At 56.5% G+C, this 245,880-nt stretch overlaps 5 protein-coding genes and 1 long non-coding RNA gene across 34 annotated transcripts; 3 read left to right on the top strand and 3 right to left on the bottom strand.

The window, feature by feature from the left end:
* Positions 1-40,868: 40,868 nt before the first annotated feature.
* CYP11A1 (cytochrome P450 family 11 subfamily A member 1) lies at positions 40,869-52,532 on the top strand. The gene is made up of 9 exons (XM_025995442.2): positions 40,869-41,250; positions 44,651-44,806; positions 46,168-46,367; positions 47,219-47,422; positions 48,011-48,168; positions 50,665-50,831; positions 51,039-51,117; positions 51,526-51,723; positions 52,144-52,532. Exons 1-9 carry the CDS (start codon positions 40,982-40,984, stop codon positions 52,273-52,275), a joined length of 1,563 nt encoding a protein of 520 aa, XP_025851227.2. The 5' UTR covers positions 40,869-40,981; the 3' UTR covers positions 52,276-52,532.
* Positions 52,525-157,456, bottom strand: CCDC33 (coiled-coil domain containing 33). 9 transcript variants are annotated; one of them, XM_072746008.1, is made up of 21 exons: positions 157,198-157,456; positions 155,998-156,256; positions 136,252-136,415; positions 122,497-122,630; positions 118,007-118,116; positions 116,049-116,165; positions 112,996-113,087; positions 111,778-111,898; positions 105,868-105,997; positions 105,159-105,292; positions 104,184-104,255; positions 92,096-92,290; positions 58,672-58,840; positions 58,333-58,421; positions 58,021-58,152; positions 57,835-57,925; positions 56,766-56,932; positions 56,301-56,402; positions 55,647-55,733; positions 55,195-55,308; positions 52,525-54,315 (listed from the first exon to the last, which is right to left on the bottom strand). In XM_072746008.1, exons 2-21 carry the CDS (start codon positions 156,145-156,147, stop codon positions 54,208-54,210), a joined length of 2,478 nt encoding a protein of 825 aa, XP_072602109.1. In that variant the 5' UTR covers positions 156,148-156,256; positions 157,198-157,456; the 3' UTR covers positions 52,525-54,207. The 9 variants fall into 9 exon arrangements, 8 of the variants coding, with proteins under 8 accessions (XP_072602109.1, XP_072602107.1, XP_072602112.1 ...); XM_072746006.1 differs by having other exon boundaries at positions 56,766-57,049; positions 157,198-157,344; XR_011999292.1 differs by having other exon boundaries at positions 54,106-54,315; positions 56,137-56,402; positions 56,766-57,049; positions 157,198-157,344.
* An 8,494-nt stretch (positions 157,457-165,950) lies between these two features.
* STRA6 (signaling receptor and transporter of retinol STRA6) lies at positions 165,951-193,176 on the top strand. 9 transcript variants are annotated; one of them, XM_025983335.2, is made up of 19 exons: positions 165,951-166,102; positions 172,321-172,456; positions 176,266-176,332; positions 176,583-176,668; positions 177,801-177,940; positions 178,409-178,432; positions 178,620-178,786; positions 180,320-180,442; positions 182,587-182,654; positions 182,825-182,901; positions 183,167-183,228; positions 184,134-184,296; positions 187,636-187,711; positions 188,713-188,846; positions 190,182-190,299; positions 190,383-190,484; positions 191,230-191,393; positions 191,643-191,783; positions 192,312-193,176. In XM_025983335.2, the coding sequence occupies exons 2-19, from the start codon at positions 172,350-172,352 to the stop codon at positions 192,458-192,460; spliced, it is 1,968 nt and encodes a 655-aa protein (XP_025839120.1). In that variant the 5' UTR covers positions 165,951-166,102; positions 172,321-172,349; the 3' UTR covers positions 192,461-193,176. The 9 variants fall into 9 exon arrangements, with proteins under 9 accessions (XP_025839120.1, XP_025838821.1, XP_072602169.1 ...); XM_025983036.2 differs by having other exon boundaries at positions 165,974-166,102; positions 172,280-172,456; XM_072746068.1 differs by having other exon boundaries at positions 165,976-166,102; positions 172,362-172,456.
* Positions 193,177-195,663: 2,487 nt separating this feature from the next.
* On the bottom strand, positions 195,664-198,865 carry ISLR (immunoglobulin superfamily containing leucine rich repeat). 2 transcript variants are annotated; one of them, XM_025982840.2, is made up of 2 exons: positions 198,546-198,865; positions 195,664-197,693 (listed from the first exon to the last, which is right to left on the bottom strand). In XM_025982840.2, exon 2 carries the CDS (start codon positions 197,683-197,685, stop codon positions 196,399-196,401), a length of 1,287 nt encoding a protein of 428 aa, XP_025838625.1. In that variant the 5' UTR covers positions 197,686-197,693; positions 198,546-198,865; the 3' UTR covers positions 195,664-196,398. The 2 variants fall into 2 exon arrangements, with proteins under 2 accessions (XP_025838625.1, XP_072602171.1); XM_072746070.1 differs by lacking the exon at positions 198,546-198,865 and adding an exon at positions 197,949-198,200.
* A 29,083-nt stretch (positions 198,866-227,948) lies between these two features.
* On the bottom strand, positions 227,949-236,188 carry ISLR2 (immunoglobulin superfamily containing leucine rich repeat 2). 11 transcript variants are annotated; one of them, XM_025982675.2, is made up of 3 exons: positions 236,061-236,188; positions 233,039-233,149; positions 227,949-231,618 (listed from the first exon to the last, which is right to left on the bottom strand). In XM_025982675.2, the coding sequence occupies exon 3, from the start codon at positions 231,608-231,610 to the stop codon at positions 229,373-229,375; it is 2,238 nt and encodes a 745-aa protein (XP_025838460.2). In that variant the 5' UTR covers positions 231,611-231,618; positions 233,039-233,149; positions 236,061-236,188; the 3' UTR covers positions 227,949-229,372. The 11 variants fall into 11 exon arrangements, with proteins under 11 accessions (XP_025838460.2, XP_072602149.1, XP_025838515.2 ...); XM_072746048.1 differs by having other exon boundaries at positions 232,999-233,149; positions 236,061-236,182; XM_025982730.2 differs by lacking the exon at positions 236,061-236,188 and adding an exon at positions 235,669-235,752.
* A 37-nt stretch (positions 236,189-236,225) lies between these two features.
* LOC140597462 (uncharacterized) lies at positions 236,226-238,330 on the top strand. Of its 2 annotated transcripts, none has more exons than XR_011999295.1 (3): positions 236,226-236,347; positions 237,662-237,792; positions 238,240-238,330. It is a non-coding gene; the product is annotated as an uncharacterized lncRNA (long non-coding RNA). The 2 variants fall into 2 exon arrangements; XR_011999296.1 differs by having other exon boundaries at positions 236,234-236,333.
* Positions 238,331-245,880: the final 7,550 nt, after the last annotated feature.

A 245,880-nucleotide genomic window follows, 5' to 3' on the forward strand; every position in this document is an offset into this window, starting at 1 on the left:
CTGCAGGGACCAGGGAGCCACTGAAGGAGTTCGAGCAAGAGGAGGGTGATGATGACTATAGTGCTGGTGAGGATACTGGGGGCCGGATGGGGGCCCCCAGTGCCCACGTGTCATCCCTGCCTGCCTCTTCCCAAGCTCACCCCCTCTCCCATCCCCAGCCATTTCCAGCTGCCTCTGTGGCCCAATTTTAGCCTCTCATTGTCTGGAAAAGCAAGTGGAGCGTCTGGGCTGGGCCCTCCCCGTCGGGGTTCCGGCCAGGAGGTCTGTGGGTGTGGGTCAGTGGAATGAGGCTGAAATAGTTCACTCAGGCTCAGGAAAACACTTTTATGTTGATATTGGTCAACTCTGGGACGAGTCGTCCTCGGGAAAACAAAACAAAAACAACACTACATTCCCAGGATCCCCAGTGGCCACAGACCACAGGAGAGGAAAGAGCACAGAACCACACCCGGGAAGCACCGTCCTGTGGGCATGCGGGGGCCTCCCTGCAGGATGGCGCCCATGCCAGGATGGCCGAGTCAGCACCTGAATAAAGTCCCGAAGTCCTGGGCTCCCACTCTGGTGCTTCATTCAGATTGGGCTGAATGGGCTCAGAGGGCTTAGGCCGGGGTGGACACACGCTTGGGGCTGGGCTGAGAGCGTGTGGGCTGACGCAACCTGCAGCCTACCCCGCTCAGGGGGCTGACTCACGCCCAGAGCAGACATAACTAACCAAGGGGGGCATTTCTTGCTTCTGAGCTCAGAGAAATGATTTCCTCTGGAACCACATTCTTCAAGCTCTACGGCTTATCTGAATTGAGAAGTGTCATAAGTCTAAAAGATGTAAATGGATTTTGAAGGCGTAATAGGGAAAGAAGGTTATTGATACGTTGTCACATTGGTTACACTGGGAAATGAAAATGTTTTGGATATATTGGGTCAAATAAAATATATCGTAGAAGTTCACCTCACCAGTTCCTCTTGACTTCTACTGATTGTGACTCTGGAAAAACTGAAAATATTCAGTGTGGCTCACAGATATTTCTACTGGGCAGCATTGCTATAGAGTATGTGCTCTGTGAGGACAGGGAATGTTGTCCTTTTTTTTTTTTTTAAATATTTATTTATTTGAGAGAGTGCGAGTGGCGGGAGGGAAAGAGGGAGAGGGAGAGTCTCAAGCAGACTCCCTGCTGAATGCAGGGCTGGACCCCACGACCCTGAGATCATGACTCAAGCTGAAATCAAGAGTCAGACGCTTAACCGACTGAGCCACCCAGGCCCCCCTCTCTCTGCATAGCAGGTGCTCAATAATTATTTGTGGAATGAGCGACGAATGAATGACTCCTTGTTCTTCAGGGAACCACCACCAACTAATCAGAACGCATTTGCTACCCTGAGCTTGCACAGTAGCTCCAGCACGGGGCTAAAATGCCCATTTGTGCCCTCCCAATTTTAGAGCATGTATCATCCTCTCTGGACCCTTCCAAAACCCAGAAGGGGCAACTGGAGGTGGACTTGGGTGATAGCTCTTCTCTGCCACTGGTCCCCTTGAAGGGGAACTTCTGGTTCCTTCTGATGAGGCAGTAGGACAGCATGTAAATGATATGGAAAACACCTGTTAGGGGCATTTGCCTCCCTGGGGTGCTGGGGATGCTTCTGGTCTACTTCCTGGACCCAGCCCCTGGTCCCTAGGGACAAAACAGGACGCTCTTGAGCTCCCGGGGGGCAACTGGGGCCACTTGAGTCTTTCCCCAGCGAGCAAGGGCTATAGCCTGGAGCATCCTTGTGTCTCCATCCAGCAGGAGCCTAAAAATAGGCTGCAGTTCCAGCCTCCCCCACAGCCGCCCGCGCCGAGCCGGGCCCTGCGCCTGCCAGCTCGTGCAGGCACGGCCCAGATTGTCTGCACAGTGTGCCCCAGCTCCCGACCCCCGGCTCCTCGGCCTCGGTCCCATCCTGACCCCTGAGGACCTGAGCTCAGGGTTCCCACTGTCAGGCCTGCAGAGGGTCTGCTTACTGCTTTGCCCTCCCAAGCAGTCTGGACCCCAAGCCCTGGACCTCCAAACCCTACGTCTGGTCCACTTTCCCGTCCTTGAGGGGATGTTGAGGGTGCTCCAGGCAATGGAACCAGCAAGCACAAAACCAAGTAGTTCTGCTACGGTTTGTGGCAAAGGAGAAGCTGTGGGAAGGACCAGTAGGACAAGCTGGAGCACGGGCCAGGCACAGGCTGGAAGCCCCCCTGCCATGCGTGGGTCCTCCGGCTGGCTCTGTCCTGGCCTGCACAGAGGGGCCGCCCAAACGGGAGAGCCATTGCCATGCTGTCCACACTGTGTGTAGAGCCCCGGGGGCTACTCATCTCTCCAGTTTGGCCCAACCATACCTCTGATTTGTGGGAAGCCCTGGAGCCTTCCAGCTCTGAGTTCTGGGGTTCCTGCCTGCTGATAAAGCTGCAGGTGGGCCAGCAGGGCTCCCCACCAATGCCCAGAGACAGGAGACAGCCTGGAGCGCCAGGAAGGGCCAGCACCAGGACCTTCATGGCTTGGTGTCCGGCTGGGGCTCATCCCCTCACTCTGAGGTTAGACCATCACTGTTGGGAGCACATCCTGCTCTGAGTCTGAAGAGTGGGGTTGGGGGCCCCACTCTGTGGAGGGCCTTCCTGGTGGCAAGAGTGAGTGAGCAGGTGACGCTGTTGGCCCATGACGGTTTCCCCAGTCTGAGCTGAGCAGGGTCCCAGCTGCAGGAAGTGGGGGCAGCGGAAGTTACTTTTTCCTCTTCGGGAGGTTGACTCTCAGGGAAATGCTGAGTTCACGGGGCGGACCTTCCTAAAGCTGCCCTAAAGGGTTCCGGGAATCCTATTACCAAAGCTGCCTCTTGCCCCAACATCTGATAGACTGGCCAGAGCCCTGGGAGGCAGAGTGCCAGGGTGGGCATTGCTGCTCCCCAGTAGAAGATGGGAGGCTGGCTCCTGGGAGGGGAGCTTCCTGCCCCGAGCTGCACAGCCCACGAGAGCCCAGAACCCAGGACTCTTGCCTTTTCCCACCCTTACATGACACCTGCCCCCAAGGAAGCAGAGGAGGGTGTGATCTAGATGGTTCTTGGCCACGGTAAAGGTGCTGGGGAGGTTTTGAGGTTTTCTTACTCCTATCACTGGGCTCATTTCCCAGTAGAGGGGGGCCGTCCTCAGGGTGAGTATTGGCCACCACGAGGTGTCAGGTTTAGGACATTCACCTCTGGCTATGAGGCATGTCAGAGGTGCTCCCCTCCCCTGGCTGCACCCTGGAAGGCATCCTTGGAATCCTAGACCCATTTTTCAGCTTGAGGAAACCACAACCCTTGAAAAAGGCCCAGGCTGGCGCTGTGAATGAGGAGACAGGGGACTGTTGCCAACCTAGCCCTGATACACCCCTTCCTGAGCTCCACCTGCTATCTGCTCACCTTGTCTGGAGACCCATCCCCATCACTGTAGTGAAAGGAAAGCAGCCCTTGCCGGGGAAGATGGCATGGCAGGGCCTCTATCTCTGCGCCTTTTTCTGTCTCTGTCTCACTCCTTCTCTGTTGGTCTCTTCATGTCCTTCCTCATTCTCCCTGAGTTGTTCTCTTATGTTTACTCACATAGCATAAGCACGTATACGTATAACATGCAGGCATGCAGGACCACACACATGATCTACTCACATGTACACACACACAGGCATGCCCATCTGTGCACACGAGCACCTGGCCACAGAAACCCTCCATCCTCGGGTCCTGTCCACACACTTGAGGGGGGCATGAAGCGTGTCTACGTGCTCAAGGCAAACCCTCATTTAATTTTCAGCTCTCCCTGCCTCCCTGGCACTGACAGCTGGGGTCTTGAAGGTCTGGGCTGGGAGCCCCACTGGTATCTGGGGAATCTAGTGGGGATCACTGGGCCAATGTCACTCGCAGAGACACAGAGAGAGACAGAGAGAGACAGAGAGAGAGAGAGAGAGAGAGACTGCCCTGGAAGGTGAGCAGAGGAGATAGGGACACAAAGATACAACGTGGAGTTAATGATGCCCTGGCCCGGAGGGGCCCCAGCCCCACGTTAAGCCCCTTCCCCAGAGTTCTGCTCATATGTCCTCTGGCCCACCTGGAAGCTGCAGACATAGGAACACTGGATCATAGGAAGCCCCAGGGAGGAAGGCTGACTGAACATGAACCCCACCCATGGAGATCTGGGGGCTGGATGTCCCTGGGGGGGTCCCATGATGACGGAGGCCTCGCTTCTGTCATTTTAGGACAATAGGCCAGACGTGGCCCCACCAGGTACTTGGGTTTCCTGGGCGGATGGGTGCTTTCCTGGAATGCCTAGCCTCCCTGGTCTCCCAGGGTCAAAGTGATCCCACGGGTGGGGGTGGGGGGAAGTCAGGCCGGCAGGAAGCCTGCGGAGTCACCAAGGACTTGACTTGCCCCGGGGTCTTGTGCTCAAGTGGTCCCCAGAGCCTCTCTCTGGCCTGAGCAGTGCACTTACTGAGCACCTATTAAGCACAAGCTCTGTGTGGAGGAGGCACCCGGGCTGGCCCTGGGGAAGGGGGCACCTTTCATTGCCGGGGCAGGAGCTAGAGCCCCTCCAGGGCCTGGGACTGACCAGGGGGAGCCCAGCAGTCTGTTTTTTGTTTTTAAAGGTTTTATTTATTTATTCATGAGAGACACACAGAGAGAGGCAGAGACACAGGCAGAGGGAGGAGCAGGCTCCATGCAGGGAGCCCGATGTGGGGCTCGATCCCAGGACTCCAGGTTCACGCCCTGGGCCGAAGGCGGCGCTAAACCACTGAGCCTCCCAGGTGTCCCCCTTCCAGAGGTCCTTCTGAGAGGTGTCACCTACCTTCACCCTCCCTCTTTGTCAGAGAGGGGCATCGGTCAGCCAGCACCCTAGGCTAGGTTTCAAAGGGAAAAACCATGAGGACAATAATATGAGCAGTTATAGTGGTGGCCCCATACCACCTATGATGTGTATGCCTAGAGTATTCTGGGAGTTTTACATGATTATCCTAATTTTCTCAGCAGCCCTATGAAGTCGATACTGTTATCATTTCCATTTTATTATTAAAGGAACTGAAAGACAGAGAGGGTATGTAATTTATTAACACTTCACAGCAAAAACATGCATCTAGGTTTTGTTCTCAAGAAACTGGGGTTTCGGGGGCCCCCAGGTGGCCCAGTCAGTTAAGCACCTGCCTTCAGCTCAGGTCATGATCTCAGGGTCCTGGGATCGAGCCCCACATCGGGCTCCCTGCTCAGTGGGGAGTCTGCTTCTCTATCTCCCTCTGCCTCTCCCCCTGCTTGTGCCCTCTCTGTCTCTCTGTCAAATAAAAAAATAAAACCTTAAAAACTAACAGACTGGGGTTTCAGGCCTTTCATCTGATCTCGCTCACTCATTCTGTAGCTACTTATTAAACTCCTCTGCTTTGCTGGGCTTGTGGTTGACGCAGGATGTACAGAGCAGAGGCGAGCAGACACATGGGGTCACTCTGGCAAAATGAAAAAGGTCAGGCTTGAGGCAGAAGCAGGCCCAGTGGACCAGGGCCTCTCCTATACCACCTACTTGCTCCCGATGCTTGGCCTGTCCCAAGAGGCTCGGGGGAGGGGGGCACCAATTCATCCCCCAAGGGTGCCTGGGGGGCTGCCGCAGGTGGGTGGGGGGGTGTCAGCCTTCCCCTTTCACTGGTTCCCACCAGCACCGCCTCAGGAAGCAGCTGCTAAGGGGCTGCAGGGAACCCACATCCTGCCCCATAATGGTGAAGTGAACATTGTGGGGTGAGGACCCTTGTGGGGGCCTGAAGCTGAGTAACGTTGAATCAGACTGACTCAGTGGAAACCTCTCCCCACTGCTGATTCCAAGCCAGATACTACAGTCAGACCAAAGGAAGAACTTCCCAACTGTGCGTCCCTACCGGGCTGGAATGGGCACCAAAGGAGAGGCCTCTGTGTGGGAGGGTGAGGTGGGCTGCTGGTGGGCTGGGAGGAGCAAGCGGGACCTGTATCGGTGACCAGACTGTAGCCACACCTTGAGCCCCCTTGTCGTGGGGCACCTGTCCTGAAGCTGGGGGCACAGGGAGACCACTTCATCCCACTACAAGGCCCACTGGGCCTCCAGGCTCCTCCCACCTACCCCTCCTGGGCTGAGTGCGGGGCAGGGGTGTGGTGAGCTGCAGGGCGGCCATGGCTGGTGCTTTCAGACACAAACCAGCTTGGCCTTCCAACTCATCCGTAGGGAGGTTGTTTGTCTTCATTTTATGTTACTTTATTATTTTTTTTAATTTTTAAAAAGATTTTATGTATCAGACAGAAAGAGAGAGAGCGAGAGAGAAAGAGAGTGTGTGTGAGCAGGGGCAGCGGCACAGGGAGAGGGAGCAGCAGGCTCCCCGCTGAGCAGGGGCCCAATGAGGAACTTGACCCCTGGGCCCCGGGATCATGACCTGAGCCGAAGGCAGATGCTTAATGGGCTGAGCCACCCGGCGCCCCTGTTTTAATTGAGGTCAAAATCACATTTTAAAGCATTGATCCGGAGCTTGTCGGCGTGCTAACAGTGCTAGGGACCATCGGCACCCTCCGTGCCCGGGGAGCTCTGCCCCTTAGCGGTCACACCCCTTGGCACTGCCCCCACAAATCTACTCTGTCTCCAGGGATTTGTCCGTCCTGGACATTTCACGGGAACGCGCTCGTCGTGGAGGTGCTAGGAGCCTGGTTCTCTCACTTCTTGTAAGCGTCCTCACGGTGCACCCCCTTGCGCTACGGGCACCAGGCTGCTTTGCCCTCTCTGGCCACCACGAGTGGCGCCGTGTGGGCGCTGGTGGGCAAGCTCCCCTGCGGACGTGTGCTTTGCGTCCTTTGGGGTGTCTGCCCGCCGGGGGTGGCACTGGGAAGTCACCCGCTGACGCTGTGCATGGCTCTGGGGAGCCGCCAACCGCCTTCCCCGGGGGTACCACTTACGTCCTCCCCAACCACGTGTGGTTCCACTTGCTCCACTCATTGTTTTCCGTGCCCTTCTCCTTTCAACACCTGTTCTGTGGAGCACCTACCGGGGGCAGGGGGCAGGGGCAGGGGCAGAGACTCAGGCCACTGTGGCAGAGCTGAGGGGACACAGACAAGACAGTGGTCCTCGCTTGCTCGTGGCGTGTGGCGTGAAGGCCGAGTCCTGGGGCCCTCCATGCACCAGGTAGAGGTAGCGGCAGGAAGGCTTCGGAGGAAGCACCGACCCCGGGGAGGGGCACCTGATGATCGAGGTGCCTGGCGCCTCCGTCCTGCCCTTGCCTCCCCTCTGCCCGTGAAGCCTGTTCTTTGTGCTAAGCCTTCATCTCCAGATGGTGGGCTGGCAGCCCAGGCCAGGTGGGGACACTGAGGCTCAGGGTGGGGAATGATTTGCCGAAGGTCACCCTAGAAAGCCCTGGTGGAGGGAACCAGAGTGCTTTCAGTTCCCACGGGCTGGGGTGAGGCCCAGGGAGCTTGGGGCTGGAGGCTGAAAAGGGGGCCCTGGCGGGAGGAAGCTTCGAAGACTTTCCCAGGCTCAAGGGAGGGGCCCTGGGCAAGGTGTGTAGGTGAAGAGTAAGCGCTAGAGGTCCCTGGGGTCTGTTCCAGACAAGTTTGTCCTCTGCTCAGTTTCAGTTCTGCCCCACTGGCCCCCTGAGACCCCAGGGTTAGGGTGGGGGGGGACCCACCACGGAGTCGGAGCCTCCTCCCTCAGCCTGCCTTCCTGTCCTCGCCCTTCCCCCCAGGTCCTGCAGCCTGAGGGAGGAGGCTGGAGGCTGGCTGGGCCCACCCTCCATGCCTGCATAGGGCTGAGCTACAGCAGGATGGGGCTGGAAGAGTCGGTGGCCTTGTGTGCATTCATATCGCATGACTTGGAACCTCCGGTGGCTGGCCTCAAAAGCAAGGTTTGGGAAAAGCTTGCTCAATGAGCTCATACTTTCTAGGACTAAGTTGCAATGAGCTCACCATCGCCCTCATGCTCTGTGACTCATGGGGCCCCGGGGGAAGTTCCTGGCCAGAGCAGGTGTTGAGGTGTGTGGGGATGCAGCCCCTTGTCCTCCCAGACAGCAGAAGAAGTGCCCTCTGCCCTGGCAAAGGCAGTGGTGGTAGCGTGGATGGGATGGAGACAGCTGGGACAGCCAGACCCGGGTGCCCAAGTGGGTGGGCTGGGAGCTCCAGGAGCTGGGAGGGAGCCCTGTGGCTCCCACGCCCATCCTGCCTGCTGGTCTCCCTCGCCCTACACCCCCTCATCTCTTCATCTCAGGCCCGGCTAGCTCAGTCTGGTGTTATCTTTTGATCTCTTTCCGTGGCAGCCCCCATGCTGCGGAGAAACTCGAGTCATGGGGGCCTGGGAAAGTCCAGAAGATGATGTCCTGGAAGCGCCGCCTGCTACCCTGGCTTCCCGAAGGCCTCACTTCCCCATCATGGAGCTCCCGTGGGGCTTTGGGGGCAATTTCTAGATCTTTAGCAAACGGCCTTTGGAGGACTGGTGTTCCCTTGGGGCTGCCCTGGGTTTGTGGCACAGTCAGGTGGGGGATTTTGGCGAGGCCAAGGGCTCGTCATGGCTAAAACTCCCCTGGAGGGCCTAGCTGCCCAGGCCTGCAGTACTGTGAGGACCTCACTGGTGCCCTTGGGACCGGCCGGCCAGTGGGGGCCAGAGTCCTGACAGCAGCGAACCCAGGGTGGGGGGCATTAACACCAAAGTGATTCTTGGATTCTGTGTGGAAAAGTAGACGTCAGCTGGGCAAAGACAGGGCCAAGGGCAACTGCCAGGTCAGGGGTGCGGAGGTGGGAACCAGAATGACCTCGGCGGGGAGCTCGGGTGTTTCCACATGACCGGCTGGGGCAGAGTGGATGTGGGGGGACACGAGGGCGAGCAGGGAGGCTCTGACAGGACCCTGAGGCCCCAGCCAGGGCCCCCCTGAGTCCCTCCGCTCTGTGCCAGGAGGCCTCCCGGGAGGAGCTAGCACAGGCACCCCCACTCCATGGCAGATGGCCACCGACTGGGCTCTTGCTCCTGGCGGCTGGCAGGACTCTGCCCACGGGAGCCCTCGGCACTGGGGGGGGTGTGCCCCCACCGCAGTGTCGCTGAGCTCGGTCAGTCCGCCTTTCGGGGGCCGGTGTGACGGCCAAGACCCAGCTAGGAAGTGGCCCTGCAGCCTGCTCCCTGGCTGAGCCCGCTCTCCCTCCGGCGGGCCCCACGTAGGGTGCTGGGGGGCCGATGGGCAGCTCAGAGGCAGCGGCCAGGAGAGGAGACCCAGGAGGGCGGGAGTCTGTACCCCTGCCCCTGGTGCTCATGAAGCTTCAGAGTGTCCTTGGAGGGGGGGGGGGCGTCCCAGTGCTCCCTGCTGGGTCCCCAGGGCCCGTGCATACGCGGCAGGTCGCCCTCGGGCCCTACTTGGGAGCGGCCCCAGGCTCTGCACCCCGAGCTGGGCTCTCCTGGGCCGGGGCACGCAGGCGCAGCAGGAGAGCAGCCCCGTACCTCGCTGGTCACCTCTGGCCGGGTGACCCCACCTTTGGGGTTTTGTCCCCCAGACATGCCTACGTGCTTGGGACGGTGCACAGAGCCTCCCTCCCCGGCAGCGCTGCTCCGAGGGCCTGCGCCTCGGTGGGCGCGGCTGGGCGGGACTGCGGCGTGTCCGTGGGCCACCAGGCAGCTGTAAAAAGAATGTGGAAGCTCTCTGTGTACGAGGGTGCGATAAAAGCTCCGGAATTTTTGTCCAGTGAAAAGGCAAGTACAAGTCAGCGAAGGGTAGAGAGGGTGGCCCGAGCCTGGGCGGGGGCAGGGCGCGGCCTGACAGCTCAGGAGGCCTGGGGAATTCAGCCAGAGAGAGAGATCGGAATGAAGGGACAATGCCGGCGGATCACAGGGAGGCCACGTCAGAAGGACAGGGTCCCCATCCTTCAGAGAAGAAACCAAAAACCACCAGGAGCCCAGGGACAGGCTTCAGCAGGTTCTGCTCTGCCTTGTCTGGTGACCAGGTTTGGCGACCGCAAAGCAGCAGCCCGCGTTTATAATATGCTTTCACCACCTTGTCTCATTCAACCTCTCAACAACTCCAAACACCACGACAGAGGTGCTGTTATCATCAACCCTGTTTCACGAACGGGGGAATAGAGCACAGGGAGGTTAGGGAACCCGCCCGAAATCACACAGCCAGTAACTGGCAGAGCCAGGGGAAGCACCCAGCCAGTCTGGCTCCGGAGCCCGTGCCTGGTCCTGCCTCTCAGGGTGGCGGCCTGGTGGGGTCCGGCGGGGGGCAAGGGAGAGTCTGAAGCAGCCCAGACACCAGAGCGATAGGGCCTGGGGGTGAAGCAGTGGCTATGGGATGAGGACTCAGGTGCAGATTTGAAGGCCTAATTTTAGGGAGGCGGAAAGGAGACCTGGTGATGTATGGGGTGTGGATGCTGCGGAAGGGGAGGAGCCCGAGATCCCACCATTCATTCACTCACATAGCAAAACCATGGCTTGGCTCAGGGCCTGATCCCAGGCTGGGGTTCGAGTCCTGCATCGGGCTCCCCGCAGGGAGCCTGCTTCTCCCTTTGCCTGTGTCTCTGCCTCTCTCGCTGTGTCTCTCATGAATAAATAAATAAAATCTTTAAAAATATCCTTTTACATAGGATTACTATGTAAATGACATAGTCCTTTAGAAGCGTGGAAAACATACAATAAAGGTAAGGGTGGCTGGCAGTCTTGGTCAAGGAAGCTTCGGGAAGTTTTAGATGGCGCAGTCAGGTCAAGCCTCACCAAGAAGGTGACGTTTGAATGAAGGCATAAAGGCGGCCGAGGGGTGAGCCTTGCACATACACGGGGGAGGACATTCCAGGCAGAGGAGCTGGAGCTGGGACACTGGATGTGTTTCTTAGATGTCAAGTCGATCGCAGAGTGGGCCCCTGGGGAGACCCTGGGCTGGGGGTGGCGGGTGCATCTGTGGGTGTTCACAGAGCACAGAAGGCACGGGATGCCTCGTTGAGATCTGGTGGGAGAAAGTGAAAGGTGTGCTTGGTTTCAGCATCTGGGCCGATGAGGGGAGGGGGCGCAGGGGAGGTCAGGTTCAGGGAGATCCTGAGGGGCAGCCAGCGGCGGTGTCCAGCAGGCTCCCGGTTATCTGGCCTGGGGCGCAGAGAGGAGCCAGGGAGCCCAAGCCCAGAGGAGGCAGGAGCACAAGCTGGGGTGGGAGACGTCTGTCCCCGGGGAGGAGGAGGAGAAGGCTCGGGGCAGAGCTCTGGGTGGAAGCTCACGTGAAGGTGGCATCGGGACAAGGGGGCTGGGGCCCGTGGGAGGGGCGGCCGAGCGGCGGGGGGTGGTCCAGGGTGAGTGGTCAGCAGCGAGACCGACCCTGAGGAGGCAAGTCGGTGCGGGCAGGGAAGTGGCACGAGGAGCGGAAAGGCTGCCGGTGACCTTGGCGTACCGGACGGGAGTCAGACCTCGGGTCAGGGGCGGTGAGAGGTGGGTGGCCGTGGAGCCGGAGTAAGGACAACCCTTTCAAGAGCTGCCAGGCTGGGCGGGAGGTGAGGCCGAGGCGGCTCCTGGAGGGTGGGAAGGACCGAAGCGGAGGGTTTGGTGCCAAGAGCTGGGGGCAGCAGCGTGGGGTGGGGGGAGGTTGGGCTGCAGGCGAGACAGGGTGAAGGTCAGCGAGGAGTTTCCCGGAGCCTCCGGGGGACAAGGCTGCGATGACCTCCTCCGGGTCGGCAAGGGAGGAAGGGGTGGGATCGGGTCAGAGCGAGGGCGGGCCGGAGGCAGGAGCGGGGCAAGTGTGACATCTTTTCAGGTAAAGTCGTGGCCACTCCCGCTGCGGTGAGACAACGGGAAGGGAAACCCGTGAGAGCGGAGGTGTCTTTTGAAAACATTTCTGGAACAAGCAGGAGCAGGCCCCGGCGGGCCCCTGGAGGAGGGCTTTGGGGGGCCAAGCTGGCAGACGGTGGGAGAAGGCTGGGCCCGCATGGAGGGCGGCCTGGGCGCAGGCTGGGAGCGGGGGGAGCCTGCTGATGCCGGGGGAGCGGGACCAGGGGGCCTGAAGCCCGTCCCCGGAGCCCAGCCTGCCAGGCCTTGCGCCCGCCTCTGCCCCTGCCTGGGAAGACCTCCAGGGGCCCACGCGTGTCCAGGGCAGAGGCCAGGCACGCTGGGAGGGAGCGGATGAGGGAGGCAAGAACTCAGGGGACAGGTGTCGGCTTCACAGTCCATGTCCGGGCCCCTCTCCCGTCACGCGCACACCTGGCCTCACTGCTCAACGGGCAGAGCCAGGCTCTTGCCAGGGCCGGCTTCCCCTCCGGGCTAAAGGTTCTCAGGAATCCGTCCACTTCCTCTTTTCTGAAAATCGGAATTGCCTCTTAATTTTGGGGAAAAGGAACTAACTTTCGTTGTATAGCCCTCCCCCCTACACACACACACACACACACACACACACACACGCGTGCGCCCGCGCGCACGCACGTACACACGCACACGGTGAGCAGGGGCCAAGCCTGGAGCATTATTATTCACCTGGGGTGAAAGGGCCTCACCGAGAGGACATTGTTGTTTTTCATTCTTGACAAATGGGGAAGCTGAGGCTGTGGGAGGCTCGGTGACTCACCCAAGGCCACACTGTGTAGTGACATAAAGGGCACGGACAAGGAGGTGTGGAGAGGCCAGGTCGTGGTGTCACCTGTCCCCTGCACATGGTCCACTGGACGCTCCACATTGCTGGGGAAACCTCTCATCTCCCCTCTTATCTTGGGTGCTGGTTTCCTGGAGGCCTGTGCCTCCCAAGGCTCTCACAGACCCTATGAAAGAGTCCTGCTACCTCTGGTGAGAGGCACTCGGGGCCCGAGAGAGGCTCTGAGAGGGTGCTTGGCCCATGGACTGCTTCATGGACCCCCCGTGAAGGGACCTAGGGCACCCCGCTGGGGACTGGGGATTGGCTCCTAAGGGGATCAGGGCTTCAGGTCTGGGCATGCTGGCTAGACCTGGCTCCCCCGATGTGATCCCTAGGGGTCTGCACTCTGCTTGTTCCTAGCCTCCTATGAATGCCCCCCACTTTTCTTCTCCTGCTCAAGTGCAAAGAGTGTGGGCTTGGCGCTTAGAGGGGAGGCTCCGTAGCACCTGTGTGACTTTGGGCAAGGTCTGTAAGCTCCCCAAAGGTGAACCTTCATCCCCTCGTCTGTAGCAAGGGGATGCTAACAAAGACAATGTCCCCAGAGGGTTTCTGAGGATTAGGGGAGATGGTTTAAGAACCCAGCTCACAGGAGGTGCTCAGTGACTTCTACTTCCTTCCTCCAGGCCACTAACCTCCTGGGACAACCCCCACCATCAGCTGCTCACACGGGGCCTGAGTCGGCTCTGGAATGAACCGGAGTGGTGCTTTAGGACTTGGCCTCTGCTTCAGGGAGCTGACGGTCCTGCCTGTGAGTCAGGGGTTCATGTCCCTTTGAGGGCATCTGGAAGGAAAGAGGCCATGAGCTTCAGAGCAAGAATGAAGAAGCAGGGGATCCCTGGGTGGCTCAGCGGTTTAGTGCCTGCCTTTGGCCCAGGGCGCGATCCTGGAGTCCCAGGATCGAGTCCCACGTCGGGCTCCCTGCATGGGAGATTCTGCAGATAGATTCTGTCTATCATGAATAAATAAATAAATAAATCTTAAAAAAAAAAAAAAAAAGAATGAAGAAGCACATGGTGGTGGTGTGGGAACTGCACGGAGTACCTCTGTTAGGCCCACCCCTCACAGTCGTGGGGCTCAGGGCAGAAGGACAAATGGAAGCCCACATAAGACATGTCTAGATATTTATTTATTTATTTTTAAGATTTTATTTATTTAATGAGAGACACAGGGGGGGGGGGGGGCAGAGACACAGGCAGAGGGAGAAGCAGGCTCCATGCAGGGGGCCTCATGTGGGACTCGATCTTGGGACTCCAGGATCACACCCTGGACCGAAGGCAGCACGAAACTGCTGAGCCCCCCGGGCTGCCCATCACATGTCTAGATATTTAAAAGTTATAAATCAAGCTAACAAAATGATAAATAGAACACACTCTGGCCTCCCACGTGGATAAACGTACTTTGAGAATAGCCTGGAAGGTCAGGTTGCATTAATTCTTGGACTCCTGGGGTCCCCGTGGCAGGCATGTGGCGGCGTGGGGAGAGCCAAGCCCCAGCCCCTCCCCTGACTCCAAAGGTGGTTGTCACCCATGGCTGCCCCAGGCCATCCAGCCACGTTTTAATCCACAGTCCAGGCCACCTCTTAGGCCCAGGGTGTACATACCAGGTGCAGGGCCGGGGGAAAGGCCCGCGCAGACTGTGGGGCAGGGGATTCTGGGGTCCTGCATCAGGAGGAGGGCAGGTCTCCTTCACTCACAGGGATGAAGTCAGAGGAGGGGTGGGCTCCTCTAGAGTGTGGGGTCCGGGGTGGGGGCCCCTCCTGCCTGCGTCTAAGCTCAATGCTGTCTTGGGGCAGCCCCAGGACACCGCTCCAGAGGGCATATCCCCCCTTGCTTGCCTCCCGGCACTTGAGCCACACAGCACCGGGATGATGCAGGCCGTGGTGCTCCGCTGAGCTCTAGGGAGCTGCCCCAGCCCCCCACCCCCTGGATGGCGGGACTCCTGCCCAGCACCAATGCCTCCCTTCCTACCTAGTGGGCCTCGCCTTCCCCTGCAGGATCAGGATGGGGAGGGGCGCCTGCTGCCACCTATCCCCTGACCTTGCGCTGCCTCTGCCGGCGCCGCACACTCTGTCCCGGGCCCTGCAGGCCATGGGCCGCCCTCCCCAGCTTATGCCAGAAAGTGGGGCACCAACTCCACTTGAGCCAGCGTTTGTCGCTCACTCAGCTAAAAAGCTTCCCCGAGGCTCCTAACCCTCCTGGTTGCTGGCAGCTCCTCCCCTGATGCTGTGTGACAGGCCCGACCTCAGGGCTCCCGTACCTGCCCCGCTAAGGGGTGCCTCCCCCACGGTGACGGGGGGGGGGGGGGGGAGGGGGCACACGAGGCCCGTGGTGTCTAATAAGCGCCCCCCTCCCTCGGCACAGCCTGCCCTGGGGCTCAGCGTGACCCTTCTGGGCTCCCTTGTTAATGGAGACCCCCTCTCCCGCCCGGAGGGGTGCTAGGGTGCCTGCAGGGGCAAGGGGCGGGGGCTGCCGAACACACCCTGCTCTCAGCCCTCAGATGGAAGTCAGAGCCCTCTTCCATCGGGGCAGGGGGCACGGGGGCACAGGAAGGCTGAAGCGCACCCTGAGCTGTGGCCACCAGGGGCTGGTGACAGGGACACACTCGGGGAAAGCGGGTCTCACGCCTCCTCCCTCGGACACGCAGCCGGTGAGGCCGGCCGCCACCTTAGAAACGACTCCTGCACACGCGGCCCCCCTTCCCATCGCCCTTTGTTCACGGACAGCCTTGGTCTTGCCGTGTCAGCGTCACCGCTGTCCCCTGCCAGGCGAGCCCTGTCCTGTAGCCGGGGGTGGGAGCCCCCCACCAGGTAATGGGGGGACGGGGAGGCACCTCTGGCCCCCAAGGCATCTGTGGGCCCCCTGGAGGCCCACTTCTCATCGGGATGGCCTTTGTCCCCGTCCTGGAAGCAGCCCCTCTCTGGGCAGGGGCTCACGGCCTTAGCCTGACTTACTGGTGGAGAGACCCCAGGGGGCAGTCACCACACCTGGGGGCCCGTGCGTGCCCACCTGTGGTGGGCCAGGAGTCTGGGTTCTCCCCTGCAGGCCAGTCTATCCAGCTGAGGCGGGGCACGGGCCAGGGGCCTTCCGCTGAGGGGTGGTCGCCCAGCCCCTCCGATCCTCCATGGCTTTGCACCTGCTGTGCCTGTCTCAGTGCCCCCCAGTGCGAGCCCCTGCAGGGCCCCCCATGAGAAGCCCTCTCGACTACAGGGCCCCCCAGCCTGGGTCTGGGGAAGGGGTCCTTGTGCTGGGAGCTGAGACTCCTGGGAACCAGCCTCTACACCTACACCTCCCCCCTCCCCGCCTCGGGCAGGTGCTGGGCCCCTGGGGCTCCGCGCAGGCTCTTTCCAGAGGCGAGGGGCACAGCCCTCCGGCCTAGGCCGTGGTGGCCTGTCTGAGAAACGGGGGGCCCCGTCACATTCTGCCCTGACCCGTTTCCCTGACAGAAGAGCATGGCTGCATCCTGGTGGGACGCCCCTCCTTCCTCCTCCTTCCTCCGGGAAGGTCACAGGAAGCAATCGAGGATCTGACCTCATGCTTGCATCCACCCAGCCCTGCCTGGTGCCAGCTGATGTCTAGAAGCTTCTGCGGGGGAGGAGGGAGTAGGGAAGAGGTGGGCCTGCGGGATGAGGGGATGGATCGGACTCCAGCCCCTGCTGGGGTGATGTCCTCCATCCTAGCGGGGTCCCAAGCTGGGGAGCACCCAGCTGGACGGCGAGTCTGCCCAGCCCTCTTTGCCCAGGACTATCCTGTACAGGTGCTGGAGGCTGGCAGGGGACGAGATCTCTCCGGGGATACCCTCTCTCGGGGCCACCTGAAGCCCAGCAGCTGGAAGGGGCAGGTTTGGGGCTGCAGCCAGCACGGAACCGGGGACAAACAGGAGGCTGACTTCGGCGGGGTGGGTGGGGTGGGGGTCACCTCTCCTGAGAGGCTCGGAGCCAGGCCCTGGAGAGGGGAGCCTCTGGGGCACCGTGGCCGCGGAGAGCATCACTAAGCGGAGCTGGGGGGACCGGCCAAGGACCTGAACTTCCTCTTTCCTGACCACACCTCTCCAATGAGCTCACCTCCTACTTCACTACCCTGCTGTTGCAGGAGCAAATGAGGTGATGCAGAGACTGAAAAGCATAAAGGTGGTATTATTATTAGCAGGAGTCATATTTGACTTGCTAATTAGCTTCCTAAAAATAGTCACTTTTATTATATGCGGGGAGCACCCTAAGCCGGAGCGGGGCCCTGGATTCTTGGCGTAGCTCTGTGGCAGCCTTGCTGTGTGACCTTGGGCTGGGCCCTGACCCTCTCTGGACATCTGGTTCCAGCTGGGGCTGCTCCTGTTGGGGGGCTGGGTTCTGGAGGACTGGCTTCCTCTGAGTCGGTAGGTCATGGCAAGTGGTGTCAGGAGGCGATCCCTGGCACCTGCTGAGGAATTTACAGGGCTCTTGAGTCTGGCCTTGATCTTGGGGCCTGGGGCGGAGTGCCCAGTCACCACCACAGAGCCCAATCAGCAGGAGGCTCCAGGGCCTGCAGATGACAAGGGCCCCGGAGAGGAGCTGGGGCCCGGTGGGGTGGGCGGTGAGGGGCTGTGGACCCACTACAGGGCATCCCTTCATTCGGGGCACATTCCGGGAGTACCTGGCCCTGCGCCCCATGCTGCAGACAACGGAGACCACACCAGGCCCAGTTCTGACCGGGTGGGGGAGGCAGGCACTTGTCAGAGCCCAGATGACTAAACCTCATGACACTATGCAGCTCCTGCCAGGGCTCCAGAGGGGCGTATGGTCGGGGCACACATCATGGGGGCATCTGGCTTAGCTGAGGGGTCGAGGAAGGCTTCTAGGAGATGACTTGGCTTGAATCTGAAGAGTAGGTGCTGAATGGGCAAAGTGTGGGGTGGGAGGGAATTCCAGGCAGACGGCACGGAGGAGCGGGGACCTGTGAGCCTGCAAGCAGGAGGAGCTGAGAAGCTGGGCTGCTGGGTGGGGATGGGGACCCCAGGAGGCCTGCCCTCCCTGGCCTCAGGATGGGAGCCTCAGAAGTGGGAGGACTTCGGAGATTTGAAGCTCCCATGGTCATCCCAGCAGGGGTGACAGTGGCTGAACCTGGGTGTCCCTGGCAGTGGGACAGGGTGGGAGGTCCTGACTGTAAAGCCACCAGGGCAGGGGACTCTGACGACAGCATGAGGCAGCAGGAGGGTCGCCGTGCCTCCCGGAAATGCTGACCTGGACCCTTACCTGCAGGATGTGTGCTCCTCCCTCCGGCCCTTCCCTGTCTGGCGCTCCCAGTCTGGTTTCGGCTCCAGGAGGAAATGCTCCTCTGTCATCCATGAGTCACCAGCCCCTCTCCATACTGCAAGCCTGCCACCTGCCAGCATGCTGGCCTCCTCTGTCCCCACCTCCACTTCTCTTGTCCCGCCGTCTCCGGGGTGCCCGCTGTGACCCCCGCCCCCCGCCCGTCCTGTCTGTCCCCTGGGCAGAGGAGCCAGTCAGCTGGTGACAACTGGAGGATTGAGTGTGGGCCAAGTGGCCTTTATGGGGGGCTTTCCATGGATGGTGCCTGGACGCGGGTATGTGGGGACCACTGTGCAGTGAGCCCGTAGTCGAATGGGATAGTGACACCCAGCTCCCGGGGCTGTTACAAGAATTAAACAAGCTAATAATATGTTTGCAAAAGGCCTTCATAGATGGTGGATGTGAGGCCATTGTCCCCTGGGCCCCTGCCGGCAGGCCATGCCCTGGCCACTGGCCCACCCTCCCCGGCCGGGGGTTAGTGTGTCCCGTCCCGGTGCCCTGTGGTGAGAGAGGCAAGACTGTGCCATGCAGAGCTTCATCACTCACTGGTTCTAGAGCCAATGTGGGGGCTGCAGCCACACCCCGCTTGGACAGGCTCTCGGCTTCTGTAGGACAGGAAGTAGGACATCCCTTGGGCACCATCTAAGATACCAAGTTGGTAGGAGATTTTACCCTGAAGGGTCTCCACTCATCTCAGGAGCAAGTTCCTGGGCCTCATTCAAACACAGAAGTCCTGAGACCTGGCTCCTGTGCCCCTCTCTGCCTCATTTTATCCCCCCTTGTCCCTGTCCCCCACTGGCCACTCTGAAGTCCTCGGGAACCATCCTGCCCACAGGTACCAAGGAGTCAGGTGCCAGTACTAAGTAAGTGAAGCACAGGGATGCTAAGTAGCTCGCTCGAGGCCTGGAGCCCAGCTGCTAGCGGGGGAGCCAGGAGGGGAACCCATGGAGCCGTGTACCCGATTTCCAGGCTCCCCTGCCTCTTGGGACTCGGTGGGGAGACCAGCTAGGGGCCTTACAGGGTTCTAGGTGGCCGAGGCTGGTGCCCTGAGTCAGGCAGGACCAGGTGTCCTGGGGCAGAGGATGGGATCTGAATATCCTTGGGAGAAGGAAGTTCTAGAGTTTGAGGCTTTGAGGGCTGGATGGAAAGGGGCAGAAGAAGCTCGTGGGGTTGGGTTGGGGCATGGTGCGGCCAGGCTGTGGGAGGCGGGAGGCGGCAATGCTCAGGTCTCAGGCTGGGAGCCACTTGTGAACTGTCAGCCCAACGTCAGGAGAAGCCCTGGGGAGCCGCAGGTCAGGGTCCACTTGGAAACCGGTTTGGCTCAGGAGCCAGGCATGGTTCCCCAGCCAAAGGGCGCAGCACCCATCGAGACCCCCAGGACGGAGGGCACCGGAACCCCGGGGGTTGACATGGGACCTGGCGGCGGGCGTTGCACAAAGGGAGCCTTCTCTTTCTCGTAAATGGAGCTCTCAACGAGAAGACAGGCTTCGTCTTGGGGTCCTCTGGGCTCCCGGGCTCTGTCCCGGCAGGCATGTGAGGCAGGGCTGCACGACCCCTCTGCAGGGTGAGGGCTGTTCCTGAGGGGGTTTTGCAGTGGCGGTGATGGCTTGAGGCCAGAGAGTCTGCATCTAGTTCAGGGGGGGGGTCTCTTCCTAAACGTTAAGCAGCCTCTGTCCCGGGCTCAAGCTCTGACATGTGGGGTGGCCGGGGCCAGCGCACCTGCTGCGCATGGCGGCCTCCTGCCTCTGGCCCTTCGGGGTCTCAAGCCCTGCTCTTTGGGGGGCACTTCCCCTGCCCCAGGGCAGGCCTTGGAACAAGCGTTTCCTGCGTGGTCTGGCACGAAGGGAGCTATGGAGAGAGGTCTGGCAGCAGCTGCCAGCCTGCCCCCCCATTTCTGGTTGGCCCGGGGCTGCAGCTGGCAGGCTGGCCCCGGGAAAGGGGCTCCCGAGACGCTTCCTTAGACATGTAATTGGGGTTGCGCGGCTTGGTAATTAGGAGACGCAGCACACTGCTCTCTAAATAACCGTAATTAGAGCTACTTTCTGCAGCCAAACCAGGAGTTTCGGGCATCACCTGGGGGAGCTGGCTAGAAGGGAGAAGGGAAGTGAGGTGAACACTTGGCCGCAGAGGGCAGGATGTGGGCTGCCTCCCCCGCCCCCCGCCGCAGGCCCCTCCGAAGACCCTGGGGGCTCTAGACAGCCAACAGGCCTGGTGGCCATCTGGCTCAAGGCCTCAGTCCGACAGAAGGAAGATGCCTGGAGAAGGGAGGGGACTTGCCCCAAGGGACAGAGGTGTCAACAGAAGACCCTGCACAAGAGCCCAGCCTTCCGCTCAGCAGGACTGGGCCTCTTGCTTTGGTTTCTGGTGCACGCCAAGCACTTTCTCCTCTCCTGGTCTTTTGCCAGCACTCCCTTCAGCCTGGTACACTCTCACCCCTAGCTGGGATCCTCTTCCCTCAGATTTCTGTGTGACACCACCTCCTCCAGGAAGCCCTCCTTGAATGCCTGGGTAGGGTCAGCTCCTCCTCAGGTTCTCCACTGCTGGAGGCCCACCCTGGGTGGGCCTGTCTTCCTTAGTTAGCTGGTGTGATCTTGGGGTCTCAGACCTCATCTGATCCCTAGTGGGGAGCTGGAGCTGGCTTCAAACGGCTTTCATGAACTCGTGGTTAAATTTTTAGGAATTTTCTTTTCTTTCTTTCTTTCTTTCTTTCTTTCTTTCTTTCTTTCTTTCTTTCTTTCTTTCTTTTTTAAGTATTTATTTATTCATTCATGAGCGACAGAGAAAGAGGCAGAGACACAGGCAGAGGGAGGAGCAGACTCCATGCAGGGATCCCAACATGGGATTCAATCTGGGTCTCCAGGATCAGGCCCTGGGCTGAAGGTGGCACTAAACCGCTGAGCCACCCCGGCTGCCCAATTTTTAGGAATTTTCTGAACTGGTTGTTAAACTCGGCCATCATTAGAAACTACATTTTACAAACTTACAATGAAAACCATTTTCTTAAAAAGGGAAATACGCACTAAAACTGCATCACTTCCCAATTATTTTACTGTTATCTAACCTAGGCTATTTATGGCTATCATATCTGGGGGTGGACACACACCATATAAGGATGTGGGCCAACTCGCCATTCATCAACGTCAGATGGGTGCCTTGATACCTGCCAGGGTAGGAATGCTGACACCACAGACATGAGTAAGAGCCACATACTGGGGCCCCTCACCCCATCCCAGAGGGCTGGCTGTGAAACATTTTTCAGCGCTCAGCCTCTGCCCTCCGGGCCCCTCCAGTAGGGCTGGGCGCACAGCAGAGCTTAATGAAGGCAGCCAAAGAAGAGGAGAGAAAGGATGCAGGGTTTGCCTTGGGAAGCAGGATGACTGGCTTCCAACATCTGCCACCAAGTGCTGGCCCCTTTTCCCCTCGGGGCTTTCCTGGGGACACAGGTGAGGCCCCTGGCTGGGGCCTGCGTCCATGGGCGCCGGGGTGGAGGGCAGCCAGCCAGGCGAGGGCTAAGGGGCCCCAGAGAGGCGGTAAGTGTGGGCGGCCTTGGCAGGGCTCACAGAGAGCGGGGCCCAGAGGAGGTCCTGCCTCTTCCTCTCCCAAACGGTCCATGGCAGCGTGCCACCCTCCTGCGCCCCTCCCAGCCTGGCCACCGATGGGGGAGGCAGGCAGAAAGGCTTCAAAGAGGGCACCTGAAGTGCTCCTCCCTTAGAACTTTGGGTAAGAATGGGCCTTTTCAGGTTCTTAAAAGGGGCATCCCCACCCCTCTGTGGGCAGTTGACCCTTTAGAATTCCAGAAGGTCAGGGATGAGAAAGATGACGGGGCTGAGCACTTCCTGCCCATCGCCTCATTTCACCCTACACAGGGCAGCCCCACTCCCCCCTCATCGTACAGGAGGGGGCACCAGTGAACTTGCCGGTTTAGCCCAGGGCTTTCCTGCAGCTCTTCTACAATGTTCCTCTTTTCTTTTCTTTTGATGGAGAGAGAGAGAATCTTAAGCAGGCTCCTGGCCCAGTGCGTAGCCCCACTCAATCTCATGACCCTGAGATCATGACCTGAGCCAAAATCAAGGATCCAAGGCCTAGCCGACCGAGCCAGCCAGGCGCCCCTCTTCTACAGTGTTTCTGAACCCCCAGGGCACATTTGGCAATGTTTGGAGACATTACTTTTGTCTTACAACAGGGAGGGGGCGCTACTGGCATCTAGTGGGTAGAGGCCACGGATGTTGTTACACATCCTACAATGCCCAGGACAGGCCCCCACAAGAAAGAATGATCCAGGCTAAAACATCAACACTGCCAAGTCTGAGAAGGCCTGATCTAGACAGATGTACTCAGACAAACCCACGCAGTGTCGGTCCCCAGCTAAAAACTCCTGGTCTCCAACCTCTCAGTTTATGGAAGAGGCAAGAACAGAAGGCAGGGTGGATAAATGGCTTGTTTCGGGGCACCCAGCAAGATGCCCTTGCAACCTGTGCCGTGAGCGCTGGGCCCGCACACAGCAGGAGCTCTGCAGAGAAGAAAACCAAGAGAGGACTGGGTTCCGGCCTTCAACTCCCCTCAAGGTTGTCCTGGACAGGATCCTCATCAATGTCCTCTTGATCTTTGTTGGACCCCAGCCTCTCCGACAGCCCCTTCTTGACTGCAGTGAGGAGGCCTGAGCCAGGCCATGATGGGGGTGGGCGGGGTGGGGGCTGTCTATGGGACAGGGGAACGGAGGGTTGGAGCCAGCCTCACACGTCTAAGCCTGAGAGGCCACGGCGGTTGGAAGGGTGCACCATGGTGGGGGCACTGGAGGGCTGGGTCCAGCTGCAGGTGGTGATGGGGTTCACTGGTGCCGTATATCCCTGGTGAAGCATGTGGGGCATCTGTGGTGGGAAGCTCAGATTTTCTGACCTTACTTGACAGAGGAGCCGAGGTTCTCGATTAGCTAAGAGCCCTTGTCTGGTGCCTGCTTGTGGCACTGGCCTTGGAGAGCCCATGGGGGTTACGCTGGCAGCGACCTCGGCGGCCTCCTCTGTTCTCCATCCTGCCCCTCTTCACAGGGACAGAACTGCACGGCGTGATGCGTGCGGGCCCTACAGCTCCACTTCAGGGTTCGCGTCTGGCATGGATTTACTGGCCGTGCGTCCTTTGGCGAGTTACTCAGCCCGTTTCCTCACCTGTGGAACAGAGTGAGCACAACGGCATCCCCGGCATCCCCGGCATAGGTTGGTGGGAGCACCAAATGAAGTAGTTTCTTATAAAGCCCTTAGAAGGATGCCTGGCTTGGAGTAGCCGGGGCACTGCTGCTGGCATTGTCCTCACAGGCTGCTCATGCCCTCTGGAGGGGGGTGAACTCATCCAGGGCTCTTCTGTCCAGCATCTGCAGCTCTCTGCTGTCCTCTAGCGGACGCTGACTGCGCCATCCTGAGGGGACCCCTGGCGTGCCCAGAAGAGGCCATGTCTTCCTTCAGATTCCAAAGGCCATTTGCCACATAAGGAAACCTCATGGTTGATTCCTGGATAGAGCCAGACACCTAATTTCTTCCCCTTCCTCCCAAACAGAAGTCACTTTTGGGCTGGTGTGTGCATATTGCTTTGTGTGAAGCTAGAAGGCAGCAATTCTTCTTGGTATTGACGTTCATTGATCATTTTCCGTTTTTACAGGTGTGATTACCTTGAACCCCAATACATTTCTGCAAATGTCCTTATTCCACGGTTGAGGCCAAACTTTATCACCCGCACCCCCAGCGTGGGGACAAGCTGGCCGTTTCCTCGAACCTGTGTCCTCCTCTCCGGGTGTGCAAACCGAGGAACAGCAGAGGCCGCGTCTGCTTGGCTCACAGCTCTGTCTCGGGGGCCATTTAGGGGCAGGGCGCAGAGGTGAGGCCCAGGCCCAGTGTCTGTGCGGAACGGGGTGCGCACCCCTGGCAACCGTGTGGCCTCGCTGCTCCCTGCACCTCCTTCCTCCTATTGAAAGCCCCCCGCAGAGGGTCGGGACATCCACTGGGGCATCACGGGGGGGGGGGGGGGGGGGGGCGGGATTTGCGCTGAGCGCCAACGGACTCTTGGAAGAGGCATATTTAAAGGGAAGGATGGGGGATCCCTGGGTGGTGCAGCGGTTTGGCGCCTGCCTTTGGCCCAGGGCGCGATCCTGGAGACCCGGGATCGAGTCCCGCGTCGGGCTCCTTGTGCATGGAGCCTGCTTCTCCCTCTGCCTGTGTCTCTGCCTCTCTCTCTCTCTCTCTCTCTCTCTGACTATCATAAATACATAAAAATTGAAAAAAATAAATAAAGGGAAGGAGGAAGATAAAGGGAGGGCAGAGCTGCTGGTGGGAGGGGCGGGGGGTTGGAACAGGTCTGGACACCTACCCGGTGTGGCTGGACCCGGGGAGAGGCAGCAGGAGTCCTGGATTGAGGACTTGGTCTCCCGCCGCACACCTGTGCCTGGGGACGACGCGGCCCGGGCTCCCCCCCGACGCGGGACAGGCTCCCGGCCCCCCGGCCCCCCGGCCCCCCGGCCCCCCGGCTCCCCGACTCCCCGACTCCCCCGCTCCCCGCCCCGCCCGCAAAGACCCGCGCCACCTGCGCCAGGTCCGCGCACCTTCCCCACCGAGTCTCCGTCCAGGTTCTGACGGCTCCCGGCCCCGCCCCCGGCCCCGCCCCGGCCCCGCCCCCACCGCCGCCGGCCAATCCGAGAGCCCCAGCAACCCCCACGTCCAATGCGGAGTCCCCGGCCGAGCCCCGCCCCCGCCGCCACCTGCCGGCTCCTGCGCTCGGCCTCGGGGGCCGGCCTCGGGGGCAGGCGGGTGCCGGCCGGTGCCCGCGCCCCGGGTCGCCCTGTCTGGAGGCGGCACCTTCTTCGCCTGCGCCCTGCCCTCCGTGCGCCCCGAGAGCGGCTGGCTTCACGGCCCGCGGGCTTTGGGGGCCCAGTGAATCCCCTCGGAGCTGCGCCGGCTGTCCCGTCGCCCCAGGGCCCGGACTAAGCCCCCCTCCCCTGAAGTCCTCTGCCTCCCGACCCCACCGTCCTCTTAACCCCGAGCGGCCCGGCCCGGCCCAGTCCAACCCAGCCCAGTCCAGCCCAGTCCAGCCCCATGCAGCCTCATCCAGCCCAGTACAACCCCATCCAGCCCAGTCCAGCCCAGTTAAGCCCAGCCCAGTCCAGTCCAACCCAGTCCAGTGTAGTCCCGCCCAGTCCAGCCCAGTCCAACCCAGTTCAGCCCAGTCCAACCCAGTCCAGTTTAGTCCCACCTAGTCCAGCCCAGTCTAGCCCCGTCCAGCCCAGCCCAGTCCAACCCAGTCCAACCCAGTCCAGCCCAGTCCAGTGTAGTCCCGCCCAATCCAGTACAGTCCAACTCAGTCCAGCCCCAGCCAACCCCAGCCAGCCCAGCCCAGTCCAGCCCAGTTAAGCCCCATGCAACCCAGTCCAACTCAGTCCAGCCCTGCCCAGCCTAGTCCAGCACAGTCCAGCCTAGCCCAGCCTAGTCCAGTCTAGTCCCGCCCAGTCCCAGCCCAGTCTAGCCCCGTCCAGCCCCGTCCAGCCCAGCCCCAGCCAACCCCGGCCAGCCCAGCCCAGTCCAGCCCAGTTAAGCCCCATCCAGCCCAGTCCAACTCAGTCCAGCCCTGCCCAGCCCAGTCCAACCCAGTCCAGCCCAGTCCAGCGCCGTTGCCGTGGGCTTTGGCTCCACCTAGTGGCACAGTGTTCAACTTCAGAGGCGCTGACAGGCTGGGGGAAGGCGGAGGGGGGGGCAGGTAAGTGGTGGGGACACCTAGATACACCCGATGACATTGGAGGGAGCACAGAGTGGCCTTTCTCTGCCTCGGCCCAGCCCCTCCCTCTGATTCCGAGGGGAGGCTGAGGCACTGGGAGCTTCTTACCAAGCACACAGCCCCCTTCAGACCCCTCTGCCTCCAGAAGGTTTGGTGACCTAACAGGCAAGGACTCTCGGAGAAGTTGGCGCCCTCGCTCCCACCCCTGGGCTGGCCTTGACACCCAGCGGCTGCTGACCCAGAGCTCCCGCGACCCCAGGAGATACTTCCCTTCCCTTGAGCGCTGGCACCCTTCCCGCTTTGGTCCCTGCCCGCAGCCAGGCCTCTCCCTTCCTCCTCCCCTCTCTGCCTCGTCTCCCCACCCTCGGTGTGTCTGCCTGGAGGGCTGCCTGTGTCGCTGTGTCAGCCTTTGCCTCCATCCTGGTGGGGCACTGCCCTGGTGCCACGGAGAAATCTCTCCCGGTCGGAGCCCCCGCCCCCGCGTCCACCTGTCCACTGAAGTCCGCACTCGGGTTTGGGAAGCGCTCTGTGGCTGGCTGCAGAAATCAGGGTGAGTGGGCCCTTCTCCCGCACCAGTGCTCACCGTCCTCAGGAGGGAAGATGTGTCTGTGCCCACCCCTGAGGCCGGCTTGTCTCAGACTCTGTGCCCTCAGCAGCTGCAGCCACTGACTGCAGTAAGGAAGGAAGTCCTTTCTCACCTGACGAGACATGGAGACATCGCTTCGGTCCGTGCTCATACTTGGCTCCGTTGTCTTCTCCATCAGGAGCTGGACTCCAGCTCCGCAGTCCAGCCAAGGTGACGTTTCCCCCTACGGTGTGTGTGTGAAGGTGCACATGCTTTGGGTGGAAGATAGGGAACGCCTACTGGTCCGGGTTACTTCTATGTTACCCATGAGAGGAACCCATGGCCCGAGCCCCCCAAAGGGGACAGTGTGAGTATTGGACAGCCGAAACAGAATTATTCCTTCTAAAATCATTACGCTGCAAAATTGAAATCAATAAATTCTTAATCAAATGTCCAACCGTAACATTATATCAACCTCATTAATTGTTAAATTTAGTATTCATAAAATTTTCATTACATTTGAAGGAGTGTGTGGGCTAGGTTTTACAAGAATTCCCAATTGTGATTTAAATCAGTTACTCCCAGCCAAATGGTTTCAAGAGCAAAATTATAAATATCCTTTCAAAAATATTTACAGCAGATTTTTAATATTTTAATATGTTTGCACTGATATGGGGTGAAGCTGTCAAAAATAAAGATGCCAGGGCTTGCAGAGGTCCTAAGAACAGCTCTTTATCTGAGGGCGAGGGAGGAATGAGTGAGGATGAGGGGGTGGGGGGTGGTGATGGGGCACAGGAAAGTTTCAGGGGACAGGGTGGGGACAGTGATGGTGACGGGAAGGAGGGATAGTGTTCTCTTTTACTTCTTCAAGGAGTGCTATTCGATGCGAGTTGGGGTACAGGAGCTCCTCTGTATGCACAGGGGTTATGGGGTCTTATAGGAGCTGGGAGGTGCCACAGGGTCACTGAGTGAAGATGAGGCTTCAGGCTTGCTCTCACCCTCAGGACATTCAAGTGGAGCAAGTACTTATAGGGGGGTTGTGATGGGAGGCATCTGGGGCCAGCCCTCAGACGTGCCTTTTGCAGGGAACCCCAAAGTGAGAACACTCCTTTGCTAAGGGCTCTGAGCCCTTGGCCTCCAGGTTCCAGGTCCCATCTTCTCCACTGCCCTATTCTACTTTACCTCCACCCCAAAAGCTCTGTCAACTCAGTCCCATATTTTCCTTACTTCACTGTCTCTGGCTAGAAGGAATAGCCCAGGGTCCATTAGAAGGTTCCCAGCTGGGATCCCCTTCCTTCCAGGGCACGAACACTCTGTCTGTTAACCCTGGTTATATGATGGCCAGCCTGGGTAGGGAGACAGATGTTGTCATTTCTTCCTGGGAAGATGTCACCACTGGCAAATGGCCACATGACCTCTCCCAAGGCAAAGAGAGAGAGAAGAAACAGTGAATAGCAAAAGGAATTTAGTGTTAATTTAATAATAATAAAGTAAAGAAAAATTATTTATTTATTTATTCGTGAAAGACACAGAGAGAGGCAGAGCCACAGGCAGAAGGAGAAGCAGGCTCCCTGCGGGGAGCCCGACGCAGGACTTGATCCCAGGACCCTGGGATCACAACCTGAGCCGAAGGGAGGTGCTCAATCACTGAGCCACCCAGGTGTCCAATAATAATAAAATTTTGAGTCAGATTTTGCTACTTCAAATTAGAAGTGCCACAAGCTTGAGGCCTGTCACCAGGGCTGTTTCTCTTTAAACTGTCCTAGGTCCTGCTTACCCTACTCCAGACTCTTGAACTGTTAGACTGTGGGTTGTGGCATGAGAGCATAGAAGAAACTCACCCTGAGAGTGGGGGGCTGGGGGGTGCGGCCTGACTTCATGACAGTCTGACCCAGTCTGTTGGGAAAAGAAAGAGAAAGAAGCAATTTCCTGTGTGGTGTTTGTATCCTAACCTAAGCCACCAGGGGGTGGTAGGGCGGCATTAGCTGCAGTGGGGTTGGCAGGCTCACCCATACGTTCTCTGAGGGCTTCATTACCTTAATCCTTGCAACAATCCTGAAAAGCCGGTTGTGATTGCCCATTTTAAAGATGAAAAAGTTAAGGTTCAAGTAGCTTGCTCAGGGCCACCCAAACACTCAGTGACTGGCCGAGGACTTGACCCACATCCATCCGATGTAAAACCGTATTACCATGTCTCTCCTCTGCCTTCGGACACTGTCTTTCCCCCCACCCTGTGTGGTTCCTGACCCCCCCCACACCCCCCAAGCACAGAGGCTGCTGGCCCCTAGCTGCCCGGTTGGGTGCCTGTCGGCTCTGTACTGGACTGAAGGGTGGGCATGTGAGCCAGACGGGCCAGTCGGAGTTCCTCAGTGAGATCTGTGGGTGTTGGCAGGAGGGGAGGCCCCTCTACCCCTGAGAGGAGGAGCTGCAGGGGCCCTGGAATCTGGGGGCCCAGCTCCTTCCTTGCCACGTGCAGATGGCTGTGGGAGCGTGCAGCCAATGAGCAAGAAAGGAGAATCAAGAGGCGGGGGAGTTAGAGAGCATGCGAGCCCGGGAACACCATTGGATTGCCTGCTTTTCCTGTGACTTTTCAAACTTATGCCAATGTATTTTTATTTACTTATGTATTTGTTTGTGTTTAAGCTGATTGAGCTGGGTTTTTGCCCTTGCTACCACAAGAGTTCTGACTGATACTTTTCTACCACACGAAGCTCTTCTCTCCTGGAAAAGAAGAGGTGACTGGGGGGTAGTCCCAGTTCTTGATGGCAAGTGACAGAAACCCAGCTGGAGTTAGGGGATGCAGTCTGGGGGTTTACCAGAAGGACGCAGGTGCAGCTGGGCCTCTAGGGGCTCTGGGAACAGGAAGCCTGGACTCTGGGTTTGCTGTTGATTCATCCAAACCTGATCCCAATCAATCTAATCACCATCTTGGTCACAGGCAACATTCTAGATGGATCTAAGTGTATACTAGCCCTACTCTGAGAACTATGGGGTAGTTGCAGGATGCAGAGGCAAGAGGAGGAGGGGGGGATGTGGGCTTTGTATGCACTGGCCCACCCTCCTAGAGAGCCAGGAAGGACTCAGGCATGCCTGCTCACTAGTCCACCCTCATCTCCCAGAGAAATCACTTTCCCATCGTGAAGAGCTTGGTGAGGGTGGACCCAACTGCTATCAGTTTTGAGAGGGTAGAAGCTTGAGTGAGCACTAGCAGGAACAGAGAGGGAGGGAGGAAAAAATTATGTATATATTTAAAGATCTATTTGTTTATTTTAGAGAGAGAGACAGAGAGCACAAGCAGGAGGGCAGAGGGAGAGAAAATCCTGAGTAGACTCCACGCTGAGTGTGGAACCCGATGTGGGGCTCAATCTCATGACCCTGAGATCACAACCCCAGCCAAAGCCAAGCATCAGATGCTCAACTGCACCATCCAGGTGCCCCATGTATGCTTATATTATGTAGATAGATGAAGAAACAGCATGTGATTCCATTATTTCCTGCAATAGTCTGGTGAGGCGCGTACTAATTTTTCCATGAGCAGACGATGAGCCTCAGCGTTTTCCAAGGGCCCTACAGCTGGTAGGGGCCAGATATAAAGCTTGACCACATACATATTTGTCAGATTCTTAAAATTGTTGGCACTTTTCCCACTACATGTGGGTGTTTGTCTGAGTTGGAGGTGGAAGGCACGGGAAGGCATATCCAGAACAACCTTTGGTAGTATGGAGGGTGTAGGACCCACGGAAGCCTGAGTGCATGAACCTGGTCTCATTTCTGGGACCCAACTAAGGCATCTCCTGGACTTTGGTTTTATCTCAAAGCATTCGAGCGTTCTCTCTGGGAAACAAAATGAGAAAAGGCCAGATGTGTGACTGTCCCAGAGTTTCTTCTGAAGTGAGTCTCTGCATCAGATTGAGGGCTCTCCTAGGCCCGCTGGCCCCTCTGCTCAGGACAGCCTAGCGAGTGGGTGGACAGTATCCTGGATCCCCCCAGGCAGAAGGTACGCTTGCCCTTATAATATACCATGGGTGATTAGATCATGTGACTGTACCATCTTATTTTCCTTTCTTTTTTTTTTTTTAAGGTTTTATTTATTAATTAGAGAGAGGGAGAGAGTGGGCATGAGAAAGAGAGAGCATAAGCAGAGGGGAGGGGTAGTGGGAGAGGGAGAAACAGACTCCCTACTGAGCAGGGAGCCCTATGTGGGACTCGATCCCAGGACCCTGGGGTCATGACCTGAGCTGAAGGCAGACACTTAACCAACTGAGCCACCCAGGTGCCCCCAACTTCTTCATTTCTAAGGGGATCAAGAGATATTTGATTCCAAGCAGCAGAAATCCCAACTCAAACTGGCTGAAACTATAAAGAGGATTTATCAGCCTGTTTATTGGAAAGTCTCAAAGTAGGTCTGGTTTCGGGTTCTCTAATCCAGCATCTCTACAGTAGCATCAAGAGCCTGGTTTCTTCACATTTTTCTAAAAACTGGCTCCCTCTCGTAATTGCAAGATGGCTGCCAAAACCCCTTGGGGCTGCAAGCTTCCTCTGTGCAGATTAAAATATGTCCACAAATTCCTTGACACTTCCTTTAAAAGTTGGAGCCAAATCTCCGACTCCTTGAGTGCTCTTCCAACCCGCAGGAAAAAGCAGAAGTGCTGGCATAGCTTCAGAGACTGGGGCATGAAAGGGAAGGCAGCTTTCTGCTTGCTCTTGCTCAGATCACTTGCTCTGGGGAAAACCAGCCACCATGTTGAGAGGATGGTCAAGCAGCGAGCGCCCTGGAAGAGGCCCCTGTGGTGAAAACCTGAGGCCTCCAACCAACAGCCCTGGGGAATGAGTCCCCTGCAGGTAGCCACTGAAAAGCCTTGAAGTGGGGCCACTTTAATGCCATGAGCTTGGGAGTTGGCCATCCAGCGGGGCCAGGCCTCCCCTGAAGGCAGTCCCTCATGAGAAATTGCCAGCTAGAGCCACTCAGCAAAGCTGCTCCTGGATTCCGGCCCACAGAAACTGAGGTAAGAAACATTTGTGTTTAAGCCACTATTTTGGAATAATTTGTTCAGCAGCAATAGACAAGTAGCATATTCAGCATGTTCAGGGAAAATGATGTGTTTTTAGAAGCTCTTCCAGAAAATGAAGAAGCCTCGGTTCCAGGAGCTTCCATCAAACACTTCCTTAGGTCTCATTGGCCCCGGGCTAATCACAGGCCTATCCTGCAACCAATGGCTGACCTGGGTGGGATGAGGCTAATAACTCCCCCCCCATAGGCCACTCCCCAGGGGGTCCCAGAGGCTCAGGGGCAGGTGTGGAGGGAGGCCGGACTAGATCTGGGGTGCTTCCTCGAGGAGGACCACAGGTCTACCTTGCCAGGCCAATCAGCTCCTCCCAGGGAGGAAAAAAGTGGGGGTCACTTGAGACAAAGCGCTTGGCTTTCAGTCAGGAATTTATGCATTTTACCTTGGTTCTGTGATTCTGTGCTTTTCTCTGTGGAAGCTCACTGCCCCAGTGCTGCCTGTGAGACATGGCCTTCCCCGGCTGATGTCATTCCAGGTTCGAGGTCAGCAGTGAGGCAAAACAGCTCCCTCTAAGCTCTTTATCAGAACGCCTGTGCCTGGAAGGGGCAGTGGTCACACTTCCAGGCAGAGCAATAACCACTCTTGAGAAGTGCAAATATATATATATACATATATTTCTTTTCTTTCCCCCCTCGACTTAAAAACTGCTGCTCTAAATTGGTTGGAAATGAGGACACCTGGGGGGCTCAGAGAGTTAAGTGTCTGCCTTCAGCCCAGGTCATAATCCCGGGGTCCTGAGATCAAGCCCTGTCCTGGGCTCCCTGCTCAGCGAGGAGTCTGCTGCTCCCTCTCCTCCTTGCTCATGTCCTCTCTTGCTCTCTCTCTCTCTCTCTCAAATAAATAAATAACATCTTTAAAAAATCAAAATAATAAAAAATAAATAAATTTGTTGGGAATGGTCCAACACCGTTCTTCAAATATTGGGTTGCGTGGCTGTATAGGGATTGATAGACACAACAGAAGAGGGCGGGAGGACATCATCTTATGTGTGTGTGGGGGGGTGGGGGGTGGGGGGTGGTAACAGTTTTATTGAGATATAATTCACATGCCACACAATTCACCCATTTGAATTGTACAATTCAATATTTTTTAGTATAGTCACAGACAACAGTCACTATAATCAATTCTAGAATATTTTCACGTTGTCACCCAAAAAGAAACTCCATACCTTTTGTTTTTATTTTTATAATTTAAAAAAGATTTATTTATTTTAGAAAGAGAGAGCACACAGGAGGGGGAAAGGGCAGAGGAGAGGGAGAGAGAATCTCAAGCAGACTACCCACTGAGCACAGGGCTTGATCCCATGACCCTGAGATCATGACCTGAGCCAAAATCAAGAGTTGGATGCCCAACCGGTTGAGCCAACGAGGTGCCCTAAAACTTCATACCTTTTAGATATCATCCCCTCGGCCCTGAGCATCTGCCACTCTACTTCTGTCTCTTATAAGTGTGTTTTAAATATATCATTTGTTTGGGGCACTTGGGTGGCTCAGTGGTTGAGCGTCTGCCTTTGGCTCAGGGCGTGACCCCGGGGTCCTGGGATCAAGTCCCACATCAGATTTCCCGCAGGGAGCCTGCTTCTTCCTCTGCCTGTGTCTGTGCCTCTCTCTCTGTGTCTCTCATGAATAAATAAATAAAATATTAAAAAATATATATATCCTTTGTTTGCCAGCAGATAAAAGTCTGAAAAAAATGGAGAGAAGTCATATTGCCCAATGTGAAGCATATGGTATAGTGTGGATTATTGTCTTGAAATAAATGTTCTCCATGATATGCATGTGCTTTCTGACATACACACTTTTATCAAGTGGGCTGTGATTTTGTTGAAAGTCTATCATGATCGATCTTTGTTGTCTGGGAAGGTGTTGAGTGTAGGAAGGGGGTGCTGTGGGGGGCTGCTGACCTTGGCTGGGATGGGTTTGGGGACATGGTAATAGTGGTGCATGTTGTGGAGACAGAACAGAGCTTGTGTGTGGACGGGGAGAAGTTGACATCCCGGGTTGGCTGGTGACCTGATTTGCCAAGATCTTGGAGTGAATCCAGAGTGGCCTGACCACAGACCTCACTCAAGGGACCCAGGGCTCCTTCTGAGTCAGCCATGTTGAATCTTGGCTCCAGATCAGGGCCAGCTGAGGAGGGATGACGAGGATTGGGGTTCAAGGTGAGATTCCTTTGTTTTAAGTTTCTTCAAGGCCTGAGAGATGAAGGCCTTCTCATTCCTCCCCTTCCTCCTCTGGACTTCCTGTTTACTATCAGCCAGGTACCTACTCTTCTGGAAGTCTGTAGTGAATGCTGGGTTGGCCTCAGCCAAGGCAGGCTGTGGGGAGGAACCAGCCATGCCTCTCCACGTGGCCACTATAGATTTGGGCCCTGCTGCTCTTTGATGGGGGCTCAGGGCCTGGCTTCAGGCCTGCCCCTGTTCCTGCTTTGCTCTAGTGACTCGGGGCAGGATGATGCCCCTTTCTGGGTCTTAGTTTTCTCATCTGTTTAATGAGAGACCAAAGAAATAATACCTGTATATCACTTCCCTGTCCCTCAGGCTGCGAGGCTTTGGTCATTGGTTTGCAGTCTGCAGCATGCTCATTACCTGCCCTCCTCTGGTGTCCTGAGGCCTTCTCAGCAGCATGGCAAGGGGACTGAGAGCCCGGCCCTGGGAGAGGGACCCACCTGGGACTTTTTTTCCTTTCAAGTAGGCTCCATACCCGATGTGGGGCTGGAATTCACAACCTCGAGGTTAAGAGTCCTATGTTCCACCAACTGAGCAGGCCAGGAACCCCAAGGGACCGCCTGGGTTTTATTTATTTACTTTTTTAAAGATGTATTTATTTATTTATTTTATGATAGACATAGAAAGAGAGAAAGAGAGAGAGAGAGAGGCAGAGACACAGGAGGAGGGAGAAGCAGGCTCCATGCTGGGAGCCCGACGTGGGACTCGATCCCGGGACCCCAGAATCATGCCCTGGGCCAAAGGCAGGCGCTAAACCGCTGAGCCACCCAGGGATCCCCCGACCTGGGTTTTAATCCCAGCTCTGTCGATGGTTAGTTTTGTGACTTCACGTAAATGCCCATCATGTCTACATCTTGATTTCCTCGTCTCTAAAACAGGGAAACATTAAGACTTATGACAGGGTGACGATTAAGTGCAATAATGCATGTAAAGTGCCTTGCACATAGCAAATGTCCAGTATGTTCTAGGATGTGGATGTGGAAAGTCATGGAGCTTGCCCAGGGACAGAAGTGGAAAACCAGGATCTTCTCAATGTTCCCAAATCCAGAGGCCTGGGAGGCAGGTGTTTTGGGAGCACACCTCTCCTCTTCTGTGGGTGCCGGTCTGGTTTGTCCCCTATTGGCAGTGTGTTGGAGGGGGATTCTGGGGCAGTGGGCAGGAGGATGCCCTGAGAGAGGGATGCAGATGGCCTGTGGACTGAGCCTCAGGCATTAGACAAGGCTGTATCCGCTCACCAGGAGCCAAGTTTTTCACTCCTGTAGGGGCGCAGTGTGCTGAGAGCAGAGCTCATTTTCCTTCTGTTTTTCTCCTCCTTCATCCGGAGCCCTGCTCATCATGGCCAGGCATACTATGACCCAGAAAGAACTTTCAGTGGGGCTGATTTCCCTCCTGCCCCTACTCCTTCAATCCCTTCCCTCCAGGCTCTTGGCCAGGCCTCCTCCCTGGCTTCTCCTTCTCTCTCCGCTCCTCTCCACCTGCACAGGCTCCCCCCATGATTTAGCCTGGGAGAAGAGAAATCAAAGCACCCTGATTCGACCTGTCTGCCCCATCCGGGTACTTCCCCCAATCCCTGCACTCCTCTGGGGGAGGTCCACACCCACAGTTCATGGAGGGCAAGGTCTGTGCACAAGGTTCGGGGGACAGTGCCCTGTTGGGTGACCCTCTGGGCAGAGGTGGACTCCCAGAGAAGATGCATCAGTGTCTCAGGACCTCCGGCCAGTAGGAGGCCAGGTTCTTTCCAGGCTCCTCCTGTCCCGTGTCTCAATGCTTCTCTGGAACTGCTCCTTCAGCAGCTGCCTTAGAGAGGAGGGCCTGGGCAAGAGACCGGAGGCTGCGGGCAGTGCCCTCGACTAGCCTTGGGGGGCAGTTCACCGCGCAGGTCACAGACAGCATGAATGCTCACGGGACTGAGAAAGCCCACGCTGGCTCCCCCGCCTCTCCCTCCGTGGGGTTTGAGAAGCTCATCTGCTCTCCTCTTGGGACGTGGCCCTCTCCTGGTCCCCGGCAGCCTTCTGTAAGTGCTCCTTCTTGGTCCTCGGAGGATTCTTGTCTTCTCCTACTCCCACCACGGGGGCCACTGAGCCTCACCCACAAACTCCACTTCATCCTTCTCTGCATGAGGCCAGAAGCCTCCTAGCATCCTCAATTTTGTGCTACTTCCCAGGTGTCCTTGAACCTTTGAATTTTGAACATAAAAGAATAAGACGGAGATAAGCACAATCACAGAATGTGATGTAGCTTTTCCAAGAGATAGTTCAGGAGTATTTAATTAAGAAATGAAAAATGCTTATGACAATTTGGGTGAAAAGACAGTAGTGCACAAAATTCTGTGAACCCGAAGACCATGGCTGTGTGCACAGCCCACCTGAAGGGGTTCTGGGTCAATGCGGTGAGGTTTGCTTTCCGGATTCACTGAACCAGGAAGGCTCTGGCCCTGGGGGACATCAGCCATAGCGAGGCAAGGGAGGGGGTCCCATACTGAAGACGTAGCAGATTGTTCCTCAGGGCGAATGAGCAGCCTAAGTGAAGAGCCGTGAGGCCGCTGGCCTTGCAAATCTGTCAGAGTCCTCCCTGCTGATCCTGCTCTGCAGCCACAGCTGGGCAAGTCCCGCCCACATGCTCCACGCCCGCCAGCCTCTTGGGTTGTGACTCTCAAATTTGGCAGGATGTCTCGTGCACTGTCCCAAGTCTGCAGACATTGAAGGAAACTTCTAACATGAAAGACAGGTACAAAACCAGACAGAAAAAGAAATTCAGAGGAACAGAGACAACACAGAGAGCAAAGGAAAACAGAAACACCCAAAGAATCCCAACGACTAAACAACTGTATGATTTAGTATCTTTAGAGAGTTTTGAGGAGCCATTGTGTCTGTATGGTGTCCATATCCAGATACAGGAAGGGACCCCAGGAAATTAAAAAGAAAACCAGCCAGATAGTGGAAATAAAAACCACAATAGGGATTAGAGGGATTGAAGCAGGGTTTCTGTCTTTAGGTGGGATGAGAAGACAATGAAATACAGGAGAAGATCAGTACCAGATAGATCCAGGAGGATCCCAGATGAAGAACAGGAGTTCTGGATGGAGTCCTGCATTGGGCTCCCCGTGGGGAGCCTGCTTCTCCCCGCCCCCCCCCCCCCCCCCGACTCTGTCTCTGCCTCTCTCTCTTTCTGTGTCTCTCATGAATAAATAGATAAAAACTTAGAAAAAAAAAAAAAAGAAAGAGGGAAAAGAGGAAGTGGAGGGAGAAATTATGAAATAAACTCTACAAGAAAGTGTCCAGAAATTTGAGGACATGAGTTTCCAGATAAGAAGGGCTTACCAAATACCCAGCCCAAGAACTTTCTCAACGCAAGTGGCATTGTGAAATTTGAAGCAGCCCAAAGGCCGAGCAGGTCAAATGCAAGGAGGTGTTCAGGAATCACAAAGGCTTTGGATTTCCCAATAGCAGTTCTGGAAACTGGAAGCCTATGGAGCTATGTTTTCAAACACTATTTTTTTTTTTTTAAATAAAAAATTATTCCCAACCTAGGGGCCCCTGAGTAGCTCCATCGGTTAAGCATCCAACTCTTGGTTTCAGCTCAGGTCATGATCTCGGGGTTGTGAGATGGAGCCCTGAGTCAGGCTCTGCACTCAGTGGGGAGTCTGCTTGAGAGTATCTCTCCCTCCGCCCCTCTGCCACTCAGTTTCTCTCAAATTAATAAAGTTCTTAAAAAAAATTATTCTCAACTGAGAATTCTATCTCTGGCTGAACTCTCAATCTAGTGTGAGGGCATAATAAAGATACGAGTAGGTAAGTGAGGTCTTAACATTTTACCTTGCATGCACTCTCTTCCTTTTTTTTTGGAGGGAGAGCATCTACGGGAGCGGGGCGTGGAGGGGCAGAGGGAGAGGTCCCTGGATGGCAGCTGTCGCGGCGCAAAGACAGGCAGCAGGGATGGGGGAAGCGAGTGTAGAGCAGGCCCCAGGAGGGCCGCTTCCAAGAAGAAGCAGAGATGGATGAGACCCGGATGACCTTGATTATTGAGAAGAGAGTTCCCTTCCCCTCTGGGAAGTGGCTTCAAGAGTCGGGAGGCTGGGGCAGAGGATTGCTACTGTTCCTGACACGCTCAGGAGTGATGCGATGGTCAGTTGGAGATGTTAGCTTCGCGGGGCTCCGGTCCTCAGTTATTCAGGCATGGAGCTGGGTGTTGCTGTGCAGGCAGTTTGCAGATGTGATTTGAATCCATAATCGGTTGACTTTAAATAAAGAAGATTATCCTCCACCCTCTGGGTGGGTCTGATTCACCCACTCGAAGGGCTTTAAGAGCAGATCTGAGATTCCCCTGAAGCAGAAGGCCTTGCACCTGTGGGCGCAGCTTCTGCTTGTGCACGAGCGTCCAGCCTGCCCTTCCGATGGCCCGCCCAGGCCTGTGCCCTTCAGGTTCACCCAGCCAGCCCCACTTGCATGAGCCTCCGACTCCACTCACGCACCTCCAACTAGTTTTGGATTGGACCCAGCCTCATACGTGTGCTAACTGAATTTTTAAACCACTCTACGGATTATTTGGATAAAACTAGACAGTGAAGTAAAAAATAAATGCAATTTCAAGCCCTCAGAAAAAGAAAGAGGAAAGCAGAGAAGAATTGATTCAAAAAGGACTGGAAGGAAATACATGAATGGATTTTGTGTTTATCTCAGGGTGGTGGAGTCACACGCATTCCAGCTGGTGGTCCCCATAACAAACCTCCCCCCACTCCCGCCGTCCCCCCACTTCCATGGCACACGACTTTGTCATGGGACTTTTTCTCTTTGGTTCCTAGAATGTCCCCTTCACGAGTTCAAGCCTGTGTGGGGCATAAATTAAAAGTTGGATGCAAAAAATAAAAAATTAAAATTAAAATTAAAGTTGGATGGTTCAAATGGATCCTACTTGGCCTTATTAATTTAGGTGCAGATGATGTTTGACACGTAGAAGTGTGACAGATTTTTAGCAACCCGATTGCTTACTCCTGTATCAGAGTTCCTAGTCATCAAGAACAGAATCCAGCCAGTATTTCCCAGAGGAGGGTTTACCAAGAGATGCTACGTAGTCCACAAAATCTCTGGGAGGGTGTGGGGAGCCAGCTGCAGAGCCTGAGAGCTGAGTCTTGTCGTCCTCGGCGCGCTGGGGACACGGGAGGTCCTGAGTGGGCACCCTGACTCGTGACCACACTATTCTCCAGCTGCACCTCCTCCGTGCCCTCTTCCTTGAGGCAATAGCCTATTCTTTGACCTTTTGTAGTAAATATGTTTTTCTCTGCTTCCCAAAGTCAACCATTCCTATAGCCAACCTGTTAACTCTCTTAATAAAACCTGGAGGAGATAAAGCCTTGGGTCCGAGTCCGAGCGTGGTTTGAGTCCTATTCCAAGTCTCGGTCCCCCGCCCCCGAGGTTAAAATTCAGTGAGACCCTGAGTCTTTCTTCATATTGTCACCTCCGACTATCCTGGATCTGTGGCAGGAGGGTGGATAGTCAGGCTCGGATGCCAAGGTGTCGGGAACGTCGTTTGAATCACATCCCAGGGCTGCCTCGCTGGCCACCCACGGACCCGCACAAGGCACCCACGCTGCAGCTGGCCTGGGCCTGACGGCTCTGCCACCACATGTGCCACAGTGGGTTTCGCGTGGTGCTCACCTCTTCATGCCACCACCTTCCCAACCAAAATTTCCTCCAGAATTAGGGGAGCCTAATCCATCTGCCTGCATCCTAGTCACAAGGGACGCTGGAGAAGGGAGTTTGCAGCTGCTGCCTTGAGACAGAGGGTAGAGTCCTTAGTTGGGGAATTGCTAAAAAACCCAATCTATGAGCATCTGTGTCTGGGCAGCCCCTCCCTGGATGCCCAGCAGATTTTGATAAAAGCAGGAGCACATCCGTCGGCCCATATATGGTGACAGTCCACTGATTGCCACCTGGGCCAGCTGGACAGATGTTCAGGTGTGGCGATGCCATCATCCTTACTGAGACCCATGGAGCAAACTGCTGGCCTTCCCTGCCAGGTGGCAGTGACCTGCCCAGCTTCTCGGGCCAAGGCTCCCAGTCCCCTCCTCATTCTCTATGGGGACGTCCGGGTGGGCCCTGCTCGGCGCCTAGTGACTATTTGCTCTCCCGTGACTCAGGGGACTTCCTTCTCCTACTTACCTTAGGGAGAGGGAGAGGCGCCAAAGCTTGAGCTGGGTTTAACTTCTACTTGGGAAGGCTGCATCCTCTTTGTCAAAGCCTGTTGTTTTTCTTAGGAAAAGGAGTTTCTTAGGAAAAAGACAGATTTTTTTTTTTTTTTTACATTTTATTGTGGTACCCAGGAAGTTCTCTGATGCCCTCCCCTGGTCATTATCCCACAGGAGAAGCATTTCTTTCTTTCTTTCTTTTTAAAGACACAGAGGAAATTTTTTAAAAAAGATTTTATTTATTTGAAAGAGAGAGAGAGTGAGAGCGCGTGAACAGGAGTAGGGGCAGAGGGACAAAAATCCCAAACAGATTCTGCACTGGGATTAACACGAAGTTCCATCTCAGGACCCTGACTGAGATCATGACCTGGGCTGAAATCAAGAGTTGGACACCTAACCCACTGAGCCACCCAGCGGCCCAAGGGGAGCACTCCTGTCACCACATGTTCAGTTTGCTGATTCTTACATGTCACTTGAGCAGGGTCCAAAGCTCCCACCCTCAGGTGTGGGGTTCTTTCACTCATCATGAAAGTCTCAGGAGATTTTGATTTTTCTTGTTGGTCCTTTTTCTTAGAGTTCTACAGTGAGCAACCTTGGCTGTAATTTTTTATAGATAGTTGTGTTTTTAAAAATAATGTAACAAAAAAAAATAAAAATAATGTAACAATACTTGTCAATTATGACATTTTCAGAAAATACAGGGTTTTTTATTCTGAGCAGAAAAAGTAGAACTTTAAAAATTGGAGAACTATACAAAAAACAGGTTATAATCATCTCTATCTATGTATCTATGTATCTATCTATGTATCTGGCTATGAATCTATGTATCAGTCTATCATCTGTCTATTTATCTATCATAAATAAGTGCTGCCCAAAAGCTGCAGGGTGGCCCTCACTTCCAACCTGGGCCCCAGGTTGTCCACACATCCTGAGGGACGTCTGGCAGAGCCTGGGTCCCACTGCAGGGAGGAGCAGGAGGCCCTAGCAGAGGAACGACACAAAGCTGTGCCATTGCAGGGGCCTGCTGGGGCTGATAGTGGGGGCAGAGTCAGGGGAGCCTCCTTGTGCTTCGGGAAGCCTCTCTGTCTGCAGAAATCTCACACTGAGCCTCGGTACCCCAAGTCTGGGAAGGGCTGTGTGTGGGCTGGAGCCAATAGGAGAAGGAGGGAGGTTGTCTGCTTTGTCAGCTCGCTTAGCCTTGAGCTGGTGCTTATAAGCTGGACTGCAGGGGCCCAGGGCCGGAGTCACCCTGGCAGGCCTGCTGCAGTGCGAGTAGGGACGGTAGCGATCGTGGGGACGGCATGCTGGCCAAGGGGCTTCCTCTTCGCTCAGTCCTGGTCAAAGGCTGCCAGCCCTTCTTGAGCACCATGTGGGAGGGTCCGGGGCATCCCAGGGTGCCCACCGGGGATGGAGCCAGTATCTCCACTCAGATTCCTCGCCCCTTCAGTGAGATCCCCACCCCAGGAAACAATGGCTGGCTAAACCTGTACAATTTCTGGAGGGAAATGGGCTCACAGAAAATCCACTATCACCAAGTCCAGAATTTCCAGAAGTATGGCCCCATTTACAGGTAAGCCTGGCAGTGTGGGGCTGGTGGGATAGCGGGGTAGAGGGGCCTGAGAAGCCCTTCTGGACTCCCTTTCCCCAAAAGTTCTGTCCTCCATTCTAGGCTCTTGTCTATTTTTTTTCTTTTTTTTTTCTTGTCTATTTTTTAAATTATTTTTTAAACATGTATAATATTTAAATTATTTTTAAATCATATTTTCTTTTTTTAAAGATTTTATTTATTTATTCATGAAACACACAGAGAGAGAGAGAGAGAGAGAGAGAGAGAGAGAGAGAGAGAGAGGCAGAGACACAGGCAGAGGGAGATGCAGGCTCCATGCAGGGAGCCTGATGGGGGACTAGATCCTGGGACTCCAGGATCACTCTTTGGGCTGAAGGCAGGCGCTAAACCTCTGAGCCACCCAGGGATCCCCTATTTTTTTTTTTTTAGAGGGGAGGAGGGTAGAGGGAGAGGAAGAGAGAGAATCTTAAGCAGGCTCCACACCCAGCATGGAGCCCAATGCGGGGCTCGATCTTGCCACCCTGAGATCATGACCTGAGCTGAAATCAAGAGTGAGACACTTAACCGACTGAGCCCCCCAGCACCCCTGCTCTTACCTTTTCTGACTTTATTTCTTCCATGCCTGAGGACAGTGGCAGAAGGGACAAGGCTTCCCAGACAGTGGGTTCAGTCCCCAGCCTGAGGCCTCTAGACTACTCAGGTCCTACCCCCTGTGTAACTTTACTGGGGTGATGGCGGTAAGAGAACAAGCCCTGTTAACTGCCTCCCTCCATCCAATATCCTCCAGATGCCTTGGCAGGTAAGGCTATCATCCCCCCTGTGGGAGGAACCCGAGGCTCTGAGTGTCCTTGCCTGGTCACCCAGCTATATCCCTGTCCTGCTGGGATGCTGGCCTCAGCCCTCAGCCCTGGCTAGCTCGGGAGCAGCCGACTTTGTGCCCTCCACTTGGCCTGGCTAGAGCCCCTCTCCAAGCCTCTGCCTTGGTTTCTGCCAGGAGGACAGGCCTTTGGTCTTTCAGCCTCTGAATGTGCTCCTCCTCCCCCCAACCCTGGAGGTGGGTTTGAGGGCTGCCCTTGACGGGAGGCCTCGCTCGCTCTGGCTTGGCAGTTTCTCTGGTGCATAGCCTTCAAGCCACACCTGGGTTCTGTTCTGACGGGGTTCTGATACTCAAGGGAGATGGGAGGCGGTGGAGGTGCCAGTTGGGGGTGGGGAGGGGACCCCAGGGGTGACAGTGCTTTTTACTTTAAGTGAAAGGGTCAAGGTGGGGAAAGGGCATTGATAGGATATGTTGGCCGGCTCGCTGGTGGGGCTGGGGCGGGAGGGCAGGGGGTTTGTGTAGGGTCCAGCTGCTCATTTGTCAGGGCTCCTGCCTCCCTCTCCCACGAGCCTTTCTGAAGTCCAAAGGGCCTTCTGCACAGCTGCTTGGAGGCAGGGAGCCCCGCAGGCTGAGTGCCAGGTTTGGGAGAAGGTTACTCCTCTCTTTAGGGAGATCATTTGTTATTCCTGCTTCCTTCCTTCCTCCTCTTTCCCTGCTTCCTCTCCCTCGGGCAGGAACTCCTTTTATCAAGCCCCTTTCTGTTTTCTGAACCTCTTGACGCATCCTTAAGTGCGATGTTACTACTCACATTTTACAGTTGGAGAAACTTAGCCCAGGTCTCACAGCTCATCAGGACAAAGCCAGGGAACCCCAATCGTCCGATTCCTAGTTTGGTATCGTCGTTCCATTCTAACGTATGGCCCAGAAATGATAAACTTCTGAATACATGTGAATAAACAACTCAGAAAATACCGACAAGCACAAATGGAAATTGCAATCAGATACATCTCAGTGTTGATAATATTTATGTAGCATTATGAATGTGAACATATTATGTATGCTGTTTGGTGGGGTCCCACAACAACACCTGGATGACTTCTCTTTTCTCTCTTTAATGTGACTGTTTTTTCTTTAATATGATTTTAAAAGGCAGCATGGTAGCCTGTAGTGTGGATAAGCCATATAATGAAGCCAGTTCTTTAGAGTGGACATCCAGCTCTCTCTGGGATTTTTCACTATTAGATGCGATGCCTAGAGGCATCATTGTCCTGCATCAGATCACTGCCTTGGGCTAGATTCCCAGAGTTGGAATTGATAATAATAATAGCAGTTCAAGGATTTTGCTGAGCTGGGGTGGGGGGATGGAGCTAGTGGTGTGAGGACACTTGGTAGCTGGAAAAACACTGAGGGGATTTTCTGGGAGGCCATGGACGAAGCCCAAGGAGACTTGGGAAGGTAGGCTGGGGCTTAATGGGTTCGTGGTTAAAGAGCACTCTCTCGCTCTCCCCTCATCCTCTCCCTTCCTCCCTTCCTCCCTCCTTCCTCACTTTGAGGAAGGGGAAAGAGAGAGAACTTGGCTTATACCTATATATTTTGCCCTATAGTGTGTCCTGAATTAACTTTCCTTTTTTTTTTTTTTTTTAAGATCTTATTTATGAGAAATGCAGAGAGGGAGAGAAAGAGCGAGGCAGAGACACAGGCAGAGGGAGAAGCAGGCTCCATGCAGGGAGCCGATGCGGGACTCGATCCTGGGTCTCTAGGATCAGGCCCTGGGCTGAAAGCAGCGCTAAACCGCTGAGCCACCCGGGCTGCCCTTGAATTAACTTTCTTATGCAAAAGGCAGATGTATATGAGATTTGGACTTTTCTACTATTTCCTGACTGTCATATTTTAATAGAGACCACCCACAAAGTGCTTTGCGACATATTTCTATGCTTGAGGTCTGATGTTTAACCGTGGTTTTGTTTGAATAGAGACAAAGTGCTTTGTTGGCATCCAAGGAGAGGCAGGGTGGTCATTCCCAGAGTTTCAATCCTAGAGTCTAGAAGAGACTGGCTGGCCAGGTGTATGGACTGCCTACCAACAAGCCACACCGAGTCACTCCAATGGTGACATGACCGTGCTGTTCCTGGGCTCTGCAGGGGGTGCGATGGGGGGAGTGTGCTGAGGGTGTGGACACGCAGGAGGAAGAGCATGGGAGCACGGATTCGATGGCCAAGGTAGACCCTGGGTAAGGTGGAGCTAGCCCTGGGGGCATGCCATGGTACAGCAGCAGCTACTGTGACGTGAGCATAAAGCTGTCACTGTAGAATGCCTTAGCAGGAATCACATCCATAGACGTTAGCATCTTGCCCTTCAGCAACCCTGTGAGACAGGGACTGCATTTCCATTTAGTAAAAAAAGGAAACTGGGACTCAGAGTGAGTGAATGCCTTTCCTCAGGCCACACAGCGAGGGGTTGCGGAAGGGGGAATCTGCTCCCAGGACTGTTTGATCTATGCTCTAGGCTATGAGCCCCATCCTGATTGCCCAGGGTCACCTTGGCTTCCCTGGAATCCACCGTAGCTCCTCTTCTCTGTTCCTCCAGGGAGAAGCTGGGCAGCGTGGAGTCGGTTTATATCATCGACCCGGAAGATGTGGCCCTTCTGTTTAAGTTTGAGGGTCCCACTCCAGAACGATTTTGCATCCCGCCTTGGGTGGCCTATCACCAGTATTACCAGAGACCTGTCGGTGTCCTGTTGAAGTGAGTCCTGGGCCACCTCAGGGGGCTGGAGGGAGATGACGGGCCGTCCCTGCCCTGCTCTTTCTGGCTGGGGCTGCTGCGCAAATCCCTGGGGTCTTCCTGCCTCCATAAAACAGCTGACGGTGAATTACTCTGTCAGCCTCAGGGAAGCACTCAGGGCAAAGATCCTATTGAGTAAATAAAGACCTAGGAAAGTTCTCATTGATTGGTTCATGCATTAAGTCTCATCTTACTGAGGACCTACTATGTGCCAGGCTCTGGGGTATAGTGACCAGTAGGGCAGGGCCCTGCCACCGTGCGTCTACAGGGACAGTGAGAAACACAGACAAGTCCATATATTTAAGTGTAACGGATACCATTTTCTACCAAATTGGTCATCAAAAGTTTAAGATGGGCAGGTCAAGTGTTGCTGAGGATACAGAGAGATGAGAGCTCTCGTAGCTTGCTAGGGGAGTGAAAGCTGGTGCCACCACTTCAGAAAGTGGATAGTCATTCCTTCCTGCAGTTGGACGTTCACATACGTACGAGACAGCAGTTCTGTGTCCAGGGATAGACTCCAAAGAATGGAGTCCCGGGGGAACACGAGCTAGAAGGATTGCAGCAGTGCTGCTCATGATGGCAAAGCCCGGGAAACCAGCTAAATGCCCGACAGGAGTGAGGCTGAGTGAGCGGTGGCACACACCAGTCACGGTGAATGGACTCAGCGAGCCACAACGATCCAGATGATACTTAGAAATATAAAATTGAGTGGAAAAAGCAAACCATGGCAGCCTTTTTAAGGAGTTGAAAACAAGAATACAGTTTTTGAAAGTATGTCTTGGAATAGATACAGATAGGATAAAACTAGATATAAAAGCAAGCAAGGGAGTCCCCTTGGCCAGGGAGGCAGTGGTGGGAGGACTGGGTGGGCACATGGAAGTTACTGTCAAGTTCCCAGTTTCCATGCTGCCTGGTGAGTTTGTGATAACATCCTTATAAACAAGCAAACCCTGAAACCACAAAGAGAGCTTTGCATGGATCTACTTTCAAGTATGGGCCATAAGCAGAGACTTATCACTGACCCAGCTCGGGGCACCTGAGATCCCCCACCAGCGTCAGTAGTGGGACATGTTGGGGGTGCGGAGGAGGGGAGACTGGGGGTGTGGAGGAGAGGTGGGGGTTTTGTTCCCTCTCTCACCTTCTTTCTTCCTGTCTCCTCCCCTGGGGCCAGGAGGAGGCTGGGAGATGGGAGACCCAGGGAACTGGGGGTGGGAGTGAGTACCCGGCTCTGAGCTGTGGTGCAGCCCAGTCAGCCCCTCTTGGTGTTTGCCAGGCATGCAAGGCTTGTGACCATCAGGGCCTGAGGGCTCGTGTTTTCTCAGGAAGTCAGGAGCATGGAAGAAAGACCGGCTGGCTTTGAACCAGGAGGTGATGGCTCCAGAGGCCATAAAGAACTTCATTCCCCTGCTGGACCCAGTGTCTCAGGACTTTGTCAAAGTCCTGCACAGGCGCATCAAGCAGCAGGGCTCCGGAAAGTTCTCAGGAGACATCAGTGATGATCTGTTTCGCTTCGCCTTTGAGTGTAAGGGGCTTTATCTACCTGGCAGTGGTCCTGTGGGGGGCAGAACCAGCCTCCTGCCTGGAGACTCAGCACAGATCCTGAAGAAGCATCGGGATGAGCTGCCAGACACATCCTCTACCTCTTTCTGTCCCGGGGCATTGACCTTCGAGGTCTGGGAGGGAAAAGGAGGGTTGGGTGGTTCATCTAAATGGGGTATTTGAGGATATGTAGGAGTTTTACAGATGGGGAAGGAGGCCAGGCAGTGTGGGCAGAGGGAAGAGCGCCTGCGAAGGCCTCGTGGGAAGATGGGGGTTTCCTGATCGCTGCTGGAGATCTGGGATGCAAATTCCTGACCTAGTCGGCAGGAAACACTTGGGGTGGTTGTAGTCACAACCACAGGTCCAGCCACAGTGGGTCTCAGATGGCCAGTTTCCGGGGATTTGTGTGCCTTAGTCTCCATCTGACCTGTTTCAGGAAATTGTGAGCCAATTCGGTCAGTTATAGATGAGCAATCTACCTCTCTGCCCATGATGAAAGCGCAGAGGCTGCTCCGGATGCTGAGAGAGCGGTGGGGGGTGAAGCAGTTTCACGCCTCCTGGTCTGGTTCCCAGCTTTGCCCAAGACTCTGCTTCCCACCACCCTCTGCAGGGTCTTCCACTCTCCTGTCTGAAGGACCTGAGTGTTGCCAGGGGGCAGGTTGCTCAGCTCTGCAATCGCAGCCTTTGGGGACTCAGGCCTCAATTTCTTTTCTGAAAGAGTCTGAGGTTGGGTGCAGGAGATCCTCTGTGTTAGCCGGGGTGGCGGTGAGGTTCCTGGGGGCTGAGGCCCTCCGATGGCCAGGTTGGAAGCGCCTCTTCTGTGTCCCTCTGCAGCCATCACCAATGTCATGTTCGGGGAGCGCCTGGGGATGCTGGAGGAGAGAGTGGACCCGGAGGCCCAGCGGTTCATCGATGCTGTCTACCAGATGTTTCACACCAGTGTCCCCATGCTCACCTTCCCCCCAGACCTGTTCCGTCTGTTCAAGACCAAGACCTGGAGGGACCATGTGGCTGCATGGGATGTGATTTTCAACAAAGGTGATGGCTGCATCCTGGGTAGCCAAGTCTGGGGGCCAGGAGAGCCCTGTCCACCTCAGAGGGCTCTGCGCTCTGGTGGGCAGGGAGGGGAGGCGGGGAGGCCCTGGAACCACTGGCCGTGGTGGGCTAGAGGCTGACTGTTGGAGGTGGTTAGATTTTTCCAGAGAAAGAGGATCAGAGGCATTCAGCCTGTTCTTCCAAAGTAGACCAGGATCCCCGGAGGGTCAAGGACCATGCATCAGACACGGCTGGGCGTGGTGACGGATTAGGACTTTGGTGGTAGAGATGGTAAGGCAGGGTGGAGAAAGAGGATTGGGGTATGGTGCTGATGCCAGACCGGGACTCCAGTCCACTCTGCCCCTGATGCCGCCATGACCTTGGGCAAGTCACTACCCTCTAGGACTTCTGGTTCCTTATCTGTGAAATGGGAATGACGTCACTTACCCCTTAGAGCTGGGGTCAGGAATTAGGTGGCTACAAAGGGCTTAGCAGAGAGTGTGTACTCAGTAAAGCGGCCCAGCTTTCTAGGTGCCGCCTCGCACCTTCCCTCCCGCCTGCAGAGAGCTCACTCCCTTCCCTCCTGCACAGCTGAGATCTACACCCAGAACTTCTACTGGGAACTGAGGCAGAAGCGAGACGTCGACAATTACCCGGGCATCTTGCACCGCCTCCTAAAAAGTAACAAGCTGCTTTTCGAGGATGTCAAGGCCAATATTACAGAGATGTTGGCGGGGGGTGTGGACACGGTAAGATGGCCCTCGGCGCGTCCTGTCCCCTCCTGCGCCCTGTGCCCCTTACTCGCCAGGCCACCTTGTAGCGTGAAGCCCTATCTACGTGGGGGTGGGTCTCCCTTTCCTGGCTGCATTTCTTAAATACCCATCTTCTAGAAGGACAGATCACATTCGTCATCCATGGAGCTTGCCTTGAGGCTGACCCACACTTTCTTCTTTGCCATTGAAAACGGAGTGACTAGGTGTGTAGATGGCCGGCTTGTGCCTGGTGTCTACAAGGGAGAAGGCCTCCAGTCACAGGCGGAGGACACAGTGCACTCATGCACTGTGGGTGCAGGAAGGCGGGCTGGCCCTCAGAAGAGCAAGGAGCCAGTGGAACTTGCCCTGGGGTCTCGTTGCTGCCTCCAGTGCTCCCCCTTCCAGACCTCAGTCCCCCTCGACACCCGCCTCGACACCTGAAGACATGCTCTGTGATGTCTCCCTCAGGTCCTCTCCACAGGCAGTGCAGTACCCCAGAAACTTCTAGAATGTCAAAATGTCTCTGGCCCGTGCTCCTCCCTTTTCCCAATATCTTGAACTTTCTCATGCTGCTGTGATAGTGAGAGTTAATTATTTAGTGTTTATTATTAGTTGGAATTCAGGCACTGAGACTATAAAGATGAGTATGATAGACCTCAAATGCTCCAAATGGTTCAGAGAGGAAGGGTGCTGGTTTGGTTGCGGCCTCTCCGTGGCTTGCGGATGGCGGTCTTTTCCCTGTGTCTTCGCCACACGGTCTCTGTGCACGTCTGTGTCCTACTCTTGTCTTATAAGCATGCCAGTCCTATTAGATTAGGGCCTGCCCTAAACATGAGGACCTCATTTTACCTTTCTTGGCTTGGTAAGGGCCCTATCTCCCGATACAGTCGCTGTGTGAGCTACTAGGGGTTAGGACTGCAACTTGTGAGCTTTGTGGGGCTGTGATGAGGATGATGATGATGATCATCCCATGATGAGGAGGAGCACATGCACAGAGGACCACTGCACCGTGTTGTAGGGCGGATGACCAGGCATGTGCTGGGGACTGGCGGTGCTGAGAAGCGGGGAGAGAGAACGTGGCCTAGGATAGGGAGAGTGCGCCATACGGGACCTATCGTTCAACCTGTGTCTTGAGGGCTGTTGCCAGGAGGAGGGCGGAGCAGGTGCCCAAGCTCCCATGTTAATGACTTTCTTTCCTAGGTACCGTCTTTCTATTGTGCTCTAACAGAGGGGTGTTGGTCTATGGGACAGGCTGCAGATGCGCCTCTGAGCATATTTTAAACATTGTCAGTTATGTAGAAGGCATCTCCAAAATCGCTTTCCTGCACCAAAGCAGCTGTCCTTATTATTAATGTATTAACCCTGTCCTATATGGCAGGCAGGGGCCTGAGCTCCTCATATGTATTAGCTCATTTAGTACCCACAAACAACACTGGGAGGTATGTTACTATGATCCCTCATTTTTAGTTGAGGCACCTGGGGCACAGAGAGGGTAAGTAACTTAGTCGAGGTCACACTGCTAGTAACTTATTTGACGACCTTATAAAACAAGTATCTCCTGACCCTCCCACTCTGTGTCAGGCCTTGGGGGTAATAAGACAAATACACATGTTTTCTCCGAGCCTTAAAGAAAGAGAACATCGTTGCTTCCTGGGTTCGGGGAGGGGAGTTCTAGAAAGAGGAAACGGCATGAGGAAGATCTCTGGGCTTCACAAGCTGCGTCTGGGGCCACATAAGGGTTTTAAGCAGAAAAGTGACCACATGGCATTTTTTTCCTGAGTGCTCCTGCGGGGAGGTAGGAGAGTGTCCAAACCTCTTGGACAGAAATATAATCCTTGGTAAGATAACATGTCCCAGCCCTAGGAGGGAGTCTGGCTCCAACCTGGGGTCCCACCACCAAAGAATCTGGGGCTGTGGGGTTTGATGAGGGTCACTCCTACCTCCATGTAGGGCTAATGGTCACCACCTCTGGCTAATACAGAGATGAGTTGGTTCATCTTAGGATCTACCACAGGCTAATTGCGACGCTGAGGGGAAACAGGTCTGGTTGTTCTGGTTTTAGGATCTTTGGGTCTCACTTTATTTTATGCTCCCCAGGCAGATGCTGAGGTTGGGGGAAGGTCTATTATGCAAGGGGTAGAATGGCAGTAATTTGGGAGTATGATCGTCACAGTAGGATCTGGCCCCAAAGCTCTCCGGGAGTCCTCTGGAAGAAGGGTGACTGAGTGACTACTGGTTGGGGAAACAGGTGGGCTCTGGTGACATCAAGGACGAGGACCGGGACAAGTGCTGCCCTAGACTGTCCTGCGGTGGGGTGGGGAAGGCTTCTGGGGCCTTCGCCTTTAGAAGTGTATTTTGCTTTTGCGGATGGTGGTCTCTGGATACAGGGATGAAGATGGGCAGAGATTCTTGGAAATGAGAATTTAGCGTGGGTTTGGATGTCTCAGGAGTGACAGGTCCCCCTTGCCTTCTGCACCCCCACACTCCTGCCAGACGTCCATGACACTGCAGTGGCACCTCTACGAGATGGCACGCAGCCTGGAGGTGCAGGAGGTGCTGCGGGAGGAGGTCCTGGCCGCGCGGCGCCAGGCCCAGGGAAACGTGAGCACGATGCTGCAGCTGGTCCCGCTCCTCAAAGCCAGCATCAAGGAGACACTGAGGCAAGCCCGCCGGCCATGCCTGCCCACCTCACCCCCCAGGCCACGGGCAGGGCAGAGGCGAGACGTCTGCGGAGACCACTGGGCGCGGGGAGGGGGGAACTAAGGGGACAGTCCTGTCTTCAGGTTCCGGGGTGAGTGCAGTAGCTGGGCACCCCCCCCCCTCTGCTGGCCTCGGGCCATCAGCTCCCTAATGCCTTCCTTTGGCAGACTCCACCCCATCTCCGTGACCCTACAGAGATACCTTGAAAATGACTTGGTTCTTCGAAATTACATGATTCCCGCCAAGGTAGGTGCAGCTGGGGCGCTTCTGGCTCTGCCAGTCGTATGGGGGAGGCCGGGTGAGGGCAGATGGGCCGGTGGGGTTCCGTCCCCTCCTAGTCCCTGGTGGCAGCAGTGCACGTGTGGACAAAGGGCTGGGGGCCGGGCATAAGGGGGGACGGTGTCTGCAGTGGTGCCGGAGCGCTGTGTTAGGAGGGCAGCCCCTCTGGGACAGTCCCCAGGGGCATCCTGGCCTTGAGTCTTTGGTCCTGCCCACTTGCTGTGCAAGGCTCAGGGACGCCTGGGGCCTTTGTCAAGGTCATGCAGCGGGGAGCAGGACAGCCTGGCTAGGGGTGGGAGCGGGGAGCCGGGGTATGTACGCCCCAGCTGCGAGAAGGTGACGCCTGTACTCAGGCCTCCGCCACCCTGTGCTCAGACGTTGGTGCAGGTGTCCACCTATGCCATGGGCCAGGACCCCACCTTCTTCTTCAACCCGAGCAAGTTTGACCCAACCCGCTGGCTGGGGAAGGACAAGGAGCTCATCCACTTCCGGAACCTGGGCTTTGGCTGGGGCGTGCGGCAGTGCGTGGGCCGGCGCATCGCTGAGCTCGAGATGACCCTCTTCCTCATCCACGTGAGTCCTGCCCCGGATGTCGGGCACCCGGCCTGGCCGTGGCCCTAATGGAGGCCCTGAGCCTCCTGTTCCTGTTTCTGCCCAGAGCCCAGGGAGTGCAGGGCTGGGGACACCTGCCTCCTGTGACCTGCCCTCCACCTCCCCCCACAATTTTGGGCTAATCTGCTTACTGCCCACGGGTGTTCTCTGGCCATCTGCCTCCTGGAAGTGGTGACAGGATGGGTGCGGGGTGGGCTAGGGTTTCGTAGGAGCTAAGGTGGACCAAGGAAACAAAGCACTAGTGGTGCGTTTTCAGGAGGAGCGGGCAGGGGCAGGTGACCCCTTAGAGCTCCCCTAGTCACCCCGCCCGGGCGACACCCACAGGTGAATGGGCCTGGCCCTGGGGGGACAGCCCCTCCCCATCTCTCCCCTCTTTCTCAGATTCTGGAGAACTTCAGAGTTGAAATGCAGCATCTCAGGGATGTGGGCACCACATTCAACCTCATCCTGATGCCCGACAAACCCATCTTCCTCACCTTCAGGCCCTTTAACCAGGACCCACCCCAGGTGTGATGAGAGGGTGGACACTGTCTCTCCCCCCATCAGGCCAGCAGGGCTGCTGGAGGAAGTCCAGAGGGGGTGGAGCTGGGGGGTGTCTGCTCCCCGGTCCTTGGTGCCCCTCCCCTGCTCCCTTTGGACCAGCTCTCAGGAGACAGAGCTGGTGTTCAGGGGGCAGTGGCTGCGGCTCAGCGGGGACAGCCCCCTTTCGCACCACCTTTTCCCTGCACCCCCCCCCCCCAGGAAGGCAATAAATGGCTGAACTACGGAAAGTGTTTTCATTTCTATTCGACCCCAAGATATCCGCCCTCCTGTGGAGATACTCCCTGACAGGTCAACAGTGGGATCTGAGCAGGAATGGGCTGAGCCTCGGGGCCCTCTCTGTTGGGACCCCCCCACCTACAGCAGCTGGGAGCCCGCAGGATCAACCTCCCTGCTGCCTGGGGTGGGGGCGAGGCGCGGCAGGTGGTGGGCTACTGCCACCGTGCAGGGAGCTACTAGAGCAGTAGGCAGAGGTACAAAGGATCTGGCTGCTGAGGAGGGAACAGGGTGGCCTGAGAGGGGTAGGCTCATGCTGGCTTCAGGGCAGGGCCACCTAGCAGGACTGAGGCTCTTGCTGGGCTCTGATCGGCTGAACCTTGGGCGGGAGCTCCCCGCGGGCTCGTGAGGACTTCCTGCCAAGGTCCAGCTAGAGTTTTGGGGTGTGGCCAGGGCCACAGCCTGTGAGTGAGGGGCTGGTGTGAGGTGGCTGACCTGGAGGAGAAGCATGCTTTCCTCATCCCACCTGACCTTTTCGGAGCTTCCCCAGGCCCCGGCTTCCTATTCTAGGGAGATGTGCCCACTTGTCCACACTGTGGGCAGGAGGCAAGAAGACTTGGCCAAGTCTTGGGTGTATTATTTGGACTGTCTGACACTGGCCCTAACATTGGTCCTCTTAACCCCTCCTGAGCCGCACCACTCCTGGCCTGATCAGGTGCCTGAACCTGCCACGTTCAGGTTAGCCACGTCTAAGTCCTGCAGGCAGGCAGGGGCGCTAATCCCACTCAGTAGAGTGACCCTGCTGCCTGGATCTCTTCTACCAGCATCTGCGGTCTCGGAGTCCACTCTTGGAGCCTTTCTGTTTTCCCTGCCATGCAATCCTCTTTCTCATTGGCTTTCTCTCTCCTTCCTGCTTCCTCTCTCTTCTCTGGGCCCTAGTTGTCTATGATGCAGAAATGTTAGGGCTGGAAAGGCCCTTACCATCAAAGAAGGCAAGCTCTGCACGGGATAGATGGGGAAATGGAAGCCCAGAGAGGTTGCTTGGGTCACTCAAGGCCACACGGCATGCTTGTAGCTAGAATCCAGGGCTCCTGACTCTCAGGGGAGGGCTCCTTCCCCTAGCCCCATCTGCTTTCCTGCTCCGGCTGTATTTGGATTCAACATTGCCAGCTCAGCCTAGCCCAGGTTAATGAGGGTATTTGACACTAACCTGTAATTGATTGCCACAGGCAGGCTTTACGTCTTCCCCTTCCCAGGAAACAGATAAATGAAACTTGGAAAGAAGGGATTTCAGCTATGAGATGTTTGGGGGCAAGTGGAAAGTCGCAGCCTCCCTCACATTTCCCAGTGGAGCTGGCCTCTGGTGGTCTCATTTCCTCTGGAGGTCTGGAAGGGCTCCTACTTTGGGAAGCCTCTTCTCTTCCCACCCTCCTCAGTCCTCTATGGCCTTTGGCTCTCGCAAGATAGTAGCTTCTGGGATAGGCAGGCAGCTATAGGGCCGTAGCAGAGGGTCCGGGCTCAGAGTGGGACCTGGACAGAGGAAGCCGGGCCCCCTAGGCTGCCCTACTCCAGGAAAGAGGCGAAGGCTCACTGACCTACACCATTTAATACAGTCATTTGTGGGGTGGAACGAGACTCTCCAGCGCACAGGGAGGGAGGCCTGCTCCAGCTACTCAGATCAGCCGAGACTCAGGTGTTCTGGGAGTTTGAAGGCTTGTTGAGCTTAGTGTCTGAGCTGGGCATCAAGGGATCCAGCTTCAAGGGTCGTCTGTGGTCCTTGGTGTGGACCAGGGAGTTCTGTGGTATGTAAAGCAAAGCAAAGTGAGTGCACCTCTGCCCCTCCCCTCTGGGGGAGGGGTACCCATCAGAGAGCATCTTGCCTGGCAGGCCAGGCCTCAGAGGATCCAAACCAGTGGGCCATGCCTTCACAAAGGGTTCCAAACCTGTCTAACCATGGCAGGCCCACCCAATTCTCTATGAGCCCCCAGGTCTTAGCAAGCGAGTTTGCAAAGGTAGCTAGCCCTGCTTTCCCTGTTGGTCCCCACCCTCACCCCCCCATCCTCTTCAGCCCTTCCCGGAAGTCTGGGAATGAGCAGAACCCTGACAATCAAGAGCAGGAGCTAGCAGGGGTGTTGCTCTGGGAGGCTTGGGGACTTGGGGCTGAGCTTGAGGGAGTTGTGAAGAGGTCTGTTTGTGTGTAGGGGGCCAGCAGCATTCCTCTCTGGCAACGTGTTCCCATCCCCGGCAGGTGTGCAGCATAGCAGGTGCCAAGTCGCTGTGCTCATGGGAGAACACTCGGGCTCTGGGGTTGGGTGGGGGCCACAGCTACTCTGCTCATGAGCAAATCCAGTGCTAAAGTACAGCCAGGGCCAGAGCATTCCAGAAATGCCTGTGTGGACAAACCCTTCATCCACGGCCATGTCCCCTTGATTCTCACCACCACCCGTGGGAAGGGGGTAGGGTCAAGGGGGGCTTTCTCTTCCCCTCAGGCAAGTGGGGTGTGCAGACCAGGCCAGGGCTTCTGACGGTAACAGGGCAGAAACTGGGTGCAGGTGTTCTGACTGCAGGTTCCCCTGACAGTGCTTCTCGAGGCCTAGTAGTGACTCAGGGTCAGGGGTGGTGGCTGCCAGCCCCACTGCATGCACCCCACGGAGCTTGTCCAGAGGGATCACTCACGGGCAGGTCAGTGATGATGGAGTTTGAGGGGTGCCCCAAGCCGTACTCCTGCTCCTGCAGCCGTGTGGCCAAGTCCTGTTTCTCTCGTCCCCAGCGTCGAGCTGAGTCCTCTAACTGCAGACACGGAGAGGGACAAATGGGGAACCGCTGGGCAGCAGGGCCCATCCCTCGAGCCAGGACAACCAGAGCCTGAGCCTCCTCTCCAGGTAGAAAGCAAAGCCCTGGCCACCGGGGGCCTGCTGCCTTCCAGAGACATCAGGTGTGGCAGGGGTGGGTGGGGAGGGGCAGCCTGATCCAGACACGGACAGACCTTCTCTGAGTTCCAACAATACGCTGAGCCCTGACCCTGGTCACACACGGAGTCACAACCCTGGCCGGACTTGGGAGCCTAAAGGTCAAGGGCTGAGTGTCGAGTGTGCCCAGCCTGACTGGCCTCTGCCGGGCTCACCTACCTGGCTCTCCAGGGACAGGATCCGGCTCTGAGCTCGTTCTAGCTTGGCCAGAAGGCTGAACTTGTCCGAAGTGCTGGCAAGGAGATCCTGTGGGCGAAGCGGAGACTCACCCACCCGGCTCCCACGGGGTCCGCAGCCGTGGGGGCTCGGGGGGCTGTGAGCCACTGCAGAAGACGCCAGCCAGGCCTGAGTTCCCAGCTCCCCAGCGCAGAGCCTCATGCCCAGCGCCGAACCCTCCTCCCGAAGCTGACCTGAGATGGCAGGTGCTTTTGTCACCCCTGTCCTCCCCCAGGGACTTTGCTTATGCGGAGTTTCTGCAAGTCACTTTCTAAATGTAAACCGCACTAAGCAGCCCCCAAGAGCGCCCAGCAAGGAATCTTGGAGGAGGGTGTCTTTTTTGTAAAGTGAAGACTAGGGAAGCAAGGGCTCCCCTGTCCCCGCACTTTACCTGGATGTCCATGCATCAGGTGTGCTTTCAAACAGAACTCACCTCCTGCAAGTCCCGGGATGAAGAGAAGAGCTCTCCTGGGCTCCCTGCCCACCCCTCTTCTGTAATTCCAATGTCTTGTCTTTGGGTTTGCATAAAGCAGGGGCGCTGGCAGCAGCCTTGGAGATGGAGCAGGGCTCGGGCACTTCTGGGGCTGGGACACCCACCTGTGCGGGCGAGGTCTCTGTGCCCTTGGAGTGGCCTGGGCCATCTGTCTCTTGCAGTCTCTCTGCCAGGTCTCCTCCTGTTCCCAACTCCCCAGGGTCCTCCTGGGATGGGGAAAAAGCTCTCCAAGGCTGTACCATCCCAGGGAATGCTCCAGGACAGAGCTCAGAGAGGCTGGCGCCGAGTCCAAGTGCAGGTCAGCCAGGTGGCAATAGGGATCAAAGGTCAGGGGCCACGAGGGACCTGCTTTCTCCCAGGCTGCTAGCCAAGGGCAAATGTGGAGGCTGCAGGCCCACGTGTGCTCCCCCCGGGAGAAAAGAGCAGGCCTGAGGGCTGGGGGCGCGCTGGAGACCCCGGAAGCCCAGCGCCTGGTCATGGTCTTCTACTCGGATTGTGCTGGGTGCGACCACTAAGCACCCACCACCTGTTGGGCCGGCCCGGGCCGAGTGGGTGCTGGTGGCTCTTACCGGCAGGGCCTGCTGCTGCAGGATGATGGGGGCCGGCTGGTGGCGGTTCTTCTCCAGGTCTGCCCGCAGCCGGGAGTTCTCTGCCAGCAAGGCTGAGTACAGGTCAGCAGGCAGGGGCTCTCCTGCGGTCCCCAGCGGAAGGCCGGAGGCTGGGAGCACGGGGAAGGCTGCGGACGGGGCCACAGGCTCTGAGATGGGCTTTCCCGTCCGCACGCCCCCGGCCTGCTCCGCCCCGGTTGTGCTCCATTCTGCTCCTCCTCTGCTCCCAAGTCTTCCGTGGCTCCCTGCCGCCAACGGAACCGGGGCCACAGGCCTCAGGCATCATTCTAGGCTCCTTAGAACCCGCCCCCAGTGCTCCCCGTTGGCCCTGGGTCTATTGTATCTCTTAGCTGCTCTCTTTCCTTCCTTCCCGCCCCTGGCCTGCCCACGCTCTGAGCCCTCGGCCCCCCTCGGCCTCCCTAGGCCCCGCTCTGGGATGACGCTGGGGTTCCTGGAAGGCACCCCCGGCTTGCACTGCTTCCCGAAGGCCTCCCGAAGTGCCCCCCGCCAACACCCCATGCAGTGAAGGCTGACGCAGGGCTGGGCACACAGGGCTTCCAGGTGAGGCTGCACGGGAGGCTCGGGGGCTCCCTGCCTGGGCCCCCCCGCTTCTCCCCAGCTCGTCTGAGCCACCCAGTTGGCCAGTTCTAGGTGGCTTTGCTTAACATCAAGGCCAGTACTGTTTGTTCTGTAAAAGCAGACTCCCTGAGAACTTGGGGAGATGAGGAGGTACCGGGAAGGGTTAGGCCGCCCCTCCTCTTGGGCAGCCCCTGACTGCTTGCTCCAGAACAGGGGGCGTCTCCTCTGGGGTCTGAGCAGGACCCGCTCTCTTTCCAGCCTGGCTCACACACGGTCCCGACGCATCCTGAGGGGCTCCTTGGCAGAAGGGAGCCCAGGGGACCCTTGAGAGCCCCTCCCTGCCTGCATCCGTAGGGAGGTCGCATCCTTTGCCCCAGTTCTGCCCTTGGAGCCGCTGCTGCGGGTTGCCGGGGCCCCCAGGGGTGGGACAAAGGCTGGGGAGCAGACGCACCCATGGGAGGCTTTCCCTGAGGCCTGTTTAGCAGGGGCTCCCTCCAATCCCGCAGCTTGTCCTCCAGCACCCGCTCCATCCTCTCGATCACCTGGAGGGCAGAGCACAGAGGCTGGGCTGGCCGGGGGTCTCCCCACCTTGCGCTCCAAGGCTGGCGCCCGGCGGGCTGGCCCCTGTGACCCCTGCCTTCTCCTGGTGCCGCACGGTCTCCTCCAGCGCCTTCATCTTCTGCAGCTTGTCCTGGTACCGTTTCAGCAGCGTGGCCTGTGGCTGCTGAGCCTGGTGCAGGAGGAGCAGCTCCTTCTCTCGATCATTCTTCTGATGGTGGGGGAATGAGGGGGTGGGGAAAGAAGGGGTGCCTGGGGTCACCCTGGGCCCCTCCACTGAGCCTTCCACTGCAGTGAGCCCATCCCTCCATGCCTCTCTCCCATCTGCTCCCAGACACTTGGCTGAATACCCCCCAGCTCCCCTCCCCTCAGCCCCCCAGCCCCGGCTCACTCGAATCAGCTCATTCTGCAAATACTGCACTTTGTCCCTCAATTTCTTCATGTCCAGCTCACTCAGCACCAGTTTCTGCTTCATGGACACTGGTGGGGGAGGGAAGCTGGCTCAGGGAAGAGGCATCTCCAGCTCAGCACAGCTGGGTGGGGGCAGGGGTCTCTCAGTCCCGGGGCTTGAGACAGAGGACTGGAATCTCCATTCCCCGTTCCTGAGAGGGTGGGGGCCCCTGCTGGTGTCCAGGGGCAGGCAGGGCTGGGAAAGGCTCCCCCCACCCTGGCCCACCACCCAGAGCCTGGGCTCAGCCCGGCCCCTGGATACCCTCCGTGGCCCGTGTACCCTCATCCAGCTTCTGGGCATTGCTGTTGTTCTGCTCCTCTTCCCCCTCCTCTTGGGTCAGCTGGCTCCTCAGCATGCGGTTCTCGGCCTCCAGCATGCTGGTCTGTTTCCGCAGGGACAAGATGTCCTCTGCCATCTTCTGCATGGCCCGCCGGTAGTTGTTCAACTCCTGTGGGTCCCAGAGCTCAGAAGCGAGTCCCCAGCCTCCCTGGGGTCCCCACCCCACAACCACACTTGCAAGTCAGCGGGCCAACGAACAGACTGAACTCCAAGCTGTGCCCTTGAGTCTTAGCAACTCCTTAGGTGGGTGGTTATGACATGGTCTCCCCCCTCCTGGTCACGGGAGAGGAGTTACCCTGGTGGTCTCTCCCAGGGGCTGTGGCTCTTCCCGTGATGCCAACAAGGAGGGGACCTGGGGCTCACACACCTGGTGAAGGAGCCCACAAGTGACAGTCTCGAAAGGCTGGGTTCCAGAGTCTGGCTAACTCCAAACCATTTCTCTGCCTTTTCCTTCTCTCCTTTTCTAATCCCTGTCCTCCTTACTCATGTCACTGAGAACCCACTGAGTGCTACTTGTGGCTGAGCCCCGGCCCCAGCCCCCGACCATCCCAGGGGGCAGGAAGAGACATTGGGTAGGCCCAGGAGACTCAGATAAAGACTTGAGGTCAAGGCTGGGATCCAGCTACGAGATCTTGTGTATAAAGTCAGGCCAGGCTGACGGGCTCTGTCTTTGGTTAGGAATAACGATAGTCCTAGTATCTGGTGCTCACCAGACACCCAGTGTATTCTGGGTGAGGCCCTCCCTCACTTAGTTCCCCACACTGAGCCTCAAATCTAGCCTGTCATCATCCTCATTGTACTGATGGGGAAACCAAGGCCTGGAGAGGCGTGTAACTCACTCAGTCATGAAACTAATGAGTGGCAGAGAGAGGTTCTGAAACCCAGGCCTGCTGGCCCTTGAGTCTGTGTTCTTAAGCACTGTGCCATCCTGCCACATGCCCCCATCCAGGGAAACTGCACAGTATGTTGAGAAGTGGTAGAAGCAGGGGCACCCGGGTGGCTCAGTGATTGAGCATCTGCCTTCAGCTCAGGACGTGATCCCAGGGTCCTGGAATCGAGTCCCACGTCGGGCTCCCTGCATCGAGCCTGCTTCCCCCTCTGCCTGTGTCTCTGCCTCTCTCTGTGTTTCTCTTATGAAGAAATAACAATCTTAAAAAAAAAATAAGTGGTAGAAGCAGCTTCCTAAAAAGGATGATCACGATAATCTTGGTGTGGGGAAAAAATTAACGTCTACCTTCATGTATGTGTAGGAGATGAATGGACTACATTAATGACATTTGTTTTGTAATACAAAAATTCCCTACTGTTATTTAGAAAAAAATTTTAAAAGGAAGTTTCTTAAATATAAATATGAAAGAGGGATTCAAAATATGAGACCAGGAAGGTTGATAGAGGGAGAGGAGGTGGGAGGAGGGAAGTGAGGCTGGCAGTTTGCTAAGCCCTGGTGGCCTATGGCTTTCCTGAGGCTTCGGAGGCCTGGCATGTGGGAGTGAGGGCTCCTAGGTCCCACCAGGCGCACAAGTTTCCAGGAAGCGGAGCTCTGCTCCCAACTCCTACGTGGGCCCCCTGCTGACTGGGGATGTAGATGGGCTCCCAGCTACTGCCTCCAACCTGCTGCCCGTGGGCCACTGGCTCCTTAGAGAAGGGTTCCCAGACAGCAGGGACTCATCAGACACCACTTGTCACCTGCCACTGTCTAGCCTTCTGGCCAGACTCCCTCTAACTGGTGCCAGTGTGGGGCCCATCTCCCCAGCACCTGCCCCAGTTGAGTTCCAGGCCTTGGCACCTCTAGATCGGCCCATCTGGGCCCAGCATTGTTCACTAAGAGGCTCAGCTTAAAGACACAGGGGCTTTGTGGTCAGGTTTTGGTCAGAAGCCCAGTGTGGACACTGACTCACTGAGCTCAGACAGGTCCCTTCATCTTCTTGAACTTCAGATTTCTCTTACAGGCTAATCACAGGGTTAGCTCAAAGCTCAGAGTCAGTCTGTGTGGCAACCGGCATAGGACCCTTCCCAGGACAAGTATGACTTGGCTTCTCATCCTATTCTCTTCTCGCCCCACTTCTGCTCAGTGGCTGCTTTAATCACCAGGTCAGGCCCCTTCCTCCTCATCCCTGCTGCCCTCACACTGGGCTCCCTCGCCCACTCCTCTGCCGTGCTCTACATCTTCCATTTCTGGCAGTCCCGTGACTGACAGCCCAGGACTGTCAAGAAGAAGCAATGTTATTTTGGAAAGGGAAATTCATCCCTCTTCTCATTCCCCAGCCTACCTCAGACTTGTATTATGTATGCTCCGAATAATTACAGCAGTATCCAAATGGGTTTCTTTGCTTATAGGATTAAATCTCCTAAAGGAACACACAGACATGCAAGAAAACATGTTCCAAGATGCTCAGTGAGTTCAGTCTGTAGATTTCTACTCAGGCACACTCAGTCTCTAGCTACAGGCAGTACTTACAAAGAGTGACCTAGATAAATTGTTCTGACACAGAGAGATGTCTACACAATATTGTTAAATAAAAAAGCAAAAAAGCACGTGGCAAATTACTATGATCCCATCTAAAACTGGTGTGTGTGTGTGTGTGTGTGTGTGCATATAGATACATAAGAACAGTGGCTACTGTTGTGTTTAGGAAGAGAAAGGAATACTTGTTTCAAAAAAAAAAAAAGGAATACTTGTTTCATTTCTAGTTGTATATTATATACATATATTTTTTTTTGAGAGAGAGAGAGAGAGAAAGCATGTGAGTCATAGGGGAGTGGGATGGAGGGACAGAGAAAGAGGGAGAGAGAGAGAATCTTAAGCAGGCTCTATGCCCCCAGCACAGAGCACGATGCAGTGTTTGATCTCATGACCCTGAGATCATGACCTGAGCTGAAATCAAGAGTCTGGCACTTAGCTGACTGAGCAACCCAGGCACTCCACTCTAATTTTATATTTCTTTTTTCTTTTTTAAAAAGATTTTATTTATTTATTCATGAGAGACACGGAGAGAGGGAGGGAGGCAGAGACACAGGCAGAGGGAGAAGCAGGCTCCATGCAGGGAGCCTGACATGGGACTCCATTCCAGGTCTCTAGGATCAGGCCCTGGGCTGAAGGCAGCGCTAAACCGCTGAGCTACCTGGGCTGCCCTCTAATTTTATATTTCTAATAAGAACATATCCATTCTTTTTAAATTAAAAAAAATTTAAATCTAAATATATTGAGGGTCATACCATGTTCATGGATTAAAAGATGGAGTATTTAAAGAATTAGTTCTTCCCAGAATTGATTTATGGATTCAATGCACTCCCAATAAAAATAATAACTGTGTGTGTGTGTGTGTGTGTGTGTGTAGGAATAGACAAGCTGATTCTATAATGTGTGAGAAATAAAAGGGAAAGTATAGCTAAAATATTGTTGAAAAGGAACAGTTGGGAAGACTTGCTTTATTGGCTATCAAGACTTAAGATAAAGCTAGAGTAATTAAGACAGAGTTATATCAGTGCAAAGATTGATAAGTAGGCCAAAGAGGCAGGATAGAGAGACTTGAAACAGACCCACATGTATATGGACCCTTAATTCATGACAAGGGTGGCATTTGAGGGCTTCAGGGAAAGGACTGCGATGGTAGTAAATGGTGCTGCATCCATCTGATATCTATAAGGGAAAGGGAAACTTGGCTGCTCTCACATATCATAAACAACATTAAGTTCCAGATAGGTAGAGATCGAAGGGTAAGAGGTAAAACAGTAAGGCCTCTAAAAGACAAGGCCAAGAATATCATTAAGAACTAATGGGAGGGAAAGGTTTTGAGCAACAGGACACAAAAAAAGCACAAACCAGAGTGGAAAGGATTAATAAGTTTAGGCTATTTAAGTTAAGAGCCTCTATTCATGAAAAGATATTATTTTCTTTTAATATCTTTAAAATATTAAAATATTTAATGTGAGCAGCCTGGAGGGCTCACTGGTTTAGTGCCACCTTCAGCCCCGGGCCTGATCCTGGAGACCCGGGATCGAGTCCCACGTCAGGTTCCCTGCAGGGAGCCTGCTTCTCCCTCTGCCTGTGTTTCTGCCTCTGTCTCTGTGTCTATCATGAATAAATAAATAAAATCTTTTAAAAATATATTTAATGGTGAATGGGCAAGACCAGTAGGAGATATTTGCAATACACACGATGATTATAGGCTCATATTCAGATGGAAAAATAACTTTTGCGAATTAATATGAAAAAATAGACTACCCAAGAGAATAATGGACAAGAGATTTGAACTGGCACTTGATAGAATAAGTCAATAAACATGTGAATTGGTGCCCACCCTCATTAGTCACTTAAAACCACAAGAAGATACTACGATACACCAATTAGAATGACAAGAACAGAACAAAATGATTCCAATGGTGTCAAATGTGGGTGAGGGTGTGAAACAGGCAGAATACTTATTCACTGCTGGGGGGACCTGAAGGGCCACCATTGCTTTGGGGAAACACCTGCCTACTGGATACTATTCAGGTTGAATGTAGGCGATTCTCACCTACTTCTGTGTGTGTACCCAACACAAACGAGTGCATCCATACATCAAGAACATTCCTTGAAGCATCACTTGTATGAATCCCAAATGGAAATCACACAAACGCCCATCACCCTAGAATGGAGACACACTCTACTCATACAATGGAATATAGACAGCAGTAAAAATAAATGAGCGCCAACTACATGAAACCACAGGGGGGAATCTCTCACACATGATCTCGAACCAAAGGGGCAGCCAGGGTGGCTCAGCGGTTTAGCGCCGCCTTCAGTCCAGGGCCTGGTCCTGGAGACCCGGGATTGAGTCCCACGTCAGGTCCATGCGTGGAGCCTGCTTCTCCCTCTGCCTGTGTCTCTGCCTCTCTCTCTCTCTGTGTCTCTCATGAATAAATAAATAAAATCTTAAAAAAAAAAATCTCAGGCAAAAGCAGCTGGGCATGAAGTACCTACCCTAGGATTCCATATAGATTTGGCAAACTTGGGGCATCTGAGTGGCTCAGTTGGTTAAGTGTCTGCCTTCAGCTCAAGTCATGATCCCAGGGGCCTGGGATGGAGCAGCACCCCCCAACCCTTGACTCCCTGCTCAGCGGGGAGTCTGCTTCTCCCTCTCCCTTTGCCTGTCCCCCCTGCTTCTGCACACATTCTCTCTCTTTCTCAAATAAATGAATAAAATCTTAAACAAACAAACAAACAAACAAACAAACAAAAAACCCCAGGCAATCTGAAGCACTAGAGTTAGAAGTCAGGGTGTGAGATCTATGTGGGGCAGTGGGGGCAGTGACTGGGGGTGTGAGGGAGTTTTTAGGGTGTTGGCAGTGCTACACTTCTTGACCTGTGGGACACATGGGGCTTACACACACATGTTCACTTTGTGATAAATCATTGCAGCAAACATGCTTATGTTCTGTGCATTTGTTTGAATGTGTGTACTTCACATAAAAAAGCTAAAAACATCTAACAAATTCAAAAATAAATGAATCCTGGCTCAAGTCTGTTTATGTACACGAAGCCTCCACATCGTGGTTCTCCTCCGGGGACCCTCCCAGCTCTCAGCAGTAATGGGTTCTTCTCAGTCCTGAGTTTGGATGCTCCCAGTGGGCCCTGCCCCCAGGCCCTCATGGCCCCTCCTCCTGCTGTGAGGCCCTGTCCAGACTTCTGTGGAGCGCAGGGAGGGTTCTGCTCCGCCTCCTGGCAGGGCCCTCTGAGGAGGAGAAGCATGAATACTGATCCTTGTTAGGGGCCTACACAATGCCTCAGAGGATCCTGTGAGACTCTGATGGCTTAGGGACATGTCCAAGGTCAACTGGTTTGCAAATGTGGCTCTAGCCCTGGAATCCAACTCTACTCAAAAAGCTATGCTCCTTGTACCTCCTTGATAGAGAAGGGGTGGAGGCCTCACCCAGAGAGAAGAAAGAATGAGTCCTGGCTTGACTTGAGCTCAACTGGTCTACAGAAGTTGAGTGGCAGTGATGGGGGAGTGGCCAGTGTCCATCTGATGTCCTCAAGCCCCATTCTGTCCTTTGTCTCTGAGGTCAAGACTGCCTCGGGGTGGAGGTGAAAGGAGTTCTCCCATCTGCTCCACAGGGAGCCATGGGCCTCCCTGATCGAGGACGGAGTCCCCAGGGTAGGGGTAGGGGGACAGCGGCCCCGAGCAGGGAACAGCTCTGCCAGATGCTGGAGCCCCAGGCCTGGCAGTCGGGGTGTGGGCGGGTGGCGGGCTGAGATCCTCCTGGCTGGCCTTGGTCCCAGCCATCTCCTCAGGTGTGGACCAGTCTCCTTCCAGCGCTGTGGCAACTCAGATGCCAAGTCTGAGGGCTCGCATGGAGGCCTCTCTCAGGCATGGGAGCCATGCTTCCCCTCCCGCACAGACTCTCGTGCCCTCCTTCATGCCCGCGCTCATGCTGAACATGAGAACCCCCGTTCCCACAACTGCCCCTCGTCTTCTTATCGTCCACATGGGGGTGTGCGTGTGCACGTATGCACGTGTGCATGCAGGGAGTTGGGGGGGTCGCCCCTCCTCTCATCCGGGCCCGCTCTTAGGTCCTATTGTTCTCGAGTTCCACGGTCTTGGGGGTGAGCGAGCCTCTCTTTCTAACATCCTCCCCTCCTGACAAACGAAGAGAGCTGAGACTCAGAGCAAGGGAAAAGGAGGCGGAGGGAGAGCATGACTCCCGAAGGGGTGTCCTCGCCTCAGCCAGATGGCCCCTGCTAGGGGGAGGGCAGCAGGTCCTTTGGGACTCTGCGCCTTGGAACTCAGCCCTAGAGACCTCCCACAGGCCGCTTCGGCACCCTGGCCTGCTGCTGTCTGTGGTGCCGCCTCCCTGGGAGGGTGGAGAGGACCCTGGCCTGCCTCCCTGCGCCTCTGGCCCAGCCAGCGCCCTCTGCCATGGAGCCCAGAGGAGTGGCCGCCCAGCGCTGCGCCTCCCTTCTCAGCTTCACCCACCTCCGCAGCTGAGCAGCGCGACCTCGGCAACGAGGCCCTGACCTGTCCCCGCAGCCCGGCTAGGCTCTCGGCCCAGGGCCGCGCTCTGCGTCACAGCCCGGCCTTGAGATCACGACACCGCGTCCCAGATTCCCACTGTGGTTCTGCCTCTCTGCCCTCTCCTTCCCCCAGTTCCCGGGCTGCTCTGGAGCTGGTGGGTAGGGTGCCCGCTCTCCCCGCCTCCCCTCTAGGCTAGCACATTCTCTGGGGACACCGACTCTGCCCGTGTCTGACCCCGAGCACCCTCTGTGCCGCTCTCACCCCAAGGCCCCTCACAGGACTCTGGGCTCTCAGGCTCTGTTGAGGTGAGAAGCATCAGGTAGCCCCAGATTCAAATAACCCCTCTGCTACCCTGCGAGGGGGGCAGCTGAGCTCTGAGCCTCCGGGTCCTCATTCGTGGAGCGGGAAAATAGCCCTAACTGGGGGCAGCTGCAGGGTGAGTGGGTGTGCGGAGGGTTAGCTCGGGCCCTAGCCCAGAGGACGACGTTGGCTCCGGTCCCTGTACCACCTGCCAAGTATTTTATTTTATTTTATTTTATTTTATTTATTTTATTTTATTTTATTTTATTTTATTTTATTTTATTTTATTTTATTTTTATTTATTTATTTACTTTATTATTCTTTAAAAAAGATTTTATTTATTTATTCATGAGAGACTCAGAGAGAGAGGCAAAGACACAGGCAGAGGAAGAAGCAGGCTCCATGCCGGGAGCCCGACATGGGACTCGATCTGGGACTCCAGGATCACGCCCTGGGCCGAAGGCAGACAGTCAACTGCTGAGCCACCTGGGTATCCCCTTACAAGTGCTTTAAAAAAATTAGTCTTATACTAGCCCTGGGTACCAGGCATAGAAGGTATGACATCACCCATGTTACAGACCCGGGAGCCTGCCCACTCCTCCCTCTCCTCGTCATTAATTAAAAAGAAAGGGTCGTGGTTATCTTTCATCAGAGCCTGAGAGAACAATACTTACTCCCCCCTCCCCCTTCAGACATTCTTATGGTGGGATCTGAGGGGTGTCATCCAAGTGGGGGCGTTTAAACATACCTGTAGCCACTACGGCCAGGTTGACCAGAAATGCCTTGAGGCCCAAAGTCACAGAGACTCAGTTATAAAGCCCAGGCTGGAAGCAGCTCCTACTCATGCAGTCAACCAACACTTGCTGAGCACCACTCTGTGCCAGGTCTGTTCCATGCTGGGGGGCCAGGGAGCACAGAGGAGCCCGACTGTCCCTCCCGGCCTGTGGGGTGTCCTATCTACACAGGAGATGGCAGGAAGTGCCTGTGACAGGGGGGAGCTCAAAGGAGGCTCTTAACCTAGGCTGGGAGGCTTCCTGGAGGAATTGATAATCTGAGTTGACTCTTGAGGATGAGAAGCTGTTACGTGGGGGTGGGGGTGGGGGTGTGGGGGTGGGTTCTCTGGGCAGAGGAGACACCGTGCCAAAGGCAGGGAGGTGTGTATGTGATGAGGAACAAAGCAGGGCAATTTCTGGAAAGAAGGGTTCAGGGAGGAGAGTGCAGGGGTGTGGCTAGAGAGGGGGCAGGGCAAACAGAAGAGGACCTTGAGGGCTAGTGTCAGGGGCTTGGACTTGTCCTGTAGGGTCACTGAAGGGCCAAAGACACAGGGCAGGTGTGTGTGTGCATGTGCGTGTGCGTGATAAGACCCTCCCTGCCTGCCCAGCCCAGAGGGAACCAGGCCAGGCGCAGTGGGCCAGCGACAAGAATGGGACCTGAGCAAGCAGAGGCAGCGGGCATGGAGATGAGGGCAGGGGCTGGAGGAGGAGGAGGAGGAGGAGGAGGAGGAGGAGGAGGAGGGGTCTGTGGTCTTGGGGGACAGGGAAGAGATGCATGCACCCAGTGGGGAGGAGGAGGTGCCGCCTGGGGAGGCATGAGGCATGTGGGGTGAGGGGTGGTCACAGGCAGTTGAGGGTGGTCAAGTTTGGGGAGCATCATGGCTGGAGGTGGGGTGGGGAGGGCAGCCTGTGGAGGTTCAAGGGAAGCCTTGGAAGATTTTCCAGAGGCTAGGGAAGTATAGAATGGGGGGGGGGGGCACTCCAGGATAAAGGAAAGCGGCAACAGGAGAGGAGCCCTCAAGTTCAGGACAAGAGCCAGAAAGCGGCTGGCAAAGCCAAGGCCGCAGAGCTCAGAAAGGAGGGTCTTTGGGTAACGGTACGTTGGGTAAAAGAGATGCTCCGCCTGCCGCCTGCAGATGACCTTAAAACCTGGATACAAAGAGGAAACCCCGTCCTCAAAGCATTCAAGAGCTGGCGAGATGCTGAGGACCTCCTCTGGGACAGGGCGCAGGGACGCAGCAGCACCACGCAGCCATGAAAAGGACCCGAGCCCCGGGCAGCCTCACTGACGGATCTCACACGTGAAGTGGAACAAGAGAGCCACACGCAAGATGACATGCGGGTGTGATGCCCTTTAGAGAAAGGCCAAGCCATGGGCTGTTAGGATGCAGGCCGGGGAGGCACACTTGGCTGGTGACAGGATAGAGGCCCGAAGCCAGGCAAGGGGCCTGTGCTCAGGTCCTGTCTAGGGGAGGGGGCACGAAGGGCTTCAGGGTGCTGGCGATGCTCTATTTAGTGACCTGGCCGGTGGTTACAGGAGCATCTGCTTTATAAGAATTTGGTTGTGGTTGTGTGTGTGTGTGTTCGACGCAACCCATGTGGGTCACATTTCACAATTTAGGTTTTTGGGGAAAAAAAAAAGGTGAAAAGGCTCAATAGCTTCTCTTCTGATCTGCAGAGAGAGCCTCTGGGTGCAGCCTCGAGGGGGTGACCAGGGGTGAGCAGGGGTCACCCTGGCCAGGGCTCTGAATGCCACAATGTGGGGGATGGGGTGAGGGGTACAGTGAGGTTGAGAAGGGACAGAGGGAGCTGGGGACACAGGGTAGGGGAGAGACGTGGGGGTACACAGAGAGAGGACTTCTGGGAGAGTGAGGAGCGTATGGAGGGCTGGGGCTGGAGCGGGGGTAGGAGCAGGGGGGGACTTTACTCTCCAAGGAGAAGGAAGAAGCCTGAGGCTGGGGCAGGTGTAGACAGGTGTCTGAGCCGAGGCAGTGAGGGTGGCAGGGCTCTGCAGTGGGGGGAGTGGGTGCAGAGCGCAGGGGGGGGGCGGTAATGAGCCTGAACCCGGCGGTGGGTTTGCTGGGCCCAGCACTCGCCTCCCCTCCTTTGCCCTTCCCTGAGCAGCCCTCTAAGGTCTGGGTTTCGGGGCACCCCCAGGCCCCGCAGGCAGCCCGGGCTCCGGCCTTGCTGTCTGCCTCTGCCGCCCGCAGAGGGCAGCCGCCTCCCACAGATGCTCTGCCTTCAGCGAGCGGGAATGGGCGGAGCGGCTCAGCTCCGGCGGGTGGGGGTGGCGCTGGGGGTGGGGGAGAGGCTGGGGCTGTCCTGCTGTCCTGCTGTCCAGCCCCACACCTGTCCTTCCTCCGAAAGGTCCTTGTTCATCTTCCCGCAGCTGCCTGTGAACTCCATCTCGGACTCCTGATGGGTGTCCTCTGCCAAAAATCGCCCATGGAGCCAGAGAGGACGGTGACTTGCCCACGGTGATACAGCAAGTGCCAAACCCCGCGACACCTGGGTGTCGTCTACAAAGTGTACTAAACACACACGCGCACGCACCCACACACCCTAAGTCTTTGCAAATCAGACCAGATCCTTCTATCCACCTCGGAAGTCACACTATGAACACTAGGCCCAGGCGGGGCCCGCAAGGGCCACGGGCCTGATAACCGGAGCCCCCTCCTGCCCTGCACCCCCGCTCCCCACCCCGCCTTGGTGAATACCTGCCCTGGCCAGGCCCTTTCCCTACTTTTTCTCTGGTTCAAACAAGGAGCCTGCAGGGGAAGCATTTTCATTCTGACTTCCCAGGGAGGAAGCTGAGGCCCACAGGGAACAGTTGCCAGAGCTGCGGTGACGTGGGGCTCACTGGTCGAGGCTGAAGGACTGTCCTATAGGCCCAGAGAGCCAACCTGCGGCGGGAGAACTGGGGCTACGGTCTTTAAGGGGGCCGGGTAAGGTGCCACTCTGCCCTCGACCTTGCCCCTTCCCCTGGGACTGGTGCTGTTTGTCCTGGGCCCCGTGTCTCCCGGGGGAGGGCAAGTCTACACATCACCCAGGCCCGTGTGATCCCCTTCAAGCCGTGACGCACTCTTAGGGTCCATCCGGGCTGCTTTTCTGAGTCAGAGATAGAGAGATTGCCAACCTCCCACTGCGCACCCCCACTTCCCTGCCCCAGGTCTGACGAAGCTTGTTTCCTGGCGTTGCTGTACCTCTACACCAGCCTGAGAGGGGCCTGAACCCAGCCAATAATAGAGTGTTTCCACTCCCATCCCGGGATTTCCTCTGCTTGGAGGGGCATCTCCTGGTGGCATTCCCTCTCCGACTGCTACTGGCCAGCTGGTCTGATCTCTGTAGCCTCCTCCTACAGGCAGGCCTCCTGGTTCTCTGCTTCTTTGGGCTTTCTCTGTGCTCAAAGCACAGGCACCCTGTCTGGCAGGTGAAAGATGGCTAACAACGCTGTGCTGCTCCTCTCAGGGAGAGGTGGCGTCGAAGCGCCCTCCCCCTGGACCTGGGCCAGTCTCAGAGAACTGCAAGGGCACCGCGCACTGTGCACGGTGAGGTTCCGGGACTTCTCGCGGCTGCTGCCTCCCTCCTGGAACACTTGCTGTCCCCCAGGGAAGAAACCCTGCCACCCCGAGACCCCGGGGCTTTGAGAAACCCCAACTAAGGGTGGGGGAGGAGCCACACCCCAGCGTCGGCTGCTCTGGCCCCCTGCCCTCCGGGTCCGGGTGGGTAGAGACCAGCCCGCCCCACTATGCCACTGATGCAAAGAACAGAGATAGAGAATACGGGAAAAGTGGTCACTTCAAGTCACGATGTTTGGGGCGGTTTGCTGGTTTGCTACGCGGCAGTAGATTAATGGAACATTGTCCCTGTGCTCTGCAGCCCTTTATGGCTCCCACGTGCCCTTGTGATGAACTTCCAGTTCTGAACTTCAAGGCCATCTGTTTTGGCAAAGTTAGACCCCTTCAGAAATTGGCCATGACCGCTCCGACCATGGGCCGGCCACCCTGGGCCTTGGCCCCTCTCTATCTCTGAAGCCTTGTTACCTCAGTCAGGAAGTCATCCCTGATCCCCTTGCCCCCAGCCCAGAGCTCCCCTTCCCACCAGGGACTACGGATACGCTCTCCCTCCAGCTCCCAGGAGACCCCGACAGCATGCAAGGGCCTCCCCTCCCCTCTGCAGACTCTAGTGGCCGTCCCAGGGTGGGGAAGAGGGCCAGGCGGGCGCCCCCTGGACTGGCGACACTGCTCCGGCCAGATTTGCCATCACCTGATGGACGGAGTTCCTGCAGGTCCCCTCAGGATGCCTGAGAGCCCACTCTCGGCCAATCTAAGGTTTCCTTAGAATGGGACTTAGCCTCATCTCTTTAAAATGAAATGGATACGTGCAGCCTGTGCAATTGGTACTGCCTTCCCCGGATCCTGAGATCCGAGCTCTGAGCAAGGGCCCAGTTCTAGGGCGCTGCCTCAAGGGGGCAGGGCGTGAAGGGTCCGGGGAGGGGGATTGTGCTAAACATCTGCTGAAAGGGGGGGCCTTTCCCGGGGCTCAGGGCCCATGCTGGCCAAGGATCCCCTCACTCATAGATACACCCAGGGTCACACACTAAATCCATGACCTCTCTGCCCTTGGCCACTGCCGACCCAGTGGGGCTCCCCTTCTGTCCCATGGAACAGTGTGACAGCAGAAATCTGTGGCCGTGAGACTAGACTCTTCCTTTCCTCATTCTTTTTTGAACCTCATCACCACCGGCAGGAGGACCAGGGAGGCCCGAGAGCCCCATCGGCTGGAGGGGATGTGAGCGGGGCTGGCCCACTTAGGTCGGAGACGATGCACGGCCAAGGGCGAGGGGCTGGGCTCCAAGCTGCACTTGGCAGGCTTGGCAGAAGGCAGGGTGCCCTGGGCGCCTGAGGGTGCCGTGGCTGGAGGATCACACACCCACCACACTCTTGAGGCAGCCAGGGCCTCTGCTTTAGGATCGAGGGCAGTCCAGAGCTACAGAAGGTCCTAGAGCCAGGGCCCTGCTGGCCCCAGATCCCTGCTCCCGGTTCCCCTTGAATGTCAGCTGAGTCTCCAAATCATAAGCGACTCTGTGCAAATTGCTGTTTAACACAGGTTCCCCGAGGGGGAGGCAGTCGCTTCTTTGTTCAGCCCAAGGTTATGGCAAAGAAACAAAAGGAGTGCATTTTCTCTTCCTACTGTTCTTTATTTTCCTTTCTGCTGCCTCAGAGATGGTGCCTTTTGTGCTTCCGCACAGTGAGGCTCAGAGGGGTGGGGAGGCCTTGTCCTGCGCTTACCCTGGCCCCAGCCTAATTGGCCAGGCTGGAGCCAGGGGGGCTAATTGGAAGGGGTCCAGACAATGAGGCTGGGGGTGGGGCTGACTTGGACGTGGGCTTCCTGGAGGCCCATCTGTGTTCTATTCCAATTCCCCTCCCAAGCCTCCCAGAATCCTATCCCACCTGCAAGGCTCTACCCTGGGCCCTCCTCCTCCAAGAAGACCCCCCAGACCCCGAGCCCAACCATTAGTCACTCCTCCTCAGGTCTGTGGCTCAGAGCCCTGCCTCTCCTGGACTCAGCTTGGGGCCTGAGGAAGTACAGGGCTGGGCGCTCACAGGGCTGGTGAGGGGCTCGGCCCCAGCTCTGGCCTCGCGGGCCCTGCTCCCCTGATCCCACGGGTCGCCTCCTGCCGTAATCCTCTCTGGTTAGAGCTTTGCTGCCTCTGACTATCCCACGTGGCCAGGGGTGGGGGTGATGGGTAGGCAGAGAGCCCTGTCTAGAGTCTAGAACCCTGGGTTCTAATCCAGCCTCTGCCCACATCTGTTGAATGACCTTAAGCAAGTCCTTTGCCTGCTCAGACATTCATGGGCAAGCTGGGGTGATGATCTGGGTTAGGGTGTGCAATGGTGTTCTTGCCACAGAGGAAGAGCAAATGCTTTGGGAACCGGGGTCCCAGGGAGCAGGTGTCACCGAGGCGGGCAGCATAGGGCCCTGGCCAGGGCTGACCCACTTCCTCTCCCAAGCTCTCGTCTACCTCACGCCCCCACAGCCCCCATGAGCTGGGCCCAAACTGCAAGCCCTCTCTGCCTGCCCACCCGCCTGCCCGCCCCCGCTGGCCCAGGCCCAGGCACTTTCTAGGATGCAGGGCTCTGGACCTCCAAGAGGAGGAGACAATGGTCACTTTAAGGCATTTTCCCAGAAGCCCTTTGTCTTCCCTTTCGGGGTTCCCAGGTGTGGGCTCAGGTGGCCGGGGCTGGGGCTGGTGGCCCAGTGGAAGGTTCCTGGGACCAGGGGCCTAGGGGGGCCAACGCCCGCAGGCCTGATCTTCTGGTCCTCCCTGTGCTCGCTCTGGGAACACTTCTGGTTGCCAGGCGGGACACCCCAACTCACCTGCCCTCTAGGTAAACCCCTCCTCCCAGAACCAGCGGGTGTGGAGGCAGACTTACAGAGCCGCTGTCCGGGAGGCCTGGGGCAGCTTTGGGGGCCGGAGGGGCTGGGGACTCTGGCTCCCCCATCTTTCTTGCTGGCTGTCCTGTTCCCTGGGATGCGTCCCCAGGGACCGTTGCCACAACAAGTGTCTGCTTGGTGACTGAGCCCAGCCCCAGGCTGGAGCAGGCTGGCTCCAGGGGCCACTTCCCTTCTGTTCCAGGGTGGGGAGCATCTGGGTGGGGTAGCTGGCGTCAGGCTAGGCTCATTCTTTGGCCAGGGAACTGCAAGGAGATGGTGGGGCCAGGAGCCCAGGAAGGGACCAGGCCCGGAGGGCTCTGGCTTTCTGTCTCCTGCCAGAACCCTCTGCAACCCTCTGCCCCCAGCCTGCCCTGTAGCCGTACCTCAGTGCCCCCCTTCTCCGCTTCCACCTCCTTGCTCTCTGCTCCCCCATCCCCACCCCCTCAGCGATCTCCCCACCACAGCCGGGCTGGGCTCCTCTCGCAGCTGGACAGCATGGTCTCAGGCCCCATGCCGGCCCCCCGGGCTTTCCCATCTCTGCTTTCCTGATGGTCTGGACAAATTCCTTTCCCTTTAGTTCAGCCGAGACATGGGTGGATGTTTTTGAAAGGAACTCACTGGGAAGCAAGGGAAAACAAACCCAAACAGAGCAGCCCACCACCTAGAAACGGTCTTGGTCACTAAGGCAGCCATCTGTTTGCACCACCCTTGGCCTGGGTTGCAGAGACCCCCTCCAAGGGCATGGAGGGGGTCTGTCTGGCTTTTTCCCCTGACTGTTTTGGGTCCAGACTGTCTGTCTCAGGCAAGCCTGGCCCCACAGCCTTTCCCGAGAGGCACCCCATCTACACCCAGCTAAGTGCCTGCACGGGGCTGGGACTCCATTAATATTCCTTCACCTACTTAACAAACAGATGAGTGAATGCCAGGGGTCTGGGGCCTCAGTGGTGGCACAGTACTAATCCCCGACTGGACAGTCCAAGGCAGGCAGCTTGATCTGTTTCAAAGGCTCCGCCCTGGTCTAAGGAGCCCCCTACCCCTGGCTGCTGCGTGCTAGCTCAGACTCCACATGCATGGGGGGCCTCTGGCCTCTGTTGCTGGTGCAGAGGTGGGGAGGGCTTGCTCATTTGCAGGCCTCAGTTTTCATGTAATTCACTTGGAGATCCTTGGAGAGATCCTTTTTCTTAGTGGGGTTACTTCCTTCGTATAATAGGACAGTTGGACAGGACAAGCCGCACAGTGCTTTGTGGCTCTACTCAAGGAGCAGTAGAAAGACCGTGGGCCCTATGTTTGCTCAGGGCTCAGTTCTCGTCCCTGCTCAACTGCTCATTATCTGTGTGATGTTGGTCAGGGTAGTCCTGAACCTCTCGGAGCCAGTTTCATCCTCTGTAAGGTGGAGAGCATGACCTCTCCACTCTCCCGGAGCGGTGGGAAATTTAATGAGCTTGTGAGCGTAAAGCTCCAAGCAGGGTCCCTGGCACAGATGTGCTACTGGGAATGTTACTCCCACCTCTGTGTGACTCATGGGGGCTCCAGGGGGTCAAATACTTCTCTAAAGTGAAAATGAGCTCGTGATGGAGACGGCCACTCTCTCTGGGTGGCACCAGCCACCCAGATGGCGTCCCAGATGTGCGCCTATGCCCCCCGACTCTGCCAGGGGGAACGGGCTGCTGTATTCTGCTGTGTATGCGCCTCCCATCCTAAGACCTGGGGCCAGAAGTCGCGGATCAAGGCAATGCCACACGGGTGCCCCCTCCCCACCCGGGCTTCAGCCACCCCCTCGCTGAGAGGGGCCCAGTGCTCCCGTGCCCGCCGCGCTGCCCATCGATTGAATCCGCTCCTATCCTCAGGCATGCCATGAATTTTTCATCAAAGGCCTGTAGACTTTGGGAAACGTACAATTAGAGGCCCCATCAATAATGTACCACGTGGGGGCATCGGCGGCGCTCAGCCAGGCCCAGACACGGCTGTCTTCCAGCCCTGCCCTGGCGGGAGGCAGGGGAGCATCAAGATCCCTTAGGGGTCTAGCACTGGATGCACGGCCAGCGCGGGATGCTGAGGGGGGGATGTCTCTCCCAAAGTGTTGAGCCTGCCCCTTGAAGTCCCAGGGGGACCTATCCGAACTCAGAGACTATAACGTGGGTGAGGGGCACCTGCGGGGCTCAGTTGGCTAAGCGTCTGCCTTCAGCTCAGGTCAGGATCTCGGGGTCCTGGGACTGAGCCCCTCGTCAGGCTCCCTGCTCAGGGGGGAGCCTGCTTCTCCCCCTCTCTGTCTCCTCCCTCTGCTTGTGCTTTCTCCCCCTCCCTCTCAAATAGATCAACAAATCTTTTCTAAAAAATCAAATGGGTGCTAAGGAGCCCCCGCCTCTGAAAGCGTGGGGAGACACAGCAGACAGGTGCCATGTCAGGATTAGGGTTCTCCGTGGGGTGGGGAGCCTCCTCCCACCGGGTGTGGGAAGCACGGGGCAGCAGGTTGGAGGGGGAGCAGGAAGAGGGGCGCACAGAGACTCCTGGTGACCCGGGAGGGGGCTCGATTCACCCAGCATGGCCTCGAGGTCAGCCCATCACAGCTGTGGGGGGTGGATGTTGGGGGGAGAGTGGAAGTAGTTCCTCCACCCACAGAACGGAGGCGCCCTCACCCCGCCCCTGCAGGTCTGTCCTTCAGGGCAGCTGCCTCTGTGCCCATCCTGCAGGGGAGGGCAGTGAGGCGGGAGCGCTGAGTGCCCGTGGAGCCTGGGGCTGGCTCCTGTCCCCAGCTGGCCTTCCGGCCCACGAAGGCAGGGCTGTGTTCTCCACTTACTCACCAAGGCTGGACCCCCAGCTCAGGGGAGCTCGGGGCAGGGCACGTATGGGTCCCCAGTGGCCGCTGAGCTCCCGCCCGCCATCCCCCAGGTCCTAGGCCTGGCTCCTACACTTTGAGGCTGTTCTGAAACAGCATGTCCCGGTGACAGGTCTGACACACGGGAGTGGTGAAGAGGCCGGGACTGAGGAGGTCCACAGCACTGCTCTGGCATGCCGCCCCGTGTCTCTGAACCCTGCCCAGCTGTGGGCCTGGGCTCCAGCCTAGGCTGAGGCTTATGGGCCCCCAGGGATCTGCAACCCCTGCACGTGGGCTGTGTGGAGCCTGAGACACCAGGGCCTACAGGCCCAGCCTGTGCCAGCTGAACATGAGTCTGCATTCCTAAGACCCTCTCCTGGCGGATATGCCACCAGTGGGCCTGAAACACTTTGGTAGGCCTGAACCCCCCTCGCCTCTCACCACCCTGCTGAATCCCAGCCCCCCACCCACGTGCCTGGGCAGGATACTTGGAATCGTCCATGGCAGAGGACTCCTGGGTCCCTGGGATGGGCCCAGGGCAGGGCCCGATGGGGGGAGGGTGGGCAGGGAGCTGGGCAAAGCCCCTTCCTTGTGTGCCTCCCCAGTGCTGCATTTGCCCTAATGAGCCTGCTGCCCACCTGAGGCTTCCATGACCCTACTGGTGGGCAGCCAGAGGAACAAGGGGGAGTCACCTTCTATTTATGGGGGGCCGTGAGTACTGCCCTTCCCCCAGCCCAGGCCAAAGATGCTGGGCACGCTCCAGTTCAACACATACTCTCTAGTAGCCCCATTTGGGCACCAGGGATACAGATGTGACCAAGGCTCGGAGCTTGTATCATCCTCGAGGAGCTTGTGTTGTAGTTAATGTGGCAGCAGGCACAGTGTGACATGATACATCAGCACAGTAGTAGTTAGAGAGCCCCTCAGCCAGGCCCCTTCATGCCCTGGGGTGCAGGCAGAGGTGTGAAGGAGGCCATCCCAGAAGGAGTTTGGTAATGGGTTTTGAAGGAAGAGTAAGAGTTTGCCAGGTGCCAAAGGAGAGAGGAAGAGGTGCATTCCTGGCTGAGGGAACAGCAGGGGCAAAGGTATGAATGTTAGAAGCTGCCTGGCACCCGGGGGAAGTGTAGAGAGACAGTGAGGACAGGTGGTGGGAGATGAAGCTGGCGTGGCTGTAGGGTCTAGTCATAGGGCATTGAATGCCAGGCCAAGGCCCAACTGTGGAGCCTGTTAAGTCAGGTGAGGTGCGCTGGGCTGCAGCTACATACTGACTATGAATTTCCAAATATAACTCCCAGGATGAGGCCTGATTTCCTTGTAAATATGCCAGCGTGCTTCCCAGGTCACCGGAGCCCGAGAGGGAGGGCAAGAGGTTTGCCAGTCTCTCACAGCAGAGCCAGCCTGCATTCACCGCCCCCCCCCCCCCAGGCTCAGGAAAGCCTGGCCATCTGGGGAAACTGGAGGCACAGTCCAGCAGAGCTGGCAGCTGCTGAGAGACCCTTCTGGAGGCGAGAGCAGCCCCGAGAGGAGTAGGGCTAGGATGCCAGCCACCAAGAGCCTTGGGATGGGGAGACAGCCAAGGGCAGGCGTTATTGGGATGTTGCCTTTACTCACTGGTCTGGCTGGGCCATCTGCCTGGCATCCTGGGGCCACCAGGCCATGCCCACCCTGCTCTGGGGGCTGCCCAAGTCCAGGCCCCTGGAGCCCCCTTGACCCATGTACTCAAGAGAAAGAGAGACTTGGCAGGGCCTTCTCACCCCTCCACCCCTGTGACTCAGTGATGTCACTGTTCTTGGAGCAGACGCCTTCCAAAGCTCAGGCCGTGGGAGGCCACGCTGGGCCCGGAGCCGGGGCCTCTTAGCCCCCAGGGGCAGCCAGCCTTCCAGGGGATGGCTCGACTGGGGCCCGGGGCTTCCTCTGGAGGGCCAGGCCCTGCCCGAAGGGGCCAGGCTGGGGGGGGGGGACCTGCCAGGGGCCAGACAGCACAGCTCCCCAGGGCGAGCGCTAGGCGAGGGAGGGAGGTGCAGGGGGAGGAGGTCTTGGGCGCGCCTTGGGGAGCCCGGCCTGGGGGAGGGGAGCTGCCCCACCCCAGGGGCCCCAGCCTGCGGGGAGCCAGTCCCTGCTCTGGAGCCCATCTGAGGAGGAGGCAGGACCCATACATGCCTGATAAGGACACAGGAAAAGAACAGATGGTGCCAACAAGTGCAAATTAATTGAGCGAAGCCTGTGTACACAGGCGCTGCGCAGGCGGCCAGAGGCCTGGGGAGGTTGGGGGGCAGGGCGGGCGTGGGGCGAGGCTGTAACGAGCACTTAGCTCTCCCCGGACGCAGCCCGAGCCATATCGACAGAGCCTGTCTATAAATCTCCCGGCCGCATCTCCAGGAACCTTAATTACGGGGCCTCATTACCCCTCACACCTCTGGGCCCAGGGGACTGGCCGTGACAGCCGGGCTGAACCCCTGCAGCAGGAGGGGCCCCACCGGGATGCCTGGGGGACGCACTGTAGGGTCTCGGGCCCCGTGAAGCCGACGGAGCTCAGCCTGATTCAGGCCAAGGGCGCGGGGCCGGGGGTGTTTCCAGCTGGCATTGACTCTGGCGAGCACTCTGCCCCTTTGAGCCTCAGTTTCCCCATCTGTACAATGGGGAGATGGATATGGTGAAGCCGAGCGGGCAGAGTCGGTCCGGGGCTGAGCACAGTGCCTGGCACCAGTGCGTGTGTAACACACGCCCCTGCCCCCCCCCCGTCCCCAGTCACCGTGCCGGAGGCCCCGAGAGAGCCAAGCAGCCCTGGCGCCCAGCAATGGCCTGGCCTGCACGGCTACACCTGGGCCTGCTGCCGGACATCACTTCACAGCATCATCTGAGGCCTCTTTTTATTAAAAAAAAAAAAAAAAAATTTTTTTAAATGTAAGTAGGTTCCACACCCTCCAGGGAGCCCAGCGTGGGGCCTGAACTCAGGACCCCGGGATCAAGACCTGAGCTGAGATCAAGAGTTGGACGCCCAACTGACTGAGCCCCCCGCCGCCCTTCATACAAAGCCACGCTCAGACCGTGCTGGAGCAAGACAAAACCAAGGCCACTCGGAACCACGTGTGAACACAGATAAAACACGAACATTGTTCAAACCACAGAAATGACCCCACAGCAGCCTTCCCTGGCCAAACTGAGTGCCTGCTGCTTCTTTATCGAGGACAGTTTTAGCCCGTGTTGTGCCCCTGCTGCCTCCCGGGTGAGAACCACCCCGCGTCCCGAGAGCATCCAACCAGAGCGAAATCCCGCGTCCTCGAACACCCCTACGTCGCCTAACTCGAGCTGCAGCCTTTCTGTCCTTTCCAACCCACCCTTCCCGATGCCCCCCACCCCTTGGCCACAATGAATCAATAAACCCAACCCGTTGGATCATAGGTGTGTCCTGGCTGGCTTTGGCCGCCGCGGACTGGGATTCCGGCACAGAGCACCATCTCCAGGTTCTTGTGTTCTCCAGGTGTGAATTCTAAGCTCGCTATTTCCCACCTGCGCCCTTTTATTGTTTCTATTGAAGGTGTGTGTGCCCCCAATTCCCATTCTGTGTCCCCTCCTGGAGCCCCAGAGCTGGGCTGCGGGTTGGGGGAGAAGTCCTGGGGGCCACTGGCCAGGTCTCTGCTGTGGGGTAGGAGCCCCAGGCAGGACATCTGGGGGTGTCTGGAGGGACCCAAGGAGGCCGAGACAATCTTGAGCTGGGTTGGGGGGTAGGCGGTGGATAGAGAAGGGACTGGGGAGAGGTGAGCTGGAGCTCCTTCTTTCTCCGTGCTCACCCTAGCCCCCCCCCCCCCCCCCCCCCCCCCCCCCCGGACAGCCCGCAATGGGGGAGTCCATGGAGAGGGGAGGGTCTTCTACTCCAAATGCCCAGGCCTGGTGAGCTGGAAGGAGCAGACTCCAGGGGCTTTCTGGAGGGGAGGCTGGCATGGCTGGGCAATCCCTTAATAGGTGCTGGGGTTTGGACATATGTAGGTCCCCATCCTGGGAGCTCACCTACTTTGTCTCTGCCTCCCCAACCCCAGCTAGATTCCTTCTTAGGGGCTATTATGTCCTCTCCTCACCCCTCATCCTCAGTGGCTAGACCTTTTGCGGCTGGTTTGCCCTCCTGCCTCCAGCCCAGGCTGGCACATTCTCCCCAGCCCTGAGTTACTAGACACTGTACTCCATTTCTGCCAGGCTTCACTAGGTGCGTCTGCTTTCGGACTCCTGGGCAATGCTTCTGGAAATCCAGGTGTCACACTTTGCCTTTGGAGATTTGAGTCTCATGGCTATTGGTCCCTTTAGAGACTGCCCGCTTTTTTTTTTAGATAAAGCCTATTTTATTTTAAGATTTTATTTATTTATTCATGAGACACACACACACACACACACACACACACACACACACACACACACACAGAGGCAGAGGGAGAAGCAGGCTCCATGCAGGGAGACAGATGTGGGACTCGATCTCGGGTCTCCAGGATCATGCCTTGAGCCAGACGCTAAACTGCTGGGCCACCCGGGGATCCCTAGAGACCCTTCTCACCCGGCTTGCTGCCCGGCCTCTCCTGGCTGCTTGCCCCCCTCATGACTCATCCTTTCCCATGAATCCATCCTCCTGGGCCCAGACATTCACAACACAGGCAGCAGTGAGGGGAGGGAGCTTCACGAGGGCATCTCCCATTGCTTGGGGTCACCCCCCTCCTGCCCCCCTGCCCTGCCACCCACTCTTTCTCCTGGGATACCTGTCTCCTGCCCACCTCAGGCCCCGGCTTCAGTCTCACAATCCAAATCCCGATTAGCCAGACCTTCTGCACTAAGCCCCTCTTCACTCCTGCATCAGGACCCGCCTCCCGGAGTGTTTAAGCTCCCCTCCCACGGGAGCCCTGGGTCCAGGCCCCAGGCCCCTCCTACTGAGATGGCAGTAAAATCCTCAGCTGGGCAGAGACCCATCCAGAGTGGGGATGGATTCCCCAAGGGAGGTTGCCTGATAGGAGAGCCTTGGAGGGGCTGAGAGAGATGGCATGTGGCCTCTAACCGCCCTCTCCCCACACTGTCCTCTTCACCTTACTGTGACTGATAAGCTGCCAGAGGCCCTTCACAAGTCCTCGAGCCCTCTCCAGGCAGGGAGCTTTGGCAGCCAGCCTGCAGGGAAAGGGTTATCATCACCCCATTTCACAGCTGGAAAGACTGAGCTTCTAGTAGGTGCCAGCCGGGGGCTAAGCAGAAGGCACTCTTCCTGTCTCTGATCCAGACCTGTCGTCTCCCCGGGTTATGTGGCTGCCCAGGAACGGGCACTGTATGCATTTCCTGGACGCGTTTACCGAGCGCCTACTGTATGCCAGGTACCTGGAGTGGGGCTGCAGGCGGGGGCATAAGGCAGGCCGAGCAGAGCAGCCAAGGCTTGGAACTGAGTGACTACCATTTAGATTAGGCATGGGTGGAATCTTCTGGGTTGGGGCACAGGCTTCAGAGGTCACAGGGCCACCAGGTGAGGGAGCTACAGACAGGTGTATGGCAGGGGCAACAACTAGATTTGTGCTTTGGCTAGTTTAGCTGGTGGCTAAGTCCTAGAAGGGAGGGGCCAAGTGCACAGGAGGGCGCCATCTGGGCTGTCAGCTCCTGGTCTCCAGGCCAGCTTGCTGAGGGAGGCCCGACCCCCATAAAGGAGAGGGAGGGGCCGTCCTCTTGGCCTCCATCAGGCTCCCCCCCTGTGAAGCAGGGCTCCACCTGCAGCCAGAGGAGGGAGGGTGAGATGCCTCCAGTCTCCAAAACTGTCCTGCGAGGGGGCCCAGCCACCAGCCCCCTCCCCAGCCCCTGCCGGACCGACCACCCCCTCCCCAGCCATCCCGAGGGGCCACCAGGCCGCCGCCCATTTGCATATCTGAGAGTGAAAAAAACTGCTTAGCACCACCGCCACGGGGCTGCTGAGCCCCCCTTTTGTCTGTTTGAGTAAGAGCTGGCGAAAGGCTGAAGGATAATTAGTCCCCGGTGGGCAGTGCTGGCCCCCCTCCTTGAAGATTTAAAGGCACAGCCCACCTACTTAGCCCATGTCTCCCCCCCAGGGCCCCCCTCCAGCCCCCCTCCCGCACCCCCACCCTGCTGGGCCCTGGCGGCTGAGGAGGAGGAGACGTCAGCTGCTGGCAGGAGCCGATGAATGAGCATTTTATCTGATTAAACTGGGAGTGAACTGGCCCTTCTCTGTTATCTTTGGACCTGATTGGGTATTTAACACCAAATGCATTGTGTGTGCGTGTGTGTGCATGTGTGTGTGTGCGTGTGCATGTGTGCATGTGGACAGACGGGGCTTTTCTAGTGCCTGTCAGGAGGAAATTGGATTGTACTGAAAAGCATTTAATCAGAGCTCAGGGGTGCGGCCTAACGGAGTCCCTGAGCTGGGGGCGGGCTGTCCTGCCCTTAGCCTTGGTGGGCAGCCCCCACCTTGGGCCCGCGGGTTACAGGGTCCTGCTCTGGCCACCGCCCTGGGCTGAGGAGTTGGTGGGGCCAAGGAGCTGAGCCCACCCCGAGCCTGAGCACCCTTCCAGACCACAACCCCCCCGTACCCGGGACCCCAGAACTCCCTCCGACTTCCAGGGCTTGTCCTCCTGAGGGCACCGAGAGAAGTCTCACGTGGTCATTGGGCCATCGGCCTATGGGACTGAAAAGGGGGCGCCTCCTGGGATATGGAGAACCAGGGGCAGGGCCTGGGAGCAACACCCACCATGTTGCCAGGGTCCAAAGTGGGAAGATGGGGATTATCTGAGCTGGTGAATAAAGTGTATTTGTGAAGGAAGACTAGAACAGAACACATTTAACAGCTTAATTATTAGTTATTAGTAATTCGGAGTTTAGACGTGCGGTGTGCAGACCTCCACCCGTCCTCTCACAGGCTTGGGGTGGGCCTGGGGACGGGAGCCGCGGCCCCAGAGCTCTGTTTTGGTGTTTACCAGCAAACTGAGGCAGCCCTCCCACCCGGACAGATAGGCTGGGAAGGCGATGAGTCCAGCTCACCAGGCTCTTGACTCCTGAGTCCTGAGGCCTGGCCAAGGCAGCTGCAGGAGCAGGGACAGAGACTGGAGACCCCAGACCTGGGTTGGACCAATGACTGCTCCCCCTCCGTCTTGCCCTAGGGTCCTGGGAGGGCTACTGAGCTTCCAGCAGTTTCCCCAGCTGTAGAGTGGGGATGATAACTGCCCGTCCTTCATCAGGTTGGTGCATGGAGGAAACGAGATTATGATTAAAGTTCTGGGATCAGAGTAGGGGCTCAGTAGAGATGGGTGGGCATAGTCAGCATTATTGCGAGGAGGGCTAAGCTGGCAGTTGGCAGAAGGAATGGGCCGCATTTCCCAGGTATCACCCCTGGTTCTGTAGTCTCTCCTACGCGCACCAATCGATGATTCGAGCCCTCAGCAATTTATGGCCTCAGACCTCGGCTTTGTTTCCTGAGAGAGCCGCGCTTCTGGCCCACCCACCAGTGTTTAATCAGGAGCGGAGATGGGCAGCGATGCCACGTGGTGCCAGCTGTCTCCACGGAGCAGAGCCGAGGTCGTCCTGCCTCCGTCCGCCTTGTTGGCCAGATGAAAGGGGCAATCAGCAAGACCAAGCCACTCTCTCCACAGAGGGGGCGCTGGGGCCCAGAGAGGAGGGGGTGCAGCCAGGGTGACTGCTTAGGTCAGCGGCAGTCAGAACCAGACACAGGTCTCTAGGCACCCGTCCCATCCCAAGCTCCCTCAGCTGTTACTTTTCTCACTCCTCTGAGGGGCTTCTGCTCCAGTGGGCCCCTCATCCACATCCCCTGTTGGGGCAGGCCCCGACTTGGCCAACCCACAGTCCCATCTCTTCCCTCAGTTCTCCCCTCCACGCCCTAAGGCTTCCTCACCTCTCACTGCAGGGATGCATCCTCCCCATTTGACAGAGAGAGAAACTGAGGTCCTAGCTTCAGGACTAGATCGGAAGGGGGCCCCCCAGTGCTTCTCGGGGAGAACCCTGGCCACGGTCCCAACTTGGAGAGAGATACAGAGACAGACACACAGACATACAGACACACAGATAATCTCGACTCAACAGGCCCCTCACAGGAACAAGTTCACCGGGGATCCCTGGGTGGCTCAGTGGTTTAGCACCTGCCTTTGGCCCAGTGCGTGATCCTGGAGACCCGGGATCAAGTCCCACATCAGGCTCCCTGCATGGAGCCTGCTTCTCCCTCTGCCTTTGTCTCTGCCTCTTTCTCCCCCTATGTCTATCATGAATAAATAAATAAAATCTTAAAAAAAAAAAAAAAAGGAACAAGTTCACCGACCCGTACTTCTCTTCTACCAGCAAATCAAAGATCTGTCATGGCTTTCGTACTGACAACCACTAATGACTGACATCTGGGGTGGGACGGGGTGTTAGGTACACGGCCCTCTGTGTCCCCACGATCTCCCGGCCACCCTCCTACACTCGTCCCTGACGTAGTGACTAGTGATCTAGTGATGTACTTTCCTACGCACGCCATCCCCTCTCTCCATCCTCTCCAGCACCTCAGCAGTCGGGATGGGGGGAGTTATGCGCTCAACAGATGAGACAGGCCCAGAGAGGGGGAAGGGTCGAGCCACGGTCACACAGTTCTTGAGTGGTGGAGACCGAACTGGAGCCTGCTTCAGCTGCACAGGTGGGAGGGCTGTGCAGGGCAAGGCCACAGGCCACAGGGCGGGCACGTAGCTCGGGCACAGAAAGCTGGCCTAATCAACGAATGAACGGATGCATGCATGCGTGTGTGCACCAGGCCGCAGTCACCAGGGAAGGAGAGAGGCAGCTTGGGGCCACGCGGGTGGGGAGCCCCTGACGTTTGTTCTCTGTGCCCCCTTCTTATTCCTCAAGCACTCCCACACCAGGGCAGCCCCTGGGGCTGGTGCCACCGCCCTCCCAGCTTCCCCATGCTGTCCCACTCCCCAGCCAGAGGCTCTCTCACTGGAAGTGTGCCTCCCCATCCAGATCTGATCCCTACTGTCTGTGGGGCCTGCGAAAGGGGCATAAGAGGAGGCTCTTGGCATGGGCCACCCTCTGTCCCCAAAGGGCCATCCCCTGGGCCTGGCCCTGTTTCTCCCTGAAAGTACTCGACTCTGGGGAGGACGGGTTGGGAAGAGGTCTGCATGGTTCTCAAGAGCAGACTCAGGTCCATCTGAGCAGGGAATTCTGGGGTCTTGGATACTCAGAAAGTAACCTACAGTTGTGGTACTTTGCCCAGCCCCACGGACCCTTCACCCATGGGGAGACACGAGTATGGTGGGAGCCCCGGAAGGACCCTCTGGATCATCTAAGGACGGTACCCCCATCTTTTTTTTTTAAAGATTTATTTATTTATTTATTCAGAGAGAGCGAGAGGCAGAGACACAGGCAGAGGGAGAAGCAGGCTCCATGCAGGGAGCCCGACGTGGGACTCGATCCCGGATCTCCAGGATCACACCCTGGGCTTCAGGCAGCGCCAAACCGCTGCGCCACTGGGGCTGCCCCTGGTACCCCCATCTTGTCTAATAACCCTGTTCCAGGGGCCTGGGGACCCTTTCCTGGGGCCAAGGTCACTCGCCCCTGCGGTCAAGTTGATCAGAAAGACAAGTCCACTCCAGCAGCCAGTGGCTTTCCCCTTGCTGGGTGGCACCAGGCTCCCCACCTGCTCCAGGGACCAGGCAGGGGGTGCTGCGCCCACCAGCGTGTGAGCTTGCGGAGTCGGGGAGGGCGGCCGGCCTGCAGGGGGTCTTGCTGGGCGTTCACACAGACCAAGAGACAATAAATCGACAAACACTTAATCTCTCTGCAAATTGAAACGGAGCCGTAAATATCTGCTGCATCCCAGCAGCTGAGTTATGAGTCTTGTTTATTAATCTCTTTAGTCCCAGGTGATGGATGGGGGAGGAGGATGGCCCTCCAGAGACTCATAGGGCGGGGGTGAGGGGGGAGAGGAGTGGGCTAGGGGTCTGGGAACGGCCCTTCTGGAGAAAGGGTCAGAGGGTGGAGAGCGGCAGTGCCTGCCCCACCCCCCACAGCTTCCCTCTCCTTCTCGAAGGGCCCATGAACACATGAACACAGCGAGCAGTCCTAAGCCTCGGGCACGGTGGCCAACCCTCCCGTTTCCAGCGCACTGCCATCTGCTCTCCTTAATCCTCCTTGCAGCCTCAAGAGGGGGACAGGAGAGACTATTCCCTCCACTTAACAATGGCAGACAGGCCCAGGGAGGTGGTGTGACTCATCCAAGGTCACATAGCTCTGGTGTGGTGGAGACAGAAGCCTGCTGGGGCTGCCTGGAGAGGAGGGGAGGGGCTGCGGGGGGAGACAACAGGACACCTGCAGGATGGTCTTCTTACTTTTTCCCACCTTTCTCCCTTACCTCCCTTCCTCAAATGCTTGTGAGCTGGCTCTCTCTCTCCCTCTCCCTGTATGTGGAAGAAGAGAAGGACAGAGTCCGGAGAGGAAGAGTCAGGAGCTGGTGAGGGCCTCAGGTGGGTCCGAGAGCTGTGACAGCCGCCCACTCCAAGATCTAAGTTTAGGAATGTGCCCCCTGCCCAGTGCCAACACGGGAGCTCACAGTTTAGCAGCCGCGGGGTGCAGGGGAGGAGCTGGGGAGGGCTGGAGCCCCCAGAGGACGTCCTGTCGGTGGGAACTGGGCCTGGAGGGGTGGCGTGGGCCGCGTGTGCACAATGCTTGTGTGTGATGAACATATGCCCCGGCCTGGGCCTCAGGACACGGGTGCTTGCAGAGGCAACAGGACAGAAGAGGCCTGGGCACGCTGGGGCCCGGGCACCGGGCAGGGGAGCTGGGGACTACAGACTGAGAGGAGCTGGAGCTAGAGGGACAAGGTGACAGTGATGCTCCGTTTCAAAGACTGCATCTGGTGGCTTGTGTGGAGTGGCCGGGAGGGGAACCCAGTCAGGCTCACCTCCTGGAGGCTGCTGAGCCGTGAGCAGGCGGACGGCCACATGCTCTCTCTCTCTGTCCCACTTGGATTCTCTTGTGTTTTCCCTGCCTCTTGTGGCCCAAAGTATCGAGGTCCCCTGGTGGGGCTCAGACACAGGACCGGGGTGATCTGCGTCCCAGGTCGGGCTCCGTGCCACTCAGGCTCATGGGGCCCAAGACTCCTGGCCTTTGCCATACCTTCTCCCAAGATGGACATTCCTGCCGCCAGCGTAGGCAGTGTCATACTCAGGTAACCACTGCCAGGACCTGCCACCTGCCACCAGGTGGTGCCTTGGGAGCGGGACCTGGCCTGAGCTCCTTGACCCCCAGCCCCACCAGCCTACAGATCTCATCCTGGGGTTGGGGGTCGGGGAGGGGCCAGGGCAGGACCAAGGCTTTGGTCGGAGCAGGAGCCCCAGGGGACTCTGGAACATCTGCTCCAACCTCCTCTGCTGACAGAGGAAGGAACCCAGAGAGGGAAGGGAGTTCAAGGTCACCTCCAGGAGCCGGTGAGAGCTCTGTGAGAGCAGGGGGCAGCGTGCAGGGGGCCAGGCGGGCAGAGGATGGGGGTCCTGTCGCTGTGGGCTGCGGAGACGGTGAGGCTGTGGCAGCCACGACCCGAGTGGGGCTGGGGCGGGGGAAGGCCCATGCCATGCAGGTGACCCTCTTCCTGGTTCAGCTGAGTCTGTCTCTGGCTAAGACTGCAAGTCCTATGGCTTGGGGACCCCTGGGCACACAGGGATGGCTGGGCACACTCAGGCCATGCAGGCAGGCATGCAGCACGGTATCTCTGCTACACCCCCAGTCCCCCCCTTTGTAAAGGGCCTCATCTGTCCCATCTGGTCCTCAGGGGCCGTTTGAGCAGGGTGAGCAGCTCTCCTGTGCTATAGATGGAGAGACCGAAGCTCAAGGACAGAGTGCTCAGCACTACCCTGGGCAGGCGGGACAGAGCCAGCACCTCTCCCCCTGCGGAGGGGCCTGGGGTGGGGGGTGGGCGCTGGGCTCCGAGGCCTGCCTCCCAGTGCCCTGAACCCCACCTCTGCTGCTGTGCCATCTGGGACAGTCACAGTTCCTCGGGCCTGCCCTCCTCTCCTGGTCCATGAAATGGGGCGCTCTTTCTTGGGGACATGCTATCTGGGGGAGCTGAAGTCAACCTACCACCCTTCGGAGAGGTGAAAGGGGGTGGTGCCGCGGGGCAAGTGACGTTAAGGAAATGAGGGCCGAACAGGATCATTCTGGGGTCCAGCAGGCTTCAGAAAAGGAGAGACCCAAGAGCTGCACTCAGAGGGGGGCAGGCACGTGGGCACCGGCAAGGGGAGATGGAGGCAGGGGGAGAGGCTTTCAAAGAGAGAATGAGAGAAATGAGTTATTCCAGTGTGGTGAGGAGGGAAAACTCCACTGAATCTTTAAACAACCCTTGTCAATTATTCATCTGCTGGTTGAGGGCCCTCTGGTCTGCCGAGCACCGGAGGGAGGGAGGGGGGAGTCAGAGAGAGAGAGAGAGAGAGAGAGAGAGAGCGCCAGAGAATCAGAAAGAAAGAGAAAACCGAAGAAAGGCAGAACCAGGGAGATGCCTGCCGAGGTGGGGGGGGAGGGACGGGGAGGGAGAAGGGGGTGTGTGGGCGGGGAGTGGAGTGAGGGAGCCGGAGAGAGGAGGGTAAAGACCCTCCGCTGGAATTTCAGCACACACTTCCTGAATGGCAAGAAGTACTGAGTACTTCTGCTTCCTCCAGGAAGCCTTCCTTGCTCCTCTCTCTTCCTGAGGGCTCACTGGGCGTGCACGTGCACGGCAATGCTGGGTGACTGTGGCACTTAAGAAGAGAAATGGTGCCAGCCGCGCCCCTTTGCCAATCATCCCTCACCTGCTTCCCGTGAGCCTAGTCTGTGTCGCTCTGCTGTTTGTGGAGTGGGGCTCTCTCCCACCTGCGGAGAACTTGCAGAGCCGGGGCCCTGGGCCTCTCCGTCCACCACCCTCCCCCTGCACCTCTGCACACAGCACTGGGCACCTGGCAGGGGTTGGGGGTTTGGGTTTTCTGGCAGGTTGGAGCAACTGCTGCTGTAGCTGCCCGAGTGGGGGTGGGCAGTGGGCAGTGGGGGGCAGGGGCTTTAGAAGGCCTCTGTGAACCCAGCTGGAGCCCCTCCTGTTACCCGCTCAGCAGGAGGTGGGCTGGGGGAGGGAGGGAGGGGTGAAGGGGGATGCTTGCAAGTTGTTTCATGTTTGGGGGTTGAAGATGACTCCTGACGTTGCGTTCCTCACACCCAAAAGCCCACCTCTCCCTGGAAAGACTTTCTGGGCTGCCCAGAAACCCTTCCTCCAGCTCTGCCAAACCCGACACTTGACCGGAGACCACACCTGTGGGCCCCTGGTCCCAGTGGGTCCACTCGGGACAGGAGCTTTGCACCACGTGCACACAGTGGCACCTGAAAAGCTTGTGTGAAGACCAGCCTGCAATGGGAGACTGGGCAGGACTGCAGCTGGGAATGAAGTCGGACCCGAGGGTGTACTCGGGGAAGGGTGCCCGGGGGGCGGCTAGAGCGAGGCTGGCAGGCCCTGGGGCAGCGGGGAGCACCCGTGGCCTCTTCGTAGAGAGGGGACCGACCCGGCATCCCCTCCACCTCCTCCTCTCTTCCCAAGGTGCTCCTTTCTCCAGAAAATGTTAGATTTCCTATTAAGCCAGAGTAGGCTCTGGAGGGACTCAGGCAAAATTGTTTCTTGGGCTCTGGAGACCCCACTACAAGACGAGACACACAAATGCACCAGGAATCCGGTGCCAATGAGAGGCTCACGGTCTGAACACAGAGGTGGAGAGAGGAGGGGAGACAGCTTGTCGTCTGCTGGCCACTCCACCACTGCCATATCACTGGGTCCCACTGCCACCAACCCCCGGCCCCGGGCTCTGCTGCTGGCCACACATCCAGGAGTCACACCCTGTGAGGGGGCCACTGCCACCCGGATGTGTTCAAGTGTTATTCGAGTATCTTCTATTGCTCTGGGCCTCTGCCTGCAGCTTACGTACTGTGTTCTGTGCTCACTACCACGGTAGTCTGCGGTCCCGTGTCCCGTAATACGGTGCCGTGGAGGGTCACTGCAGGGCTGGGGTCTATTGCTATGCAACTATACAGCACCGCTCCCTGACTGCGTTCTATTGCTTGTCACTTTGTCTCTTGTTTGCATGAGCTCGTCTATCGCTATGTAATTTTGTTTGGTTGCTATGGAACAGTGACCCATTGCTGCATGGCTACCTGCGATTTCACGGAGCTGCACATTGCTCCTCACCCATGCTCTATTGCTTGGGATGGGGCTTTGCCGGCCATGTGAATGTCTGGGTCTCCCCCACCCCCGGTCCGTGCGGGCTCTGGCGAGTGGGTAGGAGCTGGAACTGGGGGCTGGGTCTTCCGGACCCAACGAGGGCAAAGAACCAGAGGTAGGAATAGCCAGATGGTAAATCTGAGCTGAGAGAGAGAGGTGGGAAGGGACAGATGATGCAGGGATGGGAGGGAAAGGGGGCCTGACACAGGGTGTGATGGGCAAGGGAGAAGGGCAGGCCCAGTGTACTGAATATTCTATGAGCATCTGAGGGACCCAGTGGTGTCAGGTTGGCTGAACAGCACAGGCCTGGGGAAGGCAGCATGGGAGAGTGGGGTTTGGAAGCCTTTGGCAGGGTCACCCCACCTCGGGGCCTCCTCATTGCCACCCTATATCAAATTAGGAGATACCACCATCTAGCCGGGTGCCCAGCAAGGGGGAAGGTAGAAGGACGAGCCCGCCAACAGGGCTACTGGGTGATTCTCAGAGAGGGCACGCATCTCTGGATGATGCACCTAACTCACAGCCACTCAGCCTGTGGGTACAGGGGAGCCCTAATCCCCCTTGTAGGCGCTCAGAACCTTCCAGAATCTTGTCGTCATGCTCTTGGGCTACTTATTTCTCCTCCTCCCCTCCACCGTTCACAATGGTTACTCGGCCTCTTGCTTAAGAACAGTTCCTGCTCTTGGCTAACCTTGACTTCTCAAGCTGCAGTCTAGAACCATGTCATACAGCAGAATCCTTAAGAGACGATGAAGAGTGACCACAGGCACTATTCATGCTGCCAAAGTCTCCAAAGACAAGGTCTGAATGTTTATTTTCAACCGAGTTGAGAGCCGGGCTGGCAGGTCAGCCCCTAGAGCCGTTTCCCAAGGGGCAGAGGTGAGACAAGGGGGTGTAGAAGGTGGCCCGTGAGTGCTCTTGGACCTGCTCCAGGGTGGCCAGGGGCAGTCCATGTGGGAGCACCCTGGGCACACCCAGCGGTCTGCAAACCTTCCTACTCATCTGACGGGACATGTTTCAGAAAGGTGCAGAAGTGCCAGGGGAAGATGCGGAGGCTGTCAGTGGAGAGGGTCAGGTCCTGAGAGGAAGAGGCCCTGGGCTTCCCTAGGGGCCAGTGGCCTTGGCTGGGGCCTTTCCTCAGGATCTTTCTGATCCATGTTCCCCATGGGATCAGCTGTGGAAGAAGGGGGGGAGCCACACATGAAGGGACCTGTGGTACCCCTGCAGGAGACTTTGACTGGACTGTCTTACAGGTAGCCTGTTCTTCACCTCTTTGCATGAAGGGGCCAGGACTCAGCACTGACCCTTCACCAAATTAAGATGCCACCTTCGCCACTCCATCAACCCTTTCCCAGCATCTGGTCTCCTGCCAGGAGGGGGCCGCAGCAGCAGCCATGACCAAGGGCACAGACTCTAACCAGAGATGACATCCTCTTTTCTTTGAGCCCCAAACTCTTCTTTGAGAAATCAAAACTAATGACTCAGAGGGGCTTTCCTTTACCCAGTGGACGTGTACCTGAGAAAGTTCTGGGTTGCTCACTACCTGAGTCAATGGATGGTGTCTTACAAGTGTTGGGTTTGCCTGAGGAAAATTGTGTTGGGAGTTCCATTCAAAAGATGAAGAAACTCTATAAAATGAAGAATCCACACCTTCCACCAGTTTAGCTTTGGGGTAAGTCACATACGGAGTGTGCTTAAAGGGAGGCCTCCTTGCCACCTGAAGAGTGACCAGGTGACAGCCAAACCCCTTCCCTGTGACCCCATCACCACTCTGGCCCTCCCAGTGCTGAGTGGAAACACTCACCATCTCATGGGACATCTTGGGTAACTGAGGCTCTACCTCTGCTTCCTGAGAGGTAGATGTGCTGGATTCCATTGTAGAGCTCACTGTGGCCTTGGACCAGGATTCACGGATGGTACCCAGCTTTTCATCTAAGATCTTGGGGTCTAGGATGGGAAGAACTTGGCTGTTGTTTGGCGTCAAGAAGTTTTCCGGATTCTGAGTAGAGAAGGTGCAAAGAAATTTGTGTCTTTCTACCACAAGTGTACTTTCTAGATCCTTCAAGCTTCTCCTCTTCATGGCTCAGGAGGCCCTGCATGCGGGCCCGTCTACCTCCTACCATCCACCCCCTTGCTCACTGGCCTCACCACATTGTCCTTGGCATTCCTCCAATGAGCCAAGCTCTTTCCTGCCTCAGGGCCTTTCCATCTGCTGTGCTCTCTGCCCAGAAAGCCTCATGGGTCTTTACAGGGCTGTCCTCTTCTCGTCATTCAGGTCTCAGCCCAGATGTGATCTTCCCGGATGGGCCCTGGCCTTCAAGATAGAGGCCCGTTCTCTCTAAAGTCACCCCTCCTCTACTGTACTCTCTATTCACATTATCCATTTTACTCTTCACAGTACTCAACTCTGCCAGAAAATTAAACTTGCAAAAACTCTTTTTGCTTGTTTAGTGTCTGCCTCCCTCCTCTCCTCCCCACACTAGGACACAAGTGACATGTAGGCAGAGACTTTGTTCATCCCCAGTGGCTGCCTCATTGTAAGTGCACAACACATATTTGTTCCAGGAATAAATGAACCATGCCATCTAGGACTCTCACGTCTGGTACGGTAGCAACAGCCTTGGGCCTTTGACACCCTTTGCCGGGTAGATTTCTTTTCCATTCCATGCTTGCCGTATCCTCCTACCTTATTACCTGTTTATTACCTGTTAAACAGTCTCCTCTCTCTACTCTGCTGGGCCTCCTCTTTGTCTTTCCAGGTTCTTTTTCCTCTTCCCTTCTTCCCTTGGCAGGACCACAGCTCTCATCTCTGCTTATCTAGAACCCAGCCCCACTCAGATCCCAGCCTCTCCAGGAAATCTTGATGGCCTCCACCCACACTCACTTAAGGCTTTTCTGGAATGTTCCAGACCAGCAGCTGGCACTCTCTGCTCTCACACTGTTCTCTAACTCCAGGCTCATTTGCCATTTTTGTTTTTCTGCCCGAACTTTAAGTTCCCTGGGCTTAGAGACATGTGCTATGCTCCCTTTAGGAGAGATTACTTTAAAGCTCTGGTGGAGATCCATGGTTAGCCCTAATGTGCATGTTGCTCAAAGGCTGTAGGGAGCTCAAAGGCAACCAGCTTCTACCCCACATCAGTTGTTGGAGCTGTCTTAGCCACATAGCAGATAAATATGCCACCATCTGTGCTAGAAGCAAATAGAACAAGGGGCATAGTGCCAACCAGGACAGGATGTGCTCAACGTTAGAGGTGCTTGAATGTCTGTCCCTGAACAAACAGAGGGAGAACAGTACAGGTAAGCCTCTCTTTAAGTGGACACTATATGAAAACCCACACATATGAACCAGATGAATCAGGATAAGGACCCTTCATTTTACCACTTGGATCCTTTAACTAATGATTCCTTTATGCCCTTTTATTTTTCTTTTTTCTTTTTTTTTTTTTTAATTTTTTTTTATTTATTTATGATAGTCACAGAGAGAGAGAGAGAGGCAGAGACACAGGCAGAGGGAGAAGCAGGCTCCATGCACCGGGAGCCTGACGTGGGACTCGATCCCGGGTCTCCAGGATCGCGCCCTGGGCCAAAGGCAGGCGCCAAACCGCTGCGCCACCCAGGGATCCCCTTTATGCCCTTTTAAAATAAAATTTGATATGCAGAAGTTCATGGGATGCCTGCCTAGGTGGTTCAGTCAGCTAAATGTCTGACTCTTGGTTTCAGCTCAGGTCATGTTCTCAGGGTCATGAGATTGAGCCCCGAGTCAGGCTCCCAACTAGGTGCAGAGTCTGGTTCTTGAGATTCTCTCCCTCTCCCTCTGCCCTTCCTCCCTTTGCATGCATTACTCTTTCTCTTAAATAAATAAATAAATAAATAAATAAATAAAATCTTAAAAATATAAAATTTGGCATACAGAAATTAACAGGAAGTCCTTTCAGGCCTCTGTCAGTAGAGTAAGGGATAGTCATACAAGAACAGAGGTATCCAGTCCAGTCTGGGCCTCATCTCTGACCCACCCTGTCAGGTGGGTACAAGGACAGACACTTCCAAAGAGAAAGCAGTTACATGAAGATTCTTGAAATGAGAAGAGTGAAGCATTGAGTGACCTTGAGGCTGATTTTGGCACCTATTGTACCCAAACTTCCAGGCCTGTTTTGCCCCTGGGCTTCAGACCTGGCCACCTCTCTCATCTGCCTCTCCCAGTAGCTATGGTTTAGGGAGGGCGAGATTCGTTTAGAGGCTCCCCACTGAACACACCAGTGCCTTTGGATAGCATCTGAGTCAGGTGGTTTGGGGTTGTCTTGTTGTCTCTGAGTTTTTTCTTTTCTTTAAAGATTTATTTATTTATTTGAGAGAGGGAGACAGATAGAACAGGAGCCAGGAAAGGGGCAGAGGGAGAGAGAGAAGCAGACTCCCTGCTGAGAATGGAACCCAACAATGTGGGGCTCTATTACAGGACCCTGAGATCATGACCCAAGCCAAAGGCAGATGCTTAACCAACTAAGCCACCCAAGTGCCCCGTCTTCGTGTTTTAGGAAAAAGCACTGCATGTGTCTCCTGCTCAGAATAGCTGAACACCAGACTGGCTGTAGCAGGAGAACTACAGAATGATTACTGGAGATGCGTGGGTAGATGGATACAGGAAGGAGTGAAGGAAAGAACAACTAGCCAGACAGACTCCCCATTGACCAGGTGGCCCCTGGGACTGGGGCGAGATGCTGATTCAGGACCTGTAATGACATCTCTCCTCATTTCCAGGCAGAAAGCCAATCTTGCTGCCCTGGATTTCATAGACTGCCATCTAATCCAGTTAGGGGAGGAAGTGGAAGTAATGAAATCAAGAGAGAGGTCTCCAGAGGTGCCCCATCAGCTCTGAAAGCAGGGACACATTGCAGAGGGAGTCCCTTCCCCCATAGTCTGTCTCTCTGACATCTACCCTGTGTAGGCCCAGTACCAGCTGGGTAAACTCAGTGACCCAGAGCTGACGTTTACTGGGTTCCTCATCAAAGCGGGGCACTTACCAGGTACTTAAAAAAATGTTTTTTTAAAAGGCAGATTGTCATAAGTAGGGGCTCCTTTAGACGTGTCTGGAGTCTTGGAAGCTTGACCACCCTGTGTTCTACAAATGGACCTTGAGAGCTTTAGAGGTTCTAGCAGGGGAGCGCAGCTACTCGTATACCCTTGACTGAGGAACTGGCCTTCAAAATCTAGACAGCACAGCTTCGGGAGGGATGCATGTGGAGCAGTGAGGGAGGAAGGGGACATCTGCCTAGCCAACCAGATCAGCTGAATCAATCTGGTGATCAATGGGGTGAGAGATGTTGCAGCCAAATCACCCTCACATCCACTCACCAGGTACTTTTATGTAGGATTCTGAAATTTATCATGTATAATTCATTTAATTTTTCATCACAAAGATAAAATTAAAATGACACTGGCCCCTCAGTCCAGACCAGTGACTTCACCTTGTCAGTCTCTGAGGCAGATTATGGGGGGAAGATGTTCTCAGGAGGAGGGAAGGAAAGGCAGAGTAGTGATGAATGTCAACTCTTCTGTACCTTTGGACCCACAGCTGCTCTACCTGTAGCTCTTACCAGACTCAGTGGATCTACTCTGCTCTGAACTCTCCATAGCAGGTGTTGGACTGTACCTGTTCCCACAGCTGCTTCATGTACCTCCCCACCTCCCACACCTGTCTTTGCAGGACTCCTGCCCACAATTCTACTCTCCCGCTCTAATCAACTTTGTCAGGATCCATCCTTCCCTGGGAGTTGGGGGCAAGCAAGTGGGTGACTTTTATAGAAAAATCTTTAGACTCCCACACAGTAGAGGCCCCAAAGGGAGGTCCAGAAGCTGTTGCTCTTGTCATGTGAGGTCAGGGGCACCAGGAGGCCCACAATGCCCCACACAGTACCTAAATTCTTCTTAACATCGCCTATTCAGACTGCTCAGCTTCAGTCTACCCACATTGTGGGGAGGCAAGTGTGCCCTTCTTCCTTGCTTCTCATGAGAAGAGAGCTTGTCTGGGGCTATAAGAAGGGGCCAGGCTGCTCGGAATGTGGGTGGTCAGGGTGGAGCATGGAGGAGGGAGACAGTGCTAAAATGAGGATGAGGAGAGAGGATAGGGCCTTGGGAACTACTCCTCCCTATTTAAGCCCAGCCTTACCTAGCTCTCCCCCTTTCTTCCAGGTGGGGGTGGAGGCTGCTAGCCCACCCCAGAGGCCGGTTTGTTTGCTTTTCTATTCGGCAGGCCTTGCCCCTGCTTGTGAAGGCAGCTTGGGGCTGACAAGTGGCCCCCTCACTCTGTGGTTCCGTGGCTGCACCACGTCCTGCTTCATTAGGGCTGTAATTGGGAGACCTACTTTGAGAGCTCAAAGCAATGCACAGCCATGCACCGGCTCAGGCTCGCTGCACAGCCCACCGCTGCTTGTGTTGCCACAGCTGCCCCACACCACGTGAGTGTCATGGTGGAGAGAAGACTCCCTTCCTAATGCCTCTCAGGCCTCGCTGTTGCCTGTAGAGGAGGGTCTGTTGGGACAGACCAGGCCAATAGCATCACAGACTCGAGGCTTCTTGGGTCACCTGTTTCCTCCTCCTCCCCTAACATCTTCTGCCTCCCTCCTACCCACTCAGTCCCCTAGATCCCTAATCATGCAAAATGCAACAGTTCCAGCCTGCCCTGGCAATTACCCACTAGCCAGGGTGCAGCTGCTGTCCTTGGTGCTGAGAGCGCCCGCCCTCAGGCCTGCCCGCCCCTCGCCCCGCCCTGAGCTTCTCGCTGGAGCGCACACGCTCTTAATTCAATTAGCTGGCCCTGAACCCTCCCCCGGGAACCTGCAGCGGAAACTGACAAATTCTGTTTAACAAAGACATTTGTCCCCCGCCCTGCCGGCCTTGGGCTCTGCCCGCCTGTATCCCGCTCATTAGGTATCTAACAAAGTGCGTCCCAAGAAATCTGCTTCCAATCGCTAGTAATTCAGGAGGCCTGATGCAATTTTCTCCCTGATAAGGGTGTCTCGCCCGCTGGCAAGCACCATAATGAGCCCCGTGCAGCAGCTCCCTGATCAGTCACTGCTTTGTCATTTCCTGTGGTCCCAGTTGTAGGTTCTTATCTCTTCAGCTGAAGGCGAGGCTCAGAAAACGGGACCCTCCAAGAGGGCTTGCTGCCTCCCATGCATATCACAAGCCTCATTATGGCATCCTGCATGGTCTTGCACCTGCGCTGGGGCTGGAAGCTCTGAGTCTGTCTGCTAGCAAAAGAGGGTCTGAGTGTTAATCCTCACTGGGACCATAATTCATTCTCCAGAAAATGGTTTCAGAGGGTTAATCTAAAAGCAAGTTGTGGGGTCAGGGGAGGGGAGCCAGTGATAAGGATATTTTAAAATTCTGGCAAGGATTTTAGTATTAAATAGAGCCTTGCCTATAGCTCATTGGACAGTCTGTGGGCTCACTCTCGTTAGCTTGGAACCTGAGTTTTCCGCATTAAATCTTTCCCATTGGGTTCCTCCATTGTCATCTAGAGAGAGCTTTCCAACATAGAGTTGGAAATGGATCAGATCACATCTTACTGCTGCCAAAACCACTTTGAACCACCACCACCAAAGTCTAAACCTGCATCCTGGCATCCAGGCCCTCCACAGAGTAGGCTCCATCTAACTCTCCAGTCTCATTGCCCACAACAGCCGCCATTCGTTCCGTGTGCTTCTGATACTGTCAAGGCTCCATGGCTTTGCGTCTGTGATTCCTTCTGCCTTGCCAATTTTCAAGCCATTCCTTGAGGCATAGCTCAAACCATTCTTTCCTATGACTATTCCCCAGACATTTGTATGCTCAGTGTACTTCACCCAGAAACCTTAGCAAGATGGGTGGTAATGACCTGCCAGGGTGCTTTACTGCTTGGCACAGGTTGGAGATCTAAAAACTGGCTAACAATTCATGCCTGAATGGCCTCGCGTGGAGTGGGGGTACATATGGTTTGGCTGAAGAAAGGTCTAAGCTATGATAGTGTGGCTTTGAGAAAAGTTCTGCCCCCACTCTCTGAATAGTTTGGTCTGGAAGCTTTGCCCTCTTTCATCTCCCCCCACCCCTTCCTCAACCCAACAGTTGTACATGAGAGAGAGCAGAGCAGGCCAGGGGAGGGCCCAAATGTCCAGCTTCGTTAGCCATCCCTGTATCCTGACTCAATACTTTCCATCTCTGGCTGCGAGCCACGGGCTCACTTTCTCAAGGCAACAGAATCCTGTGGTTGGTGAGCCATTTGGGGTGAGCATGCAGTATGGCTCTTGGTCCAGCCCTGCCCACTCACAGGCCAGAAAGCAGGTCTCCACTTTCTCCATCTCCTCCACAGCTCCCAGCTCAAGGCAGGGTACACTGGGGACTTCAGCATCTCTGGCCTCTAGAGAGATGATTGTCTGTCTCTTCTCCATTTCTTCATTCCCTGAAAAATTGCTGTGAGACCAAATGTGGGGCTGGTGATGTTTATCTTCAGCACTTGACAAGGCCTCCTGATGTCCTTATGGATGTGAATCTGGTGGAGCGGCTGTCATGAGGGGCGGGCGCCGAGTGACAGATTAGCAAGGTTTCATTGTTCCCCTCCCCCAGGAGCCCTGTCCTCATCTCTGATGAGTTCAGCATGTTTGTCAGCAGCTACACTGGGCTGGGCACTTACACATGCTCCTTCATTCAATTTTCACTACATTCCTGGCTGGTAGGGATCACACCTCCCCTCTGTGGATGAGGAAGGTGGGACTCAGGGTGGCTAAGATCAGTGAAAGATCCAGGATTCAAACCCAGACTTAAGGATGCACCCTGTTTGCGTAGGGGGTATGGGGTGGAAAGGAAGACAGGCAGGATGTTGTGCGGTTGTGGGAGGGGAAAGGGTCCTTTTTCTCGGGATCCATCATTGTCCTGTGGTAGCATTTTCAGAGCTGGAGTCTTGGGGGTGGGGACAGAACCCTTCAGAGAACAAAACCAGCGGAGGATGCTATCGTGCAATCCTGAACACTGGGCCTTCTAGGCAGCTGTGCTTCATGAGGAAATGGAGGCAGGTTTGTGTTGGGGCTTCTCTGAGGACCAACCCAGAGCTTTCATAGAAACTTATAAAAATTCGTCAAAAGCCAGCATGGTTCTGCCTATTACCTGCCCTCACCTCCACATTTGTTAAACAGCCACCTGTCCCCACTTTGGTCTGGTCTCCAGAGAGCTTTGTGGCTGATTTGAGTGAAAACACCAGGCAGCCCTTTGCATGGCATTGAAGACCTGCCTTGCCTCTCCCTGCAAGAACAGGGAAGGGGGAGGGTCTGAAGGGATTGTGGGAACCACCACTTCCCTCAGTGGGTGGCAGCAGGGGCCATCTCCTTCTCTCCTCAAGGGTACCTACCCTGTGCCAAAATCCAAGGAAATGCATGGGTTTCAAGTCCTTCCAGCACCTCTCAGGCTTGTGGACTAAGAAGGAGGCAGCCACCCAATGTGAGGAGCCCCATCTCTGCCTGCATAAGACTCTGGATTCCAAATTCCAGCTGGAGAGGGCACACTGTTGCCAGACACCCAGATGACTGCATAGACTTGTCCCACCTTGCAGGAGGCACATTTCCATGCATGGAGGCAGCACTGACACAGTGAGCATCTATCACGTGCATGCTGGGCTCCCGTCCACATGGGTCAGCCTAGGAAACCTGGTCAGTATGGGCCTCGCTTCAAAGAGGTTGCCTGTAAGCTGGAGGGCACCTAGGATGCTGTGGGATCTTGAAACCAGTTCATTAAAAGAGGCAGACTACTTAGCCTGGAGAAGCACAGACTCCTGGGGGACCAGATCACACTCTTCAAAGGGTAGAGGCCAACATCAGAAGGAAAGTGGAAGAGAGCAAAAGGTTATTCATATATGTATATGTGGAGTAGCCACCATAGGCTTATGGATTCTTAGAGCTGAATGGACCTCCAAGGCCAACCCCCACAGCATGTGTGATAAAGGGAAGTTTGTGGCATATATGCATATATTGTGGCATATATATGGTTTTGGTGAATCTATGTAGTTACTCACATATTCATCTACACACACAGCTCCAGCTTAAAGCAGATCACTCTCAGCAGCAGGTGCCTGTAGACAAGTCCCATCAGAGGGAAAAAGCTTAACCCATGGCCAACAGACCTAGCTTTGAGCACAGTCCATCTTGTCATTCACAGAACCTGCAGGCTTTGCTGGCTAGTGTGCCAGGCAGCATGCCGGATGGCTGACCGTGTGCCAGTATCCCCAGGACTGGGGGCTTGCCAGGGCTGCACGGAGGAGCCTGGGGGCACAGAGAGGGTGGGCTCAGTGGGAGGTGGTCATTTCTCTCTGTTGTGGCCACCAAGCCATGGGACAGGGCACTTCTGGTGGTAGTAAGCATCCTGTCATGGCAGAGTAAGGTTAAGTCCACCTGCAGTGGATGTTGTCAAGGAGAATCCTGTCCAGGGTGGGCTCCTGAGAGACAGCTCTGTGGTCTCTGCCTGTTTGGAAATTCTGCAATACTCTTGTTCCCAGGGCTCTGACAATGGGTGATGTGGAAGCAGTAGGTGTGGGGGGTTGGTGTTCACCAAAACCTCAATTAATCAGGATAACATGTCTCTGTCCTATGGAGGCTCAGGAGAAAGAGGATGTGTCCTCAGGAGGGTGGTACCTAAATAGGCCATGTGTATTTATTTCTCCTGAAGCATCACCTTTCAGTAGCACATCTGACTACTTGCAGGGAATTGCCCTTGAGATGGAACCATTAGCCACATGGACGAGGGGCCCCAGGAGGCCCGTTATCCCAAGCCCCCCTGCAGCCAGAGTGTCCTTGGGATTCTAAGATCCCAGACTGCAGGCAGTGGCTCATGGAGCTTTGAGCAGTGTTTGATTTGAAAGATGGAAGAAGCAATGGTCGTGGTCCCTCAGGCAAGAATGCAGACATGAAGGCCAGGTACCTTCCACCATGAATTTGCAGACAACATCATAGGTGCAACAGGAAGAGGCAAGGAATTCAGAGCCTGTCAAGTGTTTGCTCTCACTGGGTTTCATCAGGCCTCTTACCAGGAGCTGATGCTACTCATGAACTCACTTGGTGGTTGTCTGGTCCACATTCCCTGGATTCCTCGAAGAATGCAAGCTTTATGAGGACTGTAAGATCTCTCAAACCAGGACAGTATCTGCTACACAGTAGGTGCCCAATAAATGTTGGCAGTGGCACAGAGAACACCAGTGTTGTGATCTTGAGGGCGATGGTGAGTGAGGGAGCTGGGGCTGGGCCCTCTGGGCTCAGCTACGACACCATCCACCTGTTCATCAGCTCTCAACACTCTCCCACCACCCCTAGCGAGAAGGATGCCAAAAGGGCTCAGATGCTAGCAGAGAGCCAGGTCCAAGCCCGATGAGGGTGAAAAAAGGCAGATGGGCTCCATGGCTGCCAGTCCCTCCGTCTCCTCATTGTATCCACAAGGACAGCCAATGAATGGCTTGGGTGCCCTGGCTGCAAGAACCTATGTGGAACCCACCACATTTGCCCCAGAATTGGAGTTCAAGATTCTAGAATCAAAGTGAGTCAGTTATGGGCCAATTCACATGTAGTGTCACCAAGGAACAGTTTAGCCACAAAGATATGCAGCTTCTGTGCACGCCAACAGGGGTGTGAAAATGTCTGTGTGGCAGCCTGCATTGTGTGCGAACATGGGTATACGCATTAAGTGTGTGCACCCTTGCAAAGGGGGGTGGGGGTGCACACGTGTGCATGTCTGTGCATATGGGACCGTCTCATGCGATGGTGTGAGGAGTGTGCGAGTGTGGAACTGTGTTTGTGTGTGAATGCTTGGCTGCAGAATCTGAATTTCCTCTAGTACTATTTTCCTGGTTCACACCCAATCTTGATCCCTTTCTTTTCCTTTCTTCTCGGAAATCCATTACTGAAAGGTTTTTTTACCCGCCTCCAGGGGGAGGGGGGCTGGGGGAAGGGGAAGCTAAAATCACAAGGCCCAGATCAAAACACTCAGCCGCTAAATGAATTCGGCAGCGTTTTCCCGCATGACTTGGAGGGATAATTTAGTGAGGCCGCCAGCTGGAAGGAAAGGGATTAATTCTGCACTTAGCACAGCTCTGGTGAATAATTCATCAATGAGACCTTTGTGCCTAGCCCTTGGGCAACTGGGGAAGGGTCTGGTCCACCTGCCTGTTGCCTGCCTGGGTCCCCCAATGGCCTGACCAGGGGCACTTGATGCTCCTTTCGGTCCTCAGGACACATGTACCCCAGTGACGGGTTGGGAGGCAGGGGCAGGTGAGGAAGGGATGGGCAGTGGCCACTGGCAGACTCAAGACCCCGACAAGAGGCGGTGGGGGGTTGAGCTCCAATCTGGGAAATCTGTGACATTTTCTCTAAGGACCCTGATTCTTTCTTGGGGTCTTTTGCTGCTTCTATGTCCTCCCCTCCCAATACCTTCTTGGTCCTACACCCGATGTGGGGATGGAGGTGGGGGTGGGAGCGGGGGGTGTGTGATGGGCTGTATCTGACAAACTCTCTTTCACCAGGAATTAGAGGAATCAGGAATTAGAAGACAATGCCGAACATTCCAGAGGGGGAAGTGCTAATGGGAAGTCCCAGGTACCTACCAGAGGCCTTGTAGGGACACATTTTTCGAGTGGCTACATTCCCAGATATGTGCCTCTTACCCTACACCAGGCAATTCCCTGTGTGCTCCATGGGTGAGGTCACAGGGCAAGTATTATCCCAGCGCTAGTGGCTATTTTTCCTGGTGTGGGAAGCTGGCAGGAGGGGGCTGACCCAGAAGTTGGCCCCTGGTCACTAGTTCCCGGGCTCATGGTCCTGAACGGCCCACATCCCCGCTTTGTGTCTGTCTTAGCATCCCAGACTAAAAAGTGGCAGAAGGTGCCTGCCAGGAGCCAAATGACCAGGGTCCAGCCGGGACTCAGAGTCCAGGGAGCGCTGGCTGGAGGAAGGGATCCCATCCATCAGGCGGGGCTCGGCCGGTAGTAGCTTTCCACTTGGATCAACCCAGCTGTGGTAGGCAGGATTCCAAAAACGGGTCCCCAAGATTTCACACCCTAATCCCCAGCACCCATGCCTATGGGGAGCTATGACCCCGGGGATCACGTCACGTGGCACAGTTGACCTTGAGATGGGTACATTATCAGAGTGGGCCTCCCCCATCACATCAGCTCCTCTAAAAGCAGAGGGTTTTCTCTGGCTGTTGACAAAGGAGAAAGCCAGGGAGTTTTGAGGTATGTATGGGGGGGATTTGACATCCCTGCTGGCTGAAAGGTGGAGGGGGGCCCTGGGAGAAGGAATGTAGGTAGGCTGCAGCAGCCGAGAGGCCCCCCCGGCTGACAGCCAGCGAGGAAACAGAGATGTTGGGAGCCTTGGAAGCACACTCTTTCCCAGAGCCTCCAGAAAGGAATGCGACCTTGCCAACATCTTGACTTGAGTCGCGCCCTGTCGGATTGCCTACCTATGCAAGTGTGAGCCCATAAGCGGGTGTTGTTTTAAGCCGCTAGGTTGTAGCAGTTTGTTACACAGCCATGGAAGCTGACATCCTAGTTGTAGGTTTGTAGGACTTGAACAAATCCTAGTTGTAGGACTTGTAGAACTTTGATCCCAGTGAGGCAGGCTTGCCTTGGGCTGAGTTACAGGCCGACTCCCAGGCCTGGGGGGCCTCTTCTCTCAGCCCTCCTCTTCCTAATCTCAGTTTACTGTCTCGCTTTCTGGAGCCTTAAATCACCCTCAGACATTTCTAGCCAAAGCAGTGGTCCCCTCCTCCCCAAAGCCTCTGGCCCCAGCCCCTGGACAAGGCCAGCAATTGTGCAGGGGGTTGGAACCCACCACGGGGCTACAGGAGCTGGCGCTCGGCTGCCCTCTGCATCCCCACAGCCTTACCTCAGAGGAAAGCAGCTGGAAGGAGATATCCACTGTGGGGGCCTCACCATTCATGGTTTTCAGCTTGGTGTCCTGGGGAGGAGAGCGGAGAAGTCAGTCCATGCTGGCCAGGGCAGCTTCTGCCTCTGATCTGCCCGTTGCTCTGGATTCCTCAAGGGGCCTGCTGGGGGCTCTGCCTGGGGAGTGAGAGGGAGGCAGGAGCTGGTCCCCCTGCCTCTGCTCACCCTCACTGCCTCGAACTTCCCTTCCCGGCTCCACTGAAGACCTGACTGGCACTTCCAGACCTGCATCCTGGCACAGGGGTGAAAGTCCCATTTACTGAGGTCTATTATGTCAGGAAGGCCAGAAGTATTTTAGGGGAAAAGGTGGCATAGAAATAAACCATGATGATTAATTCTTATTGAGAACTTATTCTAAGCACTTTACACATATTACCTCAAAAAAAAAACCTCACTGCAACCTTATGAGAAAAATTCTATTACTATGAATCCATTTTACAGACAAGGAACTTGAGCCACCAGGACTCTAATTTTTCCCGCAGTCAGATAATCTAATGAGAGGTGGAACCAGAATTTGGACCCAGACAGGCTCTAGAGCCTGGGCTCTTGGCTCTCTTATCCTACAGAGAGATCCTATAAAGGCACGTTGATCCCGTTTTCGAAGTGGGCACTCTGAGGTTCAGAAAGTCTAAGAAACTTGCCCCAGGTTGCACAGTGAGACCTAAGGCAAGTCAGGATTTAAACCCAGGCCTATACTCTTGCCACCGTCCGGTGGGGCCTCCCTGTGCTTCTCTTCCTGTTGCTGGGGCAGGAGCTTGGGGAACTCCTTACACTCGAAAGTGGTCGGCTTCCGTGGTAGGGGCCCCGGTGGAAGCTGCCGGAGAAGCTAGATTCACTGGTGTTAGTGGGGCAAGGTGGAACAGGGTGGGGTGGGGCGGGAGCAGGCACCGGCATGGGCTCTGTTGGGGGCACTCACAGTGATGGGGAGCCTCTCCACACGAAGCCCATTCAGACCTTTCCCTGCCAGCATCTTGCGGTACAAACGGCTCTTCAGTGGCAACACGGAGACACCCAGGGGCTTGCTGAGGGTCCAGGGCTCACTGCCTTTCACTGCGGGGAGGACCAGCTGGGACTCCGACCAGAACCCCAGCCAGGCCCCCGGGCCCCGTGTTGGAGGCTCCAGCAGGCGCTCGATCCTCTGGTTCCTAACATCCCGTTCTCCCTCGCCTCACTTCCCTGCCTCCTGGACTTGCCCTGCCCAAGTAGCCTCCTCCTCTGCTCTTAGGGCTCCCTGAATTCAAGGCCAGCTCTCCATATTTGGTGTTTCTAGGTTGTACGTGGATCTCCCCCGTCTCTGCCCTTGGGGGCCTTACTCTCTCCGTGGTGGAGGAGCGCCTGCCTGGCTCCCTTGTCCTTTGGCATGGGCAGGACACACGGGTCCTATTCCCATATTAGATCCATGCATTTTTATTACACGACTACCCCCTCCCCATGTGCCTGTCAGTGAGGACGGAGGGATAGATCCCTCAGGGCTCACAGCTTGGAGGGGAAACTGGCTCCCCGCAGGCGCTCCTCCACCTGTCTGCATGCACTGGGGCGTCCCTCAGGGGGTGGAGGCAGGTTGTCTGAGCACCCTGGTCCTCAGGTCCTGATGCACGGCTGCCCCGGCACCAAGGGGCACTTACTGGAAGTCGAGGAGTAGTATTCCAGCACCAGGGCTGTGTCTTCTGAGAAGTTGGTGGCTCCATCTCGACCTTGGAAGAGGAAGGACTGATTCCACGAGGGCAGCTCAGGGGGTCCCCCAGGCTTGGACAGCTGAAAGGAGACAGTGGGAGTCGGTGGCGGGGCCCTGGGTTCTCCCAAATATAGCCATACGTGTGTGTCTACACACATCACAAACGTTCGTCCCAATTATAAAAGCAACAGACGTGTAATGAATGAATTTTGGAAAATATGGAGAAGTAGAAGGATTAAAAAGAAAAACCCCAGGGATGCCTGGGTGGCTGAGCCAGTAAATCGTCTGGTTGTTGATCTCAATTCAGGTCTTGGTCTCAGAGTCACAAGTTCAAGCCCTAAGTTGGGCTCTGCACTGAGTGTGGAGCCTACTTAAAACAAAAACAAACAACCCTCCCCCCAAACACCGTAGATTCCTACACTAAAGACAACCGTCCTAAGGCTGTGTGTTTCTTTTTTTTTTTAAGATTTTTATTTATTTATTCATGAGACACACAGAGAGGCAGAGATGTAGGCAGAGGGAGAAGCAGGCTCCATGCAGGGAGCCTGACATGGGACTCGATCCCAGGACCCCGGGGTCACGCCCTGAGTCAAAAGCAGACGCTTAACCACTGAGCCACTCAAGTGCCCCAGGCTGTGTGTTTCTTTCTAGTTTTTTCCTAAGCCTATTTTGTACTTAATTATCCTAACATCCTATGCTTTTCATTTACTGTGAAAATCTAAGCATATCCAGAGTCACAAATAATACTTGGCATCCATGATCTCAGTAGCCAGAGGATATTTTGTCACGTCCAGGTGCCCTGGTTTCCCCCTTCCCACGTGGCCCTACAGTAACACTGCATTGCATATTCTTTGACATGTATTTCTGTGTCTCAAATCATTTCCTGCGTACCCAAAATGGGAATGCTAAGTTCAAGGATGTGCATTTTAAGGCACTTGACTACTTGTGGGTAAACTTTTCCTAAAGAGTTGCGCCCACTCACACCCATGGCTGGTGGTGTCATAGATGCCAAAGTAGACATGAATTCCACCCTTGGCCCCAGCCCCCCTCTGCCCCACATGGGTTGCAGAGGCTCTTCAGATGCCTGAGCCTTGGTGCATTGGCAACGCAGGCCGTCGGGATTTGGGGGATTTGATAGCACACCAGGCCCCAGCTGGGGCACGGGCGTGAGTCATATTTACACAGTGAAACAAGATGGCATTGACTAGAGCCCCCGAATAAGGGGGCTACATGGGACATTCCCGACGGTGGTCACAGAAGCTGTCTTGCAGGAAGCAGGACCAGGGGATGGCTCTGAAGCAAGACATGGGCAGGCAAAGGGGAGGAGGGAGGTCTTCTGGCTGGGAAAACAGAGGTGGTGGTGGTTCCAAGCATGGCAGGGCTGGAGGATGCCTGGAATAAGGCTGGACTCCAGGGGGAGGAGGCCTCTGCAAAGGCTGGAAGGTGGGACAGGAGGAATGGAGCACAGCAGGCAGCCCTGCATGGTCCCCACACAGGGAGGGGCTGGGGTCGTTGGTGCAGACTCCCCCGGAGGCTGCCTCGCCTTGTCTGTCCCCAGCCAGGGGCTGTCAGTGACAGTGGCAGCCGCTCCCACCTCCCGCTCCCCTGCGGGAACCCGTCATTGCTCAGAAAGGTCAGCACAAATGCACCACTGGCTTGGAGAGTTATTGATGCAGGATCTTGAAATATCAGTGTGGGTCCACCCGCCCCCGCCCCCGCCCCCGCCGCAGTGGCAGGCCCTCCTGCCTGTCACACTAATGTGTCCGCTCTTGTTCTCTGAGGCCCAGTCCGAGGTTCAGCTGTGTCTGCCTAGGCCCCTGCCCCTGGGGACATGGGCTGCAGTCACTTTGGGGCTAGGGGTCCTGAACACAGGGACCGTGACTGGGGTGACGGAATGTTCCTGAGAATGGGCTCTGGAGGGAGCTCAGGGACAACCACGCGGCCACCAGGCCAGGCTAAAGAAGCTGCTTCCAGGTTCTGTGGGGCTTGGGAATGGTCTTTCAGGACTGATCCCCAAACCATGCCCATCCCAGAGCTGCCCCATTCTCTTGGGAGCCTCAGGGGCCTCCCCATAGCCCGGACCATCTGCCAGGCCCTGGGGCACTCAGTCCTCTTCTTCCCCCATCCCTTGCTCCCACCCTGGAAGGGGGACATTTAATGGCTGCTGGCTGTCCTCTCTGGGGCCTGTTAATGTGTCCAAATGGAGTTGACTAAGCAAGAAATAGTGTCTGACTGCTCAGTAAGGACAGGTCTTTCCCTGAATGGGTTCCCAGGAGGAGTCCTCCAAGAGAGATCCCTTCAGACCTCCACCTGGGGAGAGAGGAGCGGCTTCTCTTGCGTGCGCAGGGAGGGACGGAGGGGGAGCGGCAAGGACTCCAGGTTAAACCACCTTCGTAGTTTGATGCCAGGGCCCCGGGGAAGGTGCTGGTGGCGTGTGTGTGGCAGGGTGGGGGCAGTGTGTGTGGTGGGGAAGCCACTGACCACAGACAGTAATGGGCAAGGCCATGGCGGGCTGTAGAATTAAGGAATGTGATTAACCCTCCGCTGTGATCTTCAGCAAAGCCATTAACCCCTGGCCACTGAGGCAGACCTGCCTTCCCTGGGGACAGAGCCTTCATTACGTGGGCCCGTAGGGCCTCCTCGCATTTCCCCTGGGCCCCCGCATCCACACCCACACCTACCACAGCCGGCTCTGCGCATCCTGGGGAGAGGCTGAGGCTGGGGGACCTCGAGGGAGCTAGGACACCCTGGCTCTGGACGCCTGCCTGGCCACCAAGATGAAAGTTCAGCTGAACTCAGCCGAAGCGCCTGGGGGCGACTCCATACTCTATACCTTAGGAGTGCTGCGGGGCATCTCGGGGAGCTAGAGTCAGACCCTGTCCCTTCTGGAGCTCACCATCTTCCTAGGTGATGGGACACGGACACGGACACACACACACACACACACACTCCTATGATCCATGCAGAGGTCTAAGCAAGTATGGGTGGTGGGAGCTGGGATGTTGGAGGAGAAAGCAAGGCTGGGGGGGCGGGGAAGATCCGAGGGAGGGGCCATTCTAGGCTGGGTGCAGCAAGACCGGAGAGGACAGCATGTATGCGGACACCTGGCTACCCAGCGTGCCTGCCGGAAGCCTGTGGGGCTGGACCAGTAGGCCTGGGAGCCGTGACTGCACGCCAGGGCTGCGTCCTGTCAGCCAGGGGTCCAAGGGAAGGGCCTGAGCGGAGGCCACTCCCATGGTCCATGGGAGAGACATGGCCCGCGACAGGGGCCCCATGAGAGCCTGGGTGCCCACAGGCGTGGGAGCTGAGTTAGGGGAGGACAGTGGGCAACTTCTTTCTCCTCTGTTTCCTCCCCATCGGCCAGGAACTCTGCCTCAGCTCTGCAGGGAGGGCAGACCAACAGGGGCAGCCTGTCGGGCAATGGCCCCCCCAAAGGTGCAGGGTGCAGCAGGGGGAGGAAGTGCTGAGTCCTGCCCCATTTTGGGCCCTGCGGCCCAACTGTCCCTTCACTGACCGTCGTGCCTTCATCACCAGGCTCCCAGGGGCGTGAAGCCGACCCTAAGGGCCACTCTCCTCCGTCCCAGGTGACCTGCTTCAGCTGGTGGCCCACCCCTTCCCTGCACCTGTCACTTAGAGACCCCAGGGTGATGCCACACCCCCCATAATTGGCTGAGAGGAGTGCACATGACCCAATTCCGGCCCATGAGACAAGAGGGGAGCATCCGGGGACCTTCAGGAAAGCCGCAGGTGCAGGTGCCAGTGCAGAGGGGAGGCGCTCCCTCCTGGCCCTGCCTGGATGGGGTGCCCCGACATTTTGCTTCCAGGAGCTGTTAGCCAGCTGCAGGTGGCAATTCGGGGGTGTCAGGAGCAGGTCCTGGGGACACCGCTGACATGGTGCATCCACCAATTCTGGCAGCTGCCTGCCTAGGGCCCGTGCCCAGCGTGACGGCAAACCTCGTGGGGCCTCATCCCTGAGGTGTCTGTTACTTGTGGTCTCAGGGGGCATCTAACACTGGGGGAGGAGCAGCTCCGACAGGACAGCTTCGACAGAGCCCCTAAGCCCCTGCCTCCACCCCCCACGCTGTGCGCACCTGAGCCCTTTAGAGCGCACCTGACAGGCCAGTAAGGGTAGGACTCTGGGACTGGAGGGACCAAAGGCCACGCAGCTTGCAAGTCAAGAGCAGGGGGCAAACCCAGGCGCGCCAGGCCCTCAAATCGCTGCTGCAGGGCTCGGGCATGTGGGCAGGGTGGGGAGGAGGTCACAGCAGCTCAAGGTGTCAGGGGGCAGGTGGCCCCGGACACTACCTGGCCCAGCCACTACCCCTGAAGTCAGGTGAGGCGATGGAGGCGCAGGAAGGGAAAGTGGAAGGGCAGCGTGAAAGCTGCTGGCTGGCACCCACCCCCACTTGCCCCCCACCAGCAAGCCTGCCCCGTCCTCGCCGCCCGCACCTCTGTGAGTTCTCAACCTGCCCAAATGCCATGTGGCCTCATGAACTTCGACAAGTGTCCTGGTGTCCCAGGGCCCCTGGCCTCCATCCGCCACATGCGGGAGGCCCTGGAGACAGGTCTCGGGAGCTAGGGAGCTTGGTCCCCTCTGCTACACAGACTGATGGGGCAGCAAAGGCAGCTGGAGAGGGCCCGGGGTGGGGAGGGGGCTCCCTCATTACAGCAGCCAGGCCTCCTGCCCCTCGGGATCACCTGCTGATTGGTTCATAATTTTCTGGGCAAATGCAGGGCCATGTGTGAGAGGACTCTGGGGAAATCAGGCCAAGGATTGGTTTGGGTTTGAAGCCTCTATCCCCCGGGTCCCCCTTCGTCCCACCCCTCCCTGCCACCATCATTCTTGTCCATATTTGAGCCTTCAAATGTGCTTGCCTTTAAATGAAGGGGGCTCCAAAGGGGTGCCTCATTCTGTATTTGCCATGCCAGACATGAAGAGTGGTGGGCAGACAACAGGAAGGACTTCCCAGGCACCCCTGTCTTCTTTAAGGCTTCTAGGAATGTGGGGACCATCGTGTGGGGCAAACTCCAGCTGAAGTAGAGACTATGGGAAGAGACGGACCCGGCCATTCCCTGGTACCCAGCCGCAGTCTGCACACCCCTCCCCCACGTATTCAGACACACCACTCACTCTCCCCTCTGGCCCTGAATGTGCATCTATCTTGTCCTACGCACCCCAGCTCCACTCCCGTGCTCTCGTTCCCTATCGCCCTGCACAATCCCTCCCCTATTAAACACTCAAGAGTCTTGTGTCTGGATACCCACTCCAATCAGCCAGGCTTCACGTCCCTCTTGCCTCGAATTAAAATTTATTTTTTATCGTGGCAAAATGCAGACAACATAAACTGTCCCATTTTAGCCGTCTTTAGGTGCACAATTCAGTGGCATTAAGTAAATTCACAATGTTGTCTAACCATCACCACTATCAATTTCTAGAACGTTCTCACCAGCCCAAACAGGAAACTCTGTACCTATGAAACAATAACACCCCCGGCCCCCCAGTCCCTGGCGAGCACCCTTCTACCTCCTGTCTCTGCGAATGTGCGTACTCTAGGGACCTCCTATCAGCGGCTTCAGACACCATTTGTCCTTCTCTCTTGTGCCTTTTACAGGCCTGACAGTCCCTCCTGGTTTGTTACTAGGTCACACACTACCTGTGTGGGTGTGTGACCCTTTCATGTGCGTGAGGCCTTCTTCCCTGGACCAAGGGCGCCCTGAGGGCAGCTCCTCCACAGCACAGGAGGCTTGGCTCTGGAAACACAGTAAACCCCTTAGGGGTCAGGGGAATAGCCCAGCGAGGGAGCCAATGAATAGACACGTGGGTGGGACACTAGAGGTGCACGGGGAGGGGGGCGCGTACCTGAGGGCACCCGTTCTGGCTGCCCCGAGGAACGTCGAAGCGCATCACGGATGGGTTAGGGAAGGAGAGGCGGGTGATGGGCAGCCCCATGGAGGCTGCATCCTGCTTTATCTGGTTGACCCTGGGGAGGCAAGGAGACAGTCAGCCCACAAGTGCCGCGGGTGGCTCAGGCCTGCAGGAGGGCGCAGGGCTCTGGACACCAGGACAGGTGATGGACCCTGGTCCTTCTGATCACCGGCCCAAGGTGTGGGAAAGCTCTCTGGGTCTGGAGATGAGCCGTAGCTCCCAGGTTCTCCCCATGACTTGCTGTGGCCTGGCCACATCTGACTGCCCCAGCGGCCCCATCTTTAAAAAGCCCTGCCATTGGAAGTCCTTGCCGGAATGACCCACCCTGGGGGTGGCAGTTCTAGTTTAGGTCAAGGGGGACGTGGAGGCTGCAGGGGCAGGGTCCAGGGTGTGTGTGTGAGCGAGCGAGCAAGCAAGCAAGCATGTGGCCATGTGCCTAGCTCTTAAGAGGGCTGGGAGGGAGTGTATCAGCTTCATTCCTTCAATAAGCAAGGAGTGTTCACAGGTCAACAGATGTGTGGCACAGTCCTTTTGGGCCAGAAGAGTCAGAGGAAGTGACAGAGGCAGACAGCTGATCCCCAGGAAATGGAGCTGTCACACAGGGCCCATGTGCACTGGGGGACTCCCCATGCTGTGTGACCCTCAGGGGCCATGCTAGCCCAAATACCCTTCCTGAGGACGACAAATCTACCAAACCCCCAAAGGTGGTCTGGGGAGGAGGGGCACGAATTTGGCTGGAGCCAGGAGACCTCAGGAGGGTGAGGGAGAGGACTCACAGGAGGGGCTAAAGGTCATGAAGTTCTGAGCGGACCCACAGGCTGCCTTCTTTGGGAAAGACCATTGGCTGGAGCCTTGGTCCTGCGCTGGAGTAGGAGGGGGGACTGTGGGAGGGGGAGCAGGTGTGGAGGGTTGAGGACCTCCTCCACGTGCTGGCTCCCGTGCAGGGAGTTCTGAGCCGCCCCTTTCCAGGCAGGGACTGTGGGCAACTTCCTCAACCTCAGACCCCAGTGGGAGGTTTGAAAGGCCTTGGGGAGGGGAGGGTTCTAGGGTTCCTGGAATCAGGGCCTGTGGTGGCAGAGACAGCCCTTCCCCTCCTCTGTCCTCTGCCCTGCCCGCCCTCTCCTTGCCCACACCCGCCTGGGCCCCACTCACTTAAAATCATTGTAGTTGGGAACCACCCTGGCAATGACCACCATGGGGTCACGGTTGTTGACCAGGGGCTCATTGACTCCCCGGAGAAAGACCTGGGGAAGAGAGGAGGCAGGTGTGCCTTGGGTGGCTTTGAGCCCTCTCGGGGACAAGGCCAACCCACCTGCCACCTTTCTCCCCAGTAATGAGCTCATCCCTGCCTCCATCTGCCTCACTTACTTCCTTCTCGGCTCAAAGCTGCCCTCCTTCAGGCTCTGACTAGGCCTTGGGAAGGCAGGGGGAGGACACGGATTCTGTCCCCATATACCTCCACTGCCCTCCCGAGTGACTCCTGATCTGGCTCCTGGCCCTCACCCCTTGTCCACCAAATGGGCTCCCACTTGCCCCTCAGCGCTTACCCCAACCCCCTAACTGTGAGTCCTGTGGCTCCTCTTACTTCTGACCCCATCACTGGCCTCTGCTTTTATTTTGCCCCCCAACCCATCCCCTTTCCCCAGCAATTTAATACATGATGGCAAAAACTGCTTTCGTGAAAAATGAATTAGACCATGTCATTCCCCAGCTTGAGACCAGCAGTGACTCCTCCCACTGCCCTTGGAATGAATTCCGTAATTGTTACCATCAGGGCCAAGGCCTGCATCTGTTGGCGGGTCTGCCCTCGGCCCCCAAGTCCTCCCTTGCTCCAGCCTCACACGTCTCACCCCTCTGACCTGCTCACTTGCTTCTGCCTCAGGGTCTCCGCACATGATGATCCCACTGCCTAGACTCCCCACCCCCCCACCCCTGCCCCACCCCTGCCCCACCCCAGCAACTCAGTGGCTGGCTCTCTCTTCCCTTAGGGTTAACCGTCACCACCTCTGGGAAGCCTTCTGTGACCACTCCTACCAAACTAGCCCACCCCCTTCTCTTAGCCCCCCCCCCCCCTTCCTCGGCAGGCGCTCCTCATAGCCTGTGTTCACTCTAATTTCTCTCTTTTCGTGTTCTGTCCATCTGGCTGGAACCAAGTCTCCAGAGGGGCAGAGACCATGTCTACCTCATTCACTGCTATATCCCCAGCTGTTAACAGACACACCTGGCACAGAGTAAGAGCTCGGCGTGTGTTTTCGGGATAAATGAGCTCCATTTATGAAGGAGAAAAGTAGGGGACCGGGGAGGGAGAGGCTGTGTTTGAGTGTGAGAGAGACAGAAGTGCTGACAGCTGGGAGGGGAGGAGAAGAAGCCAGGCCTCAGGGTGGGGCTGGGCTTGAGCTGCTCTTGGGGGATGGGTGAGGGTCCTGATTACGGGGTGCTCTTGGGAAGGCAAGCAGTGAAGGAAGGGGCTGTGAACACAGCTGAGGGGCCACTCATGAAAAGCTGGGCCACTGTGTTACCGAGGCTGGTCCCTGCTCCACTCTGGGCCTGAGGATCCCAGCTCAGACCCTGAGGGGTGGGACGTTACTGTGTTGGTCCTCCTCGCTCTGACCTTCATGGGGAAGAGGGCACCTGGGACTAGGGGCTTGCTCTGGCTCTTCTCTCCTCCTCCCTGCGCACTCCCTTCTAGGCCCCTCTGCCAGGACCATCTTAGCTGGTAGCTCACAACTCCCCACACGTGTGAACTGATCAGGCCTTAAAAGAGTGCTTAGGAAAGGGCTCAGTGGCTCAGTGGTTGAGCGTCTTCCTTTGGCTCAGGGTGTGATCCCGGAGTCCTGGAATCAAATCCCGCATCGGGCTCCCCACAGGGAGCCTGCTTCTCCCTCTGCCTGTGTCTCTGCCTCTCTCTGTGTGTCTCTTATGAATAAATAAAATCTTTTTTTTTAAGTGCTTAGGGCCTTTCAGGGTTCACTGGGGTCCCTGGAGACTGAATCCCTGACCCAGATTCAAAGGACTGGATCTGATGTGGGTATTTCAAACTTTGAGTGGGGCCAGGAGTCTGGGCTGGGGGAGTCCACTGCAGGGCTGTCGGGCCCTAGAGCTCACAGGGGCTCCAACAGGTGTAGGGGCTGACAGTAGGCCTCTGAGAGGTGGGTGGTCGTGGCTAATTTACACCTGTTCAGCGCTGAATGGTCAGGTGTGAATGAGATAGCTGCCCAAGCCCACTTGCTCATGACAGCCAATAAGTAACAGAAGCAATTTCTCTTCCCACTGTGCTCTCCAGTCTGCCATCAGAACCAGAAGGGGGGACAGCTGTGCTGGGGCCAAGGGGTAGGTAGAGCGCTAGAGACTCTATACCAGTAATTCTGGGGGCTGGGGTGGGAGTAGGGTGGGTCCTCCGTGGAGACTCCTGCAGGCCAGGGTTCTGCTGGGTCTTAAGCAAATGGCCTTTTCACTGTGGGGTGTGGCCTGGGAACAGCAAGGTCGAGCTGTGGCCACTCTTCCTTGTTGGAAAGGACATAATGTAAAAGGGAGGGAGACTGGAACAGAGGGAACCTGCAGGGCTGACCTGCACTAGCATACAAGGTGGCTATAGGGTTGTACGCCCTAGATCAGGAGAGAAAACAGGAAGAGAATATGGGCCAAAGTGGGGGCTTCCCCCCCACATGAGATTCAGGCAGACAGAAGCCTTTGGTGATTCTCCATCCTCCCTTCACAGTGTGTGTGGAGCAGAACAAGAGATGGCAACGTTAGGGCAAGACTGTGTCCGGAAATGCTGGGAAAGGTTAGGCCTCATTTTCATCTCTATCCCTGTCCCTGTCATCCCAGGGCTTGTTCTTCACAAAATATTTTGGTTATTCCTTTTTGTAAAGATTTTATTTACTTATTCATGAGAGACACAGAGACACAGGCAGAGGGAGAAGCAGGCTCCATGCAGGGAGCCCAACGCAGGACTCGATCCTGGGACTCCAGGGTTGCGCCCTGGGCCGAAGGCAGGTGCTCAACCACTGAGCCACCCGGGCGTCCCTATTTTGGCTATTCTTGTAAAGCCCTGTTGCTTTTTCCCTCCTTGGTTTCTTTCCCAGATACCCCTCTCTGCCTCACAAAGGCTAATCAGAGGTGGCGAAGGGCAGGGCTTGGAGGTTGCTCAAAGTTTGCCCCTTCCCCCCTCCCCTTCTCCCCCCCAGGGACCCCAGTCTTGGAACCTCTAGAGCTGTGTGGTTGCTGCCGATGTAGCGGGGGAAGAAGCTGCCCTTCCGAACGACGGTCGCGTACAGGTGGGTCTTGGCAGTGGCTTCCTCAGCTTTTCCGGACTGGGCGGCCTGGGGACAGGGTGAGAGAAGAAGACACACAAGAAGGAGAGTGACTAAGGGGCAGGCCCTGCCATAAATCCAGCCCTCTGCAGACAATCACTTGGCATTGCTCCACCGGGGCTCCAAGCTGATAATTAAAGCTCATGGTCCCCGCGAGCCCTTCCAAGATCAATATAATAAATCTTTCCTTTTCTATTTGAATATTTCATCACCCTCACAAGGACCACTGCCTGACTGCTCTCTTCGTGAAGGTGTGATAACAAGGCCTGTGTTTTGAAGTGGCCAGAGAGCCAGAGGGCCTGGGTGATGATCGCAGAATCACAGCTAAAGTGCTGAGTTTTCCAGGTGAGTCACTCACTGATCTCTCTGGGCCTTCCTGTCCCTGCCTGTCCCAGGTACCTCATCCAGGCTTAGGGAAGGGGCTTATGGAAGGTAAAGACCCCGAGGCCATGGTTGAGGAGGTGCTTGGAAAGAAGACTGGTGCAGGGCCTGATGGGAAGTGTGGAGGAAAGAAGGGAACAGAACTAACCCAAAGTGAGCACCACTATGTGTCAGGTACTTTGCTAGGGGCTTGACGCCCAATTGTTGCATTTGACTGACCAAATGGATGCTCAATGTCTCTCTAGTTTGCCAACGAGAAGCAGAGACCTAGGGGGTTAAGCAGCTTCCTATGGATATATACTTAGCAAGACGCAGACCCCCGATAGGAGCCCAGGCAATCTTACACCACATTGTTCTTTACTCCAAACCACAATAGGGGTCTGGAGTGCACATTGAAGGGAAAGTAGTGCTTCTGTTCATCTCTGGTCCAGTGCCTAGCACACAGTAGGTACTTACTAAGTACGTGAGCACTGAAAGAGTGAGTTCTCCCTTCCACCAATCAGCACTGGGGAGAGGGAGTCGGTGGGGGAGCTGTCCTGGGGAGCTCAGGCCACAGACTAAGGCACCTGCGGCTCCTCACTCAGGCTCATGCCCAGCTGCCTACTAGAGGGGTGCACTCCAGGGAACAGTTTCCCTCCCATATGTCCCAAATTTCCGGGGCCTTCCTCCTGCCAAGGCAGTGTGTGGAGACAGCACAGAAAGAACTGACCTGGGAGACAGTGTGACCCGGGCTCACCCTCCACTCTGCTACTCATTTGCTCTGTCACCCATGTTGAGAGGATTCCTCTCTCTGGGTCTCCAGCCCTATGTATGCAAAATGTAATTCACCTTGAGGATTAGAGATGGTGTCTAGCTCAGGACCTGGGACATACTAGGTACTCTGTAAATACTGTATTTCTTTGATTTTTAGATATATTCCCACTTTTAATGTATGAAATCAGAAAATATCTTTTTTTAAAAAAAGATTTTATTTATTTATTAGAGAGAGAGAGAGTACATGAGTGAGAGCAGGGATGAAGGGAGAAGCAGATGCCCTGCTGAGAAGGGAGCCCAACACGGGGCTCGATCCTAGGACCCTGGGTTCATGACCTGAGCCTAAGGCAGACATTTAACCAAATGAGCCACCTAGGCGCCCCTAGAAAAATATGTTTAATTGGTGTATTCATTTAATGTAGAAGATGTTCCATGCTATTGGGCTATTTTACAGAGATGAATTTGGAGAATTCCGAATTCTCATGGAAATCATTCACGTAAAAAAAAAAAAAAAAAAAAAAAAAAGAGGAAATCATTCACATCTACCTGTCAGGAGCTGGGTTTCTTGAGTCTCATATGGCCCAAGACTTGTCATACTGCAGGATGAGCATGGGAAGCTCTGAAGGAATAGATGGGGGCATCAAGGTGGTTCCCACCTGTTCTCCCCCTACCTGTCTCAGGCCCACATAGGCCCAGGGTCCAGGGCCCTGACTCACCTTCACCAGCTCAAAGTGGTAGGGGTGGAAGACACGTAGGTACTTGATGGGGATTTGGTAGGACAACAGCTCCTCTTTCTTTTTATTGTCTACCACCTTGAGGATCACATCTTAAAAGAGAAAAAATGAGCACAAGTTCAAAACAGGGCTGAGCTGACCAGCATTGCACTCCCAGTAAAGTGAGCCAGTGGGAGGTGAGAATGTAGCTGAGAGCAGAAATCAGGGGCCATATTAAGGAACCAACATGCAAGTATACACATGTGGGACATACACACACAACTTCACAAGCACTGTGTGAGCCCCAGCCCAGAGCAAATCTCCATGCTAGGTGCTGTTAGGATCCAAAGATGCAACAAAGATGTTCCTGTGGTGCAGAAAAACCCAGCCCAAAGATGGGCACACACAGCATGGAGCCCCCATGGCAACAGACACACATGTGCTAGCACAGAGACACACACACAAGCAGGCGTAGTACCCCTTCCTCTTACCAGCTCCTCAGGCAGGGAGCGGAGGGCTTATCTCCCACATGTTGCAAATGTCTCAGTCTCAGTAAGGAAATGTGATCTGCTCAAGAAATCTTTCAATACAAATATCAACAAAAGTCTACTCCAAGGAAATGAAAACTAGTCTAACACGAAGAACTATGCACCACTTAGAAAACAGCCTCCACGGAGACTACATTTTGTCATAAAATGCATGAACTTCAGGATGAACTGTGAGGAGAATGCCAATGACCTGGAAATAATCATGGCGATTCTGCTTGGTGAGCACCTGCTGCATGCCAGATATGGGAATGGGTGCTCCTGAGCCATTATTCCAACAAATCCCCACTGCAACCCCTCAAGGATGAATCACCATCTCTGTTTTTAAAATGTTAGTGGGGGGATGCCTGGGTGGCTCAGAAGTTGAGCCTCTGCCTTGGGCTCAGGGTATGACCCCAGGGTCCTGGGATTGAGTCCCGTATCCGGCTCCCTGCTGTGAGCCTGCTTCTCCCTCTGCTTGTGTCTCTGCCTCTCTCTCTGTGTCTCTCATGAATAAATAAATAAAATCTTAAAAAAAATGTTAGTGGGGCTGAGAGAGGTTAAATAACTTACCGCCAACACAGATCTAGTAAATGGCTGATGGGAGAGGTTGGACTTGTGACCTTGGAGGCATCTTTCCACTCTGGAAGTCCATGGTTTGAGGAAGAAGAGGAAGTGGGGAAGGAGGAAAAGGACAGAAGGATGGAGGAGGAGAGAATAAGGGAGATGGAGGAGGGAAGCATCTAAAAGTTCTGGAGAAGGATGGGAAGGACAGGTGTATCTGAAGGAGACCGGAGCAGCCCCTTGCCTCCTGCCTCCTTCTCGAGACAAGGCCGTGTCAGCACCACGGACAGCTGCCGGCCATGCGGGGTCAGCAGGCTGGGAGCCCTGTGTGGTTGGGTCACTTGGAACTGGGTGGGTCATTTGGATGAGCATGTGGTGGCGGAGGAGATGGAAGAGGAGGAGCGTTTGCTAATTACTCTTCCTCCCGCCGCCCCCCCCCCCCCCCCCCCCCCAGATATCCTGGATACATAGAGAGGGAAAGACACTTGCCAAAGTCCTTCGAGAGCTGGCCATATGGGATCCGTGCCAAAAGGAAAGAAAGGGAAATGGGTACCCAAAAGACTTAAGGTTGCCTTGCAGGACGTAGAGTAAGACAAGGGATTTGAAGAGAGGAGACCTGGGTTCCAGTACGAACACACCGACTTGCTCTGTGGTCTTTAGTCAGTCACTTAACCTCTCTGAGCTCCATGTTCCCGTTCTGCAAAATGTTAATATTTTATAAAGGAAAAACCTTATCCTTCTCCTAATATTGTTGTAGGAAGGGAAATGTGTTTTTCAAGCTATGAAATTCTAAGCAAATGCTCCGTGTAGCTGTCACTATTTTCCTTCTCATTAACCATCTGTAGTGCTCTGTATACTCACCCAGCCCTGAGCAGAACTGAAAAAACTCAGCTGGAGGATTCCAGTGCTCCCAAGCTAAAGCTTCGGCAGTAGCTGTGGAAACTGTAGCCCCTCATGGCCACTACCCATGGGCCCCAAGTCCCCAAATCTGGTCGGAATTTGCTGAGGCTGAAGAAGGGGTATTTGCATTTTCCCCCTACCCCAAGCTCTGTGTGGGCAGCCAGCAAATGAGCTGCAACTGGGGGTAATGGACAGCCACCCCTCCCTGTTCCTGTCTCCATGCTACAAACATGCTTCATCAGCTTCTTCTCTGGGCATTGTGCCCTTCCAGCCTCCCCCTGTTCCCTTTGTGTGGCCAACAAGCCATTTCTGTCACCCGCCTGCTTTGGCCCTGACATGGGTCTGCAACTCCCCTTTGCTTTTCATTAACACCTCCTTGAGCTACCTCCTCCCCTCCCCGCCACCTCTTGGCTTGGCCCGTCTCCCCCACCCCCACCACAGACATCACCACAGCAACCGGTTCCAACCAGGTTCCAATGAGCATCCAGCTACTTCAATCTGCAAAGAGGCGCCTGCCAATAGTCCCTGCCTATCCAGGAGGGCTTCCCTACCCTCTTATTCTTTCTGCAGTGCGTCCTGTGCCCCTGTCTGCTGCACAGATGGGCCCCAGGGCCACTGACTCATCATGTCCTTTCCTATAGTCACCCCAAATGTGCAGAGCTCAAGGTGGGATCCCAGCCCAGGGATCACTCACCACAACCCCTAACTTCCTGTCAGCCACATAGATGCATGCATACGTGCACACATACACACACACTACACACACGCGTATTGCCAGGCACACAACACATTGTGACTGCATGTACGTGTATATGTGACACACAGACACACAAGCCTATGGGCACAGTCACAAGCGCGCACTCCACACACCGCATTCACACACACGAGCCAATAGGCAGGCATTCACAAAGACGTTCACACGCAGGCACACACATTCATGTGCATGAAGTCCTAGATAATTTTTCCTCCTCTTCCACATATTCTTTTTTTTTTTTTTAAGATTTTATTTGTTGGGATCCCTGGGTGGTGCAGCGGTTTGGCCCTGCCTTTGGCCCAGGGCGCGATCCTGGAGATCCGGGATCGAATCCCACGTCAGGCTCCCGGTACATGGAGCCTGCTTCTCCCTCTGCCTGTGTCTCTGCCTCTCTCTCACTGTGTTCCTATCATAAATAAATAAAAAATAAAAAATAAAAAAAGATTTTATTTGTTTGACCAAGAGAGAGCGAGAGCACATGCAAGGGATGCAGCAGAGGGAGAGGGAGAAGCAGGCTCCTCCCTGAGCAGGGAGCCTGACTCAGGGCTCCATCCCAGGACCCTGGGCTCGTGACCTGAGCCAAAGGCAGACACCTAATCGACTGAGCCACCCAGGCGCTCCCCTCCTCTTCCACGTGTTCTTAATTCACCTCCACAGCCCCACTTATCCCTTTATAGGCAGAAAAATATCCTCTGGCTTGACCCACATCTAGCTCCTTCCCCTTTTACTGGTGTGCCTCCTGTGCTTTGTTCCTCTCCTGCTCCCTGGTCTGTAGCAGCTGCTCTCTGTTCTTTGTGAGGCAGACAGGAGCTCTAAGTCCTAGTGAGATTTCAAGAGCAGAAGGAAAGCTGGTCCTCTGAGGGGAGCCTGTAGGGAGAAGCACCGCCTCAAGGCTTCTTGCTGACGAAGCCTGATGCCAGTGCCCACAGCTTCCTGGCATCTGCCAGTCTCTACTCCTGTGTGCCCAGCCTGAGCTCTCGCCCAACAGTGGAAACCATGAGTGCACACACATACACAGGCACCTGGAGATTTTGGTATGAGCCCCAACTTGAAAAACTTAAATTACCTACAGTGTTAGAATTTGCTAAAAGGCAGGACTGGAAATGCTTCTAGGGGTGGGCTGGGGGAGCAAGAACTATCAGGCAGTTTCTAGAAGAGTGCACCTTGCCCTCAGGAAGCACAGGAACACTGCTCTCTGTGACAGTGGGCAGTGCCGAGGAGACAGGGCAGGATGAGGAGCCATTCTGGGGAAGCAGCTCGAACACTGGAACTGCAGTAAGAGCACATGTGCTGTTCCCAGGCTTTCCATTTACTGGCTGCCTGAGCTTGAGCCAATAATTGATGTTCCCTGAACCTCAGCACTCCCACCTAAGCAATGGGAGCAGCATCACTTCTCCCAGGAGGTGTGACTCCAGCGAGCCACGTGTGGGGATGTGCCAGGAAGCTGTAATGCGCTGGTTCAGTGGGAGACGGTAGTAATAACAACCATGAAGATGATAACAGTGGCCATAAAAAGATAAGCTTTCATTGTCTGGAAAATTCATTTATGTGGAACAACTCATTTTTCGAGCAGACTGAGGAGATGAGGCATGACAGTATTATGTTTTTTTTTTTTCCTTTAAAGTGCTTTTAACTGAGCCCAAAGAGGTGTTCAGGTGGCTTCCAGCTGAGTTGAGAGGGAGGCTGCCTCTGCCCCGCACACCTCCCGCGCACACCAGCCATGTCGGCCCCCACCCCCCGCCCCGCCTCACCTTCTCGCCCCGCATCCTCAGCTTGCAGCTCCACTTTGACCGTGTCCCCCCAGATGGGGGCTGTGGTGGGCTCTGAGGTCACAGATGTGACTGCCTTAGCATTCTGGTTCTTCGTGTCCTCCGATGTGGTTTTCCTGGGGAGGGGAGGAGGAGGCTGGGTCAGAGGAAGGATGTCCTGCCTGCCGCTCGCCCCTCCTGGACTCACTGTCCATAAATCTGAGCAAAGCGTGGGCAAAGAATGAAGAGCTCCCTCCGAGGCAGACACACTCCAGTCATCCCAGGCCCAGGGGACACTGGGACTCTCTCTTCAGCTCCCCTGACTGCCCGGGTGACCACACTGTCTTGCTGACCACCGCTGAGGCCTCCCTGTGGACTCGGGCACCAGAGGCCAAGGGTGGGGATGGGAGAGGGGATAGATGCCTTGCCTGTCTGACTTCCTGCCCCCTGTCCAGCCGGGCTCCCCAGCAGGCGCCTGTGTGCATAGACTCCCCGTCCTGCCTCTCTCCTTTAGATCCTGTTCAGCGGGAGGAAGTCCCTGGGCAGGGCAGCTGTGTGGTGCCCGCCTGGCTGGCTTCTTCTTTGACCTTCGCGTCTCTAACCTGCTGGCCCAGGTTCCCCAGGCTCAGCCCAGCTTCCCAGCTTCCCAGGCTCTGAGCGTCTTCAATGGAGCGCACACATGCTCCTGCCTTCTGCAGCCCTCCCTGCGCCCGGGGCCCTGGGCTGGGCACTGGCGTGGGACAGGCCATGAAGGGTCGTGCGGGGCCAGGCCGTGCAAGGTGAGGCGAGAGCTTGGGCCCTCTGCAACTCAGTGCATGCCACAGGGTATCTGAATTAAGTGTCCCTGGGCTCCTGGGCCATCAAACAGTTCAGCGAGTTAATACTTCTTCTGTTGAGGAGGTTATTACGTGGGGCTGTAAATGGCACTGCTACATTAACTGCAGGGATCATCCCAGAGCCTGGAGCAGGGGAGCCACACCAGGGACCTGGGAGGGGGAGGTGCCATGCACGGTGGTTTCCTAGGCGGGGAGGCGGGAAGCACAGATGGTGTCCTCACCAGCCTCGGACCCACCCCTGGAGGCCCCCAAGGGGAGTGTGGGGTGGGCGAGTTGGCCCAGGAGCTCAGAGCCAATGTGCCCCATGTGGGAGCTAAACCTGCTAGTGGCCTTCGTAGCCCAGCCTGTCCTCCAGGAAGCCTTCTGGCTCCCCCCACCCCCAGGTCCTCACTGCTTCCTCCGACCTCTGGACCTGAGGGATCTAGCAGCCTGGGTCTTTGCTCCAGCTCGCCTACTGGATGCCTGCGGGCAACTGTTCTTGCCAGTCCTGTCTCCAAACTCCCTCTGCTTCAGCGGAGGGCCAGTGTGGCCTGGTGATGACAACAGGGTCCCTGGAGTTCCAAAATCCCAGCTCTGCCCCTTAGTGGCTGTGTGACTTTGGCAAGGTCTTGCTGAGCTTTGATTCCTTCATCTGTGAAAATGGGGCTGGTAACGCAGGGCCATTGTGGGCAGGGAATGCATTCGTATGTGTAAGTGCATGGCCGCTTTAATTGCTTTTGGCCTGGTGTCCCCCCATCTTGACCCCCAGTCTGGATCTACCACTGGGGGGGGGGGGCTCTCTGGCTGCTGTGACCATGGTATGGAGTCCCTGAGAGAGCACCGGCTTCAGGGACCCACACAACTGGTCTGAGCCCACAGTTGCCTCTTGACCAGGCCACCTGCCCTCTCTGGGCCTCAGTGTCCTGCTCTGTCAGGGCACCCTCCCTCCCAGGGTGGTTACACGGACCAGAAAGAAAGGCCTCAGTTCATGTTATTCCCTCATTTGTGAAACAAGATGGATGTTTCTCAAAGGTCACTGACCCAGAGTGGCCTGGCAGGGGCTGGGAGCCTTGCAGGAGGGCTAAGACGAGGAGCACGAGGAGCTTGAGGAGCTCGCATCTCCCAGACACCAGGCCTCCCCACACCTGCGGAGGGGCTGTGTGGGAGCCTGCCAGGCTGGAGAGAAGGCATCAAGGCTGGGAGGCACTGGAGTGCCCTTCCTTCCGATGACTTGATGACCTCTGCTCCCTCAGGGGAGCAATCTGAGCCCTCCTCCTGCCACCCTGTGCCTTACTTTCTGTGTAAGGACGAAATCAACCCTCTGCACTGTAAACATCCAACCTGCTCCTGCATGAGCACCTGGTGTGTGTGTCCCTGGGCGCTTGCCAGTGGCCAGAGCAGACAGACACAGCGGTGAGCAGGGGACTCGAGTCACCAGCAGTGCAGTGACAGCAGGTCAGGTTGGAAGCCAGGACCTGTACTTGCCAGCCTGTCTTCCACCATCCCGAGGTGCTCAGCCTCTTGTTCCCTCCCCTTCTCTCACAAGCTCCTGGGCTTCTGGCAGGAGGGCTTCCAGGTAGCAAGAGATGGGGGTCGGCAACAGACAAGGCCAAGGGAGAGGGCTGGTGCTGACTCTGCTCAGGCCTAGGAGGGGGTAAGGGAGCATCTCTTTCCTCCCTTCCCCCAAGACACACATCAAAGAGGTCTGCAGGGGCTAGGTGAGTGGGGGCCAAATAACTTAGGAGGGGTGAGGCCCCAGGAGAAGGAGGGAGGCTTTTAGCAGGTGGAGGGAGGCCGTCAGGGTAATGGCTTCTCCTGGCACAGCTGACTCCTGTAGTCCTTGATGCTATTCTAGAAACTGGAGATCTCGAGGGGTGAAGGGGGCCGGCTCACCCCTTGCTCCTAGTCCCCAATCTGTACCCTGAGCTGGGTATGTGGGAGGCTGGGTTCTAGGACGCCCAGCCCCTGATGGGGCTCAGGTCTCCCAGGGCAGTTTCTGAGCCCAGGGGCCCCTTCAGGACCTGCACCCGTGTGGCCCAGCTGCAAGAGCAGGATCCTGCCTCTCGTCCCTAATGCCCTGGCCTGGCTGTAGCACGCAGGCCCTGGGGGAGCTGCGTGGTGCTGCCTGCTGTCCTGGGGCTCAGACTTAATCCAGCCATGGGGGGCGGGCAGTCACACCAGGATGGAACTGGAGTTGGGTTCAGAGGCACAGTTGAGCAATCCTGGTCCCTAGGCTGTGGGGGATGGCAGGGGGGGAAGGACCCTATCTCTACCAGACCCACCCCCCAGCACACTCCTCCCAGTCAGGAGGCTCTGGGGCTCCCACCCAAGCAAGAGAATGGGATTGAGGCCCAAGCACATCTGGGAGCAGGAAGGAAGAAGATGGATTTTGCTTTCCTTCTTGGGGCTGTAATTAAGGGAGGTTCATGGTCTGGTCCCCAGGGGCTGCAGCCATCAGGGAGGTGAGCGGTGGGGAAGCACGGGGCACTGATGGGGAGAGTGCAAGCTCCCCAGCCACTCCCCATACCCATCCTCTGGAAGGCCCGCTGCTAGAGCACACCCTCGAGGGGTGGGACCTGTGTGTGCCATTGTCCTGCCTGGGGGAAGTTTCCCCTGATCAGTTCCTCCACCTCCTTGGGTTCCCCTCCACCAGCACAAGCAGGTGTGTGCATGCATGGAGACTTGCTTACACAGACACAGAGGCTTCCCCCGGGAAGTCTGGGTGCCACAGGATACCCATCTCCACACCCACAGTGTGCCAGCCCTCAAGCTGCTTCCTAGGTCTCTAAGCCCCCCCCACCCCTGCACTTGCCCTCCCTGTCTGCTTGGTCTCCCACACTCCCCAAGGTATGGAGCATGAACAGCTGTCAAGGTCTGGCTGCCTGCAGGGCAAGGCTTTGGAAGCCCAGGATGCGGACCCCCTGGCTTGTCCTGAGGGTTGATCCCAGGGCAGCCCCTAGGAGAGCAAGGGGAAGGGGAGGACCCCAACGGGGGTCTGTTCTGGCTGCTGGGGTCCCAGCTAGGCAGGACTCTGAATCCTGAAAGACCAGAGGGATGTTCCCAGGAGCCTCGAGGAAGGAGGTAGGCAGGCAGAACCAGGATGGACAAAGGTTGGAAGCTTTAGGTGGATGGATGGTAGAAGACGTCTTGCCGTCTTTTGACCTGATCCTTCACAGTCCTACTGCTTGCTCACCTGGGAAACTTAGAGAAGGTGAGGAAACTGGTTCAGATTGAGAGTCCTCCAGGCCAGGTGCCAGGTATGTCATGATTGGGCCCTATTCTGTCCTGAGACGTCAGGGCAATTCCCCTCTACCTGTACCCTCTCCGCTGGCCTCTGCGCCGGCAAGGCCAGCCTCCCCATCCCCCGGAAGCCTAAGAGGCAGCCATACTCCCAGGCACAGACCTACTTCCATCCCTGGAAGGCACAGAAAAACCCAATGACCTGTCTCCTGCCCGGCCTCACGCAACAGGGGTAGAAAGGGAGACTCGGCCCCTGCAGAGACGGTCACCTGAACGGGGTGGTCAAAGGCTGGATTCTTGGGTTTGTGACCCTGCCGGGGCTGGACTAGGGAGGCAAGGCTTCTTGGAGGATGCAGGGCTTGCAGAGATGGAGAGGAGGACCTTTCCAATTGGAGGATGGGGCCTGAGGCTGAGAGGCCTGAGCAGTCTCAGGGGCAGGTGCGGGGAGGGCACGGCTGGCTCATCCAGGGTCCGTGTGCTGGGACCATGGGCTGGGGGAGTCAGAGGAGTGAGGCTTGTGGTCCTCCCTGACCTCGCTCCTTCTCCAGCCCTCTTCTCTCCATACTCATGTGCATTGTCCTCTGAGGCCAGCAGGAAGGAGGGCAAAACCCTGCCCTCCTCTGGCCTTGGCCCAGCTCCCCTGGGATTGCTGGGCCAGAAGATGCGGCCAGGGCTCCACAAAGAGGAGTGAGGATTCCAGGCAGGGATGTCCGCCTTGCACTTGGCCCCCGAGGTCATCATTGGCGCCTGCCCAGTGGGTGCCCCTCCCCCAGCCCCCAGGGCAGCTGGTTCTTGTGGGCTCTGAGCTCTTGGGAGGCTGCCACTTTAGGCAAGAGCAGGGCTGGTATCCTTAGCAAAGCAATGGCTCTCATCCTGGGTTTCATTTATTAATTGGACTCTAATGAACCATCACTAATTGCTGATGGTGCTACACCACTACAGGTGGGCCCCGATTGAGGGAAGAGCTGACTCTGGAGCCCTGGAGGCCAGCCAGCTCCCCTTCCACGTGGGCGTGGCTGCTCCCCTCTGCCCGTCCTGCAGCCAGTGGGGTCTGCTCTGGAGATCAGAAACGAGGCGTTGCCAGGGACTCTGGGATGAGCACCCCGGCAGAGGGGACAGGTTTTCTACAAAACAAGAATGCTGCTCCCCACCTTCCTACCCATACATTGGTCATCTGAAACAATCCCACTGTTCTCAAGGAGGACCCGCACGGTCCACTGTGTACCCCTCTCCATGCTCAGGGAGGCAGCAGGGCAGGGGTATTCTCTCCACACAACCCAGGGGAAACCTCAGCCCACGAATTCTGTGATGGGTGCAAAGCCAGACTCCAGGCCCAGCCTGTTGGGCATTGTCTGCCGAGGCGGGGGTGGGGGTGGGGGTGGAGGTGGGTGGCCAAGAGCTATCTGCTAGCCTTGGGAGTGTCCAGCTGTGGTCCACCCTGTGGCCTAGCTTGGTAAGGGGGCTCGAGAACCATCTTCTTGGGCAAATGGGAGAGGGTCCAGCTGTTAGGCTGTACAATGGCCCTACAGGGCAGAATGACAGTCCCTTGGTGAGGTACAGGCCTGGGTGAAACAGCCCTGCTTGGGAGGCTTCACTCTCATTCATGATGGATTACTCTGAACACCCCCTCTCTTGTGGATGCTGTCTTCGGGAGGAGGAATGTGGGCAGACATAGAGGTGAACTTCCCAACCTCAGGGGAGTGACCTGAATCATTCTGATTCTTGTTCCTGGCTTAACTTGCATGGCATTCAGTCCAAGGTCTGGGTCTGGCATCTCAGACACAGAGCCTGCCTCCTGCCCCCTTCCGGAAGAGACCAGCCTTCCCCAAGGGGTCCCGATGCCCAGGGGTCTGGAGCCTGCTCAGCTGCCTTCTGCCTTGGGAGTCTGTGGGCAAAGGATGAGTGAGTGTGATCTGTTTAGTGCACGGCCCCTCCCACCCCGGACTGTGACAGTGAGCTCCTCACACACAGGGACTTTCCACTGTGGGAACTGTTTCCAGTTCCCACCTGGGCACAGTGGGACCCAGCAAATGCTTGTTGAATGAGGGAAGGGGTGGCAGACATTTGGGTCCTCACACAGGGACAGAGGCAGCCCTTCCTGTCCAGCTCTGCTAGGCCAGCCCCTGGCCCAGGCTATTGGGACCCTAGTCTATTTTTTTTTTTAAAGATTTTATTTATTTACTCATGAGAGACACACACACACAGAGGCAGAGACACAGGCAGAGGGAGAAGTAGGCTCCATGCAGGGAGCCCGATGCGGGACTTGATCCCAGGACCCTGGGGTCACAACCTGAGCCCAAGGCAGACGCTCACCCACTGAGCCACCCGGGTGTCCTGTGTTGGAACCTGTTCTAAATCAGGGCAGCTTCTCAGTACGGCCTCAGGAGCAGCTCTTGGGCTGGGAGGAGGCCTCAGGTCTCAAGTCCTAGCCCAAGAGCATGTCCTCAAAAGGAGGGAAGCAGAGCTCAGCTGTGGAGACTGAGCCCCCCAAGGTCCTGGGACTCCGGGGCCCGATCCTGGGTCTGGTTTTCCTGGCTACACTGACCATCCCAAGGGCCCCCGCTCACAGTCACAGGCTGGCCCCAGGCCCTGCTACTCCAGCCCCCCAGAGCACCCTGCCATGTGCCCGGCACTTCCCGCAGGCTCCAGAGCTGCCCGAAAGTCAGACAATGAGTGATGAGGGAGGGAGATGCAGGACAGCCAGCCTTTCTGCTCATCTAGGGCCAGCAGTGGATCTGTCCCCAACTTTGTTTGGGAGCAGCCACAGCCTGCCCTCCCCAGGGATAAAACCCCATAGGCTCCTGAGCACCTCTGGGCCTGTCACGCTGAAGGCCAGATGGATTGACGCTCGGGCTCACAGACTGTGCTTTCAGCCCCGGCCCCGCTGCCTACTGGCTTTGTGGTTCATCCTTTAAACATCTCTGAGCTCAGCTCCTCCACGTAATTGTGTTCCACACCTCACAGGTTTCTGGAGGGTTGGTGAACGCCAGCTGTTGGCGGGGCGGGGGACGGGAGGTGACAAGGCCAGTCTGGGGAAGGCTGAGTGTGAGTCTGAGGTGGAGTGTACAGGTGAGTCCGTGGGGCTGGAGCCCAGGAGAGAGGCCTGGGCTAGATCTATCCATTCCTGGGCCTTGGGGATGGGGCCTGGGGCTCGCCTGGGAGGAGGAAGATCTCCTCTCCTCCCAGGGGAGCAGAGGTCCAGGGAGAAGCCAAGGACTGGGCAGGGAGCACCAACACGTCCAGGGTATAGGGAGGAAGGATGCCACACAGGAGTGGCCCAAGGGAGAAGAGGGCATCAGGAGAGGCTTGTCCTAGAAACGAAGAAAGAGGGGGCTTCAGGAAGGGGGGGTGTCTGGGAGTCCTGTAGAGAGAACGGGCATCTGCGGGGAGACCAGCGGCCCCAGGCAGAAGAGGATGCGGGGAAGTGGGATGCTGAGGTTGAGTTGGGCGGGCCCAGGTTTCAGCGGGGGCAGACGCGAGGGGAGGCCCGAGGAGTCAGCTGAGCCCAGGTGTCTGGGCTGCATGTAAAAACTAGCTGATTGCACTCCACAATCTGGATTTCTGGCTTCTCATGAGAAGTGGAAAGGGCGGGCAACCGAAGCCCGCATTCCTCCAGGCGCAACCTGAGTGCGGACCAGGCGCTCCTCTGAAGAGGCCCCGTGCTTGGACCCGCACAGCCAGTTGGCTGCTTTGAGCATCTGCGGAGCTGGCTCCTTCTGCCTGAAGGCACTGACTCGTCACCCCCGGGGCCCTCTTCTGATGGAAGCTCAGTGTGTGCAGGGGCTGGGAGGAGACATAAAGAGGGACAGCACTAGGGCAGGAGGAGCCCAACTGGAACCAAGCCCTCCCCGCCCAGTGGCTTGCCTCCCTCTCTGACAGATGCCAGACCGTGCAGTGCCTGACCTGGAAGCCCGCGGTGGGAGGCCAGCGGGACAGCAGCCAGACAAAGCCCAGAGGGAGGACCCAGCCTCTGGCCACTTGCGATGTCCCGGGCAGAAGGAGGGGCCCTGTCAGCAGCTGTGCCCATGCTCAGAAATAAGCAGATGAGACAGCCTGTGCATAATGCAGTGAGGACACCAGGAGGGTCCCCCGGGGCCCGCCTCATGGCCTGAAATCTTCCTATTAGAACTTGCTTCTCTTGGTCAGCACTGCCCTGCTGGGCTGCTCTCCAGGATTCGGGTGTCTCCGGGGAAGAGCTCTTGCTTTTTGGGTCTGAATAAGGGTCTCAAGCGTGAGAAGACCTCAGGGCCCTGCACATCGGTGATAGGGGAACATCTGGAAAGGCCTTGTGGCTTCAGTCTGGCTGGTGGGGTTCTCAGGCAGCCCCCCTTCCCCCCCCCCTTTTAATCTCTGGTACCAGCTGTGTTTACAGCTCTGGGATACGGGGATGTTCTCACTGAACAAAAATTCTGAGGCTCTGAGCCTCGAGGGATTGACATCATTTGGAGCAGGTGCAGATAGGTCAGGCCACGCCATAGGCTGGGGTCCCTGCAGGGGAGATAAGACCTGAGATTCTCAGGCCTCCCTGGGCCTTCTCCCCAGCACTGTGCCTTTTTCTACAAGCATCCTACGGGAGGGAAGCAGCTCTACCAGAGTGAGTTGCTAGTGGCCAAATGGGAGACACTTATCTTCATCTGCTCCACTTTCACTGGCCGGCCATGTGACCTCAGACAAGGCCCTTCATGTCCCTGGGTCTTGACCTCTTTGGCCATCACATGGGGCTTATGCAACCTGTCTGCCCGGGCGGCTGTATAAAAGCCAGAGTGCAAGGAGAACCGAGCTCTCTGAGAGCTCATCATGGGCCACCGTCAGCAAATGGGGGCTGCTTTATTCCTGGTGCTGTCCCATGATCACTGTCACTGCGTATTATTATTTTTGCTGAGCCCAACCCTCTGGCTGCTGAGGCAAGCTCCCGGGTCATCTGTGAGTCATGCCAGGCCTCCACCCACCCTGCTGGAATCCCTGTCCTCTGGGGCCTTTGGCCAAGGCCCACAGCTGGATGGGTGAAGGTCTGGGCAATCCAGATCCCAGGAGGGGTCTTTAGACTGGTCACTGGATCTTCTCTGGAAGTCTGGGTTAGGACCCTGATGCCAACACACCCCTTCTTTTTTTTTTTTTTTAAGATTTTATTTATTTATTCATGAAAGATACAGAGAGAGGCAGAGACACAGGCAGAGGGAGAAGCAGGCTCCATGCAGGGAGCCCCACACGGGACTCGACCCTGTGTCTCCAGGATCAGGCCCTGGGCTGAAGGCAGTGCTAAAACGCTGAGCCACCCGGGCTGCCCCAACACTCCCCTTCTGAGAGGGGTGACCAACTGCATGAAGATCAAGTCAGAAAGTGAGGTTGAAAAAGCTTTTATGTTCTGGAGTCCCAGATCCTTGGGTACTCACTAGTTCAGTAATATTGGACAAGTCACGGAAACACACTGAGCCCTTAGTAATCTCATCTGTAAAATGAAGACAATATTTTACCTAGCTCAAAGGCCTACATGATGATTAAATTATGAAAAACACCACACACACAAACACATACACATACGCGTGTGCGCATGCACTCCTAGCATATTTGCCAGGTACGCGGTAGGCACTCCGTAAATGTACCCTCTCTTACCAGGACCTTATGCAATTGTCCTACTTTCAATACTTTCTTCAATTAGTCATCAGGGTCAGAGCTCAGTGTGTGGCCAGGGTAGGGGCTCCATGTGTGATTAGGACTCAGTCTGTGACCAGAATCAGGTTTCAGTGTATGACCAAGGTCAGTCTCCATTAGGGGCCAGGGTCAGGGCTCTCTGATCCAAGAAAACCGAAGATCCTTGGAGTATGACTAACTGGCCCTGACCTGTGCTCTGCCCCTGCCACTGTGGCAGCATGGGCCAAGCCTTCCCCCAGGCTCACCGAGGAAGCAGCACTTCCCTGTTCCTTAGCTGTGGGCAGCAGGCAGTCAGAGACGCAGCTGCCAAACCGGCAGCCCGGCCACCAGTCCTTTGGCCAAGGGTCAGAACTCTACAGGATGTCTCCCGACTGGCCCCTTCCCCGCGGCCAGCCTGCTGGGGCACCCCCCACCTGTCAGGGCCACTGCCTTCCGGGTCCCCACTGTGCTCTGATTGGCAGGTCTCTCTGTGCCAGGCTGGGAGGCAGGTGCTGGGCACCGCTGGGGCCCAGATCAGTCAGAGGAGACCCGGGACCTGGGCAGCAGTCCAGCAGACCCGGGTGCAGAGTCCGTCCTGCGTGTGCAGCTGGGGCACTCGTGGTCTTTAAAGAACAGAGGCCAGAGCACAAAGCAGCTCGGCAAGCCTGGGGCAGCACGGAGACATGTGGGCCCCGGGAAGGGAGGCTCAGAGCAGGCCATGGCCTGGCCTCAGGTCACACTGGGGGTCAGGTGCGTGGGCCAGATTCTGGCTTTTCCTGGCCCCATTCTAGCTTCTCTCCACTGCCCCATGGCTTGCTTCTGGTAGATCTCACGTGCCCGGTGTGGCACTAAGGATCTCCCTCACTCCGGGGCAGGCTTAGGCCTGTCAGCGTCTCCCTGGGCCTCCACCATCTCTACAGCCCTCCCATGCAGGTTCCCAGGTGAGGTGCTGGGGCATTGAGAGGAGAAGTAACTTCCCCGAAGTCCCAGAGTGAGTTAGAAACGGGGCCAGAGTAATTCAACAATTATTTACTGACAGTGTCCTAGCTCCAGGTACTTTGTTAAACAGTGGGGGGTAGACTGGAGAGCAAAACAGACCTGGTGGTCACTGGTGGAACTAGAGGGGCTCCCTAGGGGTGGGCACTGAGGAGGAATATGCCCGTCATCCCATCAAAGCACATCAACCACGTGGAGCTGCAGCTGTGACCTGCAGAGGTGTGTGGTCCCAGGGAAGCAGGGGGTGCGGGAGCCTTTGGCCCTGTCTGGGAGGTCAGGGAGGGCTTCCTTGAGGAGGTGACTAAGCTGGGATCCAAGGAGGAGAGGGGAAGGGAGGGTGTTCTGGAAGAGGGAGCGTGAAAGACCTAGGATGGGAGGGAACAGGGTCTGCTAGGGAACAGACACACCCTGTAGGGCTGGAGCCAAGAAAGGGAGGTGGGGAGGGGGGTCTTGTTCCTGGGGAGCTTGGGGGGTTGGGCTTGGCAAGGACCCAACTATGCGGGGAGCCCAGAATCCTCTTTACTCTGGGAGCAGTGAAAACCCCTGGGGTTTGACGAGGGACAAGATCAGATGTGCTAAGAAGAAAACAGCGGTAGCCTAAGATCAGGGAGCCTGGCGTGGAGAAGCAGCCAGATTCAGAGGTAGGAGCCACAGTGACAAGAAGGGGACGGGGCGGTGGTGGGGGTGGAAGAATGTGATCCTCCACACCAGGATGAGGATGAGATCTCCTCGCACACAGTACAGAGGAAGAGGGGTGACTAGGGAGGAAGCCAGCATCACTAGGGGGGCACAGGGTGAGGGCACACAGGGTCAGGCCCAGCCCTGGCTTCCGAGAAGCTACTTCAGGGGAGTAGTGGGGCCGGATTGGAAGCTCAGGTGGAAAGAGGAGGAACCACAAGATGAGCCTCGTGGGCTTCTTGGTCTGGACAGTCCCAACCAGAGGGGCGCCCTATCATTAGCCAGGCCGGAGGCTGCACAGGAGTGAGCTGCCCCAGCCTCCCCGCAGCGCCCCCAGCTAGGGGGTCCCCACTCTTGGGCTGAATGAGCTCATGGCTCTGGGGTACTCTCAGGCCTAGCTTTTAGCTCCTGCTCCTCTGCAGCCCCCAGAGGTCGCCGGGGGTGGGGGGTGGTGTGCGGGGTGGGAATGCAGCAGACCCCGGCGGGGACCTCAGCCAGGACACCAAGCTGAGGGAACCAATCACACGGGTGACAGAAAAAATGAGAAAATGTGTTTCGAAAGAACATGAAAGATTATTAATGCGCACTGAGGAGACACCAGGTACACTGGAAGCCCCACATCGCATCAGGAGGGGCAGGGGCACTGCGGCACCGATGCTCCCGCCTGCGCGCGGCTTTGTCACTGCGCTTGGGGCCCTGGGGCTTCTGGGGGTCTGGGTCCTGGCTCTGGGGTGCCCCCCGCGCCGGGGCTGGCTGAGAAAGCCCCTTCCAGGTCCCTGACAGCTGGGCCTCCCTTCTCAGAAGCCCTCCCTTCTGCTGTCAGTTGCATCTCATTAGCACCCGGGCTGGTGGCGCGCGCCTGGGGCCTCGAACCCGAGGCTGCCCCTGCCCCTGCCCCTGCCCCTGGCCCTGCCGGCCGAGCTGGGCACCGCCGAGCGCGCCCCGCCCCGCCCCCGCCCCTGCCGCGCGTTGCCATGGTAACCGGTGCCGGCGCCGGGTCGCGGCCGCGGAGGAGCCGCTGGCGCCCGCTCCCGCCCGCTCCCCGCGCCCCGGCGGCTTGGTGATAGGCAGGGCCTGCATCTCCCGGGATGATCGGCGATAATTGGTTTATGGAAATAGCTGAGGGGAGAAGGCAGCTCCCTGCCAAGCCCGCGCTCTGCCACCTGTCCCTCCTCGCCCAGGAGGGGGGTGGGGGAGGGGAGCGCCCAGGAGCTGGGGCGGGATGGGGCCTTTGAGACGAGCAAGTGTTCCACCTGTTGGTCCCCAGCGCACCCTCCATCCTCCTTCCCACTGCGTGGGGGTGCAGGGCTTGTCTCAGTGGCTCCTCTGCCCAGAGGTGGGTGCTCAGGCGGGTGCTGGGCGCATGGGTGGGGGGGAATGCCGGAGCGAGGATCTGTGCTCTGGAACCACAGTTTGGGGGACACAAGAGCAGCACCTGACTGTTTATGTAAAGTGCGTCGGCTCAGAGGTGTCACTGCTCTGCCGGACCCCAGAGTGGGGAGAGCTCAACTCTGGTGGCTGCCTGGAAGAGGAGGTGTCAGGGGTAAGTCTTCGAAGGTGGGATTTCAGCAGGTGTTGGGAGAGGGCTGCGGCAGGCACTGAATGAGGCCGGATGTCCTAGAGGAGGTTTTGGGGAGGCCCTGGTGGCTCCCACTGTTTACACAGGGGCTCAGGGGCGACAAACTTGTGGGAGGGTTACCGCACAGCGCCTTGTAATCAAGACCAAACGCACGTCCAACGTCCATACCGAAGGTTGGCTGGATGGACACTCTTGCTCCTCGATGCCTTTCTGGGAGGAGTGAGGCCCTATGGCGAGCTGCGCACATAGCGGGCAGGCCTCACTCAGGCACTAGGCTGTGAGAAGTGTGCCCTGACTGCAGCTGGCGGGCGGGGGTGTGGGGTGCATTAAAGGAACTAGGGAATCCCCTGTGATAGCAATGACCTGAGAAGTAGTGGGAGCCGAGGAGCAGGATGGTCGTGAGCACCTACCCCGGAATGGGGCATCGTCGGATGGGGCACCCCGAGGCCCAGAGAGGCAGGCTCAGGTCTTCTTCCTTTGACCACCACCCTGCTCTGAGCCCAGCCCAGGCCTCCCTGCAGGGGAGGGGCCGACCTCCCTGAGGTCAAACTGTGGCCAAGCCGGCCCAGCTGGCTGCGGGATCAAGGAGTGGCTCTTCCTTCCTTCCTCAGCCCTGTGAGCGGCCTCCTACCCAGCAGGGAAGATGTCAGGCCTCACTTGGACAGAGCCTGCAGCCCCTGTGTGATTCACACTTGGCTTCCCCCCCTGGGTATCACAGTGCCGCCCCCGACCTTTGGCTGCTCACACGCAAACGTCCGTACACTGGTTTCTGCTCCCAGCCCAATGCCAGCCCAGACCTCTGCTCCCAGCACTACTTACACGACCACGTAGGGCCACGGCTGAGAGCCATCCTTGCAGGTGGGTAGGTGGGTGGCCCCGTGGAGAGTAACCATGATGGTCTCCTTATTAGAGGGGGACAGGTGGCTGGTGATGGGTTCCATGCTCTGGACGGTGTTCAGGGGCTCCTCTGGGTTCTCCGCGACCTGCGGAGAGAGCCAGGGCTGAGTGCCCTCCTCTGGGTGGTTGCCTGTCCTTCCAGCCTCCCTATTAACTCCAGCCCTTTATGGCTCCCCTCCAAGCGCCTTTCCCTGAGTCGTCCCTCCACCCAGTTTGGAACTACAGGGCATTTGCCTTTGGCCCCATTTTCTCCCCACCTCTGGCCCACATCCCACGCACGTCCGCCCCAGCCCTGCGTCACTTCCTGCAGAGAGAGATGGGCCTCATCCCTCAAGTCATCTCACCACTGGGCCTCTGCTTTTGCAGGTGTTTGCGTCTGATTCCTAAGTCCTGCCTGCTTTTGAGGTGCTAGCAGCAGGCCTTCCTCAGTCCACCTGTAACCTTAGGCCCTTCCCATGCACGGCTCTTTACAAAGTTTATCCACATCCACGGAGTCACCTGATGCATTAGCAAAAAGAGATGAATGTGTCCCCTCTATCTTCCACCCAGAGAACCCTGCAGACCGGGAAGGCAGAGAGGCGCCTGCCGGCGCACGGGCCTCTGGGCTGGTGGCCCCAAGCAGACTCACGTGGGAGGGAGTTCAAGAGCCCAACAGTCCACAGCTTGGGGATTCAGGGCCCCAAGGACCATGAGAGCTGCTGAGAGGAGACAGGAGCAGCTGCCGGTGCAGTCAGAGAAGGCAGCTGGGAAGAGGAGGCCTTACAGGGCTGGGAAGACACATGTGGCTGGGAGGACGGGGGAGCTGGAGCAAGGTGCAGGGCGGGGAGGGAGCTCCCACAGCTCAGGGCAGGCTCGAGTTGATTCCGGGGGCAGGAGGACTCGCGGAGGGCAGCAGAACCAGCAGTTTGGGAGTAAACACTGTGGGCTGGGGACAGCTGTGGACCTGCGCTGCTGTGGATCGGGCTGCTCTTCCTCTGCACTGGCTGCTGGACTCTCACTCCCAGTGCCAGGGCTGGACGTGGGTGACCCACATCCAGCCTGGCAGAGGCTGCCCTCGTCCTCATCCCTCTGCTGATCGATCAGCACTAGCTGATGCGAGGGGCCGCCCTCCTGGCCCCAGGAGAGAAGCCAGGGACCTCCTCAGCTTGGAGATGGGCCCCTGAAGGGGGTGTGAGGGTTGCCCTTTTATCTAGAAAGTTCGGCCTGTCAGAACCTGCATTCCAAGGCAGGCCCTGGTAGGGGGAGTCCTCAAAGTAGGACGCATCCATGGAGATCAAGTACAATGTCCTGGGTATGCCCACGTGGCTCAGCGGTTGAGCGTCTGCCTTTGGCTCAGGTTCCGACCCCGGGGTCCCAGGATCGAGTCCCGCATCGAGAAGCATGGAGCCTGCTTCTCCCCCTGCCTGTGTCTCTGCCTCTCTCTCTGTGTCTCTCATGAATAAATAAAATCTTTAAAAACAAAACAAAACAATGTCCTGTGACATAGAGGGGAGACGGAGGCCAGGAGAAGAGTAAGGACCCAGTTCTGGGGGTGGGGTGGGCATCGGTGGATCCCCTGGCCCAGTCCTCATGCGCCCTGGGCGGAGGGAGAGCTCTGGGCCAATCACGCTCCGGGAGGCCGCTTCCCCAGCGGGATGCTCCTCCAGCCCTGCTTCAAACCGGGTCTAGACTCGGAGCCCTTCTCACCCTTCTCACCGTTACCACCAAGTACTCAGGTGCATGACACTGGATTTCTGCGCTCCTGACTGCTTTCTCACTTCCTCTCCCACCCTGCCTCCGCCCGGCCCGTCTCCCGGAGCAGCCCCGTGATCCTTCATAGTCGGACCACATCTCTCCTCTGCTGGAAGCACCAGCTCCGGTCCATCCAGAGCTTCGCAGTGGCCTGTGAGGACCTGTAAGTCCCTTGAAGGCCTGTAAGGACCTCTGGCCCAGGAAGCCGCCCTCACCTCATCCCCGGGCCCCCTGCCCCTGGCTCCAGGGGTTTCTTGCACACCCCAAGCTGGCTCCTGCCTCAAAGCCTTTGCCAGGCCGTTCCCTCCTCCCCTGCACGTCCATTCCTGTGGCTTACTCCCTCACCTCCTATAGGTCTCACCTTATCAGAAAGGCCATCTTGGTACAAGCTGTGGTCCTTGCCTAACAAGATGACTAATTAGGAGGTGAGAAGCCCACCTCCCAGGCCCAGAAGTGCCACCCTACAGAGGCCCCCTCCCTCTGACTGAGGAGTGCCCCGTGACTAGGGCCCAGGGGGGCCTGTCACCATCTGCAGAGGTGTTGAGAGTTACTCCTCCCCCCTCCCTGTTCCCTGAGCCAGGCCAGGGTGGGAGGAACAGAGGGAGGTCAGTGCTCAGGGAGAAACCCTATGGGGTGGGGGGTGGGGGCAAGCAGGCACAGGGCCACCCCTCCCCACTCATAGATCAGAGACACTCCCTTCCTATGTCCCCCCCCCCCCCACGGTGTGCTCCCCCATAACCCACTCCCCTCTCCAGCACGCTTAGTCTCCTGGTTCAGCCGTGCGGGAGCAAGACCAGCCACCCAGGGTGTTGAGAGAGGTAGGTTTCAGGCCAGCTCTGCCCTGACTTCCTGTGAGGTCCTCACTTTCTCTCCTGGTCAGTGGGGATGTCTGGGATGGTTGTAATTCAGTCTTCCCCGTAACTGGCCTATGGTTTCTGCGGTGAGGCCAGGAGAGATGACTAATGTCTCTCCGATGGCCCAATTCCCAGGAGCAGCCTAAGAGGGTGGCCCCATCCCCCTTGTTGCTGTGTGGGTACGGGGCCTGTCCCCAGCAACCTGGGGCCCCAGAAGTGAGGGCCCAGCAGCACGGCAGCTGCCCAAGGGCTCTCACTGACTCTCTGGTAGCCTCGGAGCCCAATCAGTGATTTTGCAGACCGGGCCCATGAATTGCGGCCCCCTCTCTGTCCCCTGCTTGCTCTGGGACAGCCTTCTGGGAAATCAAGCTTCGGGGGGGGGGGGGGATTGATGGAAACTGCTGGGGCTTCACTTCTGCGCAGGAGGCCAGCTGCCAGGCTGGCACCTCCTGGTGAGGCCTGCAGGCATGTGCCCGCTGGGCTGGCTGGGCCCAGAGCCAGGGAGGCCAGGACCTAAGTGTGAGGCCTGGAGTGGGGGCTGTGAGCCAACCTCCCTGCCTCCCCTTCTTCTGTCTGGATGAGGATCTGCAGGCTTCCCTCCGAGAGGCGCCTGCCGCCCCCAGGACCAATGCTCCCTTCCACCCCTGCTTCAGTTTTGCAGCTGTGTCATAAGGTTTTGAGTTAAAAAATGATCCTGCGTGTTCCTTCTAGTTTCAGCATCTAAACTTCCTTGGGGATTGTGATGGCCAAACCTAGGTGGGGAAACAGGCTCAGGGAGACAAAAGCACTTGCATCTGGGTGCTCGGCTCAGCTCGCAGACGTCCCTGCTCTGCTCTCTGGATGTGCTGAGCTTTCTATGGGCCACAACGTACACGCTCTTGGGCTCCTGACCCGGGGAGCCCGTGCTTGTTAGTGGGAGCAGTAGGAGTTGTGCTATTCAGGGAGAAGAGGCTTTTCCAAAGATGACACAAAAGTCAGAACTCGTAAAGGGAAGGGCTGACACTCTGATTCCATTAAATATCCATGCCAACTTCTGTAATAACCGCCAATTCACCACGATACGAAGGAAAGACAAACAGGAGAAAATATTTGCAATATGTATAAAAGAATGAATTTCCTTACTACACAGAGAGCACTGACGTCTAAGATCTATGGAAGATTCACGCAAGAAGAAATGTGACTGTGTGCTACCGTGTACGTGATATGAACGTCCTTATGGGGCATTCTACTCAGTCATTGAAAATGTTCCACTAACTTATGGATTAAATGAAACAAATCTGTGTCCTTCTCAGGGCTCCCATGCATGCTCCTCAGATCCCCAAATCCAGCTCAGGTGGGCAGGTGGGAATGAGCCTCAGGACCAGCTGGCCACTTAGCGCCCCTGACATTTAGAAAGGAGCTGAAAGGGGGAGGGTGGAGTCAAGGGGAGGAGGCAGCTGTAGGGAGAGAACACCAGGAACCACAGACACCAAAGTCAAGGGTAATAAAGTAGAAACCACAGTGGGGCACCCGTAGCTTATTTGGTTTGAGTCTAACTGCAAAGAGGCTATTCCCAAGCTAGCAAGTACCTGGTGCCTTTGGTCTCAGCTCACTCTGCCCTCCCTGTTGGTACTTGGCACAGTCAAGGGCCTTGGCTCTGCCTTGACAGTCAGCAGAGGGTAAGGAGAAGCCTCATACTGAACTGTTTGCATTTTTAAAAAAGATTTATTCATTTTTTAAAACTATTTGCATTTCACGGCACTGGGATCTTCGTTCCCTCCTGGCAGGGTCTCACTGCTCTGTTCCCGCTATTTATTAAGCACCTACTATGTGTCAGGTGCTGTGCTGAGTGTTGGGGATGCAGCAGTGATCAAAACTGACCAGAATCCCTTCTTTCTAGGAGTTGAGCATCTGTGGTCTGGGGCAAGGGTCTGAGCCAGGGCTGGAGGGGCATAAGATAGTGGAGCTTTGGCAGTCCCAGGGCAGCAGCCTGGGAATCTCCTCGATCTTGGAGGGTGATGGGGAGCCATCTCAGTGGGGTCTCGGAGCCTCCGTGACAACGGGGCAAAAACTCCTTTCCAGGCTGTTGGTAGGGGAAGGTACCAGTTCAAGCTTTTTTCCCTGGGTCATGGGGATACCAGGCAGAGACAACGAGGTAAGGGTGGCGGGGGCTGACAACACCTGCAAGCATGCCAAATTTCAGATCCCATGTGGCCCAGGAGTCTAGCATGCCTAACTTGGAAGCATCGCAGAGACCTCCTTGCTCTCCATTTCGCAGCTGAGAACACTGAGACCCAGAGAAGGGAAGCTTTGGTCGTGATTTAGTAGCAAATACAACAAGGGACTTTGAAGGAGAGATGAACTCAGGCAAGCGCAGGACCCATGCCCTCAGGCCTCACCTTTTTCTTTTTCCGTCCCATCTCTTCAGGGGCAGGAGTGTTTGGCCTTGTTTACCGATCTTGGGGACCAGTACCTGATATCTGTGGGCAATCAGGCATCAGTCCTGTCCAGGCAGCTGGCCTGAGCACCTTGGAGCCTTTGGGCTTGGTGTACGGTAAGGATCGTCAGTGTTGTCTCAGGGGTGCCATACACGGGCTCTGGGACCTGGACAGGGTAACAGGCAGGGGGACAGGTGGGGCCAGGGAGGAGGGCAGCCTGGAGCTTTCTCAGTAGTGAGACATTCTTTAAGTGCAGTTGGCTTCAGGCCTCTGGGCCATGACCAGCTCCATAGGGTCAGCGACTGAACCAATTGGCTCTCGGTACCCCCAGAAAGGTAAAGACAGGGGTTTGCCTCTCTCCAGGCCTGGAAAAGCTATGAGCTCTTCCCCCCGGCAGGATCACCTGGGCAACGCTGTGTGACATCACAGGGCAGAGCACAAGTCACCCAGGTAGAGTCCAGGTGAAGTGGGGTGGGGGCTCAGAAGCCCTTCTCCGTGTTTTGGGAGCTGGGTTTTGCCTGCATTGTGGCCCTCACTCCTCACCCTCCCTGCTCTTTGTACCCCGAACTGCACGTCCACCAGGATTCACCAGTGGTCTAGCCCAGTGGTGGAGGCTGAGACCCTGCTCGCAGGAAGTTACAACTTGGCTAACAGCTATTTCGGTTAAGGAATCTGCAGCCGTCCTGCCTCTTTGGGTGCCCGTAGTCTCTCATTTGTTGAATAATCATAAACACAACGTTGGAGAAAATGGTTTCATTTGGAGGCTGAGTGGGAAGGTGGCAGAGAGAACAGGGATCAAGGAGGTATGTTATTGTAACGCCGCTTACATCGGCCAGTTAATGGGTGTTCATTATATCATCAAAAATAAATCATAAATAACTAAAGAGAGCCAACAATGTTCTGGGGGATGGACCCAGTATTATGACTAGTCCAATTCTGAGCTCCATAAGGAATTATTACAAAGATAACCGTTCTTTTTACGTAGCACTTACTATGTGCCAGGCACGGTTCCAAGTGCTTTTCTGTGCAGGGAGAGGCCAGAATGAGAGGTGGCTGGCCCCTGGCCTGGGGTGAGGTCGGCTCCACGGAGATGCTAGGCAGCATGGCCAGGAATCCTGGGCTAGGAAACATGAGATCTGGGGTACTAGGTGGGGTTGACAGGCATCTGGAAGACTCCTGTGGCCTGCCTCGTTCTCTGGCCAGCGGTTTTAGACTCCATACTGTTTTTTTTTTTTTTTTAAGATTTTATTTATTTATTCATGAGAGATCCAGAGAGAGAGGCAGAGACACAGGCAGGGAGAGAAGCAGGCTCCATGCAGGGAGCCCGGGTGGGACTCGATCCCCCACCATCCCAGGTCTCCAGGATCACGCCCTGGGCTGAAGGCAGAGGTCAACCGCTGAGCTCCCCCAGGCGTCCCCATACTAAGTGTTCTTTGCATTGTCCTGGGCCTGGGGACCAAAATCAGGCCCGCAGGGTACTTCGGGAGCAAAGCTGAAAGCGCCGGCTCTCGGCTCTCGGCTCTCGGCTCTCGGGGCTATGAGGGCGCTCCTACCACCACTGTCCGCAAATCCTGCACCCTAGCCCCATCCCTGCATCACTCTGGCCCCTAGACCTGCCCTGCCTGGACTCGGGGTGCTCACCCAGAGAGAATTTTGTGCCCGGGGAGCCCCAGCCTGCTGGCCTTCTTGCCTGGGAAGAAGATAATGCAATTGGACTCCGGTTCCAGGCCGTCTGGCTCCAGCGTGCTCGCGAGCCTGTGCACTCAGCAGCCACCAGAAGGGCCTTCCTACCACCCCCCTGGAGGGCTGCCCGCACCCTGGGCCAAGGACCCCTGGGACACTCGCTCCTGTGCCACACGAACCCTCCCCCGGAACTGCTCCTCCCTGGCTGGTGAGAAGGCCTGATATCAGCCCAGGCCCGGGACTGCCTGTGGCTTTCTTACTTAACGCAGCCACGAGCCCCACCTCTCTCCCTGCCCCCCCCCCCCAGCTCCTCCTCTGGCCTCATGGCCCTTCCCCGCAGCTCTGGTTCCCCCAGCCAAGGGAAATGAGCCGCACCCCAATGCCCAGGGGCTGGAGCCAGGCTCTGAGGACTCGGAGAGATTCCAGCTTGAGGGGAAGCAGGTAATGAGTGATCTCACAGCTAATAGGTAACCCTCCCTGCTGCCCCCCTACTTGGAGCGGCCTGGTGGCCCCGCCAGGGGTTAAACGGCCATTTAGGGAGCCCACAGCTACGGAGGGCGAGCCGCTGGGCTGCATCTGAGGCTGGCCCTTGGGGAGGGAGGGGTCCTGCCCTCCCGCCTCGGCTCTGCTCTGGGCTTGTGGGCAGCAGGAAGAGTGTAGACAAGTGGTTCACAGCTGTTTACAGTCCCTCCTGCCGCGTCCCAGATGTCCCTTGGGCCTGAATATCCGTGCAGCAAGTCCAGGGAAGTCTGTCCCCCAGAGCCGTCAAACCTGGCCTTCCGTTCCCCGTGGGCCTGTCCCGTACCCCTGGACACACACACAACCCCGCTTCTCCTCCCCTCCTCTGTGCCTCCCCCACCCATCACTCTCTCTTTATTTCCTTTGGGCTGATGCATTGGGCTTAGGTAAAGGATGACCAGGAAACTGAGTGTGATTCTGTAGCAAATGGCAGCTTAGAGCCCTGTGATGTTGGTTCAAAATACTAACCCTCTCTGAGCTTTGGCCTCCCTCCTCAGAGTGGGGAAATCGGTGCTTCTGTGAAGACCGAAAGAGGCAATGCAGGTACCACACTTAGCACTGACACTCAGCGGAGTACTCCAAAAATGCTCCTCGTTCCCTTGCTCAACAGACTGAGGCCTGGAAGGTTCTCCCCAGTGGACACGGGCTGGAGAAGCAAAAAAAAAAAAAAAAAAAAAAAGCCTGCAGGGTGAAGTGCGCGCCCCTCTGCCAGCATATGAGCATGCGAGCCTTCTCGCCCTGCGCCCCCGGCTTCCAGGCCCAGCCGCCCCTCTTCTGCAGACCCACCCCTGGCTGGCTTCCAGGCCCTTCCTTCCACAGCCTTTCTCCAGGCCGACATGTCAGCAAGGCCGCTTGCTTTCCTACCTCCATTCCATTTGTCCTCAGGGTCTGGCTCAAGACACTTCCTCTGGGAAGCCTTCCTGACTCCCTTCTTCCCCTGCTCTGAGTGGTCCTCTTTGTCCGTGGTTACGCCTGCCTGTGTCTATGCTGCAGAGTCTCTGTCCCTCCCCTGGCATTTGACAGTTGTCAGCTGAGGCAGTTCTCTTGGAGGGTCTCCATCTCCAAATGCCAAGGCGTGGCCCCCGGCCCAAGTGGTATATGTGGGGGGGGGGGGGGCGGGGGGCTTGGGCTGAAGGAGGGCGGACCTCAGGAGGGCCCCTCCTGCAATGCTGAGTCCGTCCGTCCGCAGCCCGCCTTGCCTTGCCTTACCCTGGGCTCCGCTTGGCCCCGCAGTGAGCATCTGGGCAAGCCTCTGGACCTGCAAAGCAGCCAGGATATGCCACCTCCCGGGCCCTGGTGAGGGGCAGGTGCTCTGAACCCAGCTCCCCCTCCCCCCCCCACGTGTGCACCAGGGTGCCCTGACTTGAGCCCCTGTGGCCCCAGCCTCGCAGCAGGGGACTTGTAAACGGCAAGCTGCTCCCCTTGCGCTCCCCTTACTGGCTCAGCAGGCCCGGTTATTGACCGCCCTGTCGCCCTGTCGAAGGAGGCTTCCCAGCGCTGGGGAGCCAGAGTTTTCATGGGGGCAGCTCCGGGCCCATCCTCACGTCATGAATCACTTTGCTAAAGATGCAACGTGGCTTTGGGGCATTTTTCTTTTGAAAAATCAATAACTCGTTAACAAAGAACTAAATAAGGGGGTGAGCAAAGAAGGCCACCTGCCATTCCCTTTAGTTGGTGCGGAGTGCAGAAGCCAGCCCCGCTAAGATGCAGAGGGGGGCACTCAGGCCCTCCCCTCACCCCGACTCTTCCACCCACAAATCTGACCGAGTCCCTCCTCTGCCTCAGTAAACATGTCAGGAGGGCTCCACTGCTCTCAGGAGAGACTCGCCTTCTCCCACAGGCCCCCCGAAGGCCTCACGTCTGCCCAGCCCGGCCTCTCCAGCGTCAGGGCGGCCGATCCCCACCTCACACCCATGCTCCAGCCACATGGTGCCTGCAGTGCCCTGAATGGGCTCCCTGACCCTCACATATGCTGTTCCATCTGCCTGGACTGTCTTCCTCCCTCTGCCAGCCTGAATAATTCATGATGCCTGTTCGAGACACAAATGGAACAATCTCTAGCAAATCATCCCTGAAACCTGCCCCCACGGCCCCCATCCCCACCCAGGAGCATTGGATTCACAGCCCCTAGGCCTCTCTGTGCCCAGGCTTATGACCCAATGTTCTTTTCTGGGAGAGGGTCTGTCTCCTCTGCGGACAAGAACTCCACCTGGGGGTCCCCCCTCAGCGCCCAGGCTGTTGCCTGGCACAAGCTCGGTGCCAGGTGGGTGCTCATTGAATGAGTGAAGGATGACATCAGATGCCTTCCTCCCCATAGTTCTCCAGGAGCCCCCATTTCAGCTGAGGATAATGGTGTCTGCCCCCCAGATAATCCTCCTTCCTCCAGAGTCCAAGTTCTCTATGGCCTTCTTGCCCTCCTAGGGCACAAATTGTTGGTGTGTGAACCTTGTATTAAAAGCTGAAAATTAAGGGACACCTGGGTGGCTCGGTGGCTGAGCATCTGCCTCTGGCTCAGGTCGTGATCCCGGGGTCCTGGGATGGAGTACCGCATCAGGCTCCCTGCAGGGAGCCTGCTTCTCCCTCTGCCTGTGTCTCTGCCTCTTTCTGTGTCTCTCATGAATAATAATTTTAAAAAATCTTTAAAAATTGACAAGCACTTGCTATGTGGCAGGCCCTATTCTACACATTTTACATATGTTACTCAGTCATTGCAACTAGTCTTGAGGTAAGTACTACTCTAGTCCCCATTTTACAGATGAGAAAACAGAGGCAGAGCCTGGAGCAGAAGATCCAACCTTCAGACCCAGGCCATCTGGCTGCACAGTGTGCTTGTAACCACAGGCCTCGCCCTTACTGAGGTGCTTGTGGGGAGTCTGGGGTGCCCCCCCCCCCTTCGGCTGGGATGATCCAGCAGGAGCTTGAGCTCAGGTTACAGGAAACTGCTTATTCAGGCCTAGTGGGCCTGGGATCCCTGATTCCCTCTCTCTCTGGCTCCCGTCCCTCACCCACATGGCCGGCCCGTCTCCACCAGAGAGCACAGCCTCTGGCCCTAATCTCATTTGAGGCCATGAAATCGCATTTGCAGCGTATTAATGCAGCTCAGCGCTGGCCCGCCCCGCCCGGGTCCCGGAGGACCGGAGCCTGCACAGCACTCTCGGGAGGCGGCTCCCGGAACACCCGCCGACAAAAAGCAATTATGCTTTAAGAGGAAGATTAAAATAATATCTCCCCACCCCCACCCCAGGGCCTCAGCTCCTCGAGGCCCCCACCCCCACCCAGCAGTCAGTCAAGGGCAGGCTCCCTGCTCAGCGAGGGGTGGGGGCAGACTCCTGCTCCTCACCTGACCACCCCCCCTCCGCCCCCGTATCGCCCCCAAGTTCCCAAAGGAAGCCAAGCCTCTGGGCCTTTGCCTAAACGTTCCCTCCCAGCCCTGTCTACCTGGCAGGCCGCCATCCTCCAGCACAAGGATCACAGCTAGTGTTTCTGGAGCACTTCGTGTCCTCTTTAAATTTGCTGCAAATTCAAGTCAACAATGTCAGGGGAGTCGTGCCTCCGCCATCTGACAGGAGGGAAGGAAGCAGAGCAGGGGTTGAAGGACCAAGTCTTCACCCTTTCCCCCAGGGTAGGCTCGGGGCTTCCCCTCTGACCTCCAATGACCGCAGAGGCCTTCCTGGGGTCCCTTGTCTCCTGGGGAGCCCCAAGAGGCCAGGCCTGGCCCAGAATCGGGGCCTCACACAGAAGAACCCTGCACCTCCGGGCGGCAGCAGAAGGCATGCGGACGTGTGTCCTGCCGCCCCTGCCTCAAGGCTGGACCCGCGGTGCCTTCCAGTCAGTCTCTGTTCTGGAAGTCTTTGGAATCTCCTCTTCTCCAGGAAGGGCTGCCGAGTTACAGTCAGGGTGGCAGATGATTTAATCCTCACAATCCCGCCGCGGAGTCAGCATCGTTACCCCCATTTTACAGAGGAGAAAACAAAGGGTCAGAGAAGTGACTTGACCAGAAGCACCGGGTATGGGGCAGAGACTGGGATCTGAGGCCAAAGCCCATGTTTCTCCCCTGCACCTTCTCGGCTGTAACCCTCCCGCTCCCCTCAGCGAAAGGGCACGGTTCTGTCCTGGGACTTTTGATGAAACACCTTTTTCTCCCTGGCAGGTGCCAACTCTGGTGGGCTAGGAGGGTTGCCTGGGGACCCTGAGCCATTGACAGCCCCCGCCCCATCCCCAGTCCTGCTCTCCAACCACCCAGCACCAGGGGCACAATGGCTCAACTTCAGGCTCCGTAATCTGTCTTGACTGGACTTGGTGCCATATGGGGCCACCAGGAAGAAATCTGTTCCCCCAGACCGCCTCCCCTTGATCCTGTCACATGCTTTAGAAAGCCCGTCAGAGTAGGAGTCTCCCTGGGAAGGCATGTCCCCCGTCATTCCCCCCTCTGTGCTAAGTACTGCCCCTGAGAAACCCAAACACGTGGGGACCCCTGGATTCCAGCCTCGCTTTGCTACGGACCCAATGAGGAGCCACAGGCAAGCCACCACCTCCTCTAAGGACTCAGTTTCCTGCTCCAGAAAATGGACGGGATGAGAGCTACCTGTCCTACCCCACCCCCAAGACCTTTATGACACCTCAGTGGGCTTTGCAGTCTCCTCCTTTGCCAGCCTGGCTCAAAGCAGGTGCTAGCAGAGGGCTAGAGAGCTCGGGGTCCTCGGAGCCAGCACACCTGCCCTCTGTTCCCTTGGCATCCCTGCAACTCCCCGCCCCACAGAGATGCTGTCCCCACTTCTTCCTTCCTCCCTGCTTGCTGTTCCCTCACACACCTCCACATTCTTGCTTCCACACCCTTGCTCACACTGTCCTCTCCGCTTGGAAACCACTCTTCTCACTCTCTCTTGGAATCCCACCCATTCTTTGAGAAGGGATCAGATGTCCCCCTGACATTTGTGAGGTGGGTTTTGACGAACCAAGCAATTTCCCGCCCCCTTCCTCACCTGACTTCACAACCTCACCGTCAGTAGGCACTGCTCTGCCCATTGCACAGATGAAGAAATTGAGGCACCGTTAGGTCAAGTGGTTTGCTCCAAGTTACACTGCAACGGAGACATAGGTCTAGACCAAGGTCTTCTGACTCCTGACCGGAGCTGGTTTTCCTACAGCAGACCCAGTCCTTGATCACCCAGTCATGCCCATCGCTTCCTCCCCAGGTCCTCACTGTCAGCTTGGAGAGTCACTGTCCCCCTGTTGCCTCTCCTTGCTCAGCTTGGAGGCTCGCTGAGGGTTCGGGGACACAGCTACCTTGTTTACTGCTGGGGGAATGGATGAATAGACAGACGGATGGATGGATGAACACCCTGGGCCCGGGGAGGTTGCACCGCTGGGCTCCAGGGCAGGCTATCAGATCCAGAGGGAAGAGGGAAAGCCCCACTTATTCTCCAACTGTCTGGGGAAGGGGCTGGGCCCTGCTGGCTTCAGCTGCTCCTGAGTCCAGGACCTCTGCAGAACCAGGCCAAGACCAGGCTGGGGGCTCATTTGACTCCCCACAAGCCAACCCCTAAGCAGGCCCAGGTCAGGCTGGTGGGGGTGCTGTCCATGTTCCTTCTCTGCAGCCCTTCGCCATCCACTGTTTTCTTAAAGATTGGTTTCACATGCAGTTTTAATTTCACCTCGTACTGCATACCTGCCATGTCCCCAGGTCCCTTTCTTCCCTAATAGAGGCTGCAGGTGAGGGGTTCTGTACAGGGACGAAGCCAGCAAGGCCCCAAGGAGGTGCAGATCTGTGTGTGGGAGGGCGTGTGTCCCATGTGTGTCCACCAGTTAGCTGGTGTGAATCTCTCTTTGTGATGGGGGGCGGGGATCTCTGTATGTCCAGGATGCGATGTGCTGGGTGTGTGTATACCCGCACATGCACGAGGGTGGCTGTGTTCCAGGGGCACATCCCCCTCCCAGGGGTGTCAGGGAAGGAGAAAAGGGGAAGATGACCATAAAAGGCCAGAGAACTGGAGCCTCCCGCCCCTCCTCCCTCCTATTTCACTGGGAAGGTAATTTCTGGAGAGGAGAAGCCCACCACAGTTCCTCCCCTGGGTGGGCTAGAGAGAAGCACATCAGAGGCAGGCATCCCCTTCCGCTCCATCTCCCCCTTGCCACACACACACACACACACACACACACAGGGCCTCCAGCCTCCCGGAGGTGGAGGTGTGAGTCAGCAGTAGCCCCTGGCTGGAGTGGGGGGAGGTGAGGAGGGGGAGGGCAGGGGGGCCATCTGGCATGCTCAGTTACAAAATCTGCTAATGGAGCTTTTTCCTAGGCTAGCATCAGGCTGGTCCAGGCTTCTCTACTCCGAAACCCGGTACCCAGGCCCCAGAGAGTGGGGCTCCCAGGTTCCCATCACCCCTCCCCTGGAGGCTGGCTAGGCAAGAAGGAGCAATGCTATTTTCTAGATAAAGAAACTGAGGCCCAGACACATCATCTCGACTCATTACTAGAATAGCAAGCACTTACTCAACACTCCCCCAGGGCAGGAGGTGTAAGCAGGGCTGTAAACTAGCTCATTTATCTTCCCAGCGATGGAAGACACAGGCACCGCTCGCCCCCATTTCACAGATGTGGAAACCGAGGCTGCGGGAAGTTACGCAATCTGCACAAGGCCACACAGCTACCAAATCGGAGCCAGAGACTGATCTGAGCCCAGGCTCACTGGGCCCCAGGGGAGCTGCCTGACCCCGAGCTGCGTCTATACTCCACCCCACTGAGCTCGGGGCACCTGGCTAGACACCTGGCTAGGACTCTGCGAGTATAGGGAGGGGACAGAGAGGGGACTCGGGAGTCAGTAAGGAGGGGCTGAGGGGCAGGCCTGGCGAGGACATGAATAGGGGTTGCCCCAGTTTAGGCATTTTCAGGTCTGTATCTGCTCTGTCTGGGGAGCTCTGAGGTCTCCCTCGGGGCCCCTAAGGGCAGAAAGTCCTTGGGAGTTGCAGAGGACGAGGGGGTGGGAGGCTGGCCCCCATCGTGGTACATTTAGCCGAGGGCCCTTCCCTTCCTGAGGGGGCAGTTTGGTCCCTGTCGCTGGGCCAGCACCAGCCAGCCCTGCTTCTCCTGCCTCTCCTGCCAGCCTCAGCCCTCCCCAGTGGGTGACAGGCTCCCTGGGAATGCCCTGACAGTGCCTTTGTTTCCCTGAAATAAAAGAAAATCGAGCTACAAAGGGAAACCTCAGGTAGCTTTTAACGGGGGCTCGGCTGCCTGAGGCAGAGTGTGTTCAAGCTGGAGGCAGTTGTCACGGGCAGAAGGGGGAGCTGCCTGCAGGCCCCCCACCCCCCCACTACCGTGATCGAGTTTACTCCAAGAAAAGCCTCTTCCAAAGAACAGCAAAGGAGGAAATCAATGAAAATTGATAGAGAAACGTAAAGCAGCTGTCCGCTGGGTGCCCGCGTGTGCGTGTGCGTGTGTGCATGTGTGTGCGTGCTCACGCGTGTGCAGCAAAAGCCTGCTGCCCGGACCCAGGCTGAGCGCCGAGAGCCGGAGGCCAGGGGCTGGGAGTCGCTGCAGCTGAGCCGCGGAGGGTGCGGGTGCTGGGGGAGGGGCCGCAGCCCGGGCTCCCTCGGTTAAGGGAGAGATTAATATATTCAATGCGCTCGGGGTAATTGAGGGAACAATCGAAGTGTTTTTCTAAAGCCCATAAAACGGCCTCATTTGCAAGGAGGAGCTGCCCGCCCCCAATCCCAGTATTTGATGGAGCTGGGGAGGGAGGGGGGAGCAGGGGCGACCCCAGGGGCTGGGGACCGAGCCTGGAGGGGCTGGGGACCGAGCCCGGAGGGGCTGGCAGGGCCGGTCTACCCAGTTCCCACGTGCCCAACTCCTACCTCTGTCCAGCCCGGGCTCTGCCTCCCGGAGCCTGGGTCCCCACCTGTGCAAAGGGCCACGGGCGGCCTCCCGGCAAGAAAGTGGAAGGGGGCGGCAGGAGGGGGGCTGCTCTGGGTGGGGGAAGCCTACCTGCCGGGGACACCTAAGGCCGCCCAGAGGCGAGCCGAGCAAGGGGGGCCCATCTCCCCGCCCCCACCGAGCCGATCTGCAGTAAAGTTAATGAGACCCACATGGCGCGCCCTGCTCTCCGCAAACCCTTCCAGTCTCCGGGCGATAGAGGCCGCGTGTGCAACAGTGAGCAATAAAAGGCACAATGAATTTAAAAGAATAAAGAGGGAGGAGAGGGAGGACTTGGAGCCGCAGGCCGGCCGGAAGGGTTCAGGCTCAGGCCCAGAATGGGGGGCCTGCGGGGGCGGGGGGGGGGGGGCGGAGGTCGAGGAGGGGGAGAGGGACTGGGAGGGAGGGAACAAAGGAAGAGAGAGGGAGCCAGAGGTCTAAGGACCGAGGGCAGAGGGGACGCCGGGCCAGCCACTGCCATCTCCGTTCCCCTCCACTTCTCCTTAATGAAAGCCCCCAGCCGGTTGGTGCCAAAGCCACCATCAGAAGCCACAGGCTTCAAGCCAGGTGCTCCGCATTTGGTGATTGCTTTATTAGCTTTTTCTTCTCTTTTTTCCCCCTCCAGGGCAAAAGGGGAAAAAAAAAAGTGTTTTAAATGGAAAGAATACAAAAAAAAAAAAAAAAAAAAAAAAACCCTTGAAAGCGTCATTTAAAAGGCTCCTAGGGAACTGAATCATTTCCATGAAACAAAACTGCAATTGTTTGGAGGAGGTAAATGCAGGGCAGAGTAGGGGAGGGAACTCCCATCCCCCCCTCCCGCCCTCCCCTCCCCTCTCCTCCCCAGCTCCTGCTTCGGTGGGAGGATGCTCGCCTGCTCTGAGTGAAGGAGCCCTGAGGATGGCTCCCAGAGCCACAAGCAAGGCATTTTTAAGTTCATGTTTCCAGAAATTTCCATCACTGGGAATTTCCAGCCCAAGGTTTCTCTCTTAAACTGCTCTGCCTGTGGGAGTTTGTCCTTAAACTTTCAGCATCTCTTAGAGAGGTTGAGTAAGGTACCAGGAGGGATGTGGCCCTTGAGGGATTTGTGGCTTGATGCCCAAGGCTGTGGTGTCCTTTGCCTCCAACCCCACAGGAGGCAACGTTCCCCCTTAAAAGAATTGACTCCAGCAGCCTGACTGTGGCCTCCACCTTGGGCTTCCTCACCTTCCGGGACCCTCCATGCCCAGCACTGGACAGGCCACCCTCATTCTGGTCAGATAAACTCCCTCTTGCTCTGGGGGAAGGAGGGAAGGCCATGGAGGTGCCGGGGTGGCACGGCCATGTGGTCTTAAAGCTGCCAAGAGGGTAGGGAGGTAGCTCCAGGGGCCAGAATGAGTCTGGTGGAGCTCTGCCCAGAGAGGAAGCCACCAAACACCCCATACAGCTGATGGCAGGAAACCTGGAGCTCGCTCCACTCTTGGGAACCCCCCCCTCCGTCCCGCCAACGGGGCCCCTGCCTAAGTGTCAGTGCCCCATCCATGGGTCAGGGGCCTGGGGAGGGATCTGTATGGATCCCGGCACACACGGGTGAATTCAAGAACTGGAGAAGGGAGGGTGTTCGCCAGCCCAGCAGAGTCTCAGGATCCTGGGAATGCAGCGGCAGCACCAGTGCGTCCTTTTTGGCCGCACATCCTGTGGACATGGCTCAGGGGCACAGGGGCTGAGGTTCAAGTCAGTCACTGCCACCCACTTGGAGCCCCGCCTCCTGCTGCCTGCCTACTCTCTGGATCATTGCATTCCTAACCCCCTGCCCTCTGCCCTGGACTCCGCACTCAGCCTGTGACTATCAGCAGTTCTGCTTTGAAGACTGACACACAAGATGGAGAACAACTTGTGAGCTCACAATGAAGCTGTACGTCGTCGAAGAGATTCGATGGTCGAAGTGCCTGATGCAGACACGACGACGGAAGGTAGTCCGGAAGGAACGAAATCAATGCAGAGAAGGCTTCCTGGAGGAGGTGACCTTGAGCCTGGAAATCCATTCCTGGCCCCCAACTGGCTGCAGTGCCTGCAGTCTCCTCTCTCCATCCTTCTGCATCACTGCCTCGACTCACCACCTCACCCTACCCTCCTCTCCGCTGTCTTTCTCCTCCTCTTTAGTTGAGAGCCCAAGACAGCTGGGTGAAGTCCTTCCCTCCTGGGCTCCATTTTCCCATTGGCAAAGGGGAGGGAGGAGGGTTTCCGAGGGCTCCTGCGGTTCTAGGCCACAACTTCCCCAGGGCACGGGGGACTGTCCCTGCCCCCGTCTCGCTACTGTCCTGCCAGCAGTAGCTTGGAGCCTCCGAGCCCCAGCTCCAGAAAGGTGCCTGTCGTCCTCGTTCACCTGAGCGGAAACAAGGCGGCCCGGCTATCCTCTGAAGGGCCCCGTGGCATTGTGTCCCCCACTGGCTTCCAGGCCCTGCCATCAGGGTTGTGATTGCTGACCTCCCAGGAGGGAAGCGATCTTTCTCTCCCTTGAAAGCCATTTTCTTGTCTTGGTAGAAGCAGACATCTGACACTTTAAGAGGTGGAATGGCAGGGAGATGATGGCATTAAATAACAGAAATTAGAGCAGCCGCCGTCGGCTCCCGCAGCCCAAGGCCCCCCTTCCCTGTAGCCACTGCCCCGCCACATGCATTCAGGGCAGCAGCCTGCAAGCTGCCTGCATGGCCCTGGCTCGGGCTGGTCCCAGAGAACTGGGGACGGCTTTCCCCTGAGCTCTGAGCCTCTGTGTGTGTGTGTAGCCCTGTGACAAACTAGGACAGAGGGGCCAGGGCCGCCGAAGTCAGGGCGCGTGCAGTCTGAGTGAGCGGGATGTCAGGTAGGACCCGGGGCCCTCCAAGTCCCTCACAAGCAGCCTTCTCCGCCCCCAGCGCGTGGCCAGGTATACAAGAGGTGGTCCAAAGTATTAGTAGATTTTTTTTAAAGTATTTGTTGGGGATCCCTGGGTGGCACAGCGGTTTAGCGCCTGCCTTTGGCCCAGGGCGCAATCCTGGAGACCCGGGATCGAATCCCACGTCAGGCTCCCGGTGCATGGAGCCTGCTTCTCCCTCTGCCTGTGTCTCTGCCTCTCTCTCTCTCTCTCTCTCTCTCTGTGACTATCATAAATTAAAAAAAAAAAAGAAAGTATTTGTTAATGGACTGATGAGTGAATGAATGAATGGATGGATGGACAGAGGCTAAAGTGGCCCGGTAACAGGCTAAGACCTGGAGGAGAGACTGCCTGGGTCCCTTCCGGTTGTCCTGCACGTCCTGCACGTGCTGCCGGATTGCTGTCTAACGCGCGGCTCACGATGTTATCTTCTCTCCCCTGTGCCTCCCGAATTGAGCATCCACCTGGCTCTTTTGCCACCTTACCCTGACTCGCTCCCCTTTCTCCGGCCCATCAGCCCCCCTTGAACGCCACCAGCCCACCATGCTGGGCTCCCCGTCAGGCCCAGAGAGAGGAGCTGCAGGAAAAGCCAGGTGCCTTGGGCTCCAACCTCGGCGCGGCCCCTGCTGCCAGTGAGACCCTCTCCTTCTCAGCCAGCTTATTCTGGTCCCTCCCTCTGGAATACCTTCCCCAGAGCCCGGGCCAGCACCCTGGAGTCCTACCCGCCGAGGATAGGCCCATAGGGTCGGACCGTCAGCACCTAACAAATGTCTGATGGTTGAACGAATGAATGGACTCATCTCAAATGACATCTCTTCGGAGGAGCCTGACTGGCACCCTCCCTCACCAGAGCGCCCCTTCCAGCACAGCCCTTACGGGACTATATCAGGCCCACACTGTGTCCAGTGTCATCAGGCTAGGTGGCACCGCGAGCTCTGGGACTGGCCTGGCTTTGGATTCCCTTCCCCAGTGCACACTAAGGTCCCCCAGGAAATGTCACTGGTATTAATGGAATCCTGCGTCCTTGGGGATGATCCTCGGTTTCACTGCCTGTGAAGTGGGCTACTACTGGCTCTACTAGCTTCCACCTGTCCTGGCTTCGAGGCCCGAGGCCCACCAGCCACACTGCCTGGCTGCAGAACACAACCACTTTGGGAGACCCTCCTTCAGCCTGGACAAGGACTAGACTCTCTTCCTTGGGTCTGAGGCCACCAGGATCCAGGATCTGGTTCAGGGCTGAACCCCTCCTGGCTGAGGTGGGAGCTGGACGGGGTTGAAGGTGGGCGCACACAGACTTCTGTCCCGTGGTCATTTCGGTCGGGCCTCTCAAAACTTGATGACAAGGCGTGAGATGGAATTTGGGGACCAAAGGCTCTCAGGGGACGCTCACCCATTGGGCAAAAGAAACCCCACCCAGTGCTGTCCCTGCTCTGTATGGGCATTGCTCCATTTTCCCGTCACCCCCTGCAAACTGGGACCCCCGCCTCCATTCTCCAACTGCAGGCTCTCCGGAACGGAATGAGGCCACCCTCAGAAGTTCTGCTGCTCTGCTCAATGAGGATCTGGGGACGGTCAGGCCCATCGATCAGTGACTCTGGGTCTTCCAGCGGGGGTGGGTGGGGAGTGTTGATGCCAGAGCCAGAGTCAGGTCCGAGGGGACACCCACCTGCAGCACCCACCCGACGGCTGGGGCTCTGGGTGCGGAGACCGGAGTCCTGGAGACCAGTGTGGGGCTGGAGGCTGAGCGCCAGGGCTCTCGGAAGGCCACGCTGTCGGGCAGGCCATGGGGTCGGTGCTCGGCGGCCCACAGGTCCATGAGGGGCTGGTCGGTCGCGGGAGGACCCCGAAGAGGGCCTCGCCCACTGGCTGGGCTGCCTGTCCTGAGGCCCTGACCAGCCAGTGCCTCCACCGCAGCTTGCAGAACCCTGGAGACGGGAGGCATGTGCTCAGGGGCCGGGTCTGGGGGTTCCTGGCCTCCCACAGGGTGGGGATGACACCTGGGTGGCCTGTCCTTTGAGAGGAAGCCCAGCCTGGCTAAGATTTCCCTGCGGGTGGCACCCTGACCCCTCTCGGGCCCCACTCTGACCCCTCCCTTTACCGATGTGGGGATGGGAGGGCTCTTAGCCGGTGACAAGGTCCTGAGTGACCCTACGTGGAGGGAAGAATCCAACCTGTCCCTCATCTCTGGCCACCGGAAGGCCTGGGACTTGGCTTCCCCATTCCCTCACATCCCACCTCCTCCAGGAAGCCTGCCTGCATGGCCTCCCAGCCTAGGTGTAGACCTTCTGCTCCTTCCAGATGACTTAACTATTCTCTGTTTGAAATTCCTGCCCCTCTACCTAACCTGGAAACTTCCTGAAGGCCAGACCCAGGTCTCCCCCACTCTGTCCACCCCTATCCCCACAGTCCAGTGGTGCTCGGGGCTGGGCACTCAGGACCCTGGCTCTAATGTCACTCAGTGTGACGTCCAGTGGGACTGGCCCCAAACCTGCTGGGTGCTCAGCTCTTGTGAATTTACAAAGCCATTCCTCATCTGTCCTTTTATTTCCTCTTCACCTGACCAGTGTGACCAGCATCAGTGTCCCCTGTCACACTGAAGGAGACAGGGGCTCACGGAGGACCCTGCATTTGCCCAAGATCACACAGGCGGAGCTTTGGGATCCAGTCCAGGGTTCTGCCCCTGCCCCTCCCAGCTTCCCCGAGGCTCCCTGGGGTCCCTGATGGGGCTTGAGGTGGGAGTTACAGGACCCTTCTCTCCCCCCAGCCACCTTTGAGCAAAGTAAAGACCAACTTGTTCCTGGTGAGGGCGAGGCTCAATGACCTTGGTGACAGCAGAACAGGTAGGGAGGGGGTCCCCATCATTTACCTGCAACCGTACCCCAATCCCTGAGCCAGCCCTCAGGGGGTTCTCAGCTGTCAGCTGCAGGGCATATCCATCCTCCTCGTTAAACTCCACACTCAAGACTTCAAATTCCAGATCCAGTGTCTTCTCCTCTGCCTTTAGCCTCTGGCTCTGCAGGGATGGAGGGACCCAGGGTTCAGGCCCCCTGAAGGCCATGAACTGGCCGGGGACTGACCCCTAGGCTGAGCACTGCCCCCTCCCTCCCACAGCCTGGGCCCAGTCTGAAAGCCTGTACACTGGGCGCTCAGGGCTATACCCCACCCCTCTTTTTGTTTGTTTGTTTGAGGAGAAACTAGGTAACAAGCCAGGGAGCTGGGCCTGTTGTAGGGAACAAAGGCTGCCATTGATCTGTCCCTTTCAGCATTTGTTCATTCAACAAATATTTATTGAGCATCTAATGTGTGCCACGGATTATTTTAGGCGTTTGGAATATAGCGGTGAACCAGACGAAGGATCCTGTCTGCCTGAAGCTTCTCTTCTAGTGGGGGAGGGAGGCTGGGACAGATAGAAATAGACACAAAATATAGAAAATAGGTAAATTATAACATATGATAGAAGATAATAATCTATGAGAATATTAGTGCAGGGTCAGGGATTAGGAATACTGGGGTGGGGAGCACAGAATTGCACAGGCTATTGGTTTCTCAGCACTTTCCATTTCTGGGGGAGCCTGTCTCTACATACCTATTCATTCCCAAGAGTTGGTGAGTTGAGGGGGGTGGTCTCAAGGAAAGAGGGACAGTGTTTGTTCTCTGGGACGATGGCCTTGGCACCTGCTTCTGGAACCAGTTTGCCTTTATAATCAAAACTCACAGTATGGGGCACAGCTTCACTTTACAGAGAGCCCAAAGCTTCTTACACTAAAGAGTTGTCATTCTGGAACCCAACCTTCCTGAGCCTGGGTCTTGCTGATACCCAAGAGGAGAGGAGAAATTCTGAACATGCCTCAGTAAGAACCATCTCTACCATCAGCATCACCACCATCTCTGTCACAACCAACATCATCACCATGACTATTACCATCACCACTACCATCATCACCATTGTGTCCATCACCACCATCACTATGACTGACCATAGTCACTGGAGTCCCGGGATCGAGTCCCACGTCGGTCTGCCATTACCACCATCACTATGACCATCACCATGACCACCATTACTACCATTACCACCATCACCATCACTATCATCACCATCATCACCATCATCACCATCATCACCATCGCCACCATCCCACCATCTCTACCTCCAATATCATCATCATCATCATCATCATCATCACCATTTATGATACTCATCGTTGAGCAGCTCCTGCATACCAGACACTCTATGTGACTCTGTGATATAGATATACTCATTTCCGTTTTACAGATGAAGAATCGGAGGCTGAGAGATTACCCAGATCTGTACCTATCACCACACTTTCCCCTACTAAACCTGTCCTGGGGGCACCTCGGGGACTCAGCGGTTGAGCATCTGCCTTCTGCTCAGGTCGTGATCCCAGGGATCGAGTCCCACATCGGGTTCCCTTTGGGAAGCCTGCTTCTCCCTCTGCCTGTGTCTCTGCCTCTCTCTGTGTCTCTCATGCATAAATAAATAAAATCTTAAAAAAAAAAAACCCGTCCTAGGACTGTCTCAGAGCCTGAAATTCATACTATTAGGGCCTTCTGTATCCTAAAGCTGGGGAAGAACAGCTCTGAGTCCAAAAAGTACATGTATGGAGACATAGGCTTCGTTCAAGTGTTCATTCGAAGTCACCTTGGCTGGAATGCATGATTTCCATAAAATAAGAGATAACCAGTCTAAAGATGGTATTGGCCAGCCCTGCTAAGGGACCTGATGTATGTGGTAGGCTTCCTCTGCAATGATTAGAATCCAGTTCCTTCAGATTCCCCCAAGAAGAAACTGAGGCAAAGAGGGTTTAGGAGAGCAGAGTTCTAGTCACCTGACTTGCGCGTGAACTCGGGCAGTGGCCCCATCTGTACCGTAAGTGTGAGTTGGATGGGAAGTCTTCCCCCAGCTCTGGAGGTCTGAAACTCTGTAAGTCACGGTGGGAAAGGCCAGAGTCTGGCCATTTGGGGAAGAGAGGCCCCCTGGAAACCTCTGGGCCTGACCAACCAACCTGGGTCTAGAAGCTGTGTTTGTCCCGCTAAGGTCTAAGGTCTTAGAGATTCAGCAGCTCTCTTCCCTTACACACTTGGGTTGGGTTTTTGTTTTGTTTTTTAAGATTTTACTTATTTATTTATGTGAGAGAGAGAGATAGTGAGAGAGAGGGAGAGGCGTTGGGGAGGGGCGGAGGAGAAGCAGACTCGCTGCATAGCAGGGAGCCCTATGCAGAGCTCGATCCCAGGACCCTGGCATTATGGCCTGAGCCAAACCCAGGCACCCATTCCCTCACACGTTTGAAGTGCCGCCCTAGAGATGTCACAAGGTGGGAGTCGAACCTCCGTGCGCCACCCAGCCCCGTGTCCCAGTGAGCAGGCTCCATTGCACACAGCTGTTCCTTCTAGTTGGCTTACCCCAGCCAGGCAACCTCGGCCCCTCCTGCCTTCCTCTCACCTTTCCCTCCCTCCCTCCCTCCCTCCCTCCACTTTCTATAGAAGGAGGGGGGGTGACCATGCTGCTCTCAGCATCGGGGCGCTCCAGCCCTCCCCCACGGGCCTCCCTGCCCCAGCTCAGCCTCTGGGGAAGGCTCATTCTTTTGGTGTGTGTGTGTGTGTGTGTGTGTGTGTGTGTGTACAGTTATCTTTTAAAACTGTGGTAAAGGGGATCCCTGGGTGACTCAGCGGTTGAGTGTCTGCCTTCGGCCCAGGGCCTGATCCTGGAGTCCCGGGATCCAGTCCCATGTCAGGCTCCCTGCGTGGAGCCTGCTTCTCTCTCTGCCTGTGTCTCTGCCTCTCTCTGTGTCTCTGTGTGTCTCTCATGAATAAATAAATAAAATCTTTAAAAAAATAAAATAAAACTGTGGCAAAATATACACAACGTAAAATGTACCATCTTAATTGCCTCTATGTGTGCAGCTCATCGGTGTTAGCTACGTTCACATTATGGCGCAACCCCTCTCCAGCGCCCTTCTCCTCTCACAAAACTGAAACTCTACACCCATTAAATAACAACTCCCCATTCCTTCCTCCCTCCAGCCCCTGGCAACCACTCTTCTACTCTCCTGGCTCTCTGAGTGACTGTTCTAGGCACCTCGTCTAAGTGGAGTCCCGCAGTATTTGTCCCTTTGTGACCAGCTTATTTCATTCTGGGGCATTCTGTCCCTGGCCCAGCCTGCCCTGTGTCCCCTCCCCTGCCTTTGCTGGTACTCTTGCCTCTGCCCCAAAGGCCCAGCCACACCTGTTGTCACCCTGTGCATCCTGCTGGAGGCTCAAAGCCTCCTCCTCTGCAACTGGGGCAGTGACTCCCTCCTGTGCCCCACTCTGTGCCTTCCTCTTCTGTCTCAAATGATGACTTGCCATACTGGACGGAATAGAGCTTCAGGGGTCATGTCTGTGTGTCCAGGCCAGAGCCGAGCAAAGGATAGGTACCGAGGGGACCATTAAAGCATTATTGAATGAACGAATGAATGAATGAATGAATGAGTAGATGGACAAACCCAATCCAGCTTTTAATTGCACACAAAAGAGTAAGAAATGGTACTTTGGGGCACCTGGGTAGCTCAGCGGTTGAGTGTCTGCTTTGGGCTCAGGTTGTGATCCTGGGGTCCTGGGATCGAGTCCCACATGGGGCTCCTTGCATGTCTCTCAGGAATAAATGAATAAAATCTTAAAAAAGAAAAAAAAAGAAAAGGTTCTTTGTTGACTTCAACTGGATTCCAGTAGAGAGAAGCAAAGACCATTTTGGGCTTTTGACTCATACTTGGACTTAGATGCATCCTGGTGCTGGCTGGTGCCCAGGTAAGGGCCAGGTAAGTGACAGGGCAGAAGGTAGTGGTTCCTTCTTTTTCTTCTTTTTTTCATAAAGATTTTCTTTTCTTTTCTTTTCTTTTCTTTTCTTTTCTTTTCTTTTCTTTTCTTTTCTTTTCTTTTCTTTTCTTTTCTTTTTTTATTCATAAGAGACAGAGACAGAGAGAGAGGTGCAGAGACACAGGCAGAGGGAGAAGCAGGCTCCATGCAGGGAGCCCGATGGGGGACTCGATCCCAAGTCTCCAGGATCACGGCCTGGGCTAAAGGCGGCGCTAAACCACGGAGCCACCCGGGCTGCCCTCATAAAGATTTTCTTAAAAGATTTATTTATTTATTATAGAGAGAGGAAGCAGAGGGGCAGAGGGAGGGGGAGAAGGAGAGAAGCAGACTCCCTCTGAGCACAGAGCTCCACACGGGGTTCGATCCCACAAGCCCCGAGATCATGACCTGAGCCGAAATCGAGAGTTGGATGCTTAACCAACTGAGCCGCCTGGGCAGCCCAGGAGGTCGCGGTTCCTAATTCTCAGACTTCTCTGGGCCTGGCCTCTGTTCCACAGAGGAAGTCTGGAAACCTCAGTGAATTTCCAGAGGTCAGGGCTGGCTAGCACCCCCATTTCACAGATGGAAAAACTGAGCCCGGGTAGCAGATCAGGACCAGCTCCCTCCTCCCTTCCCAGGATTCCCTCTACGCCCATCTGCCTCCCTGACTCAGCCTTCTGTGGTTTTCAAAAGATTTAAACTGCAGGCAGAGGCCTGGCTCCCGCAGAAGGACAGGAAGGGGCACGGTGTGGGTGAGGAGGGGGTGGCGTTGCCGAGGTCCAGGCCTCCCTCCTGGGCCCCAGCGCAGGAGGCCGTGGTGAAGCCCTCCAGTGTCCTTTGTTCCCTGGAAGAGTGGCCGCTCAGAGGCTGCTGGCTTTGTCTGGAAGAGCCTGGCCTCTGATCAGCCCCTCCCAGAGGCCCCTTCCCGCTGCCCACAAGGGCTCCTTTCAGCCTCCTCTGTTGACACCTGTGGGCCCTCAGCCCCCCATCCTCACCCCCAAGGAACCATCTTCAGCTTCTCCTGCTCCCTGCAACCCTCCTGGTGTCTGCTCAGAGTTGAGTCCTCCCAGCAGGGACGCCTGAGAGTTCCTGGCTCTACCATCCTCTTCTACAGATGGGGAAGCAGAGCCTCAGAGAGATCACAGAGGGGAGTGAAGGGAAGGACCTGGACCTCAGGCCTCCGGATTCAGTGGAGTGGTCTCAGCACCCAGCCTCCCCCAGCAGCCTCTCCCCTCCTGCCCCTGCCCCTTCCACCCCCCTGGCCCGAGGGGAACCATCCCAGGCCCACACCCCACTCCTTTCAAGTCCACAGCACCAGAAGCCTACAGGGTGATAAGATCATAGACTCAGCACTGGTCAAGCGAAGCATAGCAGCAGCCTCTTTCCATCACCCAGATTGGAAAACAGGCCCAGAGCAGGACAGGGCCTCTTTGTGGCCACATTAGAAGTCTGGTTTCTTCCCTCCCCTGATAGTGGGCCTTAGGGTTGGGGCCTGGCTACCCCGACACTGTGCCCTCCATCTCCTGGCCTCTGGCACTGTCAGGCTGCAGATCTTGCCCCTCCTGGTCTCCTGCTCCAGGCTCAGGTCATGCCTGCAGCCAGCTCCCTGGCCTTCAGCTGAGCAGGAGACTGGGGCTGTACCCGTGACCCCTGTCCTCACCCGGCAGCCCCTCTCTGCCAGCCTCGGCTCAGAAGAGAGAAAGTTCCCGAGTAGCAGAAGGGAGAAGGCCCTAGCGTCTGGCAGCATCCGCAGCACTGCCCTTCGCCTTCCCACTCAGCTCTTCTTCTGGTTCCGAGGACTCAAAGTCCTGAGCCGGCATCCAGCCTGCGTGGGCGCCCTGCAGACTCTGGGGTTTCGGAGACCAGCAGCAGTCCTCCTGTGCACCCAAGATGGACAGGCAGGTGACTGGGGAGGGAGAGCGGGAGCTGGCAGGGGCAGTACCAGGTGAGCACACCGGAAGGCCCAAGGTAAGGTGCCACCTCAAACCTTTAGGTGGAGAGACAAACTTCACAGTCAGGTTCAGACGGGGAGACAGAGAGCAGGAGAGAGGAACAGAAATGGAAGGACAGTGGAGAGAGAGAGGCGGGGTGGGGGCGGGGGAAGAGACAGATCGACGACGCAGAGTGGGGCAGAGCCGGACAGGAAGGAGAGACAGAAAGGTGGGAGGCAGGCTAGACTGGGTGAGGCAAAGTTGGGCTAGAGAGACAGTAACGGGGATGGAAGGAGAGACTCGGGGCCTGGGACAGGTGGGCAGCAGAAGGACAAGGACACAGAAAGAGAGGAAGGAGCCAAACGGGAGTTACTGATGGACCCACCAGTAGACACCCGAGTGCAGAGCTTCTGCTGTGTTCTCATCAGACCGAGTGCTGTGTGGTGTGTCTCAGGCAGGCCACTTACCCATCTCCGGGGGCCTTAGCCCAACTCCAGGGACTGGGTCCCAGGCAGAGTCCCCAGCCATGGAAGGGAGCGGAGTCCAGGCCCTGGAAAGGGAGGTTTCTGGGCAAAGAGCTGTGAGCTCTGTGCATGCGTAGGGGGTGGGAGGAGGGAGGATCTCTGGCAAAACTCCTAGCTCAGTCACTGCCCTGGCACATCATGTGGCCTCTGTGGGCCTCCATTTCCTCCAGATGTGACGGTGAGTATGGGTAGAGCAGGGGTCTCTGAGAGCTCCTGCCCTAAGGCCTGGCCTTGGCTCAGGCTCTTTCTTTGCAGCTAATTTACTGCTCTCTCCTACTTAACTCATGACCTTTACCTCATAGTCCAAGACGGCTGCTTGAGATCCAGCCGTCATACCTGCATTTCAGCCAGCTGGAAGGAGGAAAGAAAACATCTGTCTTGTAAAGAACACCTCTCTTCAGAAGTTACAGTCAACACTTCCTTTTCCATCTCGTTGGCCAGTTCCTAGTCTCGGGGCTGTATGTCAGCTTCCAGAGAGGCCGGGGTCACAGTTTCACACAGCTGAGAGATGCCTGCGCAGCTGCTCTCACGCAGCAGGCTTCCATACAGCCTTAGAGTCTTTACCTTTTGTTTACTTGAGACGTAGATTGTTTACTTGAGATAGATTGTAAATACACATTTCGAGTGATGAAAATCCCCCTTCATTGCCCCAAACTCCTCCCTGTCCCGAGTGTGGCCACTACGAACAATTTGCTGTGCGTCTACTAGATTCATTTTTTTAAAAAATTTTATTTATTTATGATAGTCACACAGACAGAGAGAGAGAGAGAGAGGCAGAGACACAGGCAGAGGGAGAAGCAGGCTCCATGCACCGGGAGCCCGACGTGGGATTCGATCCCGGGTCTCCAGGATCGCGCCCTAGGCCAAAGGCAGGCGCCAAACCGCTGCGCCACCCAGGGATCCCAAATTCATTTTCTGGTGTATTTGCACACACACGTACGTGCACGCACCTGTGCACATAAAGAGCGGGGCCATGATTCGTGTGCTGCTCGGCGCCTGGCGTTCATGGCTGGCACACTTGGCGCCGGGACCTGGAGGTCGGAGCATCTGGTCCCTGAGGAAGGACCTCACTCTACAAGACTTAGCAAAGCCAAGCCGTGGACTTGGGCTTGTTGCCAACTTCTGCATGAGGAGGGGCCGTGGAAGAGGCAGGGCATCTTCCCTGCCATTTGTATGCAAAGGGTCTTTCAGGGTAGATTTCCTGAAAAGGGGCCAAAGGGGAGTTCTCTGAGTTGTGGGTTTACCCCTTTCAGTGTAATATCTCTTCTCAGGGCTATGCCCTCTGTCTGGGTCCTCATCACCTTGGGGCGGCAATCCCCCATCCTAAAGCCCGCGCTCCGTAGGCTGCCCAAGCTTTTTGTTGGCTGTACCCCCTTTCTCTTTGGAGGTGGAGGAAGGTGCCTCCCTGGGTGTCCATCTCCTGGGGATTTAGGGCTTTGTTTCTGGTCCCATCTTTGCCCCTTCCCCCCTCCCCCGGCTGCCACAGTACCACCAGTGCTGTTTACCCCTCCAGGGCTCTGAAGGAGGAGGGGAGAGCACGGTGAGCCTGAGCCCGCCTCGCCTCCAGTGAACAGAGAGGACGGGATGGGGATCGGCTGGCCCACTGTCCCCGCAGCCTTGGGGGTTGCAGGAATGTGTTTGGGATGAAGAGCAGGCCCCAGAACCCCGGCCTACTTCTGGAGAGAGACGGGGCTATGGGGAGTTGAGGAGAAGGCTCTCCCCCTTGAATGGATCATTCCTGAAATCCAAGCTCCAAAGCCCCACGAAAGTGTGACAAAGTCCCCCTTCCCATGGTCAGGGCCCTCAGCCCAGCTGGGCAGCAGCGGGAGGCTGATCGGGTTATTAAAAGCTTAGCTGGTGGCTCCCCTCCGGCTTGGAGCAATTCATCAGGCAGTGGCCCCCGGGAGTGACGGATGGTGACAAATGACGGTAGGTAGGGGGTTCCTGAGCCCATCCGGGGCCACAGCTGGGGAAACTCAGCCATCAAAGCCCCAGCGGGCTTCTCCAGCAGAGGTGACTCTGAGGGCCAGGGAGATCGAGTTTCGGGCAAATGGTTTAGGTGGGGCGGGGGCCCCTCCGAAGACAGGCCGTCCTGTGTGCTGCGCGGGGCCCAGGCTGGCTGTGGGCCGGGCTGGAGAGGAGGGGGGTGCTTGTCCAGTTCTGGAACCGCAGCCAGGAGGCCGGGGGGGGGGTGGGGGGGGTGGGGGGGGGTGGGGGGCAGGAGGCCGGGGCTGGGAGGCGGGGCAGGGCCGGCGCCTGCGGGTGGGAGGGTGGGTGGGAGGAGGGAGCCGCCTTCCTGGGAGGAGGAGACTGAACACCTCTGAAGCAGGTGCTGGGGACCCTCCCTGGGGCCCTCTGCTGAGCCCGCGGCGCCCGGGCCTCTGGGATCCCAGCCAGCGCCGGGGGAGGAGGCCTGGGTTGCTGGGGAGCACCCCCGGGGGGGCCAGAGCCAGGCCGCGGCCAGGTAGGACGGGGATGGGGGAACAGGGACTGGGTGCCCGAGCGGCCAGCCCCGAGGCCAGGCCGGATGGGACGGTGGCGTGGGGCACAGAGGGGGATGGGACTGGAGACCTGGAGGCGGCTGTGCTTGGGGACCCTGGGAGCCTGCTCCAGCTCCAAAGACAGGGACACATCTGAAGAGTTTACTGCCAGCGGCGGGAACAAGGAGAGAGAGAGAAGGAGAGAGGGAGAGAGAGAGGGAGGGGAGCGAGCTCGGGGATCTGCCTCCCGTCAGCTCCTGGGCGAGGAGGGAGGGCAGCACGATGCCTCCGTCTCAAGGCCAAACCGTGGCGGCGCCACCCCGGGCAGGACGGGCTAGGAGTCCGGGCCTCGTCCAGCCCCGGAGAACCTTCACAGCCCTCTGGCCAGTCCTCTCCTGAAGGCAGGAAACCCTCTGTAGCATCTCGATCTTGCCCTCTTCTTGATTGCCTCCCCTGATTGGGGGCTCACTACCCTGGGAGAGGAAGAAAGCTCCCTTTGTCCTGAGCTGAAGTCTGTCTTTCTAGCTTCCCCCCTCTGAGTCACTTCTAGCCTCGCACTCCGGGAGGGGCGGAACATGCTGCTCCCTAGCCCGGCCGGCTACCTTCCTCCCACCCGAGCAGTCAGTGTCTACACTCCCACCAGAGCAGTCGGACGGACGAAATCCCTCCTGTCTGATGGTGGTGGTGGTGGGAGGGACAGGATTCCAGGAAGGGTGTGTCAGGTGAGGCTTCTGATGCTCCCTTGTGGCAAGCGACATAGGAGGTAGAGAGCCATCCCCCCTCACCCCTCATGAGCTTAGCAGCCAACAGCAGGCCTTCTGGCCCCTGAAGGGGTTAGGCTGTGCCTGGGGACAGTCTGGGCACCCCTGTGTGTCGGGGACAGTTTGCTACATGGGTGCCCTGTACATGGGAGCAGACTCAGAGCCCACTGACCTGCGTGGGGTCGAACCTGACTCGGCTCCCTCTCCACGGCGGACCCCATGGGCTGGGCCCAGCTGCAAAGCACCGCCCCTGCTCCTGAGTTCAACACCCCTTGGGCATTCCCTGCTGACTCCTGGGGGTGATGGACACTGCTGAGGCTCTGAGGTGTCACTGAAGTTTGGGTACTGTGCAACTTTTGGGGGGATGTGTTGGACTCCGAGAAGCCAGGGCTGGGCTGGGAGGCCAGTGGGCAGTGGGCTGGACCTTCTGCAACTGCTCACCATGGTTCTGACCATCGGGCCCCAGCCTGTGCTTGGTTTGGCCATGTCTGAGGGTCCCTGGGATATGACCAAGGTTCTGAGGTGTTTCAGAGGTTCTGGGGCGATACTGACCTTCTGGGGGCTTGTGCGGGTGATACTGAGGCTCCAGGAGGTCACGTGGTGTTGCTATAATTCTGGGGGCTATTGCTGGGATTCTGGAGGTGTTCTGGAGGATGCAGAGCCCTTGGGGGTGGTGCTGAGGTTCGAGGTCGGGGGATGCTGCTGGCCTTGCGCATTGCCTCTGGCCCACTGTTAGCTCCTTTTAAGCCTAGCACTTTGCCCTTAGAGGATTTTGATAACCAGAGGCAGCTGAAGGCGCACACGTGGGCCTCTGTTCCTGGACGCAAACATTCCTCAGATTTAATCAACTTGAACAAAAACATGGGGAGGAAGGAAGCCCTGTCCCAAGGCCTCCGTGGGCCAGCTCCAGCCCCAGGGGCAGAGCAGGGCAGCTCCGTGCCCAGCCCAGGTAGGAGGAGATGGCCTTTGTCTTCTCGGAACCCAGAAGCCTTTTGTGACCCTCTCTGACACTGAGTAGGGCTTAGGCACCCTCCAGTCTGTGCCCAGCTGGGTGTCCTGCTGGCCTGGGCTGCCCCTCAGGTCCTGCCATCAGCCTCACCTGGATGTGCCCATGTGGGCTCACGCAGGCCACAGCTAGGTGGTCCTGATCCCTGCCCTGTCTTCTTGCCTTCCAGACCCCCCTTCTTAGCTCTCTTAAGGTTTCATTCTTACTACCGCTGGGGCCCTGCTTCAGGCCCCCTCCTCCAGGAAGGCTCCAAGACTGCCTAGGACGGCTCCTTGTCGCCCCCCCCCCTTTCTTCCCCGAGTGTCTGCAGTGTGTCTCTGAAGTCCCTCCATTCTCCAGGCCCTCCTCTCCTGGTGGCAGGCGCCAGTCTCCGACTCTTCAAGGCATGAGTCACGCTCTAAAACCAGCTCCAGGGGGTTGGCTGTGGACCCTGCCGCTGGGTGGGGAAATTCTTCGGGAGCGGGAGCACGGTGTTACCGTCTTTCTCTTCTCAGTACGCTTCCCAGCCTGCTTGCTGCCTGGCCTGGTGGCATCTTTCCTAACACCTTGGAGCCAACCCTCCCGTTTTACAGAGGCAGGCCCTAAGCTTTTCCAGCTCCAAGCTGGGGAGGTACTTTGGCTCAAGAAGTGGGGTCCCCCTCCCAGCCCGAGCCATGCAGCCACCCAGTATCTGTGGTCTGCCACCTGGCCTGTCTTCTTCCCAGCCCCCAGCACGATGGGTGGGGAGCTGCGGGCCAGGAGGGTGGGTGGAAGACACCGGGCCGGAGGGGCCAGGGGGGACACCTGGGTCATCACAGCCTCTGTGGCTTTGGCCTTCTTGCTACAGCCAGCCAGCCAGCCGGGTGCCTGGTGTGCTGGCTCCACATTCTTGGGCCATGAAGTCATTGAGGGCAGGGAGTAGGGGCCTTGGGGAGAAGAGAGCCCACAAAGAATCTCCAGGCTGAAAGCCCTACTCCTCCTGGGACAGAGGCGGGTTGAGACCCAGAGAGGCCAAGGGAGTCACTCAGTCACTCGGCCAGCCCAGGGTTCAGATCCAGGTAAGCCTGCCTCCCCAACCAGGGCACTTTCCAGTGCCATCCAGCAACCATGCTGTTCCTCTGGGGCCTGCTCCTGCCTGCTTCCCGCGTGGCCCTGATCTGGGCACCGGGCACACGCTGCCTTCTGGCCACTGTGCCTGCACTCAAGTGAGCAAAAAAGTTCACGATGTCCTCGCCTCTGGTGGGGGCCTCCCCAGGGAGGAGGGAGGGGATATGGGCACTGGGTATCCCTTAGGGACAGTCTGCCAGAAGGCATCCACTGTGATGGATGCCAGGGAGCCAAGCGGGGTTCGGTCAGGGAGAGGTGCTGTGGGGCTGGGCTGGCCTGGGACCTCCCTGGCAGCTCCCAAGGCCACTGGAGGCTCCTCAGGCACCCGGATGGCTTCCTCCGCGCCCAGCTGGGTACCCCTCCCTTCCCCCAGGTTTCTGCTCAAATGCCCCCTCCTCTGTGGGACCTTCCCTGACCATCCGGCCTAAAGCAGCCACCTCCCCTCTGTGTCCCTCTTCTCTCATCCCACTTTACTTTCCCTCTCAGCACTATGACACGGTTGTCCCCCGCTGCCCCAGGTCCACGCTCACTGATGCCTTCTCAGCGTGTAGAACCTTGCCTGGTGCAGAAGGGGGATGCAATCGGCATTTGTTGAATAAATGAATGAACGAACAAACCAGCCTGGGAGGCTCCCTCGAGGGAGGGAAGCAGTTTCTGAGAGGCAGCGTTGCCCAGCTGTGAACGCCTCTGCCTTGTATACAGGGAGTGAGCTCCCCATCACAGACTGGACTCCAATTGCTGGAGGAATCACGAGTGGGGATTTAAGATGGGATAGGAGTCGCTGCTCTCTAGGCTGGGAGTCCAAAGCTCCTGAGCAGTGACGGGAATGCGGGGCTGTAGGGTTGGAGCCGAGGCTGGAGACAAAAGCCTGGCTGGAGGCATAGTAGGCTGCACAGGACAGGCCCATGGACAAGTGATGCTCACTAGAACAGGCCATGGTTTGGCCAAACCCAGTTTATAAAGTCCTCATCACCCAAGAGCCCCGCGCTGAGTGCGCATCAGTGGGATAAGGGAGGAAGAAGAGGAGAGGCAGGTGCCCCAGGACCTCGCCGCCAGGCCTGGGAGGCTGGATTCAGTCCAGGGTTCCGGGATCGGGTGGGCAGTGGGGGCTCCTGCTCCCTGTTGCATCACAGAAAGTTTGGGTTCAGTTCTGAGTCGGCTGCCACTGACAGCTCTGGGGGTGGCAGAGGGGTAGTGTGAGCCCTCTTCCTAGAAGAGGGTCATCTGGGAAGGAGGGGGAGCCATGGGGCCAGCAGAGTGCTCAGTCTCTAATCCTAGAAGGCCTTGTGGGGCTGGCTACTAAGTTTGAATGGGGAGCTTTTAGGATTTCTTTTTTTTTTAAATTATTTATTTATTTATTTATTTATTTATTTATTTATTTATTTATTCATGAGAGACACAGAGAGAGAGAGAGGCAGAGACACAGGCAGAGGGAGAAGCAGGCTTCATGCAGGGAGCCCGATGCAGGACTCGATCCCAGGACCCTAGGGTCATGCCCTGAGCCGAAGCCAGAAGCTCAACCACTGAGCCACCCAGGCTCCCCAGCTTTTAGGATTTCAAGCTCTGTCTCCTCTGAGCCTCCCTGGCGCTGTTCCTTCTATCAAGAACACACTTCCTTCTCCCCCACTCCCATCCTCAAGACCCCCACTGTCTTGCGTAGCTAACTTTTCCTTACCCTCAGACCTCCATGGAAAGGTTTCTCTTTTCGGGAATCCCCCATTTTTTTTGGACCAACTTCAGCTTCCTGTGGCATGCATCAGAGCAGCCTGTCTTCCCTTTGTAGGCAGGAAGACTCAGCCCTCAACCGTGTGGTTTGGCTAATTGTCTGCATCTCCCCCGGGGAGGGCACACTCTCCTGTCCCAGCGCCCAGAGCCGGCCTGCGCTTAGTAGCTGTTCAATGAATTTACGTTAAAAGAATACAAGGATAAATGCTTTTTGAGCAACCACTTGTGGGATGAACGAGTGCCTTGGCTGGGGAGGACCCCCCTGGGGTGCTGGAAAGACAGGGAGCTTCAAATGTGCCGTGGGCCTGACCCCCCCACCCAGGGACAGGGGCCTGAGAACAACTCAGTGTGTTTATCTGCATCTTGTCTCCCTTCTAAGCTGGGGCCAGGAGGGGGAGGGGAGCCAGGCTGGGGTACAGGCTCCTCAGGGGTGGGGGGAAGGAGGGGAAGCCCCAGACCTGGCCTGGGCCCTGCCTTCCTCACCCTCACCCCATGGCGTGGGCGGAGCCGAGGCAGGAGGAGTTCTTACTTACCCCCGGGTCTGGTTTGTGTTTAAAGGACTAATCTCCGCCTAGCGAGGGTGAGTTATCTCCTGGTGAAATCAAGTTGGAAACTAGAAGTTTTGACCAGTGAGACACATGTTGCCTCCTTCATGGAAACCTAAGAGAAGGCGCAGACAGGCTCCCCATCCCTGCCTCTGCCCCTGCTCCAGCCCCAGCCACCTCTTTGGGTTGCAGAATGCTGGACTTGTGTGTTGGGGGCGTTGGGCTGCAGATGCGGTGGGCAAGGATGTGTGTGTAGGAGGCGCAGGAGGCAGGTATGTGTGCGCAGCCAGGTGCTGGACCCTCCTGGCCACACCCCTCCAGGGCTCAGGCCACCAGTGGAACTGGGGCCTCCTGCCCTGGGAGGGGCAGCTTGTTAGGACCACAGTGCGATCCCATCATCCAGGGCCAAAGGAGCCAGCAAGCAGAGCAGAGCGCAGGCTGGGGCTGGGGCTGGGGAGGCGGTGTTGTCTCCACGGGAGCCCAGCAAAGAGGGGGATTGGACTCGACCTGACCCGACCCCGACCTGACCCAACCCACCGCAGGGCAGGAGGGACCTGGAGCCCAGCTGGGAGGGTCCAGCTGTGTCGCCTGCCTGTTGCCGGCCCATCCTTTCATCTCTGCAGCTCCTTCCTCCCTGCCCTTCCCCAGTATGTCTCTGTGGGTCCGTTTGGGTGGCTTTGGGGAGCGGGAAGGAAGAGGGGGGGTCTCTGCGGGCAGCTTGGATTGGACAAACTTTCTTTGAAAATGGTCCTTTGCCCAAGGGCTGGTGGTCAGATGAACAGACAGGTGCTCAGGCAGGAGTCCAGGGACCCCGGGGGCGCACACTTCCCAAGGGGGTAACGCCCCCTGGGGGAGCGGGCAAGACGGGGCGGGAAGGGACGGGAAGGGACAGGAGAAGCCCTTCCCTTTCCCCGTGGGCCAGCCCCGGCCCTCCGGACGGCTTTTCCCAGAGAGCCAAGAGCAAGAAAGTAACCTTCAGGATTAAAGAGAAACGTTTCTTTGTTTGGGTTTCTTTTTTTTTTTTTTTGTCTCCCTAAGCCTCTTTTCACATCTGTAGTGGTTTTTCCCCCCTTGTCCAGGGGAGGGGGGGGAGGAGAAAGGCCGGAGCATGTCTTCCCAGGCGGCGGGGAACCAGACCGCCTCCGGAGCCGCAGACGACTACAGCGACTGGTACCTCGACGAGCCCCAGGATGGCCAGGAGCTCCCGCCAGAGGGGTAAGTGGCCCCCACCGCCTCTGCCACCAGAGTGGGCCGTGGCAGAGGTTACTGACCGGGGACAGGGCAGCCCCTGGGCAAGGACCCCTGGGAGGAACGGGGCCGCTCCTCTGCTGCGTGACCCTTGGCAAGGCACAGCCTCCCCGGGCTTCAGGCTCCCGTGACACCAGAACAGCCCTCGCCCTGGTGCTGATGCTTGAGGTGGGGAACGTGGGCCAGGCTGTCACTCAGAAAGCACCTGTGTGATTTGTTGTTTGTTTTTATAAAAAAAGATTTTATTTATTTATTCATGAGAGACACAGAGACACAGGCAGAGCGAGAAGCAGGCTTGTGCAGGGAGCCCGATGCGGGACTCCATCCGGGGATCCCAGGATCACACCTTAAGCCGAAGGCAGGCGCTCAGCTGCTGAGCCACCCAGGTGCCCCCTGTGTGATTTGTGAGAAATACAGCCTCCTGGGCCTTATCTTTGCGAATTCAGGTCCAGCTGGTTCTGGGGTGGCTCCTGGGTGACTCTGGCCTGTGGCTGGGATGCAGAGTGTTGGCTGAGTGGGTGAGGGAAGTTGGGCCTGACTTCAAGGGGTTACTGGTCCCTATGGTGACCATCTGGGGTGCAGTGTTAGCAGCGTCAGGCTCCCTGGGCAGCCCAGGGCAGGGGGAGGCCTTGAGTAAAGATGCCCCCCCCCACCCCCTGGCCTTTGGGCAGCTCTGAGTCTCCACGAAGATGAGGAGGCCCTTTCTCTTTTGCCAGAGTGCTCGGGGGAGCCCACGGCGGGAGGCAGCCTCGGCCCATCAGGGTGACTACCTCGGCCCATGGCTCCCTTGGCCAGACCCTGTCTTTGTTTAGTCTGTGCGCCCTGGCAGAGGGGCTGGGCCTCCCTGGGCCCCACATGCTGCCAAGAACACCTCGCCTATGTGGGCCCCACAGTCCAGATCCCCCCTTCTTGTTCCTGGGCCTCTCCTCATGCCCCCTGCTTCCCTGTTCTGAGGGTTTGAGGAACTGAAAAGGTAAGGCTGGGGAGGGGTGGTGGTGGCTGAACCAGATGTGCACACATCTGCTCTCCATCAACAACTCAAACTAGAGTGGGGGAAATATTGGCAGGCGTCTCCGGGAGCTGGGGCTGTGGCCTGGCTGCGCTTGGGTCACCCGGCAGGGACGGAGGCCCCACCCAGGCCTCGTGCTGGAAGGACCCAAGGTGCCGGCAACCTGGATTTCCTCCCCCCTTCCCTGGCTGATCTAGACAGCCCGTGGGCTCCTTGTCTCTGCTGCATATTTTGGGGGTAAGAGAAGCAGCAAATTGGGGAGGGGCCCGGAAACCCACGAGGTTATGGATTCTGACCTGGGTTAAGACCCTAATCTGTAGCTGCATTCCTGGGAGCCTCAGGGCCCTGGGCATTGGCTGGGGCCAGGCTCCTGGGATATGGCCTCAGAACGAAGCTGGGTACATGGGCCCAGGGGATGGGAAGCATTGCCTCTAACGAGGGAGGCATCTGGAATTTGCCGCTGCCTTCTACCACTGCCCCAAGGATGAGGTCTGTTGGACTCTACCTACTTGGCTAATCTGAGCTGCGTTGCTTGGCAGCCCCCCGCCCCAGCACCACCCCCGAAGGCGGAAGCTCAGGGGAATCCCAACAAGATGACCTTGAGCCTTCCTCTCCCTAAGCGAGTCAGATACCCCAGGGAGGTGGCGCGCCAAAGCTTTGGGGAGCTCCTGATGGTGATCCCCCTCTGCATCTCAGCATCCCTCAGCAGGCTGGGGTTCGGGCTGGCGGGCACTGGTGACAGTGGCCGACTGGACTCCTTCTCCTGGTCACACTTGTCCAGTTGTCCTCGTGCTGGAAATACCTGATGAAAGGGCTGGGGAGGCAGGTAGTGAGTCTGATGGGGGTGGGATGTGTCATCTGGGATCTTCTGTGGGCACAGGACTGGCCCTTTCCTACCCCGGAGCCCCCTGACCCTGTCATGTGCCCAGCCTGACATCTGCCCATGTGTTATCCACTTATCACCAATACTGAGCTGCTGGGCCAGAGCCTGGGGACATGAATGCCTATGACAGCTGTCTACCTCCCTGCCACTTCAAAGGGCTGCCTGGAGAATCAGAGGCTTCCCTCCAGGCCTGCCCTCCCAGCAGGAGGCCGAGGCCAAGCTGGGGTGATCTGCAGGCCCTGTGCTGGGGGCAGGGAGTGTATCAGGGTCCAACGACCCGGAGAGTCAGCTTTCCCTCCCACCCAGAGACATGTGCTCTCCCTTCCCCTCTGAGTGGGGCCCTCTGTGGGCTCCTGCTCAGAGACAAACTTCTAGAAGCATTTGTCTTGCTCCTTCTTTTTTTTTTTTTTAATTTTATTTATTTATTCATGAGACACAGAGAAAGAGAGAGAGGCAGAGACACAGGCAGAGGGAGAAGCAGGCTCCATGCAGGGAGCCCAACGTGGGACTCGATCCCTGGGCCCCAGGATCAGGCCCTGGGCTGAAGGCGGCGCTAAACTGCTCAGCCACCCCGGCGTCCCCGCCTTGCTCCTTGGTCTCAGTGTCCTCCCCACTCGGCGATCCGGCCTCTGCCCCTGAGTGCGAGACTGAGCCTGCTTCCGCGGCTGCATGTGATTTTGGTCCCCACCTCCCCTCTGGGCCTAGAGCTCTGCGGTCATCCTGGAAACCCCCTCCATGTAGCTCTTCCTCCTACTTGCCTCCGAGCGCAGCCTGTCGTCTCCCTCCCCCAGCACTGCTTATGCTGAACTCTTTGGAAATGCTAACTTTCAACTGTTCTTGCCGTACAGAAATGACTCTTTCATACGGTTCTTAAACCTAACACTTCCTTCCGTCCTCCTTACCTCTCCCCTCCCGGTCAGATGTGGGCGCTGGAGCCAGACGACCTCAGTTCGAATCCTTGCTCTGCTGCTTTCCTAACTGTGTGATTTGGGCAAGATACTTGGCCTCTCTGAGCTTTGGTGTCCTTGTCTACACAAGGGGATTAATAATAGCACCCACCTCTTCAGTAATACCTGGGTTACCTGGGTTAATGCGTGGAGCAAACAGCACCTGGCACATAGTCCATTCTTAGTAAGTACTAGTTACTGCTGCTGCTATTACTGAGATTGCGCCCTAGGAATCTCCCCAGATCTAGAACACTGGTGCTGCAACACCCTCGATGGCTCCCTAGTGCCTCTCGTGCCTGCTGTGACCTGCTCCCCGCTTGCCCCCACGCTGTGACAGCAGCCGACCTGAAAGCTTTGCTAGGCCCCAGCCACACCGTCTGCTGCCTCCACACACGCTTCCTCGTGTTCCTCCCCTTGAGCGTAGCTCCCTTTCCCCTTCTTTGCCTCAACAAACCATCTTTTAAACTCAAATCAAATGCCACAGGGCCAATCATAGGACCATACATCTGACTGCTCCACCGAGGCAGTTCGCTCAGGGCTAGCCCACAGTTCCAAGAAGGACAGGTCTGTGAGGCCTGGAGCAGTCAGGCTGCCTGGAGGAGGGGGGAATGAAGTGGACTTCGAAGGCCAGGAAGAATGGATGGGAAAGAAGGGGGCTCCAGGCTGAGCTGACCCCTTCTGTTTCTTCCGTGCCTTCCCCTGGGCACCCGCTGTATCCTTCAGCCCCGTAACCTCAGAGCTTGGCATGGGGCTGGCACCCCATGAGGGGCCTGAGAGCCCTGAATGACCCCCAGGAGGTGAAACTGGGCAAGCCTGTCGGGGAGAGATGAGAGGAGAGGGCTGAGAGAGGTGGCGGGCAGAGCCTGGAACCCCAAGCCTGGCTGCACATGCCAGGGGTCCTCCCACCGGCCTGAGCCAGCCCTCCCTTGCTCTGCAGGGCAGTGCCCTCCTGCCACCCCAGCGTGCTCTCCGGCCTCCTCCACACCTGCCTGGCGGTGCTGTCGGTGAGTCTAACCTGAGGCCAGCCTAGTCACTGCTTGCACCCTATTGCCAGACTGTGTGGGGGGCTGGCGGAGGGGGACCCCGAGAGCCCCAAATCCGGGAGCGGTCTCAGGGTGGGGCCCCAACTGGGATGCAGGCTGAGTCCAACCCCTCCAAGGTTCTCTTGGTCAGGCCCCGATATGCCACATGATGGTGCCCTGGGTGGGGGGGTTGTCCTGGGCACCCAGGGCCTGCTCTGCACTCTCCTTCCAGGTCCTCGTGCTGCTGCTGCTGGCTGTGCTCATGAGGCGCCGCCAACTCCGGCCCCGCTGCAGGCATGGTGGGCCTGGACTGCCCAGGTGGGTGCCGAGGCCTGGGCACCGACAGGGCCACTCTGGGACGGTGGGGGCCTCAGCCACACCCCCACTTCTCTCAGCCCGGGGGCACTCGCTCTTACTAAGAATGGACTACCTGGATCTCTGGGCCTAGACGGGGGCCCAGAGGGAAGGAGAGGGCCCCACTCAGGCCGCCTGCTCCTGTCCCAGACCCAGGGAGACACCACCTCCACGACCCATTTCCTCAGATGGCCCATAGCCTGGCAACACCTATCCCATGCCATCTGGACCTTCATCTCCCTGGAGGGTCTCACTCGGACCCTGATGCTTGATGGCAGATGATGTGGGCCTCATCTCCAGTCCCTAAGGCTAGAACTTTCTTCCCCTGTCTCCTTCAGTCCTGCGACCCCAGAGCCTGGGACAGGGATGACATTCAGGAGATGAGACTGGGCAGGTTCATGCGGGAGACACCAAAGTGTTGGGGGAGGTAGTGGTTAGAGCCCCAGTGTAGACAGCCTTGCCCCCCAGGCCCAGCACGCACCAGGTGAGTCCTGCCATGATAGATTTGGGAAGAACTAGCTTGGGCTACTGGTGGGCCCAGGTAAGAGCTTGCCCTGCGTAGAGGGAGAAGGAAGCGGTTGGAGCTCTCAGGGCATGAGGTCAAGCTCGACAGAAGCAGGGGGTCTGAGTGGGGCCTGCGCTGATCCCAGAGGGCTGATGCCTGGGACAGCTGTGCCCGCTGTCTGCCCTCTGCCCCGGGGCCACACCCGGGCCGGGGCGGTGGCTGTTGCGTAAGGATGTTGTGACTCTCCATGCTCTCTGAAGACTTGCCAGCTGAGACAGACTGATTTGTGTGGAGGCAGCTGTTTCCTGGAGCTTCCAGGGTGGGCGGAGGGAGCAGTGCTCGGGCTTGTTCCCACTGCCTGAGTGTGTAAAGCTGGGGGTGTGGGGGTAGCTCTTGAGTCACTTTGCCATGGGACCCAGAACTTGGCACATGGGGGCACTCCACAGATACCTGTGGATTGAACAGAGGGTGGGCCTCAGTTTCCATCTGGAAAGTGTCCCCCTTTACCTGCCTGGTTTATGGGACGTGGCGGGAAATGCGGGTGCAGGGCCTGAATGACCCTTTCTTGTCCTGTCCCTGTCTCTACCCCAGCCCTGTGGACTTCTTGGCTGGGGACATGACCTGGACAGTGCCCGCGGCTGTCTTCATGGTCCTCTTCAGCTCCATGTGTTTGCTGCTCCCCGCTGAGGACGCGCTGCCCTTCCTGACCTTGGCCTCGTTCCCCAGCGGAGGTACCCGGGGCAGAGGAGGTCCTGGGGCTGGATTGGCGGGCTGGGCTGGGCTGGGTGGAAGTCCAGAGCCTGGGGCAGAGCTCTTCTGCAGGGAGTCAGGGAGTCATCCCCGTCCTGAGCCACCGCCAGGAAGATGCTGTCCTGCTAACCTCCCAGCCACAGTGCGTGACACCGCCCTGTCCACCTCCTCTGTTCTTGTGCCAACCCGTTTTCCAGAAAAGAGAATGAAAGAGGGCGGGACAGAAGTGGGGGCCGGGGGCAGTTCTGGAGAATTGAGCTGGGTTCAGGGAAGTGATGGTACTAGGACAGCTGCCGCCAAGAGGGGCCACCATCCTTAACATGACCCCCTGAGAGCAGCCAATCCTCACAATGCCCACAATTCGAAGCGTGGCTGTTAGCCCCGTTTCACCCTGGAGGACGCTGGGTGTCAAGGCGGGCTAACGTGCTACCCTTATTTCCATTTTACAGATGGAAGAACTGTGACTCTGAGAGGTAACTTGCCCGAGATCACAACGCTGGTACTGGTCAGAACCTGAATTTGAATGTGGGGCTCTTGCTCACAGAAGCAGCTGAGGGGCTCAGGAGGGGGAGGCAGGAGACTGGCCCGCCGGGGCTGGACCCAGACCCCCCACATCTGCCTCCCCATCACGTGTCTCCCTCTGCCCATCTTGTCTTCCAGGGCCTTGGAAGATACTTGCCCTGCTCTATTACCCTGCCCTCTACTACCCTCTGGCTGCCTGCGCCACCGTCAGGCACGGAGCCGCACACCTGCTCGGCAGCATGCTGTCCTGGGCTCACTTTGGGGTCCAGGTCTGGCAGAGGGCAGAGTGTCCTCAGACACCCCAGGTAACCCCTGACTCACAAGAGCCTGAGCAGAGGGGCATGGAGGGGCTGCGTGAACCAGGGGGCTCCTTTCCTCTATTGATACGCTGGACTTCTCTGCTGTGTCCTACTGTGCACAGAATTCCACTCCTGTACACACAGGCCCTTCTCAGCTTGGGCCCTCTGTCCTTGGAGGGGGGGCGGGTGGCAAGGCAGCTGGGCCTGTCCTCAGGAGCTTCTGCTCCAGGAGGGGTCAGGAGGGAGGAAGAGGAAGCCTGAAATCCCTCCATTATTGATTCCCCAGCCTTGGCTTTGGCCAGGCTGGAGTGGGAGTGAAGAGATGGAGAAGGGTGAGCCCTGAGTTGGGGGATGGCTAAAAAGAGAATTCTAGAACGTCAGAACCTGGTTCACAGGCTGTTGGCTGGAGTGTGAAGCTCCCAGGTCTAAGCCCAAAGGGTGGAGGCATAGGTTTCAGAGCCAAACAACCTGAGTTTGAACCCAGCTTCTTTCTTCCCTCCCTCCCTCCCTCCCTCCCTCCCTCCCTCCCTCCCTCCCTCCCTCCCTCCCTTCCTTCCTCACTGCCTTCCACAAACATATTTGAAGCACATACTCTGTACCAGGGACATTTCTAACTAATGAAATACAGCTAGGAACAGGACAGATGAAGTGCCTGGCATCCTGAGAGCTGCCATTCCAGAAGGGAAGATACAACAAATACATAAATATACAGAATGATGCCAGGTGATGCTAAGTGCTTTGAGGAAACCATGTCACCACTCTGAGATTCAGTTTCCTCCCCTGTAAGTGGAGATAACACCATCCTCCAGGGTAGAGATGAAGATTAGTTGGTTTCTTTGAAAGCAGGGACTTCGTTGGTTTTTTTCATCACCCAGAATCTGGCACATACTAAGCTCTCAGTAAAAATGCATTGAATTGAGAAATAAATAAGTGGATCCAGAAGGGGCCTGACCCCAGGGAAGGCAGTGCTAGGAGGTAGGGCTTGTGCTTCCCTGGTGCCCAGGTGGCAACTGGATGTAGATAGAATTAGGCCTTTGTCTAATTTTCAGGGGCCTGTGCCCAAAGCCCAGGAACAAAGGAGCATAGAAAGTGGGTATCCCCGGTTTCAGACCCCAGGGCAGCCCCAGCTCCCTGGAGCAGGGAGGAGGGGATTACATAACTTACTCGCTGGACTCCTCTAAGGGCAGTGGGAGCCCAGGAGCCCAGGAGCCCCGGGGAGGTGCCTCCACGGAGCCTCAGGAGGGCAGTGGGAGTGTTTGTGCTGAGTGGCCTGGGAGCCAAGAACCAGAAGATAGAACCAGAAGCCTCAGACCAAAAATAAATAAATAAATAAATAAATAAATAAATAAATAAATAAATAAAATAAAATAAAATAAAATAAAATAAAATAAAATAAAATAAAATAAAATAAAATAGAAGAAGCCTCAGACCACCCTCAGGCCCAGTGGGAGCCAAGTGGGAAGGGAAGTGGATCCTGGTCTTCGGCTGGGGGAGGAAGGCCGAAGGTAGGTGTGTCTGGATGTCGGTCTCTCTGTCTAGATCCACAAGTACTACTCCCTGCTGGCTTCCCTGCCTCTGCTTCTGGGCCTTGGATTCCTGAGCCTTTGGTACCCGGTGCAGCTGGTGAGAAGCATCAGGCGCAGGCCAAGAGCGGGCTCCGAGGTAAAGGGGCAGGGCCGGGCTGGGCTCCTCTTCACTCCCAGGATGTCCTGAACTGCTGCATATCTGTTGATTCCCTGTCCTGTCACGCCTGACGTGAGCCACAGAACATAGCGGGTGCTCCGAAAATATTTGCCGAGTCACCAAGTGACTGGGTAGTCCTCCCTCCCCGAGCAAAGGTTAGGCCAGGCCCTCAGCTGGCACCCGGGATGCCTGGGGCACCCAGCTACGTGCACGGTGGGGATTCAACAGAGGAGGGGTGGGCCGGGGGACAGGAAGTCCGAGCTCTGCTTCTGATGCATGGAGACTGCAGCCAGAGAAATGAGACCGGCCAGGAGCCTGGTGCCTCCTGGGAGCTCTGCGGGTGCCCACGTGCTTCAGGAAGCGCCCGGGGCAGTGGCATAGAAATCAGTCTGGGGCTGGCTACTGTTGGATAAAGTGAGATAAAGCAGGGGCCTGGGAGAACTGAGGCAGGCTGGGAGGGCTTCCTGGAGGAGGTAGGCTTCAGTAGGGGCTCTGAAGGACAGGGAGGACCGGGAGCACGGGAAGAATAAGAAGGCCTGGCGGGGGTAGGGAAAAGGAGGGAGCAAAGGGGCAGAGACGGGTAGTGTCTGTTTTGTTCACATGTAATTTGTAGCACTGGGCAGATCTTAGCACGTGATAGACCCTCAGCAAATATTTCTGAAGTTTTTGATGGACGGGTGGGTGGATCACAGCGAGAGAGAATTCCTGCAACCTCATCAAGGAGCCTCCCAAGGGTCAGGCCCCGAGCAGGGCGCCAGGGCCCAGAGCTACGGACTGTCTGAGCTCCAGGGGCTCTCGGCGCCCGGGGAGTCAGCAACAGAGGGCACCGTGCGACCTGAGACGTGCAGCCGGGGCCCAACCAGGGGCGAGGGCAGAGGGCGAGGGCAGAGCCAGGTCAAGTTCTCTTCTCGGTGGGGGAGGAGGAAGACGAAAACCAGGCCTCAGAGGCCCCCAAAGGGAGGGGCAGCAGCAGAGAGGCCGGGGCCACAGATGCCCAGGGGCCCGGTTGCTCTCGGGGTGGGGAGGGGCGGCAGGCGGCAGGCAGGCCGGACAGCAGGGAGCTGCTGGTGCCAGTTGCTGACCTGGAATGGACGCTGGGCGCAAGCAGGTGCGCGGGGGTCAATACGCGGTCCTGGGTGGCGGTGGGCGGCTGGTCCACGGGCCGGGGCTCAGGAGGGGGGCTGGGACGGAAGCCGGAGGGGGATCGCAGGCCCCAAGGATGGAAGGAGACCGAGGGGAGAGAGGCCTGTGGGCTCCGGTCCCCCAGCGGCCCCCCCGGGTCCTCCGTGGGCCCACCCCACTCCGGGTTGGTAGCAGTAGGCGCCTCGGCTACTGTCCCTGTGCCCTCCTGACATTCACTCTCCTGGGGAAGCCCACTGTCCCCTCATTTTCAGTTGGCTCCGAAGTGGGGAGCGGCTCCCCCAGGGGCACATGTCTTCCCTGCTGGGGCCCTTTCCACCCTCTCGGGGGCCTCCTCTGGCACCTCTCCCCTGGAGGAGTCCTGGGAGAAATCAAAGCCTCTTTGGCCCTGGGGCAGAGAGGTTTAAGCCTCAGAGACCCAGTCAGGCTTAGAGCTGACCCGCAGCTACCCTGGGATAAGGGTGGGGGTGGGGGTGGGTCTCGGGGTTGCCATGGCAACAGGTGACAGCCTTGTATTCTCCTAATGATGGGGGGCAGGGGCTCACCCCATCTTGCCGTGGGCCTCTGGCACTTGGCTGGCAGTTTAGGGCCTGGAATGTGGCTTAGGCAAATCCTGTCACCCTTGTGATCTCCCTGGGGTAGCAGGAGAGGCCGGGGTGGGGGTGGGGGGGGATGTGACCTGGAACGGCCGGTCCTGTGTCCTGCTCAGGGATGTGTCCAGGGGAGATGGAGAGCTGGAGCCAGCCCTTAGGAAGAGCCGCTCAGCGCTGAGTCTTCTAGAGCCTGGCACTCGTCTCCCATTTGTGGAGGAGAAAGGGTGGCTTTAAGGGCCATGGCCCTCGCCCCCGCAGGTTGGCCCTTCTCTGCACCTCACCACAGCCAGGAGGTTTTTCCGGAGCCCCGTGCGCCCGCTCTGGCACCTGCGCCAGGTCCCCGGGATGGCCCCAGTCGGGTCTCATCTGCTCGCGCGTCTGTCTCCCCAGGGGCTGCAGAGCAGCTACTCAGAGGACTATCTGAGGACCCTCCTCTGTCGGAAGAAGCTGGCAAGCAGGTGAGGTCCTAGACACATCCTCCGGCCGCTGGGCAGGCCCAGTTGGCAGGCCACTTCGGGGGCTGCCCCAGGCAGCCTGGGGGGGCAGCATGAGAAACAAACCAAACTGGACTCGGGCTCAGGGCAGGAGCTTCTCCCGAGGGAACCCTCCTGCCTGCGTCTTTCTGCAGCTCCCGTGCCTCCAAGCACGGCTTCCTGTCCCGGGCCTGGGTGTCCTACAGAAACTACATCTACACTCCACAGCGAGGTATGGAGGGGTAGCTGCGGTGAAGTGGCAGGGCACCTCGCTTGTCCTCTGCAGTGAGAGGCCAGCTCCCATCCCCCAGAACCCTTGTCAGGAGGAACAGGCCCCGCTGGGGACAAGGGGAAGTCCCTGGCCTGCCTTCACTGGGCCTACAAACTCTGGCCCTTTTCCTGGGCCCTTTGGGAGGGATGGGGGCTCCCGGGCCTGCATGGTGCTACGGCTTACCACCTTACCCCTTACATCTTACTCCTTCTTTTGGGGTCTGCAGGATTCCGGCTCCCTCTGAAGCTGGTGCTTTCAGCCACTTTGACAGGGAGCGCCATCTATCAGGTATGTCCTGCCCCTGTCGTGCCATCTGCCCCCAACCCCTAAGCCCGGGACAGCATAGGCCCAGCTCAACTGCCCAAAAGCCCCAACCGCAATCCTGTCCGGCTGCTCCTGGGAATACTGGCCTACACGCAGGAGAGGGAGTGTCAACTCTCATGGGGCTCCTGTACTCAGAGCATGAGCTTTGGAGTCATACAGACACGGATTTAAATCCTTGCTCCATTATTTACCTCTTGTGTGACCTTAGGCAAGTTGTTCAACATCTCTGAACCCATTAGCTGTAAAATAGAGGAACTGGAATTACTTTCCTCTTTGAGCAGTTTTGGGAGGGTTTAGGCAGGTTTGGGTAGTTTGGAAATAATATGTGTTTGAGATATTGAATAATCCCCTCCATTGCCACCCCCGGAAAACTGAGAAGCCCAAATCCTGGGAGGTAGGTGTGATTTTTCTCCATTTTACAGATGGGCAAAATTGAGGCTCGGAATTAGACCTGACCAAATTCCCATCGCTAATACCCCAAGGTAGCCAAAATGTGAGCCCAGGTCCCTCTAGCTTCAATGCCTGTGCTCGTCTATGGGATACTTGGCTTTTGCCAACACGGGCGATTGGAAATGTTATTTTCTGCAGTTTAAACAATAGACGGCGGATAGATAGAGGTGTAGACATACAGCTGTGCTGCTTGGAGGCACGGCTGTGGCCTGCTGGGCTCAAATATCTCTTTGCAACGTGCGGGTAAGGGTAAGGGGCTGATAAGAGCCCTGAGGGGCGTTGGGCAGGGGGATGCAGTCTGTGTGCTGCCAGGGTTTCTGCCCCAAGTCACCCTGCTGGCTGAGAAGACACTTGGTCCGAGATGGGGGCCTGCTGTGAGCACGGCCAGGTCCCCGACCTTCCTCGTGTGGCTCTTCCAGGTGGCCCTGCTGCTGCTGGTGGGCGTCGTACCCACCATCCAGAGGATGAGGGCGGGGATCACCACGGACATCTGCTACCTGCTGGCCGGCTTCGGGATCCTTCTCTCGGAGGACAAGCAGGAGGTGGTGGGGCTGGTGAAGTACTACCTGTGGGCTCTGGAAGGTGAGGCTCCCAGGAGGCCTGAGGGGGCCCACCGGGGACATGAGGGGCTACCCACGCTCAGTTCCAGCTTGCCAGGGCCACGCGGGGTGCTCTTGGGCATGTCCCTTCCTCTCTCTGGGTCCCACCTGCCTCACCTCCAAGCTGGGGTGCTGGCAGTTTCCGGGTCCGGGTCTCTGAGACTTGAAGGAGTCATCCGAGCAGCCCCGGGGATTGTGAGGTGTCTCCCACCCTCAGCTCCCGGGTCTTCACTCAGCTTTCGGGTGTGGAGCCGGGCAAGGCTTCTGGGTGTGTGAACCCCTCCAGCCTTGCGGGGGGAGCGAAGGAGGCAGTGATGTGGGACAGGGGGCTGGGTTCTGAGCTAATAATCACCATGGCAGGCGGGGTTGGGCAGGGTAGTGCTTCCTCTTCCCTGATCCCTGTCCTCCTGGGCCCTCTCCTTATGCCTTCCCTACCTGGGAGGCTTGGGGGGAGCCTTGACAATGAGGCCCTGGGCCAGGGAACCCTACCGGCCTCCCTTCTGGGGTCTGATGCCTCCTTCAGCCCTTAGTCTGGCTATGCACCCGCACCACCTCACAGGCCCTCCCAATAGCCCTGCGGAGGAGATGGGGAAGCGCCCCCCTTGACTCTCAGGGCGGCATTGCTTGGGGGCTCTACCCACTAGAGAGGAGCCAAGAGGAATACAGCCTCCTGCCACCTGCTGGGGCTCCCTCCACACTTCAAGACAAAGCCTGGTGGTCAGGAATCCTGAGGCCTGCATTCGGCTGACTTGGGAGCCCCCGCGGGTATGAGCACCCTGGCTTCTGAGGAGCACCACGGGGGTCTGAGCTTAGGCTGCCCACCCTGCAGATGGGGCATGACTGCTCCGGCGCCACTGCTCCTGGCCGTTAGCACCGTCCTCTCCCCGCAGATTGGAAAGAGGCAGGAAGTGGGGGTGGGCACAGACGGGTGCAGGGGCTGCTTCCTTCCCAGGCCGCCACTCCCACCACCTTCCCGAGTGCCTCTGCTCCCATCCCGGAGGCTACCCTGCAATTGTGGCCATGCAAGCTGGACAGGTGACAAGTTCTGGGTGGGCTGCAAATGACATCGCCAGGGAGGTTTTTCCGAGTTGGCTGCAAGCCGGACCACAGGCAGGAGCGGACGTGGCCCACATCCGCCTGCATCCAAGGCCGGCACCCACACAGCAGCCCTCTTAGGTCAGCATCATCAATCCTCATCTTGCAGGACAGGAAATGGAGGCTCGGAGGCCAGGAGGGACCTGCCCAGGATGGCAGACTTTGCTTCTACCTCCTACAGTGACATTTATCATCACATCCGAGCCTCAAGGCCTCCACTTTGGATCTTCTCGGATTCAGGGGCCCAACAGAGTAGGGTTTACTCTCCCAGCCCACAGATGAGCAAACTGAGGCAGGGGAGGATTAGAGCTAGGCCCAAAGCCACTCAGTAAGCCACAGTTGGAACTGGGATTATATCCGGGACCAGGGGCCGTTTGCTCTGTACTGAGCTCATGTCTTCCCAACTCCAAGACCCTGTTTTAGGGCTGCCCGCTGGGCACCCGGGCCATAAGCCTGGCGTCGCTCACAGAGGGCTTGGCCTCTGAGCCAGGTGGACCAGATTAGAACTCCCGCTCCATCACTTATAATCCGTGTGATCTTGGGCAAACAGCTTCTCGGGACTCCCCTTTCCCGACTGCAGAACCGGTGTTGAAGCTACAAAGGCAGCCTTGTCCCTGAGGCCCTCCACCCAGTGGGGGAAGAGAGATCTATCTCCCAGGAAGCAAATAGCAGGAAGGGTTTACAGGTACCAGGATTTGGGGAGACCCAAGTTTGGAACCAACTGAAGGAGAGCGGGGCAAGAGGTAGATGAATGATGATCAAAAGCCAGGCCTGGCACCAAAGGGGCTTGCTGAGCCTTCCCCCTGTGTTAACCCATTCACTTGCCTACGCCCGCTCAGCCGGCAGGCTCCTGACCTGGCAGGAAATGGGCCACAGTGCCCTCCCGCTGGGGCCACACTGGCTCCCGAAGGGCCAGTGGGGCAGGGCAGAGCTGCACACCCCCAGCACTTTCCTCTGCAGTTGTGTCCAGCCGTGGCTGCGCCTGAGCATCACCCGCTAACTTCTTTAAGACCCCAAGGCTCAAGCCCCTTGCTAGACCCCAGAAACACTGGGGGTGGGCCCAGCCTCTATGCCTGAACGAGCCGTCCTGGTGGCTGTGATGCAAGCCTCCCTCTGAGAACCCCCGTAGCAGGCACCTGATACCAGTCGGTGGGTTGGTTGATTCCAATCAATTGCTGATTGAAATGAATCATTAATTCAATGATGAATTAATGATTCATTAATTCAATTGGATCATCGTCTTTGGAAGGCCCCCGGTGCAGTGGCTCCCCGCCAGGTTGCACACGAAACTCCAAAAGCTCAGGACCGGATGTCACACCCAGAAATTCCGATTTTCTTGGCACAGGGTGCCGCCTGGGCCGCGAGGGGTTTTGCCACTCCAGGTGGCCCAGCTGGGCTGCCGGCCCTGAGACCCACCGCTATGGCATCGAGGCGATGTGCAAGTAGCGTTTGCCTCTCCGCGTGTATTTGAGTCTCCGGATGGGACACCCTCCCTGGGATGACTGAGGCCATCGGGGGGCAGGCTCCCTGGGCTGGTGCTGGGTCTGCTTGGTGTCAGCCCATCACTTCCCAGCGGTGCGGCTGGAGGGTCAGGCCCTCTCGCTGAGCCTCAGCTTCCCGGGTGGGCCCGGCCGGCCTCGTCGGTGGGGCTGCCGTGAGGGCGCGGGCCGAGGCGGGCTGCGGATGGAGGGCAGGAGAGCCTGCTGGGCTTTAATACTTCAGCCGCTCGCTCCGCACGGTGCATGCTCCCCTGCTCTGAGGACCAGCAGACTCGTGTGCGGGCATGGCCAGGGCAGGGTTTTAAGGCCCACGTCATGCTGGGAGATGGGCAGCCCGGTGCTATGCCCGGCATGAGCAAGCTGAGGCTGGGGGACCGAGTGACTCCCCGAACGCCACATGGCCGGGAAGCTGAGATGGAGGCGGTTGCCGGGGTGGATGGCACCTCTCTCTGGGGATCACACAGCACTGGGAGCAGTGAGACAAGGGTGGAGACCAGGCCTGGAGGCTCAGAGCCGGCCTCTCCTTGTCCTGGCCACCGTGTCCCTGAGCAGGACGGGAGGGCTGGGCGGGCGGCAGTGGCAAGGGCCTCTGCTCAGGGCGGGCGTGGGTATGGGCGTGGGTATGGGCCCGGGTAGCTCCCACCAGGCACTGCCCCGGGGTGGTTCAGGGGCTCCCGGGGGAACTGCCGGCTCCCGCTTCCCACTTGGCTCCCTCTCTGCCCCTCCAGCTTGCTACATCTCGGCCTTGGTCCTGTCGTGCTCCCTCACCTTCCTCATGCTGATCCGCTCGCTGGTTACACACAGGTCAGTGGCAGGCTCCGACCCCTGGGTGCAGATGTGGGGAAGAGCTGCAGGAGGCCTATGGGGCCAGCCCTGGGACTGGAAGAAGGGAGAGTCGCCGTAGGCCCCGCTTGTCCCCGTGTCCCACCCTGCTGCCCGGGGCCTTCTCGGTGACCAGGGGTGGCGTGTGGACCTTGCCCTCTGAAAAGGGCCCACCTGGGTGGGCTGACTCAATGGGGAAGGCAGCGTGGAAAGCCCGCCCTGCCCTGGGATGGGAAAAGGAGGCAGAGCAGAGGGAGGAAGGGCTGCAGGGCTGCGTAAGGAGCAGCAGCGGGAGCGAGCCTGCCTCGTGCCAGTGTTGGCGCTGGTGTCCGCGTCAGTGCGTGGAGGAGAGTCGGCTGCTGCTGGGCTGCTCTGGGCGGCTGAATGCCACGCTGCCTCGCTTGTGCTTGCCCTTTCACGGGGAGGGATACAGAGCTGAGTCGTGAGTGCAGAGGCAGGGAAGCTTCTGGTTGGGAGCAGAGTGATGGGAAAGGGGGCGATGTCAGAGGGCACACTGGCCAGACCTCGGAGTTTTCGCCCAGGGATCTCTCCCCACAGGGTTGGCCCTACCCAGGCTGGCATGGAAGTTCCCCGAGCCTCTGCCTGCCGGGAACCTTGCCTCCTGCCCTGGTGGCCCATCTGCGAGTCCCTTTCCATTCCTACGGTCCTTTCCTCACTTTTCTGACTGGCTCAGGTTGAGCCATCTGCCTAAATTTGTCTCCCTTGATCCCTGCCTCGCCCCCACCTGGGCACCAAAACTTACTCTTATTCCTCCTTTAAGACTCTACTCAGAGACCACCTCCTCCAGGAAGCCCCACTTGACCACCCAGGCTGGGTTAGTAATCTCCCCAGGGCTCCTGCAGCCCTTGGCTTTCCTGCCCATAGCCACAGGTTGTAAGTAGACAGGGAGGAATTTAGGGAGTGTGTGTGTGTGTGTGTGTGTCCTGGGGTCCCTGCCTTCCTCACCTCTGTCCCCCAACCAGGGCCAACCTGCAAGCTCTGCACCGAGGGGCTGCCCTGGACCTGGGGCCCCTGCCCCAGCACCCCCACCCCTCCCGCCAGGCCATAGTGTGTTGGATGAGCTTCAGCGCCTACCACACTGCTTTTACCTGCCTTGGTGAGCTCCCCCTTGCACACCCCAGCTGGCTTCACCTGGCCCCCAAAACTGGCCCCAGTTGGGGAAGTGAGAGTGCTCAGCAGGTCTTGGATGCCCCTGGGTGCCGCCTACCTGTGCTGGGGCCAACTCCAGGGTGAGAGTGAGAAGAGGGACCCACCTTCCTTCTTGGCCTCCACTCAGGTTTGGGGAGGAGGAGCAGGGGCAGAAGCCCTTGGTGAAAAGATAGCCCTCACCCGAGGATAGCCCCTCAGTGCCACCAGCTGTTTACACGCAGGGTAGACCCAGGACTGCTAGGTGGGAAGCTCAAGGAGGCCTATTCCTGCTTCTCTAAGGGAGCATTATGCCACCATGTGCTGCCTTGGAGGTGGTGAAACCCCTATCACTGGTGCTATGAAGGCAGGGTCTGTGGCTGTCCCTGGGGCTGCAAAGGGGGTCTTGCCCCGAGAGGGTTAGGTTAGGTTGCTTTCCAGGACCCCTCCTAGCTCCGTTTTATTTTATTTTATTTATTTATGACAGACAGAGAGAGAGAGAGAGAGAGAAGCAGAGACACAGGCAGAGGGAGAAGCAGGCTCCATGCAGGGAGCCTGACATGGGACTGGATCCCGAGACCCCAGGATCACACCCCGGGCCAAAGATGGCACTAAACCCCTGAGCCACCGGGGCTGCCCCAGCTCCAAGTTTCCGATTCTTCCCCGGGGTGGTGTGGTGAATAAAGGCCTCTGAAGCGAGGGGCTGGGGTCCGTGCTGCAAAAGCAAGGGCCAGACTCCCCTCCCGGGTGGTTCCCTCAGTCCTCACCTCCCTGCGGGAGGAGGAGAATGATGAAGGAGAAGAGGACTTGCTAGCACCAATACTTGGGATTCCTCATCCCGGCGGACTTTACGCCTCCTGAGCTCTTTTGTCCACGTCACGCCACATAGACAACTAGTCAGTTGCTTCAATAGACAACTTGCCGGCGCCCGCCGTGTGCCAGGCTCTGGCCAGCAGGACCCTAAATGTTCATTCAAAATGCAATCTTGTCCCCAAGGACTCCGGGGCCATTGGGGGGAACATAGGTTTGCAGAGCACTTTGAGGCTGTCCTAGAGTGGCCACAGACATACTGGATCATCACCATAAGACTTCCGAGGTAGGGGCCACTACCCCAGGCGACAGAGGAAGAAACCGGAGTTCAGAGAGGCAAAGTAACTTGCTGTGGTTGGCACAGTGAGGCAGTGGCAGAGCAGGGATTGGAAACCAGGCCCGCCCCGTTCCTCAGCCCTTGGGCCCCTGGGATCGCTGGGGCGGCCGGGTCGTGCAGAGCCTGACGTCTGTCCCTCTGCACCTCGCCATTCTGTAGGGCTCCTGGTACAGCAGATCATCTTCTTCCTGGGGACCACAATCCTTGCCTTCCTGGTGTTCATGCCCGTGCTCCATGGCAGGAACCTCCTGCTCCTCCGACACTTGGAGTCCTCATGGTGAGAGAGGCGAGGAGCTGGGGGCTCTGGGACCACTTCCCAGAGGGCTCCTAATAGTGACATCCTCCCCACCCCCCCTGCAGGCCCTTCTGGCTGACCTTGTCCCTGGCTGTGATCCTACAGAACACGGCAGCCCACTGGGTCTTCCTGGAGACTCACCATGGACGCCCAGAGCTTACCAACCGGTGAGGAGCCTCCTGGGCTTGTGGTCCCCTCAGGACCTCAGCCTCTTCTTCGGGGTCTTTTCTTTTGTGTCCTTCTGCCTCCACTGCCGTGCCTCCCTTTTCTATCTCAGGGAAGCCCGGTGGGGAGTAGGAGAGCTTGTCTTTCTCAAACAGAAAGGGAACAGTGGCCCAGCCTACTCCAGGATACCTCTGTTCACCTATCACAGTGCCAGAAATACTCCCGGAGCCTTTGCTGCTCTGGAGATCAGCACTGCTCTCCCCCCCCTGGATCCTCTGTGCCCCCAAAACCATGTGCCTCCCCCCTTCGCAGGAAGGAGGTTAATAGAAACATGACTTGCACGTTAGGTGGAAAGGCTGGGAGAGGACCTCAGTGCCAGGAGGGACTCAGAGTCAGTAGACAAGGGACTAGGGGAGGGAGGTAGGAGACCGAAAGATCCAGGCTGTGAGCCTCAGTTCTGCTGCTGGGTAGCTACACAGCCTTAGCTAAGCCACCTGATGTCTCCGGGCCTCAGTTTACCCTTCCACAGAAGGAAGTACCACCACCCATCTCCCATGCTGCTGGGACATGAGCCATATGGGGAGGGCAGGCCCAGCACAGGGCAGGCTGCTTCAAAGGTGCACTCGACAAACGGCGGCTGGTCCATAAACACTCAGCGGCTGTGCTCATCCAGGTCTGCCCCTGACCCTGAGGAAGGGGCTGGGGGGGGGATGTCCAGCCTCAGGCTTTTCTCTCCCCCCACCCCAGGCGAGTGCTCTATGCAGTCACCTTCTTTCTCTTCCCCATCAACGTGCTGGTGGGTGCCATGGTGGTCGCCTGGCGGGTGCTCCTCTCTGCCCTCTACAACGCCATCCACCTTGGCCAGATGGATCTCAGCCTGATGCCACCTAGGGCAGCTGCTCTGGACCCAGGTAGGGTCACCGGGCAGGGCCAGGAGCAGGGCGGCCAGGCCCTGACCTCGTGCACGTGGTAATCCGTCCGCAGAGCCGGTCTGTAACCTCACGCAGCGGTGTGTGTGGGCTCTGTGTGGGCCCCGCTCCGGCTCGTGGGTTAGGGGGCTTCCGGGGAGGGGCTCCGGCAGGTGCACAGGCCGCCGGCGGTGCGTGTGTCAGGGGCCGGTGTGGCCCTCCCCCCAGCGCTGCCGTCCTCACCCTCCCCAGGCTACTACACATACTGCAGCTTCTTGAAGATTGAGGCCAGCCAGTCGCATCCAGCCACCACAGCCTTCTGCACCCTGCTTCTGCGCACGCGGCAACCCCGGCGCCCCCAGGACGGCCTCAGACGGGGGGAGGAAGAAGAAGGTGCACCCTCCCCCTGGGCTATGGGAGTGGAGACCACCCTCTTCTCTGAGGGGAGGCACACCTGGTCCCCCCCACGTAGGATGCGTGTGCAACGACAATGGGGGACAGCGGGGCGGGTGCCAGGAACACACTCGCTTCCTCCCTCCCTCCTCTGCTGCCTGGGGGAGAAAGGAAGTGAGGAGTTTCCTGGTCCCTCTCAGGGTCATTTATTTCCACGGTACGGACACATCTCCTCTCCGCATTCCACAAGCGCGCACACACACCCCCTCCTCACACGCAAAATGAGGTGTCTGCCCCCCCACCTCGTTGCCTGGAGAGTATGGAGGAGGCGGGGGGCACTGAACTGGCTACCCCAGCTCTTCCTCCAGTGCCCCCCCACCCCGTCTACCACCTGCAGGATGACCTCCTGAGCCTTTCAGAACCCCCTGGGCCCCAGGCCCCCCAGGGACCTTGAGGCCGCTCAGGGCTGGTGCAGGGGGCTTGGTTGGGTGCTTGCTGACTGACTCACAGAAAGTCTCTCCCTCTTAGGGATGCAGCTGCTGCAGACCAAGGACCCGGCGGCCAGGGGAGCGGGGCCCAGGGCCCGCCAGGGCAGGGCCCGCTGGGGGCTGGCCTACACGCTGCTGCACAACCCAGCCCTGCAGGCCTTCAGGAAGCCGGCCCAGTCGGGCACCTAGGCCAACGAGTCTGGCCCTGAGGGCGGGGAAGCCATTGCCTCCTGGTGGGTGCTGGGGTGCTTCCCCTTCTCCCAGCCCATGTCCTCCCCAGCCTCCCCAGCATCCTCCCAGCCCTGGGAGCCTCTGCATAGTGCCCACAGCTCTGCCGCCAGTTCCCCCATCAGCCGCCAGCAGCAGAAGCCAGGGCGCTGGGCTCGGGCGGAGGTCTGTCCGCACCAGGAGCCTTGGGAGGGCTCTGGCTGGACTCAGGTTGGGTCCTGGTTGGGCCTCCACGGGCTCTGGAAGCCTCCTCCGGAGGAAGGAACTGGTGGTTTAGGCCCTTGGTCTGGGGGTCAATGGAGCTGGGCGGCCAAGTCCAGGCCACTCCCCGTGCTGGCTCTGCACCCGCCTCAGCCCGCCCTGCAACCCTCTCCTGACCGGGCCGGGGGTTCAGGCCAGAACAGCCTCCTGTGCCATCTCAGCCCAGCTCAGCCTCGGATTCACCGCCACGAACCACACAACCTTTCTCCCGCTGCTCCCCGGGGGGCCTCGGGCCTTCCTGTAAGGCAGCCCCGGAGGAAACCATGGGCTCCCACCCGGCAGCGAAGTCGTGGCACAAACCAGGCCCCACACCCCGCTGGCCACACTTGAGAGCCTGATATGTTTGCAGTTGGTGTGCCTTTAGATATTATGAAAGAGGGTAGTGTGCTCCCTGTAATAAACTTGTCCCTGAGAAACAGTCCTCCTTCGAGGCGGGGCACATGAGGGAAACCGCCCCTATTGCCAGTAAGTCAACACTGCGTTTGTGGGGCCTCGGGGGGGTTGGGGTATTCTGGTTGCTTGTGGGGCTGGGCACCAGGTGCGGGGCCCGGGAGGACCCAGAGCCGTATCCCCCTTGGGTGGCAGAGGGACCAGGGACCCTATGATGCCAACCCCGAGCTCTGTGGACATTGACTTTGGAGGTAGGACTTTTTCTGGGTCCTCAAGAATGAGCAGGACTTGGGGAGGAGAGATCTCAGGAAGAGGGGAAGCATTATAATAAAGATATGGAGGTGGTGGGGAGGCACAGCACAGAGCTGTCCCAAAAGGAGTAGGCCCTGTGCGTAGCAGGGAAAGGCAGCTGGGAGGAAGGGGGGGGGTCCCTGCTTTTGCTGGGAACTGGTAGAGGTGGAGGATGTATGCCTGAGGGTATGGGGTCCACAGTGGGCCTGGGGGCTACAGAGAGTGGGGAAAGCGTGGCCACTCCACAGACCTGGGTCAGTGGGCTCTTGAGGAATGTCTGCACAATTAGTGGAGAACGACCGCTCTCCTCGCCCACATGGCCTTCATCCCCACTACAGCTGCAAATACCCATGAAGCTAGGGGTGGGGCCAGGGAGCTCACACCCACCTGGGAGGCTGCCCGTGAGGAGGGCAAAGAGGGCAGGCTCTGATCCCACCGCAGTCCATTGAGAAATGCCTTCCTGGCCCTACGTTGGTGTCCGACAGGGTCACAGGGATGAGAAGACCAACTGGGTCTCTGACCTTAACAAGGAAACAGACACAATAGAGTGTGATCAGGCTGGGACACTGGACACCCGGAGCTGTGTGAGTCAGAGGACGGGACCTCATCCACATTCGGAGCCAGTGGGTGTGGCATCCAGGAAGGCTTACTGGAGGTACTTGAGCCGACTTAGCCAAGTAAGAAGGAGAGAAAGGGTGTCCAGACCAAAGGAACAACGCAGGGAAAGGTGCGGAGGGGAACACATCACAGACCACCGAGGGAGAAATTAATTAGCGGGTCCGGGAGAGCATGGAGTAGTGGGTGACTGCAGAGAACCAGGCAGGGGCGATGAATGGCAGGCTGGGGGACCTGGGCTTCACTCCGAGGGCTGGGGCGCCGCGATGACTTTCAATCAGGGGACTAGCTAGTTCTTTCAGAGCTCGGCTGTTCCCCAGCTGGCCCGACTCAGGTCTTAGGCCCAGGCCCCACTTCCTGAAGACAAGCTGCGTGGGGTGAATGCAGCCAGAGATGTCAGGGGTCCAAGGTGGGTGAGGATGAGGATGTCAAGCCTTAGATAATCAGAGTCAGTCAGACCCTTAAGCATCCCACCAGTCCTTTGTTTTCTGAGGACACCGCAGCCCAGAAATGGACAGCCATTTGCCCAAGGTGGCACAGCACAGGGGACTTGGCTCCCGCCTGCTGCTTCCCACCAGGTGCGCAGTCGTCCTTGATGTGCGCTGCTGGTGACCTCAGGGGGAGGGGTCTGGGGAGGTGCTGCGTGTGGACCAGGAGGACTGGGAAGGGGAGCCAGCCAGCCTCCAAGACTCACAGTTGCCTCCCAGGCTCCTGGGCATCCCTGCCTCCACTTTGCCGGCCTCAGCGGTCCTGAGTGCAGAGCTCGGGAGGCTGCAGAGCCTCTTGCACGGGGGTCCTGTCCCTCTGTGTAGCACCCTTCGGTCTGGAAAGGGGTGGGGGTGGAGATCCATCTCTGACTCGACACACATCTGGGGATCAGTCTCCAGGTTCTGACTCCATTTCCACGTGCTCCCCACTCTGAGAGACCTGCGGCTTTCTGCTGGGCCCTCACCACCCCCCAAGTCAGTCGCTGATCCACCTGCTGTGTGGGGAAGACTCCCACGAATGACTTCCCTCCAGGAATACCGTTTCTTCTCCTGGAAAGCACTAATCATCTCCATCATCCCCCTCCAGGACGCTCTCGTCCTCAATCCCTGGGTCTTTCTCTCTCTCCCTGGCCTGTGTCCTCACCTCCTCCTTTCTCTTTCTTCTCCATCTTGCCTTGTCTGTTCCTCATTTCCTCTCCATTCCCTAACGTCTCTCCCAGGAGCAGGACTGGGAAGAGGGGCCACAATCCGGGTGCTCCCATCCTCCGTGCCCCCCAGACCCCATGCGTCCTTAGGCCATTGCTGGCAGAAAGCACTGCTCGGGGCCAGCAGGATCCTAGGGAAGCTCTGTGATGGTTATCAGGCCCGAACCCCCACTTGTCCCTGGGCCAGTTGAAAGACAGGGAACACCTGCCACTCCGCTTGAGGCCCGGCCCCTGAACCACGGGCTCCCCCCTCTCGTGCTGGCTCCTCGCAGTCTGGGTGTGCCTCACAGGCCCCTTTGCATGTTGACGGGCAGGTTGGCCTTCCTGATTCTCCAGTTCCCTATCCTATCCCCAACTGGGAACCCAATCGAGGGAGGGGTCCTCGATTCAGACAAAATGCCAGGCAGTCACAAGAGAGCATCAGAAATGCTGTTTATTTCTCCGCCGCCCCGGGCTGGTTAGCCTCTGTGGAGGGGCAGGCTACAGATGCATACTTGGAGAGAAAGGCGGGACAGGTGTCCGGGGTGGAGGGGCACAGAGCGGGAGAAGTTGAAGGCCGTCCTGGATCCTCCAGTCCTGTCTGAGATGAGGGCACAGATTCCCGAGTCCCCAAACCATCAGAGAATGCCAAGAGGCAGCAGGAGCTTAAGCAGGTCACCAAGAGCCCAGAGCCATGCCAGCCACTGCCCCTAGACCCTAGTCCTCTCTCCTACGCCCTGTCTGCTTTGGGCCACCTCCCCGCCAAGCCCCCAGCCCCAGCCCCGGGGCCCCAGCCTTTGCCAGCTTGTCGGTCCCAGCGCCCAGAATTCCATCAGTGAGGCTTCACCCGGTCGGTCGGGCATAGCCCTGCTGGCAGGCCGCCCCGCTCGGGGAGCATGGGCAGTGTGGTTAGCAGCAAACAGCACCGTAGACGGTGAGTACGGAATCAAATTCGGTTCTAGTCACTAGCTTTGAGCAAGTTTAGAAGTTGGGGGTGGTGAGCGTTCCAGGAGAGACGAGAAGGGAGGTAGGAAGACGTGGAGGCCCCCACGCAGGCCTTGGGAGTTGCCATCCTCAGGCCCCTCGGCACAGTGTCGGGGTGGGCGGGGGCGGGAATCAGGGAGGCCCTGGGGTTGCTCCAGCCGGCCAGGGCAGGGCGGGTGGGGGGAGGCTAGAAGGAAGTGAGGAGGAAGAGGAGGAGGCTCTGGCCTAGGAGGAGCAGGCCCGGGGGCTGCTGCCCAGGGACCCCTTCTCCTGCTGCTGCAGCCTCAGGCACCCCGGCGCGGCTGAGGTAGATGATGACAACGTTGTCCTCCGGGCCTGAGGGCTGCACCTCGTTGTCAACCGTGTAGCAGCCCTTCCCCTCGGCCGCTTTGCCATGGAACCTGCGCCCCAGCACATCCTCGCCACCCTCGCCCGGTGTGGCCAGGGCCACGTTCACTGAGCTCTCCGCGCTGCCCAGCTCGTTGGTGGCCAGGCAGCTGTAGGTGCCCTCCTCCGGCTTGCCAAAGTCAGGGATGAGCAGGCTGCCGTTGGCAAAGGCCTGGAAGCGCGGCCGGCTGCTGGCCGCGGGGGCGCCGGGCAGGGCGCGCCCATCAGCACCCACGTTGGGGCTGGCGATCTCCACGGTGCCGCCGGGCGTCTGGATGTGCCAGTGGAGCTGGGGTGCCGGCTGCCCATCCACGTCGCAGTGCAGGGCCAACACGAAGCCAGGCCGCAGCTCAGCCCCGTCCTGGCTGGGCTGGTAGGTGAGCTGCACCGAGGGCGCCGAGCAGGGCAGCGGCAGCAGGCGGCTCAGCGGTGTGCCCTTGAGGACGTGGGGTGAGGTGCAAGTGATGTTGTCCTGCTCCGGGATGGACACAGCCGCGGTCAGGGCCCAGGTCTTGAACCACACGATGCCACAGGTGCAGTCGAAGGGGTTGTCGTTGATCTGCAGGTGGGACAGCGCAGTGAGCGGCGTGAAGATGCCCTCGGCCAGCGTGTGCAGGCGGTTGTGGTTGAGCTGCAGGGAGCGCAGGGCACGCAGGCTGCGGAAGGCATCCCGAGGGATGAAGGTCAGCTCGTTGCTGTCCATCTTGAGCAACTGGAGGGCACTGAGGTTGTGCAGGTCGCTCCAGGCGAAGTCAGAGAGGAGGTTGTGGCTGAGGTCCAGGCTTTTGAGGTGGCCCAGAGGGGCCAGGGCGCCGGCGGCCACCGCGCGGATCTCGTTGTGTGCCAGCCACAGCGACTGCAGCAGGGGCACCTCTCTGAAGGCCCCCTCTGGCAGGCTCGGCAGCCTGTTGGCTGACAGGCTCAGCGTGGTCACATTGGCCGGGAAGCCGGGTGGCACAGCCTCCAGGTCACGGTAGGCGCAGTCCGCGATCTGGAAGCCGTACTTCTCTCCGCAGTCGCAGGGCTCGGGGCAGGCCCGCGCCAGGCCCAGGAGGAGCGCCCAGCACAGCAGCCTCAGCTCCGGCATCCTACCTCCTGCAGAGAAGGACATGCCGCCAAGGTGACCCGAAGGACCCGTGCAAGGCGCTCGGCCCTCTCGGGACCCCAGTCAGCCAGAGCTCTTCCCCATCGGAAGGCCCTGCCCCCCAGAAATCCAGCTAAGCCCCAACACCACCTAGCCCGCAGGCCATTCTACAGAAGGGGACACCGAGACCCAGAGAAGGGCCAGGACTTGCCCGAGGCCATTCTACAGAAGGGGACACCGAGACCCAGAGAAGGGCCAGGACTTGCCCGAGGTCATGCAGCCAGGAGAGGCGAGCGAAGACGGACCCCAGCTCCTCCTCCAAGCAGAGAGCTCTCCCTGCCTCGCCCGCTCCCCAGCTCCGAGCTGACTTTATGACTTGAAATCCGCTCTCAGAGGCCCCCTCCCCCAGCACTCTGGGAACCTCCCTCCTGCCCTCCCACATCCTGGCCACGGCCCCTCCCACCAGAGCCCCCCATAGGTATGCTTTGCCCTGGCCCAGACAAGGCCCCTTGTGCAGTGCACGCCGCCCCCATCCACCCCGTCCGCCCCCTCCCGTCCTACAGACTCTGACCACAGCAGACACCAAACCCTTTCTACGGAGTCAGACCCGTGGCCTGTTCTGTTCAAGCTGCACGGGCAGCTGCCTAAATAAACCCCCGCCAGGACCTCTCCGCTGGCTTGGGCGAGGCCAGTGGCTCAGCCCAAACGCTGTTGGGGTTTCCGGGGATGCGGTCGCTGGCGGGGCAGATGCCCCGTGCACAGATCCAAACAAGGGCTCATCCCCAGCACCCCGACCCAACGGGGAAGCACCGGGCCGTCCAGCTCCAGGGCCCAGCAGGCCTCCCGCCTTCCAGCTGGCTTACCTTCAAACTAGTCTTTCCTAGCCAAGTGGACGACTGTCTTCTACGGTGGAACCAAAGAGCAACAAAGGACCAAGTTGGCCCCGGGGAGGCCGCAGGGCCACGGGTGCCCGAGGGAGGACAGGAGGCCGCGGCAGGGGCAGCCTGTCCCGCCCCAACCGTGCCCGCCCTTCCCCAGACAGGGTGCCTGGGGCCTCGCCGAGAGGAGGCTGCAGGAAGGGAGCCCAGGCGGCCCGGACACTCCCTCCTTCTAGCAAAACAACTGCTGCTCTGCAGCAGCGAGGACCCGTGTTTCATAAGTGACACCAGAAACTTGAGAGGGAAAAGATGCCAATTTTTTTTTTCTTTTTTTTCCCTCTCTCTCACTCACTTTTAGCAGCTTCAACTTCCTTAAAGACACAGCACTAGCTGGACAGGACCCAGGAGAAGATGGGGCTAGAAGACTTTTTACGGAGCGAAGCATAAGAATGAATCTCCTGGAAGGCGGGACACTCTGAACCCCACTTCGAATAAGAGAATGCGCGGGGTTGCAGGGCGGGGGGTGTCTCGGCCAGGCTGGGGCCGGAGAAGTGCTTGTGTAGGCACACGTGTGTGACATTTCTGTGTGGGGGTGAGTTTGTATGTTTGTGCGGAACGGAGGCGTGAGACCATGTGTGTGAATCTGTGTGTTTGGGAAACGTTTGAACGTGTGTTTGCGTAGGCGTGAGACTGTGCCTTTGTGCGCCGTCTCTGCGTTTGTCCCGGTGTGTGCGAGTCTGTGTGTGGATGGGGGGTGTGTCTGCGTGTAGAAGTGTGGGTCTTTGAGTCCACGTGTCTGTGTGGGTGATGGTGTGTCTCAATGAGAAGCTGAGAAGGCCAAAGTGTGTGAAAAACCTGCCAGGCTCCCACACCTCAGTAAGAAGCCAAAATGTTAGTCCCATTTTTGTAAGAAAACAGCTTCCTTGTCTGTGTCAGGCCTGCCTGCTGGCTCCGAGGAAAGGCGGCTGTAGACACAGGTTGTCCGGGGAGTCCCCGGGCGCCCAGGAGCCAAGCTGGGCTCCCAGCTGTGCCGGGAGGGGCAGGGTCGGGGAAGCAGGCAGAGGGGTGATGAGGCTCCGAACCCTGTGGCCCAAAACTCAGGACAGGGACGGGTCAGCCTCCAGTTTCCCCGGCCAGGAATCTGAGATACCCAGGCTCACAGAGACAGTTTGTTACCCAGGATGGCCCACCTGACAGGCCGGGGTGAGGTTGAGGGTCTCGCTCCTTCCAGAATATTCTCTCTGTGTCCTCCCACAGTGCTTGAAATGCCACCGCTGGTGCTGGATGTCTGTGGAGGCGGCTCTGCTCTCTGGGCTCCACTGTCCCAACGCTAGCTGTGTGTGGAAGGGACATATGTCTCCAGGGTGAGGGCATCTGACCTCTTCCTCCAAACAGGAGGGCCCAGAGGAGTGGGAACGGGGAGGAGAAGGCGGCCCAGAACAAGAGAGCCGCAAGAGAAGCCAGACGGTGGGAGAGCCCCCGAAAAGCACTTTGTAGACTGGATCCTTTTACCCTCCACACCTTAAGCCTGCTCACGTCCCCTCAGCCCCCTCGCCCCCCAATCTTCCTTTCCCTTCCATCTGTATACCGGACTGAATCCTGCTCAGGACTCAACTTACCATCCTGGGAGGGCCGAAGACAGTGTCCTCTTTGGTCAAAAGCATCCCCGGGGGAGCACCACCCACCCCCATTCCCATCACCAAGTGAGACTGCAGAAGTCCGGGCAAGGACAGTATACCCCCTGCAAAACCCCGCAGTCTGATCCTGAGAAGGTTCTGGCAGTCTGAGTTCCGTCCCACTGCGGGTGAAGCCTTGTCTGGCATCGTCGTTGTTGTGCTGGGCAAGTGGGGAGAAAGCCCTGAGCTCGGTGGCTCCACTAGAGGCTGGAAGCACGCACACCCAGAGTCCATCACGCTGCAAAGGAGAACTCGGCAACCTCAATACCAGTCACGGAGGGTTTCCTGGTGAAAGGGGCTTCCCTGTGCTTCTGTGCAGCCCCTACACCACCTGGCTCATGCGAGGGCCGTGCCACCTCCAAGGTGCTCTGAGGAGCTCACGGTCTCCACCCGGCCCAGAGTGTGAAGATCCTCTGCAGGCCACAGACCCCCTGCTGTGGCGGGCACCTGCTGGCATTTCAGGCTTCTGTCAAACATCTCATCAGAGCAGCGCCTTCTGAGCCCGCCAAAACTAAAGCAGGCTCCCCCATTAATTGTCCTCATGGGCCTCCCTGGTTTTCCTTTTCTTTCTTTTTTCTTTTTTTTTTTTCTCCCTAGTTTTTCTTGAGAGAGGGAGGCTTGTTTTTAGTTTTATTTATTTATCTTTTTAATACTTATCACCATTTCATTTCCCCACTCTCCTTGAGCTTGGTAAATCTCTCAGTATGAGTAAACACATGCGGTCCTCTATCAGCTTTGCCTTGGAGGATCCTCCCTGAGGCCTCTGACCTCTCCTACCTAGTGCACCTGAAGGGTGGCCGGGCTGCAGGCACAGCGGGTGGCCCACCTCCATTGCTCGGGGGTCCGGGGGTCCGTTACTCAGCTCTCGGGGCCTGGACCTCTTGCTTCCTGATCCCATGCTCACTTTGGCAGAACCCACCCTCCAACGCCTTGCAGAAAAGGTGCATGGGAGGGGTGTTGGGAGAGCCGCCTGTCTGGAGACTCTGGTGCCGCCCCTCCCCCCACCCAGTGATAGTTGGGCTGGGGATAGAACTCCAGCTGGAGCTCTGCACCCCAGAACTTTACTGGACGCCCTCCCTTCAAAGCCGATGCTTTGCTGGTGCTTACAGGGCTGGTGTGGGGGCTGCACCGCTGCTGGGGCGTCGATTCTGTGTGGGCCACCTGGGCTTTGTCTTTCTGGCAGCCCGTAGGACCCGCTGTATCTCCGGCTTCTGATAATCCACCAAGCTGTTCTCCAGCTCCGGGAAAGCCTGTGGTTTCCTGACCTCCCCCGTCTCTGTTCTCTCTGGAACCCCAGTTAGCCAGGTGTCATGCTTCCTGGAGGGACCCCTCACTTCCTCATCTCTCCCCTCCTTCGTCACCTCTGTGTATCTTCCTGTCGCTGTTTCAGGGAGGTCTCCCCTGTGTCACCATTCCACCCTTCTCATAGAGTGGTACATAAATTTTTAATTTCAGAGATTCCTTTTTATTTGCTGAATGTTCTCTTTAAAGCATGCTGTACCCTGTTCTTGTTTCAGGGATACTATATTTTATTTCTGCGAAGATAGTAATAGCTCTCTCTCTTTTTTTTCCTGTTCAGGCTTCCTTCTGTCTGCACTGCCTGTTTCCTTGTTGGCTGGCTGGTTTGGGACTCTGTCTCTCCTGTGAGAGCTCTCCTCAGTTAATTCACTTGGCAGAAATGTTTTCCCACATGTTTAATGTGAGAGCCCTCCACAAGAGAGAAAGCCTGTTGAAGGCAGACGTCTTATCCTCCTGGTTGCTGGTAATCCCGGGCACAGAGATGTTTAATAACTATTTCTTGACTTGATGAATGGGTGAATGGGGTGGCCATCAAAAGCCAGAAATGATACTGTAGAGGTCACTTTCTCTACCTCCTCGTCTTAGGGAGAGGCACTCAGGGTCCAGCCTGGGACAGGGCTGTGCCTGGGGTCACTCGGTGCCTTAGGACAGGACATTTTAAGAATATTTCACACAACGTGGGAGAGCCACACTCTTGGGTGGTTGAGTATGTCAGCAGCCTTCCTGAAGGAGGGGAGCCCTTGAACCCCCATTCCCCATCATGGCCATTCCCCATCATGAAGGCCTGATGACAGCTGAACACTAGTCTGCCCTCAGCACCTCACTGTGGAATGGCCAGGGGATGCTAAAGGCAGAAAAAGTAACAGGGAGCTGCCTACCCAGGCAGAACTGGGTCCACACACATTGGGCACTGACAGCTCTTGCCCACTGTCCAGGGTGTAGCCATGCCCCACCTCCACCAGGAAGGACAATAGCACAAGGGCCACCATGGCCAAGTGGGCCTTAGCCAAACCCATCTGACCCTCCAAGGTGCTTCACAGTGGGTCACACAAGAGCACCCCTGTGGACCTGAGTGGTGGTGGTGCAGCTCCCAGTTGTTCATACACCTTCAAGGATGGGGGCTTATTATGTACTAGGGAGCCCCTTGCATCTCCCCGTGGCTGTCAGAGGCTTAAAGTTCTTCCTGAAAAGCCCATCCCATAGGAGATAACATGATTGATTAGGCAGGAGACAAGCCTGAGGTTGGCTCCCCTACCTCCTCCTGGGCTACCATCTCCCCTGTCCCGGCCTCCTCTGAGCTGGCCTCAGGGCTCCCAGGCCTGGAGAGCCCTTCTCAGACCCTGCCATCCCTCCACCCCCCTGGGTCCTCAGCAGCCCCTCAGCCGTGGAAGGCAGAACTGGGGGGCACAGGTTTGGGAGTCCTTCCTTCCCACCCCAGCCCTGGCTCTTGCGGACCTCACTAGTTATCAGAGAGTGACCAGCTGTCCCAGTTTGCCTAGGATTGAGGCGTGTTCTGCGATGACAGACTCTTGGCACTAAAATCCTGACAGTCCCTGGCGTGACTGGTCACCGAGTGGGGGCGGTTCTCACTTGTTCCCACAGGGATTTTCTCTCCTGTGCCCCATTGTGCACCCCATGCCCTCGGCAGAGGCCAGCCCCTCCTCCTCCCATTCCTCTGCCCCCTCCCAGGGCGCTGCTGCCTCTGCTGTGAGCCCGCATCCCCTCACCCCCAGGAAGCCTCGCTCCCGCTTACCAGGGGCTGCTGGCCGGGCCACTCCAGCTTTTCCTGGAAAGTTAAAACAGATCCCAAAGAGACAGAGAAAACAGAGGGAGAAGGACAGAGCCCCGCAGACAGAGGCCTGGAGACACTGAGACGCAGAGACGAGGGCGAGAAAGCAGAGGTGCGGGCACGGCTAGGGCTGGACCTGAGGCAGGGAGAGGATGCGAGATGCAGACGGGGGTTGGGGAGAGAGGGTGCAGCGGGCCTGGAGCCGGCTCCGGGCCGGAGGGGCCAGTGGGTGCCCGCTGCGCTGGGGGCTGCGGTCAGCACGCTGCCCGGCAGGGCCGTGTCCACCCCAGCGGCTCCCCGCCACCCTGCTTAGGTGGCCGGAAGCTCAGCAGCTCCAGGCAGAAGGGGTTGCAGCTCCCCGGAGCTCTCCTGGGAGGGAGAGGCCTGCGCCCTTGACTAGCCGAGGCCGTGGGGGGAAGTCTGCGTGGGCTGTGGGTGCATGTGCATGCGTGTGCTTGCGGAGGGCATCGAGGTCTGCCCACACCACCAGCTCACAGGATTCGAGAAAGTCCCTTCCTTTTCTGGGCCTTGGTTTCTCTGTCCTGTGTGGGAGTTGGATGAGAAGATCTAATGTCCTAGAGCCCTGATATGTTTATTTTTTTAAGATTTTATTTATTTATTCGTGAGAGACACAGAGAGAGGCAGAGACACAGGCAGAGGGAGAAGCAGGCTCCATGCAGGAAGCCCGACGGGGAACTCGATCCCGGGACCCCAGGATCATGCCCTGGGCCAAAGGCAGATGCTCAACCCTTGAGCCGCCCAGGCGACCCGAGCCCTGATATTCTAATGAATGATGAGTCTGCGCGTGCGCGTGTGAGTGTGTGTGTGTGTGAGTGTGTGTGTGTTCACATGCAATCAATCCTACTCATGCACATGAGAGCCTTGCCGGGTTTGCGTATGTGATGGTGAGTGTGGCTCACGTGTGGGTCCAGGGGTGGAGAGTGCATGAGCTCACGAGTGCACCTGATGGGACCTTCTCCCCTGCATCCTCTGCCACCCAGAGGCCCAGCCCGGGCAAAGGCGGCCTGGCCCCAAGCTGACCCCCAGCAGATGCCTTACTCCCACCCATTCCCTTTCCCGCTCTCCCCTTTCCTCTCTGCACACCCCTCCCTGTCACACAGATGTGAGGCTCACAGTCCCCCCCACCTTGGAAACCTGGATGTGCCTCAGTGGTCTGCCCCTGGCTCTGTCTCCAGCCTCATCGCTGCCCAGCTCCCAGTGTCCGGCCCACCCTTCAGCTGCTCCCACCTTGGGGTCATCCCTGTTGCTCTTCTCTCGAACTAGACTCTGTCCCTATGTATTCGAAGAGTTCCCTCTCTCTTGTCTTTGGAGCCTTTGTTCAAATGCCAGCTTCCTGGAAGGGCCTTCCTGGACCAGCTTATTAAAAAAAAAAAAAAAAAAAAAAAAAAAAGGCCTGGTCAGTCTCGGTCTCCCTCTCCCAAAGAAAGATCTACCGCGGACATATCTGGGAGCGTTTGTCTTCCATCCTCCCAATCTGAGAGTGAGCTCCATGTGGGTGGGCACTTAGTTCTGAGTAAGTGCTCAATAAATTGCTGTTGAAAGGATGGATGAAGAATGGCCTTGGTGCATCCAGCAGGAAGCATCTGCCCCCGGCCTGTCCGCCTCCCGCTGGGGGAACCATCACCTCCTCCCTTCTGTGTGGCCCTGACCTCCCTCTCCCTGGCCCCTCTCCAGCCAGTATTTCTGGTCCTCCTCCTGGCACCATCCTTGCTGCCCTCTCCTGACCTTCCCCTAGTCTGTGGAGCCGTTTTTAGCAGCAGCACTAACTGGGGCATATTTCATGAGAATTATTTTTGTTCTTCCCCAGGCCGATCCCACAATTTCCAGGAATCCAGACCTTGGCCATAGCCCAGGGCACAGAGCAGATTCCAGTTTTCCACCCCCGCCCCTCCCAAAGGCTGGGGGTAGGATGGGGTGCGGCATGAATGAGAGTGTTTGAATTGAGGTTCTATGACACTTGGACAGAGTTACAGGGTAGGGATTCCAGGCCCTACGTTAACTGTGGGGCGCTGGGCCTGAGACGAGGACCATCTGGTAGCCTGAAAGACCAGGACTGGATGTGGGTGCAGGTGTGGGGGGTGAGGGAGGGGGTGGTGTAACCCCGCAGGTGAAGTGGGGCCTGGGGTGTGGAATGGGAGGGTGGCAGTGCCCCTGTGGCCCGTAGCGAAAGTGGAAGTGAAGCAGTGGGCAGAGGGCAAGAGAGCGATGCAGTGAGAGCCCAGAGGAGAAATGGGGAGACAGGGCAGGGGGCAGGGGGAAGGAGGCAGAGACTGAGCCATGAAGAGAACAGGAGTGGCAGAGGCTGGGGACAGCGGGGAGCAAGGCTGAGCCTTTCACTGACAGCACAGGCATCTGGCACAGCGGTCACTGCTTCTCATCAACAGGCAGGCCACAGCGAGGCTTCCCTGCCACACTGCTCCTCGCCACCAACCAGGAAGAGGCTGCAGACAGGGACCCTGGCTTTCCCAGCCCTGAGGGCCTTGACTAGGGGTTCAGGTGCGAGGCCCCCCTAGAGACAGAGGCATGGGAGGATCTCCAGCCAGGGCTGCTGACCGCAGGCAGGGTACCCAACCGGCCATGCTAACCTCAGCCCTCGGCCACTCTTGGGGGAGACAACAAGAGGAGACAGGCGGCCAGTCTGCCTGGGGAGGGGACATGGCTGCAGAGGCCTCTGGGAGAGCAGTCCGGGCCGGATAGAATGTTGCACAGCCAGTGAGGGTTATAGAAGCTCCTAGAAGAGAGGTGAGAGTCGGGGTCAGGAAGACTCTGGGGAAGGGTTGGGAACTTGAATAACTTTCAAAACAAAGTAAAGAATGCAAATGTTAACACAGGAAATCAGACTCCCCTCTCTCCTTTCCCCCAATCCATTCCCCAGAGTCAGCAGTTTGGTTTCTGTTTTTAGTTCCGCTGTGGCCGCACATCAGGCCTTGCCCCTAACGTTTGCAGGGCCTGGGGTAAAGGACATTGGGAGGCACACATACCATATGTCTAAATATTTAAAAGTTATAAACCCTACAAACTGCAATGTGTTTTTTCTTCTGCCTTGACAAATGTCCCTCATAGCCATTTGAAAGCCAAACTCTTGGACTTCTCCGAGGCCCTCACCCGAGCTAGACGGGCAGCCCCTAGCCTCCAGCTCTCAACCTGCAGCTGTCCTATTTCTCTTCCCACCTCCAGCTCCATCATGCAGCATGCAGGGTGCTGTGCATACAGGTAGGTAGGCAGGTAGGTAGGTAGACACCTCAGTCTTCACAGTCAAGGTCTGTCCACGTCCCCAACCTCCCTCAAACTGACTTGGGCCTAGGGAAGCACATGCCTTGGCATAGTCCTCTCTGGGGAGGAGTGGTCAGGGTGATAGGCTTACAGAGGCCCTGGAAACACGCTCAGGCCATTTCATTTAGGCAGAGAATTCCAGGGTCTCAGATCCTCAAAGGCTGGTCCAGAAGCAGGATGTAAGCTCTAGGTAGAAAGATGCCTTGGGAAATTGCCAGGTTGCCAGATAAGAATCAGAACACCCAGTTGAATTTGAATTTCAGATAAAGAACAATAATTTTTTATATAAGCATGTCCCAAATATTACATGGGACATATTCATTCTAAGAACAAGTAAATAAACAGAAAGCCCTATTCCTTGTTTGTCTAAAATTCTACTAAATCTGGAAACTCTGGGCCAAAGGAGTGTCAGAGCAGAGCCTTCTAAAGCATGGGGTTCCGGGAGTGAAGTGATATTTACCCGCATAAGTCTAAATTACGAGCACAGACGACCATGTCTTAGTGTGGAAACTTTAGACAATATCTCCCTATTATGACTAATGACTCCCTATTATGGGTTGGATTGCATTCCTTTAAAAAAGTATGTAGAGGGAAAAAAAAAAAAAAAGTATGTAGAGGGGCTCCTGGGTGGTCCAGTCAGTTGAGTGTCCAACTCTTGGTTTTGGCTCAGGATGTGATCTCAGGGTCATGGGATCAAGCCCCACATTGGGCTCTGCGCTCAGTAAGGAATCTGCTTGAGATTGTCTCCCCTTCTCTCTTCCTGTCTCCACCTCCCACTTGTGCTCTCTCTCTCTCTTTCAAATCAATAAATCAATAAATCAATCTTTAAAAAACAAAAGGTATGTTGAGGTCCTAACCACTCCCCGCCCCAGTACCTCAGAATGTGATCTCATTTGGAAGCAGGGCCTTTAAAGAGGAATCCGTTTCTGTTAAGTCACCGGGTTTTGGTACTTTATTATGGCAAACCTAGGAAACTAACACATGCATCTACAAAATAAGCTTTAAGCTCACTTACGTGCTCCTGTTCTTCCCTCCCTTCCTCCTTCCGTTTTTTGCTAGTTAAAATATTCTTGGTTCCCCTATTGGTGACATTTGTGCTTTAAACAATGCCCCTTACTTCCTCCTCTGTAGAGTGGAGATGCTATTTAATGACTATTTATGAACATGAGAAATCTTCCACTCCCATCTTTCTTCTTCCCCCAACTCTTAGCCTCTCTGTAATAGCCTTACCTTTATATTTCAGAGGTGATAGTGTTTAAGCACTTTTGAAGTTGTTTCAACAGTTGCGTTTTGGCCATATATTGATTTTAAAAGTTAAAAAAAAGTGACAAACCAATATTACATTCTCATGCCTGTGTGAGTACTGAGCCCAGGAGTATGTACCTAAAGATTACATTTCCTGTCCTTTGATCCCATGTCATGATGCCCAAGCTACACAAAGGGTGACTAAGAACACATCAAAGTCAAATGTATTCAACTTTTTCATACTCCACCAGTTGCTCAAAGGCAAAGCACATTTTGCTTGTATGCCATGTCTTTTTGTGCAGCTTTTGACTTTCCTGGAGTTTCTAATTGCTGTCTTTATTATTATTGTCAAAAGAATAATATGCCTTCACCAAATACTAAAAATGACCCAGCTTTGCACACATCTCCTTATACTGACATTGCCTCATATTTATAGCCCCCACTTTCCTTAATTACTTGCTATTGACGTATGACCATCTTCTGTTTATGTTTGCTTTTCAAGCAGCTGAAAGGCTTTCAAAACCCCAGAGCTTTCTCAGTTGCAAGACTCAGAATGAAGCTGGGCTTGCGAGGACATCTAATCAAAGAGCCTATTTGAAGCTTCAGGCTCTTCCCCAGTGCATGATCATAAATGTTCCTTCTAGAATACTATCAATGCTGGGGAACTTCTATTCCAAAGGGGCCCATTGCTTTGGAGAAGCTTTCAGGTCCCCTTCTTGGAAGATCTCCAACCATCATTTGTCTTTTCTGATGGACATCTGCTCTGGACATTCCTGGCTCAGTGGACATTCCTGGCTCAGTGGCTGGACATTCCTGGCTCAGTGGCTGCTCTGGACATTCCTGGCTCAGTGGACATTCCTGGCTCAGTGGCTGGACATTCCTGGCTCAGTGGCTGCTCTGGACATTCCTGGCTCAGTGGCTGCCCTCAGGGAGCTCCTAATCAGGAAATCAGGACCACATTCTGTTTTGTTGATTTTTTTTTTTTAAGATTTTATTTACTTATTCATGAGAGACACACAGAGAGAGGCAGAGACACAGGCAGAGGGAGAAGCAGGTTCCCTGTGGAGAGCCTCATGCAGAATCGATCCTAGTACCCTGGGATCATGACCTGAGCCAAAGGCAGATGCTCAATCACTGAGCCACCCAGGTGCCCCAGGGCCACATTCTATTGGCTTATCCTGACGGTCCTCCTTTGTGAGGCTCACACATGAGATGACCCGTATTGCCTACACTGGAGAATGAGAGTTCTTCTTCACTGGCTGGTCTCCCTATTCTTCCCATTGTACATTTGATCTTTTAGCTCATCTGTTTCCCAAGGAGGAAGGCTAGCCAGTGGGTAGGAAGGGGGTAGAAGGGTCTAGTGGGGAGCATCTTGACTGACCAAATTCTGGGGTATGGGAGCTATTACCGTGGATGAGGAGACCCTAAATGCCAGGGTGAGGGCACTTTTCTGAGAGGCAGCAGCAGCCATACTTAAAACTCTATTTCTTCCAGACAGTTCCTCTGATGTTTTTAGGGAAGTGTCCCCCCAGTCTTTTGGCTGGATGGGGATTAGAAAAAAAAGGCTTAATTATCCCTGTTTTTAGCCCTTTTTTCTTTCTTATTCGAGGCAGAAATTACCAAAAATATTATCTACCATTCTTTAAACACCTACTACGTGCCAGAGACCCTTTATACATTCCATCTCCTTACAGCCACCTGAAACGTAGGTTATTTTTATTGCCCGTCCTGGAGAAGAGGACATTGAGGCTCAAGGTAAAGAATCTGTCAATGTCCCTTGGTTAGGAAATAAGGGGACCTGCAATGTCTGTCTGATTCTCAAGCCTTAGTTCTTTCATTCCATTGAGGGGCTTCACAGGCTAGACAGGAAGTAGCGTTAGCAGAAAAAATATAGAAGACATGAAGATGCAAGCTGACCAAAATCCCCAGCCCTGCAGAGGGCTGGTGGGAGCTGGGATGTAGGATGGGAGCAGGGCCAGACTGCCCACTGGCTTTTCTCCAGTGGGCACCGAAGGGCCAACGGGGATGTGTGCATGCAAAGCTACCAGGAAGGGCTGGGAATGATGAATTTGGCACTGGTGCAGGATAGGATAGATCAGAAGTGAGGGCGCAGGGAGGGCTGTTAGGCAGCTTGTCAGCGGCCCCAGAGGAGGAGCAGTGGGGTGGGTAGGTGTGAGGGGTATGAGGAAGAGACCAGATGGGCCACAAACTGGGCCTCGGGGGGAACAGAAGGGGCTTTCTCCCAGCTGGCAGGAGGTGGAGTTGCTGCTCCAGGGCCAGATCCACAAAGGAGTGGGGAGAGGTGGCAAGACGAGCAGTCTAGTGATACTCCCTCATTCATCCCGCTGTGTCCCAAGGGCTCCTGTCAAGGGGCAGGCAGCGAGCCAGGTTCTGGACAGAGCAGGGGACCAGGCCGACGGTGGATGGATGGGCAGTTCATGGAGCTCGCATGAATGCCACCCTCTGAGAATGGACTTTGAGCAAGCATCTCCCCTCCCCTCCCCTCCTCTATTCCTTCCTCCCTCTTGGGAACTTTCAGGGTTCTGGTGTGAGCTTCTGGGGGAGGGGAGGGTCTGGGTCATCCTGACACTAAGCTCAGCCAAAACCGGATTCCTTCCCCCGGAACATGCTCAGGGTCACGTGCGTTCCCAGGCCCCTCGCCACACCTGTCCCATTCTCCAGCTTCACAGGAAGAATTATCTTTCTGTTTTCTTTTCGTCTCAGTTCCATTTGAGACAGTTGTGAATGTCCATCAAAATAGCTGCGGTGGAATTTTTAAAAAACACAACATTAGAATGGCTGAAAAGGGGGAAAAAAATTAAACTCAAATTACCAAATGCTATTTAGGATGTAGAGCAACTCGTATTGCTGGTGGGGGGAATGTAAATGGCACAGCCTCCTTGGAAAGAAATTTGAGACTAGAAATTTGAGACTTTCTCTCTCTCTCTTTTATAAGATTTTATTTATTTACTCATGCGAGACACACACAGAGAGACACACACACACAGGCAGAGGGAGAAGCAGGCTCAGTGCCAGAAGCCGGACGTGGGACTCGATCCCAGGACCCCAGGATCAGGCCTGGGGCCGAAGGGGGCGCTAAACCGCTGAGCCCTGGAGACTTTCTCACGAAGTGAAACATCCATTTACCATCCAACATACCAATTTCCGCCGAGGTAGTTACTCAAGAAAAAGAAAAACGTACGTTCATACAGAGCCCTACATGCATGTGCACATAATCACCAAAAACCAAACACAGCAAGAATGTCCATCAGCTAGTGAATAGATTTTAAAAAAATGACAATAGTATATCCATCCTACAAAATACCCTTAGTAGTAAAAAGAATAGATCTATTGAAATACACCATGCGGGTGACTCTCAGAAGCATTAGGCTAAGTGACAAACAGGATGACCCACTTTTAGAAAGACAAACCAAGGTGGGGCCTGGGTAGCTCAGTTGGTTAAGCGGAAGACTCTTGATTTTGGCTCAAGTCATGATCTCAGGGTCCTGGGATCCAGCCCCCTGTCGGGCCCTGGTCACAACATGGAGTCTGCTTGTCTCCCTCTCCCTCTGCCCCTCCCCACACTCGCAAGGATGCTCTGCCTCTCTCAGATAAATAAATCTTTATAAAAGGGTGGGGGGCACCTGGGTGGCTCAGTGGTTGAGCATCTGCCTTTGGCTCAGGGTGTGACCCCAGGGTCCTGGGATCGAGTCCCATGTCAGGCTCCCTGCATGGAGCCTGCTTCTCCCTCTGCCTGTGTCTCTGCCTCTCTCTCTCTCTCTCTCTGTGTGTCTCTCATGGATAAATAAATAAATAAATAAATAAATAAATAAATAAATAAATCTTAAAAAAGAAAGAGAGAAATGACAATGATATGTTTCCTTCCATACTAAGCTGCAGGTGGGTTTTTTACTCTTCCAGCTTCCTCGTTCAGCAACGGTTCTCTGAATCTCCTGCAGCCTTTAGAATATCCTTTTCTTTCACGTCCTGGTAAACCTAAACAGAGACAAATGTGAAATCCTCTCTGCTCTTCTCAGGCCCACGTCGCACGTGTTCCTCGTGTCCATTCAATGTGATGACACCGTGCTAAATATCCTCTCAACCGAAGTGTTTGATCAGGGAAAACTTAAGATTTCACTTAAGCAGTAGTAGCTTTTCTTACACCTGTAGGAATTAATTCCCACCTCTCCGAAAATGCCCATCCTCTTTGTGCTCACAGGCTTGTTTGAATAGGCCAACTATTTGTCAATCAGGTCCTGACATCCTTAAGTTCTTCGTGGAAGCTCTCCATGTCTAAAATGGCCCTCATTTTATATTTGAAGCACATCAAACGTCTTCACAGGCTAAACTTCTCCTCTCGGGAAAAAATGGTTTTATAACAGAGGTAATTTGAACTCGTGAAATTGAAGTTGGATTTCAGATAAGTTATGGTTTTAGTAAAGAAACATGGAAAGTTCCGTTAACTTGGCTGTCCTTTACTGGTGATAATTTCTTGAGTTCTGAAGCAGTCTTATTTCCAAGAAATGAGTCATTTTCTCCCCCTGCCGGGTGGGGTTTTCTCACACCTAAGCCTAAATGGAATTAGTCAGGTGCCCCTGGTTCATCTTTTTGCTTGTCCTCTCTACAGGTCATCAAACAGTTTTGGAGAAACAGCACGCGAATTTCCATTTTACAGTAGCCCCCGTCCCCAGTCTCATCCCCAGTGTATTTCCAAATTAGAGAAGTTTCCACACTTTGAAAATACCATTTTACAGCAGGCAACGTTTTCACGTCTTTTCTACAAGACATCTTGTAGGCATATGTCTAAGGAGGCTATCTCCTTCCACTTCTATAAATAAAAGATCTCATTAAGTGCTTCTGTAAGCTTTGAGGAAACTGAAAAGTGACCAAAAATTTTGTCATGAAAGTCTCAGTATCACGGGTAAATAAATCACACCTTTTTTTTTTTTTTTTTTTTTTTTTTGCAGTGTTATGTGAAAAGTAAGCAGGACATTCAGCCATAGGCTGTGCAAAAAAAAAAAAAAATCATTTTTTTGATAAGAAGTTCATAGATTGAGTAGAATTTTCCAAAACTTATTTTTGCACCATTTGCCACATATGCAGATAGATGAGCAAAGTCTAGTTTGCATTTGGAAAAGATAGCAACAGTCTTTGATTTCATATATTCTGTGATTTCCTTAAGATCTTCATAAAAATCAGGAAAACAATTTGAAGCTCCATTTCTCAAATCAAAATAACCAAGAGCTCGAGAGAACATGTTTTTGTTGCCATGTTCAACGCTTGAAATACTATAGAATATATGCTTGCTGGAGTAGCTGGCAGAATTAGCTCTGCATTGTGAAGTGCTGATGCGTCTGTTAGCAAAACTGCCCCTCCTGGGACTCCTGGGTGCTCCCTTGGTTAAGGGTCTGACTCTTGGTTTCAGCTCAGGTCATGGTCTCATGGGTTGTGAGACCAAGCCCTGCATTTGGCTCCCTGCTCAGCCGAGAGTCTGCTTGAAGGTCTCTCCCTCTGCCCCCCTCCCAAGTCTCGCACATTCTCTCTCTCTCAAATAAATAAATAAATACATGTTTAAACAACAACAACTCTTCCCTTCTGTTTCCCTACAGGACATTTTATTTGCAACCCCTGAAGCAGGAGACATTACTTATGTTTCATAAAGCAATCAAGGACTCAACACAATAACGAGTGTGTGTGTGACATGCCTGAGGTTAATTCAGTGGCTGCCAGGGTTCAGCTGAGCCCTAGTGTTCTGGGGGGAAGATGAAAACTCTAGACTGATTTAGACTGTGTCGTCGGGATCTGTGAGAGATCCAGCCTCCCTGTGTGTGACCAGGTCCCTCCCGCTCAGCCAGGCTGCTGCACACAGCCCAGGAGGCACGTCCGTCGTTGCAAAGAAAGAAGAACGTCTCGGAACAAAACAAGAGTGTGTCCCCTCCCCAGATTAGTGGTTTTCAGGGTGACTTTTCTAGACCAGTGCACAGCTCTTCCACCGGAGCTGGAAAGGCAGGAGGCGATGCTGTCATCATCATGACTGCTTCTAGGCCTGCTAGTGATTGAGAGATGTGGGGGAGGGGGCGAGCGTTGGGCACAGTGAGCCAGGCGAGGATTTCTCGAACATTATGTTCTCGGTCCTCTGCGTTGGGGAGGGGTGGGGACAAGGAGCAGATGCAGCTCCTGGGATGCAGCTGAATCTGCGGCAGAGGGAGCGCGCGGGTGCACAGACCAGTTACTCGCAGGCGGGACTGTGCTCCATGCAGCCCCCCGCTCCCAGGAACAAGCAGGTGCTCTGTCACATTGGGATGGGCCAGGTGGAGGTCAGCTGGTTGGAAAAGATTCCCAGGAGGACGGAGGGCCAGGCCACCAGACCACAGGTTAGCTACAAGCAAGGCCGGGGAGAGGACATAAGTGAGGCTTGGCCTGCAGCCTGAGCCCGGGAGAGCGCACACCAGGTCCAGGAGGAACGTCTCTTAGTGTTGGATAATTACACTGTTTCTGAGCTTGCAGCCCAGAGAAGGAATAGCCGGCTAAAAATGGACTTCAGTGATTTTTTTTAAGTAAAGGAATCAAAATTAAAATCAGACCATAAAAATGCTTAAAGATGGACGTCCCCAGGGGGAAAGCCAGGGCTGTTCAGCGACTGGGGACATTCATGCGTGCCCAAATTGCTTTTGACGAGTCTATTTTTGCCACAGTGGGATGCTGGTTCTGTTGGACAATGTCCTTTTTCCATGCCTCTCAGAGTTATAGACACCAGGAAGCTGGCAGCGATGTGGGATTTGTCAGAGGACAGATATAGGATCCAGAAATAATCCAGAACCGGTCAAGAGTGAGGAAAAGCTAAACAAGGCTGACAAAGCCACCAGGGGATGGGGATGGGCCTTACCAGCAGCTTCAGGGGAAGGGTGAACAGATTCTAGACGACTCAGCCTTGTCAGGAGCAGCTGAGCCCAACAGATCGACTTCCTGCCTCAGTCACGTGGGCGGGCCAGGCTGCTGCTGAGACACGTGCATCCATCCAGTTGCAAGAAGCTGGAGAAGGCAAACCTCGGAAGGGCAAGGCCAGTCACTGGCAAAATGCTTTGTCTTTCCAAGCAGTCATTGGAGCTTTGTGCGAGCCCGTCACACCGTCACATGTAACGTGTGAATTCCATTACTGTCACCCAGCCGCTGACTCCTGCAGGAGCAAGGACTTCTAGGGATCAGGTTCTAAATGGGGTAGCTCTTTCAGAAAGTAACTCAGAGCTTCCTGCTCTGCGACTGAACATATTTCCAAGGCAGAAGGATGTGTTTCCTTCAGAATCCCTGGTACCTGGAGCTGTAAATGGGGAGAACCTAGCTTCTAGGGGCAAGAGGGGCCAGGCACCAAGTCTCCCAGCTTCCTTCGCCGTCTCCTGAGTTGACCAACTTTCCATCCGTTCATCCTTCCATCCGTTCATTCGTTCAGAAAACACATAATACCTATCACACTTCGAGTGGTGCCTAAGTTCCAGCAAAGAGGTGAGTAAGGCCCTCCTGCCCATAAGGAGTCTACCTCCCAGTTTCTGATGGTATTCAAGTTTCTAATCCCGGCAAAAGAGGATTATATCTTGTTAAAGACATGCAAATCCGGGTTTAGATGGGGAGAGACTTTCATTGGAAACAAAGACTATTGCAATAGGGAGAAAGAACATTCCCATTGCAGAAATGTGCAAGTGTTTTAAAATCAAACAGAGGGGCACCTGAATGGTTCAGTCGGCTAAGCGGCCTTGGTTTTCTGCTCAGGTCATGATCTCAGGGTCCCGGGATCGAGGCCCGCACTGGTCTCCACACTTGGTGGGGGGAGTCCGCTTGTGGAATCTCTCTCTCCCTCTGCCTCTGCCCCTCCCTTCACTGGTGCTCTCATTCTCTTTCTCCCTGAAATAAATGAATCTTTAAAAATAAACAAATAAATTAAAATGGAAAAGAGATTTTCTTTCATAGGGTAGAGGGAAGGCAAGCAAGGGGAAATGCCAGTGAGGTGTGACAAAAGAAGTGTCCCACTGTGGTCAGCCAGTTTCCAGGAGAGTCTGGTAAGGGGGTGGGGGGTGCATTCCCCTTTTCTTGTGCTTGCTCAGGCTTGGGGGAAAGCAGAGTTCAAGGCCTATAGGAAAGAAGGAAGCCAACCTGAAATGTGGTTGAGGCCAAGCAGAGGGTAAGCAATGGGCATTGGTGGCCACTGGGTCAATCTCTAGAAACTGCCGCTTTTGATAAGTGTCAGACCAGTGAGCAGGAGGCCACTGCTGGTGAGCTGCAGCCCTCAACTATCTCCCAGGAACCAGCCGCGCCCGCGCCCACACACGCACAGACCACAGGGCTCCTATCCTGCGGTGATTCTGATTGCTTTACTCTATATTTTATATTTTTCCAGGCCACAAAGAGTCGCTTCCCTTCTGTTGGGTAAAATTCAATCTAATTACCCCCAGAGCACACCCGAAAGCCAAAGAAAAATGAAGAGACGGGTTCAAATATATTCCTTTGTTTCCTACATGGAAAAGCCAGAAGAATGGAAACAGAATTTTCACCTCCGAGACCTCAAGAGGAAAAATACAATAAATAAAACTTGACCTATCTAACGAAAGGCAAGAAACAGGAGGAAAAAAAGAAACCCGAAAACCATGGTAGGGAGGAAGCTTAAAATTAAGTGTCAGGAAGAGATCCAAACATATCATTCGGTACCATAAATTGTGAATGCACTGTTATCAACGGAAGGAAAGGTATTCAGGCTGGGTTTTTAAAAATCCCATCATATGTGGTTTACAAGTGTTCACTTATCTATTGCTCCATGACAATTCATTCCAAAGCTTAGTGTTAAAGACAAAAATGATTTCTCATTTTTCACAATCTTGTAGGTTGGGGATCTGAGCAGTTCTTCTGCTGGTCTTCTCTGGGATCACTCATGGGTTTGCTGTCAGCTGATGGCTTGACAGGGGCTAGAGAGTCCAGGATGTCCTCAGTGTATGTATGACAGCTGGTCATGGCTGCTGGCTGGGGCTCCTCTGTTCTCTTCCATGTGGTGGTTCATCCTGCAGGAGGTTAGTTGGGGCTTCTTCACAGCACATAATCAGGGTGAGAGGGAGAAATGTGCCAAATGACTTTCAACAAAGACACAAAAGCAATTCAATGGAAGAAGAATAGCCTTTGGAACAAAAGGTCTTGGAACAACTGGGCATCCGTGGGCAATGTGCTCTCCACTTAAACCTCATTCTTTACACAAACAACTAACATGGATCATAGATGTAAATGTAAAACCTATAACTGTAAAACTTCTAGAAAAAAATAGGAGATAATCTTCAGGATCTAGGGCTAGGCAAAGAGTTCTTTGGCCTGACACCAAAATAATTTCCTTTCCATAAAAGGAAAATTTGAAAACTGGATTTCATAAAAATAAAACCTTCTGCTCTGTGAAAAACCTGTTGAGAGGATGAAAAGACAAGCTTCGGAGTGGGGAAAAAATACTCACAAACCATGTATCCAACAAAGGACTAGTATCTAGGATATATAAAGAACTCCAACACTCAATAGTAAGAAAAAAATCCACTGGGAAAATGGGCAAAAAACACAAACACACATTTTGCTGAAAAAGGATATTCAGGTGGTATATAAATATGAAAAGATGCTCAATGTCGCTAGCCACTGGGGAAATGCAAACAAAAACCACAATGAGCTATCATCACATGCCTATCAGAACGACTAACATAAAAAAAGAAAATAGTAATGACACCAAATCCTGGTGAGGATTCAGAAAAACTGGATCACTCAAAGACTGATAGCCTTCCAAAGATAACTACTTCCTAATCCCCAGAATCTGTGAGTATGTTAGGGTCCACAGCAAAAGGGAATTAGTTATAGACAGGATTCAAATTGTTAATCAGTTGACTTTAAGATGGGGAGATTAGGGCAGCCCCAGTGGCGCAGCGGTTTAGCACCACCTTCAGCCCGGGGTGTGATCCTGGAGACTCAGGATCGAGTCCTGCGTCAGGCTCCCTGCATGGAGCCCGCTTCTCCCTCTGCCTGTGTCTCTGCCTCTCTCTCTCTCTGTGTGTGTGTCTCTATGAATAAATAGATAAATCAATCTTAAAAAAAAAAAGCATACTTAAAAAAAAAAAAGATGGGGAGATTACCCTTGATCATCAATGTGATCACGAGGGTCTTTCAAAGTAGAATAGGGAAATAGAAAAGTCACAAAAGGAGGCATGATGACAGAAGCAGGGTCAGAGAATCCCGAGAAGAATCCCCACACGTATATGGTCACCTGTGTAATGACAAAGGTGCCAAGGCTTTGTAGCAGGGGAAAAGATAATCTTTTCAATAATCTTTTCAGTAAAATTGGATATCCGCGTGGAAAAAAGGCAAATCTTGATTCCACCTTACCTCATACACAAAAATAATTTCCATATGTCTTGTAGACTAAATGTAAAAGGTAAAAAAAAAAAAAAAAAAAAGAAAAAGGTAAAATAATAATGCTTTGAGAAGAAAACATCAGAGAGTATTCTTATGATCTTGGGATAGGCAAAAATTTCTTAAACATATTCCAAAAAAGTTTTAATCATAGAGAAAAAAATCAATAAATTAGAATGTTTTAAAATTAAAAAGTTTTTTTATTTAAAAAAACCCACACCATTAAAAGAGTGAAAACAGGGGCACCTGGGTGTTTCAGTCAGCTGAGCATCCAACTCATGATTTCAGCTCAGGTCATGATATCAGATTGGTGAGCTCAAGCCCCGAGTTGAGCTCTGAGTTCATAGGGAGTCTGCTTGGGATTCTCTCCCTCTCCCTCCCTTTCCGCCCCTCCCTGCACCTCCCCCTCATGCATACCCTTGCTCTCTCTCTCTCAAATAAACTCTTTAAAAAAAAGAGTGAAAATAGAAGCAAGCTGCAAGAGAAATGACATGTTAAATACAAAGAATTCATATTCCAGAAAATATAAGGAACTCCTATGAATCAATAAGAAAAAGACTCTTATTCCAAATAGAAGAATGAGTGAAAGATGCTACATAAAAGGCTATCCAGATGGACAGTAAACAACAGTATTCAATGTATTAATCACCAGCGAAGCATCACTTATAAGCACGTACAATGCTGTTCCACACTCAACGGAATATCTACAACCCAAAGCCTACAATGCTGAGTGTTGATGAAGACTCTCACTGCTGGTGCAAGGGTCAGTCAGTACATATTGCAAAACTGGCAGTACCTGCCAAAGCTAGCCATATGTATACTGTACTGCCTTGTGATTCCACTCCCTCAAAAATGAATAAATTCCCCCAAAGACAGAGGGGATTCCTGGGTGGCTCAGTGGTTTGGCACCTGCCTTCGACTCAGGGCATGATTCTGGAGTCCCGGGATCGAGTCTCGCATCAGGGAGCCTGCTTCTCCCTCTGCCTGCGTCTCTGCGTCTCTGCCTCTCTCTCTCTCTCTGCATCTCTCATCTCTGCCTCTCTCTCTCTGTGTCTCTCATGAATAAATAAAATCTTTAAACAAACAAACAAAAAGACAAATAGAGAAATGTTTACATTATCCTAATAGTCCCAAACTGGAAACAGCATAAATGTCCAAAAACAGTAGTACGAATAAATGAAATCAGTATATTCACACAATGGAACATTGTACAATAGTGAGAATGAACAACATGCACAATAACACAGATGCAATGTGCTACATGCAATAACACGGGGGAGTCTCACAAGCAGAATGTAAGTACAGGCAAAACTAATCCATGCTGTTAGGAGGCAGGAGAAGGAGGGAGGAGAACATGGGGAGGCTGCTTGGGGCTCATCATTCTCTTTTTGCTGATCTGAGGGCTAGTTATACATGTTTTCTCTTTATGAAAATACTTCTCTGTATGTATGTTATATTCCAAAAAAATTTTAACTGGGAAGGAATAACACCTTGTGACATTGCCTCAAAAGTATATAGTGCTGGGGGCACCTGGGTGACTCAGTGGTTGAGGGTCTGCCTTTGGCTCAGGTCATGATCCCGGGGTCCTGGGACCGAGTCCTGCATCAGCCTCCCCGCAGGGAGCCTGCTTGTCCCTCTGCCTGTGTCTCTGCCTCTCTCTCTGTGTCTCTCATGAATAAATAAAATCTTTTTAAAAAACAGTGTACAGTACAAAATGAGCAACATGACAAAGAAAAATCGACAAATTCATAATCACGAAAGGAGATTTGAACACACCTTCCTCAGAAATTAATAGAGCAAGCAGAGCAAGACATTGGTGAGGAAATAGAAGATAGGAACAGTAAAATTAGCAGGCTTAACCTAATGAACACATAATCAGGAACCCAATTCAAAAACGAACGTTCTTTTTGAACATATCTAAGCTTTCACAGAAATTAACTACACGCTATTCCTCAGAGTAAGATAAAATAACCAATAGCCAATATCATACAGTCCTCATTCTCTGACAACACAACTGAATTAGTATCAAAAAAAAGTGGCAGGAAAAAAAACACATACATTTGGAAATTTAAAAGCATGTGTCTAAATAATTCATGAATCCAAGAACAAATCTCATGAAATAAAATATTTAAAACTAAATGACAATGCAAACACTACCTATCAAAACTTGGGGCATGCTGTTAAAATGGCACTTAAGGCGACATTAATAGCTATAACGGCATACATTAAAATGAATAAAGTTTAAAAATTAATGAATTAAGAACTGAACTCAAAAAGTAAACACGGAGAGTTGTGTTGGTCTGAGTCAGAGGGAGCCTGTGCCAGAATTCCCTGCAGTGCTACTCCAAGAGAAAATTATTATGTTGGTACCAGCAGGATTCTGGGCGACCTCACAAAAGAGTTACGTGCTCCATTGTGGTGTGAAAGTGGCAAAAGACCTTTGTGAGAGTCTCCAGTGGGGAGCTGAGTCATGCCTGCAGACCTCCCAGGCTTCCTCCTAGCAGGCATCACTGCCAGGCGGGTCCTGGGCCTCAGACTAGCTCTCCATGCAGTCAGCACCACGCTCCAGAAATACCCTTACAATATCCCATGCCCACCGTTGCTCAAGATGAAGGGGAGTGGAGCCCTAGACCCCTGGTGGGGTGTCGATGGTGGAGATAACGCCCTTCACATTCACCTGGGGAGGTGAACTGAACCAGATAGAAGCTCCCTGAACTGGGGTGGTGATAATGACACTGTTTGTATCTCCATACAAATACATGCATGTCTATAAATGCATGCAAAAATGGTCTGAAAAGATACATGTCACTCTGGTAAGAGTGATTACTGCTGGGGAGAGCTCTGAGATTGCAGGTGGTGGTCAAGGACATTTCAGTTAATCAGTTATTTAATTATCTTAGAACAAGAATATGCTACTTAGGTAATTTAATAAATTTCTGTAGAAAGAGACTGGAAGGAATGTAAAAATGTTAACTATGGTTTTCATAGGATGGGTTTTATTATATAAATAATAAATTATGTTTTCTTTTTAAAAAATTCATTCATTTATTTTATTTTATTTTATTTTATTTTATTTTATTTTAGAGAATGTGTGCAAGCAAGGAGAGGAGTAGAGGGAGAGGGAGAGAATCTCAAGCAGACTCTGAGCTGAGTGTGGAGCCCGATGTGGGATTTGATCTCACAACCCTGAAATCATGAACGGAGCCAAAACCAAGAGTCGGACGCTCAGTTGACTGAGCCACCCGGGTGCTCCAATAATAAATTATTTTTTCTATACACTTCTGTATTTTTTCATTTTTATTTTTTTTAAAGATTTTATTTATTTATTCATGAGAGACAAAGAGAAAGAGAGAGAGGCAGAGACACAGGCAGAGGGAGAAGCAGGCTCCATGCAGGGAGCCTGACATGGAACTCAATCCCAGGACCCCGGGGTCACAACCTGAGCCAAAGGCAGGCGCTCAACCGCTGAGCCACCCAGCCGTCCCTATTTTCCCATTTTAAAAAATCGAGGTGTACAAAAAAGTGTACAAATCTTCGATATATAACTTGATGAATTTTTACACACACACACACACCCATGACACCACCACCCAGAACAAGGTGGAGAACATTTCCGGCCCCCAGAACGCTCTTTCGAGCACCCTCCCAATCCTGGTCAGTACCTTCCAATACTATTCTGACTTCTCTCCCTCAAAATTGGTCTTGTCTGCCTTGAACTTCATATGAATGAGATCACGCAGTGCACATTCTTTCGTGCCTGGCTTCTTTCACTCAACATTACGGCGTCCGTGCTGCTGTGTGTAGTTGCAGCTTGTTGGTTTTCTTCATTGTTGTGTGGTAATATATGAATATACCACAGGGTTTTTTTTTTTTTAAGATTTTATTTATTTATTCATGAGAGACACAGAGAGAGGCAGAGACACAGGCAGAGGGAGGAGCAGGCTCCATGCAGGGAGCCCGACGTGGGACTCAACCCCGGGTCTCCAGGATCACGCCCTGCACTGAAGGTGGCGCTAAACCGCTGGGCCACGAGGGCTGCCCCTATACCACAGATTTTTTTCTTCACATTCTACTCTTGGTGGATATGTGGGTTATTTTCAATTTGGGGTATTAACAAATAAAGCCACTACGATATTCTTGCACTTGTGTTGACCAGAGACTCGTTCGTCTTTTGATGGTCATTAAGTGCTCACTTCTTTGGGTATATGCCCGAGAGTGAAACTGCCTACTCATGAGCTATAAAGTATCTTTCACCTTTGTATGCCATCAAATATTTTCTAAAGTGTCTATACCTATTTACATGTAATCAGCCATAACTTTTATACTTAGGGAAAAAATTGCTATTTTGAGAAATAAGAGAGACAGCAAAAGAAACTTTTTTCTAGACAAACTCCATAGCAGCAAATTTAACAATATATAAAATATATCATCCTTCACTTAAGCTGATTTATAGAGGTATCAGAAGGAGGTTTGGTTTTGTGGCTAAGTGCTCTGTTGGAGTCAAATAGTCAAAATACAAACCTCAACCCTGCAAATCACTAGTTATGTGACCTTCAGCAAATTACTAACCTTCTCTGCTCTTTGTTTTCTTTGTCTAAGTTGGAATAATAATATTATCACCACATAAGATTATCATAAGGATTAATAAAAGAATGTTTATAAATTCCAGAGTATATATGTGCCTGAAATATAGTAAGAGTTCAATAAATGAACATACTGTTGGTATTATTAATAAGTAATTTTAATTTAATTAAATTTAATTACTTATTTTCAATATTTATTAGGTGACTATTAGCATTTTTAATCTGCTTAAATGCACAATAAGCCACTTTGATTTATTTAAAAATTTTTATTTTTATTTATTTTTATTTTTTATTAATTTTTTTTATTTATTTATGATAGTCACAGAGAGAGAGAGGCAGAGAACAGGCAGAGGGAGAAGCAGGCTCCATGCACCGGGACCCCGATGTGGGACTCGATCCCGGGTCTCCAGGATCGCGCCCTGGGCCAAAGGCAGGCGCTAAACCGCTGCGCCACCCAGGGATCCCCCGATTTATTTAAAAATTTTTAAAGAGTTTATTTATTTATTCATGAGAGACACACAGAGAGAGAGGCAGAGACAGGCAGAGGGAGAAGCAGGCTCCCCACAAGGATCCCGATGCGGCACTAGATCCTGGGACCCCAGGATCATGACCTGAGCCGAGGGCAGATGCTCAAGCGCGGAGTCACCCAGGCGTCCCAAGCCTTTTTATTTTAAAAAAAACATTGATTAAAAAAAAAAAAAAACATTGATAATTAATTCTCCAATCCCATTCTTGCCCTATTTCAACACTGATCAATTCTTACAAAGTTCCTCTCTGATGTTTATGATTGTGGCAATTTTTCTCTCAAATGGCTGGATGCCTTGAATGGCTTTTAGACTCAATTTAAGGACCAGTTTGCTGGAGTGTTGCTAAGAGAAAGTGCATCTAATTTGCCAAAACCAAATTAACTCCCAATACACAAGGGGACATATTTAAGCAGTAAACAGTTGATAAAAATATAAACATTTATTCTCCTTATTCCATGTGGACTAAAACTTAATTATTAAACTTACATTCACATGTCCAGACAAAGCATGTGCAATTAACGCAGTTTAAAAAATCATATCATCTTCAAATTACCTAAATTACTTACTCAACCAAGAGATGGTACAAAGTCTTTCCAACGAATTTAACCCAACAAGTTGGTTTTATTTTCTGCTCATCATGGGGTCTTTGGATGGATTTTTGAAAAAAATCCATATCAAGTCTCATTAGGAAAACTGGCCATATTTTGAATTAAATGCTAATACTGCAAGACCATTTCTAATTCAATCTCTTTTATATGCCCGTCACAGCAGATCTTCCATTTTCAGTATATTATTCTTTATTGAGTCCTAAGGCAAAATCTTGTCATTGAACACGTATGTGTAGGTGGGTGGGTTACAAACGCAATCAATTAATTGACACATTACAACTGAAATGGCCCTGCCTTCTCCATTCCCAATTTTCCAACAGAATCGCTCTTGTCAATGTCCTTGTGTTGGCGAGTTACAGGTAAAGGTATTTGCTAGGTCAGACTTCCCAGTTTCTGGCCTCTACAAGGGGCCTTCCTTAGGTCCCCCTTCCTGAGCTTGGCTTTTTCGGCAGAGAATGTTCCTCATCCCTAAAGGTAAAGGTACCCTAGTCTCTCTTCTCAGGTTCTTTCTCTGCGGATGATGCGTCCTGCTGGGCAGAGGGGCCCTCTTTCCCTATGGGGTGTCTCATAGCTGGGGCTCTGATATTAAGGAGTCTGGGGCAAGACGGTTGTAGCAAGATGCTACCCTCTTTCCTTTACCTACCAAATTGCTTTGCCTTGAGATCAAGGAGGGAAAAATCAAGATTAGCATCACCACCGGGGATTAACTGTCCAAACATTTACAGACTTGAGTAATCTTTAGAAATGTTAGCTTTAGTTGTGGTTGTTATTCCAATGGCATGAGTGGAGGGCTGCATTCCAAATACAAGATCAGGAAGCACTGGACCCCGTTCCAGATGCTTCTTCCTCAAAGAAGCCCTGCACCCCTTTGTCCTTTTGTATTAATGGACTTTCTCTAATGATCTTCAAGATGGTTTTCATTCCAGCTGATCTTTAGGAGACACTAAAGAGGGGGGCACTCCTTTCAAATCACCTTTCTGCAGACAGGTTTCCAATCTGATTCAAGGCCACATCCTGGGCATCTGGTTTCTGTAGCTCAAAGAATTACTGCTCCTGATAAATTGCTGTGAGTTCCAAGGCTATTGCTGTCATATTGCATTCTCTGAGCATTTTCCAGTTCCCAACACATGGTTATAACACACACACACACACACACACACACACACACTCCTCAACCCACTGGACTCCATTCCCATACCGCATCCAGGTAAGTCGTATGACAAAATAGCACAGGACCTGGAGACACTAAAAAAATCTGCATTGAGGATCCCTGGGTGGCTCAGCGGTTTAGCGCCTGCCTTCGGCCCAGGGTGTGATCCTGGAGTCCCGGGATCAAGTCCCACGTCGGGCTCCCGGCATGGAGTCTGCTTCTTCCTCTGCCTGTGTCTCTGCCTCTCTCTCTCTCTCTATGTCTATCATGAATAAATAAATAAAATCTTTTTTTAAAAATCTGCATTAAATGGAAAGCTTTGCAGAGAGGATTGGAAGTGGGTACTACACTTGCACACCTCTATGGGTTCTCACAGAGGTGTGCCAGTGGCAGTCAGGCTTAAGGGGTGGAAGTCAGGGAGAGACACATTTTATTTATTTATTTATTTTTATTTTTAAAGATTTTACTTATTTATTCATGAGAGACACAGAGAGAGGCAGAGACACAGGCAGAGGGAGAAGCAGGCTCCCTGCAAGGGAGCCTCATGCGGGACTGGATCCCGGGACCCCGGGATCACCACCTGAGCCAAAGGCAGCCGCTCAACCACTGACCCACCCAGGTGCCCCCTTGCGGGGTATTCAATAAACTTTGATCTCCTATGTTTTGCCTCACGCAAATTCCTTCACGTCCCACACTGCCACCAGCTTCCACCTAATCATCACCCCACATTTGAGGACCCACATCTGATCTGGACAACCACCCCCTGGCGACACCGCACCCATCTCTGAATCAGCACGGTGGAGGTCACACAACCAGTTGACGAGGGCTTTGTAGGAAAGAATGAAGCCTCAAATAGGCAAGGTTTCAGGGTTCCTTCCAACCCTGGGATTTTAAGAGATTTTTGAGGAAGAAATAAGGGAAAAGCAGAAAGAGAAAGAGAATAGAGAGGAGAGATGGGGAGGAAATGAAAGAATAAAATTTAAGAAGAGACAGGAAGGAAGGCCGGAGGCTGGAGACCATTCTGTGCATGTGCCAATCACCCATTCATACGGAAGGAAGCTGGTAAGGGCCTGACGGAGTGTCACGGCTCCCTGGTCGTCCACCTCCAGCACCTGCCCACTCCTGTCCCGTGAGGCCACCCTGGGGCCTGGCTTTGCCCCAGAGCACCAGGCTGGCTGAGCAGTGCATGCCCCTCCAGCGGGACGCGGAGCCCAGGACCAAGGAGGGGAAGAACTCTCAGAACCCTGCACATCTCTCTGGGGCCCTCAGGGTTCTAGGTCTCCAGTCGTTAGGACAAGGACCCCATCTTCCCCTCCTCGCTCCATACCCACGACCAGAGAACTGGGTTAGGCCAAAGCTGCTGAGCACTCACCCAGCCAGGCCTCTGCCAAATGCAATCATGTGGGTGGATTCCTGAACCAGTTATGAAATTGAGCCAGTCCCTGCCCCCTGCTCAAAGGCAGCAGTTTTGAATAGAACAAAGCTTTTATAATATAAGATTATATTTCTGAGCCGTGTCTCCGGCAGTGGGCTAGTTGTAGTGGAGGGCTCGAGCTGTGACTCTCAGAAGGGATTATTTTTTTCTCTGACAGAGGTTTGCTGGTCTGAGCAGGGAAACAGGGCTCTGGCCCTGGGAAGAATCACAGCCCCCCCCCCCCCCCCCCGCCTCTGCCAGAAGACAGGCTAGAATAGGAGGCTGGGTGTCTGGACCTGGGCCGGGTCCCCAGGGTGGACTGGTCCAGTTAGGAAGCCTTGATACCCACCTAAAGGGTGAGGGAAAAGAAGAGATGGAAGCTGGAGCTACAGCTGGAATGTTTATCTGCTCCCCTATTTCTACGCCTTTCCTCTTATACCTCCCTTCCTGGCCACTCCCTGTTTTGCAGAGGGATTCCACTGACACACGGCCAGCCCAGGCCCTGCCCCGTGGGCTGGTCAGGGCCACAGCACTCCCTCTTAATTCCTGTTTCTGTCTCCTATTCTCCTCCACACAGGAAACCTCACTTCTAGGACTATCGAATCAGTGTGCTTTCGAATCAGCACTGATCCTACATGTGCACCCACCTCAACTCACCCCAGGGACTCACAGACCTTGTCAGTTGTCCATCATCCACTGAGCAGCCCTGTCCCAGATACACACGTGGGCACACGGGCAGGCACCTGCCTGGGCATGCACACACAGCTCCTCCACTGAAGGTGCCAGCTTGTTCTGCAGAACCAGCCTTGCCAGGTTGGTTTTCTGCTCTCCATCATTTGCCTGCTCTGTACTTTGTGTTATCTGGGACTTCTTTTGTGCAAGGTGCAGCAGTCTTGCCCCTATGAATCCCCCCACGGTCTTCTTCTCACTGGAGGTGAAACCGAAACCAGGCAGTCCACACACGTGCGTACATGCGCGCGCGCGCACACACACACACACAGCAACACCCCATCACAGCCACAGTGTCGACCCACGGAGGATTTGGCACCCACACAACACACTCCACGTGCATGCCCTTGAGCTCCCTGGACTCCTGGAGCTTAGCCTGCAGAGAGCCACCCACCCTCCCTGCAAGCCCTCTCCACTCCTTCCAGCCTCCACCATCCCACGTGGTTTCACCCCCTCCACCCAGGAGTCCGAGGCGCCGCCGAGAAAGAGCAGGCGGCAAAATCACTGGACAGTCAAACCACCACGAAATCACACAAAGGATCCCAAAGGGAGGATCCTGGGGGCTCCTTCCTTCTGTGGTTTCCACAGCATCCCCCAGGCTTCCTTCCTCTGTCCCCCCCCACCCCCCCGCCCCAGAAAGAGTCAGCGAGCCCAGTTCAAATCGATTGTTTTATTGACTGTTTACATACAGACGCCTTTAGAAAAGGGCGCGGGCTCCGGAGGGGGCAGGGCGCTCCTCCGCCCCGGGCCGCACTTGTGCTGCGCTTTGCGGACGGGCCGGTCCCGACGCCCGACCCCCCACCCCCCCTCCCCGCCCCATCCCCGACGTTTACCTTCAAGAATGAAAACAGGACCCCGCCCCAGGCGCCGCGCCGAGTCCACCCTCCCTCCCGCCCCCACCCCTGCCCGCCCGCCCCCCGCCCCCCTACACTACACGGTCACACTTTACGGAACACAGACTTCTGCTACGGAGCTCGCTCGGCTATAGGACTAGTCGCCGGGAGGGAGGGGGGGCGGGTGGCCCAGGACCGGGCCTCTCCGGTCCGCATCCCGCAGCCCGGCGCGCTCCGGCTTTGTGCTGCGACCTGGGGCGCGGCCGGGGACCGCCCTGGACTTCCTTTGCACCCCCCTCCCCCAACCTGGAACGCAGGTCTGGGCTGCGGGCAGCAGCGGAGGTGGAGGTGGAGGTGGGGGTGGAGGTGGAGGTGGAGAGCTCCGAGCGCCGGGACCCCAACTCACCCACAACGAAACTCCCCCAGGGCAAAGCCCGCGGCTCCGCGGCGCCTTAAGTTAGGAGGAGGAGGGAGAGAACGGGGTCCCCCCACACGCGTCCCAGGGGCTGGGAAGGGGGTGTTAGCACCAGACCCGGAGTGTCGCTGTCTTTGGGGGGCGGGGGACAAAAACAAAAACAAAAAAACACAACGAAAATATGAAAATCGGAGGCGGAGCTGAAAGGCGCCCCAACCGATCAGCAGGCTGGGGGGATGGGGGCACCGAAGGGTTTGCTTCCCCGGTCGGAAGCGGGCTTCCAAACTAAGACTAGGGAGTTGCCACCAAAGTCCTGGCTTCTGGGACGTGCACCCCAGAAAGGACGGAGTGGGGGTCCAGGCGGGACCCTGCAGCGCTCCGCGCAAGGGGCTTCTGCTGCGGGTCCGGGCTGACCCCGGGCCGCAGCGTTGCCACCAGACGCTCCCCACGGCAGCTCGGTTTCCTCGGGTTCCAGGGCCCACGGCAGGCAGGAGCATCACATTTTGCAGATAACAATTGCGGTGGGAATGGAGAGGCGCGGACGTGGCTTCAGGGGCGGCAGGTGGGGTATCAGAGGGAGGGCAGCGCGGGTACTGTGCTTGCCACGGAGGGGCACTGGGTCCGCCAGGTAGTGGGGGGCCAGGGACGGGTGAAGTCGTCCCCCTCCCCACTAGAGGTCCCCGGTAGTGAAGGTCGGGGCTGGTAAAGGGGCGGAGTAAGTGAAGGTTGCAGGACGGGGTGGGGGTGGGCAGCGTCCTGCCAGCCAGGGGCTTCTGCTACCGCGCACCCAAGGTGGGGGACGGGAATGGGCGGGCCCTCGGCGCTGGGGGTTCAGCCTGCCGTCTGCTTGTAGTTGCCATTAATTTCCTGGGCGATGTTGACCGCCTCAGCGCCCAGGGGCAGCCGATCACTGTACTCAGAGCCCGCCTCGAACTCCTCTTGGTTGGCCTTGGACTGGGACTCCGCCAGCGAGCAGGCCGCCAGGCTCTCTTCCCTCTGCAGATCCCCGCCTGGGTCCCCCTGCTCCGCATCTTCCTCCAGGCCCTCCCCGGAGGCCTCCTCTGGCCCCCCCGCGTCTGCCCCGCCGTCTGCGGGGTAGCTTTTCTCGGACTCGAGGTAGGAGGCACGCGGGTCAAAGTCGGCAGCGATGCGTTTCTCCATGGGGTCAGGGGCCTGTGGCCGCAGGATTAGACGGTAGGGCTTACCTGGGTGTTTGGCCAAGAGGTGGCAGCAGGCGGCGCCCAGCAGGGGCACGGTGGCCAGCACCAGGAGGAACACGCTCACCGCCACGATCACCAGCAGGGAGGGCAGCTCCTTCTTGGTGGCGAACACCACCTGCACGTGGCAGGCCTCCCCTGCTAGGGCCAGGCACACGGAGTAGTTAGTGCCGGGCCGCAGGCCGCGGAACCAGTAGGCGTTGACCCCCTCCTCCACACGCGACCACTGCACGGCCGCGCCGCCCCCGGCTGGACACAGGTAGAGCAGGCGCAGCGGCCTCCGGCCGGGCCGCCCGGGACCCCCGGGCCCGGATCCCCAGCGCGCCGCCAGCGGCGTCAGCTGCACCCGAGCCTCGCGCTCCGCCACGTCCAGCGCGATGACCCCCAGCTCGAAGACGTGCTGCTTGAGCTCCGAGCTCTGGTTGAACGCGTGGTTGGACACGTACCGCGAGGGGTCCCCGTGGCCACAGCGCTGCTCCTCCACCGGGTGCGCGGAGACCTGGTCCTCCGCCTCCTCCCCCTCACCTGCCTCCGCCTCCTCCTCCTCCTCCGGCCCTGCCTCCGCCTCCCCGAGGGCAACCCGGGCCAGGCCTTGGCCTTTGACTTTGCCCTCGGGCTTGGACGGTAGAACGCTGTTGCCTCGGCCTTTGGCTGTGGACTTGCGCTCAGAAGTAGGGGCCTGCCCTTCAGAGTCTCCCCCAGCGCCGGGAGCGTGCTTGGGGGGCCCAGCAGCCGCCACCGCCACGCGGAGGGACGTGGAGTTGGCGCCCAGCTCATTGTGGGCACGGCAGGTGTAGATGCCCGCTTCCTTGGCACTCAGGAGGGGCACCAAGAGGGAACCGTTGGTGAGGGCCAGGAATCGGGGGGTGGCTGGAGGTGCGGGCCACGCGGGTGCTGGAGTGGGGGTTGGGGCCTCGGTCTGGGTCAGCCCGTTCCCATCTCCATCCTCCTCCCTGTCCTCTGCCCCAAGCCCCTCGTCCTCCCCGCTTGGGACGGGAGGCTCTAAGACTACGGTACCACCCGGGATCTGAAGTTGCCATTGTAGGCGGGGTGTGGGGTGTCCTTCCGCGACGCAGTGGAGCATGAGCGCCAGGCCCGCGGGCAACGGGCTGCCCGGAGCCTCAGGCGGCGGCTCCGCACTCAGCCGCACGCTGGGTGGGACACAGGACAGGGCGGGCAGGCGGTGCACCGGCACCCCCTGCAGCGCCGGAGGCGAGGCACACGCAATGGAGTCGGGCTCGGGTAAGGAGACCCTGGTGCTTGCGGCCCAGGTCTGCAGCCACACGAGGCTGCAGCCGCAGTGGAAGGGGTTGTGATACAGTTGCAGATGCGACAGCGCGCTCAAGGCGTCGAAGGTGCCGGGAGCCAGAGTCCGCAGGCGGTTGTTGTTGATGCGCAGGGAGCGCAGGTCGGGCAGTGCCCCGAGGGCGTCCCGGGGCAGTGAGCCCAAGCGATTGTGGTTCATTTTCAGTAGCTGCAGCGCGCTCAGGTTACGCAGGTCGCTCCACGGAAAGCTGGATATGAGGTTGTGGCTGAGGTCGAGGTTCTTGAGCTGGCTCAGCACCGCCAGCGCGCCCGGCTCCACCGTGCGCACCTCATTGTGGGCCAGCCACAGCGACGTGACCTGGGTGACGTCGGCGAAGGCCCCACGCCGCAGCACCGTGATCTTGTTGGCCGACAGGCTAAGCGTGGTCACGTTGGCCGGCAGTCCCTCGGGCACCTCTCGCAGCTCCTTGTAAGCGCAGTCGGCGAACTGGTGCGCGTACTTGTCCACGCAGGCGCAAGGCTCTGGGCACGCTGCAGCCACTCCTAGCAGAGCCCAGGCCAGCCACAGGGCCCGCAGGGGCACCATCGCGGAATCTGCAGGTGGAAGCCAGGGGAAGAGGGGAGAAGGTGACTCAGGAGCCCCGCTTCCCTCCCCCTATTAAGTACTGTCTGCGCAAACCCATCTAGGGCAGGCCCTAGGGCTCCAGTAACCTCCTCCGGGCTCAGGAGTCTTTCTTGGACGCGAGTAGGGGGCTCTATCAAAGTCTCAGGATCCAGTGCATGCTCTCTCTCAGGGCTCTGACTTCCTTTTCTAGCGGACTCGGACCTCGATTTTCCCCCCTGACCCCTCAGAGGCTCAGCAGCTGGCCTGTCTGCGCTGGGCTCTACCCTGACCCCCGTGTGTGTGTGTGTGTGTGTGTGTGTGTGTGTGTGTGTGTGTGTCTAAGCCTTCGTTTAACTCCTTGGCAGGGAACCACAATAAAGTATTTTTGTCTGTGACCTGTTGTCCTTCCTGGAACCGTATGTCCCATGCACAGCACTCACACACGCGACCATCCGAGCAGACAACAATACAAACACGCGCTGGGCACCGCCATCAAATCAAGTCCTGCAGGGGTTTAGAGGTTCCCAGCCCATTTGCTAGCATACACACACAAAGACACCCAGGCGTGGACACACTGCACCCTGGAGACTTCATTGTTCTTTCGGCTGAACCTAGCTTTTGCACAGCGTTCTCCCTCGCGGCGCTCTCCTGTTCATTGTGCAGCTGAGCTGACAGACACAAGGACACAAGTCCTCGCACGAACTGACCCACACATGGGCACACGTGCGCACGCTTGCATGCACAAAAGCCCTCCGCTGAGGCTGAAATCCCAGCGGATCGGCAATGCCCAGAACTTGCAGCGGTGGTGGGAGGCAACCCGGGTAGCAGACCCGACGGCGCCCCTCCCTCAGACACCCAAGCACTCTGCCCTGGGCTGCAGCTCCCTGGGACGCGGGAGAACCGAGGTTGCTGGGTCAACTTCCGTCTGAGAGAGGAGGTCCTCCCCCACGCCTGGACCGGGATCCTTGAGGAGGATGTCACTAAAGATGCCTCCTCCCATCCCCAAGAGCCCAGGCGGCTCCCAGAGGGCATGGGGTCCCCAAGCTGCAGGTGACGGGCTGCCACTAGCTAAGGAAGCCAGAGATGGTCCCAGAATCTGACCCTTTTCTGCAGCTCCGATGCCTTAGCATCCTCCCCCTCCCCCCCCCCCCCCCCCCCCCCCAGTTAAACCTTCTCATCCGCAGCCACCCAAACGCCTGCTGCTCCCACCTGGGGCTCCGGGAAGGTAGGGCTGAGCCCCTCCCACACGCCCCTCTTTGGGAACCTGGGTTCCCCACGCCGCCTTTGCTCCCAAGGGAGGCCCCCTCCCCGCCCCTCCTGGTCTCCCCCTGACGGCACCAGCGGATTACGGGACCCCAGGTGTGACGTACCTACACCCGGGGCGAGGTTGTGGGGCATCCCCAGGCTTACCCGCTGCTCGCTGACCCTCCGCTCGCTGCCCTCGGGCTGCAACCCCTGCTCCGGACGGGAGGTCTGGGGGCCAGGCCACTGCCCAAAGGCGCTTTCCACATCTGTTGCTGGCTGTGGGAAAGACCGGGGAGGGCGGAGAAGGGGCCAGGTGAGAGTGGGCAGCTCCCGGGCCCTGAGGTCCCGCTTCAGTTTTTCCTTTCGCGTCCGTTCCCCCCACGTCTGGCTGGCTGCACACTGGAGTCCTCGCGCGCTCCCGGCTGGGCGGCCACGCGCACAGCCTCTCCCACCTCCCGCATGGGCCGCATTTGTTAAAGCCGCAGCGGCTCACCCCGAGGCTGAGCCGCGCGGGTCCCCAGGGTGCCCCCGCGCGCACCGCCCTCCTCCGGCTCTCCCCGGTTCCCCGCACACCCAGACCCACGGCCCCCCACGTTCACACACCGGGCAGACATTGCCACTATGCCTAATCACACCGCCCCCCACATCCAAACAATTAGTGCAGACACACACGGACCCTTCACACCCTCCACGCAGTCGACCTTCACATGTTAGAATTCTTTATCATCATGTAATAATAACCGAGGCAATGTGTGGAGGCCTCTCTACCTTCACACACCTTTTCAAAGGCTCACCTTCGCCCGGGACGCTCACCACTGTCGTCCCCCCCGCCCCCGCCACGCGCGCACACACACATTCACGCTCACTCACCCTCACGCGCGGGTCCCGCCGGGGCCGGGGAGCTTCGCTGCTAATTGAATGCCAGCCGCTTTTACGCCCAGCAACACGTGAGACAAACCATCTTTGAGGAATTTGGGGGAAGGCGAGGCGCACGACCGGAGGGGGGGGCGTGTCTTTGCCTTTAAACTCTTTCTGCAAACGCGGGCCGCGGCGCCGGCGGACCTGAACTAGGACCTGCTGAGCTGCGCGCAGCCGGGCGCGCGCGGACCCTTCCTTCCCGCACCCCCCTCCCCACTAGCAGCCTCCTCCCCGAAGCCACGTTCAACACGATGCATAATTGATAGTGTTAGCAGAGCGCCTCGCCCTCCCTGCTATTTTTTGCTTGGATCTGGGTAGATGCGAGCCCTGGTCTCCCCCGCCCCCCGCCTGTCTAACCCGGAGACGGGAGCGCACGACCCGCGGGGCGCGCGGGGAGGTGACGCCTACACCCCAGCCCGCCGCCGCCCCTGCCCAGCCGCTTACCCCCTAATCTTTGGGTCTGGATTTCCGTGGCTGGAGCAGCGCGCGAAGCCCACCTCCCAGCCTGCAGCCTGGGCGCACGGCCCGGTGCGCGGGGAGCGCGGTACCGGCCTACGCCTCCCTCCCCCGGGGCGGCCTGGGCGCACCCCGGCGCCTTACCGTCAGCTCTAGGCAGCTACCGGGGAGGGGGGCACCGGGGCTGAGCGGCAGGCAGCAGCGCCCCAGGGATGGTTACAAAACGTCTGCTCCTCCCGAGCCGTGTGGGCTGGGAACTTCAGGCCCGAGCCTCTCTCGCCGTCCCTCCCTCGCCAACGTCTTCACAGCCTCTCCGGCAAACCGTCAACCCCACGCACTAGCCCCCAAGCCTCCGCGGCCGCCACCGCCACCGCCAGCGTGTCTCACACCCTCACACAACAGCCGGCCTCAGCAGATTCGAATACTCGCTGTTCCCGACTCTCGCTCCCTGTCTCTGGCGAAACCCCGACATTTCTTTTAGCGACGAGGAGGTGGAGGCGCAGGAATGTCGAGGCATTTGGCTGGAACTCGATGTGTAGCTCCTGCCTGCCCATAGCAGCCCTGGAGACAGAGCTGGCGGCCAGAATGGGGAAGGGGATGCAGGCTCCGGGAGACCCCGGGGACCCCCCCCCCTTCCTTCCCGGTCCTTTCCCTGGACGCTGCGCGCTCTGGGGCGCCCGGTCCCCGAGCCCTCATCCCAGGCCTGGTGCGGGGGTTCTCTGGCGGTGGGTCGATGGTGCGGGTTTGGGGCCTCTGAGATCAATCTCCCGATTTGAGTGTTGAGCATTTTAATGAGCCAGGGAAGTGGGGAAGGGAGACGGACGAGGAGCTTTGCAGCTACACGGGCTGCCCAACCGGCGCTCCGAGAATCCTTTGTAAATTAAATATGAACCCACCCGCGCGCGCTCAGCTTCCCTCTCTCTCTCCTCCTCCTACGGGGGCTGCAGGCGGCCCAACAGGCTGGGACCGGCCCGGCTCCTTCGGACCAGGATTGCGAACCCAGAATGTCACTCCACCTGCCTGGGCCTGACGACCTAGGGGGAGAATACAGGGACGCCCTGAGAGCGATGGGGTCTTCAAGGAGGGTTGGAGGGGTGAGGGCGCCTGGGCTCCCCAGTCTGGGGCCGAGTCCCTGCGGTTGGGCCAGGGAGTGGCGCAGCGGGAGGGTCCGGTGCAACCTCTTTGTCCGTGGAGCCAGGGCGGCGTGTTGGGAACGCGAAGGGGGGCGGTTCTGCGACCTCGGTTCTGGAAGAGGGGTCCTGGAGGCGGGGGGCCCCGCAGCAAGGATGGGCAGGCAGGGCCCGGCGGCGCGGGTCTGGAAGACGTCCCGGGGCGCGGGGGAGGGGCGCCTGCCCTAGAGGCGGGGACCGAAGCTCGGGCCGGAGGCGCCCTGCTTGTGGACCTTTCCACCCAGCTTTCACCTTTCTTGTGGTTCTTTTTGCCTTGGTCGAGGAGGCGGACAGGTAGGCAGGCGGGTGAGGGACAACCTGGAAGCGCTGATGGAATGGAAGGCGGAGGCTGGGGAGCAGAAGGGGGAATGGGCTGGCTCATCCTCCGCGGAGAGCTTCCCGGAACCGCAGGGACCCGCCCCGCCAGCGTCCCGGGAACCCCCTTTTCCGTGGCTCGCTTGCCAGGGATGCAGAAGCCAGAGGATTCGGCGGGGAGACGGGGCTCCGGGGGCCAGGAGGGCGGCCAAGGATGCGGTGGTCACCCAGGCGAGGGACCGGCCGCCCGCGGGCCCCTGCGACCCCCGCCCACTCTCCAGCGAGCGCTTCTGTGCCCCGAGCCCCGGTGGGGGAGAGACGCCCCTTACCCCCGCCTGCGACCCCGGAGAGCCCAGTGCCTGCCCTGCCGGGGCAGAGTCCGCTGAGGCCGGGCCGGGAGCCACGCCTGCAGGATCAGCCTGGGGCCCCGCCGGGAGAGGACCCCGCGTTCCCCCCGGGGCGGCCGGGGCGCGGGAGCTGGCGTGCGGTCTGTAGGGTGAATGATGCTACAGTTGCGAGGGGCCCGGGAGCCCGAGCAGCGAACACCCCACCCCCGCCGCCGCCCACGTCCTTGATCGTTAAAGAAACAGGCACCTCATCAGGTGCGTGGAAGCAGGTAGGCGGGGAGGAGGGATTCAAGGTTCTCAGCCGCCGGGGGTGGGGGGGAGGGGGCGGGTTCCAGAATGGGATTCTGTAGCATCCCGGGCTCAGGCTTCTGGACCAGGATGGGGGCCGGAACCTCGACAGGCCCCCCCGCCCCCCGGCAGCTGTGGCTCCAGGCTGGTCTTTGCGGATCGACTTCTGACTGCAGACTTCGCGGACCCGCGTGGTCCAGAGGGTGAGGAGGGTCGCAAGCCCGCGGCCTCCCGCGCTGGTTCCCGCCGCTCCGTGGGCTCCCGGTCTCGGTCCCGGGCCTGGTCCGTGCGCGCCCCCTGCTGGACACGGTGTGCCGGGCGCAGAGGCCGGGGCCGGGGCCCAGAGGGGCACGCGCCCCCCAGGGCACCGCAGCTTTCCTTCTCAAGCCCACCCAGTCTCGCCCAGGGCGTCTGCAGCCTCCTGCCCGCTGCCCACCACACGCGCCCCATTGAGTCCCAGCACGTTCCAGCACGTTCCAGTGCGCTCAGTTCTCCAGGGAGGGAGGAAATCTTCCCCTCTGCCTTCCTCACCCCCACCCCCCACCCACCCCTGGTGGGGTGAGCGCATTCTCTTTGAGCCTTTTTTTAATATATTTTATTTTCTTTACGATAGTCACAGAGAGAGAGAGGCAGAGAGAGAGGCAGAGACACAGGCAGAGGGAGAAGCAGGCTCCTTGCACCGGGAGTCCGACGTGGGATTCGATCCCCGGTCTCCAGGATCACGCCCTGGGCCAAAGGCAGGCGCCAAACCACTGCGCCACCCAGGGATCCCTCTCTTTGAGTCTTATAGGAGGGTTCTAGAACACAGTCCTTAAGCCTTATGACTTTGTCAGGGACCTAAAATGTCCGAGATATGGAAAAGAAAATCTGCTGGCTCTAAAAGCTGGGGAAAACCCCTGAGAGGTCGGAAGTCGTAGATGTTTAATAGGAAAAAGTGCAGGACTTTTCTAACACGGTGTGAACGATCCAGTTGCACCTGCACTCAAGAGTCCAAGAGTCGTATGTGCTCTCGTATTTAGTGTGGCACGTGAGCGACTTAAGGGATGTGGGACGCCCTCGAAAGGCAGAAAGCCGGGACCCAGGAGGGCATCAAATCCTCCCTGCATCACAGCGGGCTCAGGAGTTCTTCCCACAGCTGCCCTCCAACCAGGGTCTCCAGAACACTCACTGCTCCCGCCTTGCAGCTCCCACCTTGCAGCTCCGCAGTGTGCACCCCCCCTGGCCTCCCAACACGCACTCACACAGTGCTCCTACCTCTCTCCCCCAGAAGCAGCTTTCTTTTTTCTAATTTCCAGCAAAAAAGCTCCCCAGCCTGGGAAGCCAGTTCCCCTTGAGGATAGCTCCTCCCACCTGCCAGCTCTCCTTCCCTTCCTACACCCTCGATGGAGTGGTCAAGAGGAAAGGTTTCAACAGCAGGCTCCACCAGGTACCAGCTGTGTGACCTTGGCCAAATTACTTAACCTCTCTGTGTCTCGGGGGGGGGGGGGGGGGGGGGGGGACGGGCATAAATAAGAATAGCTATTGTGTTAAGTGGCTGTGAGTATTCAGTGAGTCAATGCATGCAAATCGCATAGTACCTGGCACTTAGTGCTCAGAAACAAGTTATTTTTTTCCAACAATAGCCAGAATTAGCCATTATTATTGCCTCTCAGAGTTGGGTACAGGTATGATGAGATGTTCTGCTACACCTGCTCCCACATGCTTGTGTCCCCCGCCTGCTCCATAGGAAGAAGGACCTTGGCCCTGCCCCTATGTGTCTCTCTTTCCTCCCTCCGCCCCTACCCCCATGGCATGGGTCGCAATCAGAATTACTATTACAATTTGTAAAGCTCTGTAGTCTCAGATACTGAAACTCAGATTCTCATGCTTGTAGCTGTCACCAGTGTGCCTGTTTGGAAAGAAAGACTTGCAGCTGCAGCCCTGGTGGAAGGTTTTTAATTAAAACCACAATCTGTTTAAGTATTTATTGGGCTCAGTGACTTTAATTATTTTCCGGGGAAAAACAAAACAAAACAAAAATCCACATTTGCATATGGGAAGACCGTTGATTTCAGAGGAAAGTAGCAACCTGTGGCAGTTTGCTGGAGGCCACTGGGAGGAATTTCCTGAATGGTTCAAATGAAGCTCGACATTATTAATAACCTGGGATCTAGTCCACAACCTTCCTCCTAGTGCTTTCATGAAATTAGCTTAACATGCTGGCAAGGCCCTTTATTGCCATCAAAATTAACGACGGCTCTTCCGGTGGCATCTCTTGTAATTATCTGGGTCTGTGCTTGTCTCACTAAAAATGGGGGCGGGGGAGCTCCTGCCTGGAAGAGGCAACACACCTGCCTGCGAGGGGCAGCGTGCTTAGCTCTTCTACTCAGCCCAGGCGAGACTGGTTCTCCCCAGAGTGAGGAGTCTGGGCAGCCTGCCCCTCCACAGTAGGGTGAAGCAGGGTAAAGGAGGGTTTCCATCTGCAGGTAACAAAGTTCCCATATCGAAGGGAGCAAGCAGGCCTGGCTTCAGGGCTGGTTGGTTCAGTGGCCCAGTGACATCAGCAGGGCCCTCTCCTGCCCCTCTCCTCTGCCACCCTTAACGGGGCTCCTGCCTGAGTCTTGTGTTCCTTGATGCCCGTTGGAGGGCTTTGGCAGCAGCTGGGGTAACATGCTTGGTGGCGGCCGACTAGTAGGACAGAGGGACTGGATTCCCTTTCTACAAGCCACAGCCTCTCCTTAGGTCTTATCCACGCCTATTGGCTCAGGACCTCTCATCTGTGAGCCAATCAGTGGTAAAGGGGATCGAATTGATTGGCTGAGAGTAATCATCTAGCCCTGAAAAGGATGTTGAAGACTCAATCCCAAGATTATCTACAGGCAAGAAATCCCCTTTAAATCGAAGTGCTGGGGAATGGCATGATCGGAATAATCTATAATTGTGTCAAACTGAATCGAAATGAAACTGACCGTAATTATATTAGATGCCATGTCAGACATTAAACCACATTAGACACCATATCTGGAGATCGGACCAGTCTATGTCCACCATGTGTGACCAGGATCAGGGCGCAGTGTGCGACCAGGATTAGGGAGCTCTCTGGGGTAGGTATACGTACAAGCTAGTGAATTCTCTGCTTTCACAGAATTCTTGAAATGATAAAAATTTGTTCTTGGAAATGCCTGCGCTGGGATCCAAATGCCTGTGCTGGGATCCAAAGCTATTTTGGGAGCAGTAGAAGCTTGAGTCTTCAGTTGGATATTTATGAACAGGAGATGTTTATGAACTCAAAGATGTTCCTACATGACTTCACATCCTGAACATGTCGCCCGGTCCCACGGCAGAGAAGAGAGGCACTTTACTGTCGAGGTGGAAGACAAGGGGGAAGAACTGTACCCTGGTCTTATGAAGAATGTGGAGGCAGCGCAAAGCTGCCAGCTTCACAGACTCCTTGTGTGACCTTAAGCGACTTCTGTCCTCCTTCTAGATGTGTCCATGCTTGTGAAGGTAGGAAAGTGGGCTGGGTGTGCTCGGAGGCCCTTCCAGTGCTGCTGCTCTCTGAAGCCTTGGCTCTTGGGTGCTGTGGCTTTAGAAGGGGCCAGTTTGCCGGTTGAATTGGAGCATCTAGGGAGCCTCTGCAGGGACTTCCTGCAAGAAGAGGTCTTTGGAGAGTCTGGGAACCATTGCTTGCCCTCCCCCTCATGGCCCTGGATGGCTTCTTTATTTTCCTTTCTCCACACTGCACCTGCCTTATCTCTTGAGGTCATCAGCACACCTGGGCCTGGAGCTAACTCCTCCTCCCCAAAACTGCTCTCCATTCTTCTCAGGGCAAGGGGAGTCTTCTTGCTACAAAACACATCTTGAAGGCTCTTCCTGTAGTAGGATAGTGAGACATCACTAGAAATTAAGTCTGATCACTCAGTATTTCAGGAGCCTGGTACGTGGGCCCAGGAAGAAATGCCAAGGCTGCCAGGGGCTTCCTGACTGGAGAGGGCATGCAGAAGGAAGACACAACTCTTCATGCCATTCTGGCCACTCCTCTCTGCTCTGCTCCCCTCAGGTCTCCATCTCCTGGTGCCCTTAGTAGTGTCCTCAGAAGCCGCGTTTGCTGTGACCCCCTGAGGTCCCCCTGTGGCCCTCATCTGAGACCACAAGGGTTTGGCCTGGGATGAGCGGCTCCTCCTCCTTCATCCTCCAGGTGGAAAGCTCCTGGAGGGTCACCCAGAGCTTTCTCATCTCCTGTCCCCATCAAAGCCAGAACAGCACAGGATGGGGCACGTGGTGGCATCGAATAAACTGAATGTCCTCTGGGATAGTCTCTCACTGACAACAGGCTCTTTGTTTTTGGAACCCATTTCCCAGAAGCAAAGCTGCAATAAGGATTCATGTACATGCCCATTGACTGAGGAAATTTCTTAGCAGAAACTGGCAGGAGAAGGGAAGTAGGAGAGGAAGGGGAAGAAGCCAAGGCAGCGGTGTGATCTCAGGAAATCTCAGCGGAGGCCTGATCCCCGGGAGTTCTAGGCATAAATCACACCTCAGAGTCTATACTGATTGAGGCGGGGAAGCTCGGCCTCCTCCATGGATGCACAGCAGCGGTCAGACACTGCCTAAGGGCTGCTCCTGGAGATAGAAACTTCCAGGCACTTCCCCCGCTCATGAAGCTTCTCTGAGATGCCTTCTCAGGGTAGTCTGGTCTAGGACAGGCCGAGCTGGGTGGCCAGCGCTGACCTTGCTGGTTAGGAGGCCTTTGAGACTCTCAGGCAGATGGCTGATTCTGGATGGGAAACAGGCCCCCACGCAGGTCTCCCGTATTAGGCCCTGTACCCCACTCCAGGGCTCCTGGGCCCCAGAAGCAGAGCCATCCCACGTGTGGGGAAGACTGAGGTGGTGCCCTATTGGAGCAGGTCCCAATGACTAACAGCATATCCCAGAGAGAGAGAGCACTCCTGCCAGGCAGCTGGCTGGGGCAGAGACGTGGAGGAAGGACAGCCCTCCCTCAGGCGAGCCTCGGCATGTCCAATTCTGCACCCAGGTAAGGCCAGATCTGATGGTCGTGTCTTGGGGACAGCCAGGGACATTTCAGTGTAAGGGGGGCCAGAGCAGGAGACCAGGGAGTAGGGGCTGTCCTGCTTTCCCCTCCGACTTTCTGCCTTCTTTGCCTCAGTTTCCCTTCCTGTGCCATGGGGCTAAACATCCTTTCCAACCTGTCTGTCTCCTCTGGGACAGGAGCTTAGATCTGTCCTTTCTTGCTCTCAGGCCTGTCCCTACCTAGTCCAAAAGGAGGAAGCATCTTTCAAGTGCAGCCACCCCCAGGAGGGACCACCTCCTCCTCTAGTTCTCTGCAGGGCCCTCTTTGAAGTGCCCCAAATAGGTTTTCCCTGCCAGCCAGCAAAACGCCTCAGCCTCATTTCCCTGAGCCCTTATCTCCAGACCCAGCTGGAAACTTGATGTATTTATTTGCTTCTCCCAGAACCTCTTCTGTCCAACCCACAGCTCTGCTGGTGCTGCAGAAAGTGACCTTCCTGGAGATGGTTGTGTCTGGTAGCCAGGTGGGGGCCGAGGAGGGAAGGGACAGCAGTAAATCCCTCCAGCCTTCAGCCTGCAGGGTGACCCCATTGTCATCACTGTAGTCATTGTCTTCGGCTTCATAGGGGTAGGGGAGACAGTTCAGGAGGCTTGGAGAGATGGGGACAGAAGTACCAGAAGTAGTTGGGGATAGGGTCTTTCCATTCTTAAATGGACTGGAGTCAGGAGGGGGAGGGAGAAAGAGAGAAAGAGAGAGAGAGAGGAGGAAAGTGAAGGAGAGGGGAGCAGACAGGATAGGGGTGAAGGAAGGGAGGAGGGAGTGGGGAAGGAGGGAGAGGGGAGGGCAATGGAAGGAAGAAGCCCACAGGGCCTTGTGGGGTCAGCACAGTGCCTTCTCTAGGGTGCTGGAGGTATAGAGTTACTTTTTACTCAGTGTTGCCAATTCACAGAGTTTCATGCTTTCTGTATGTCACTGTGTTTGTCCTCCTCATTTCTGAAGGCTGTTTTATCACCCCCAATTTGCATATGAGGCCACGGAGGGAGGCGAAGGATCTTGTCTAAGGTCACACATGGGATTACGAGTCAGGTGTCTCCAGAGCCCGCATCCTAACCACCTGCAGACTCAGGGACCCTACCTCGGGCCTAGCCCGCGTCCTCTGCCTTGGGGGCTGCTCTCATCTACTGAGAACTCCTCTCCAGCAGCCAGCACCGTTGGGCCATAGAACTCCGGAAGAGAGTCTCTGAAGGCAAATTCTGTTCCCAGGCCCTCGCGCTCAAGCTGGTCAAGGAACAGTTTCAGACGATCAGACAAGTGACTGGATTTCACACTTAGGTCCTCTCACACTTGTCCGGCCGGCTTTGCGGAAAAGGTCTGTGGTTAGTTAGCCAGCTTTTGTAATCTGCTTGGCTGTCGGGTTTGGGATCCTGATATTTATAAACTGAGTTTAGCACAGTCCAGGCAGCTGGTCTTTAAGGAATTCCTCAGGGTTGAGTTTAAGGAGGTTGCTGGAGCCAAGAATGAAATAATTCTCCCTCCCTTTGTCAGCAAATGCGTTTTGTAAGGGTGGGTAGAGACTTCCACACTTTCTGTTTTGTTTTATTTGGGAAGGGGTGTCTCAGTTGAAGGTCTAGACCCTTCTCTCTAAAGAATCTGCTTTAGATTTACTTTACTTTACTCAGGCATCTGCTTTACTCAGATCTGAAGGGTCTGGAGCTGACACCTGGATCTGGATACAAAAATGAATGATGGGCCTGCCCCCCTCTGGCCCCAAGCCCCAGGCCCAGGTACCAGGCTCACCCCAGCACCAAGGCTACTCCGGGAGAGTGCGTCCTTGCAGACTTCTGCTCACCGTTCCCTCCCTACTGCCTCCCTGCAGCCCCTTCCACCTCATTCCCACCAGCAAGTCAACCACATGAAGGGTTTAATAAGCCCCAAGACACTTCTTACTTGCAGTGTCACTGGGGATGGGGACTTCCCCTAAATCACGCATTCTGCATTCTCAACGGAGCAAGATTACCCAAGAGAGGATGCAAATTGGTTCAAGGGGGTCCCACGAACCACCTTAGATATTTCAGTGGTTTCTGACCCCACAAAGGACCACAGCACACACACAGACATATGGTACATGTGTGTAAGGCAAAAGGAAAGGGATCTCTACTTGCATATGATAGGATTTTGTATGTAGAACATCCTAAGTAATCGATAGGGTATCTATAGTATTAAAGTTTCATGGGGGGGGGGGTGCATGACTAGGTAAAAATAGGTCTAAAGAGGCTCCTTATGGGGGCAAAATAAAAGTTTTGAGAAGCACAGCTGGGCCCAGAGTGTTGGGATGTTAGCTTTTTAAAGCTTGAATTTCACACTTGTGAGACCAAAGGATCAGGAGGGAACAGGAAGGGGAGGGCGGGGAGTGTCCCCCCCCCCCCCCCGCCCCTGCCCGCCAAGGCGCCAAGGCGGTGCACCTGCCAGCTGTGGGTCACAGATGGCTCCAGTCTAGACACAGGCGCCCCGTTGGGCAAATTCCAACTCTGTGACATACAAGTTTAATGACCTTGAGTAAGGTGCGTGGCCTTCCCGCCCCCACCCGCACCCTGCGTTCAGCTGTAGAGAGAGGGTGAGAGGGGGCTGGGAAGGTTCCCAGGACTAAATGGGGTGCACGGTTCCTTCGGGTCATGCCGCTGGGGGCAGTACTCCCCGGCTCCAGGGGGAGGCTTGGGCTCCCGACTGATCCTCGGCTGGGGTGCAGCGAGCTCCGGTGGAAGCGGATTGCTGGGGCGTCGAAGAGGATGCTGCGGAGGGGGCAGGCCACTCCCAGGGCCCATAGGAGGGGGTTCCCAGAAGCTCCTGCCCCTCTGTCCACAGCTTCATGGACTCTGAAGCTGCTAAAGCGACCTATCCGTGGCCTCAAGAGTGACAAATTCAGGACACCTGGGTGGCACCTGCCTTTGACTCAGGTCATGACCCTGGGGTCCTGGGATAGGGTCCCTCATCGGGCTCCCTGCATGGAGCCTGCTTCTCCCTCTGCCTGTGTCTCTGCCTCTCTCTCTCTCTCTCTCTCTCTCTCTCCCGTTGTGTCTCTCATCAATAAATAAATAAAATCTTTTTTTTTTTTTAAAAAGGTGACAAATTCCTTTCGTCTGCTTCCTAACTCCATTGCTAATCTTCATCGCCCAATGTGCCCCTAAATTTCATATAGTTCCAAATCCTAACCTAAGGCCTTAGGCCACCTTCCTTTTTTTTTTTTTTTTTTAAAGATTTTATTAATTTATTCATGAGAGACACAGAGAGAGAGAGAGAGAGAGATATACAGGCAGGGGGAGAAGCAGCTCCCCCCCCCTTACGCCACCTTCTAACCCTTCTGGCCCCGCCCTATCCTTACCCTTGGCTCTAATCTGGGCCCGGACCTTAGCTCTAACCCTCATCTATGACCCTTACCCTAATTCCCCTGGCAGGTAGCCCAGGATTTCTCCAAATGAAGTCAGAAGTTTTGCAATACCTGCCTCCTTCCCGAGCTTGTGGTTACCTAATATTTGTCCTTGAATTAGACCTTCAAATAATCCCACTTTAGCATCATTCTGAGCAGCGATGTTCCAGAAATCATGGTTTTGATACGCTGACTCTATGTTTTTCTAGGACATATTAAACTCAGCACAACCCCGTGAACGATCCTACCCGCTCCCCCCCCCCCCAAGCTCTACCCAAAGTGCCTCCTGTACCACCCGCTGCGAGCCCTGCGCCTAGGGAAGCACCGGGCGCCTAGGGAAGCACCGGGCGCCCCGGAGCCCCAGCCCCATGCACCCCTACCCCCCTGCTGGCCGAGCCTGGGAGCAGCTGTCGCTCAGCTCCTTGGGGGTCCGGTGTCTGGCGTCACGACCTGCTGCTGCCTTTGGCCTGCCACTTGGTGTCATTAACTGTGGGGTTCTTCAATTGTGAGGGCTGAAGAAAGGTGAGAAAGGACCCCCCCCTTCCCATACTCTAGGTACAGGGCTGGGGATACCTGGGGTGTGGGGTGGGGACAACCTGAGGTCAGAGGATCCAGCGAAGGAGGGGCTGGCAGGTGGAGGGTGAAGGGTAAACTCAGAGAGGGACAATTGTCGGGGTTGGGAGTAGGGGTTGGAGCGAGAATGGGTGGGAGTAAGGATGAAGGGGGGGGCAGGCAGGGGTGGGGGGAGAGGGGACGGGGGAGGGACACAGGTACCAGACAGCAGCTGGGGGTTGGGCCGGTAGAGGGAAGAGTAAGGTTGGAGTTAAAGCAGATTTCTGGGCCAGGTTCCTGGGGGTGTGAGCGCCTGGGCCTCAGGAGGCCCTGGAGCAGGCTGGGCTGGCCGCCACTGAGCCGAGGGGTCCCTGGAAGGCTGCTCTCCGCTTCAGGTATGCGAGGCTGACACCCCTCATTGGGGTGTGTTGGGGACACAGCACCACCGGCTTCTCAGCCACTCCAGGGCAGACGGCCCTGCTCTCCTCCCTGATTCCCTCGGACCCCCCGCAATCGCCTGCTCTATTCCA

The sequence above is a fragment of the Vulpes vulpes genome, unplaced genomic scaffold (genome assembly GCF_048418805.1).
Source record: "Vulpes vulpes isolate BD-2025 unplaced genomic scaffold, VulVul3 u000000678, whole genome shotgun sequence".
Classification (NCBI taxonomy): Eukaryota; Metazoa; Chordata; class Mammalia; order Carnivora; family Canidae; genus Vulpes; species Vulpes vulpes.

Coding starts and splice junctions, on each gene's coding strand:
- ISLR2 (XM_072746048.1), bottom strand. CDS start 233,026: ATGCCCCACAACCTCGCCCCGGGTGTAG. Junction 231,619..232,998: donor CAACCTCGCCCCGGGTGTAG/GTACGTCACACC, acceptor TTCCACCTGCAG/ATTCCGCGATGGTGCCCCTG.
- STRA6 (XM_025983335.2), top strand. CDS start 172,350: ATGTCTTCCCAGGCGGCGGGGAACCAGACCGCCTCCGGAGCCGCAGAC. Junction 172,457..176,265: donor CAGGAGCTCCCGCCAGAGGG/GTAAGTGGCCCC, acceptor CTTGCTCTGCAG/GGCAGTGCCCTCCTGCCACC. Junction 178,787..180,319: donor AGTGTCCTCAGACACCCCAG/GTAACCCCTGAC, acceptor CTCTCTGTCTAG/ATCCACAAGTACTACTCCCT.
- CYP11A1 (XM_025995442.2), top strand. CDS start 40,982: ATGCTGGCCAAGGGGCTTCCTCTTCGCTCAGTCCTGGTCAAAGGCTGC. Junction 44,807..46,167: donor CCTGTCGGTGTCCTGTTGAA/GTGAGTCCTGGG, acceptor GTGTTTTCTCAG/GAAGTCAGGAGCATGGAAGA. Junction 48,169..50,664: donor TGGCGGGGGGTGTGGACACG/GTAAGATGGCCC, acceptor CACTCCTGCCAG/ACGTCCATGACACTGCAGTG.
- CCDC33 (XM_072746006.1), bottom strand. CDS start 156,147: ATGGACCTGTGGGCCGCCGAGCACCGACCCCATGGCCTGCCCGACAGC. Junction 58,422..58,671: donor TGCCCAGAAGCTGGATGAGG/GTACACGGGCCA, acceptor CTCCCCCACCAG/TGTCCATGAAGCAGAAACTG. Junction 55,309..55,646: donor TCCTGTCCCTGGAGAGCCAG/GTAGGTGAGCCC, acceptor CCGTGTCTGCAG/TTAGAGGACTCAGCTCGACG.